This window comes from Rhipicephalus microplus, chromosome 2, assembly GCF_043290135.1.
Source record: "Rhipicephalus microplus isolate Deutch F79 chromosome 2, USDA_Rmic, whole genome shotgun sequence".
Lineage (NCBI taxonomy): Eukaryota > Metazoa > Arthropoda > Arachnida > Ixodida > Ixodidae > Rhipicephalus > Rhipicephalus microplus.
In genome coordinates this window covers 239215806-239485017 of record NC_134701.1, presented here as the reverse complement: position 1 = coordinate 239485017, position 269212 = coordinate 239215806, and the positions used below count along the sequence as shown (strand labels likewise).

Sequence of the window (269212 nt, the reverse complement as noted above, 5' to 3'; positions counted from 1 at the left end):
ACATTTTGAACAATGTGTTGTTGCCACATGCGAGCAGTTTATTCCCAGATGGTGATTACCTGTTCCAACAGGACCGGTCACCGTAACACACGGCGCGGGCTGTCAAGAAGTTCCAGGCGGAGCAGCACATGCAGCTACTGGAATGGCCTCCGAAAGGAGCGGACCTGAATGTGATAGAAAACGTGTGGGGCCGTCTGAAAGCATCTTTGGCAAGGAAGCCCCTTTATACCGCGGCTTCGGACCAGTTGTGGGCGCAAGTCAGCAACGAGTGGGAAAGGCTGAATGCCGATCGGGAAATATGTTCGATCACTTTACGACTCGTTACCGTCCAGAATAGCTGCAGTAGTTGCTGTAAGTGGTCACATGACTCGCTATTAGATTTGCTCATGTTTTTATATTTGTTCTCATGGTCTTGTTTAACTTGAATTGCAAAAGTGCAATTTTCTTTAATAAAAAATTTAATAATTATCCCTCTTACACTCACTTTTTTCCTTCACGTGCCAATATTCAATCCAGATGGACCTTGAAATGCAGAAGGTATCAGCTCAGCGAACAAAAAATGCGGCTAGCAGATGACGAACAAGCGTATCGATGACGTGATGCGTGCAGTGGAAAGAGTGTTTCGCAAAGCACATGCTGCGCATGTGCAATGTTTCCAACGATGGCTGTTACGTGGCACTGATAGTGCCGTCGGCCACGCGCTCGCGTGTTCACCCTAACAGTGCTCACCGCTGAACATCACACAGCTATTCTGGACGCTCTCTCCTCCCTTGACGTCGGACACCGTGTACATGCATACATCACCGTTTTCCTCGCCCACCGCACCGCGGAAATTTCATACGACCCACTTTCATCTCCTTCTTTCTCCTTAGGCAATAAGGGTACTCCACAAGGGTCGGTCCTGTCCCCTCTTCTCTTTAACATTACCCTCTTCCCACTGGCACGCAAGCTTAGCACAATACCAGCTCTATCTCATGCTTTCTATGCCGATGACATCACCCTTTGGGTGACCACCGGCAATCTTGGCGACATGGAGAGCACTCTCCAGTCGGGTGTGGACGCTGTGACATCTCACGTCAGAGCTATCAGGTTGAGCTGCTCGGCGACCAAATTGGGGCTTTTTCTCCTTCTGCCTCGGGGACTGGCTCCCTTGTCTCCATCTCCACTCACCATCTCCGTTGATGGCACACCACTTCCTCTCGTCTCTACCCATCGCATCCTTGAACTCTTTCTTCAGTCCAATGGTAAGCACACTACCCTCATCACTCAACTCAGCAACGCTGTACACCAGACCATGCACCTCATACGCCGCATTGCAAACCGCCACCATGGCATGCGCGAACACAACCTCCGCCGCCTGGTTCAGGCCTTTGTTCTCAACCGCTTTGTTCATTCTCTACCGTATCTCTTCCTTTCTCGCACCGAGGAAGACAAAGTAAACTGCCTTATTCGTCAGGCGTACAAGTCAGCCCTGTCCCTTCCCACGTCTACCTCAACGGATCGGCTACTGTCAATGGGTGTCCACAACTCCCTCACGGAGCTGACGGAGGCCCATCGCATGGCCCAGCTCCTCCGTCTCTCTCGCACCCGGTTAGGTCGCGCACTTCTCTCCACCCTTAAACTCTCCCCTCTCTTGCCTCTTCCCATCTCACTGCCCATCCCATCCCACGTCTCTTCCCTTCTAGCCATCGATCCCCTTCCAAAGAATATGCATCCCGAACACCACCCATCCCGCAGAGCAGGGCGAGCCTCCGCGCTCTGGCATAAGTTCGGAAGGCAACCCGACGTGGCCTGTGTGCACGCCGCCCCGTATCGCCAATACGCAGCGCACGCCCTCGCAGTCACTGACAACTCCCTCCGACCTATCATTACCGCCTCCGTCTGTACTTCCACCTCTGTTGAGGCTGAAGAGGCAGCTATTGCCCTCGCCATTACACAAACCTCAGCCGAATACATTCTTTCCGACTCTAAACCCGCGGTATACAACTACGCGGTAGGACGGGTGGCACCCCCAGCTGCACGCATCCTGCGGTCTAGCACCATTTCCTCTCACCCCATTTATATCATCTGAGTACCCGCTCACGCGGATCATCCCGACAACGAGGTGGCCAATTCTATCGCTCGCGATTTGACCGACCGAGCAAGCCCACCCCCGCCCGGGATGAATACGCGAGACACGCTTCTCGCGTACCACGACATCACATTGCACTACCGCCTGTCCCGCCTCACCTTCCCCTCGCCACACCAATCCCTTTCTCAGCACCAACACTTGTGGCGCCCACTTCAGGCCCGCACCTTCCTTACTCCTGCACGTCTTGCCCTCTTCCACCCCTGAACGTACTCGCCGGCCTGCCGCTTATGTGGCAGCTCAATCGCCAACTATGAGGACATACTTTACTCCTGTCCGGCACATCTGCCCCTGCCTCTTGGCACCTCAGAAGTCCGCAGCAGTGGGAGGCTGCTTTGTGCAGCACCAGACTGGACCTGCAACTTCGGCTGGTGACTTGGGCGGCTGACGTCGCGGCTAGGCACTGCCTGGCCGCCACAACCGGCAGCCTGAAGGCCGCCCACAACGCTGCTTTATATTTTTTTAAATATTATTTTACTTTTTGGCCTTCTGATGAATAAAGTTTTTCACCACCACCACCGATTTCCTCCCATCTGCTGTCACCGTCGTGCTCAGATTGAAAGTTGTGCGTTGCTTTTTTTTTCCTTTCGCTGCTTCTGGCAGCCAACGTTTTCGACGAGTGGCCATGCACTGGTTTCATCAAGTACAAAGTTCTGGAATAATTGGAAAAATGAAGGGTTTTAATTAAATCGTGCGAAATGGCCAAAACAAATGTAATAAAGTGAAGTCTGCGAAATGGCGTTGTTGTGGGAATTCACGCTCCGAAATTGGAAGTCTTCGTCAATTATTGGTTACGTCTGTGCAATAATCTTAATAGGTATTTGCCGCATTATGTGTTTCTTGCGAGGATGCATATTGTGTGAGTATATGTGTATTGTGTGTTTCTTGAGTGGACCGTAGGTGGCGGGATCGAATCCCGGCTGTGGCGGTTGCATATCCGATGGAGGCGGAAATGTTGTCAGCACGTGTGCTCACACTTGAGTGCACGTTAAAGAACCCCAGGTGGTCGAAATTCCCGGATCCGTCCACTACGGCGTCTCTCATAATCATATGGTGGTTTTGGGACGTTAAACCCCCATTATCAATCAAATCATCATTTTTTGAGTAGATGCGCGTGCGAACGATAGAGTGTTTTTCGAGGGATTACCAAGTTGCGCTAAGTACCTAGAACATGACGAGTTATCAACTAGCCCTACTGTAGCGAAGCCTCGGAACTTAGGAATGGGTTGCACTCTCGAGTGCCTTCTAGTGGGTCATCTCCAAAAAGGACGCCACTCGAGCTGAGAGTCCGTTCCATGGCCGTGACTGTCGCCATTAGGCATTATTGCTTAGTGCCATAAAATAAACACCTTAATAAGACAAGGTCTAATATTGTACTGGCCGCCCGTGTGTTCCCTTCATTTTTACTAGACCTGTAGAAAACTCTGAGATTTGCAGCGGGATTCTGTGGAATCGCGCAAGTTGGCGGAAGGGTCAAAACAAGGAAAGTTTCAACCACCCCTTCGTAGCACGAATTTACAAAAAAAAACAAGTTTTCCTGTCTCATCCCTTCCACCACCTTGCTGGATATCGCAGAACCTTATTGCAGTTCTTCAGTCGCTATTAGACGCACTTCGCATGTTTGTCGGCATACTGAAATCACCGTGTACGCAGAGTCCGTACAACATGTCTTGGATGTTTTTTGTTCAGTGATCGCGAGCCTTCAGTAATAGCGCCATGCCTCGACTGTCTACAGTCGAGGATGGTACGCCTGAGATGCTGAGCCCAGTACAATTGAACGTAGCAGTAGCTTAATCCTACGCGAATTTTTCGTATGGTCACTTCCTTGTGCCTCGCTATTTTTATTGATATTATATATAAGGAGATGTTGGTGCCCAAGTATGGCGGCGGCTACTCCTTAGCCGTTGACTGTGAAAGTTGAACACATATAGTTTTAGCCCTCAACTCTCTTTCCCCCATCGTAAGACAGCACACGTGATGATCTGGTTGATCTTACTGCCTTTCCTTCCTTCCACGTTCTCGCCGTCTACCTCCACTTGCAATATTCTGTGTCCATTTCATGTACTCCAAGTTGTCGATTAATACATCCTCACGCTGCCTATTGCTAGCTTCCTCGTTAGCTCGATACGTAGAGCGACCGCCCCGGAAAGGCGCTGATCCTGAGTTCGATGCCCGGACCAGGAGGTACACTTTGGCAACTAAAAAGCTTTCTTTGAGACAATCCGTACCGATTTTCTGGCGTTTCGTGCTTCGAAAGGCTGGTTGCGAATTTCCCTCTCTTACCGAATTGCTGTGACACACACACACACACGCACACTAGCAGCTTTTGCGCCTGTAGGAAGGTTAAATTTTTACTCTCCCTGGCCATACTATTATAAACCTTCGCTGCAATCAGAAAAGGATTACTACACCTCTGCCGAATGGCGTGGTTTCGTTGGCTGCCCTATCTCCCTTCCAGATAAGTTGGCTTAAGCCAGTGGTGAAAAGAGGATGCCAGGTTTAAAAGCCGCTTCAGGGAGTGAATTCACGACGGCTTACCCTAATAAAAAAAAATCACAGCCTATCCGCGGAGTGAATGATGATGAGTGGGGCGAAGCACTGGAGGGTTTCATCGCTAAACCGTGAACCATCCACGAATATAGTCTACTATATCATAAAGACGTGACAAACACTGTATATATTTATACAAGAAATTTCATTATACGGAAGTGCTAGCTGTGCATCGCTTCCGTTATTTCTTTATTATAAAAACTTTATGGTGGGTGAAATGGTGGGTCGGTGATGGGGCGTAGTGAGATGTTTGCAAGGACGAAGTAGTGAGCAGTTTGCAAAGGTGGACCTAAAGACGATCTCGTACAAACAAGGAATGGACACAGTAGGACAATCTATAGTTCTTTAACGCACACCTGAATACAAGTACACGACCATCTTGCATTTTATATTGGCTACTTCTCAACAGTATTTGCTTTATGGTCAGTGAAGTGGTGGATCGGTGATGGGGCGTAGTGGGATGTTTGCAAGTACGAAGTAGTGGGCAGTTGGCAAAGGTGGAACTATAGATGGTCACGTACATACATACATACGAAGTAGTGGGCAGTTGGCAAAGGTGGAACTATAGATGGTCACGTACATACATACAACGAATGGACAGACCCACGCCTTTAGGAGCTTCGCCCCTAAAAAAATTGGGGGATCTTTAAACTTCACCTTCAAGAGTTGAACGCGATAGCAATATTCTGGCCCACTTGCGTGCTTCAAACACCTACTGCATGAAATCTTTTCGAGCTTGCTATAGCACCCACTACGTCGGCTTAAGGGAATAGGCGCATAACATGTGTGCTTTTTGTAGTGGGTGACCGGCGTTAAACCATGAGGTCATTATGACAATTCTATATTTTGACACCCTATGGCAATGTACGCTTGTACCAAGCACTATTACTGCAGTATTTCATGTTGTATTCTTGAGCATGTATACACGAGGAGTGTGTTTGAAAAGCATGAAAGCTACTATCACTGCATTCCAAAGCAGACGAAGTTATTTTCACTGTATTCACAAGCAGACGTGTGGCTCTGTGGTAGAGCAACCACCTGCCACGCAAACGACCCGGGTTAGATCCCAAGTCGGACCCAGAATTTTTTATTATGCGTTTTACTTAAGTCGTCCTCGACTTCTCGGTCACGAACAAGATGACTTTCACTTACAACCAATGACGCCGACACCGACGCTGAAATTTCTGCAAAACGAGCTCTTTAATGCTATTTCGTTAACAATTAATGAAAGAAAAGACAGAACTGCATAGAGTAGAGGGATCAGCAAAAGAGGTACGTAGGGGTGTTGTTCGCGATGCACGTAGCGTCTCGCGGCAGTGTTAGCTAATTTTATGAGCGCCAACATGACCCGACCATAAACATGGGTCGTTCTCTTGAAAATATAAAGGAGCATTGACAGGTAGCAGAAGAAGAGGAAGGTATAGGTCCAAGAGCCCTGGACGCTCCTTCTGAGGACACGTGTCTGTGCGTATATTAAACTTTCCTACCAAGCACGCGGTGGTTGAGAGAGGCAGATATTCGCACGTACTATCGGTATGAAAACATGAAATCAAGAAAGAAAGCAACTGTCGCGCAACAAAACCATCGAAAACAAGCAAAGCGCGATGGGGGTAAGCTTATAGACACGTAATGTATGTTAACATATGGTGGACGATCCTACTGAAACTTCAAGTGGGGAAAATTGGTGCGAATGGTCGCATAAACTGCACCCTTTCAGCGACGCTGGAGCCAAGGGGTTAGTGAAACACGTTCGTGTTGCGGAAATGCGAGGCAAAAAAAAAGAAAAAAATGTGCTTCGGGCTTCGAAATGTAAAAAAAAAATGGGGAGGGGGAAGGATGGTAAATGTGAGGGTGTCTGCATGCAGCGATAAAAGACCAACGAGCCGAGCTACTTTATGCATTCTTAACGCCTCGTATAGTAGCTGGGGGTGTTTCATGCGCTCGCTGAGAAGGCGGCATAAGTGTGACGCCGGGCGTGATGGTCTGAGGCTTTTCACGATGAAGGTGACGCAGGGGCTGCTACTGCGATGGTGACAAAATGAGAGAATAGGGCGCATGAAAAAAAAAAGGAGTTGATTGATAAAGATGCGATGTTTTGCATTCTCAAGCGGGTCGGGCCGCGGTTCCCGTGCTGCTGCCTCCACAATGAGGGTCGATATGCGACGCAACTTGTGCGTGGAGATCGCTTTCCTGTTTCCCTTTCTTTTTCAGTATCGAAGACTCCTTGCCACCTTCCATCTGTTACACGCTCGGGGCTTGTTGAAAGAGATGGACGCCGCAAAAAAGAGGCGTCGAAACCACTGCTGCAGGAATCGTGGTGCTGTGTGACCTAGAGTGAATCGAGGACCCAGATGTCTCTGTAAGAGCTTCTAGTTTTAGTTCGATGCTGCGTGGGTTTATTGCTTCCATCTTTTTTTCTTTCTCTTTTTTACAAATTATGCTGAATTTTTTCAAGTGCTGTAATATTGACAGCTAAAGACTTATACTGTTGGAAACATGGCGATCAGTCACGTCTCGTTGCGTATTCGTGCACTCGAGAACTAATGTGACGACACCCAGGGCGGGAACGATTAAGAAATAAGGTGCAGATTTTTACTTCTGTGATGGCGTCACTGGTTGCCACTCTTCTTATCTCTGCAGCATTGATTCTTTTCCTATGATGAATATAAGGACGAATCAAAAACGCCAGGCCTGCGCGGTACAGGCGCAGCACAGTCACTGCGGAAAGCTAGAAGAGCGGCCTTTCAGAGCCTTTTCAAAACACTCAATGGGTAAGTACTGCAAGTACACTTGTTTGGTACCCACTAGGGCATTAATGATAAACTTTGGGTAGTAGGCCGGCATTCGCTATGCTACTTTTCGTCATTCTTCTGAGAAGCGTGGTATCCGCTAAACACTTGCCAAGAATTTGTTGCCGATTGTCCATGCAGTGGCTGACGACGATGAGGAATTATGGCTGAAGTGGGTATGCGCCAAAGTTAATAGAGGAACAAGAACAAGCTTTTGTGATGGTTTGGAGCATTGGACGGCCCACTCATTACGCTATTCGCATTTTGCGACGACTGTTGCTCTTGTAAAACGCTTCAAAGTCGTATTAACACGATTGCTTTCCCACCATCAAGCCTGTCTAATGGAAGTTTGACAACAAGTCACAAGCACCGGTGTAGCTCAGTGGTAGAATACTGGGTTGGCACCCAGCGGGTTCGGGTTCGGGTTCGAGCCTCACTGCGCCATTGTTGCAAGGTCAAGCCTGTCTAAGGCAAGTTTGACAACGAGTTACAAGCACTGGCGTAACTCACTTGTAGAATATTTGGCTGGTACTCAGTGGACCTGCATTCAAGCCCCACTGTGTCATTTGTGCGAGGTTTGTTATATAATTTGGCACGATGTGGTTACGGACACTGACCGTGGCGGCGGCGGACAACAACAACTGTGCGTGACTCGAAAAGTGATCTCATAACTGCTTTCGCTGTCAAAAAGAATATCCGCGTAAGGTCCTTGCCATACTGTAATTGCTGCTGCCTATGTAGGGAATGATCTCAGTGTATCCGCCGCAGCCGCGCTGGTTTCTTTCCCCTTTTTCCTTCAGCCACTGCAGCAGCTGAAATGGTCCAGCGGTTGATGGAGGGAGATAACCGTAGAATTTATAAGTAAGTACTGCAAGTGGATCATTTTTCAACTTACTGAAGCAATCGCACTATTGGGCAACAACCACCACAATGTTGACACGACAAGAGCTAACTAAAGAAGCCATCAGCTTTAAGTAAAGTCACAGAAGATTTCGACTGAATCGTGCAGAAATCGGTGGAAAGGTTTTTTAGATGAGTTGTTAATCGCGAAGTTTTCAGCTGGGCTACGCGATATTGCTGCGGGATGCAACTTATTATCACCACGATGCTGGATTGATTGATTTGTGGGGTTTAACGTCCCGAAACCACTATATGTTTATGAGAGACGCCGTAGTGGAGGGCTCCGGAAATTTTGACCACCTGGGGTTCTTTAACGTGCACCCAAATCTGAGTACACGGGCCTACAGCATTTCCGCCTCCATCGTAAATGCAGCCGCCACAGCCGGGACTTGATCCCGCGACCTGCGGGTCAGCAGCCGAGTACCTTAGCCACTAGACCACCGTGGCGGGGATCACCACGATGCTAAACTCGGCTGGCAACACATCAATATCTCATAATATCCTTCAGGCACACTAAGCAGCTTCTCCAATGTGTTCAACTAGTGAATATGTCTAGATGGTACTAGTACAGCATGGACAACAGCCCACTGTTATATGAAAATATGCTTCAAAGGATGTGACAGTGGACGTATGCGCCAGAGGCCATTTATGTAGTTCCTTCGCTTCTAGAGTTGAAAAAAAAAGAAAATTTTGCAAGTTCCTAATTGCGTTCGGCAAAAGCATGTCGCCTTTCGACTGACTATGCCAAGTTTTTTTACCCTCTCCCAGAGGTTATGTTATTACTGAGAGAGTGTGAGGGGGACAAGCCTCAGCTGGCGCCGTTCCAGGGACCGGGCGGATGGACGCGAGTATGAGATATTAGAGGTTTTCACCTGAAAATTTTAGATGACGCTTCAGCTCCGTCCGAGATAGCTCAATTGGGTCCCGCGCATTCCACCTCCAATCGTCCCGCGAGGAAATCAACATTAATGCGAGTAACAATGGCCGTTTCAAACTATCCTAAATGGCTGCTGAATTTACAGGGGTGGATATCCAATACACCAAATTTTTTTTCTTGAGCACAGCTCTTAGAATCTCCGAGTTCCCGCCTCGAGCGGCATCGCCGTCGTCGGCGTAACCGATAGAGTGAACGAGAACGAAAGAGAGCGGGCACGGAGTTTGTCGATATCAAAAGCCACACACACAGTGTGTGTGTGTGTGTGTGTGTGTGTGTGTGTGTGTGTGTGTGTGTGTGTGTGTGTGTGTGTGTGTGTGTGTGTGTGTGTGTGTGTGTGTGTGTTGGGTTCTCTTTAGAAGTATTGGTGTATAGGTACCGCCAGATTGCCACAAGATTGATTTGCGAGAATTGGAGTTCTTGCCGACAACCTGCAACCTTATGGGTGAAATCTTCGACCCTTCATTAGCGCATCTCTGCGAGTTCCCCTAAATCTTACCCTAAAACTTCCCCTCCCCTTTTTTCTTCTTCTCTAGTGTGGCTCTCTGCTGCTGACTTTCCGTGTCGCGTTATAGTTGAGCAGTTCACCTGAGGCGGGACAGCTAAAGCTGGCGTACTCGGAGGATCGTGATTATGAAACGGCGCAACGAATGAATGATAAACATAGACGATTAACACGGAAAGAGACGACGATGAAGTATTATCGTTCGGTTGTCAGTTTTCTTGGCCGGTGAATCTTTTTTCTATTTTAGTTGTGTCGTCGTGCGTCTTTGGCACCCAGCACGCCCTGTACTGGTCCTCAAGACCTCTGCTCTGCTGGGAGGACCCTCCCTGCAAGTTTCGCTATGAAGGAGATGGTGGTAGACCTGCCTAGCGGCATGGGTAGACCTGCCACTGCAAGGAAGCGGCTCAGCTCTTCAGTGACATCAGAAGCTGCCGATTCTGAGTCTGATGCTACTTCGGATGACTCGGATGCATTTCTACCTGCCAAGCATCGACGGCCAAGACAGAAGTCGGCGGCATCGTCCTCAAGTAAAGAGACCGTCATATACAACAGCATCGTGACTACGACACTTGCTTAAGTGACCGTCGACGTCACGGTAATCCTGAACGCTATCTTTAATCCAAACGGAAGCTTCATGACTTTTTCTTCAAACTTGCCCCTGGTCTGATTCAAGAAGTTCGAGTAAATCCCAGGAAAAATATCATTGCCGTAGACACAACAGATGAGAAGATGGTGCAAACCTTGCTAGGCCTTTCTCAGCTATGCAACGTCAACGTGCGGGCTTTTGTTCCACAGGGCGCTAATGTAACAGATGGGGTTATATCAGATGTAAACTTAGAACTTTCAGACGACGTTTTGAAAATTATGATAGTTTGCATGCCACCATACAGTCATCAGCGCTCGAAGGCTTGGCTCTTCGAAGTGTGTGAAGATTCTTTTCGGGTGCGAAGAGCTACCTAGTCACATAAAGGCCGGACTAGTGCGGTACCTGGTCCAACCTTTAATACCAAAGCCTCTACAATATCGCAAATGTCTCAAGCTTGGACGTTTACAGGGTTTCCGCACAAGTGTTGTGGTCTGTGCTAAATGTGGCGCAAATCACAACGTAAAACTTTGCAACAGTGCGACATCTCGCTGCCCTAACTGTAATGGCGAACAATTAATTGGCAACGAACAAAGAATGTCCCAAGCTAAAGAAAAAATGGAAGTTCCTGAAAGAGAAAGCTAAAAAGATAGCATCACGAGAAAAGACGCCTAGCCACAGCACCCGTCAAGTAGCTGGCAACGGCACAACTGAAAATGCACCTGTACGTCCGAAGAATAGTACAGTCAGAGAGAATCGAAGCGACGAAGCGAGGCGCAATCACAGCATTTTGGCAACATCGTGGCCGGCGCTACCATTTAAGCCGTTGGACACAACCTCCTCAAAGGTCACGCCTCATAATGTTTCGGAACCAGCTTCCGCCAAGGCCATGTCTGCAGTAGAAAATACTGTAAGCGGGGCACCAGAAACGGCTCCAGCCAACGATGATGCCGAACTTGTAACCATGCTTAAGATGCTTGTTAACGTCGTCAGATCTCTCATAGCGGATCGTCAAACGCCAGCAAAATTAGCCGCACAACAGCTCTTGGAGGCTCTCGTTCCAGTTCTCGACAGTCTTCACTAAAAAGAACATGAACACCTGTCGCAAGCCCCGTCCCTATGTGCTGCAATGGAACATCAGGTCTCTACGACCGCGCCATTCTGATCTCGTTCTTAGGCTCCTTTCAGGGAAGAATCCGCCGGATGTTATAGCTCTCCAAGAAACCAATGTGAGAAATGACGAGCTCAGACTTTCGAGTTACGTTGGCATTCACAGCAATACCCGATGCACGGTAATGACGTGTGCATCTTTCCAGTGTACAGACACCACGCATCCACGAAATGCTTCGAAAGCGTCAGTGTGCATACGATTTGATGTTCATTTCGCGGTTATTGACGAAAGTGACCTCTGTGATGCCAACTTTGAATGTGTAGCATTTGCTATTAATCTCAGGAACACAAGTAGCAGTTGCTATTAATCTCAGGAACACAACTACGACTGTGGCAAACATATATTTTCGGCCAACGCGATCTTCAGACATCACATTGCTGGAGTGCCTGCTATCTCGGTGTGGCTTGTCATTTCTGATGTGTAGAGATTTCAATGCCCATCATCCTCAATGGTGTTGTCGCCCACAAGACAATCCTGGAGTGGAACTCAATGAGCTTATCGTTAAACATGATCTGCAGACCATTTATGACGGCTCATCCGCATTTGTCGGCAGAGGAAAGGAACAATACACCATTCATCTTGCCATATCAACGAGGGATGTGCGTCTTACTTGGTCAAGCGAAGCTGACATATGGGGTTCAGATCATCTGCCCATATGATTTGTTCCAGAGAATTCTCCTAGCAGCCAGAGTGCTGCCTACACAGTGACAAATTGGAACAAGTACCGTCAGCTCATAGCGGGGGTGCCATCACACGATAACCTGTCCAAACTAGTGAGTGCATGAATGTCTGCAGCAAGCTTTAGTACGACGACTGCGAAACCCTGACCTAAAGCTCTTGAGACTACGTGCTTGTCGACGACGTGCTTACAGGAGGGCACAGCGTTTCAAAGGAAGCTCTGATTTGACACTTTATAACCGCTTAGATGCAGCCATTAGACGGCACACAAAACAACTTCGTCGAAGAAACTGGGCCGCATTGTGTAGCTCCGTGCATATGGCGAGTGGTTTTGGGAGTGTATGGCCCATATTCAAGGCTCTCCGAACACCTGAGGTCTGCAAGAGCCCAACTACAGCATTGTGCATCACGACTGGACGGTCTCCGAAAATTCTTGCGGAAGATTTTGCCAATATTTTCACCTGTCCTATGTCAAAAGGCAGCGCCAGTCATCGTTTCGTAACAATTTTATATGGACCTCCATGTGAGATGGATGAGGCAGAATTTACTCTGGCCGAGCTGCGTCATGCATTCAGCCTCTGTTATCGTTGCACTGTCCCAGGCGAAGATGGTGTTACATACCAATCCTTGCGAAACATTGATGAGGTCTTTCATCAAAGTATCCTGGACGAATACAACAAAGTGTGGCAAACGAGTCTGATTTCTGCTGAATGGAAATCGTCTGTGGTGAAGCCAATTTTAAAGCCTGGACGCCCTGCACAACTCCTGAAGTCATACCGGCCAATATCACTAACTTCTTATATTATGAAGCTGATGGAACATATGGTGCTGTTTCGTCTGGACGCCAGATTACAGGAGCTCACTCTCTTCCCTGATGTCATAAGCGGATTTCGTCGTCACCGTTCAGCCCTCGACAGCATAGCAGATCTTGTATCACCGCTTGAATCTGCTCGAGCAAACAGACATTCAGCGTATGTTCTATTTCTTGACATACAGCAAGCATTTGACTCGGTGCCACATAAGGTGATTATTTGTGCACTGATGAATGGAGGAATTTCAGGTCGTCTGTTACACTTTCTCCGCAATTTTCTATCTGAGCGCAGAATGAAACTGCGCATTGGAGAAGTACAGAATCAACCTCACGCTGTTAAATGTGGCGTCCCGCAACGCAGCGTCTTGCCACCGCTTATCTTTAACAGCGTACTTGCTGGACTTCCAGGCCGATTACCACAAAAGTGTGACTTTCCTATAGGCATGGTGATTTATGCTGATGACATCGCACTCTGGGTCAGTGGTCCGTCACACCATAGTCCACGTCTTCGTGGTATATTGCAGCGAGCTCTGAATGCAACTTCAGAATACTTGGTATTGGCCTGCAGGTTTCACCTGCGAAGTCAGCGGCGATCGCGTATCATCCAAGGCAACGCGCTCCTCGAAGCATTAGCAGGCTTTACCTCGGAGACACACCGATACAGTGGGTACACCAACATCACTACCTGGGTGTAATCATCGATGATCGCCTTTCTTGGCGCTCTGCTGTTAAAACTGTGAGGCGAAAATTGCTGTCCCTGTTCAAGTATGTAGCCGCCTTGACTGATAGGGGTGAGGGCGTTGATCAGAAGACGGCACTACAGGTTTACCAATCAGCTGTACTCTCTTGCGTGGTGTATGCTTTGCCAGTCTTGAATATACCGCCTGTTTTAATGTCTCAGCTGGAACGGGATCATCGTGTTGCCCTCCGAGTACTGTTTGTCTTACCTCGTGAAGCACAATCCATCACACTACTGACTGAAGCACACCAGTTGCCGCTAAGGGTGCAAGCTGACCAGAGAGCGCTACATCATATTGAGGGTCTGAACCGAGCCCCACATGGCAAGACACTCCTTAACAGGCTGTTACAGCGCCAACTTTCTCGAATGGGTAAAATGGCGGCATTGTTCAATGACATTACTGGAAATTCCGCCGAAACTATTCAGTTGCCAACATCGACAGAGCACAGGCCATGTGTCTTCCTTACCCGTCTGCCAATTCCCGGAATACGCAAAAAGTGTGACCAACTTGTTTCGGAACTATACCAATTAGCCCTTTTACGCTTATTTGAAAAGTTAGAAGACTATGCAAAAGTATTTACGGACGCTTCTGTACGCAGCGATGGCCTGAGCTCTTCTGCAGCTTTCATTTGCCCTTCAACCGATATCAGGCGGTCGTTTAAAATACCGCACACCTTATCGTCGGTGACGGCCGAGCTAGCAGCAATTGATGTCGCCCTTAAGTACGTACAAGAAGGGTTACCAGCATTGAAGGTTGTCATCCTCACTGACTCTCGTGGTGTCCTTAGCAGACTCACCAACAAGGAGTCTGACAGCCCTATTCTGGGCAGCATCATGGAATCTGTCACGTGGGGTATGCCTAGCTGCACAGTGGGTTCCTTCGCACGTGGGTATTGCGGGAAATGAAGAAGCGGATCGCCTTGCTTCGTCATGCAACCATGATGGCTGTGACTGTCCGGGAATTCTATGTACGATGGACAACGCTCGTCTGCTTATACGTCGACACCTCCTAAAGCAGCACCCAGACCAGTGTGTGGCGAATGGATCGTTCCCTCCCCGTGTTCGTGGACGTGGCTTGCCTCGTAGTTCCCGAGCGCTGTTGTACAAACCTAAGAGTGGGCTCTGTGTTGGTGCGTGAACGATTACACCGTCAAGGGCGTGTGGACAGCCCGTTGTGCGCAGCTTGTGGCTCCTGCGAAACACTTGAGCATCTCGTTGTGCACTGTCCCACATTTGCTACGCAGCGGTCTTTGCTGATTAAGAAATAAAAATTCCTAGGACTCAAGTGCGCGACTCTAGACGATGTTATGCCTGCGAGTCCACAGCGAACGTCCGGGCCTCGGAAAAAGGAAATCTGTGTCAAGGCCAGCACGCGAGCCCGCCTGACGCGATCAACAACTCAACGGCGTCATCACGCGACGGCGCCTTTCTGCCGCGCAGGTGCAGTGAGTCACCTAAGCCAGCGAGCCGGCGCCTTCCTGTCTGGCGGGTCTGACGCAATGCCTGGCGACGTCACTCGTCCTTGGGTGCAGCCACCTGCAGCGCAGCCTCTCCAGATTCGATGAGAAAGAATGACGCGGCCCAGCGGCGACCCCATTGGAGGAGTCTGACCTCATGACCAGCGGCGCTTCTGGTTGGACATTTTGTTATTCAAAGAATCCACCCGGTGTATATAAAAGAAGCCCTGCGGCGCGTCACGAGCAGCAGACCTGTTGGAGAGTAGACATGTGTGTCAGAGAAGAGAGCTATGTGATAGAGAGTTGAGCTGTGTGTCAGAGAGGAGAGCTATGTCATAGAGAGTTGAGCTATGTGTAAGCAGACCTGTTGGAGAGTAGACATGTGTGTCAGAGAAGAGAGCTATGTGATAGAGAGTTGAGCTGTGTGTCAGAGAAGAGAGCTATGTGATAGAGAGTTGAGCTATGTGTAAGCAGACCTATTTGAGAGCAGACCTAGGTGTAGAGAGGAGAGCTCGGCTCTTCGGGTTTCTAAGCTGTCGGCCCCAGTGCCGAATTTGTAACGCCTCTGTATATATGCTGTACATAAACCTTGTTTAACTCACCGTCGTCTCGTCCGCTCGTCTATCAGCTCTGCGCAGAAGCAGTCGCGAGCTGAGAAACCTACGCTACCAAACGGCTGGTGACCTTCACGGCGGAGTTCGAAGCAGTGGCGCCTTCGGGACCGTGTTGGCGTCGCCGTCTTTCGTAAACAGTGGTTGCAGCGGTGAGATTCGTGGCGTCCTTCGTAACGTCGTCGGAGGCGCGCTTCGCAACAACGACTACCTCTTTCCGAGTGGTAGTGCTTCCCGACGCGACCAGGCCCACCGAGCTCTCCTTACATTTATGAACCAAACGGACCTGGCCACCCGTTTATAGACGGTCTCTTTTTTTCTTTTTTATTATTTTTATTTGTTTTTTTACTCATACTCGTCGAAGTCTTCATCATTTTTTCCCTTCCTCATCTTCTTTCCTCTTTCTCCCCTCTAATCTTTGTTTCCTCTGTTTTCTTCCCTCCTCCCGAAAGAGTGAGCAGGCGTTGTGCCCCTCCAGGTGGCAGTTGCCAGCTTGCTCTCTCCCTCTTTCTTCTGTGTCCTTGTGTATCTGTGTATGCAAATCAAATAATAATAATAATAACACACGAATTCACCTTTACCAACTCGTTTAACTATCAGGGCTACTGAACGTGATGGTTGACATGGGAGGTGTCGGAGGGGTTCGACCTGCTCCACCTCCCCCCCCCCCCCCAAACAAACACAGGGGCACGAACATAACAAAATGCGGTCTAACCCTCTCCCTTCCCCCAACAAGAAAAGAGGAAAAAAATCTCGCTATGCAGCTACATCGACAGGTTTCGCCAGAGAGGAGTGCTGCTGCCTTCGATGGGTTCGGGTTCCTACCGGGCCCCGTGATGCACAGCTGGAGAAAGCGTGCAAGTCGAGCGTTCTGTTGCTTCCACAGTAATCCAAAAAAACTCCCAAGCATTTCCCCGAGGGTGAACATGGTTAAGTGCGAATACACGGGGTGATGCTATGAGGGGTATTTATTAATTCGCACTATTATATTTATTAATCACACTATGGTGCCTTTATGGTGTAATGGTTCCTGGGAATCGCAATTTGATCACACGGGGGAGTTTACGTTAACTCACTGGCGAATGCCAACGGATTTTAACTTTACTCCCCCTCACGACCCACTCTCGACGGGAGACTGAGAGAGAAGGCGGGCGCGCGAGAGAGAGGGGTGCGCGCGCAGCTGCAGCGATCGAGGAGAGCGGAGGAGCGAGCGAAGGGGGAGGGGGTATAAGGCGCGTTACTGACACCGATATCAGCGTCGCGTCCGTGGCTTATTCGGTAGAGCGTCGCGCTGCGGCCCGCCAAGTCCTCTTTCTTTTCAAGATAGAGAGAAGACTGCGGACGCCGCCGACGGCGGTGGATGGTTTGGGGTCGCTTATAAAGTGTATTCACACTTAAAAGATACGAGAGAGATGGAAATTTTGTCGAATTTCCCAAGCCGTAGGGGAGAGGAGTCCCGAATGCTTTGAATTAAAAGGGACATGTTCAGAGCATTGGATTTCGACCTGCATGCCGAACGTAAACTGCAACGCGTGAGAACGCTCTAGAGCGACCAGTTGAATTGGTGCAAGTGTACGGCCACCAAGCCGTTTGGCGAGAATCTTGGTATAAGCTCCCAGTAATTTCCGACGGGTTCTCACGGCGCATGTGATATTCACTCAGCGACCGTGACGCTGTACCCGACTATCCCTGTACCATAGCACCATACAGCACTGCGCATTAGGATGTACGCATTGCAATCAAATTCTATTAAAGAGGGCGACACGCGCGCACAGAGTGCCGTTCAGGAACAGCGCGGCCACCACTACCGGCACTACCGGCAGGCCCGTAGCCAGCGATGGGGGGGGGGGGGGGGGGGGGGGGAGGCTAAAGTTTGCGTGGATGGGCGAGAAAAAATTATTCAGATAAGTGTTTTTCAAGGTGAACAAGTGCCTCCCCCCCCCCCTCCCGAAAAAAAAAAACTTGTGAACGATTCAGAGTACTTCGTACTCTACTATGGGAAAGCGCTAGATGACACCCGCGGTTTCGTCCACCGATGTCTCGACAAGAAAAACACAGTGTTGCAATGATGTGCAACTCATACACGTGATACAAGTCGCGTGCGAACATATAGAATTGTGGCCTTTAAAAGTGCGCAGGTCACGTGCGTGTTTGTATGCACCGTTTTCCGATAGCTGACAATATTCTTATCGTGGGCTTGACAGTTATCAGCTGCTTCTAATGTTTTGCACTGATGTTTTATTTATTTGACTTGTCATGTGATTGTGGTCACATGTTTCACTGTTGCCTGGATATAGGGACGCACGATGGTCATGGTCACCTGCATAGTAACTGAATTAAGTGCTGAGAGAGAGATAGATAGGTTAGTGAAATAGAAAGAGATAAAAAGGATTGCGGGGGCGCAGCTCAGCGCCCTTAGAACTAGGGAGGGGCATGTAAAGATTATAGAATGAAGAGAGGAGAAAAAGAAGAAAAAGTGGCAGCATATACACGGGGTGAATGATGGAGAGTGGGGCGAAGCATCCGTCCGTCCATTCGTTCTTGCTTCCGTCCGTCCATGCGTCCGTATGGGTGACCGTCCGCACGTCCATCCGCTTGTCCTTGCGTGCGTCTGTTCGTGCGTCTGCACGTCCATCCGTGAATACATCCCTGCGTTCGTCCATGCATCCGCCCCTGCGTCCGTCCATGGGTCCATTCATCCGTGCAGCCATCCGTGTGTCCGTCCATGCATCTGCCTGTGTGTCCGTTCGTCCATCTAGTCAACACTCCAAGTACCGCCATCTCGCATCTTTTCATCATATATTCCGCATATAGAAGCACCGCCATCCAGCGGACATTTCAAGGACTAAACGAGAGGTGACACACGCACACTTTCTTACGGCTTGCGCTTCGTGTCTACTTCCCACCTTTAACCTCCTCGAATTCATGGTATATACTAGTTCACTGTATTCATGGCACTGTAGCTCAACGCTCGCTAAACCTATCTAAAACAAAGGAGGTTACGCCCAGCGAGTATAACCTAGCAACCCTTTCTTGTCAGATAGTGCTCAATGTACATGCCAATGGCTGCTAATGGGGAATGAGAGACAGGCGAATTCGGCTTTTAGTTAACGCGCACGCTGCGAATTTTTTATTGTTCAACAACACACAGCAGAAATCTCCCACCGGCACCACCTTGGAGGTCAAAGCGTAAGACTGGTTACGCACTACGACTACGACGAGGGACGAACGGGTGCCGCTTTAAAAAACTTCGCCCCCTAAAAAAAGAAAGAAGAAAAAAAAAGAAACCCCGGCTACCAGCCTGCCTGGCAGTGCCGCTGCAGACACACAACGCGCTTCTCATGCAGCTGCAGGCGTCATTTAACAGTTCGTGCAAGATTTCAATTGGATGCTCGTGTTGAACGTATTCGTTTGTATGACGATCCAAGCAAGCGTTCGCAATATCCGAAAAATTGTGTTAAGCGGGTTCACTCTAAAAAAAAAAAAAAAGTCTACCGCTGGTACGCAATCAGTGGCGTACCGATTCCTTCTCGAGCGGGGGGCAAGCTTTACTAATTGGAAGATGTACACGGAGGATTCGTGGGTTGCGCGTCATATTCGAGCAAGCGCCTCTTACATCACATCACTTTGTGGATATGGCGACGATTTTTTATGCCTCACCTCACAACTCTCTGCATAAATGCAATTAGTTCATTTATGCGCCCTCCTTGCCCCCCCCCCCCCCCGGTTGATACGCCTATGTACGCAATAATGAACAAAGCGCAACTTGCCACTTCCTTATACATGCTCAAATGCACACAAACATCATTAACTGAACGCCCAACCTCACAGAGTGAAGAAGTGCCCAGTTGAGCTTAGTTAATGAATATAACAACCTGAGCAACAATTTTTAGTGTTTTTTTTTAAATTTATTTTTAACATCAGCATGGGCGAACCACACGTGCTGTACTTTATTTTTCAATGCTCATCACCTTCCGCAGACTTAGATGAATTCCGAGAGAATCAAGTGGCATTAGTGAAATCGGCGCGAAGCGTCAGCACAAACCACAAAAAATCACGCAAATTTCACTCCACCTACGAGCTCACCCCAAAACTATAATTTCCTATTTTTTCTTTCTCTTTTATTTTTTCCTAACTTCCTTGCTCAGACCACTTGTCCTCCAAGAGCGGAACAAAACCCTTGAACAAACCCGGCAAAACCGCCAATAGCAGAGCCTTGGGGAGCTCGCGCCATCTATAGTCGGTTGTGTAAAACAAACTTGCCTCAGAGATTGCCACTTTCGTGCGTTGCTCGGCTTTCCAATATACATCAAAATTTTTCATTTTTCGAGCAGGAATTACATACAATCTTGCAAGTATTCCGTGAAGCTTCAGTTTCACCAGTTCCATCGCGTGTCGCGCTATTCAATCAACACACAAATCAGGACATCTTCATGTAGCACGGAGGAAGGAAAAAGTAAGGAGAGGCCCTGACGTCACTCGTTGTGAAGCCGCACGGAGGAAGGAAAAGGTAAGGAGAGGCCCTGACGTCACTCGTTGTGAAGCCGCGATGAAGCCGGAAGTCGGCCATATTGAGTAGGCAAATTCTCCTCTCTTGTTTACATATGAATGCGAAGCAGAAGGCGCGACTCCCTCTCCGGCTCGGAAAGCACGTGGGCTGCGCAGCGCGTGTGTCGTGACGATCCGAAACTAATGGAACTGGGCTCATCACTCAGAGCCAGCGGGACACCTTCAGCGAAATCGCTTCGTCCGAGTAATAACAAAGAGTAACAGCTCGCTGACAACGAAGCAACTACGAAAGAACGCGCGCTAGATGCACTGACAACGGCGAGTGCTTTCACGTCATTAATTGAGCAACTGTACAGACAACACGATCGGTCGTGCGCCTTCTACGGTTGCATTCCGCCACGCGACTGACGCAGCGTCCTGCCACTGTGTCCGTGTTTCGCGTGAAACTCACCTGCGTCAGCATTCTGCGACCGTGGTGACTTTGAGCACGGTGCTAGTGACAGTTGAACGTGGTTGCTGTTACGTTGAGATTACATGCAATGCTGGTGGAGAGTGTACCAAGCGGTACAGAAAAGGTGTTTTAATACGCACATGCAAGTTATTACTGTACACACACAACACGAAACTGCGTATGTGCACATGGTCCTCACGGCGTCTTGCTGGGCTCAACAGCGTCGTCCGTTGTCACAAGCAGGAGCACTGCTCAACCGTCACTGACCTGCAAGGCGTTCGTCGTCATTCAGCTTCGTCATGGTGCCCAACGCCATTTCGCTGAACACTAACTGCTTCATCCGCGTCATCCGCCGCACGACACATGTATATGCACTTGTTCTACGCACTGTTGAAAACCCGTGATGGACAAAGAGATTTGTAAACGTTGCTAAGAGTAATGTAACAGCCAGACGAACACTGCGTAACCAATAACGCGGCGCCGAGCACAGATATTGTCCGCCACGGCTCAGCACGAGACCGGCGGAGGCACACATTCCGCCGCCAGCCGCGGCCGCTCACTGCTAGACCAGCTTCACTGCGCAACACGTAACCATAACAACGCCGCCATTGCGCCTATTGAATATGGCCGCCATGATGTCATTTCCGCCACATTTTTTACGCCCTGCGCCGGCTGGGCATGCCCTCTCCTTACCTTTTTCCTTCCTCCGTGTGAAGCCGCAATGAAGCCGGAAGTCGGCCATATTGAGTAGGCAAATTCTCCTCTCTTGTTTACATATGAATGCGAAGCAGAAGGCGCGACTCCCTCTCCGGCTCGGAAAGCACGTGGGCTGCGCAGCGCGTGTGTCGTGACGATCCGAAACTAATGGAACTGGGCTCATCACTCAGAGCCAGCGGGACACCTTCAGCGAAATAGCTTCGTCCGAGTAATAACAAAGAGTAACAGCTCGCTGACAACGAAGCAACTACGAAAGAACGCGCGCTAGATGCACTGACAACGGCGAGTGCTTTCACGTCATTAATTCAGCAACTGCACAGACAACACGATCGGTCGTGCGCCTTCTACGGTTGCATTCCGCCACGCGACTGACGCAGCGTCCTGCCACTGTGTCCGTGTTCCGCGTGAAACTCACCTGCGTCAGCATTCTGCGACCGTGGTGACTTTGAGCACGGTGCTAGTGACAGTTGAACGTGGTTGCTGTTACGTTGAGATTACATGCAATGCTGGTGGAGAGTGTACCAAGCGGAACAGAAAAGGTGTTTTAATACGCACATGCAAGTTGTTACTGTACACACACAACACGAAACTACGTATGTGCACATGGTCCTCACGGCGTCTTGCTGGGCTCAACAGCGTCGTCCGTTGTCACAAGCAGGAGCACTGCTCAACCGCCACTGACCTGCAAGGCGTTCGTCGTCATTCAGCTTCGTCATGGTGCCCAACGCCATTTCGCTGAACACTAACTGCTTCATCCGCGTCATCCGCCGCACGACACATGGATATGCACTTGTTCTACGCACTGTTGAAACCCCATGATGGACAAAGAGATTTGTAAACGTTGCTAAGAGTAATGTAACAGCCAGACGAACACTGCGTAACCAATAACGCGGCGCAGAGCACAGATATTGTCCGCCACGGCTCAGCACGAGACCTGGGGAGGCACACATTCCGCCGCCAGCCGCGGCCGCTCACTGCTAGACCAGCTTCACTGCGCAACACGTAACCATAACAACGCCGCCATTGTGCCTACTGAATATGGCCGCCATGATGTCGTTTCCGCCACATTTTTTACGCCCTGCGCCGGCTGGGCATGCCCTCTCCTTACCTTTTTCCTTCCTCCGTGTCATGTAGTTTCTTTACCTGCAGCAGAACCAACGCACGGTGCTGTACGTCAGAAGCACGGCTCACGAGTACTCGCAACGTAAATACTTCAGTTACGGGTGCTGGTCAATCCGCACCGTCACGCGCAATGTTCTCGTACTTTCTAGGCTTCTTGTTAGACGTTGTTTAGCCCACAAAGCACAACAGTCGTTAAAGGCAGATAACTGCGCTATTCTGATATAGCACCAACCTCTAGACATGGCTAATTAGTTTAACCCACATTGGGCACGTCTACGCTGCCGTTGGTAAAGATTCTTGAAGTCGCATGAAAACTTCCAAGTTGACTTAGACAGCTGTTTTCTATTGTCAAACCGAGCCTATCATCCCCCCCCCACACACACACACACACACACACACACACACACACACACACACACACCGATTTCTTCAAGTGATAAAACTGTACACTTTTTCAGTCACTGTTGACGGGCTGTTCGTTTTCCTGCTTCCGTGCGCCGCGCCAAAAAAAGCTGCGCGTGTGTCGCCATCTTTGAGTTGACTACTGACTCACGCAGGTTGCACCATGGCCTTTGAGATGGCGGGCGCATAATCTGTGTCAAAATCTGCCACGCGTTTGCCATCTCGAAGGCCATAGGTAGACACCCAAGCTTTGTGACGACCATTTTTTGTGTGCCTCAGAGCTCAAAGTAGTTGACGGTAGAAGAACGAGAAATATACGATGTTGTACGAACTGCGCGGCAACGGCACTGTGGAATGAGCATAAGTAGAATTACTTTACATGTTACATTTAAAAGGTAGCATATACAGTAACTTTAACCATAACACACTCCCTGTAGGTTGCTGTATCTTGACTATAGATGGCGTAGGCTGTTCCAGGCTCGGCTTTTGCATTGAGCAAATGGGAAAATTTGAGCGCGGCAAGTATACATCATAGGTTTTATAGGTGTTCAGTGGGCAAGTGTCCAGGCACGTGCGCTGCGGCTGGGCTGGTAGCGTGTAGACGGACCCTAACGGGTAGAAAATGCATTGTGTCTGGCAGCAACACGGGCCACAAGACATTTTTGTGCACCAGAAGACGTCAAACTTTTGAACAAGTGGTGGCGCCATTGCGTGAAAAAATAGAATCCTTCACTATACCGATTTTGTCTGCCAGACATTTCGAACCCAAATTCGTGTGCAAATAATGAACGGCCCGCGACAAAGGGCACGTTCTAAACGCTGTGCCGACAATGTTGCCCATAGAGTTAACATAACTCCAGTCGTATCCTAACCTCAGAACACCTCTGATGTTTCCCGACTGCCCGGCATACCTCTACCTGTCCAAACCTTCTGGACACTTTCACTCCCAGTACCTGTTCAAAACATTTTCTCTCCTGTAAAAGAAAACTTTCTTGCACAAGTTTCTTGCAATGTAAGTGCAATTGACCACCTACCATCACGCGCGTCATCGACTGTTGTGTCCCCCCAACCGTGCGGAACACCTGGTGTAATCAGGCCCGTTACATCATATGACGTCACACCAGAACTTTTGATATCATGACGACGTCATATGTAGACGCCATCACGTTATGATTTTTGGCATCACTCGTCCCGACGCCGTGTGACGGTGGCCGCCGATGGTCAAATTTCCTGTCTGAGGAAGCATATAAAGACTTTCGCCCTAAAAAGTTCATAGCGTTCCTTACATGTGCATTCACTAAAGAGGACTCGAAAGCGATAGCCATCTGCTTTCCTTGTATTGATCGTGCCTTTGCAGTGCCTCCAGGAGGCACCTCACCTGGTTTTTCATTGCCTTCGTGATAAAACTACATTTGACTAAGCTATAGTGGCATATGTGCGATGATGTCGCCGTGTGATGTCATGAGTACGCCATGAACTGCGGCAATCTGTGACATAATCACAAGATGGTGATATTCTGCATCACTCATCCCCGCCGATGCAGGACGCCGACGACCAAGCTTCGTGTTTAATGAGGCATCTAATGCTTTTACCTCAACAAAAAAAAAAACAGCACAATTCATTCTAAATCACTCTAACAAAACGCTTCCGCACTAAAAGCACCCTTTGCTTCGTTGTGGCACAGCAAAGTCATACCACTCATGCCGCATACGTCTAGCATGTCATACAAATTTGTTCATTTACAGGCACTGTCGTGTGACTAGATGGCTCACACAGCTGTCTGGCTGCTACGCATTTCGTATTCCCCGTTATTTGCCCCACTACATATGGCGGACTGGAGGTGCCACTAGCCAACCTGCGTTTTTGCGACGCCCTTATGAATGCACCTATATTCGCTTCGTCTTTCGCAGCATGAAGAGTTGATCGTTTGAGGTTGAGAAAAGGCAAAAAAGGATGCAAACAAAGCTCCGGTACCCGTTTTATCACTCATATTTAGCTACGCTTTCCTTATACGCACCGGCTAGACCTGAAAACAAAGCCTGCAACATAGCACGCCTTTACCGCGGGAAGTGCAAAGCCACAGCGAATCATCCACCACGTTTGGAGGCCAGTTCACACACTTCTCTTGTTCTTCCGCCATGAAGTAACCTCAGTCCTCCAAGCTTTTTTCTTTTTGTCATTGCCTGTCCACTGAGGTTGTGGCAGGAGCCCTATCAGGGTTTATTTGTGCACCTCAGAATATACTTAGTCTTGCATGTTTCTTTTTTAATGCCTGTTCGTGGAGTTTGTAGCAGCCATAACACAAGAGTATGATATACACTGAAACAAGATGTATACTGTAATATTTGCAGTACCAAAAACATAATAAAAAATGAGCAGCTTTGATGAACAGTACACGCTACAAAGACATGTTTGCACACAATATCTTTATCACTCACATTGAAAAGGAGCATAGCTTTCCGATAGAAGAAAAAAATTCAGCATTGGTTAAAACTGGACAACAAAAAAAAACATCAAAATATTTAAAATATGATAAAGGTGATAAGCCATAAGGGTTTAGTGCACAAATATGTTAAATACCAAAAACATAAGTATAAAAATTTTGCACACACTAGAACCCTTTACCCCCTTGATGGTTTCATGAGAAACCTTCACAAATTACAGGTTTTTCTTTGTATGCTCTAGGTAATTGGCACGGAAAAATAACTTCATATATTAAATGCATTAAAACAAATATTTGTTAAAGAACACATATAAAGAATTTTATACTTAAGTGCAAGAGTAGGTTGGCTTCCCAGCACAGCTTTCACTCAGATTGCCTCTTATAATTGTCGTGTAAAATGCTACTATTAGGGTAAAGCTGCACCATCTGTGCATGAAAGAGTTAACCATGGGCGAGCTCAGATGATCCACGGTCATGGAGCAAGACTATATAGGAGGTGAAACTCCCATGATCATGTGCACGACTGACCAGGTAATGTAAAAAAATGTAGTGCATGACAACAGAGGCAAATGCAGTGTGGGCACCTTCCGGCAGATGTATCAAAACAAACAATAGAAACCGAAACAGGCAGATTCCACAGTAGCATGCAGCCCAACGAGACCAACACCATGAAAAGCTCCCTTTGTATCGAAAACAGCTTCAATTTCCTTGTCAGCCACTAGCGTGATATCTGATTCACCGGAGCATGACTTGGTTTGCTTGCCACAAATAGTGGAGTTTCAACTCCTAAATGTGTCTTGTTTCGCATGCATACAGAATTGATGGATGTGCTGAGGTCGTGTGTAGGTTAACAATAATGATAATTGTTCTGAGTTTTACATCCTAAAATTACAATATGGTTATGAGAGACACCGCAGTGGAGGGCTCCAGAACTTTTCATCACCTGGTGCTCTTTAACGTATGCCTAAATCTAAGAACATGGGCCCCTAGCATATCAGCTTCATTGAAAAAGCAGCTGCAGTGGTCACGACTCGATCTCATGATCGTAGGGTCAGAGCTCATATGTGGGAGGTAAATGGTTAGTGCCACTGTAACTACGCTTCAGTTCTCTTTGTTCAGCCAGTCATCCAACTCTTGCTGCCAAGGGATGACCTCAGCCCTACTGAACCACAAGTTGATTTCCCTCTTCGAGCTGTCCAAGGAGTCGCTGCCGTGAACAACATTCCTGAAATGATGTGCGCGACAGAAAGCAAGAGTAAAGTCATTGAAAGCAGTCAAGCAAACAAGCCTAAAATTTATATGTACACAAAAAGGCAAATAACAATTCAAGTCAGAGTGAGATATCAATGTTTGAGAACGTCCAGAGTGTCAATATTATCAACAACAGTGCTCTACTAATCGAGAAATTAAGGTAAATGCATGACACCATATGCACCACGACTGGGTTATCTTGTAATGATCCCAACAATTTTATAAACGAGTCCCAAGTACAGCTAATCACTAATAATCAAACCAATTGCAATAAAGAATGAACCTTCAATGCATCGCAACACGTAATAAAATGCTGCTTGTTTGATTCTGCTTGATTCATAGAAAAAGAACTGCTTGGCGTTACTGTGAGAAATGGCATGAGTGGCTCAGAAGTTTTGCTTTCGCCGAACTACGCTTTTCTCACGTGATCGCGTCCCAGTGGTAGATTCTATATCATATAGCGCTGCGCTGCTTTGTATTCCCACAAAGGTCACTGTGACAGGAAGTTCAACAAAATGCCATGTGCATGTCATGTTGCCGGATGTTCAAATTGTGTACGCCTCCTGAGCTGCAGCAAAGAGACGGTCATTACTTTCCACTGGTTGCAGTAAAACGAACCCCTATACTCGAAGTGGCCGAGTGCCGTGCCTATTCACCAATGTGCAAAACAGCCAGAAAATCTGTATGTGCACTTGCTGCACTTCCATGCTGAGAGTTACGGGATCCTCTGCATGGTGGCTATTGTTGCTACTGCAGCTCCCGCTAGTTTCACTCTGCTGCTACTAGTATCGACGGGCACACAGCAAAGGCGTGCAACATTCGGCAACTCGAGTGCTTCATCAGGAAGCCCTTCAGGCAAGTGATTTCAAATCCGCGAGTGCCGTATGAATCACTGAATTATGTTTTTAATTTTAAAAAAAGCATTCCCTTGGCACAAATGTAGCACGAGGAGGTTTCTAGACCGTTATTTTAACACAGACTTAACATTTGCCTTCAGTGTCGCTTTAATGATGTACTTCTTTAAAAATGTAATAGTAGTGCAGGAAGTTGGACAAAGCTATGCTGGCCACAAGGGCACTATCTCTGAGCTTTGTGCCATGAAGCTTGCTTTGTAGTATCTGCTCCACAGTTAGCGGAGTGTTAAAACGAACTAGTCCAATTTTGTACACTTGCATGCATGGTCGTCGGCAAGATTTTCTTTTGGGGGGTGCAAACCAGTGTTGCATCGCTTCTAGGGGGAGGGGGGGGGAGCTGGTGTAGCTTGGGTTAGGGCAAGTGCTGGTGGGGCTTGAGGGGGCAAGTGCCCCTTTCGCACCCCCCCTGCCGATGCTTATGCTTGCATGTGCTGGGACTTAAGCAGAAAGCATACGATGTTTGAAACATTCTGAATTCAAGCAGTTTTATTTATCACATCTCCGTGAGACTCCATGCTGTCCCCTTCCTCGTCACTACGAGGGCCAAGATGGTGGGTGAAATTGAGCAGCGGTGCATTCATCTTCCCCATGCTGATCACAATAGTCCTCGCATTTGTAAATAATGTGTCAGTGTGGAATGCCAAATGATATCTTTGTGAACTGAAGATAATGACACAACCAAGGCCCCTAATATTTTTAGTGCTGTTTAGTGTTTTCAAAATGTATGGGAACCAAAACCGTCAACTGTGCTACTCTACCATGCCATTTTCAGGTGGATGGTAAGTGGTGGCATGTACTATGAGGTGGATGCCCAGAAAAACTATGAAAGCAGCAAAAACAACAATTTAAGCTGCCTTGCACGGTCAGTAGTAAAAAAGGTGTGGCAGTTGAAATGCACCACCAGTCACTATTATAAGCAGTTGCTAAAGCCACCTGGGTGAATAAGCAGCTACTAAAGCCACTGGGATAATAAATGATTCACACCATGTGGCCAGCAGGTGCAACTGCGAGCTGTGACCCATGTTACCTGTAGTTGAATATTGCTAGGCAAGACAGTCATATTACCTTCCAGTTGCAATTCCATAGTCGCCTCGTATGGTACCAGGGCTCGACTTGAGTGGATCAGTGGCACCTATGATATCTCGTGCCCTTTTGACAATGTCTTTGCCTTCCCATACCTGGAGAAGCATACGAGGACAGTTTACTTTCCCATACACACCAACCATTGAACCAGAGCTTCTTCATTGTGTACTGTTACCGGTAAAATGTATAAGTTCGATTACATAGTACCTAAGACATTCGCAGAAGAGTGCTACCAGCTGTAGCACTGCACTGCTCCACACATTATACAAACAGGATACCATGATCAAGCAAGTTCAAATCAAATAATGCGATCCAAGCATCAATCCCTTCAGTTCAAAGGGTAACACGTTTGTTGCCATACAAGCCACAAAGGAGCAAAACAGCATGCAGAGCACTCACTGGAGTGCTCTGCATGCTACACAATCCCATAGTCACTTCTATAAAGCTTGTGACTATTATCGACGTGAAATGAAAACAATATAGCAGTAGGCATCATGTATGGTCACTGGTGCTCCTTTCTCATAGTCCAACAACTGCGTGTCCGCATTTGAAATTTTGAAAGTACGCCCGACTTTCAGACCAGTGCTGCACCACTTCGACACTGCTCCACACATTATACAAAGAGGATACCAAGATCAAGCAAGTTCAAATCAAATGATGTGATGACCGCATCAATCCCTTCAGTTCAATGGGTAACACGTTTGTTGCCATACAAACCACAAAGGAGCACAACTCACTCACTGGAGTGCTCTGCATGCTACACACTCCCATAGTCACTTCTATAAAGCTTGTGACTATTATCGCTGTCAAATGAAAACCAAATAGCGATAGGCATCATGTATGTTATAGTGCACTGCGTCCAGTTATCACCATTCACAAGTGCGCAGCAATACAATCGGGCAGCACTGTGAATGTCCAAGGGCATGAGTGGACGGAGGACACTGTACTATTGCTAATACTTGCTACTGTTCAGGTTTCATTTGATGCCTATAGTACAGTATGCACAAACGTATTATGCACGAATGCCACCACATGCGGTCTGTGTGGGCACAGAAGCACCAAACTTTGCACAGTAACGTAACTGAGTGGTGAGTGTGCGTATTGCTGCAGGGATACGAGTTAGAATACCACTCTTAGGCAAAGCTTTGGTTTTCTTCACCCTATGGATGAACTTAAGCTGAGAATGAGGACTCTCACATTTAATGAGCAGCACAGGAACTGCATGCCACTGGAGAACTCAATTCTAATTTTTGCTGCCTAACTATAGCGTCAAAGCACACTTTATGACCACACTACATGATGAATTATTTTTGCACTACAGTGTCCAAGTCCAACTATATGAATATTAATATCCCAAACGGTTGCAAGATCCCGCAAGGTGGAATAAGGTTCATGAAAAGAAAAAAATATCCTTGTCCACCCAAATGTAGTGCAAAGCTGCAATAGAAGTCTGCATTGAACACTGATTACATTTTTGGCTTGATCGGGGATTCAAACCCAGAATCTTTTTCAATAATGTTTCCTTCGAAAAAAGAAACGTACAGCGTACCACTCACATAAGGATAAGAATCTCTTTTCATTTATATTATTTTAATCAGTGCTATTTATTATTTCATAAATCAGGCACTTATTTATTATGTCTACGAATGCGACTGCTCAAAGGGAATGTTAAAAAGAAGTTCGAGGAATTTGACAGTTTATCGAACGTCTTGTTCACCTTACCATGATCACGATAGGACCCATCTGCATGTACTGTATGAGGGCGGGGAAAAACGGACGTTCAGCGAGCTCCTCATAGTGCTTTTTCAATGTTTCTTCGGTTGCCTGCAAAATGTGAAAGCAAGTCAATCGTTAAAAGGCATAGTAATCAGAGTTAATCCATCCGAAAAACTTCCGATAGCGAGAATACATTGTTGCTAAGGCATTGGTAAATTATGAGGATGAAAGGGGACGGCAGCTAATCGAACAGCAGCACAAAGCCCCAATTTATTTTTCGGACCCACAGAAGTCGCTGAAAAAGGAATTCCTTAGCCGCCGTTAGCTTCAATATCTCGGATTTCAATGCTGTCAAGCGCAAAGAAAAAGCTTCTTTCGTTTCGTGTGAGCAAGGCTAAGCTTGTGTCCGCGTTAATAATACAGTGTAAGGCCGCACTCAATCAACATCCTAAACTAGCAACGCGTTTCTACTGCATCGCTTGTTTCACGACTAATTGGTTTAATGCACAACGAACAGAAAATAAAGTTTAGAGCAGAACAAAAGTGGACGATAAGATCAGCGAACAGAAGCGCCAGATGAATCCAAAACCATGGATCGCGTTTGCCGGGCAAGCGTTTATGCGGAGGGAAATAGGCTGGATCAATTTACCTGTACATAACTGGTATCTATATACGAACAGCTCTACTAACCTGAAGGAACTTCATAGCCACTAATTTGAAGCCATTCTTCTCAAAGCGGCTGACTACTCGGCCGATCAGGCCCCTCTGCACACCGTCCGGCTTGACGATAACGAACGTGCGCTCGCGGAAAGCCTGCACCGCGGACGACATGGATGCGAATAGAGAGAGGAGTATTCCTACTACCATTTGGCACGGGTGTCTCTTTTTATTGGCGCTATTTATACACACGAATTAAGCGCTCCGGTCAAAGGTTGGCACACGCAGAGACCGGCAGTGGCGTGCGTGCGTGATTGATCCGGTGTGCGTGCGTGCGGATACGAAACGCGTGGACAAAAAACGTTCCGACATGAGATGTAGTGCGTCAGTTTACGTAATACACGAGCCGTATAAACTGCTTTACCACAATGAAATTACTCCTATAGTCTGTAAAGTGTACATATGCACCGTTTAGGCAAGGTAATTAGGTATTTAACGCAGGAAATTGATAACTCAATTTGAACTAACAGACGGCATTGCCCCAATGTGGCTTACAACAAAACGCGCTGCTATTAGTTTGCGCGAAATTGAGTAAAAAAGTTTGCTTGCATTTTTCTTTCTGGTATTACACTGATTCAATTAGAACTTAATATTTATGTGCACAAATAAAGTAAGTAGACAGAAATTGTTCACGGCTGTTTGTGAACACCAGCTAGCCTCAAGCTCTAAAGCAAGAGCAGTTTTGGTTTCGAATCAAACCTTCTCAAAATGTCAGTATAGTGACTAGAATATACTGTATATTCTAGGCACTATATGTCGAGTGTTCGCAAATATGTGCACAGTCGTCCGCAGAAGTTCTTGGAGCACGAAGTTAAATTAATAAAAGGGAAGAGAAGCCAATAGTAACTTTCCTCGCGACCTCATCACACAGCCTGAAGCGAGAGAGTTATTTAGACTGCATTCAATACCCAGCGGAGAATGAGATGGAGTAATGGAAAAGGCCTTATACAATAAAAACATGAACGGAAGAATATGTAAATTAAGAAGATGAAAGTATATGTGGCAATCTGCTAGGTGAATGGGATAAGGAGTTCGACAGTTTATAAAAACAGGAAGGAAAAAAGCCGATGAACTCACGTGCACGTACACGTTTTCCTTATGAAAAAGCCACAGAACAAATGAAACATGCTGACAAGAAGTTCCCTGCATTGCGTTGTTACGATGAGAAAGGTCAGGAGTCCCGAATCTGCACCCAAAGTCAAAGGCACTCCAGTTTTTCTATGCTGTCCTCGTATAATTAATTGTCCCTCCTACTTATATGTTAGGCACTACAGTAAGACGTGCTCTACAGAAAAGATTGAACATTTCAGAAACAACCACAAAGATATCTTTAGGATTATTGTTTAATTATGAAGGGTACTGCAGTAATGACGTTGAAGTTTTTGCTGGGATCACGATATTTTAGGCGAGCAATTAACGTTCTATTAGTGCCATGCTGCGATACTTAGTACTCCGGCGAATATTGAAAGTATTTTAATCTACGTGAACTCAAAAGCCAAGTGCTAGATTTTAGTAGGGCCAGTATTACACTTTTAGGGCATTGGTATTATGGCCCATCTTGTCGCTTTCCGTCTTTTCGATATGCTTGTTCTTTTTTATTTGCTTATGACGCAGCTCAGTAGGCGCGGTTTATTTTTTTATTATTACACTGAATTGAGTACTATCACGTTTTTATACATCATTCTTGTTTCTAAATACTGCCGCTGGCTCGGAGTGCTTATGTACTCAGAGCCGGAGGAACAACGAATACATCTATTAATAAATGTATATTTTGTACGTGCACCTGTACTCGTTGTTACTTATTAATCACCCAATCCAGGAATCTACTAATGCATATTCATACCCCTATATAGTGAAATGAATCCTAGAATATTAAGGTATTGCTAAAAATACCTTACAACAAGAAAAAAAAACTATTTTTACAACTGCGAGGATCAGTAACCTTATCTGAACGTGTGAAGACTTCTCCTACGTATCACGTTACGGTGATGTCAAGCATATGAAGCCGGTAGCACACAGTGGTTGTATTTTTTTTTTCATTTAAATAAAAAATAAGCAATTCGCCTTATTGAACTTGCACGTAGACGTGCGCACGAGGGCCGCAGAGGCGGGGGGGGGGGGGGGCTGAACGTTTAAGGGGGGTGGGGACGGAAAAGTCACCCTTTACGTTGACTAAGTAGGGAGGGAGACACTGTGACCAACACTCCCACTTCCCACAAGGAACCCTGCATACGCCTACGCCAATGCACATGACCAACCTTGAGGGACAGAAAAAAAAATGTGTATAGCTTGCACAACTTGCGCAAGGCTAGAGAGAGAGAGAAATGTCTTTATTCACAAAAGCATGGAGAAGGAGGGCGTGGGAGGAACCCCTTGTCCGGGGTCCCTAGGACGACTCCAGCGACGAGCCGGGCCCGCTGTATCGGAGCTCGGAGGACCTCGGGAGGTCCATCGCGGAGAGCATCATCCTACAGCTCCTCGTTACGTAAAGGGTAAAAAGGAAAGCAGGTAAGGGAGAAAAGATGTTCGCAGTGCACTCGATCGAGACATGGAAAGTCGTGGGCGAGTTTTCACAGCCGGGGCAACGGTCTGCATATCACTGCGAGTAGAATTTAAGAAGTGATACTAGATTGGGAAATGTTTTAGTCTGTAACCTGGCGTAACGCTACTGCCTCCTCTCACGAGAAAAATGGCGGCGGGGCGCTCTGAGTGCGACGGACGTTCCTGTAGTGACGAACAATGTCTTTGTAAGTGAGAAGAGGATCCCCCCACTCCGAAATGGTCGCCTCGCCTTGCCGGGCTGCCCGGAGAGAAATTTCGTGGGCAACAGCGTGTGCGCGTTCATTGCACGGTAGAGAGGCATGACCAGGAGTCCAGAGTAGTAAATGGATGCGAAAAGTACTGTTTGACTCAGTTAGTGGAATATGATTGAGTATTTGGTGGGCCGCTCTTGGGATGGCATGTCCTGATAGGAAGACCTGACATGCCTGTTGCGAGTTTGTCAATACGTATACGCCTCACGGTGAACACGGACAGCGTATCGTATCGCTAGAGCAACTCCAAGACTCTGAGCTGGCGTACGACCTCAAGTCTTGCTAGAAATGTCAATTGCTTCTACTATAGTGATGCCAAGTGTTTGCTAGTAGGTATACTATACTAGTAGTACTAATTATGGGTTGACATTACTGTTCTCCGGTTTCTGTCGGTTACCCACACTACCCCCTTGTCCCCTTGTTTTTGCGGGAGCATGTCATGTGACTAGTTAGATGGCGTTACGTGATTTCAGTCCCGCCGCTTGATGTAACGTGTTTTTTTTTTTTTTTTTTTTTTTGCGGGAACATCTCACTTGTGTAGCTGTTACATGCTTTTGGCGGGAAAATGTCCCGTGACCAGCTATTTCGCAATGTTACGTTATTTTAGTCAAGTGAGTAGTTGTTGAGTGGTGGTGCGTATATGCCGCTTTTAGTCCTTATCCGTTCGTGTGCTAAAAAGAGAAAAATGAGCCAACATGACCAAGAATACGCTCTTTTAAAGGGACACTGAAAAGGTTTTGAATTCGCGAATTTATTGCGACTTTGGTATCCGTGACCTTTTACAGCATGTCTACGGAGGGTGTTTTTTTTTTTTTTTTTTTTTTGCGAGGTTCGATTGAACAACGGCGCTGGAACATACCATGTGACTAGCTGTTGCACGATCCATGCAGTGTATGGGGGATAGCCGCCGTGGTAGCTGAGTTGGTTGGGCATCGGGGTTGAGCATTCGAAGTTCGCAGGTTCAATCTCTGCCCACGGCAAGTTAGCTTTTCAACCACCTTTCTTTCTTCGCATTTACATTACAATTACTGTTAATAACATTCCCTATGCTCTCCTTGGCATGATTTTCTCTTACACTCTTAGAAAAAAGGTGGTAGTACTTGCTAACTTTGGGGAAGTAATGGTTTGTCACATATGTTACAACCGTGGTAGTAAGCGCAGTTAGTAACGGCGAGGGTGGTAACAGTTACTACCTCTGCTGTTACTACCAGCAGTTAGTAACTGTTACTACCCTAGCCGTTACCACCCATGGGTAGTAACCTTTAGAGGTTCCAAAAAAAGTAGTAACCGATGCTACCTAGTTCATTACTTTGGGCATATTTCTCCACTGCTAATGTTCGCTAATCAATGCCGTATTATTAGACAAAGTCGGGTAAGAAGCGTGGTGTGCCATGAATATAGCCCAAACAGGTTCACTATTTTTCACGTATACATGCAGTGAGAAATAAGCGTGGAGTATATATAACCCCTACTTTGCAGGGGCATGTCTGTCACAGAGGAGCACTTGCGTTTCAGGAGGAGTTATAATAAATATAAACCTATAGCACTATATTGTAATTGATTGATATGTGGGGTTTAACGTCCCAAAACCACCATTTGATTATGAGAGACGCTGTAGTGGAGGGCTCCGGAAATTTAGACCACCTGGGGTTTTTTAACGTGCACCCAAATCTGAGTACACGGGCCTACAACATTTCCGCCTCCATCGGAAATGCAGCACTATATTGTACTATTTGGTTACGTGTGTTTCGTGACGTAGCACAAGACCTTTAATCAGCCTTACTTATAAAACATTATATGTTATATTTATCTATTATAGAATGGCCACAAAAAAAGGCATTATGTACAGTGGCCGGAACAAGGTACCGAACTCATTTTCAGTGCATTTGAAAGCTTCACACGACTAATATATCAGCTTTTAAAAGGTAATAATCGTTTTGGGGGTTCGACGCGCCAAAACAATGATGATATTTGGAGACACGCTGCAGTGGAATAACTGTGACTGTCCTCGAGGCTAATTTTGACCATCTGTATTTTGATTTGCCGGTCTTGTTAGTGTTTGCTGTAATTTACTAAGTTTGTTGTAATTGTCTATTACGGCGCGTGTAGCACTTGATTATGGTTCGTTAACTTGTACTTCTCCGTTTAGAAAGTATCAGAATGAAGTTTACATATCTCGGTTGAGTAATTTAGAACGAAATGTATTTTCTTGATCTATGTATACCTTCTGCGTCATTTTTCCGTTTAATGATAAAACGTTGAGACGATTCCTCTCATAAAGGATCAGAATCGCATTCACACACTATTTTGGATGAGATAGTCAAAAGCCGAGTAGCAAAGAGGTAGTAATGGGGAAAGAAAGGTAGTAACGGCTGCAGTTACTACCTCTTTCATTCCAGTTGCTAACTGCTAACGTAGGTAGTAAGAGGTCGCAAAATGTTAGTAACGATAGCAGCTAGTAACTGTTTACTAACGTAGGTAGTAAACAGGTAGCAAAAGGGTAGTAACGGTCAAAGAAAGGTAGTAACTGCTGCAGTTACTACCTATTCGCTTGCAGTTGCTACCTTTTTACTAACTTTTTTTAAGAGTGTAGATCTCATTAATATTGTCACTTAATGTTACCCTTTTTAGCCATATGTAACGACATGTCGAGTGATACGCGATTGTGTTCACGTTTCTATACGTTACGTGATTTTCAGGTATGCGAGTGGTTACGTGATATTGCATATAATTTTAGTCACTTCACTAGTTGCGTGATTTGTCACGTGGGAGTTGCCACGTCATGTTATGTAATATTTAGTCACATTACTAGTTGTTGAGGAATGTTAGGTGATTTTAGTCTCGTGACTAGTTGTTACGTCATGTTGCAAGATTTTTAGTCACGTGATTGACTAGCCCACCATAGCTATTGCATTCCACGCCGAGCAGAGTGACGTACGTCTCGTGGGAGTGAAGCAGAAGTGAGAAAGGACGAATTGAGAGCGTACCAGTTCACGATGATGTCAGGGTGACATCGTACCGTGACATCACAAAGACATTCTGCAAATGGTAATCGATGAGCTTTAAGTCGGCCCGATTTCCAACAGATTATATTCGGCAGCACCAGTCAAATTCCAAGGATGAAGGAAAAAAAAACTGAATAACACAAAGTGTCTCAATAATATTTTCAGTCGCTGGTCAGTGCTTATGTCCTGCAATTCATCGACATTGAGTTGCGTTCTGCACTGTTCAAATAGGAAAGAAAGAAAAAAAAAACACTGGTATGGCGTTGCCAATTCAATCGAACACAAACATGGTAATTAAGCAGCATGTTCTCATCAGCCGTTGCGCATCAGTCCCAACACGAACCGTTCCATGTCGTCCGCCCTCCAGACCTGCCAATTTTCGTTGGACGCAGCCCAGTCGGGTTGGCCGCGGCTCGAGTGCATCTCCACAACCCGCGTGGTGCTCTTGTCGTAAGGGTTCCTGTAGACGTAGCGCTTGATCTTGGGACCGGCTCTTGCACCCCCTCGGCTCCCCGTGGACGAAGCGGCCGCGGGCCGTGAGTCGTAGCGTGATTCGTAGCCCTTCGGTCCGTAGCCGCCGGCGTACCCCCTGCCGTTACCCTTACCGTAACTTTCCCCGTGTCGGTAGCCGTAGCCGCCGCCGGCATGGCCACCTCTGATGGGATAGCTGGTGCTGAAACTCGACTCGTAGCCACCACCGTCCCACGGCCCGCCTTTCTTGTCGTTATCGTCGTAGTGTTTCTCGTAAGACGTGGCGTGGTTGGTGCTGTAGCTGCGCTCCGGGTACACCTTCTCGTAGGCGTAAGCGTGTTCGGTGTTGTACGCCTTCGGACCCGAGCCGTAGTGGTAGTACCTGCAAGGAAAGTACGTTAGACCAAAACATACGCTTGTGCGAGCACAGTTCCCACGGGTGCTTACGTTGGACCACGTTATTTCACAACATTATTATATAAAGTAGCACGGTTCGGTACGCATTTGTCTGACACAGCCGAAAGGTAAAAGCCGTCTTCTTTTTTCGCTTAAGTCGATTGTATTGATCCCTGCAGGAAGCCTTCCCACCGAACATTGTTTCGCAGTGCTTCCCGAATTGGGTGAATTTGAAGCTTCGTGCTCCTTACTTGGATGCCCCCGTAATTTTTCACAGAGCGACGATGCCATGTGATGACGTCGCCCAAATTTTGTTACCTGTGATGTCAGGGTGACATCGTACGGTGACCTTATCACATGAGTTTTTGCATCACTCGTGTCGACGCCAACGGTCATTTTTCGCCTCTGAGGAGACATGCAAGGCTTTCACCTCAATAGTATGCGCGCTTGCACTAACCTCATGGCATCTGGAAAGCCGTATCCGCCTGAACCACCAGGACCTCCGATGCCGCCGTAGTGGTCCGTAGCCGAGGCGTGGTACTGTTCACCGCTGGTGGCAGAAAAAGAGCCGCCATTCTGTGTTTGGTGCAGCATCTGTGACGGGGTGCCAATCGCGTACCTGCCTTCACCTCCAGCAGCTTGAGGTGCGTTCATAGCATCGTAGGTCACAGCCTCTGCTGATTGGAAGCCCGACGGAAGCGCTGCCACAGTGTCCTGAAGTCTTAGTACCTCGAAACCTTGACGATTTGGGCGTCCGGACACTTCGCTAGAGCCTCCTCGCTGGCCGGCCTCGTTGGTCAGAGATGTCACGGTGGACTCTGCGCCTACTACCGCAGCGGCTAGAACCTGCGCGTGAAACGTGCCGGTTTTGTGTGTAATCCCACAAGGAATAGCTGCATATGATTAGTTTTTCAATAAAATGGAAGAGCATGTCTTGGCATACACCCAAGTTTTCACCACCCATAAATTGTGACGGCGAATGCCGGTTAGTGTTGCCTAATTTTGGCTAAATCACGACTTACATTAGCTAGCTCCTGTCTACTGCAGGCGAATATCACCTGGTGAATTCTGCATGTTGGCGGAGTGATGGCTGCCGATGATTAGTGGCTGCCGACGTTGACTGGCGTATGCTATCTGTTGCAATAACTGCATGCACATACATGCACTACAAACATAAATGGTTGTACATGTGCTTTTCTTTCTTCGCGAAATCAGGCCCACCAACTGTTCCTCGGCTTTTTTTGCTGTACCTTGCGTTCACGTCTTCAGTTTACGGAGCTAGTTTCTCTTTTGTAAAATGGTTAACGTATGTTGCTTTCTTAGGAACGAAGCTCTTGCTTATACTATAGGTGAGCGACACTTCTAGTTGTAAATATGTTTTTCTTTTTCCTCGCTTCTACGGCAATGCACTTCATTTATATTCCCGCAGCAACTAGGTTTTCTGTAAAGGTTGTTTCACAAAGTGCTTTGGTGTATTGCAAAAAAGCTTTTTTATTTTAGATTGCGAATTATTGGTTGGTGAAAAAGCGCAGCCATATTTTTGGGCACAGTTGTGCCATAAAACCACACGAGTATAAAAATACTTCACATATGTATGCTAGCCTTAAACAGCCCGTAAACACATTACAAATAATAGAACAGGAGTCGAGGTTTCAACGGAACCACGTCTGGTCGGTTAATAACACGACAAAAATTAGGGGAACACCCGCCACAATAAATAGAAGAAAAAAAAAGCATTTTGGCTTGCTTGATTGTATCCCAAACACTATTTTCTTATTTTAGTTGTGCTCTTTGACCCTCTCTCAATTTTTATTTAAAAAATCACAGCATATCTACCGGAGCCATGGGAGGCAGCGCTGTCCTGCTCGATGCCTGAAGAACGGCTTAAGCTAATCGACAGAGCTCGCAATGATGGCATAGGTCACAGAGCCTCCGGAATCGGGGCCCCACTTTCATCGGAAGAATTTCTTTTGAAGTAAAGTTTTACACTCTTGTCTCGTAATCCGTGGCATGTTTTCTACGCATCACCGACAATTACAGCTCAAAATCATCACTGTTCTATCAGTTTTTTCACCGGCTTGTAATAGTTCTTTCACGTCTCTGTTAATTATAACGCGCCGGCGTACGCGTTCAACAATACGATTGCATCTTTCCGCTGCAGCTTGTGCGTGACGATGGAGGGATGGATATGACAGTACCATTTAGATCGGGCGGTGGCTAGCGCCACCAAGCCGTAATACCTAATGAACCAAAAACTATATATATTTTTTTTTTTCCTTAAAACAAGAGTTTGAGGATTCGTACTTTGCAGTGAAGAGTTTAATGATGACGCATTACGAATGACGCATTACGAGAGATCGCGCCATCTCGTGGCACCCACGTGACTAAATAATCCTTAAAAAAAGAGTTTGAGGATTCGTACTTTGCAGTGAAGAGTTTAATGATGACGCATTACGAATGACGCATTACGAGAGATCGCGCCATCTCGTGGCACCCTCGTGACTAAATAATCCTTAGCCGTGCACGATGTCGTCCGGACACTCACCGGCAGAAGCAACGCGCAGGTGCACCAGCGGCCACTGTTCTTGCCAGCGCGTCTTCCGGACATGCTCGTCTCGTGCGCTTCGCACCGATTCCGCGGGTGTCCACGCGCCCTATTCGAAACCCGGGCGTGCTGCAGCGTCAGCTTTAAGTAGAGCGTCTCGCCGAGAACGCCTGACCTGCTGTCGGTCTACCAGCAGGTGTCAGCCATCGACTGGTCCTTCGCGCACCACCACGCTATTTAACAACTCGCCTCGGGTGCTCGCGTGCGTGCCTGCGCGCGCGCGGTGTTGCTCGATACGCTTCATTCCACCAGCGGCCCAAGAAAGACCGCGTACTCCAGCCGTAACGCGAGGCTTCCAGGCGCGAACACACGCGCGATAAGGCCTGACACAGGGAAGCGGATGCAGTTTACACGCTCGCTTCCCGTGGCGGAAGACCGTTTCGTGAGGCATGTAAGTCGCGGACGGGTGGTTCTTCTTTCTTCTCTGGCGTGTTCGTTTACTTCCTGTGGAAGGAGCTGGTGCACGCTACACCTGTACGTGTCGATGCAGAGGAAGTGACGGCAGTCGTCGATTCTCTTGAAGTTTGAGTTTATTGTAAAAACAGCTGCGTCTGCGATGTCCTCTTCTAACTAACAAAATTGAACTCGAAAACTACCACGCAAGCTCTTCATACGATATACGCTCTGATACAGGCACACCCATGCGGAACGTCATGGAAGTGTTGCCCCTGGTGTCTAACAAACTTGCATCCCCTTGGTGAACAATGTTGTGTCGTCGGATGAAAAAAAAAAAACGTCCGTGGGGTGCATTCAGAATAACTGCGGTTCAGAACTTGACACGGATATTCAAAATCAACGGGCCAGCCCTGCACGACTACATACATTTTTCGACCTGTTGACCACCTTTCGCGAGACATTTTTCCTGGGTCCGAACCGAGGATGAGGCAGGTCCTCAGACTCTTCCAGACTGAATCCTTTCCGTCCCCAGTCCCCACGGCGGTGTACACGCTTACATTACACCATCTGCTCGGCATGCGATCGTCTCGCAATCTTCCCTAATTTTATGTGGTGGTGCCCACGCTTACGCGTTTCCACAAGGCAGCATCACGTCAGGGAGAAATACTTCAAGTGGATCGCAAGCCTATAGATGTATCAAACGGTCAGGAATCATCGGTTCCCGAGCCCGTTGCGGGCAATACACCTCGGCGGGTTTTCAGGAACACTCTTCCCCCGGACGCAACTATCTGCCTTTTCATGGAAAATAACGTGAGGAGTGCCTAACAGCAGTAAAATTTGTAGGGGCATAAATACTATTGTGTGTCAAACATCTACGTAATATAGAGAATAACTGAGACATAAGCTGATTACTTCAGGAAATATATACTAAAGGATGGAAGGAAAAGGGAAGATTTTACCGATTGCCGCACTGTGGCTGATACAAGCGGGGATCATTGGTGAATGAGAGAGGAGATAAAGGCGAAAAGAGAGAGAGAAAATTGAAGAAAGCTGCTTCTACATGTGAACAAATAATTGTAATGGCTATACCAGGTGTCTCACGTTACTCGAACCAAATATTTAAAATGAATGGCGTATAGTTATCCGCAACTCAACTAAACCAAGGACATGTTTGCCGTGATTAATCTTACGTAACGGTAATTTTGTAATGCGCCTAATTGGTGAATTAAGTAGAGTCTATTGTGCAACATTATTAATGTTCACTGTATGCGGTCCAAGAAAATGCGTTTCGTTAGCTTGTAGAGGGCATACTAAAACGACCAATCCAATTTTTTTCGTACGGGATGCGAGAGGAGCTTTTCTGGCGTTTGAAGAAAGCCCGCGAAATATGAAATGAAACGAAGTGGCTGTATATACTCATGCACCACCGCACTGCATGGGCTATCAACCGTGCTTCGAGCGAAAGATCCGTGCACGTGGACCACGGCGAACTATAGAGACCGCGGCTCTAAGCATCGGCCCCAGTGAGTGCGTCAGAGTTTTGGACGGCGACACGGCAAGGAAGCGCCGTGGTCCTTGATATGCGATAGGTCACAATGATTGTTGAGGTTTAATGCCACGAAATAACAATACGATTATGAGGGACACCCCAGTGGAGAATTTCAGAAATTTCGATCACCTGGGGTTCCTTAACGTGCACCCATTTATAAGTAGTAAGCTGCATATGTTACAGAATAATAAAAGAGCAGCATTTAGCTTCACTACTGCGTAATTTTCAGTTTACTTTCTACCGTATACTTCGTGCTTGCTTCATTGAAGTAATTAGTTACGCTCGTTTGTGAATTCAGTTGCAGGAAGATTGTGTTTAGTTCAAGTTTTGCTAATTAGCTCAGTGCTCCTTTTTTTGCAGTTTGTTGCACTGTGTGCCCGACACTGGTGCGTTAATTCCCGAGCATAAAACTTCGTGTGTGGTATCTTCTTTTCTGCCTCACTTAAAATCTTCGGCGGAGTTTTGCATGTGGAGGCTGAGCAATCAGCTGCCTTTTAGGGGCGAAGCTCCTCCTGATCGGGGAAAGTCCCTCGTCGCGCCGTGCCTGCATGGTTCTCGAAGCGAGCGTTTTTAGCGCGCTTCCTTTCTCATCGCCAAGACCACTCGAGAGAGTTCACGCTTGCCCTGCTCAACGTTCACTACCTCAACGCGCATAATAAAGACGTTGAACCCAATCCCGTACTGACCGCAGCAGACGGAGACATAAAACGCTGGAAACATGCACACCAAAGGCTACGTCGCGATCATGTGCACCGATGATGCAGAGCGTCCTGCAGCGGGAGGTGTCGGGATCTACGTAAAACTATAGACCCGCAACGGCCGAAGACCTTTTGCTACCCCTGACTAATGAGAGCCACAATGGGGAGCATGCTTGCGTGAAGCCCTCCAATGGGATTGTCGCCATGGCCATTTCCCTGGCGCCGAACCTATCCAAGGGAGACGACATAACTTACATCGAGAAGACAATGCATCGGTACAGAACCAATTTCGATTTAAAACATGGTCCATTCGTGCTCGTTAGAGACTTTAACGAGGACGTCCTGGCGGTCGACGACCGCTGACTGGTCTCACACATGCTGTCGCGTTACGGCATCTGGTGCAGCACCACAAGCGTCCCGCCACCATGAGAGGGACCTGTGTCGACAATGACTTCTGCAACTTTCAACTACAACCTCACATCCAATATCGTCTCGCCACGTACATCAGCGACCACAAAATTATTATCCCCAAAAGAAAACACGTCCCACAGCCTTGTAATTCAATCCTTGCATATAATTTCATCAATATGTAAATAATTACATATGGTGTGTATATAAGTGTATATAATTGCATCGATATATGTAAATAAACATCGTGTATAGATATGTATATATACAATCACCCCTATAAGAACGTGTCCAGTCTTTATATGATGTGTGGGTGAATGTCTCATGGCTTTACCGATAAGCATTGCAGCTTCGCCCCACTCATCATCATTAACTTCGGAGAGGTGACGGTTTTTTTTTTTCACGCATCGGCAGAAATCGTCAACACCTGGTGCGTAAGCACCAATCGCATCTCACCACTCAAAAAAAAAAAAAGAGAGAGAGAGAGAGAGAGAGAGAGAGAGAGAGAGAGAGAGAGAGAGAGACATCGTCCTTCATCAAACCATTCTACGACCGTGGAGCCAAGGATTAATGTGGGGGTCACCCATTACCTCCTCGGATTGTATTTCTCTCGCCAAATGGCAACTGCATGGAAACAAGGATCGCATGCTGTTGAAAAATTAAATGGTTCGTGCTAAGGGTGAGAGCCGAAGCAACAGCCAGTCATAGATGAAAATTCAAAAAAGACCAAATTGAACCGTACGTTGTTAGTAGAGCATTTATCGACCAAACTCGTTTCATTTGGAAATGAGGGCGTATATATATGAAAAAGGCCGCCGGAACAGCAGAATAATTGGACGCGTTTCGAATGACGCCTCCACAGTTATCAATCGAGTCGCCCGACGTAGGCTGTAGTTTTTTTCTGCTGTGATTATATGGGTACCTTTATATTGCGGCACTTACAGTGCGTCTGTGCATCCAGCGTCTTGCTCTGCTTCTTGTTTTTTCCCATACGGCAGTGTTATCGGTATAGCACGTGGTGTTTTCATGGCTTCATATTTCCAATCGACGCATAATAAAGTTTAGCTGAGAGTGCGCCTGTTTTCTGTCGTCTTCTTCCTTGAAGTTTTCGTACGTGACGCTACACCCACACTAGGGGGATGGCTACCCACACCTTATCATTGACCCCGCTTCCCCTCTGGGAACACGAGAGGGAAAGATTTGCGGGTGGACATGTCCGTGGGCTTCATATTTCCAATCGACGCATAATAAAGTTTAGCTGAGAGTGCGCCTGTTTTCTGTCGTCTTCTTCCTTGAAGTTTTCGTACGTGACGCTACACCCACACTAGGGGGATGGCTACCCACACCTTATCATTGACCCCGCTTCCCCTCTGGGAACACGAGAGGGAAAGATTTGCGGGTGGACATGTCCGTGGGACAGGAAGGATTTGAGTTCTGTCAACACCACCTTGAAGCGCTTGCCTGCAGCGCCTTTTCTGACAACCCCGATGCATCCTCTGTTCCCGGTTCAGCATGCCGAAGTATAGTGCTGGACAAGCGTGATGAGTGAGCCACCAAGTACGTCTGAGCAGCGTAACGAAACCACATGTGAAGGAACTTCCAAGTTGTGCAGGCGCTGCGCGCGTTCTCCCTGCCGGGCCGCAGAATTTAGGCGTCTTCTTCTTCTAACCAGAACCACCACCAGCAGCTTTGTATGCAGTGGCGGATAGACAACAGAGGCGGGCCGTGGTTCACATGGGGGTGCGAGTGTGTGTCTGTCTAGTCAAGCGAAGGTGAGTGATTCCAATGCTCAGCACCGTGGAAATCTCTCTCTCTCTCTCTTTTTTTCGGCCCTGAATATGACAGGCACCGTCAAGATGAGATAAACATGAAAATAATAAAGGATGATTTAAAAAAAATTACATTTTTCTTTTTTTTTCCTTTTGTTGCAATCTGTAGCAGACCATCCACTTAGCACGGCTGGAAACCTCACTTGCGCACTTGCTTGTTAGTTCTTTCAGAGTATTGTTGCTGGCTATTGACTTATATGTTTTGTTAGTTCATCGAGTTGTTTAACACAGTCTTATTAAATGTTTTGGCTGTACATAATGCTTTCCGTGACTGTGAAAAAATGCCCTTTATTGCAGCGCAGTCTTCGCCGTGCAATATCATTTTGTGATATAGTCCTGTTAATATCACGTCACGCTGTTGTCCCTGTTCATCTGTGTGCCGCGTGGCTATTTGTGCGATTAGATAATAAATAGACTTGCGTCAGGGGCCCCCAATGTGTGTGAGCAGTACATTGCACGTTTGCAATGTATTCCTTGCGAAGGCCGGACACCGGCCGGAACGTAGGAATTAATAAATGTTTTCGTACGTTCATCCACTCAAGCCAATATATATTCTCTCTCTTCGTGTGGTGAAGGGAAATGGGATGTGTAATTTCAATGATTTTCTTGATATTGCGGAATCGTCAAAGTGCGAGTAGCCGACGATTACCTTTATTTCTAACTGCTTCTTCGTGGTGGGCCCTGTGACATGAGTAAATATGCATCAGTAAATATGTGTGTGTGCTGTGGAAGTGCCACCATTATCTGTGCCGAATAAGGAGTGTTATTTCTCCAGTACGGAACGCGTGGCAGTTACATCTAGACGCGGTGCATATGGAAGAGTAAATTGTCGTATGTGAAATTTTTGGTAATCGCTTTTCCTAAAAAAATCAAAATAGAATAAGAAAGTCATTCGACCAAAAGTAGACCACAGGCTACCTGAATATATGTTTCAAAAAAAAAAAAAAAGAAGGACCGAGTAGAGATTTAAGTTCAAAATGAACAGCGAAACTGAGGCATAATTCGGGCTGTAATTTTCGCTTAAAAGCTGGGCACAAACTCATCGTGCCGACAAGTAGCGACGTGCAGGAGGATGGCCTAGACTTCACCGCAGTGTTGTATGACGAGCCGAAACGATGGAGGTACGAGTACCGCAACCAGGAAACGCTGCACACCGTTAAAGAGAGAGGAAGCACTCGATTGTCAAGGTCAGCCACTGACAAACAAACATACAAACAAACAAACCAGACCGTCGACAAAATCTCCCGCAGGAGCCGAAACAAGGATGGGTTCCTTTCTCCCCCTTCGGAAAGCCCCCAACTCCCACGTACGGCAGCAAAAACCAGCAAGACGACGAACGAAACGCGCACACTTTCGCGAATTCAGCCCCTTCCGCCTCCTTTCCCTGGCGAACACAAAAGAGCTTTTACGCTCCTCGGACCTCCACCCACCCTTCGCCGAGGGCCGGTCGAACTACGAACCCTCGCCCACACTCGGACCGCCGCTTCGCTGGCTGGCACCGCCGGCGTCCCCTACGAAATGACGTCCATGGAGACACAGGCAAGCTTTTTGTTTAAACCAAACATCGCGTTATGTATTCGCTTACACCACTGAGCTGGCTAGCGAAACTAGGCTGCAGTGCATTCGGTTTACCCGTTGGGTTGGGCAACCTCCGAACATTTAGGCGAGATGCACTAAACCTGCGGGGCCACCACCATCACGCTTCGTTTGACAAACGGGTGCCTGGGGCGCCGCACTCGAAGCCTCGTTATTGTTCCGCATTTACTGGCGCGAAAGTATGCAAACGTTTCATTCGTGCGGCCTTCGATTTTGTGTGGCAGAGCTTTTTATCAGCGGGTCTCGTGCAGTGGGAGAGCGCGCTGCGCGTGTAAAAAAAAAAAAAATGGCGAGAATGTTTGATGAGGCGGTGCTCCCACTCGTTTTGCCGCAATGTAGTCCGTGAAAACGGTGTTTGAAGCTATGTATGTTTAGAAAGCTGGCGAAGTGAAATGACCACCCGTTTGCTGCTCGCCCTCGCCATAGATACTACAGTCGTTTATCTGACATTCGCGAAGTTTATGAGCGCAACTCGACGTTACGGTAGCCAACTTTTGGCGCCAATTGAGACCACTTTGGATACACCGATTGTTGTAGTGTGTAAAATTCATCAACTTTGCAGTCTAGCAACCCAAATAATTTAGTTTGGCGCCCTTATGTTTTTCAACGCTCAATCAGCGCTCACTCGGAAGGTACACGAGCGCTCCCGCTAGATTTATTGGGCAGCTTAAGCTTTGACTGGGGTCGTTAATTCGTGACAAAGGACGATAGCTGAAAAGACTACAGAATTAAGTCAACTTTGCTCTGCGCACCATACAAAACGACGGTGCTCACGACAGTGTCAACCCGCGGAGATAGAAAGGTTACATTGCTGTTGGTATGACGCGGAGGGGAAGACTTGCTGACGCCAAGCAAGGCCACATTTCTCCGTTTCGTCGACGGTGGCGCTTGCGCGTAAAAAAATAGTTTCAGGTGCGGCGCGTCTCCCGCGCAGTGTCGGTTGTTTATTTAGTTGTGCTACGACAACATTGCAGGCCATATGTAACTCACTCAAGGAATGTATGGATCGTCTTGTGCATCCAACTGGCCGCTTTGATCGGGGTATCAACCTCATTCGGCGCGGAGTAGCACGACAACAAATGATCGTCTCCTCGACGCCAAATTGTTGATGTGTTGTGACTGGTATTACAGTTATTAGGACATTGTGACCCCGATCCATCGTTTTTTCAACTCATTCTGAATGGAATTAACGCTATAACATCACCAGTTTACGTCTGGCGTCCTTGTTATGTATTCAGGTGGGTGTCATTTGTTACTTGCCTTGGCTTAAAAATAGGCTTATTTTCGTAACGTGTTGGAAGAGCAGTCAATTCTATTGCTGCAGTGCCACTTCGTCACGACGTAGATTGTCGTCATCATCTGACTGTTCGTTTTGTCGTCGTGTCGCTGAAAGGCGTTAGTACTATTTTTTTTTTTACCTTGAAGGAGTGACCCAACTGGCGGGTTTACGCTTAGCAAAGGGGAAGAGACGAACCGATTGGCTCCGTCGCTAGTCCCTATAATTGCTTCCCCGTCGACCAACGGGCTTTTGTCCAGCTGTTAACGGTTTTCGCAACTTCGTATACTCCTATTGGCACCCTGTGATGGCGTGTTTGAAACCTTTTGAATTCCCTGGCGTCCTTCAGATCGCCGATGAACCGTGTGGTAATCTGCTGTTTCCGCAAGCTTGCCGTACGGTACACCTTTGCCGCGCTATGTTTAGCCAGCCTAGCGCCAACCGAGCCTTCATTTGCCATCATGAGTCACAACTCACGGGAAATTCCCCGCAAGTGTTCGATGATGACTGTTACGCAACCCTTTCTCCCAGTATCGACCTCTGCAAAGAGCGGAACATGAGTGTTCCTTTTTTATTATTGTTGTTAATTTTGCTATCCTTCTAATGCAGCTATTAAGCGATGGCATGTACCGCGTTTCTTGGGTCATGAAAAATACCTCGTCCCGTGACTCGGTCCTGCCGTATGCAGTCATCGGTATACTTTGCTTGTGCCGTTAGTTCATTTGCGTCAGACGTGCTCACGTGTGTATGTGGTGTAAGCGCCTTGCCATAGACTAGCTTTCGACTTGCGCCCACAGAACGTCACGAGAGCATCGTGGAAAGTCATTGCTCTTATGTTGTGTTACCTGCACGACCTGCACCCAGGGTTGAGAGCGTGGCACTAAGTTTATCTCCAACAGGAGCCTCAAATCTGCAAGTCGATGTAATCCCACGTCACTCCCGTCACTAATGGCCGATTTGTTATTCATTGTGGTTGGTATGGTTGCTCCTGGAACATAAAGCGTTTTTTTTTTTCTGCAATGTAGATGTATGTTAATTTCTTCTGGCGCGGCGTCGTACTATTCACTCATGCATAGGAGTGTAAATGAACAGTGCACCTGTTTGCTTTCGCGAAGGCAAATGTCTTGTTGGCCCAAGTGCCAGCTGCAGATGAGACCGTTTCTGTTCTTTCTTTATCTGCAACGGGAGCGTTTGTTTACATTTTCCGCTTTTAAGTCATTGTAAAACATTGTGCTCGAGCTACAATGGGCCGTATTTGTACACTGTGAATATTTCGTGGCAGTTTACCTCTATTGTGAAAATTTACCTTAGTAGTGCTGCTTTTTAATGCTGTTTTGCCATAAATTTTGTTATACAGTGCCCTTATATGGTAAATGAAAGCATACAAACTTATATAGTGAATATTTAAAGCTTTTTAGCTTTCTATACAACCTAGTTTCATAATGAAACATGAATGCTCAACATGGCATTGTAACTATTACTGTCGAGTTTTCTAGTTCTTGCCTCCATTTCAGGACAGTCTGTAACTTGTATGCAAAGTGAAACAAGCAAAGTACTTTACATTGTATGCAAAGTAAAACTTTAACAGTCCTTAACTTGTACGCAAAGTGAAACAAGCAAAGTACTTTACATGAAACTTAGAATTTCTCTGTGAAGTTACTTGCATGAAAACTTTGTCAATATGCTTGATGATGCCCTATGATGGCACCCCACGACAGTTTTTTTTTTTTTTGCTCTTGCAAAGTAATAAGAAAATGAGCATCAATAGTTAGAAGCCCACAAAAAACACACACACACACACTTGCTTTGTGTTAATGTCAAGCTTACTAAAGATAATATATATTTTCACAGAAGGCTTTCTTAGCCTGCCATAACCCCCTCTAGGCTGTGGTACACAGGTGTTCCACCCCCCCCCCCCCCCCCCCTAACCATCAGTCCTTGTTCTCTTGTGCCATAGTCCTACAAGGTGGTGTTTCTTCTTTCTTAGAGGTGTTTCCAGGAGGAAAGGTCTGTGACTTCACAAACAGCTCCCTGTGCACTGCCATGATCCTCTCTGTGCTCTGCTAAACAGGTGTGACCCCCTCCCCTCCCTGCACACACACAAAAAAAGAACCAGTGCTCACATCAGCCTTCATATTCCAGCCTGGGGACAAATAACCCTCCTTGAGTGCCACAATAGCACTCTCTGGGCTGCTACTAAATAGGTGTGACATGGTCTTCCTGGGCTGCCCTAAATATGCCCCACTCCCAAAAATGCACTGTGGAGGCTGTGATAACAACCATTGTACTCCACACAGCCCACTGTGTGTGTTTGTGTTTGTGTGTGTCTTTTGCCTCCTGTAAAGGTCTGTAGCTGAAAGGAGAGAGTTGAAAATTTCTGTCATTTCTAAATAAGTGCAATCTATGAGCCCAGTAGCCAGATTACTTGTCCTCCCTTGTTGCTTTAGAACTGCGCCCCTTTTCCCTAGTTATTTGGATGACAACAATGGTGGTGTCATCATAATGGATGTCAGTCATTGGCAATTGGTTACGATCCTGTACACCTATACAGATCCTTTAGCAAGTAAACTTAGAAGGTGCAGCTGTTGCACCTATTCTGCTACCACTGCTTTGTCCCTGTTGGGCACCCTTGTCAGCTGCTAACCCTAAAAAACTACCATGAGGTCATGGGAGAAATGGAGAAGATGCTGTTAGCACAGCATTACTTGAGCATTGGAGCATCTAGGACTGATCTATGAGCTGACAATAAACGCACAGTATCTTTTCAATTGAGCGGTGTATGAGTTGGTAATAAGTTTAAGTACGCATAGGAGGTGCACTTCTAGCGTTGACATAATAGGGAAGAGACAGGCAAGAAAAGTGAAGGTGGCAATGGCCATAGACCCTTTACGAAACTATGCAAGTAGTTTTTCCATCAAGGTTTGTTTTACTACGAAAAACCATACGTTGGTGAAAGGGGGGAGAAAAAGGTAACTACAGGCAGGGACAAGTGTTGAATGGGAACAGCAGTTCTTTATGTTAGTGTGCTGCCTAGGTTATAAGGTAGATAATAATTTTGGCTGTGCATTTTTGCAAATGGCTGGCCCGACTCTCCCACAGTTATCTTTTAGTAGTCCTTGTGCACTTGCACTTTCACTAGGAAATGGAGGGGCAAATCGACATAGTGTTTGAAAAGTGATCTGTGAACCCAAGTTTCTTTTTGTTCAAAAACATCTGACAGGAAAGGCTATTTTTAAGATTTATGGGAACAATCTATTAACTATGTTTTGCTGGTAATGAGTATGCATCTTATCTTTCTGTGGGGACAGGATGGGAGTGAGTTGTTGGGTGCCCCTCACTACATTAAAACAGAAACAGACCTCCTTTTGATGTCAGAGTACCCGGCATGCTATTATCGCAAAGGCCTTCAAAAGTTTTACTGCAGAACAATATTCGAAACCTGTGATGACGGGAGCCAGGTTGCAAGAAGTATCATGTGCATGTAGAGTAAGGAGGCATTATGGTGCAGTGGACATTGTCAAATAAACTGTTGTGATTCAGGTGGAAGTGCAAGTTGTTGCCATTTAGTGTATATGTCACTTCATGTGGAGGCAGCGTGGCATGAAAAGAAAAAAATAGTTTTCAAAAGCTGCTTGAAATAGTGACTGTGCCAACATGTTTAGATGTTTTGTGTGAAGGCTTTGGCATCACATGAAGATTATTGGAAAAATTCACGCCTGCATCTAATTGTTTAATATCGTAATGTTGTGGGCAGGACCACAGAAAGAGCCATCAAACTTCGACACAAACGCTGTTGATTGTCTTTGATTGCACTTTGTAGTTTGTAACCGTGACCCAGCACTTGTAGTAACATGTCATGCGAAAAGCCAGAAAGACATCTCCAGCTCTTTATTAAAATATTTCGCTCTCTTTCATTTCTCTGCGGCAATGGTCGAGTCAACTCGATTGCTCCTGATGAAACAGGGCATTGAGTTGAAGGTGAAATTCAAACGGAGGAATTGGCCTTGGTCGAGACAATGGCAGGGCTCACATGAGCCCTACCATTATCGAAGCATTTGCTCACATGACATCTCTCTTCGACCAGTTGTGATCACTTCCGTGCACCTTGTCACTATAGTTTTTGTATGAAGTGAGGCTTTGTTTGAACTTAGTGTCAATGCTGCGTGTGGGTGGGCACTTGAGTGAAAGGTTTAGGAAATTATGCAAGTTAAAGCACTGCACAAGCAGCTTCTATTTGTGATAGCTCCTTATACCTTTTGCTGCCACACAGAATGATAGAGTGATGAATGTGTCATTGTTTCCTCGTGCCATGATGTATTGCTGTGGGCATGCGATGGGCACTGCCATAATGCATCACAGGTTTTTTTCTTGGGCACCTTTTTTATATCATTAATTCTTTATGGTTGTGTAGTTTCACCTAAAGGCTATGGCCCATACCTGTTCTCTGTTATTAAGGAGCTCGTTTAACAAAAAGGGTGGATAGGTCAAGGATAGGTTCCTGTCTAGTCCATTTACTGCTGCTGCAACATCACAATAAGTGAAGGTGCATAGGAAAATGTACAATAGCGTTTGACACTTTGCGCTTTCTGTTTGAGATGCGGCATAATGGGGTAGTAATGCACTGAGCATTCAAACCATCTCTGACATTGTTACGGTGCAACAGTTGTGTGTTTCAAGTAGTGAAGTGCTTTATGATTCTGGTACCTAATTTAATGTTGGAATATATTGGGGAAGCTTTACCAGTGGTACCCTAATGAATAAGTGCCACAGTTTTTTTTTTTTGTTACGTTTTAGTGTGCTGTTGTGTCCCGCAAGAACCACCACCCGCTAGCTCACCATCGATGTGAAGGTAACATGGAGTGTATGGGGCTGACCACAATGCCTCGTTAGTGTTGAAGTGGGTAAAGCTGGAATACTTATGCAACTTCATAAGGGAATAGTTTTTATATTTCAACAAATCAGCATGTCGATAAACACAATAATTTTCTGAAATATGCACGAAACCTTACCTGTTCTTGAATTATTATGAGTTGTTCACTTAGATGTGGATGACCCCGCACAATCCAGCCAGGAAAAGCATAAGAAGAGTTAACTGAGTTGTAATATAAATAATAACAATCAGAAAATAGTAATTCGCTACTTAAGCATTAATGTGTGTGTCTGTGCCAGATTTAGTTTTACAGGTGTTCGCAAATGCTGATTCAACACTTCCTCAGCTAGGCTGGTGCGCATATCTAAACAAATGGCCAAGAAAGCATGTGGAGGAACAGCCATTAGAATCGTCCTCCCTTACAGTTGGGTGGTCATTTGGTAGAGCAGAGTATTTTCCATGACTGTGGACTAGAGCTGCTTTGGGACATTTGTTGGTTAAAATAAGTTCAAGCTTGTTCTTAGCCATGTGCTAGACTGTTAGGATATTTCAGTGCATGGAAGTGTCTCTCCACCAAACATTCATTGGTACGCTTCACCGGAAACTTTTTTGTTAGAACACAAGTAGCTCGAATAGCAATATTGGTTAGCATATGACGTTTGCCAAGGGAAATGTCAGAGGTGTACGTCCGGTGAATGATGGGGGCTGTTTCTTTGTGCAGAGCATGGTGAGCAACGGCTACAGTGGCCCCAGCAGTGGCGGGGGTGGGACGTTTGACAAGCTGGAGGACGCAATGTCAACCCTGAACAGCCTGTTCTCCTTCACGAGCCCCGCCGTGAAGAAGCTGCTAGGCTGGAAGCAGGGTGATGAGGAGGAAAAATGGGCTGAGAAGGCAGTCGACTCGCTTGTCAAAAAGCTGAAAAAGCGGAAAGGGGCCATTGAAGACCTTGAGAAGGCCCTGTCTTGCCCAGGTCAACCATCAAAATGCGTCACTATTCCGCGGTCTCTGGACGGCAGGCTGCAGGTATGACATGCGTGTTCTACCTGCTTTTTCGTGACGGTACTTAGGAGTGTAAAAACAGACATGATACAGGAATGCCCGTTCTGTTTAGTCCTTCTCGTGTATCTTGTCAGTTTTGCGCTACCAAGTACCTTCATGGATCAGTACAAACTTGCCCGAATTTCTGTGCTTTGAAACCCACCTGCTTTTATTTTCGTCGTCGTAGTAGTAGCAGTAGTAGTTGCACATGTCACATGGTCAGAGGAGAGGTTGAATGAATAAATAAATAGAAATGGTGACGCTCAAAATGTGCAAGCACACTTATTTTAATTCTAGTGGCAGATCTACAAGACCACGTGATCTCGATAGTCAATCACACTCGTGCACTTACAGCTTCGCTGTCTGACAGTGTCCAAGGCATGCCCCGCCACGGTGGTCTAGTGGCTAAGGTACTCGGCTGCTGACACGCAGGTCGTGGGTTCGAATCCCGGCTGCGGCGGCTGCATTTCCGATGGAGGCGGAAATGTTGTAGGCCCGTGTGCTCAGATTTGGGTGCACGTTAAAGAACCCCAGGTGGTCTAAATTTCCGAAGCCCTCGACTACGACGTCTCTCATAATCATATGGTGGTTTTAGGATGTTAAACCCCACATATCAATCAATCAATCAGTGTCCAAGGCATGGAGCTGACTGAATTTTTTTTCTTTACTGTACAGTAATGTCAATCTGCAATGTAAATACATTACAGCATGTGGAGCCATGAACTTGCAGCATACTAATCAGTGGTTATAATATAAATGTTGCCACATCTTGTTTGAAAGGAAATAAAGTTACTTGCACATACTTTAGAGAAGCAGTAGTGCACAACTTTGTTTTCCTCATTGCTTTATGCTGGCACCATGGCGTCGGCTAGCTGTGAATTGGTGTGGCTTCACTGGTGAACGCTAGTGCTACAGCTCAATTTACAAGGGAGCTGTCACTGCTCCATTTGCATGTGCTGTCGTGACTGTTGTTTCTCACCTTCATAATTAGTTATTCGCTTGGTAATGGTTTCGTTTTATGCTCTGTACTCTCTACAGGTGTCGCATAGAAAAGGCCTGCCTCACGTTATCTACTGTAGAGTCTGGAGATGGCCAGACCTTCAAAGCCACCACGAACTCAAGCCATTGGAGTGCTGCGAATACCCCTTTTCAGCGAAACAAAAAGAAGTCTGCATAAATCCTTACCACTACAAGAGGGTCGAAAGTCCGGGTGAGTGTTTTCTTTGATTGTTCACTGTTTGTTGGGGATAAACATAAGTGGAACAATAGATTTAGACTTGTAAATTATACTCTCAAAATATGGCATCATGAATTTGACCATCATAGGTTTATTAAATATGTGAGAAAATCTGTGTAAAATGTATTGCTTTTAAATTTCTTTCTGAAATATGCAATGGCGACATTTTTTTGTGTGTGTGTTTGCTAATTGGCTCGACAAAGATCCCGAAACATTGTGTGTAACACCTCTGACTCCCTCAGAAGGCAGTTCACTTCGTTTTTACCAGCTGGAAACTACGTCGGTCCTAGTTCACGCTGAAGGGCAATATGACTTAAGTAGAGTTCACAATCCTGAAAGCACGACTCTTATTTCAAGACAATCCTTGGTAAGAGAGAAAATGCATGTGAAGACGCCACGTTGAGATTCCCGCACCAAACATCACGACATCTTAACTTTTTAAGAAGTCTGCTGGGTCCTATGTAGCTTCTAGTCGATAAAAATGAGGTTCATTTCATCTGTGGGTGCCATAGAGCCAGCATACAAATTTTCAGAAAGTTAATGACATTGAGTCAATGTCGCGAAAATGCGAAAAATGCAGTTTGAAATTTTTGCCGTTATGCGGAGATTTCAGTGCGAAATTAAAAAAATGAAACTTCGTGCTTGATTTTGACCACTAATAATGAACTCATGATAGTTATGCATTTGGCAGTGTTCTCAAAGTGCAGTTTGTTAATCTAAGCAAAGGCATTGTTTCTCTTTAGTCTCCTTTAAAAAGCTATGACATTGCAGTTTCTGGTGCCACCACCCACATTTTCTCTTCGTGCGCCTTCTGGTTCACCAAAAGTCTTCTCGCAGTAAGCGTGGCGTTCTTGGTATCGTAAAAGAGCAATTTACTAATGCGAAAAAAGTTTTGTGTTCTTTTTATTTTATTTTTAAGCGTATTATATAGTAGTGTAGTTTAGGCATCATGTTGCGGATCGTGTGACATGTGTTAGTCCACTTGTTACTCTTAAAGAGCCAGCAAACAGGCTACTACCTTTTTTCTTTACATCGCCCAAACAAGCTCGCCTCTTCCTACAGTAGACAGCAGTGATCACATTTTCAGAGTATTACAGCGCTGTGCAGGCCCTCTATTTCCAAACAGTTGTTGTGTTTCTTTCCTTTGCGTGACCAATCTTGCTGGCACGCACCGTGACGCAAACTTTTCTATGGGGGACTTAACGTACCGATGAGCTCATCGGTTGATCCCTTGTCCTAAGAAATAGTGCCTTGGCCCTGCGGGGATGCAGTTTCGGACGTGCAGTACACATTTTATTTTCCTGTTCTGCCCTCTGCCGTTTAGTAGAGCCCGAGACTACCAGGAGAAGCGGTATGGTCAGAACGGAAGCCTTTGAGGTAAAGGGGCATCTCGCTACTTCACCTGCTAGGGGAAGGGTGCTCCTCTTTCTGCACTTTTTTCCTGTGCCACTATGATCTGTCCTCATATAGGGGAAAGCCCTGCTCAGTCGTTGGGTGCGCACCGATTACGTATCGCTGACATCGTGTCATGTTGCGAAGTGGGCAGAGTCGCCGATACAGGCTGCGCCTTCCCCTGCCTATGGCGGGGAGGCGTGGCGAGGCCGCACAGAAATTTGACACCAGCTGAAACGAACACGTTCTGACTCCTGTAATTTCGTTATTATAGCACACATTCATGAAATTCTTGCTGCGGTAAGTTCACAGTGTGCATATATATATATATATATATATATATATATATATATATATATATATATATATATATATATATATATATATATAAATAAATAAATAAATTACAATTTTCGGACCTCAAAACTGTTCACTGGTCCTTTACCAGTGAACAGCACTGATTGTACTTGTGCCAGTGTTTTTGCCTCTTTCTTTCATTTGTCCCTTGTGCCATAACTTTGTCGCCTCTGATTATACTCTGGGACAACTCTCTGTGGCCATGAGGGGAAAGCTTCGGGGGCGGAGCTTTTTCACGTGTACTCCTTCTCGAAGTAGTCTGGCTAGACTCTCTTTTTGAATGACGGATGTGTTTGAATAATACCACAGCCTAGAACTTGCTACGTCTGCTTACACAAAAATTTGTGAGTGAAATTCGACACAAGCTCCTTTGGCGAGTCGTCGGATAGCTGGAGGGCGATGTGCGCTCACTTAAAAGTGAAGACGCCATTTTGTTGACTATGAGGTGCACCTAAAACGTGGGAAAGAGGTTTTGAGATGTGCTAAATGTGAAATCACACTTCATAAAGCAAAACAAATAATTACATCTTCTTGGTTCGCTTAGGGTCCCTTTGTAAACAGGATCCCGTAGAAAATAAAGTAATGTTGTTTTTATGATTTTCACGCGGATAACATAGACGCATTTGTGGGACCATATTCTTCAGCGGTGGCACACGCCCACTTTGGTTCCGTAGCCTTCCCTTCATTGCCACAGAAAGTTTTCTCCGAGTATAGCCATGTATTATGAAATCCATGGATTACCGTAAAATGCCAGGCAAGTGCCCCCTCTCTTTTTTGAGAGATCTGAAATAAGTGCCAAAGTGCCAGTGACCGGTCTGAAACCGAGAAAGTGCCCTCTTCAAAATCTGGTCGGATTACCCTTCACCGTAGGGGGGGGGGGGGCAGGGGCCTTGCTTGGCAATTTCTTATAAGCCCAACTACAGCAACCTCTCCATGCTCCGCCAAGAAACGTCCTACATAATGACTGATCAAATTTGCGCAGTTCTGCCACCGGTGCTAGTTCCACGTCACAGCGAGTACCCTCCAGGGGGCCACACGATGATTCCTTCGGTTTTCCAACAAGTGGCCGAGTCCGGCATGCCACACAATGTCAGCTTCTCTGCACAAGGCTTCAGCGCAGCGACTTCGGGAGCCTCTGCGACCACGGGGACGGCTGTTGCAGTGGGAAACACAGCAGCTGCAGGCGTTCCCTCACCAGGCCCCAGCCTTAGCAGTTCCGCTCCGAACAGCCCCTTTGGGTTGCCCGGTAAGTGGGCACTATGTGCATCTTCACTACGCACATATCTGGGCTGATCGGGTCCCACTACTTGCATACGGAAATCTTGCGAACGGGGATAGCACAAAGCAGGGAAGTTGGAAAGAGTACTCTGGCACACACATCTACTTGGCAAGAACGGAAGCATCCACGAGAGCAATGAAAATGCTCAAAGGCAAGAATAATAAAAAAAAGCAAGCCACTACGCACTTGAACACATAAGCGTGTCTGAAACAGAAGTGTTCAACACCAAGGGGATCAATAAAATGTCTTCTCTGTCAGTTAGTTTACAAAGGAGATATGTATAGTAGTGTGAGCAGGGGACTTCCGCTCCCCATCCTGCACTTTTTTTGAACTTATGTTAGAAGAAATGGTTGGGCTTCCCAAAATTTGGTGTAGTCACATGCACTTACAGCATTTGCAGGGTTCGTTACATGCTGCATTTTCTTCTTGCCATTGTTGCACGCTTGGGCCTTCACAGTTCCTTCCAACAGGGCATTTATCAGTAGTTTGATTTTGTTCTGAATGGCATAACATTTGTAGACAGATCGGTAATTATGATGACATCTCATCTTTATTCAGGTAATAATCATTAAGCGAGTCAGGTTATACGAAATTGTTCGAACTGATGCAAATGGTTAAGGCATGCCGTCAGACGTGCTCTGCCACTCTCGTTGCCTAGATGCAATTTCGTGATATCAATAGTTTTAAGCAGCCATAGCACACTGCCTTTGGTTAAAAAGTTTTGGGCTATACTTGTTGTCCAAACGTACTTGAAATATGTCTTGTGTCAAAGGGAGTGACATATTGATGTTTTGTTAAGTACATAGCTGACTAACACATTTCTGTGCCTGATTTAATGTGCAGCAGACACTCCTCCACCTGCTTATTCAGCTCAGGATGAGAGTCAATCAGCCACTGATGACCAACCTCAATCAATGGACACGTCGGCTGTTCCTCCTGGTAAGCGCTGGTTGCTGATAGTATCCACTGCGGGCTTTTCTTTTAAGGGGAGATGCGAGTCGAAAAATCGCGTTTTTAGCGAAATTTCTCGTATTTCTGATTTTTATTGCATTGTACTCTTCAAACCTTCTTCTTTCATCTGTGAAAATTTCAAAACTAAATTCGAACCGCAAAATGCAAAAAAATGTGTATGAAGGCATCGCGGTGGCTCAAAATTTCGTGAATTTGCGCCGATATTGGCCATCTTTGACTGCGCGCTGCTCCCCGTCGCAGTGCCGCCCGCCGTCCCGATCGGTTGGGAAAGTTGCGTCCGGCCTTCTTCTTACAGCTCCTACGACCGCCAGTTTAATACGTGGGCAAATAAAAAAAAAAAACGAGGCCTTTTTATCACGTGGTTTGAGCGGTTTGAAACGCGCGGCACCCTAAGCCGCATCGCCATTGGCTACCGAGTCATTGTCAGCTGCGTTGGTGGCGGCCATCGGCATTTGGTCCGTCTGCTTTTCTGCGCGTCTACGCATATTTCCGCGATGACAAGCCCGAAAAAGTGCAACGTGAGACCGCAGAAGTTTCGAACGAAGCACAAGTTCAAGGGAAGGCGGCGTAAAGCGCCCCGAACGACGGCGACGAACGAGAACGCGCCTACGTCTGCTAGGCCTGACGGCGGCATCGACGAGTGCACGAGCAACAGTGGCTGCGATGAAGGGATTGACGCTGCGCTTTCTTTCATCAGTGCTTCGGAAAAGAAGCTCGGCTTCTTCGAAAGACAGCGGGATGAGGTTTGTGCAACGACAGTTTTGTGCGACACCCTCTTGCTGACGGCACTTGTGGCAGGTGCGGCATGCCCTGCTTGCGGTATTCAAAAACTTGCCGTTCGGGAGCCGGCAGAAAAGTGCAAGGGACTTTCGTCGTTCCTCGAACTTCATTGCGAAAACAGCGAATGCTCAGCGACTGTTCTTTCGTGCTCCTATACGTCACTGCGTGTTACGGCGGACGGCAGCAGCCGAGTGAGCCAACGGTACGACAGTGGGAGCTCCCGAGATAGTTTCGCTGTAAATGTGAAGGCGGTGGTGGCTGCACGCGCTGTCGGCATTGGGCATGAGCAATTGTCGAGATTTTCGAGTGATTCGCGAGTGATTCGCAATTGTCGAGTGATTCCCGCGATGCGAGGCGCATCAAAAGAATGTCCGAGCGTCTGACAGCAGAAGCAAGGGCCCACTGTCGTCGTGGAGTGAAAAGGGCACGGCTAGAAGAGAGTGCTCGCAAGGACCGTGAGGGCACAACCTATGCTGCAGGACAGTTCTAGTAACTTGCAGTGCTTTTCAAAGTTCTGTTGAACATTATGACCAAAGATTATGCATTTCTAACAACTTTGTGATAAAAAAAAAGGTTTCAAACTTTCAAATGCGTTTTTCTCCTTTTGCAGTTTTGTGTGATCTGTGCTCCTTATACACGCTAGTTCGTATACTTGGAATTGTCATACCTCTATGAAATTTTGCACATAGCATGACGAAGGCCCATAGAGTGCAAGTATCTATTCAGATTGTCAGTGCTGCTTGATTATGTTTTTCAAAAATTACATAACATTGAAAGCCCTTGGCAACTAGAGCCATAGTAAATTTTTCTATTATTGTATTTCACCTTTTTACACACAAAATTTATATAGTTTTTTGCACCCTACAGTTCCAAAGGATCATAGTCAGCTATATCTGCATGCTTTATCTCAAATTTTTATAGGTCAGAATTGTTGCATAACAATGGCCATAATTTTGCAGTATCTGACCTGCAGAAAGAAAACCAAGCAATCTACATGAAAATAAATGACATATTTGAAAAGAGGAGAAAAAACTCTATTAGCATGCCAATTTGTGTTAAATTCAGACTCTTATTAAAGAAAATCGTTTTTCGAGTAGCATCTCCCCTTAAGGGGGGACGCGGCTTTGGGATCGCGAAAAATGGCAAAAAAATCGATTTTTTGAAACTCAAGTTTTCAGTTTCTGGAACCCTTTTTCTATCTGGTTCCAAAATATCTACACTGAAAACCGCGCAGAAGTGCTTCGAAAAATTCGTTTCACCCACCTAGGTAGCAAAAATATTTCTGGAAATGGCGAGAAAACGGCGATTTTCAAAAAATAATAGCTTCGCTATTCTTGGGCCGGGAGCCGGCTTCTTGGGCTCATCGGAAAGAGCATTTTTCCGTGTTTAACTTTCCCGCCTCAGCTCGCTCCTCCCTTTAACAACAAGCGAGCAAAAAGCAAATGTTTGAAGGTCGTTTTGAGGCCCTTGATTGGCCGTGGCCGCCATGTTGCCTCAGCTCGCCTCGCCATTGGCCCGATGCTCGCTCCGGGAGATCGTCGTCTGCTGCTTGTGCGTCGCGAGGACATGGCTCTCGAAAATCGCCACTTCGTGACGTGTTCACGGCCTGATAATCACTTAAATATAACTACGCTTTAGTTACGAGCAGTAAGCGGAAGCGCGATCAGGTTACTACGAGCGTCAGCGCGGTCTACGAGCGCCGCGCGTCATTGAAGTCGTCTTTAGCCCCAACTCCGCCGACTGCGGGCAGGAACGACCCGCTAGCGAATTCGTGGCGACGTGTTTCTTCGCAAGCAACGAAGCTGTAAGCGGCGGCACGATCTGATTACTACGAGTGGCCGCACCGGGTGCACGATCAGATTACTACGAGCGGGCGCGCGGCGGTCTACGAGTGCGGCGCGTCATCGGAGTCGGCTTTAGGCCTAACTCTGCTGACAGCGAGACTGCGGGCAGGAACGACGCGCAAGCGCACTCTTGGTGACGTGCTTCTTCGCAAGGAATGTACCACATCACTCGCTAGCTCCTCCGAATATTGTACGGGCATTTTACGCATCGGCAGCGGACAACACAGTCAAGCTCGTCACCCCCCCCCCCCCCCCCCCTTCACTGCCAAGGATCGCTCGGAACAGCGGCTAGCAGTTTCGCGCGTCGTCATTGGAAAATGCGATGCCAAGTGCAGTGCGTGCCGATTTTTTGTCTTCGTAGTTACTCATTTCGCGGATCGTCATCGAACGCCGCCGGCAAGTGCATTACGCGCCGGCTGCACTGTCCACGCGGCTGCGCACCCCACGGTCATATGGAGTGCCGTCAGTAAGCTTTTGTGATGCGATTCAGACGTGCTTGGAGCCGTGCTTGATATCTCCACGAACGTCTATGAATGTTCCGAGGTTAATGAATTGCTGTAGATTAGAATTTCCGCGACCGGCTGTATGATGATGCGTTTCACGGCTAGAGCGGCGAAAGAGCATGTGTGAATCAGGGGCACGAATTTTTATATGCCCGTTTCGTGTCATTAATTATACTGCTAGAAATTCCCGTGCCACCAGTCTTCTGCCCATAACTTTGTTATTTGGAAAGAAGGCATAGGCCGTCATGGCGTGATCCATTTTTCTGATGCAATAAACTTCTCTCCAAATAAAAAAAAGTTCAGTGAATATTTGTAATCAAGTACTTCATTACGCTAATTACAACTTCAGCACAAAAAAGTATGTTTAATAATTTCAGTATATGGTTTTATTCAATTACAATCTTTTCTGTCATACTTATCACTCCACTACTTCATACAAAGAACTTGGTTTGAAATTCATACTTGTTCTTTGTAACTCATGAAAAGGAGTAAATCATGAAAAGAAGTCAAATATCACAAGACAAACCTGAGATCACAATTTTTAGGTGTCTTAGAGACGTAAAGAAAAGTTGAAACTTTAAACGCAGCTTTCTCAATACAGTTTTTTTTTTTTTTTTTGACATTATGCTCAGCCCCTCCACATGGTTCAGTGAAGAAATAATTTGTAATCGTAAAGTATTTGTGGTATCGCTTCAAAATTTTTATGAAAGCACTGTGAGATTATTCTTATTGTCTGTGCCAATTTTCATCAATATCCAACGAGAAACAAAAAAGTTCATTGAAAAAAAGCCTGTCGAAAACTTCGACAGTTTTTTTCTCACAAGTGTGTTTTGGACATTGTGCATTGCTCGTGGAAAGAGTAGCACGAGAATGACTGGACCGATTTTGATTCGGTTTTTTTCCCCTGAATCCCTGAACACTGCTTGTGGGTACAGCAATCTTCAATTTCTGTTTTGTGGCCCTGTTATTTTTCTAGACGATGATTTGTCCGTGCCATTGTTTCTGACAATGTGTGTCGGCAGCCATGATGATCTTTAAAAAAAAACGAGAACTTATTAAAAAATTCCGAGAGTGTCATACCCTGTAGCTTTCTTTTGAGTAAAGATCAACATCATTCGCAGCTTCCTGGCATGTTTTGTTGCAGCGCTAGGCTTTCTACGAGCAGACCATGTAATTGGATCGTGTAGCATTATGTAACTTGAGAACTACGGAAGCTATCACCTACAGCAATGAAATTTGGCATGCATACTCATAAGTGTCTAGAATAGGGAAATATGCAGTTTCATCATGATAGCTTCAGTAGTTTTCAAGTTACATAATGCTACACGATCCAATTACATGGTCTGCTCGTGGAAAGCCTAGCGCTGCAACAAAACATGCCAGGAAGCTGCGAATGATGTTGATCTTAACTCAAAAGAAAGCTACAGGGTATGACACTCTCGGAATTTTTTAGTAAGTTCTTGTTTTTTTTTTTAGAGATCATCATGGCTGCCGACACACATTGTCAGAAACAATGGCACGGACAAATCATCGTCTAGAAAAATAACAGGGCCACAAAATAGAAATTGAAGATTGCTGTACCCACAAGCAGTGTTCAGGGATTCAGGGAAAAAAAACAGAATCAAAATCGGTCCAGTCATTCTCGTGCTACTCTTTCCACGAGCAATGCACAATGTCCAAAACACACTTGTGAGAAAAAGCCTGTCGAAGTTTTCGACAGGCTTTTTTTCAATGAACTTTTTTGTTTCTCGTTGGATATTGATGAAAATGGGCACAGACACTAAGAATAACCTCACAGTGCTTCCATAAAAATTTTGAAGCGATACTACGAATACTTTACGTGAAACAAATTATTTCTTCATTGAACCATGTGGAGGGGCTGAGCATAATGTCAAAAAAAAAAACAGTATTGAGAAAGCTGCGTTTAAAGTTTCAACTTTTCTTTACGTCTCTAAGACACCTAAAAATTGTAATCTCAGGTTTGTCTTGTGATATTTGACTTCTTTTCATGATTTACTCCTTTTCATGAGTTACAAAGAACAAGTATGAATTTCAAACCAAGTTCTTTGTATGAAGGAGTGGTGTGATAGGTATGACAGAAAAGATTGTAATTGAATAAAACCATATACTGAAACTATTAAACATACCTTTTTTGTGCTGAAGTTGTAATTAGCGTAATTAAGTACTTGATTACAAATATTCACTGAACTTTTTTTTTTATTTGGGGAGAAGTTTATTGCATCAAAAAAATGGATCACACCATGACGGCCTATGCCTTCTTTCTAAATAACAAAGTTATGGGCAGAAGACTGGTGGCACGGGAATTTCTAGTAGTATAATTTATGACACGAAACGGGCATATAAAAATTCGTGCCCCTGATTCACACATGCTCTTTCACCGCTCTAGCCGTGAAACGCATCATCATACAGCCGGTCGCGGAAACTCTAATCTACAGCAATTTATTAACCTCGGAACATTCATAGACGTTCGTGGCAATATCAAGCACGTCTGAATCGCATCACAAAAGCTTACTGACGACGCTCCATATGACCGTGGGGTGCGCGGCCGCGTGGACAGTGCAGCCGGCGCGTAATGCACTTGCCGGCGGCGTTCGATGATGATGCGCGAAATGTGTAACTACGAAGACAAAAAATCGGCACGCACTGCACTTGGCATCGCATTTTCGAATGACGACGCGCGAAACTGCTAGCCGCTGTTCCGAGCGATCCTTGGCAGTGAAGGGGGGGGGGGGGGGGTGACGAGCTGGACTGTGTTGTCCGCTGCCGATGCGTAAAATGCCCGTACAATATTCCGAGGAGCTAGCGAGTTATGTGGTTACATTCCTTGCGAAGAAGCACGTCACCAAGAGTGCGCTTGCGCGTCGTTCCTGCCCGCAGTCTCGTTGTCAGCGAAGTTAGGCCTAAAGCCGACTCCGATGACGCGCCGCACTCGTAGACCGCCGCGCGCCCGCTCGTAGTAATCTGATCGTGCATCCGGTGCGGCCACTCGTAGTAATCAGATCGTGCCGCCGCTTACAGCTTCGTTGCTTGTGAAGAAGCACGTCGCCACGAATGCGCTAGCGCGTCGTTCCTGCCCGCAGTCGGCGGAGTTAGGGCTAAAGACGACTTCAATGACGCTCGGCGCTCGTAGACCGCGCTGACGCTCGTAGCAACCTGATCGCGTATCCGCTTGCTGTTCATAACTAAAGCGTAGTTATATCTTAAGTGATTATCAAGCCGTGAACACGTCACGAAGTGGCGATTTTCGATAGCCATGTCCTCGCGACGCACAAGCAGCAGACGACGATCTCCCGGAGCGAACATCGGGCCAATGGCGAGGCGAGGTGAGGCAACATGGCGGCCACGGCCAATCAAGGGCCTCAAAACAACCTTCAAACATTTCCTTTTTGCTCGCTTGTTGTTAAAGGGAGGAGCCAGCTGAGGCGGGAAAGTTAAACACGGAGAAATGCTCTTTCCGATGAGCCCAAGAAGCCGGCTCCCGGCCCAAGCATAGCGAAGCTATTATTTTTTGAAAATCGCCGTTTTCTCGCCATTTCCAGAAATATTTTTGCTACCTAGGTGGGTGAAACGAATTTTCCGAAGCACTTCTGCGCGGTTTTCAGTGTAGATATTTTGGAACCAGATAGAAAAAGGGTTCCAGAAACTGAAAAGTTGAGTTTCAAAAAATCGATTTTTTTGCCATTTTTCGCGATCCCAAAGCCGCGTCCCCCCTTAAGCAATACGGTGAGCCATTAGATCATGCCCCATGACATTGAATGTTCTGGCCATTGAAACAGCACCCTTCTGTGTGATGCTCTGACATTGGTCATTGACTTTGAAGTTTTGTGCCCCTAAGAATAAACGAGCAGCATTCATTTTTAAACAAGTATTTATGGCTCGTACAATAGGGATCCGAGTCGCACTTCAGTATGGCCAATTTGCTTTAGTAAGCTTCACAGCAGTGCGTGGTGTGCTGCAGCAAAGCGTATTGATAGCAGTAAGGAGCTTTGAGCACTGAAATGTACTACCTGAGGCCTGCATCTCTCATATCACATGACCAGCATATCGAAGTATACTCTTTTATAACATAATAATTCAGTACAACCTCTACCTACGAAATTATAGTGAATCTGTCCTTGACAAATGTGATGCCCTATAATCAGATACAAGTCTAGAGTAGTGTAGCTTTTTGCCGGCAAAAAGCATTTCTCCTGTTGATGGAAGCGCCATGTCGTAGTGACCTCATGGCTGACAGCCTTGGCAGTGTTCTCGCGAGAGGAATCGCAATGCGGCATGTCAAAGCATATTACAAAGCGGGTCATGAAATGGCTGTGGCACCATTAGCTGGAGGGGGGGTTCTTGACAGTGAAAAGCCCCACTGCTCTCGACTTGTATCTGAGTACATAGTGGCACCCTGATTATACGGCTTTGATGAGATGGGACCACGCAAAACCAATGCAATCCGGGCATCGTGTAAAAGAAAAACTAAGAATATAGGCAGTGACACTCGGTCTTGCCCCCAAAAAACGCGTATGGACTGCCTGAATAAGCCGACGGCACTTCTCTGCACTTCTCCTAAGAAGTTATTTTTGAAAATGGCCCCAAAACATTTAATTGAATGAGGTAGAAGGAAGTCTTATTCTAAACTGAAAAAAACAAAAACAAAAAAGAAATTCGTATCAATGCACATTGCTTTCCCGATAAATCAAGTCTGACAGTTCCCTGCACGCAAAAACAAAACCAATACCACTTTGGCAGCAGCCTCCCAACAGAAGAGTCAGACACTGTGCCATTGCCATCATATAGTGGCGACGGAGTATGTTGTGTTGCAACTTTTAGTAAAATGATTGTGTGCGCAACTGAGCTGTGTGCGTCGTACTTGTTTCCTTGTTATGTACACTTGGTGGTCTACTGCTGTTATTATTAAAGTGGTTATGAAAGAAAATCGAGCTGCCCCCATGTAAATTTCCCTGCTTTAATGAGGATTGAAACCTGCGGTTTCTGAAATATTTTAGAGCAATAGTCTACAGTACACCCCTGTTAACTCGGATTGTGTGTGCAACTGAGCTGTGTGCGTCAAACTTGTTTCCTTGTTATGTACACTTCGTGGTCTACTGCTGTTATTATTCAAGTGGTTATGAAAGAAAATCGAGCTGCCCCCATGTAAATTTCTCTGCTTCAATGAGGATTGAAACATGCGGTTTCTGAAATATTTTAGAGCAATAGTCTACAGTAAACCCCTGTTAACTCGAACTTGCATATGTTGAAATCTCGGACAAGTCAAAGCTTTTTTTCTCGTGCATTAACCTCCCATAGGTTCTAATTTGCCCCTCTTACCTCAAAACGTTTTTCGTAAGGGACAGCGATTATCTCGAAATCTTGACCGGGCAGGTAGAAGGCAAAGTTCACTCCCAGCAGGAAACAAGTGCTTCATGCGAACGCTTGCTCTTACTATACGTACCGAACGCGGCCATGAAGGGCGAATTTGAAATTCCAGCGGACGCAGCAGTCTACTATCCGCCTTGTCAAGCAACTGTGGGAGTGATTGCGTGCGTTCGTGACTTCACTACTGTAGCTCTATCGTGCAGGGGAGCTTTTCTTGGCAGCACTGGCTTTTCTTTTACAGTGACCTGGGCAAATATTTTTTGGCGTTTTGCCTAACTCGAAATGCCGCTTATCTTCTAATTTTTTCTGGATTTTATGACTAAGTTAACGAGGGATTACAGTATAATTATTGACAATCGTTAGAAATCGCAGTTTTCTTGAGCTCTTAGGCGACCATACGGCACCACTGGCCGCCGTAGGCATCAACGTGTGACGTCATGCTGAGTAAAGTTATGAATACGGCTGTCACACCAGTCCCGTTAATTAGGGGAGGCGATCGCCGGGCTAATTCCAAGGGCCGAAGTATTGGCCCCCCGCACCGCACCACGAAAGCGTGGACAATTTAGAAGTGGTCTTTTTTGGCGTGCCAGCGGACGCCGGTTGTGGCCCAAAGAACAAGTCAGAGCCGAGAGTTGATAAACAAAACAAATATTATATTCTCCAAAATGGCAGATCGAAAACAATACACAAGAATGCACACTCCACAATAGTTACATACAATACGTCACCAATCAAACAACGTACTACAAAGTACAATCAGCCACACTCGATACAACGGACACAGACAACAATACACACTACAATGCAGTCGCATGCATTGAACAACCAAGACACTTAAAGACTAAAGAGATAGAAAACCTTTTCAGTCCAAAGTTCTTGGAACCAAAGTCTAGATGATACTCTTCCGAGAATCACTCACTCAAAGTCCAGCGTTGTTGTCGTTCCGCTGCCCCGCCGAAGTTTCTCTTCCAGGAAACCTCCCGTCTTCAATAGGCCACTCTCCAAGCTTCAAACTTCTTCGCCCGAACACGTCGGCTTCACACACGCAGCTGTCGCCACGCGTCTTCGCTCGATAGGGGTAAACACACACTCTTGCCTGTAGCTCGAGTCGTCACCCCTCAGGTGGAAATCCTCTTCATCTCCTGCTTCGTCCCTACGGACAAAACCTTCGCCGACTACACGGCGGAATCCGTACGCACTCTGGCGCTACTTCCGTCTTCTCCTGCTTTCTCATCTCCGCTGCTCGGTTAAATACCTTCCACGCCACATTCCAGAAAGTTCCCGTCATTTCGTCGGCGCGATACGCAGCGAAGGCTGGGGAGAGGCGCGAGACTGTACAAGGGCCGTCCCCGACCGATGACTCGACCCGGCCGAACACGCCCATTTCCTTCTGGGACGTTCTAGTGCTTGCCCGGCCGCCGCTGTGGGGTGAGGAGGTTCACCGGCGAAGCCACGCTTCCGAGGGGAGAGCGTCGCGCGCCCGGGGAGCCTTTAGATGTTTGTTCTCTTTTTTTTTTCCGTTGACCTCGCGGCGTCATTCCGGCGCGTTATCGCAAGAATTTGGCGGCGCGCCCATTTTGAGCGCTCGTTCTGTGACACTGCCCCCCACTTTAAGAATATTATCTCATAATATTCGAAACCACACAAACGAGCGCGAAAAGTCACCACAGACTCTCACAGACTGTAACACAATCCGTCGCTCATGACACTTCACATTCACAATATATCACTCAATACGATTGAACATTACATTCAATCTCGCACACATGAAGTATAACCACAGGTACATGAGTACAACGCTTCATCACACATTCCAAACAATACAAACGTACAAAGTTCTGTCTTTACAACAATTATACAACACTATACATCACAGCACAAACACTTCGACACTTGTGACACAGGATAACACAACATTAACACAACATATGGCACTCAGCACTGCCAAACACAATCCGATTCTACCTCAGCACCTATCCTGTGTATTTCGAGCTGCGCTTGCGTCCCTTCTTGCGGTGTTCGCTCGATCTCTTCTTGTTTTTCCTTGTTCTTTTTCGGCGAGCCTTTTCCAACGGCGGTATCTGAGGCAGCGTCTCAGACATCGTTGTCACTTCCGACCCTGCTAACGGGTCATGACGTTCGACGGGTCCTGTCTGTTTATTTACCAGCTTGTTCATGTCTCTACATTTGGCCCGGCTGGCCCACTCCGTCTCCTTTGCACTGTCGGTCGGTTGAGGTCGTGCCGACGTAAGTCCAGTAGCCCGGCCCGTGATCTCGTTCAACACGATCATCTTATCATTCATAGTCCCTTGCACCGCGGCTTCACCTTGGGCTCGAGTGGGATCCATCACGGGTTGCTCCTCCACTGTATCTCGCGGTCGTTGGGTTGGCGAGGGCTCTATCTTAAGGTCTTCTCCCAAACATTCCGGATCATTCGGTCCTCGCGCCCCGTCGATGTTTCCGATGACAAGGTCGTAAAGGGGGGTCGTCATACATAGAGCCGTAACCTTCCCGCTGAAGTATGGGGTTTCAACCTCAATCTCTGCTTCAGGAAGCATCCGAACTGTACGGTCAATTAAGCGAACCGGTTTCGTTTTGCCGGTTAACTCGCTTTCCCGTACCAAGTTTCTCCGCACGATAACAGTGGAGCTGCCGGTATCTCTTAAGGGGGGACGCGGCTTTGGGATCGCGAAAAATGGCAAAAAAATTGATTTTTTGAAACTCAAGTTTTCAGTTTCTGGAACCCTTTTTCTATCTGGTTCCAAAATATCTACACTGAAAACCGCGCAGAAGTGCTTCGGAAAATTCGTTTCACCTACCTAGGTAGCAAAAATATTTCTGGAAATGGCGAGAAAACGGCGATTTTCAAAAAATAATAGCTTCGCTATGCTTGGGCCGGGAGCCGGCTTCTTGGGCTCATCGGAAAGAGCATTTTTCCGTGTTTAACTTTCCCGCCCCAGCTGGCTCCTCCCTTTAACAACAAGCGAGCAAAAAGCAAATGTTTGAAGGTCGTTTTGAGCCCCATAATTGGCCGTGGCCGCCATGTTGCCTCAGCTCGCCTCGCCATTGGCTCGATGCTCGCTCCGGGAGATCATCGTCTGCTGCTTGTGCGTCGCGAGGATATGGCTCTCGAAAATCGCCACTTCGTGACGTGTTCACGGCTTGATAATCACTTAAGATATAACTACGCTTTAGTTACGAGCAGTAAGCGGATGCGCGATCAGGTTATTACGAGCGTCAGCGCGGTCTACGAGCGCCGCGCGTCATTGAAGTCGTTTTTAGCCCTAACTCCGCCGACTGCGGGCAGGAACGACCCGCTAGCGCATTCGTGGCGACGTGTTTCTTCGCAAGCAACGAAGCTGTAAGCGGCGGCATGATCTGATTACTACGAGTGGCCGCACCGGATGCACGATCAGATTACTACGAGTGCGGCGCGTCATCGGAGTCTGCTTTAGGCCTAACTCCGCCGACAGCGAGACTGCGGGCAGGAACGACGCGCAAGCGCACTCTTGGTGACGTGCTTCTTCGCAAGGAATGTACCACATCACTCGCTAGCTCCTCCGAATATTGTACGGGCATTTTACGCATCGGCAGCGGACAACACAGTCAAGGTCGTCACCCCCCCCCCCCCTTCACTGCCAAGGATCGCTCGGAACAGCGGCTAGCAGTTTCGCGCGTCGTCATTGGAAAATGCGATGCCAAGTGCAGTGCGTGCCGATTTTTTGTCTTCGTAGTTACTCATTTCGCGGATCGTCATCGAACGCCGCCGGCAAGTGCATTACGCGCCGGCTGCACTGTCCACGCGGCTGCGCACCCCACGGTCATATGGAGTGCCGTCAGTAAGCTTTTGTGATGCGATTCAGACGTGCTTGGAGCCGTGCTTGATATCTCCACGAACGTCTATGAATGTTCCGAGGTTAATGAATTGCTGTAGATTAGAATTTCCGCGACCGGCTGTATGATGATGCGTTTCACGGCTAGAGCGGCAAAAGAGCATGTGTGAATCAGGGGCACGAATTTTTATATGCCCGTTTCGTGTCATTAATTATACTGCTAGAAATTCCCGTGCCACCAGTCTTCTGCCCACAACTTTGTTATTTGGAAAGAAGGCATAGGCCGTCATGGTGTGATCCATTTTTCTGATGCAATAAACTTCTCTCCAAATAAAAAAAAGTTCAGTGAATATTTGTAATCAAGTACTTAATTACGCTAATTACAACTTCAGCACAAAAAAGTATGTTTAATAATTTCAGTATATGGTTTTATTAAATTACAATCTTTTCTGTCATACTTATCACACCACTCCTTCATACAAAGAACTTGGTTTGAAATTCATACTTGTTCTTTGTAACTCATGAAAAGGAGTAAATCATGAAAGAAGTCAAATATCACAAGACAAACCTGAGATCACAATTTTTAGGTGTCTTAGAGACGTAAAGAAAAGTTGAAACTTTGAACGCAGCTTTCTCAATACTGTTTTTTTTTTTGACATTATGCTCAGCCCCTCCACATGGTTCAGTGAAGAAATAATTTGTTTCTCTTAAAGTATTTGTGGTATCGCTTCAAAATTTTTATGAAAGCACTGTGAGGTTATTCTTAGTGTCTGTGCCAATTTTCATCAATATCCAACGAGAAACAAAAAAGTTCATTGAAAAAAAAGCCTGTCGAAAACTTCGACAGGCTTTTTCTCACAAGCGTGTTTTGGACATTGTGCATTGCTCGTGGAAAGAGTAGCACGAGAATGACTGGACCGATTTCGATTCTGTTTTTTTTTCCCTGAATCCCTGAACACTGCTTGTGGGTACAGCAATCTTCAATTTCTGTTTTGTGGCCCTGTTATTTTTCTAGACGATGATTTGTCCGTGCCATTGTTTCTGACAATGTGTGTCGGCAGCCATGATGATCTCTAAAAAAAAAAACGAGAACTTATTAAAAAATTCCGAGAGTGTCATACCCTGTAGCTTTCTTTTGAGTAAAGATCAACATCATTCGCAGCTTCCTGGCATGTTTTGTTGCAGCGCTAGGCTTTCCACGAGCAGACCATGTAATTGGATCGTGTAGCATTATGTAACTTGAGAACTACTGAAGCTATCATGATGAAACTGCATATTTCCCTATTCTAGACACTTATGAGTATGCATGCCAAATTTCATTGCTGTAGGTCAACAAATAAAAAAGTTTTTTTTCAAAGCCACCTCCCCCCTTAACACCGTAATCTTTTTGTCCGCAACTTTTCCTGGCAGCGTCGGCATTCCTTTCGTAACACCGGTTGGCTGTTTTGACATTACAGCACCCACAATAGGAATTTTCTCCCCATTCTTCAACTCTACGAATCCATCGGTGACGGCATTATTATCAGATTTGGGTGCCGCTTGCACACAAGATACCTGGTGAGTTTGACTCACTCCGTTCCGACAAGCGTCTGCTTTGTGCCCAGTCTGACCACACTTGAAACATTTTACTGCCGTAGGGCTCGTAAAGATCGTTCGACAGTTTTTCGCGCGATGACCCACTCGGTTGCACAGAAAACATCGCGGAACGCTCTCTGGTGCACGCTTCTTTTCTTCGGGAGCCAATTTCTTCGAATCATCGGGACAATCCTTCTTGACCTTGGCCAAATTAGTGCCACCTTGCGCTTCCAAGAATTGGTCAGCCAATTCAAGCATTCCTTCAAGTGACTCAGCCTTCCTCTCTTTCAAGTACAGCGACAGGCTTGGGTGGCAACTAGTAAGAAATTGTTCTTTAATTAGGAGCTCTCTAAGCTCATCGTACTAGTGCGCTGTCCCTGAAAGTTCAATCCATCTGTCGAAATAATGGCTAAGTCCGGCGGCGTACTGTGTAGCCGTCTCACCATCAGCTGACTTTCCTGTCCGAAATCTGTCCCGGAATCCTTCTACAGTAAATCTAAATCGCTTCAGCAAAGCAGCTTTCACCTTTGCATAGTTGGCTGCATCGGTCGGCGTCAGCCTACCGTACACACTGAGCGCTTCACCACTCAAGCAAGTACTCAAAGCAGTTGCCCATTGATGTTCCGGCCAATTCTGGCTCTTCGCAATCGTCTCGAATCGGTGAAGGTACGCGTCAAGGTCGTCCTTCCTTTCATCAAACGCCACGAGCAGCTTGCTTGGGTTCAAGCGGAAGCCATGATCTTCCCGTTCGCTGCTTTCAACTCTAGATTGGACGGGAGTTTCACTTCGCTGTTGCAACCGGAGCCGCTCGAGTTCCATCTCGTGCTGCCGCTGCCGTTCCCTTTCCTCTCTTTCTTCTTTCAGCTGTCGCTCCCTCGCTTCTCTTTCTTCTCTCGCCCTTTCGGCTGCCAACTTCTCTCTCTCCAGCTCCAACTTCAATTGCTGCTCTCTTTCTTCTTTCAGCTGTCGCTCCTTTGCCTCTCTTTCTTCTTTCGCCCTTTCAGCTGCCAGCTTTTCTTTCTCCAACTCCAACTTCAATTGTTGCTCTCTTTCTTCCTTCGCCCTCTCAGCTGCCAACCTCTCTCGTTCCAATTCAGCTGTTTTTTCTTCCTTGGCTCTCTCAGCTGCCAACCTCTCTCGTTCCAACTCAGCTGCTTTTTCTTCCTTGGCCCTCTCAGCTGCCAACCTTTCTCTCTCCACCGCCTCTTTCTCCTTCTGGCTTACCCACTTCCGTAGTTTGGCGCCAGAAAGACCCATCTTCTCACCAAGAGCAACTAACTTTTCGAGATCCATTGTATCTCGCAAATAAGACCTTGCCGCGTGCAAAAAGTATCTGCCTAAATAAGTCTATCGGAACACTCCCCTGCACTCGTTAACGAGAACACTGAACAACACACCAAATCGTTCCGATAACACTATCAACAACTCGAGGCTCTTTCTCACTACTTTGGACACACTGTGCACCAAAAGGTCCTGTCGCGGACGCCAGATTAATTGTCACACCAGTCCCGTTAATTAGGGGAGGCGATCGCCGGGCTAATTCCAAGGGCCGAAGTATTGGCCCCCCGCACCGCACCACGAAAGCGTGGACAATTTAGAAGTGGTCCTTTTTGGCGCGCCAGCGGACGCCGGTTGTGGCCCAAAGAACAAGTCAGAGCCGAGAGTTGATAAACAAAACAAATATTATATTCTCCAAAATGGCAGATCGAAAACAATACACAAGAATGCACACTCCACAATAGTTACATACAATACGTCACCAATCAAACAACGTACTACAAAGTACAATCAGCCACACTCGATACAACGGACACAGACAACAATACACACTACAATGCAGTCGCATGCATTGAACAACCAAGACACTTAAAGACTAAAGAGATAGAAAACCTATTCAGTCCAAAGTTCTTGGAACCAAAGTCTAGATGATACTCTTCCGAGAATCACTCACTCAAAGTCCAGCGTTGTTGTCGTTCCGCTGCCCCGCCGAAGTTTCTCTTCCAGGAAACCTCCCGTCTTCAATAGGCCACTCTCCAAGCTTCAAACTTCTTCGCCTGAACACGTCGGCTTCACACACGCAGCTGTCGCCACGCGTCTTCGCTCGATAGGGGTAAACACACACTCTTGCCTGTAGCTCGAGTCGTCACCCCTCAGGTGGAAATCCTCTTCATCTCCTGCTTCGTCCCTACGGACAAAACCTTCGCCGACTACACGGCGGAATCCGTACGCACTCTGGCGCTACTTCCGTCTTCTCCTGCTTTCTCATCTCCGCTGCTCGGTTAAATACCTTCCACGCCACATTCCAGAAAGTTCCCGTCATTTCGTCGGCGCGATACGCAGCGAAGGCTGGGGAGAGGCGCGAGACTGTACAAGGGCCGTCCCCGACCGATGACTCGACCCGGCCGAACACGCCCATTTCCTTCTGGGACGTTCTAGTGCTTGCCCGGCTGCTGCTGTGGGGTGAGGAGGTTCACCGGCGAAGCCACGCTTCCGAGGGGAGAGCTTCGCGCGCCCGGGGAGCCTTTAGATGTTTGTTCTCCTTTTTTTTCCGTTGACCTCGCGGCGTCATTCCGGCGCGTTATCGCAAGAATTTGGCGGCGCGCCCATTTTGAGCGCTCGTTCTGTGACAACGGCATTAGCTTTCTTTGCTCTAAAATAGACTTATAGGAACTTAAAGAAAATATAAAAGAAAAAAAAAGAACTTTTGTGCTCAGAGTTGTATACTGTGCAAGTTCACTAATTGATCTGCTTGGTTTCTTCTTTCAGGTACCATATATTGCCGATTAGTAGTCAACGTTTTGTTTTCCAAAATTACCTTCCAAATATAGTTGGAATTGACCTATCGCAAAATCGTAAAATCGACTTGGAACCATAAAGTCTACTTTTTTCCGGTGGGTCTGATAAACGGTCGTCGTCCTCGGATTCACTGCTATTCGACGCATTGATGACATCAGCTGCAGAGGCAACATAGTCTCAGAAATTATTACAGTTAAACCTGCTTATAACGAGCCTTCATATAAAAAGTTCCTCGTTATAACAAATTTCTTGATATAACGAAGTTTCTCTATTCCCAGCCGTTGCTCTATAGAAGCACATGTATTTGTGACCTCTATGTAACATAGTAACAGAGGGAGACAACCTTGATGTAACAAATTTTTCCCACGGGCAACCTAGGAATTTTGCCCCAGATTTCGGTAGGAGCATGCATCTTCTGGGGGTGCCCCACCGCCGACGAAGCGAGAAGCGACGGCGACGCACAGGGCGCTGATAGGCGAGAGCGAGTGCTCGTGATTGCACACGGGTGAGCGCGAGGTGGGCAGGCAGGCCTGCACCCCACGAGGCGGTGTTGCCACCGTTCTTGCTGCTGTGGATGCATGCGCGCATGTGCCCCTTCTCTCTCTAAACCAACAAACCAAAGAAAGGAAAGATGAAACTACATTTGCGTTGGCAGAGCCATGATATTAGCGTCACATATATGAAACCGCGCTGCATATGGAGGGTACTTTACCCAATAGTTTACTGCAGTATCCATGTCTGTGTCCATGTCGTTCGCTCTTCGTTTTCGATGCCGTGCACACGTGCATGGTTTCACTGCGCACGCATGTTGCAGCCCCCGACAATGTTCAGCTTTGCTTTCAATTTTTTTTTTAAATGCAGACAACGGTGTCATCACCACCGAGGGGATGTCAGATTAGGTGCTGATGGAGGCTCTGCGAAACCGCGGTGACGACGGATCTTCGGAGGTCGACTCTTCCCGCGCTTCTGTCTTGTGCCACGCCGAGAGTTCGCAGGCTCGTAGCTTTCGCGATTAGTCGATTAGTTTTGTCAACAACAGGACCGCACGTTGAATGCAAGTAAGGCTGGCAGCCAACCCTTTTGGATCCGATATCGCGAAACTTCTACAAAACGCTGGTGTGAGCAAAGACGGCCGCTCTAGGGAGAAGTGCTCTTCTCACACAGTTCCTTCGCGTTGAAAGCGCACTGATGCTTGCCTAGATAGCAAGCGCGCCAGCGATCGCGACCGCCCTTAAAATTAAAGTTCATCGTTGCTGAGCGCACCCCCCTCGCGTTTTTTCGTGATTGTTCAAGACTGCTAGTTTCCCTTTTGTTTAAGCATTCGACAGCAGTTAGAACACGCAGGGGATGTTATTTTACATGCCTTCCAGAAGATAGAGATGGGCTGACTTATTTGATCTCTGCTTCAGCAGCGCTTGCACGCTTTTACGCGCTCGTGAAAGTTACGATGCGCCAGGGCATGTTACGGAACACGGTGGCAACGACGAGCACCCACCAAGTGGGTCGATATAAATGCTATCGCAATAGTAATGCAATTTTTTACCACTAAATAAGAGTTTTGGGTTAGCTCTGCATTCAGTCTCCCATTTGTTTAATTTGTGCATTCATTTTCTGAATTTTTGCTCCAAACTTGCATATAACAAAATCCTCTTTATAACGATTTTTTCCAAGAATTTATCAATTTCGTTATATTCAGGTTTAGCTGTATCTCCCAACGTGCGGGAGCCACTTTCATAGCCGGGCATTCTTACGGTCTGCCACGATCGCAAAACTGTAGTATAGCTATGGGCGCTATAGAAGGAAGTGTCTGCAACTGCGCATCGGAGATACAGTGTTTTTTCATTACACGTCGCCGACGATATCATGGTTTAAATGGTAGCGTCGCCGCAACGGCGCATCAGTTGGGCGAGATTCGCAACAACACCGGCCGGCACTTGCTGCATTAGGATATGACAATGGATTTGGCTCGCGAAGAAACGCGACATGCATTTATCACTCTCTAAGAATGCGACATACGCTTATCTGTCGTGAAAAACTTGACATGCATCTCTTGCTCGCACATAAACCTGACGTTTATGTTAGCGAAAAATGTGACATGCGTTTCTCGCTTAGTGGAGACAGCGTGCCCTAACAGCGCTTGCTGACTAGGTGATTAAAACATTCATATTTCACCTGAAACACCACATGCGTCTTACGCATGCGCCCACAAGCGTTTCCACATATTTTTGCGCTCACTCCTGTTCCCCGATTCTGCATTTCGCCTCGCTTATGAACAGTGGTGTGCGCAGTTTGCGAAGCTGCTCAACAGATGCCAAGATACCACTGCTACACGGGCAACAGTACAGTGCTGCTTTCAAGTGGCAAGCGATCCTCTACGCAGAGTCAGAAAGCAACGTCGAAGCAGGGACGGAAGTTTGATGCGTCAGAAAAGTGTATGGGGTAGTGGAGAAAACAAAGGACCAAGATCTTCGCGTGCACTGGGACACGGTGTTCCTTTCGTGGACCAAAGTCTGGACGTTACTCTGCCACTGAGGAGGTGGTTCGAGATTAGATTCACGACCAGAGAAACAAAAGCCTGAGTGTTTACTATGGTGATGTTGAAGCAAAAGTATGTCCTGATGTGAAGAATATGTGCATCCCGCTAACAGAGTTCAAACCGAGCTTTTTGAGTGAAGTGGTGTTATGGGTTAATTAAGCCTGGTACAGACTGTCAACCGGCATAGTTGCGGTGGCGTTTTTCATGTGTGGCATCTCAGTACTGCCAGCACCCTTTCCGACACCTAGAAGCAGCAGTGGCTCACACGATGGCAATGACCGTGACTGCTGCGTCCTTCTCTCTAGTGACGACAAGTCGTAAAGAATGTTTCACGGTCAAATAAATGTTTTTTTGCATTACTCCCTCTACTGAAAGACTTACTGGTGTGCTATGGCTGCAGCATGAGGCTGTGTTCAAACTCAACTTTTTTTTTTTTTGCCTAGAAGGTGTTGGAGGTTGGTGGGTCGACTTATAATTGGCGATATGTGGTACATTCGGCCTTCGTCACGTTTGCATTCTTGCTTTCCCAATTGCCTTCGCTTACTTGATGCAGTGTCCCAGCTTTTTTTTTTTTTTTTTTTTTTTTGCTGGTTGCCTTAGGTTGTGCTTTACGGCGTGTTTTTGGGTGGCCAAGTCTTCGCTTTGCCAACCGTGTGCATTGTCGGACAGTGCCGCACAGCTTATCGTAGTGGAAATGATGTTCAGTATGAGCCTCAGTCAACTATAGCTGAGCAAGTATTGCTGTGCCGCCATGTTTTGCCAATGACAGAGAGTTTCCATTGGTGGACTTGAAGTGATGTCAGCTGTGCAGCTCGGGGAAATATGAGCTGAGGAATCGAAATTGTGTTTTTATAGCTATTAAATGAAGTCATACGATGAAACTGAGTCGAAGTATAGTATTAAATGGACGGCCAGAATTCTGAGTAGACCTGTACATAGCTAAAGATTTCCTGAAAAGGTTTCACTACCCCTTTGATGCTCACGTCAAGGGAAAATTATTTTGCACGCTGAAGAGAACTTCATCGCATTCCTTTTTTGAGCTCGAAGCTTCGCTACTACATCTGGCGCCAATGAGGAGGGTCAGCTGCAGGTAGACCAGTAGAAGCTTCCACAGGTCAAAGCATGAAGATACCCGAGCCTTGAATATGAGTTTGCCAACTAGCTGAAGCTACTCTGTGCAAAACAAGCTTGTCTTGGTAACTTTTGTGGGATACGCATGTGATCGAGGCATTATCCTGAAGAAATCTTCATGAATAGCCAGGAGAATTAATTTTCCTTTCTAAGAAGGCATACACTACCTCTATCACTTTATTTGTTTATTTTTTCGAATCTTCAGTCTAAGGGCACCTAAGTTTTCATTTTGCATTTGTGAATATTTGGTCGTCGTTAGACTCAAGTGAAAAAATAATTTTTTTGCTTGGATGGCGAGAGACGCGTCGAGACGCTCGGAGCAGTAGGACGCACTGTACATCGTCTCCCGAGCCTTTCGGCATTTTCGCTGCGACGCGTGCTTACTGACCAATAATTTATGTATGAGTGGGTGCATGAGGTTATTGGGAACGCGCGGATATCACTCTCTGCACTGGATTTATCAAGATTCTCCCAGGAGCATCTGCTGACCCGACCAACGCCGCTCGCCGCCCTGAGCCTAGCTGGCTCAGCGCGCGTCCGGCTCCTTGCCTAAGCCTGGTGCAGCGTCTCACGCTACTCCCATCGTCGTGCCCAGCCGCCCACCGGAATGGAGTGCGTCGTAGAAGGTCATACCATCTCTGAAGAGGAGTGGTCCGACGATTCCTGGCAATCGCCCGGCTATCGTGCCCAGGAACGACGCCGACGGGAACTTCAAAACCAAGGCAAGCCCGTTCTTCAACCGTGTACGTCGGAGAATGCCCGCGCCGCTGTGCCGGAACGCCAACCCCAGGTCAAGTCACGTCCGCCTCGGTTACGTCGGCGGGCACCACTCCCCCGATTGCCGCAAGACTCCATTCATATAGTAGGACGTCCAAGAACGCCCATCGACTTGACGAAAGTGCCGCCGTGGCAATTGCACGACGCCCTGCTCAAGGCAGCTTCACTGCCAGATCAGCCACCAGCAAGTCGGGATCGCCTTCGGACGCACCCCACCAATAATACCTTTACCTTGAGCGTGATCGACTCGCAACGCGCCCAAGCCTACCTTCGAGTGAAGTCGATTACCATCGGCGCTGCTACTATCGAGCTCCATGTCTACGCCCCCCCTCCAGACGACGCCATACGAGGCATCATGTTCCATGCATACGATGACTTCTCAGACGAAGAGATTTTGGCAGACCTACAAGCCAGCAACCCCACCATTCCTATCGTGAGTGGAAGACGCTTGGGCCAAACTAGGCACGTCGTGGTTGCACTAATGACGCCAAACCTTCCAAAGTGGATATTCTACCACGGAACCGACATCAGGCTGTACCCGTTCTACAACAGGGTGGAATCGTGTTTTAACTGCCGCAAGGTTGGTCACCGCACGGATGTTTGCCCGATGCCACGTAAGCAGCGGTGCCGCCGTTGCGGAGAGGAACACCCCACACCAGGACAGGGCGAAACACCCGCATGCACGCCACGCTGCATCGTCTGCAATGGTGCACACAACACCGGCAGCTCAAACTGCAAGTATCGCTTTATCAAGAAGGCGCCACCCACCCCGCAATCGAAGCAAGAAGCGCAAGAACCTTCGTCGAACATCCATCGCAACCCATCTCACAGTGGCTCCTCCAGCAGACGCTCACCATCATCTCGAGACCATTCTGCATCTTTCCCACCACTCGGGAACAGCAGCAACCAGCAGCAGCGCCGAGAGAGCAGGTCCCCATCCCACACCCGGCGCTCAGGGTCTCGTTCAGCTAAACGACGTGGCAGCAGGTGTCGATCCCACAGCAGGCGCCCGAGGTCACGCTCAGCCCAACGACGAGACAGCAGGCCCTCATCTCACTCAAGGTCCAAATCAGCCAGGCGCAGCCCATCGGTGTCTCGTTCATCCAGTCGAGGTCCCGGAGAAGCGTCCAAGTCGGTGGCCTGGCAGCGGGGCGCCCCGGCATCACTACTATTTTCCGATTCACAGGTGAGGGAGTTGGCAAAGGAGAATTCTGCCCTTAAGGCTCAAATCTCGGCCCAGCAGTCCCAGATAGCTAAATTGACTAGCTACATCCAGTCTCTAGAAGCCAAAATAGATAGAGCACTCAGTATCGACAAACAAACTACACCCACATCATCCGAAACACAAGACGCACATCCGAACCCCCTGGCACCAAACCCGGCGTTATCGCCAGTTCCTCAACTTCAGAACGCTAATAAACGCAAGGCAGCTACACCCACAGCTTCACTCCACGCAGACGCCGACATCACTACAAAAGTAACGACGGCAGTCACGGCAGCCATCTCAACGCTGAAATCCGATCTGAACGCTGAAATAGAAACGCGCTTTAATGCGATCCACCAAACCATCCGGGAAACAACCACCTCATTCGCCGTGTTAAAGAGCTCGACCGAAGCTGCACTGGCCGACTTCAGTGTGCAGTTGGCCATCCACCGCACACCATCCAATAGCCGGCAAACACCGGCCCCTACGCCAATAACATAGTCATGGCGGCTCTCCACACGCTCACCGTCTGGCAGTGGAACTGCAGGAGCTTCCGCAATAAGAAGGGCCATCTGCAGCAACATATCCAGCATATTCAAAACCATGCACCAAATGGGGAATGTTCGCCGGACATCATAGTTTTACAAGAAACGAACACTGCCGCTCAACTGCCCGGATACGCATCATATAATCAGAAAATAGACATATCCGCGAGCGCACAATGCCACACTGCCATCTTAGTACACAAGAATGTCACAGCCATTCAACATGAAATTGAGGGTACGAGTATTCATCACACACTGGTGGAAATTATACCAAAAAGACGAGGAGACAAGCCACTCTTCATTTTAAATATATACAGCCCTCCAAGAGATACAGCTGCGGATCTACCTTACATCTTTCGGAAAGCAACAAATCTGGCGAAGGATGCAAAGCTGCTCGTACTAGGCGATTTTAACGCAAAACATCCCGAATGGGGATACCCGAAATCCAACCCCAAGGGTCGCCGATTATGGAGCATCATACACGACCTAGGTTTCAGTATCCTCAATGATCCGGAGCAATCGACGCGAATCGGGAACAGCGTATGTCGAGATACTACCCCAGACCTCTCCCTTTGCAAAAACACGGAGGGTGCCCGTTGGCAAAACACAGGTCACACCGTAGGAAGTGACCATTTCATTCTAGCGGTAACCATTGAGTTAACCACAAGCAATGTAAAAAAACGAGCCACAGCTCGCATTACAGACTGGGATAAATTCCGCCAACTGCGCAAAGAAACGGCACCCGATTCGGTATTGGACTTGAACGAATGGATACTTTCTTTGAGTCGAGATGTGGACGCTACAACATACCAAGCAAACGTAACTCCGGAACAGCCATCAACAGATTCACGCCTTCTACATATGTGGGAGGCGCATGAAAGCCTCATGCGTAGGTGGCGGCGCCAACGTCACAACACAAGGCTCCGCCGCCGCATCTCGAGGCTCGAACGTGAATTAGAAGCCCACACCGCTGTGCTAACACGCCAACAGTGGGGCCAACTTTGCGGCAGCCTCAATGGCCAGATGGGCTGCAAGAAAACGTGGCATCTTCTGCGACACCTGCTGGACCCTGGTAGCTCCAAGTCGGCCGCACGCAAACAGCTCGCGCGAATTGTCCATCAATACCCGGGCACCAACGAAGAGCTGCTGGAGGAGCTCATCACCCGCTACATCAACACATCTCAGAAACAGAACAGCACAGAGCAGTTGCCTGAATACACTGGAACAGCCAACGAACAGTTGGACGCCGACATTTCGGAAAGTGAGGTTTGCATAGCGCTACATAAACTGCGTACAACATCGGCACCCGGTCCTGACGGGGTGACAAATAAGACGCTGCGCAACCTCGATCCAAAGTCGGTAGGGGCCATTACTGAATATATGAATGAGTGCTGGAGGTCCGGCCATTTGCCATCAGAATGGAAACACGCAAGGGTCGCGTTTATACCGAAACCGGGCAAGAAACTCGACCTGGAGAATCTTCGTCCAATCTCGTTGACCTCCTGCCTGGGCAAACTAATGGAGCATGTTGTCCTCTGTCGCTTGCAAAATTTCGCGGAAGAGCACCGCCTACTTCCCCCCACAATGCTGGGCTTCAGGGCCCATCTATCCACTCAGGATGCGCTCATCCAGTTGCATCACGATCTCCTACGACCTGAGAGTGGCACTAGTACCAAGGCTTTGCTCGGTCTGGACCTTCACAAAGCATTTGACAACGTGAAGCATAGTGCCATTTTAGGCAGTCTGTCCGAACTACGATCCGGGGAACGCATATTTAACTACGTCCGTGCTTTCTTATCTAATCGAACGGTTGAACTCTCAGTGGGTGACCTTCGTTCTAAGCTCATCACACTCGGTGATCGCGGCACCCCGCAGGGAGCTGTTTTGTCCCCTTTCCTTTTCAACCTCGCTATGAGGTCACTACCTCCCAAACTTGACACGATACCCGGCCTGCGATACACCCTCTACGCAGATGACATCACGCTCTGGACGACGGTGGGATCCGATGGTCAAATCGAGGAGACTCTTCAAAGAGCAACCGACGTAGTCGTTCAGCACGTGTCAGAAGCGGGTTTGGAGTGTTCCCAGAGCAAATCGGAGCTACTATTACTGCGACCTCCAGATCGCCGCAAAATTAAGACTCCACTTCCTAGTATTAACGTGTATGTCAATGACACGCCAATTAAGCAGGTGGCCCACATGAGAGTACTCGGACTCATTGTGCAAACAAACCACCACAACAACATTACGCTAGACCGTCTCACCGTAACCGTGAACCAGACGGCCCATCTTATATCTCGAGTGAGCGCTCGCAATCGAGGCATGAAGGAGAAAGAACTGCTACAGATAATTCAAGCCTTCGTTTTGTCGCGCTTCACGTACGCCCTCCCTTATTTGCACCTCCTTCAATCTGAGCGAGCCCAACTAAATCGGCTCTTACGCAAAGCGTATAAGGTGGCATTGGGTCTCCCCCGAAACACATCGACAGAGCACCTCCTCAGTCTTGGGCTGCATAACACCTTAGAAGAACTTCTTGAAGCGCATCTTACGGCGCAAATTCACCGATTACAGGGAAGCAGGACGGGGCGTTGGATCCTTGCTAACATTGACCATGTGGTATCTCCTACGGGTAACGATCCGGCTGTCATCCCCCCCAACATCAGAAAGAAATTCCTCATAAAACCACTGCCAAAGAACATGTTGGCCAGCCATCACGACGGTAGAAGGAAAGCGAGGGCCAAATTCTTGCAAAAAACGTACGCGTCCAACCCAACCGTTGCGTACGTTGACGCCGCCCAATACCGAGAGTTTACTAAAGCATATGCAATAAGCGTAATCACTCTCCCCGGCAACAACGCCAATTCACCTCAAATTAAAGCGGCTGCTTCTGTCCGTGTGCTTAATACGACAGAAGCTGAGGAAGCGGCGATAGCGCTAGCAGCAGCATCCGGATTCACCACTATACTCAGTGACTCAAAGGCTGCTATATCCAACTTCGCACGTGGCATTGTGGCCCCCACAACTCTGCGTTTACTATTGCCCAGTCTCCTTACAGATGCTGAGGAAGACGCACTATCCTCCATTGCGCTGGTATGGGTGCCGGCTCACGCGGGGAACCCAGGGAACGAGGCGGCCCACCTATATGCTCGAGGATTCGTCAGCCGAGCGGTGGTACCCGCCTCTGATTTGGAAAACCCTGGTGAAGCCTTGACATCCTACCATGACATCACACAATATTACCGTCTTTCGAGGCAGACAAAACCACCCCCGCACCATAAGCTAACTAAGCGCCAGGAGGTTATCTGGCGCCGCTTGCAAACACATTCATTTCCGTGCCCATACATTTATGCACGTATATACCCCGACTCGATTGATCCGCATTGCTCGCATTGTGGCTCAATAGCCACACTTAATCACATTCTCTGGGCCTGCAGGGAAGATCCCCCCTCTCTCGATCTCCTAGCCGCTCCCTCGCCAGAGGGGTGGGAGGCAGTTCTGACCTCCACCAGCCTGGCCGTTCAGCTCCAGGCCGTACAAAGGGCAGAGGAGGTGGCCATCAGGTTCAGCCTGGCGGGTCACCTACCTCCTTAAGTCTGACGACAATAAAGTTGTGTTCTCTCTCTCTCTCTCTCTCTCTGCTTGGATGGCATTCGAGAGTCTTCCTGAAATGCAGGGTCAGTGTAAAATTACAATGTGCAGTCGAGGTTTCTAATGCATTCTATTTTTATGGGGGTTTTGCCGGGAACAAACCGATTCGTCGTGTAACTTGAGCACGAATAAATTTAGATTCTACTGTAGTTACAAGGGCATGCTAACCTCAGTTCCGGCAAAACCACCTTCCCTCTTCCGTTGTATCAATAACAGACCCTTTGTTATTCAAGACTGCAATTTCTCAGCAATGCTTGTAACTATACGCAGTTTCCATTATCTATCTTTGTCTTGTATGTGCTTGAATTCTTATACATTTTTAGTTGACTTATGTTGCCTTCCTGATTTGCGCATCTGATACTTGTTTCTTTATTTTGTCTTTTTTCTTGTGTGTTATATATGTTGTACCCACCCCCTCTGTAATGCCCTACGGGCCCTGAGGGTATTCTAATAAATAAATAAATAAAACTCTTTGAGAGTGAGCTACAGTTACATGCCAACTGCACATGGCATTAACCGTTGTGACACTGATCTTTTTTTTTTTCCTTGTCCCTTGTTTGGCAGACGTGTCCCCAGTCACGTACCAAGAGCCGCAGTATTGGTGCACCATTGCTTATTACGAGCTCAACTCCAGGGTAGGTGAAATCTTCCACGCACAGAGCCACAGCATCGTCATCGACGGCTTCACCGACCCGTCAAACAACAACAATCGCTTTTGCCTTGGCCTCTTGTCGAATGTCAACCGCAACTCGACGATTGAAAACACACGGCGGCACATTGGGAAAGGTGAGTCATTGAATTGCAAACACGCAGTTGTGACACATTATCTTATTGAACAGGCTTTCAACCTGTCTCATCGCTTTTGTGATCTTTACACTGTAGACTCACAGCAAAAGAAAAATCTCATAAATGGAATTTCTGCCCCATCAGAAGAACTGCATGTTATATGATTGGTTTCATCTTTGAATTCTACACTTCTAATCTCTCAGTAAGCTGCATTCCTGTTTAACAGAACATGTTTTCCCAGGGCCTCCAAGTTTTGTTTAGCGAGCTGAAAGCCGACATACTAAATGCCAAATTATAACTTTCACACTGGGCTGAATTTGTGTCAAGCTGTAGTCTGAGATGCGTGTCGTCTCTTTTATGTGCTGATGGCACGCTGTGGCAATGTCTTCTGATTGCAGGCGTTCACCTGTACTATGTCGGAGGTGAAGTCTATGCTGAATGCCTCAGTGACAGTGCCATCTTTGTACAGAGCAGGAACTGCAACCACTCTCACCAATTCCATCCAACCACCGTTTGCAAGATACCGTCGGGCTGCAGCCTGAAGATCTTCAACAACAGAGTGAGTTGCTCTAGGTTCTAAAGAATTCGTTACATTACCAGGTTAATTCTGCATGATATTATGTCTGAAAGCTCGAAATAATTTCCCACTGGTTACATTCAGCACTCTCGCTACATTTTATATTAAGTTCATGTGCTCCTGAGTGTCTTCAACTGCATCTGCCTAGCAAATATAAAAGGCAATGTATGTCTTATGTCACTGTGATATATTGTATTCATTGATGTATATGTCATGATTAAAATTATTTAAACATGAAATCCTGCCTTTAGCATAAAATTTCAATAATATTTGTCGCAAGAGCCCATAAAATCTTAAGACATAAAATTTCGCCGTAGTAAATGTTTCGGCAAGGGTTGGTGTTAAATCCAATCTTCGTGTGTTGGAACATTTGCTCTGGTGAAATTCCTCATTAAACAGTTCATCATTTGTTTCAGCTTCCCATTCTTTGTTTTATCCATACCGTATTTACTCTTGTGACGCGAGCGTGGTTGTAATGTGGGGGGTGACTTTTCAGGAAGAAAGTAATAATTAAAATAAAAAAGAATTGCGTACATATTGCACTTTTTAGACATCTTGAATTTCGGCATTCGATTTTAAAAAGGAGGACCGACTTCAGGCAGTGAAAGTGTGGAAATAAACAGGTGCTACATTTTCGTACATACGGTATGCCGTGCTATTTGGACACTTTCAGCAAAGGGAAGTTGTGCTAACTTGCTGGGATTAGAGTTCGCTTTCTGTGTAGTGAAATGTAGTTCTTTTTAAAAATGTTAGCTTGAATCCATATGGGCACTGCTACATCAAGTCAAGCTGTTGCCAAAAACTTGAGCAGCTTTGCCACCACTGGTCTCTCATATTTTAAAACATTCTCTGTCCTCGTCATGTTGTGCTGCTCAGAATTTGACGTTTTTTTTTTGATGGGTTACCTAGCTCTCTGCAATGGACTTGTTTCAACCATAGCAAAATCCACGAATACTCTCTCATTTTACTTGGTATGTGCTTTGGTAATTAGTATAGAGTGCTGCAATGTTGCTGTGGGTATAGGCATTTTTCATAAGCTACAAGTGCACTTCCCTGCACTGCATATTTTCCCAACTAATGGGGGATTCTTTCGTACTTTGTATTTTCTTTGTGCACGTGTTCAGGTTTTTCTATTATGATTTTATCAAGTGAGCTATCTTCATTTTTCAAGTCATAGTGCTAGAAAACAGCGCTTGAAGACGCTGTTTGCAGAAGTGACCAAATTCTACTTAGTTGAGCTAACTGAACTGTATAAAATCTAGCTTTACAATGAACAAAAGAATCTATGGCTTTTGTCATGTTAGGCTGTACAAATTCAGTTCATGGCAACTGTATTTTTTTTTCCTTGCTCTTTTTGCGCAGGAGTTTGCCGAACTGCTGACCATGGCCGTTAACAATGGCTTCGAAGCCGTTTATGAGCTGACCAAAATGTGCATAATCCGCATGAGCTTTGTCAAGGGCTGGGGTGCCGAGTACCACCGTCAGGATGTGACCTCTACGCCATGCTGGATTGAAGTGCACCTCTCCGGGCCCTTGCAATGGCTCGACAAGGTGCTCACGCAAATGGGCTCACCGCACAACCCCATCTCATCAGTTTCGTGACAAGACCTCTCTTCCTTCGCTCGTTTTTTCTACCGGCGGTACTCCCCTTCGTCACCTGCTTCCTGCCATTCACAGATTTCCCTCCCTTCCTACATGTTCTACAAGCAGTCTCAAGAACCCATGCATCTTCCGCAAGCGACACATCTCGTTTCTTCTCCTGGCATGTCTTGTGCTGCATTGTTTTTGGGAGTCAGCTGCACAGCACGTAGGGCGGGAACTGTGTCCTCCGGTTGCGCCGCTTGGCTCCAAGTTGGTGCCATTGTCTCTGTGTGCTAGTGCAAGGTTAAAGCAAGATTCCTGTGGTGTGGTTCCCCCAGCTTCACCGTGACAATTTTTCGTTTTTGCAAGCTCCTTCACGTGTTATATCGACGCGTGGCACTCAATGCACCCAAGCCGAGCGACTGGCGCAGTTTGTGGGGGTTTCACCACTGCGCGGGGACTCGTGTCACATTTGCTATTGATTGAGTGCACATTTGTGTTGCGTGAATTTTTTTTTGTACGTATGCAAAGAGCAGAGCCTAGAAGGGTTGTTTTTCTGGGTGGTAGCATACCAGCATCAGTACATATGTAAAGGTGTGAAGAATAGTAGTTTGGTGGACGTTTCATTATTCATGTGCTCATTCTTTAAGGATTGGACACAGATCCAGCCAGGAAGAGCCAGGAGTACACATGCAAAGCGTAGCAACATTATAGAAGAAGGGTGGGCAAAAGAAGCAGGAGTGCCATATTGTGAGCGCTTTTTACTATGTCTTAGGTACGCACTGGTAAAACAAGTGCAGGACAGTCTGTTGCAGCCTGTAGTTGTCATTAGCACAGGAAAGATTTTCATAAGGCATCCTCTATACCACTTCATCGTAAAAGAAAAACGATTTCGTTCAAGAGGTGCATTCATTGTACCTTGTGAAAGATGGGACAAGAGAGCCATCTTTAGAAGGCATGGTTAGATGTGTTGAACTTTGACATGTTCAAAGACTGCCTCATGTATGCCATTTATTTTCTCGAAGCACTGAAGAAAGCTTTATAAGAAAAAAAATGTTTAGTGACCTTCGCATGGTAAGGGTCACGGGCGAGACGCGTCGTACAGTTTTGCACGCATATGTGCAAATGGTATAGACAGCCACAGAACAAGTTTCGAGGCTGGTTCAAAAAGTTGGAGCAGTGAGGTTTCCAAGAACTCTGCGCGTTGTATCAAATGCAGTGCTGAACCATGCGTCTTCGGTTTTGCTTGTTTGTTAATGAGCCTCCTTTTGGTGTGTGAGGAATCTGCACAAGATACAAGGAACACAAAGATGGGATTCTGTACTACTGTTTGCATGTCTTAAGAGTGTAAAGGTGCTAAGAATTACATACTCTCCATCACAGCATTACTATTGCATTTTTCTTGCACCAGCTCTTAATTGTGAACTTTCGGTAGATGCTACTTGTAATTATATCAGTGGTGAATTTTAAAGAAGTGTGTAAAAAGGGTCTGTAAGAAACTACCTAAGTGTTAGAGAACGCACTCTCCTCTCCTCGTGTTTATCCCATTTCTCCTCCACCCGCTTCTCTGTATATTCTTCTTTTTTTTTGTATGCTGCTGCTACCCACATATTGTCATAGCAGGCTTTCTTTTATCTTGATGCATAGTTTTAATTTGTCCGTCTCAGTTTTTGTTGCACACTTGCCACAGCAGTTGGGTACTCTTGGTAGAAAATATTGGTATACCTTGTTTCTTTTGCAGTGTTGTGGAGGCCAATGGTGGTTGGCTCTGTGAAATTGGTTTCATTGCCGTTTTGCAGGCCTAAAAACCCTAGTGCTGCCCATGGAAAACTTCTGATCGTTCTGTTATATCACCCTCACAATTTCAAACTATTTCATGTTACAAGCTTCTTTTTTTTAATTTAAGCCTGGCTGTCATGGACATTTGAGCTCATGAGTGCCCATACCTTTGGGAGGTTTTGCATCAACCAGGGATTTTTATGCAGTTCAGAGTGCAATACGAAAAAAGAAAGCCCTCACGGCCGTGAAAGTTACTTCACTGTTTCACACTGCAATTTTGTGTTGTTTCTTGACTGAAATCGTCTGCAATTTTGCAAATAGCATTATTGAGGCTGCCTGTGTGGAAGCCATGTCTGAAACATTTAGCAACAAGAACCCTGCTCAGTAGTTCTTCAAGGACATCGCTTGGAGTTTTAGCAGATTGGACAAGAGAGAAATTTGTGCGCCCGGGCGAACTTCGCTGTTGACGTCATTCTTGTATCGTGTAGCAGTTTAGCGTGTGTACGAAATAGGTGGCAGAAAGGCTGTGCTGTAAATGGCATCCGGTTGCTAAAGTAAGCCAGGGCATGCGAAGCATCACTGAAAGTAATTGTGTTGAAATTTTTCCTTAGGGAAATTTATTTCAGTATAGGTGTGATAAGTTTTCTTGCTTGTTTTTCACTCTTCCCTTTCTACTACCAGTCATTTTATTAAACTAATAATCGCGTTTTCCAGAGTTAAGGCTGATGCCGAACATATTTGGATTAAGTAATTTGTCGGGGCATGGATGTTAGGCGTTTGCAATGATGTTAGTCCTGGTTACACCACTAATATTGGAGTTCCTGATTTATTTCAGTGTACTCTTTAATACTGGTTTTACCTTCATTCAGGTGTATAACTAACTACATGTTTTTCAAATTGAGAGATCTTTAAAGAAAGAAGTATTTCTGCTTGTCTGGGGTGCATTGCTTTTTTTTTTTTTTTTTTTTTTTGACAAGTGCAGCACGGTGGTGTGAAGACTTTCAGAAGCCCAAACGCATTTGTCTGTACAAATAGTTTTTTTTTTTTTTGGTAGCTGTTAAACGATCAGGCACTATACTATACACAGCTATCAGCTCGTATGTCAGTCTCCCCGGTTACATTAAAACTTCTAGAAATCTGGTAAACTGATAGAATCGCCAAAGCAACACCCAAAATAGCCTTGAAAACCTTTCAGAACGACTGTTTAACTCTACCAGTGCTTGCGCAGTGACAGAAATCTGCCAGTTCTTGCACGTATGATTTAGAACATGTACTTGCTGTCACTGAGTCTCCTTTTGCTTTCTTCGTACGGGCTTCACTGCAGTGCATTTGATACGCTTGATCATCCGGCACTTCAGCATTAGGGTGAAGCTGGCTTTTGGGGACTGCTGTGGGTGTCATTAGATTGGTGTGGCAGAGTGCTGGTTTGTGGCAGCAAGATCATAAATGTGGCAGCAGTGAAAGTTCCAATCAATCTAATTTCGGAGGATAGTTTCACTGTTGCTTGATATAGCATGCAACATGAATACTGTGTTGTTCAAGCCAGGAAGCCTGTTCTGTCTTCTGACTTATCCATTTGAAGCACGCCAAAAGCAAATCTTGAATGTGTAGGCCAATAACTATCGCTTCTGTTCCAGACAGCAGCATGCTTCTGGTTCTTTCTTTTTTGAGAGGTTCTGTTGTGTATCTGTCTCTTTAGTGACACCCAGGAACTTTAATTGTGAGCTGGAATTTTGGGACTGCAGTCGTTTCGTGTGGCTACCATTGCATCTGGGTTTAAAGGGACACTATAGAGGAAGACAATTTTTCGGGTATTAGTAAAGTGCAATTTCACGTTCCATAAAACACCACTCTAACCGTGACATGACGATTGGTAAGCGAGAAAACGTGCGAGAAGAAAATGCAGGTGTAGGCACCACTGAGAGATTCTTGCACCATTGTGACTTCGTAATTTTTGGGGACGTCTACTGGGTCCTACATAGCTTTTACTCGATAAAAATTATGTACATTGTCCTCTGTGGGTGCCATCGGCATAGCACTCAATATTTCAGAAAATTTCATCGAGGTAATGTCGTGAAAATACAAAACGTACATTTGGGGATTTGCTACGTCATGCACGAATATCGCGGCACGAAATTTAAATATAAAGCTTTAACCTTGATTTTCATCGCTAATAATGAATTTATGATTGTGAAACATATGGCATTTGAGTTCTTAGAGTCCAGTTCATCAATCTAAACCAAGTCATTGTTTCTCTTTAGTGTCCCTTTAAGCTCGGTAGTGTATGGGGAAGAAAGGCCCGTAGAAAATCTTCCTCCGTTGTTCCGAGCATTGGATATTAGTAAGATTGGAAATGAAGCTTCATTCTTGGTAAAGATTGTCGCCATTTTCTTTTTTTGGAAGCATCTGATCTGATGGGCATTCTGCCTTTTTTTCGCGGTAAACGCCTTCTCTGCTTGCACAATGTACTCGCAGTTCTCTGTGGCTTGCTTCTGCACAAACAGTGCGCATAACTCTTGCTTAGTAAGGGCTAGTATTATTTAGTCTCTGTGTTTCATTTGTCAATAATAGTTGGGTTTGGGGTTGCAAGACAAGTACAAAAAAAAATTTAAAAAAGCGCAATCACTTTGTTGAGTTTCGCTGTTGACGCACTCTCGACTCCGTTGCTAGTGCTTGGGATTAGTGTCTAAGTGAAATGGATTTGCGTGTTTAAAGATTTATTATTAGTCTAATTGGTGGGTGGGCATATGTTGAGAAAGCTGTTAATCAGAGCAGTGATTTGTTTTAGCTAATATTCTGTTCACACATGGCTGCAAGCTTGACAAGGTCTCGACGTAACTAACGGCTGGTTTGTTTTACAAACAAAACGCACACTCTGGCTATCTGGTGCCTGGCTTTGGCTATTGCTTTGCATATATCGAGTGACTTGCCTATAGCAGTGCACGTGCACAAGCTTTCGCTTTAGTTTTGTCCCTTACCTACTGGTGTTTTACCGCACAGATTTTACCGAGGGGCACTATTGTTTACTGTCTGTCGTTTCATCTGCGCTTTCGAGCGTGTGTTGTCGTAAGTGTTCTCAGAGGGTGCCACTACAATTTTCGGCCTATAGGCCCAATTTCAGCAACAGTGGCTATTACATTGGCATTTCTTCTATTGCCTATCTGATTGAGCTGCTCTGAGCAATTGTATTGAGCATTTCAGTTTCTGTGTGTTCGTGGTTTCATTGTTGAAGTGACGGTTGATGCAATAAGTCTTACTCTTGAATGCTGCATTACTGTTGTATTATACAGCTTTTTTGTCAGATATTTTTTTCCTGTAATATGTTCGAACATTTGTTCATTTTTGACAAGAGAAAAAAGTTTATGCATGTAATATAGCACATAAACATTAGCATTTTTTTTATTGCAATGTAGCATTTTAACTTTTTAATCGTAGCATGTTGATGCTGCTCTCGTGTACTTTTCGCACCATGTAGCAAGTTTGCTTAAGTAAGGCAAGTGTTGTTGCATGCTGCTCGTTGTTGCCATATCTGCTAACGTGGTCGGAGGTGTTCTTTCGTGTGTATAGTTATTCACTGTGCCGGTGCTGAGCACAGCGGGTATATTTAGCACAAGTCGTATACATTTTGTGGGTGGTGTACATTTACACACGTAAGGTGTGGCAGAAATGGTGCATGGCCTTGCCTTTCTCATAGGTTATCATTTGTAAATGTTTCCCAATTCCCGAGCAGTTTTGTAGTGTGGCCTATCTCTACAAGATGTTTTAAAATCTTTTGCCGTGAATGTGATTGAGGGCACAAGAAAAGCATGCCTTCAGATTGACTTCAAGGTTCTTGAGCACACGTACCCACTACGTTTTGCTGTTTATAACCAACAGAGGTGGGCTATACAGAGAAAACGAACTGCAAGCTTCAGCATTACATGCGGGGACTCTTCCATCCAGCACATGATTTTGCAAAGTGCTGCCTTTGATATGCCTTCTCTTTTTTAAAAGCTTCTATGAGATTATTATTGCTACGTGCCTTCAGCAAGGAAAGCTGGTTTTTTGCCTATCAGTGCCGCACTTTTTTTGTGCCATTTTTTGCAGGCTGCTACTGAACACGACATTCGGTGCTAGCCAATCGTGTGAACAGTTTGTTACGAATCACTTTTCCTTCGCCGCAAGTTATTTTTGCAGGAGCATGTCGCATTCAAGTCCTCAAGCTTGGCGGCCTTGTACAGTTTGTATTTGAAGCAGTTGAGTGCAGAGCAATGTGCGTGTGTGTGGTACCTTTCCTTTCGTATTTGACTGTAGCAGAAAATAAAAAAAAAACATTTCTCTGCACTTTTGTGTCGTTCTGTGGTGGTGCTTTGTGGAATGCGTGCGAATGCATTCCTTCCTCTTTGTGCGAGTGTGCCAAACATGGCGCCAAACCAGCAACCCTTTTTTTTATTTTTTTTTAAGAAAGGGCTTTCTGTGCGCCGTCATATTGCGTTCGCGCTTCCCGCACAGCCGCAACACACGTGCCGGGACTCCTACCGCACGCAAGCGGGGGACAAATAAGCCAATTGGCGACGCTCTTTCACCCTCCGCAGCGTCGCCAATTGGCTTATTTTACCTCTTGCGTGCGGTAGGGGTCCCGGCACGTGCGTTGCGGCTGTGCGGGAAACGCGTGGAACGGAGCTTATGTTCGGCGTGCCGCTCCGAGCGGAACAGGCCTTGCGGACTTGGGACGCACGGGAAAATCCGGTGGGAAAACCTACATGTAAGATGGAGGGGGAAGTATTGTATGAAACACTGGGGCAGTACGCAAGGTCTTTGCAACCGTGCGCGCGCATACGTGCGGAACCCATTGAGGATGCATAATGGCACAAGCAATGCTTCGATTGGCTGAAATTGGCCGGAATCGCTCGCAAAGTTGAGCTGGCAACGTTGGTGTGTTTACAAGCATGACGTCACAGGTTCGAGTTCCCACAACTAGCACGCACGCTCGAGAGAGATCGGCACTTGCGGTACGCCGAGGTTCGTGTGTTGCCGGGGTTTGGCGGCCCGGTGTGCCCACGATTTATTCTATACCCCGTTAGGCCAAGCTGTTGCTCGTAACGAGCCAGCCACAATCACCCTGGACACCGAGGGTAACCATTAGACCCGGTGAGAGATCTGTTAAATCAAATGTTACGCGCATCTCGCCGACTCTATCAACCACTGACTCGGTTCTCTTGAAACCGTTACGCGCTGTAATGCAATATTCAACCGACACCAACAAATCAAAGTTAACTTTGTTCTTGCGTTACATGACAAGGTATTAAAGCAGGTTGTTCCGGTTGTAGCGGCCTGCGCTATCTAATCGTCGTGGGCTTATCGGAGAAAAAATTCGGTGATCGCGGGCATTTTTTTTTTTTTTTCAGATCATGAGCTCTTCTTTAGTTGGAGTTCACGTGATTGGGGAAGCTGACATAAATCAAGCCAACCAAAAAAGCGATGTCCTGGGTGTGATTAGGTTGACAGACGTGAACGTGAACCTCAAAAATGTGAGGGAACTTATGGCCCATGAGCTACCGACATTCCACCGCGACTTTCTGTTCCTGACACAAGAAAGGTGAGCCCGCAACTTCCTTTCGTATACGCGCATGCGTTGTGCTTAAACAATTGGCTTAAATTGCGGGAGAAAAATGAAGTTTATTGTAAATGCCTAAGTTGTGAATTGTTCTGGCGCCATCAGAAGCAGTTGCCGACGAAGAACTCCCATTCAGTTTCAAAGTCAGTGAAGTTTGTCTTCCTCGTAGGATTCCCGTGTTGAAGCATCAGGAAGAGCACATAAGTGCCATCGATGTTCTGAATGGTACCAACGCTCTTTTTGTTACGAGGAACTTTGGTAAGTACATGCGCTGCTCTAATGACGCAACTTAAGACGACCGGCTTTCGTACTGGACGTCGCATATATTCCATTCCTCCTTTTCAGATCGATGGCGAATCGGAATTAAAAAAGCTGGTGGCTCTGTTATTGGCTTTATTTTTGCCGATCGGAACCTCAGTGTAACGGACCTTCGTTCCGAAATAAATGAGCAGGCGAGTGTTGATTTGTTGCAGTAGTCTTGCACCTCTACTCTTTCTGTGGCACTTTTGCAGCTTATGCTGAAGTGTTCTTCATTTCCGTTTTCCTGACAACGTAGCTTTTAGATGGAGAGTTCGCCTTCTGTGACAGGAATGGCTGGCCCGTGCTCAGTAATCAAGAGCAGGCGCTCTTTGCTTGGGATGTGATTTGTCAAGGTGTTGTAACGATTCAGCTGCCACAGAACAAGGTCACCACGCCACTTCACTTACGGGGTAGCAAGGACTGCAGAAAGCGCAAGAAACACAGGTATATTCGCTCTTATATGGCCAACATCTTTTCTTCACCAGCTATATACTTCCTGCTGCACAGACTGTTTCTCTCATTGATTTTTGTTTTCAGTACTGGCTTCACAATACAGGAGTTCTCGAAGAAAGACATTGTGATAAGTTATGCACGCAGCGAAGCCGACGAACATGCAAGGAAGCTCAAAGCACAGTTGGAGGTTTTGGGAGCGCAAGTATTTTTGGTATGTCATAAAATAATTCTTTACACATGTTCTGTTTTAGTTCATATTTCATTTGTGTTAAAATCTTGTTTACTTGATTGTGCATGAAAAAGTTCAAAAGTTCAAGCTCCTTCCTATCCTTGAATTTACAAAATTTTTCGGGACCACAAAAACAACCTAATGCAGAGCACCTAATCTATTTTGCAGAATTGGGTAGCTCGGTCCTTGCCAAACTCAAATTGCATTCTTTTAACAGTTGTAAGCTTCAATTAGTGAAATATTAACTTTAAATTATAGAATAACTTTTTATACCTGTGGAGAGTAATGGCTCGAGCAAGGAGACAACAAGATGGTACTGTACAGCAATCTTCAAATTTGCATGAGAAAAGCTAAATTGGATTATGTCAAATGCATTGAATTATAAGAATTGTGCATGAGATGGACTTAAGAAATATGTGTAAATGGGATGGCTATTACGACCAGGCACAACTAAACTGCTCTGAATGATGTACGTTGTTTTGGTTCGAAATATTCGACCGTACAACGGGCCATCTCTTGAGTACTAATATGAAAGGAAACAGTAGAGCAGCTGTTAGGTGTGGTCATAATTTCAAAAAGAAACAGTGAATGGTAATTGTTGCAGATGCTTACGTTTTGATCGCTTAGTCAAGGGTATCCCACATCACTAACGCTGACAACCTTTTTCTTTTAATTATTTATTCAGCACGGATACAACTCATTTGCTCATTTCCCGTTTCATGATCTGCCTGGCCTTCTTGAACAATTTATTTTCTGCCTTACAGCTGTACAACTTTCCAACACTAGAGAGTTGAAGGCACTTAGCGCTGCCCACTTCTAAAGTCACATATATTATACCATGTCCTAGCTGCTTTGTCTGCTGCACTTGAAAAGTAATCAGGAGTGATTCACACTATATTTTTACAGCACACTTTCACGTGGTGGAATTTTACACTGGGCATATTTCGGATAGTCAGCAGCTATAGTGTAGGTCTGATAAACTTGCATGACAGCTTTTGTTGTCGTTGTTTTATGTAATATTGCGTGTGTTAATTTTTTTGCTTCAGAGTTACATTTTTGAGGAACCACAGGGGTTATGTACAAGTGACACTTCATTTTTTTCATGCAGTAGCTCAGTTTAGCATTTACCCCTGGTAGTGAACTACTGGCTAAGGTGACGCAGTGCTAAGCAATAGGGCACTAGTATCGTTTCCGGCCATGGCAGCCACATATTGATGGAGAGGTGGGGGCAAAAATGTGAGAACATTTGTGTACTTATATATAAAGGGCCCCTGACAGAGAATTTTTCAGAACATGAATTGAGACAATGCCTTTAATAGAGGGATTCTGTATTGTGTTGGGCAAAACAAACCATGTTTTTTTCATTAAATGTGAATTTGTATTTTTTGTTTCTTCATTCAAAATTACTTTTGGCACCTCTGGTGGCAAAAAAGTGACCATGCAGATGTACCTGTTGCAAATAAAGGAGAAAAAAGGGGCGGCTGGCACGAGCCGCGGGCGCTGACTCGCTCGGTTGTTCCGTTCACCTTCGATGTAGCCAGACAATCGGGTTCGGGTCTCCTTCTTCATTTCTCACAGTTCGTTCTGATGCTGAAACCCACCCGGTCATCTGGCCGTCGTCTTTCAACAATGGGCCAACTCCGAGTACAGCGTGGCTTCTACCGGACAGCCATCACCAAGGCAATGTCGACTCTCAACACCCTACTGGCAGACTTGATGGCCCCTGCTCACAGGCTCCAGGAGCTCATGGACATCATTGTGGCAAAACATGCCCACCTCTTCACCTTCGACTAGGAGATTCAAGCTGCGCTACACGGGGAGGACCTCGAGGCAGACTTAACCACCGCCAGCAAATACGAAGATCGGGTCATCTGCACTAGAGGAAGGATTTGACACGCAACCAAACCCCGCCGCGGTGGTCTAGTGGCTAAGGTACTCGGCTGCTGACCCGCAGGTCGCGGGTTCGATTCCCGGCTGCGGCGGCTGCATTTCCGATGGAAGCGGAAATGTTGTAGGCCCGTGTACTCAGATTTGGGTGCACGTTAAAGAACCCCAGGTGGTCAAAATTTCCGGAGTCCTCCACTACGGCGTCTCTCATAATCAAATGATGGTTTTGGGACGTTAAACCCCACAAATCAATCAATTGACACGCAACCAAGCCGCAGTCGCCAACCCCACCAGCATACGTCGACTTCACAACCACTCCACTCAGTGACCCCCTTGCAGGCACATCGCAGCCCTCCGAGACCTTGCCTTCGCCCGGCCTTGCGACACGCACGACGCCGTCTCACCTCCCACTGCCCAAGCTGCAGATCCCGAGTTTCTCAGGCGAACGACGTGACTGGCAGGGAATTCGGGACCAGTTCAAGCCAGTATCCACAACGATGACTGGATCACAAAAATTGACAGGTTCCAATACTTATTGACATATCTGACTGGGGCAGCGAAGGCAGCCATTCAAGGTATTCGCTTGGCCGAAGCGAACTATGACGTCGCCACTCAGATCCTGTCAGACCACTTCGGTCGTCGCAACATGCTAGTCGATGACCATCTCGACAGTTTGCTCTCAGTCGCACCAGTTCGAAGTTCCGCAGAAGTGACTCTGTTAAGAAATCTCCATGATAAAGCTACACTCCGCACCAACGCCCGGAAGATCTCGGAGTATCTCCAGGCTAGTATGCCACGGTGCTGCAGCGTGTTCTCTGAAAAGCGTTAGCTCCAGACCTCAGTATCCTCTATCGCCAACGGCAAAAGGTAGCCATGCTAACTAGGAACGGCACAGCATCGCAGGAAGCCCGGTCACATGTGAAAGACCTTCTGAGTTTCATCGAAGTACAAGTAGAGATACGGGAGGAAAGTGGCCTCCAGGAACCGATATCTACCAGCTGGAGGCCTCCGCAGCAAGACTTGCATATCCGTCAGCCACCCTTGCCCTCCGCTGTGGCTTTATCAGCAGAACTTCGATCCCCACACTCACACCCCTGCGTCCTGTGCAGCTCTCTTGAACACACTGTTCAAGATTGCTCCAAATGTTTTCCTCTGGAAGAGATGGGGAAGAAGCTTCATGTAGAAAAGCTATGCTTTCGCTGCGCCAAACACAATCACTTCGCCAATTATTGCCGCGCCGCCAGAACCCTGCAATGCCGCCGATGCATGGCACGACATTTAACTTCGTTGTGCGACATTAATAATGTAACAAACGACTCGCAGAGTACGAACAACCCCTCGACACAAGATCACGCATCAGGGTCCATTACCACCCTTTCTCTGGCCGTAACTTCGCTTTCGGCCAGCTTCACGACGCCTCTCATATCAACGTCGCAGCAGACGGCGACTTTGCCTGCGACTGGCCACACGACTCCTTTCGTCTCAACGTTGCAGCAGACTGCGACTTCGTCTTCGTCCGGTCTGTCAACTCCTCTCGCTTCGAGACGTTGCAGCAGGCCGCGACTTCGTCGTCAACCGGCATCACGATTCCTCTCGTCTCGTCCTCCCAGCGGGCCGCAACATTACCTTCTCAAGGCTTCCTGACTGCCTCGCCAGTATCTCGCTTTAGACTAACCCAGGCTACGCAGTTCATCGCGCACAAGCCTACAGAGAACTTGCCTCAAACCCAGCCCCACCAGTTGAAGAGTTCCGGGTACACTCTGGAAGAACTATCGCAGTCCACGCGATCCACAGTGCTTGGGTGCAAGGACTCGTTCGCAAGGTGCACCATGAATGGTTTGATGGCTAAAGAAATTCCTGGGTGAACCATGTGCATCAACTCTAAAACTCCGGCTTCCCACAACCTGAGCCGCTGCTTGGCAACTCCGTTCTACTTTCGTGAACCAGACAACTAACTCTTGTACTATCCATCACGCGGTACCATGTGCCTTAAGGACTTGCCCCAGAAGCAACAATACGAGTAGTCCAATTACTCTCCCTACATGTCCCCCAAGCCCGATACTGGGGGCAGGATTTCGAGTTCGTCTTCCACCAAGTCCAAGGAAGTAGACGATCTAGACAGTGAGCTGCAGCGCCGCTATGAGCTGCACTCAACCAAATATGTGCACCCCACAACCGCTTGCGACACCGTCAAACATCACCAGAAGATGGCGCCTGACTACAGAGACCTTCGCTGGATATATGATTGTCACACCCCACAGCTGCAGTACTGCGACATGTGCATCATGCAGAAAACAGGCGGCAACGAGAACTCTCGCGAAGCGGGGCTCACTGTTACCGACAGGTTGTCCGCGGTGCCGTAACAGAGACCGACAATGTGCTACCAGCAACAGCGCACACGGACGAACCTCTGCTTCTCTCGAAAGTGGCAGAGATTCCTGGCCTTGGCGAGGTCGCCACCTGACAGAACCAGGATGCATCGGTGTCATCGTCGAGGGAGGAAGAAGCTTTGTCCGGGATTTAGAAGTCTTCATGCAGGTCGGATGCACCTGCGAACCAAGCAAATGCGAAAGACTTCCCGACTTCCGAAGTGGACAAGCAGCAAATGACCGCGCAGCATATACAGAATTTTCGGACGCAACACCAGTAGCAGAGGACGAATATCACTCTGAAGGGGTGCTCAAATTATCAGAAAACCTCTCGAATCTACAAAAGCAAGCGAAGATCAGACTCATCCTACTACAAGTGACTAAAAAAGCGTAAAGTTCTCAGTATAACCTGAAGATGGCAAAAAACGTGACCATGAATTCATCTCGGAACTACAGTGAGTATGATCGACTGCCTCCACAAGACAAGCCACCGCCTCCCCAAGCTTCATCGTCGTTGGCAAAGCACGCCATCATCTCCGTGTAACACTACCCCCTTCACTCTTTTCACATTCCCCTTTCACTCGTTGGCAGCTCGTTCGTTAATGTCTGTCTGAACTTCTGCCCCTGTGCACCTGAACATTGCCCCGAGTTTGCAGGCCACGGGAGTGTGCTGCAAATAAATTAGAAAGAAGGGGCGGTGAGTATGAGCACGAGCAGCGGGCGCTGGCCCGCTCAGTTTTTCCGTTCACCTTCGATGCAGCCAGATGATCAGGTCAGGGTCTTTTCTTCGTTCTTCACAGTACCTATCACGCGACCTTTTAAAGGTGTTAACTATAGTCTCTATATTAGCATTGAAAAGCAGCACACTTTTTATATAATTTTTTTAACAAAAAGTTGCAGATATGCATTCGTTATCACTGAGCAGAATAGTGGTGTGGCCTTCGCTTGACATCTGACTAGATGCTCGTGAATGGCAGCATGAATGTTGTTAGCTGAGGGCCTAGTGGCGGCTGCTGATGTGTTAGAAAAGTACAAAGAGCACATGGTGGCTTTAGAGAGTGCCTCCAGCTATGTGTTGCCGCAACCAATCATGGAGGCTACGAGCAGCTGGCTCGAGAGCCTGTAGAGAGATCTCGTGTGGCTAGGAACGTTCGGAAAACTTATTCTGCCTGCCCTTTATATTTCAAAATGGTTAGAAATGTTAATATGAAGGTGGTTAACGAAAGTTTCAGCCACTCCTGGGAAAACAAAACCTTGAACATAATGAGAGGAGGGCTGTTGGCCTCGTCATTGCTTCACAGTATTGCTGGAGGATGTGTACGTACAGTTCAGGAGCTTTTTGGTTAGAAAAATGCTGCTTATAAAATTAACACGCACTTCGAGGATCAACCACTGCAGCTAGACGTACGAAGGGTGACCTATCTATTTGCCGTGAGAAGCTGGGTTGAGGAAAATCGGTTGTCAAGCCCTTTATAGTTTGGAGCAGCATTAGCATTAGTCAGCGATGGTAGAAGTTGAAGACACCAGGTTCACTATGGTATGTTGATGGGGAAAACTGAGCAATTATTTTTTCTCACTGGTGCTGCACTGCGTTGCCTTGATGCATCTGCATTTGCTCAACTTATGGCTAAACCAAACACCTAGAAAGCTGGCCATGCTCAGAATTTTTATTAGGCAGTATCACAATCGTCTGTGAATTTCGTTCATTTAGTGTCAGTTTAAAATAAATGGTTTCCAGAATGGCTTATTCAATCTTTGTTTCACAAACATAATAATAAAAACATTGTGATATCTGAATAGCCCGCAGGGGCGCGTGCGCAAGCAGGCGCTTGGTGTGTGGCGACACCACGGACCCGAGCTAACGGGGGAGTTTTGACTCCCTCCCACGCCTAGCCGTGCGTGGCTTTGCCGTGTCCGGGGAAAAGGGGATCCTGGGGGTTGAGCCGACGCTGGGTGATTGGACCTTTAAGGCCCCCCGGCAGAGACAACACAGCCCTTTGGCCCCAGCTTCACGTAGACGGCACGCCTGGGCTGACCCACCCAGGGGAAATTGGCAGTCGCCTTTTCCTATCTCTCTCTCCCTACATCTTCGTCTTTCTTACTTTTTTAGCTTTCCTGTCTACTTCTCTCTTCTGCTTACTTCCAATTTTCTCGGCGGCAAGGGTTAACCCTGTGCAAATAGCCTACCTTGGCGGGTCAGGCACTGCGCCGTGTCGCCTGTAGGCAGACAGAAATTAGGTGCCTTCTTCCTTTTCCTCATGAACCACTAACAACAACAACATTGGGTTATAGCAGGGTTGTACGGCTGACGTCTGCAAGCTTTCAGCATCCGCAAACTTGCAGCGTCCCCTCGTTGGGCTCCGTTGTGGGTGGCCGCCAACGCTGCTGAACAACATACAATTATCATGCACAAAGCATTCCCTTTACTTAGTGATTGTGCCTTCTCAAAGCGGGTACGCACCGAAGATATCAATTTTTTCATCCGGCCAAGACAAATCTTTCCTCATTTCCACGTTATACACTGCGAAAAAACTAACAAGCAAGCCAGAACTGTATCCCCCTTCATAGTGGCTAGACGCTTAACCGGAACTCTCGGTGCCGGGTACAAGGTTACCAAAATGGCCAGCGGAGATCTACTCCTTGAGATACGTGACAAAGACCAATTCGATAAACTGAACACCCTCACAACGTTTGGAAACACACCCATCAGTATTACGCCACACAGGTCCATGAACTCATCTTGCGGGGTCGTATCGGACGCACATTTGCTTGACCTGGCCGAAGCTGAACTTCTGGAAGGATGGAAGAGCCAGAACGTGACAAACGTACAGCGTATTAAGATAAGAAGAGATCAAAAAGAAATACCAACCAAACACTTAGTACTGACCTTTGCTTCGAGTGATTTGCCGGAAACCATTCAGACTGGGTATACAAAGACATTCGTGAGGCCATATATTCCCAACTCCCGCCGTTGCTTCCAATGTCAGAGATATGGCCACGGCTCGCAAAGCTGTCGTGGGCGGAAAACTTGTTCTCTGTGTGGAGTCGTGGGCCGTGCGTCCGACAACTGCGAAGCACCTGCACACTGTGTGAACTGTGGTGGTAATCATGCCGCGTACTCACGTTCCTGTTCTTTCTGGAAAAAAGAAAAATAGATCATCACTTTAAAGATAAAAGAAAACATTACATTTAAAGAAGCAAGAAAAAGAGTCTCGCCATTTTATGGCCCCACATATGCTGATGCGGCGCGCCAGGGGGCAGTGTCGCACCAGCCCTCGCCACTCCTTCGGCCTGCGCAGAGCGAGCCATTGGCTGTGGTGCCTGCTCCCAAGGCGGAAGTAGTTGAGTCTACTCCGCCTGCTATTGAACAGAGACCAGAGACTCCAGGGTCCTCGGGTCTCAAGGCCTCCCCTCGCCAGGCGAGGCCCAAGCTTCGAAAAACCAGCTCGCATGAGCGGGCATCCAGTGCCTCCGAGGAGGCAATAGATACGGCGGAACCCCTGGTGCCAAAAGAACGGCGCGGCTCTCTGGAGCGCGTCAAGAGAACTAAAAAGCTTATAACAGGGCCTGATAATAGCCCTGTTACTTGAGCTCGACCTTTCAGCTTAAACAAGTCACTCCCTTAACGTACACACAGCACTACTTTACTTCCAATACGGAAACACAAATTATACATTGGAACGTCAGAGGACTGCTTAAGAACCTCGACGACGTACAAGAGCTTTTATACAAACACTCACCTCAAGTGCTGTGTGTACAGGAAACACACCTAAAATCCTCCAATGCAAATTTTTTACGTGCTTACGTCATATACCGAAAGGACCGAAATGATGCTGTGGCGTCATCCGGTGGCGTAGCCATTATTATTAACCAAGGAGTAGCGTGTACACATTTACCACTCCAGACATCCCTTGAGGCGGTGGCTGTTCGAGCGGTACTTTTAAACAAACTCGTCACCATCTGCTCTTTGTATGTACCTCCTCACCACCGTCTTGAAAGACGTGAATTTCAGTCTTTAATAGACGAACTGCCCGAACCTTATTTGCTTCTTGGGGACCTAAATGCACATAGTGGACTGTGGGGTGATTCTCGCTGTGATGCACGAGGTCGTCTCATTGAACAATTTCTCTTCTCTTCCGGTGCCTGTTTGTTGAATAGGAAAGAGCCAACATACTATAACGTTGCCAACAAAACTTACTCGTCTATAGACCTCAGCATCGTATCACCTTCACTCCTACCCCTACTTAAATGGAAAATCATAAATAATCTATATGGAAGTGACCATTTTCCTGTAGTGTTGAGTTCACAAACAACATATGAATGTCCTCTACATGTTCCCAAATGGCTGATAAACAAAGCAGACTGGGAACAGTTCCATAACACCACACGTTTGAGTTGGACAGACATATGTAGGTTAAACATAGATGAAGCTGTGCAGTACTTCACAGCTTTTCTAACTGACGCAGCAGCCAAGTGCATACCGCAAACATCTGGAATGCCCGGCAAACGACACGTCCCATGGTGGAACACAGAGTGTCGTAATGCGCGAAAGGAACAGAACAGGGCATGGAGGTTGCTTCGGAACTCACCAACAGCCGAAAATCTTGACACCTTCAAGAAAATAAAGTCTCAAGGCAGGAGAAGGCGTCAGCAAGCCAGAAGAGAAAGCTGGCAGAATTTTTTGTCAGGGATCAATTCATACACACAGGAGGCTAAAGTCTGGAACATGGTCAGTAGGATAGCAGGAAAACAAGTACACACTTCCACTCGTAAACACTCAGGGTGGTACCTTGGAAGATCAGGCAAACTTCCTCGGTGCACACTTTGAACGGGTATCCAGCTCGTCCCACTATAATGACACTTTCCAAAAATACAGAACAAGAATAGAAAAGCAGAAACTAGAACACAAATCCACTAGATACGAGGCATATAACCAAGCTTTCAGTCTAGCTGAGCTCCGAACATCTCTAAACTCCTGCAGTACTTCTGCCTCAGGTTCTGACCGTGTGCTGTATGAAATGTTAAAAAACCTACCAGCCGAAACACGAAAAACCTTACTTTGTTTGTACAATGCTATCTGGTTTTCTGGCACTATCCCTACCTCCTGGAAAGAGGCTATTATTATTCCCATTTTGAAAGAGGGCAAGGACCCTTCTTTAGCTTCAAGTTATAGGCCTATTGCACTTACAAGCTGCTTGTGCAAAGTCTTCGAAAAAATGATAAACTGCCGACTTGTACATATCCTTGAAACAGACAATTTGCTCGACCCATTTCAGTGCGGGTTTCGAGAAAGTAGATCCACCACAGACCACCTTGTTCGTATCGAGGCACAGATCAGAGACGCCTTCGTCCATAAACAATATTTTCTCTCTGTGTTCCTCGATATCGAAAAGGCTTATGATACAACATGGCGTTTGGGAATTCTAAGAGACCTGTCCCACCTTTGTGTGCGTGGAAGAATGTTTCATATAATCGAAAGTTACCTGTCAAACCGGACATTCCGTGTCCGTTTGGGCAGTGTGCTCTCCCAAACATTTGTCCCGGAAACAGGCGTGCCACAAGGTGGTGTGCTTAGTAGCACACTTTTTATTATCAAAATGAATTCTTTGTACTTGTCCATCCCCCGCAATATGTTCTATTGTACATATGTCGACGACGTTCAGCTTGGCTTCAAGTCATGCAACTTGGCAATGTGTGAGTGGCAGGTTCAGCTGGGTTTAAACAAGGTCTCCAAATGGGCAGATGAAAACGGATTTCGACTTGACCCACAAAAAAGCACGTGTGTCTTGTTCTCTCGAAAGAGAGGCATGCACTCGGAACCTGACATTCGACTGAACGGGCAACGTCTGTCCGTCAAAGCCGAGCATAAATTCTTAGGCTTAATCTTGGACAACAAGTTGACCTTCGTACCGCACATCAAGTATTTAAAAACGAAATGTTTAAAAGCCATGAATGTTATAAAAGTGTTGTCACGTACTACTTGGGGTAGTGATAGGCAATGCCTCATGAATCTGTATTGAAGCTTCATTCGCACCCGCTTAGATTATGGGGCCGTTGTTTATCAGTCTACAACTCAAAGTGCTTTGAAGATGCTGGACCCCGTGCACCATTTGGGCATCCGCCTTTCTACGGGTGCTTTTCGCACCAGCCCCGTAGAAAGCCTTTATGTTGAGTCAAATGAGTGGTCGCTTCATCTGCAGAGAACTTATATGTCCTTTGTTTATTCCCTTACGGTGAATGAAAGGAGATAAGAAGCACCCCTCATGCTCTACTATTAATGATTTGTCGAGCTCGTTCTGTTTCAAAACAGGCCTTCGATGAGGCAGCCCTTCTCAGTTCGCCTGAAAAGTCTAGCTGAGGAAACTAAGGTCTCACTTGAACACAGTTTAATGGCTCCTGTAGCATATCCGCCACCGTGGCAATGGCAGACTATAGACTGCGATATGTCCTTTCTAGAAGTTAAAAAACATGCGCCTATTGCCCATATCCGAACATACTTCCTGGAACTTCAACACAAATACATACGTCCTGAGTTCTTTACAGATGCCTCCAAGTCCAACTCCTCTGTGTCCTACGCTGCTGTCGGCCCATCCTTTTCGGATACTGGCCCTCTACATCCAGGCACAAGTATCTTCACAGCGGAAGCTTATGCGATACTTGTGGCAGCTAAACACATCAAACAGTTACAAATACAAAAAGCAGTAATTTATACAGACTCCCTCAGTGTGGTAACCGCTCTGCACAGTCTTAAAAAACAAAAAAACCCGGTCCTTGTCTCACTTTACTCCATTTTGTGCACACTCTACACACTCAAACAACATGTTGTAGTGTGCTGGGTGCCAGGGCACCGTGAGATCCAAGGCAACGTGAGGGCGGATCAGCTCGCTGCATCCGTCCACAAAAGCACTGCTCCTACACCCATATTAATCCTGGCCCTTGATCTTAAGCCGTCTCTCAAACGAAACCTCAGGGACTACTGGCAGAGCAAGTCGGATACACACACACAAAACAAACTACACATTATTAAGCCACACCTTGGTCATTGGCTGCCAGTATCAAAATCGCGTCATACAGAGGTAATACTAACGAGACTGAGGATAGGACACACATACACGACACACATATATCTTTTGTCCGGTGGCGATCCACCATTGTGTGACAGATGTGGTGAAGCATTAACAGTCCTTCACATGTTAATTCAGTGCAAACACTTAGAAACTCTAAGAAAACAGCATTTTCCACTACCCTACCGACAACATATACCTTTACACCCTGCAATGTTCGTTGGTAGGGAACCGCTCTTTAGTTATAAATCATTGTTAGCGTTTTTAAAAGAAATTCATAATTTTCATATCGTATACCCGGGCATTCCGTAGCACGACCTCTCCAGAGAGGTTTTCGCTGTGGTGGCTACACAACAAAGCACTTGCCTCACGGCCCTTGGACGCAAGGGTATGAACGAGTGAGGCACTTGTGCTAATGCCGTACATGTCCACCATCGTTTTTATTATCACCAACTTTGGTCATCTATTCGCACCACACACACCTTTCACGGCATCGTCATGATTTTATTACTTGTATGTTTTTACCCGCCTTACCGCGAGCAATTTTATGGCCCTTATACAGCCGCTAATCACAATCATTGTCCACATTCCTTGTCCCATGAACTGGCGCTCTTTGGCCATCAAATGGCCCTTGCGTCAAAAAACACCATATATCATCATATCTGAATAACCCGTTACCCATTATGCTTCCATGTAATTTACTGGAATTGATTTTGTACACCAATAAAAGATCTATTGTGGTGATGTAGCTAGCATCACCGCTGTATTTTCCTGTGCAATATTTTAATGCCATGAGCTTTTATGTCCACAGGCTGTTAGTAGTTAGTGACAAATGTGCTGTGGCAGGTCATCAAGAAAATAATTATCTGTTTGCCCAGCTCAGTAATAATCATTCCACGGATATCTCTTTGAAAGGACCAAGATGACATTGTGCCTGGTGATGACTGGCAGAACAAACTGAATGATGCCATCCAAAACTGTACAATATTTGTTCCCTTGGTGACTGCGAGATATGGAAACACCACGTACACTAATAAAGAGGTATGTGATCGCGTTAATGTATTTCTTTTTCCTAAATTCCTGCTCATCAGTTAAGTGTCATTTGCTTCTTTCAGATAGCTTGTTCAGTGATAAGTCAGCTAAGGTGATCACATTTGGGAGCTTGCAGGTTGACAGCACGAGATATAGTCATCTGCTTATTACATGCTTTCGTTCAATATTGTAGTGATGAAACATCGTTTGCCTTTATCACTGGCAGCCTTCACAAATAACTGTGTCAGGGCATGCCTCATAGTTGCTGTGATAAAGACAAGTCTACCTGTCTCCAGCGGGATTAGTTTTGTAGCGAGAGCTGCATTGGCCGTATTCCCACCATTTCGGTGCGGCTGGTGGCGGCACCATGAGCTGAGCCGCTGCCTAGCAACCACCGCAGCTGGTAGCGCTGCTCGCCGCACCATCTGGCATGAAGTCAGAGGAAGAGCCAGTGAAGCTGTGTTGCAAGAGCAGAGAAACTGGCGTTGCATCGTACGTATAGAAGGGGCGGCTAGGTGGGATTTCTCGACAGATATGGAAAGTGAGACTGAGAGACTGAAAGGTGCCACGCTTCGTCGATGGAACGAAACTAAGACGAGGTAGCGAGCTGAGGAGACAGAATAACAATGAAGCCGAACGCCTCGAGGAGTGTAATCATATAGAGAACGAAGCTAAACAATCAGATTAACCGTACTCTCTCTCGGCACCAGTGTTCAGTTATATTTCATCACTTCAGCCCTTCATCACTTCTCTTGAACTTTTCTTTGATTTATTTTACTTTAAGTGGCATTGCTTGTGATAAGAATGCTTGAATGACTAAATGATTGCTTATTAAGGACATCGATGTTGCTTTGTTTGTGTCATGTTCCCTTTGACCACCCTCGACCGGTGGAGAATGTCATTTCTGCACTTATGGCAGACCTCTCTGTAAACTAATTTGCGATTAATGTTAGTGATGAATTGTTACACCTGAAGGTCATATGAAGCAGTATTTTCTGCTTCATACGGTGCCTGTGATGATTAATTTTTCAAAGTTTATTGTGCGAATGAGATATTTGCCTGTGGCAATTAGGATAGATAAGCTTCTTGAGCTGAGTTACCTTAAGTGGCTGGTTTTACTTAGTTTGACAAATAAATGACATTTCACTGAAGAATTTGTTAATAATTCTTTGGGGCTTTTGTTATATTTCATATTTTAACAACTCTAGCGATGTACCTTTTTTACACATTACATCGAAGCATAGAGTAGAACATCAAAACTGGAGCTTTGATATTGTCACGTTTCTTAAGATAAACTTGGTTTATTGGGTTCGTTGAGTCGACTAGCCAAGCAGCAGCTCAAACAGATCGTCTTTTTCTTCTTCCACTCCCGGATCTCACCCAAGCATATCAGGTGGCATTAGTCTCCCCTTTGAAAGCATCGACTCGATGCTCGTAACGAAAAAAAAATGAAGGCATACACACGCAGATACAGAGAACCAAAGGAGGGAGAGTGCCAGTACTCGCAGCGCAAATGAGGAAATTGCGCCAATGCTTGCGCCAAGCGCAAAAACAAAAGGCATAAAAACACAGGAGAACACGAACAGCAGCAGCAGCAGCACAATGTCACGGCTTGTCGCAACACGTGAACCACAAGGGCTACTGTGTGAAGTACGTACAGCCTAACGACATGCATGGTTTCGGGTCGAAGCTGTCGACGAGAAGACGCTGCGCCGTCCGGAAATACCTCGTAGGTAAGATCGGTGACACGTCTAAGAACCTTGTACGATCCAAAATAACGGCTTAGGAGTTTTTCGGATAAGCCTGGTCGCCGGACAGGGGTCCATACCCACACTCGGTCCCCAGGGTGGTTGGTGACGTTTCGATGGCGGAGGTTGTAACGTCGTGCGTCTTCATCTTGTTGGCGACTGGTGTTTATGCGAGCTAGCTGACGAGCTTCTTCGGCGTATTGAGTGTATTCCTCAGCGTCTGGAGCGATTTCATTGCTTTGGTCACACGGAAGCATAGCATCGAGCATGGTTCGCACGTTGCGTCCGTAAACGAGTCGGAAAGGCGGAAATCGCGTTGTTTCTTGCGTTGCCGTATTGTATGCAAACGTGATGTACGGAAGAATTTCGTCCCAGGTTTTGTGTTGTACGTCAACGTACATTGACAGCATGTCCGCTATGGTCTTGTTAAGCCTCTCTGTCAGTCCATTTGATTGTGGGTGATAAGCCGTCGTTTTTCGGTGAGTTGTGCAGCTCAATTTAAAAATGTCCTCCATCATTCGTGCTGTAAATGACGTCCCTCTGTCCGTAATCACGCATGACGGGGCACCATGCCGTAGGACGATTTGGTGCACGAAGAACTGCGCGACTTCAGAGGATGTGCCACGGGGTAACGCTTTTGTTTCAGCATACCGAGTGAGATAATCTGTCGCAACTATAATCCATTTGTTCCCAGAGGACGACAAAGGAAAGGGTCCAAGAAGGTCCATTCCCACGAGGTCAAACGGTGTCTGTGGTGGTGCGATCGGCTGGAGCAGGCCTGCGGGTCTCACAGGCGGAGTCTTGCGACGCTGGCACTCACGGCAGCCTTTCACGTATCGATGTACACTTGTTGATAGTCGCGGCCAGTAATACTGTTGGCGTACTCTGGCGAGAGTTCGCGAATAGCCCAAATGTCCTGACGTGGGCTCGTCGTGGCACGCAAGGATGATCTCGTCCCGCATTTCGGTAGGAACAACGAGTAGGAAGGCTTTGTCGCTACCACGGGCGTTTTTCTTGTAAAGAATGCCTCTTCTTAGACAAAAAGAGGACAGTTCGCGAGCAATGTGTCGAGGGACCTGAGAGTTCCGGCCTTCCAGGGAATCAATAGCTGGGCGTAATTCGTCGTCTGCCCGCTGTTTTGACATAAATTCGGAATTGCTGACTGCTCCGAGAAAGGCATCTTCATCCTCGGAGCCCCTGACAGCGTGCCCCACAGGCGCTCGAGAAAGCGCGTCGGCATCTTCATGTTTGCGCCCTGACCTGTACACAATCGTAATATCGAACTCCTGCAAACGCAAACTCCACCGAGCGAGACGGCCGGATGGATCTCTGAGATTTGCCAGCCAGCAGAGCGAGTGGTGGTCAGTCACCACTTCGAAGGGACGACCGTATAGGTAGGGCCTAAACTTGGTCGTCGCCCACACGACTGCGAGGCATTCTTTTTCCGATGTAGAATAGTTGGTCTCGGCTCGAGAAAGAGTACGACTGGCGTAAGCTATTACATGTTCAATGCCACCGTGTCGTTGTACAAGGACAGCGCCAAGTCCGACGTTGCTGGCATCTGTATGAATTTCTGTAGCAGCGTCCTCATCAAAATGGGCAAGAACAGGGGCTGTTTGCATTCTCCGTCGTAGCTCTGTGAACGCTGCATCTTGTTCTGCGCTCCAAGTAAAAGGCACGTCATCCCGAGTGAGTCGCGTAAGAGGTTCAGCTATCTTCGATCGTCTTTGTCTTCTTCCACTCCCGGATCTCACCCAAGCATATCAGGTGGCAATATATTGTTACACATTTAAAAAAATTCATTTATCAAAACTGGCACTGTTTTTCAGAATCTCATCTCAATTAAATATATTCTGAATAAGCTGCAAAATGTGCAGCCAAGCTATTGACACTTTCCTCTCCATGGAAAAGTAGCACTTCTTAAGTGGGCCATGATTTTTTTTTTTTGCAATAACGGAACACGCAGCACACAAAATTTTGTAGTACAAATTGAAGAAGTAAATATTTCTCTTTCCATTAGTTTTAGTATCAACAACCATACATACTATTATACTGTGAAAAAAATTATTTGCACAAAAAACTTTTAAGAAAACCTTTTGACACTAACAAAACCATCCTGATATCTTTATGAATATGCAACCTGAAAAGTGTTCAGAATGTCCACGTTTTAAAACAGAGATTCTCATAGTACATAAACAATTTTCAACCTTCTGTGCTCAACAGAAAGAAATAAGTGACTTTTACAAACCATGCCGCAGAAAACCAGAGGATTATTGATGCAACTAAGTGAAGGTCGACAACTGGCCCTCCTGTTGCGAACAATACAACTTTCTATGTGGTAACGGGCAAGTGATGTGGAAACGTGGAGGATAGAAATTTTCACCTTTCGACTCGCAGATTTTGAGACAAGCACGAAAAAACAGTGAGGTTATCTGGGAATGAAAACATGACACTTGCTGAAGGTCACCTCTTTATGTTTCTGGCTGGGTTGACCAGTTCTTGATATCCATGTTACTGATATCTTGTGCAGTGAAGTTTTCTTGTGGGTTACTGATACTGCCAGCATTGAAAATTTTTGTGTAAGTGCACAGTCTCTATGCAGTCGCTGCGTGTGGAATTAACACAATGTAGGGAACCATGGCAGCTGACTTGGCAGCCTTTTCGGAATTTTCACTCGGTGAAAAACAAACAAAAAAGCATGAAAAACACCAATAGTAGTATTTCTGTTTATGCACTGGGTGATGCTTGTTGTCTGCTTCAAACCTTAGAAATTTGAGATTAAAATCATCAATAGCAGGCTATTGAATGTGTACAAGCTCTGATTGGAGGTTGTTAACGGCTAATTAGGTTAATTTGGGTGATCATTCTTATGGTGCACTTTTATTTGATACTTTTTTTTGGATAATGCCCAACTTTAAGAGTTATTCAGCTCCTTGATTCTGTGCTACTTGTCACAATCTAATTAAAAAAAAATGCTATTCCGGGTATACTTTGCCAGTATAAAAAAGATTGGTGAAGTGCACATCGTGTCTACAGTGTCGATGTGTTTAAGTCTTTCTTGTAAACCCTTTTTCTAACACTATTTAACATCTGGTCATTCAGGTGAAACTTGCTGACTACATTGGCAAATTTGTCATTCCTGTGAACTTCATGAAGTCTTGGCCTCCTAACCACCTGGCCATTCAGTTCGCTTCTATTCAGTACATTGACTGGAGGAAAGCACACGAGGTGCAACAAGGTACGTTTCCATTTGCTCATTTGTGTTTCCTACTCACTGAACAAGTAGACTCGCTAGATGCTCGATCCTTTATAGAGTAACATGAAAAACTGCACTCTGAAGAATGCTTATGTTTGTCTATTCTTCAGTGCCGTCCTTGTTTCAATCTCATTGTCGCTAGCCAACTAGCCTACTAGTATGTGTTAAGTTGTGTTAAGTGAATGAGTCAGGTTGTTTTTTTGTAATGTAGCACTATTATTTTTTTTTTAAAGTCTAGAAGAAGGGAATCCTTGGATGCTAATGCGCTTCGAAAAGGGGCATCATTAGTGCGAAGTTGCTATTGTCATTTTGCCTCAAATAGGGCTTGTCATTATCAGGACTACTGAAATATCATTGAAAGTTAGTATAGTGTAACGAAGTACACTGGGGTGAGAGAAAGGCACTAAAGAGTACTTCTATTTGCGCTCTGTTTATTTCCACTACGTAAGTGTATGTTTTCTGCTGTGGCAGCCCTATCAACTTGCCCAGGTACCCACTCTTCTAATTGAGAAGTGTTGTTCAACTTGTCAGACGTTTTATGCTTGAACAGTGAAGTGATGTCTGAAGCTCACCCTAATAATGGCCACCGAGCAGCTTGTGCTTATTAGCAGACATGTATGGCTTTGTTGTACGTGTCAGTAATGCGTAGCCATTAATGACGACTCTGTATAGCGCTGGCACCTTGTAAAGGGCTAGCAATGACCCCATGCCCTCTCCATGCTGTCTAGATTAGGCTGCTTTCATTGGCAGTTATCATGTTCGGCTATCACAAAAATTTTCCCGGTGGCTCACAATTCTGGATTATTGGCTAATATTACCTTACATTTAAACACTGCCAGGTGCACGTGAGAGTGACAATGAAGAAGAAGAAGGCATTCGAACATGGGAGAGCCGCTCTGTAGAACGTGTTGCCAATGATATCTATAGCATCCTGAGGCAATGCAAAGAACAAGTGGTGTTCAGTAATGCAATCAATGTAAGTCTGCTGCTTCTTTTTCTTTTAATGCGACACCTGAAAGATAATTTGGGGGAAAAAATATGCTTCTGCTATTGGCACATGGTTGCACCAACAGTTACTAAGCGCATTGTGGCAACTCTCACAAAGTCTAAGCGCATTGTGGCAACTCTTGCACCATATGTTCTGGTCAACACTGATTCAGGAGGTGGTTTTTTAACACTGTAACCTTCTAGTAGGAACTATAGAAGGGGAATACATTTCGGGATCTGGAGGCTTGCTTTTAGTGGACACGGCTGTACGAAGCCAAGAGACATTAAGGGGAGATGCGAGTAGAAAAACGCGAGTTTTTTCAAAATTACCGATTTTTTATTTTCGCCTGTTTTGATAAGATTAGTACCTCTACTGTTATTAAAAATAATACAGGCTGAGACTTAACTGGAAATGCTTTAAAATTGCATCTAAAGAGCACAAGGTGCCTGTTAAAATGTCCAAAGTGTGCAGTCTTCGAGCAACTTGCCGCCGATAATGTGCCGCCGCTCGCCATTGTTGATCACATGAGTCAAAGAGTCGAGCCTCACTCTTCAAATAACAACAGTTTCTCTCGCTGATGCAGCGTAAGAAATAATAAAAAGAAGCACTCTTCTGCGCGTTTTTCGAGCGCCGCGACTGGCTTATCACATGGTACGAATCGGGGACCGCCATTGGCCGCTGCGCGTCTGCATGTACTGTGAAACCTATTTGCGGGGTCCATGTCTTGTCGAGCAGCGCAGCTGAACAATGCTTTTCTCGTGTAATTATCTCCGCTATGAATGAAAAAAGGCATTGCTCGCAATTGAAAGCCGTTGTGCGGCGGGCTCTGTTGGAATAGGCTACGAGCAGCTGGTCCGATTTGCAGCAGTTGTTGGCTTGCAAAAGCCAATGCATCAAAAGTCATTCACACCCCTCTGCCGGAAAATTCGTAATGCGGCAATGGATGACGTCAGCGCCAATCTTGAGAGGCCGAAAGAGCTCGCAGTGAGAGAACTTAGCAGGGATGGCATTGCCATTATGTACGACGGTATGTGGCACAAACATGGCTGCAAAATGGCATGACAGTGGACTTAGTTTGGCTTTCGCAGTTCTGTCGAACTTCTTCCTAGCTTGCAGTTGACGCAAGGCTCTGCCAGATGGAGCGGAAGTTTGGCAAGCGTTTTATGGCCCTGTCTGTGAGCGAAATGTCTGTGAGGAGTCGGCTCGAAAAAGCCGAGAGGGACCAACTCATTGTGCTGGCGTATTTTAGTCGCAGTGGCCTCTACAAGAAGGATTGTTCTTTTTGGTGTGCAAATTTCATCTGATTTAATGATATCTTTCATAAATAAAAACTCAATTTTAACTTTAAAACTCGTTTTTCTCAAAACACAAGTTTTGCCATTTTTTTTCAATGTGCCCCTCCTTTTTCGGGCACTTCTAGTGCTCGGATCTGCATGAAATTTTGCCCAAGTTTTTCCCAAAGTATGAAAAATTTAATTATCTAGTTTAAATTTCAATATTTTATTGTATAATAAAAAATTGTATGTATACTTTTACTAGGGTAGGTGAAATGTGGACATTTTATGTTTATTATTTTTCACGCTTACTACATGTTTTGTATAAGCTTCCTGATTAGTTATTTGCACTCTACACTTTATTTGAAGCATTATGAACTATGAATGGTAAAAAATTACAGAAGTTTAGGAATGAAAAGAGGGGGGGCAAAAGGGTTAAGGTTTTCACTTTGTCATGTTGTAGACCTAAAAGTGTGTAACTTGCAAAAAAACTAACTATATATTTGAAATAAGCGTAAAAAGTTCCATAAACAGCTTACGTTTCATTGCTCTAGAGCGAATATTAAAAAAAAAAAGTGTCTTCGAGTAGCATCTCCCGTTAAGGCTAAGGAGAGCACTGAGGGTGTCTTATGAATTTCGAAATTAAAGTGTAAATTAAAGATAATGGAAAAAGAAAGTTTAATAAAAAAACAGTTTGCCACCAGTGGACACTGAACCCTTGACCTTTGCTTTACCATCATTGTAAGAGCATCTAAAGCCAAGTGCAAAACTGATCAAGTTCTATGTCAAACAAGTAAACATGCTTTCTATGCATTTGGCTGGTTAGGTTCTCAAACAGGCAGCTAGGGCTCATATCATATGCTTTAATTTTTTTAAATTCTAAACACTACAATGAAGTTTATTTTAGTCAACATATATAGTTCAGCTTTAACAGTCACAACAGTGATTGTCTTCTGTCAAATGTGTTAGGGAATGCACAGCCCCACTCTATTCGCTTTTTTTTATGACATTGAGACAATACATTTTCTAGATAAGGTTTGCTCACCTCAGTGCACTTCACTATCTTCTGCTTGTTGGAATTTTCAGTTCTGAATTTCACTGCAAGGTTAGGACACTGCCTGACTTCAGATCAAAGCTGGCTTTGTGTATTCCTCAGACCTAAGGCTTATAATCCATAGAAGTTTCAAAAATATACAACTACTTATGAACATTGAGAGACAGGTGTACAAGTTAATGTGGAAGACAGGGACTTGCGTTTGGCTGAAGCAACTGTATTTCATGTCTTCTCTGAGCCTGGAATAAGAGCAGGCTGTTAATGGCAGGTCAGACAAAACACTAAGTGATTGTACAACACCTTGGCTGGCATAAAAACTATCATGGGTTGGGTGGACCCTTGATAGAGATAATGGAGATACCTAATGTATACCTAAGGTCAACAGGTCAGGATTCGTAAAAAGCTTTCATATATGCCTAACGGAAACCAAAGTTTCGAAGCAGCCATGGTCCTTCTGAAAATTAGGACATGTTCACAATTGGGACACCAGTCAACAAAGGGGAAGCTTCAAAAGATAGCAAATATGTCTCGATGAACTCTGTTGAATCAGCGCTTAGAAAAAGTGAACCCAGTCGGGTAGAACTGCCTGTACACAGCGACTGTTCACAGATTACACACAACAGAGGTGCAGCTTTCAAAATGTTGGAGTTTATACAAGCTAACGTGCTAACGTGCTTCTTATTCTTGTTCGCAGTCACGGGCCCTCGTTGCACAAGCTGACAGTGCTACGCCATTACTTTGCCCAGATCATCGGCCTTTCATTGTGATAAGTGCTCATCCCCAGGACAAAGACTTTGTGAGTACTAGCATGAGTCGTATAAGCAATGTAAAAAAAAAGGGGGGGGGGGGGGGGAGGATTTAAGAAAAGATGCTACAGGGTTTCATATGCCAACTGCTGTAAAAGAATGTGTCATCTTAAGTTTCTCTTGACGAGTCCTTAACATTCTTTCTTCAAGGATACATGCTCATAGTGGTGAGCAAACAAATATATTTCCAGACAATGCAGCCTCCCTTTTACTTCCTCTATAAAGCTCTACAACAACCACGCACTTCCCAACTGTCCTGAATTTTTCGCAAGTTGGCGAAATTGAGCTAGGCAAAATAAACACAAAGTTTCGCTTGCTAGTTATTGATTCTTTCATAATAAGTCTTGTCAGGTTAAATGTATCTCTAAAGGACTTCAAACATGCAAAATCAGTAGGAGTGTTGCTGGGGATAAAAAAAATTTGGCAGATTTCACGTACCTTTGGAATCAATGTTAAGCGCAGCATGCGAAGGTAAGCTGACCGTGTTGTCAGAGGCTCCTTCAAACTTTCATCTGCTGTTACTTATAACTTTTGTGTTTGCTTCATGGTTCTTCCAAACATCAAACAGCTGGCTTGCTCACTGCCTGGCTCTGGGGTTTTATTTTGGCCAGATATACATGCTTTTTCACATTTACCGCACGCGCTTAGAACATTCTCAGCACGTCTGGTAATTATGTTTACTTATATGGAGCGCCTGTTTTTTTTACCACACGAGGGGTTGTTTATCGTGCACAGAATTTTTCACGCAGACATGGGGATCATGGAATTTGCTTTTAATCATCATGCAAAACCTGGAAAAATCAGGGAATTTATAAATTTCAAATTGGTAGACACCCTGGGTTCAAAATTCCAGAGCTCATTATTGTGGTGTCCCTCATAATCGTATTGTCACGAGCAAAATAACACAGACAGCCAGGAGTTGACGTCTTGCCCAGAACCAGACCAGGAAGCTGGTTTTGGGACATAAAACCCCAACAGTTATTGTCTCCTTTCTTTTTTCACATCAGTGTGGCCGCCTGCAGTGTCTGCTCGAGCGCAACTGTTACGAGGCTTGGTGTTCATTGGATAGCCTAGCAACGCCGTCGGGTCCGTCGGGTGCTGGGGGTGCATCCAGTCCAAGCAGTGCTGGCACCATCACACCGAGCACGCCCCTGCCTTCTTCAGTGCCAACATTTGGATCCCAGGACAGCCGAGGCACATCCGATTCCCAAAACATGGGACACAGTGCACCGCGCCCGCCCCCGTTGCTTCGAATTCCATCCTTCCAGTTTTCTTGTAGCATGGACACTGTTGGCAAGTGCACCCATTCGTACCCTGTGTTAAGTTGTGCTCCTTTTTTGGGCCTAGTAGCCAATGTTATGAATGCTACCCTAATGATGCTGGTGTAGACTTCAAGCCTGTCTAGTTTTACGAAACAGTTTTTTATCTATGATCTCATTTTCAGGAATAACTGCACTTCATACTGTCATACAGCTCCAGCTTGCATTGCCACATGTGTGATGTTTTATTTGCACACATTTCTGCTTCCAGGATGCTCATGTATACATTGGTATAGGTGCATATTACGAACACCAAGAAGTCAAAATTTCTGAACTCCCCAAATCTTTTTAAAGGGCCAGCAAACAATACCAAGGTCCAAGAATTGTTATAAAAAGAAAAATGTGCGATGTTACTTCGTGAACATGCTGCCGCAAGAATTTGGCGAATATGTGCTATATTAAGGAAGTTACAGAGGCTAGAACATCGCATTCAGTTGGTTTTAAATTTTTGCGCGGCCTGGCCATTCTTCTCCTTCGGAGGGAGGGGAAGGCGTGGTCGTTCGTCGTGACTCCACCCACTTCAGCAATGTGACAAGACGTGAACGATTGAGGTCATCAGCGAACTCGATCAGTTGCAACGCACTTCCGCTTGCTGCGATGCCTGGTTGCTTAATGTTTACCCGGTGCCGATGCTTCTCCGCAGCCCAGTCACTCGATTTGCAGCCGACTACGATTTGCAGCCGACTACGATTTGCAGCAAAACTGCGTTCCAAAACCCAGACATGAAGTTGGCTAGATTTTTCTGGAGTTCGATTTTTTTTGGGGGGGGGGGGGGGAGCAGACTGTCGTGCTAACTGGGAGCAGCAACACAAAAAGCAAATGATGCACTTAATAGTGTGTGTGCTGATCAACAGGTGGTGCGACAATTTGTTCGTTCACAAAAACTGGGTCAGTGAAGTGTCCCGATTTCGATGCATTGAGTCTATGGGGAGTTTCGCAACTGGTATGATTGAATAGCTCTGTCGTAGTTGTGAGTGAGACAGGAACTGTTGATACTTCACTACTGTTTGTTGAGACCTGGTTTAGACCAATCGACAAGCTGCGTCACGTCGCCGATCGCAGAGTTGTCATCACTGCTCGTGCAAAGAGCATTGGTCAGGCGTAGGAAAGGAGCGCAGGAATCGTTTTTATTAATGGAGGCTCTGCGCAGCACGCAGCTCTGTAATATACAGAAAACGTGATCACTGCGGTCTACTCTACGAATTACCGAGCTTGTTTGGCGGGTGTAAAAAAAAAAAGTCGGAGCCTCTTGACTGGCCCTTTAAAGTAATGTCATTCTTTTTTTTCGACCCCTTGGTTTTTCCTCACTTCTTCTCTCTTTCGTGCTCCCTCCTTGACTGTGATGCCACCTGCACTGCTCCAGTGTAGCAGACTGAATTTCGTAGTGTGAATGCGGGCACAGTAAGGCAGTGTGCTACAGGCATTTGCACTTGCGGTCTGGCTGCTGGCATAGTCATTTGCAACACAGTAGTATTTTTCTCCGGCGGGTTATACAAATTTATTAACTGCCCTTTAGCATATTTGGATAACTATTCCACAATGATAGTTTCTAAACTAGCATAGAGGAGGCTCATGACATGCCTGAAGGTTGTACACTACAATTCAGCTCACAACTTTCGTAAAGAGCGCGTATCACCAGGTCCTGTTGCAAATAGTTGTAAAGAACACATTGGAGGGTGAACGCTAACGTCACAGTATACAGCAGACCTTCTGAAACCTAGACAATGCTCACGGATATTGCAAGGTGAATTTGCAGGTTGTACAGTCGAGCCCGCTTATAACGAACCTGAGCGTGACGCGGCATCCATTCGCTGTATTTCGAAGTTCGTAGTAAATGAAGCACAGCTTTTAAAGAAAGTTGCAAGTGAGAACACAAGCGTATTGCCCCAAAAAAGTCTGTGATTCACGTGTTTCAAAGAGAAGGAGCGATAAGGGCGGTGTCGAGTTCATTTAATACGGCACGGTGCTCGTTAGCCGAGGCCCGTGGCATAAGCTGCATGAGGCACTGGCACCAAAGTTTCGTCGTTCTCCCAATCCGATTCCTCCAAATCGCTCTCGCCACATACTTCATTCACAATGCCCCAATCCGTGCACGGTTCCGCAGTGTTGGCATCATCATAGGCCGTAAATAAACCATCGCAACAGATATCCCACCCGCTCTTCCAGGTCGGAGTCAACGACGCACTGCCACAAATCGCCGCTGCAGCTCGGAAGCTTCAAGCTCGGCATCGGACCTGACGTCGACGAAGTCGGTCTCGCGAAAACATTTTCGCGCGCATGTAGTCGTCACTGCCGCCCACGAAATATTCACCATCTCCACAGCTGAATACCGGGACGCCTAAAGCGATAAGTTGGCTGCCAGGTGGTCAACAGCTATGAGCAAGCGCTTGGCGATACGGCACCTAACGCGCAGATTACACTCAAGCTAAGCGGTCACACTTTCGACATTTTGTTGAGCGGCAGGAAAAAGCGTGCTAGTCCTCCCGTTGGCCATCATGACCACACATGCACACCAAGAGCGAGCAAGACACGCACACGCGACACACATGCCAGAACACGTGGAACAGCTCTGGGCCTGTTTCTACTTAAAAAACGAAACTAATTCGAGCCAGCGTGGCGGGCGTCGCGGAGCGGTGGAGACGGGCGAAGGGGTTGTGATCAAGAAAGGAGAGCAGACTTGCGAGAGAAGGGCAAGGAGTTGCGATATAGAAAGGGGAGGATGCAGCGGGAGGGTGACCTTGAAAACCAAAACACACGGGAAGGAGGCAGGATAGCTTGCTTGGAAGATGCGCGAAACTCGCACGTGGAAAAACTTGGAAAGAGTGCCTGCGTGCGTAGAAGTCAAAGCATGGCCGCCTGGATTGGTGCGTGCGGCATTGTTCGAACAATCGGCGGCCGCGGTAAAAAAATAGTTTTGTTGCACCAGCGGGTTTGCGTGGCCTCACGAACTTCGATATTTCGCGATTCATTCCGCGCAATTTAAGAGCCGTTTTCGCACTTCCGCATGTGCGCGGAAGGCATGCTGAGCCGAGTGCGAAGTGATCGAGAACAAGTCTTAAACACCAAACGAATCGCAAATTATCAGAGCCAGTGGGGTAGCGTACGCGCGTGCACTAGACGCAGACTATCGAATATGGTTGGTGGCCGACGATGTTGGCGAATGGTCTGGTCACTCCAGGCCGGCGACGCCAACGACAGTACCAGCGATCAAAAACGGGGTAGATGGCCGACCGGTCTTCGAAAGATCGGTGGAAGTGTGAAAACACGGGCCTCGTCTGGCGATGCGGGGTGCTCAGAGTAGGGGGGGGGGGACAAAGGACAGAGGGGTGAGTAACAAAAAGTGGTCGGGGAGAGCGGCAACTAGAGGGTCGCAGAGGCAGGGTCGGTATTTAACAATAGAATGTATGGGCACCTCGCCGATGCCTGATCGGTGATCGAAATTGGTTTCCCGGGAAGTCGGCAGATTGCTGACTCCATTTGCTGTAACCGATCAGCGGCGCTCGGAGACGTAAGTGCGATTTTGTGCCATTGAACCAATGTATATTTTCACGGTTACTGGATATTGTTCGTTTTAAGTGGGGCCGTTATATGTGGGCTCGACTGTATCAGTTGTGACACATGAAAAGTGGCAGGAAGAACAAGTGGCAGCCGCTCCAAGTGTTCAGAGGGCGTCCAACAGTTTTAGTACCTATGTGTGGCAATGTTTGTACCAAGCATGCTCAAATGCACAGCTGGTAGGTCCTGGTGCTATTATGTCTTTAACGCTTCAACACATACAGCAGTGTGTTTTGAGAAATTGCATGCGTCTCCAATGCTCATGGCGTTGTCTTGCGATGATCTTACCACTTGTCACGGTCCAGCCTACAGCTTGTGCAACAGCGCACAGTATACTTTTTATCGCAAATTCACCGCTTGACCAGGCTAAAACCTTCATTAGCTGCAAAAGCTAATTACGTAGCAGAAAGAGCTAGAGATTTACAATGTTAATTTGCACCCAAGACTTACGCTTTATCAAAAGAACTGTGCTCAATTTTCAAATTTATGAAATGAAATTTTTGCTTGTGTTCACATGTGCCTGTAAATTCGTTGATCTAAATTTTTAGTGTTAAGTGCACGAAGCATAATCACTACTTTCGAGCTATTTGGTGGGTAGTACACAAAAAGCAGAATGTGTGTAATTGATACGAAGTAAATATGCCGGAGAAGCTGTGTTAGAGGGTCGAAGAGGAACAGCAATGTGCTCAGTGAAATTTCATTTGTTTACAGTGGTGTAGTGTGTAGCTAATAGCGCGAACCTTGGCACATACTGCATTGAGATTTTTAAAACTTGACTTGAATCGGAGATATTGTCCGTAATTTCTCCATTCCTATTTGGTGCATTCATATGTCTAAGAACTCTTCACACCTACAGGATGGTCTTGCGAGTAGATATTTTTGCCATTGATAAGTCTGTTGTAGCATATGAAAGCGCAGCACCCATTGGTGATGAAAGCGATCGCATTCTTGCAGTAAAACTTATGTTGCGACCTACGTGCAAGGTGCAGCAACTGCATATACACACGACACTTGCATTCTCTGCCAGTGCGTGGGCATATCTAAAACGAAGATGCCAGTCAAGAGCCATCTCTTGACTCTAATCAAACCAACTCTGCGCACGGTCCCACGTGACATTAGTCGGTCAAAAGCGATGCGGCGTCAACCTCGGAGAAAGCAGGTGATGGAGAAGAGAGAGGAGGTGTGCCTTCTTCAAAGCGTGTCACTACCTTACGATGTTTCCGACGCTGAAACACGGTGTGTTTTGTAATAATATCATGGTTTTGGGATTGGGATATTAAACCCCAACACTATTATTATTATTATTATTATTATTATTATTATTATTATTATTATTATTATTATTATTATTATTATTAAGAATGCACTTTGGTTATTCATTAACGCTGTATGTCAAGAAAACAAAAAATTATTTTTATTCATGATATCTCAATATTAAGTCAGTACTCCTTTAACATGCTCAGGCATAGAACAATACAAGAGCCTCCAGAATTTCGCCTCCATTGACATGTGATCACCCGCCCCCCCGCGGTGGTCTAGTGGCTAAGGTACTCGGCTGCTGACCCGCAGGTCGCGGGATCAAATCCCGGCTGCTGCGGCTGCATTTCCGATGGAGGCGGAAATGTAGGCCCGTGTGCTCTGATTTGGGTGCACGTTAAAGAACCCCAGGTGGTCGAAATTTCCGGAGCCCTCCACTACGGCGTCTCTCATAATCATATGGTGGTTTTGGGACGTTAAACCCCACATATCAATCAACATGTGACCACCCTGGCTGAGGTCTATCCCACATCAGTTGTGGGGCAAAATAATATAGCAGGTCGTGTAAATGCACAGTTCGTTTGGTCAGGAGATTCAAACTAACGCCGCCGCACACGCGCGTTCAGACAGCCAAGGTGTCAAGCGCAACATGCATGGCAAGTACGCAGTACTGTTCTCAAACAGTTCGCAACACTTTATTGCCTGCGGCAAACCCAAAACGCTGTACAGCACCTGCTACAAAAGGCGGCGAGAAAGCAAAGGAGGCTTATCCACGCCACAAGTTAAAATACAAAACACGGGTGCCGCAAGCATGTCTCTGTGGATAAAAAAGGCTCATGCCGACATGCCGCTGAGGGAAACGGGCCCTCGTGACTATGCTGCGGGCTCTCATGATCAGTGACTGCAGGGCCCGATCGCTCGAGCAAGGGCAAACTCCGCTCGTGTTTGCTTTGAGATGTACAGATCGGTGTAGTACGACCACATACGAATACAGCGCACCGCTCTTCAGCTTAGCGATCGGAAAGGGCAGCGAAAGGTAAGCGTTCAGCGTGAACGCAAGGCACCATTGGCGAACTTATCCGGGCGAACTCCAAGAACAAATGAGCCAACAGACGGGAAATTAAAGGTGTCCTAACCTTTCACTGCCCTAAGAGATTCTCTCACTCCCGCGTGGCGTGCGTGTGAAACGTATCGTGAGACTCGAAGCGCAGTGCCGCAATTGAGATCCGGTATGATCCAGTGCCAGGTGAGAGAGATCGTCACTCCCGCTCTTCTAGCACTGTCGGACCGCGGAAATGACTATGCCATTTCTGCGGTCCGACACTCCCAAGTCATGTTTCTGCCGTTCTCACTCCCAAGTCATGTTTGGGAGTGAGAACGGCAGAAATAGGCGAAAAAGCCTGCGCAATGGAAGGGAGGCTAGCCTCGATTCCCACACCGTTCACCCTTGAAACTCAGCTTTCCTTGATTTGCTGGTATGGCATATCAAAACACTGAAAAATGAAATTGACTGCCATGATTTGTTTAAACGCTATTATGTTCAAAAGCTCGTTTCACAAAATCTTGGCGTCAGCAGCAGCGTTTGTGTGGGAATTGTTGGTGTTAAGCGAAAAATCGTGTCCCTGACCGAAAATTTGAGAAGGGTGCATATGAAAGAAATAACCAAAATTTCCACATTTGAGTGAACATTGAACCCAGGTCATCTGTGTAGCAAGTAGGTGGTTTACCACAGAGCCACAATATTTGTTGAAACTGCGCTGAGAAAAAAAAATGCTATACGAATGTCATGTAGGAGAAGGAGCCTCCCTAACGCATTATATATTGCATGGCAGAAGTGTAGCATTGTGCCAGGCATCAAAAGATGTGAATTGTGCAATGAGTGGGTGTTTTAAAGACCCACCCACTCAGACATATTTAATCAGTATCAGCAGCAGAACCATCAACGAAGTGAAAAGCTGCGTAGGTTCACGTGCTGTCCTAAGGACGCATCGTGGGTCCTTTGCTGATTTGCTAAAGGAATTAATATGGTGTAGTGGGCACTTAACACTGCTTGTAATAGACATTGAATAATACCTTGAAATGGCCAATGTTATGTGTATAGTCGTTCGTTTCCTTACAGCACGGGTAAGGCATGAACTGAAAACCGAACCAGCCTAGCAGTTTCGAAGGCGATGCACACGAGGCTCGGTTACGCTATCACGATCTTCTGTTGGAGGTGAAGTTAAAGTGTCCCCCAACCTTTTTGTGTACCTTTGTTTTCCTTTTGTGCAAAAAGTTAGTACATATGCGACTCCTCAAAAAGAAGCAGGGCAGAACAATATTGAGAGTACAATTCAATTGCTTTTATGTATCGCTGAATACAAAATTTTGATCTCATTGCTGGCAAAATTATTTGATATTGCTGTAAAGTTTAGGCCTTAATAACTTAACCTGCTTGGTATTAGAGTAGTACATGCAGAATGTTATAGAGTAAGAAGCTCAAACTTGTGCATCATCCTAGGTTTCGTAGAATTTCATGAGCTTTCTCGACAGATGAAAGCTTATACTATTGTTCAAATGCATTGGTTTTGCAAATTCTACTTGTTAAAACTGGAATTTTAATAGAACCTATATATTGGTCTTTTTCTTTCAGACAGTGACAGCATGTCAAACAAGGAAAGCAATCGGAAGTATGAGTTTCGGAAACAGGTGTTGCGGGCAGAAGTGGTTATTATTGTGCTCTCGGAAAGCTACCTGGAATCCAAGGCATCCCAACAGCAGGTCACTTATATTTGCTTTTTTTGTGTTTATTAGAACATTCTCTTGGTTTGCTTGCTGTTGTAGCTGTAGCAGTCAAACGAGAGGAGCATGTACAGATAGTGAATTTTAAAGGAGGTTCGCATGGTACAGCTGTATGATTGGTCTTGCCCATAAGTGGTGACATCCGGGATCTGATTGGTCCGACAAATGTGTTATGTGTTTCCATATGGTGTCTTTCTGGTCGAACCACATTGTTGTGTGGTGATAGGTAATGTATGGGCGTGTGTATGATTTTGAAAGCTGCGGACTCTATTCAGAGAAAAAAAGTAATTTTGAATACGGAACGCTAGTACATCATCTTAGCTTTTATTTCAGAGGTATAATGAATAAGGAAAAAAATTTATTGATTGAGTATTGAGGAGCATGTGACTAGAAATGAAGTTTTGTGTTGAAAAATGCGATCTCTGTCACTAGACATAGTGCTCATTCTTGCTCTCGATGAGATCTTTGGATTTGTTCGACTTACCATTATATTCACTGCGTCTCACCTCCTTTGTTCTTCTACAGGCTTGCTACTGTCTTCTGCGAAAGAAAGTGGTAGTTGTGGGCTGCACCGAGAAAGAGGTGCCAGTATCAATCCAGAAGCGCTTGCAATTCGCAACTATCGTGAACAAAGTGAGTCTGGTGATGGAATTTTCTGTATTCAGTTTATTGATAAGTTTAGGCATATTTTTTACGCATTTAGAAATAGGAAGGTAAGCAATGTCTCATGTTCTGTCTTCTCTTTTGATGTAGCAGGAATCTGATGACTGGGAGTGCCAGTTGCTGGAAAGAATCAGCAGGCTCCTGAAGCAACCTGAAAAACCAGTTTTTGATGCAACTCTGGAAGAAGCGACATATTTGGTATGCTTACGTTGCGATTGCTTTTTTCCCGCGGAGCACAGGCTTCGAAATTTTTGTTTTTGCTTTGGAAATGTTATACAAACCTATTTTTTTATGGCAGAAGTGTTTATATAGTGTCATGGTAGGGTTCTGTTGAAGGGATAGTTGGTACGTGTTGCATTGAAGTAAAAAAACAGCATGAAGACTGTTCCTCCTCCCCCCCCCCCCAAAAAAGGCACATAATACGAGCATGCAAATAGCAAGTGAGCACCCCTTTTTGTGCAGCAAGAAAATATATAGAAAGCAAATGTCACAAAAGAAAAGGCATGGCTCAATAACTGCACAATTATAAGGTTAGACAGCAACATCACTTTTGCCTCATATCAGAACAGCATTAACTAACGTGACCGATACACAACCTCTTTTCCAGGAAAAGCTACCGATGGTTCACTGATGCACATGTTTCCCTCGTTTTTGTTTTAAAGACCTTCATAGATATTGTACTGTCTGGCTTTATAGATTTCACTGATTTTTCATGTTACTATAAAGAGGAAAAGCAGAAGGCCTGGTCAAGAGTTAGCTAGCGAAGGCTGGTAAAGGTGTCTGTCTTCTTCTTCTGTACTTCTCAGTGCCCATATGTGATGCTACCTGGGCGTTCGACCTTGTGCTTCGAAATACTTAAGATAAATTGCCTCACTCAAGACACCGGCGCTGTGGCTGTCATTGCAGGAGAAGAAGCTGCTGACAGAGCTGCCACAGTCGGACTACCGGGTCTACGTCACTGGTGGAACCCATCTGACTTGCAAACGTTCTGAGAGCATCTGCTGGTTTGTAGTCGAGCCTTCATCTTAATGTTTAATGCTGGCGGGGAAAAAAGGGGGTCACCCAACGTGACGGTAGTGCAGTGTTTTCAACCGAGAACACTCTAAATGCAATATGTCCGGCTTTAAAAAAAAACACCTGGAGAGGATGGAGTGTTTTGAACATACTCGGGGCTCTTGGAAAAAAACATGAAATGCAGTTTGCTTTCCTGTAACCGAGGGGGCTGCATACAGTGTTTCTTTTGTCTTTGGAAGGTGTTACAGTGTACAAGCGTGTCATCGTTCGGCTCAGGGAGCAACATACGTTGCTGAAAGGGACCACACGTTCTCATCTTGCACTAGATTGCCGTGGACATGAATGTGAAGCTGTTGTGTTTGGTTATGGTAATCGAGTAACATGCGAGATTACAGAAGTTGATATAGAAAAAAAGGCAAGGCATGTGTCAGATAACGTTCGTGGAGTGTACTTGACAGCGATTATAATCTGTTACAGAAACATGGTGTCATATCACGAATGAATTTCATGTGCTTGCACAAGTGGCACATTGTGCATAACTAACGGCAATTTTTCTTTTTTGCAGTCTCAGTTCTAAATTTTCAGTTTAAGGTCAGAACTTACCCTGTCTGTTATTTTTACCTTTCTTCGTTTTTCAGCACTGGACAGTGAGTTAATCAGGTCACACATCTTTTGCAGACTTCCGTGCTTTTAAACACTTTCCATGTCTACTGGCCTGGCCACTGCGGCCAGTTGTTCTTTCGCTACCTTTCATTCTTTTTCTTTACTATTTCTTCATAATCAATACAGTGAAGTTGAATTATTTTCTCAGTGCTTTTCTCAGTTTTCCTGACCTCTCAGCTTCATTACATTTACGACTGACAGTAGTTTAGCCCTTCAATTCTTTTTTGATTTTTACCTGTTCTTGCACTTCATTACCAAGTCATACTTATTGTACACTTTATTGATAGTAAAGAAAAATGTGACATTTCTTATATTTACCTTTCTTGTACAGTGCCATTGGACAGGAACTTGCCTCACTGAAGTTTGTCAGCCTCTGCACAAGTGGTTTCTTTGGCGTTGAAGAACAAGTGGCTAGGAGCTTCTGCGAAGAGCGATCCTTGACAGAGAAACCTTTTCACCGAGTCTTTCATGTTGTTCCTGAGAGGGACAAGAAGGTGTGTGTGCCACCTTATGAAAACTTGCTTTTCGCTCTGGACAAATCTATTATCCCATTATTTCAAAGCATGTGCTGCTAGGTCTTATTGTGTTAAAAATTAAGGCTGTTGACTAGAGCTGTGCGCATAGCAATATTTTGGATGTGTAGCAAACTCAAGTATTAAAGTGCGAGTGTGAATCAAATGTAATATTTTCTCATATTTCTGAAATATTTTAAAAACATCGAAGTGAAGTTGTAGAAAAAGAAGAGTTAGAGAGGATTCTGTAGCGTATTTTTATAAGACACCAGCACGCAAGCGTTTTCTTTATTTTTCTAGGTTGATGCGCTGGTGGCATTGTGCTTCATTGTGGTGTTTTCGAGAATGAGGCAGCTCAGAGGCTGAATTGTATTTCTGCATGTGACTTGGTGCAACCAAAGTCTTGCCAACAACACTTTACATGTGAAGGGCAAAGATGAAATTTCCTCGGCCTCTCCTGCTCGTTCAACATCTGTGGACCAACTAATGTGGAGGAGAACGGTGTCCTCTCTTCAAGTCTGGAGTTCCACATCTACCTTGTAGACGCCAATACATGAGGACATCTGAAACTTTTCATGCTAAAAATCTTTGGCATATATTTTTTTTTACCTCCTGCCCAAATTTCAAGTTCAAAACAGCATTGAGCCCCTATCTTTGCCACATCTATCATCTCCATGTTCCAAACCAAGGTTTTCTTGAGGCTTGTGCTATGAATTTTGAGGTTCGAAGTGAATGGTGATTTCGGTTGAATAATTTTGAATCGAATTCAAATAGTATATATATATATATATATATATATATATATATATATATATATATATATATATATATATATATATATATATATATATATCACATCATAAAGGAAGGAAGGGCATATTTGTCATGACATAACTAACTTCTGCAATATTTTTGAAGGATTGAAATAGGGCCTGTGTATTTGCTATTTTATTGCATTTAAAAAAAGTGGAAACAACTTTGAATAGTTGCAGGATTTTACTTTCAGTAGAATGTAAGTGAAAGGCTGTAAAATATATCACTTTTTAAAGTTCGTAAACTTGGAACATATGAGTCAGTATAGCAAGCTTTTAAATAAATAAAAAAATGAATTCATGTCAGGGTAATATTACCATTTAACATTGAAGTGGGGCAACGTGGCAGTGCGGATTTGCCTTGGATATTTGTTTTCACAGCTTATCATCACTTCACTGCAGTGAAACCACATTTATAAAGTGGTAACATGCAAATTTATACTATACACCTGAATGTGTGCTTTCACAGCTTAGCATCGCTTTACTGCAGTGAAACTATCTTTACAGTGTGTCACATGCATTTAATTGTTTGTTTTAAAATATTCGAAGTTTTTCATAATTTAAATTTGATTCGAAGCGAATTTGAATACTGTATTATTCGTTCGAATATTCGAAGCTTTTGAACATTCGCACCAACCTAATTTCGTGATAGGAGGCTTTGCCGCAATATGAGTGTGTGAGTAGGAGAAGCATACTAAAAAAATCTTAAGGGTTCACTATCAAGCAGACATTGACTGTACCTGTAGGTTTGAATAGTGTTGAATAGTTCGATTCCAGTGAAAATTGAATCAAATAGTAAATGCTATGCGAAAAATATTTGAAATTTTGAATATTCGCTCACCCCCACTGTTGACAGAGTTTGGTGGCTGGTGTAAATCTCATGGTACAGACAAAAAAAAAAAAAATTGTTCTGCCCTCCATAAGATACCTGGCATAGAAAGATGCAAGACAATGCATTTCTGAAAGTCCACTGTTGCCGAATTCAGAGGTGCCACCTCCTCCCCTCCTCCCTATTCATCCCTGAGATAAAATTTTTCGCTGCAGCACAGGTGTGATGTTGCTACTAGCTAGTTAACTCGCTGGAATATTCAGCAACAAATCTGATGGTTTTGCAAGGCCGAACAAAGACACTGATTTTGTACGTGTATTGTTATATTGAAGTATGTATTCTTCGTATTTTGTTCATGGGCTGGTGTATGCAGTAAATCCCAATCATGGACATGCTGTGCCTTTACTACAGTGAATTTTTATGGTATCTGTCGTTTAGCTTCTCCTAAACAAAGTACAATTTCAATTAATGAATCAGCAATTGATGTTGTTAGATCAAGACTATGTTCAATTGAAGTTCATACTTTTATGCAAAATGTAGCCTTCAAAAACAACGGCAAGAATGTAAGCTTTTAAAGACTACATGTGGCTGTTGGCGGCAAAAAGAAAAAAAGTGGGCATATTGGCAATACTGTACGGCATTGAAATATAATCATCCTTCTCTGCACGCATGTCGCAAGGTTGGAATCCACAAATCGGGGTTGCAAGTGCAAACGCCATTTGAGGCCCAAACTGTCAAGTGGACTTTAGATAGGAAGTGACAAGGGGATGGTACTAGTTTCGACTGTGTGCCAGGAGCCCCATAATACTGCCTCATGGGCCGCAGGTTGCCGACCTCTTGCTTAGAGTACAAGAGTTGGTTTCATTCTCTCCTGCTGTCTTTACGACTAATCATGCTTACTGTTTGACATGCGGCGATAGCAAAAACGTCATATCGGAAGCTGGCGCACGACAGGTGCAACACAGAAAGCGGGACTACGCCATGGAACTGCACTGTGCACAGACAGCAGGGTGATGCGCGCACCGTTGTTCCAGCATGTCATGAATCGGCTGTGTGCTCTCCTCCAAATCCACTGCCAGAGAATATGCCGCTCAGCTTCAACAACCACTCTCTGTTGCACGGCGCGTCATTTCAAAGATGCGATTGCAAAAAAGCACACGCATCTCAACTACATGACAACTGGCTGTAGCAAAAGTTTCAATTTATCACTTCAGTCTTCCTCAGTGGTAGCACTGAAACTTCGCTGAATTGAAATCGCAGATAAGCATGCGTCTTTACGCTGAGGATCAAAGTGCATGGTGTTTAATCAACATAAAGTTGTAAGAAGTGAGGTACTTCATTAAAAAGATGATTTTTTTATATCAAGGTTTAACTGGAATAGCATGCCACTCACATGCTTTTGTGAAGCCGGTATATCAACATGTGGTGCTTATACCTCGGTGCTGTTTTACAGGCCCGTCACATTATTTTGGGGGGTTTCTTTTCTGTGTGTGAAAGTCGCTATATGTCTGTGAAGGTACACAATCTAGAGCTGGCAAATATCTGGGCACACATAGCATATTGTGCGTTTTATGTTTTCATAGGACTGGAGCAAGAAAGCTTATCAAAGACCTAATGGCACGTTCGGTGGCATCACTCATGGCCAAGTGAAAGTCGTCGGGGGCTCCATGGCCGAGAGGGATGCCGTGATTGCCCGTGTGTTCGACGTCTGCATTGTGATAGAAGGTATGGCAGCTTTGAGAGATCAGGTCAGACGTGCAGAGATCTGCTAGAGGTGGTGGAAGTATGATGAAAGAGAACAAATTTCGGTCCTTTTGTTAGTATTAGCACAGAACTACAAAGGAAACTAGTGTTGGATTGTAAGGAAGCATTGCAGCTGAAGAAAAAAAAAATTGGCCCGTTCCAGGAGTGAGGTTATCTGATTCATGTAGTTGCTCTACCATCTGTTTTGACCTTGAGGCTGGCTTGCTGCTGAGTTTGCTTAAATTATGAGACAAATGTTTTGAGTGCTTATGACTTATGAATAGTCTTTCATCGGCTGTTTACAGTTTTGCAGCAGTAGTGTCCGTTTAAACAACTTGAATGTTTTATAAACATGGTAGTTAAATCAAAACCAAGTTCAGCCTTCATACAAATCGAATTCCAGGTATTTTGCCCATTGATCTTTATCCACAGAAGTGGCAACATGCTGATTATCTTGAATTATTGGGAAGCAAAGATCAGATTTTTTAAACAGCAAGTATTCTGTTTTGCCCACTTAAAAAGTAATCAAAATTAAAATAAAATTACTTAAGTTTTAGGTCTTAATGTTTATAAAAAAACTGGTGGCAAAGTATCATGTAGAATACTGAACTATACTGTATTCAGCCTACAGTTAAAAATACCTCGAAAATTTAGTCAGTACAGTATACGAGCTTATCTCAGTTCAAATAATTGTGGTATCTTTTTTTCAGTTAAATTTTACAGTAATATTACTTTGTTAAAGTGTATGAATATTTGTGATAAAAAGTTGAATTCCAGGCCGGTCTTGAAATTGGGTGCCTTACTATTTGGAAACTGTTGGAATAGTATTCGATTTGGTATGATAACTGTTCTATTTGTATTCCAGTTCCAAATTTCACTATTTGCACACCCCTAGAAAGCATACATATTTACTATATCCCGCTTTTTTTAGTATGTACTGTAAACTTCGTTGTTTTGACGTAGCAAGAGAAATATTCTGTGAGTGTGGGTGTGTAAAAAAGCAGGGCATTAAGTGCAGAGAGTCCATTGGTTTGCCTGGTGTTCATCTTATTTTACAGGTGGTCTTAACACAGCTAGAAGAGTAGCAGAGTTTGTGTGGAATGACAAACCAGTGATCCCAATTGTTTCCACTGGAAGAGCTGCTGCTGGGAATTTCAACCCTGGTGTTGGTGTAGACACTAATGCATTGAATGCGATATGGGAGGTAAGAACTGGTGTTTCTTTTCTTATGTTTTGGGTAATGGCCTGCTTCTTGCACCTGAGTGTATACGTGCGGGACTCGCGCAGTAGTGACGAGGGGTCGTAAGGTGTCAATGAATGTCGCACCACATATCGTATACTTTTGCTCCAAGAATGGTACCCTTGGGAACTAAACTCTGGCATCTATCGTTGCTCCTGGAATATGACGTGAAGGTTGTGTTATATTTAAGCAAATATACCTGTATTCTTTGATTTATATGTGCTCTAAATGGTCCCAGGTAATCAAATATTTATCTACTCATAACAATAACACGCAATCTACTCATAACAATTTTGGCATGCAAGCTTCAGAATAGTATCTCTTTTTTCATGTTTTCACGACTACTAACGATCTGGAATTCTAGTATCATTTGTAGTTACACTCAGTTCAGGGGCTTCTTGTTTGTTATGTTTATTCTTGTAGTTGTTGCATTCAGAAGCTGCCACGGCTCTCTACCGATTCAGCATAAGTTGGCTTTAAGCTGGAGCCTCTGAAAATGATCACTTCAAAATGAACTGGGGTCGAAAAAAAGCAGAATGCAGTCGCATTGGACTGTTCAGCTGCAATAATAATAAACTCAAATACAAATTTTCTACCCAAACAAATCCACTAAAACATTGTCAGCTTGCTGTGGGATGCATATACAATGCAATATGCAAACTTGAGAATTTATTGTTGTGGTTATGTCATGTCAAGTGTGTTAAAATGTTGCCACTTTTATTAAAAGTGCTTCAGGGAGCTAAGAGGTCTCATACAACTATAAACCTGTCTTGTTTTTACTTTTTTTTTGTTACCAACCCTATGCAGAATCCTCCTCCTGGTGTGGATTGCAACACATGGGCTGTCCTAAAGAACAGTTGCTCAACAGCTGAAGACATTGGAAAAGCTGTGAAAAAAATCATTATCAACCTTCATCGTCACCTAAAGGCCAAAAAACGGCCAACTGAACTTCCAGAGGTTTTGCGAAAAGTCAGTAGGCCGAGCTAGCACGTGTCTTGGTAGTTGCACCCAACAGAGACCACCTACAAAACTTAAGAGTAATTTGCATCCCATTTTTTTTAGCAATAGTTTCTTTTTAGGTGCCTTCTTGTTACAAACCAATCAGCGGCACACTGCACTGAAGTGATCATGTAACTTTTTAATGTTTATGCTGGAGCGTGTCATGATAATGGACTTGAGTTGTTATTCCCGAGTGAATGCTTATCATCGCAATTGTGTGTAATGAACTAGTGTCATGAAGAGGTGAGGTAGTTTGCTGTTCACATATATTATATGCAGGACACAGTGAAACATTTCTGCCATTATGCTCATTCATTTGTGACTTGCATGGCCATGCCAAGTGTTTTTTTTTTTTTTTGTGGCGTCTTCATATATCTTGTTTTCCACGATTTTATTATTTTGTCATTTTACATGTTTTCACACACGTCCCTCAATTTCCCGAGTTGTAACCAAAGTATTTTACACAGCTGCTGTTTTTACATCTCTTTAGAGCGCATTCCTTTACTTTCTTGTTACGTTGAGAATATCAGTTGTTATTTTGCACATCAAACTTTATATTCATGTTGACTGTGTTATACACTGCAAAGGATATTTCTCGTACGTTTTTATCGTCGGTTATGTTTTAATTTTTTTACATTTTTTTAACATATTCAGGCTAGTGTTAGAAATAATACTGAAGTGCGCCACAAAACAAATAGTTTCCGAACTCGCGGCTCAGTTTTAAATGCCATGCTTTTGTGTACGGCAAGCGCTGGACTGAATTTTGGTGTAAGTACGTCACGGTCGCCACATTTTAATCATCACCTCTATATTGGGGTGCAAATCTGCGTAAATCGGCTCCAAGTAGCGGCCATGTTGGCAACGCTGTACTGTATGCGCGATCAATGTCTGCGCGGCCAGCAACTGGTGTAGTTCGGAGCTTCACTTGACTGCGCACCCGTCCTCGATTAACCGAGGAGTGTGTTTTCGTTGCGCTTCGAAGCTGTTCCGGCCTTCGATGCTTGTTGTTTGAAGGCAGGTTGTTGTGCACCGTTTGTTCTCGCCTCTGTGATCAACCCCCCCCCCCCTCCCCGTCTTTTTCGTGCCGTCAACAACGCAAACAGCCCTTGTGGAAGTCTACGATGGATAGTGACGTTATTCGCGACGGGATTATGATCGACGTTGTCGACTCGAAGTGGCGGGAAGACAAGCTGCCCGATGAAGACATCGCTGTACCGCTCATGGAGCTGCCGGACCCAGAGCCGGACAACAGCAACGTAAACGAAACTCTGAGGGAGCAAGAACAAAAATGGACTGACTTGGCGTTGAACCGCGTGAACGACCAACCTACGTCGACGATGACGAATTGAGTAATCTAGGCGCAAACTGCGTTTCGAGGAAGGATTGCCGTACACGTTTTTATACAAAGGTTTTTGTTAAATTTGCGTTGCGGTCCCCCGGTGCCGTTTTGTATTGGCCTGTCGTGTCTCCCTGCTGTACAAATCCATGTGGAGTGTTTTAGTGCAGCCCGACATCATTCTGTACAATATTTATTGAGCCATATATTTTTTCATGGCATAAAAAAAAAAGAATACTGTGTGTGTGTACGTGTGAATTTTTGTCTAGTTGTGAGCGCTCGCGCGTAGAGCGGCGCTGTCGTCGGTGATTTCAAGCAGAAGTTTTTTGGTCGGCAACCAATCGCAGTCGACCAGTCAATTGGCTTGCACGAGAATGGCGGTTGTACTTCACGCAGGATCTCCATGACGGAAGAAAAAGGTCGGAAAAAATTTTCGTGTTCTGCGCGTTACGTTTCTTCGTGCACCGGTGCCAGCTACGAACGATAATGCGCTGCAACACTGATATACTGCTCAGTGTTTTAGCTGAATGTAACTAGTGATCGACCAAAGGCTAGTGGTGCTCTGTTAGGCTTAAGCGAAGGTGACATCAAAATTTTTTGCGTGATGTATGAAATACAGGCGTCGTTAAATTAGCACGTGGTACATAGTGAAACAGTAGATTGGCCTACTGCAGTGCGTGGAACATTTTTTGGTACGTTACACTGTCGGTAATATGCGTATCTCGATACTGTGCCCTACATATTGAGACTGAGCTTCGGAGTGGAAAGACTTGGAATTGTACGGTATTATGTACTCGTGTCTCGCAGCATAACCAGCTTTAAGTCCCTATTGCCCGTGTAAATGCTTGAGGAACTCGGAAAGTGCGCTGTCTTGGTCGCAAAAAGGCTGTGTGCCGTTCATGTTGCGTTTTCTTTATTGGTCCGTCTTAGTAGCTGAGGTGCGCACTTGGCAAGCAAGCAGACGGCGAAGCACGCTCTTTTGTTGTCGTGCGTGGGAATATGCCTTAATTTTCAGAGAGGTTCTGTAAAGTACATTAAAAAGTAATACACTGTTTTGACGCCTGGAAAGTGTCGCGGAGAGATGAGAAAAGCATGAAAGTGGTGGAGGGGTGTAGAATGTCCACACTAATATCACCGCCTTGGGAAGTGCTGACAAATTAAACTTGCGCCCATGTTTGTGCGTAGAGAGTTTGTGCACGTGCCAGACCAGTTGGTTTGAAAGCAATGAAGACGCTTGTCAGTAATTTTTCAACGGAAGCTCGCGGCGGCGCGTTTTTGAACGCTGCACCATGCGCCCTTTGCGGCTTTTGGAAACGGAAGTTACTGGTTTGTTTGACACTTAGTTTTAAGCACGTTGTACAAGGTAAAGGGCAGTTTCTAGGTTCCTTCATGGTATATACTGCTCTCCTAAGAGAACGTTGAATAGCAACTGGTAGCATAAGCAAGCTTCTTTGATTTTCAGCAGGCGAGATTTTTACACATACGCTTGGCCATACTTGTATTGCAGCTTGAAGGGTGGTTTTCACCAGCTTAAAGACATGGCCAAGTTGCTTGCACTCAGACGACTCTGAACGTGCCATTTTATTTAGCAAGACCTGGCAAGCACTGATGGCCTTGCGCGTGCGCTTGTGTGTATGCCTTGCAGCAATGGAGAGCGGCAATCTCTCGCCCCTTGGTGGTTCCGAGGAGCATGATCCGCTCTGCGCCATATGCAACACTGGTTACAAGCAACCTAGATTACTGGCCTGCCTGCACACCTACTGCGAGGCCTGTCTCGAGTCAACGTTAGAAAAGCAGGCTACAACAAACAAAAGTGGTGCTGGGAAACACGAACTTGAGTGCCCCGAATGTGGCCACAAGACAAAAGTAAGTGCTTGCGCGAGTGCACGCACTTAACAGAGGATGCGAATGCTGCTTGCTGTTGCTAGGTGGTGGCTTACTTGTTAACCGCTCTGAGTTTCAAGATGCTCACAAGTAATTAACTGGTTGTCAGTTATATAAACAAGAGATCATTGGAGTATTAGTGAACAAAATGCAGGAAATAGATTGAGCCAGAGAATCAGCCGGTTTAGGTAACGGTACATTGTAAAAATAGACTTGAGTGCTGGACTGTTGTAAACGAATTAAAACTTGCATTCAAGTTCGGTAGTTCCTTAGTGCTGTCCCATATCGGAGGGGATGGCACTGTCTTTCGAACCTGGGAGCATTTCTTCAGCAGAGAGAGTTGTGTAGAGAGACAATGTAGGCAAAATTAATTTGAAATGTACCTTGCTAAAATTCAGAAAGAAACCACTTTATGGAGTTGGATGCTTTTTAAGCCAGAAATAGTGCAAAAATTGAATAATAGTGGCATAACTTCCTTCATCTTCCTGTACCAGCTGACTGTAATAGATATTTTGATAGTGCCTGCATAGGCCTAGTCAATCTTCTAATGATGTACTATCTTGTGTTGTAACATAGCCACAAGATCAACTCCGCAAGTCTAAGGGGACTTGAAAATCTTCCAGGACCGAAATATGTAAACAAAACGGAACATGTAAAACTGTGCGGCATGATGAGTCACCAAAAACCACACGGACTCAGAGCTGTTTTTCTTGGTGCATTGCTTTTTGTGCTCAGTATGCACCAGCTGGGTTACCTACAATAAGTATTTCATTTAAAAGCTTACTGATATTGCACTGCTGCACTAGCACTCTGGATTACTTTTTCGAGGAAATCGCTGCTTCAATTGGTGTGCACAGCAATTGTCCGCAAGGGTATAAAAACTCCATGCATTTGTTCTAGTGCACATGCTAGCCATCAAGTCGCAGGTACCTGTGTTTAGCGAGTGACATGTTACAAATCTCAAGTGACACATATGTATCGAGGTGCAGGCACCTAGCTTGTGAAAGGTAGTAGTTTTATGTCCAAAATTGTGTACGCTTTTCAGATGTCTCTCACACATCAACATCGAAGTCTTAACTCGTAAGTAACTCCCCATTTGACGGGCTGACATTTACTGAATCAGATTCTAATTCAGCAGTCGAGTGGCGATTTGGAAGAATTATAACAACTACACGGGCGAGTGCGTGAAGGAAACTTCGTAGTTATAACCGTGTTCGCAAAGAAAAACAAGTCTAAGCCATTAGTTCTTAGTCTTATTGCCAGCGAGCAGAAGCGGTAATTCCCCCAAACGAGAAATGCAATCACAGCGGCATCGTTAGTGTCAGTCACTGCCTGCACGGAAATAGGCTTAATTGCGTTCCTGGGAGAAATAAATGAGTGAGCAAGTTGGCCACTTTTTCAAAGATTCTAAACCGAAAGGCCATCAATCTTGCGTGTGCACCACTTCGGTGACTAAGTAGAGAAAGAGTAAGATGTTGAATTAGCAATTTCAAAGGGGGTGCTCAGGAAATGTGGCTACTCTGTTACTTCCCTCCAGAACTGCCCGCGACGAGGAAGAGAGGAAGTTGTAATGAAGGTACATCAGTGTCTCTTTAAAAAAAAAACTGGCGAGTCTCACTTGCTACAGTGGATTGCCTTACCTTTGCGTGGGATGTTTCGTGCTTATGTTTCTGCGTAGCGTGAAATTGGTGGGCAGCCACTGCGTCACATTTTCTTGTGGATAGACAAAACAATTTTTGCTGGTGTTTACAGATTAAGAAAATAAATTGAGGACCCTACGTCACATGTAAATAATAATCAGTCTGCCTGGGTAGTTCATATTTGCTGTTTTTCCTGACCAGATTCTGCTGCGGCGTGCCGCCTTGATTCAAGTTTCGTTTCCTGCACATGGGCACAATCATTTTCGATATTGGCATAAAAATTCAGTGATGAATAATAATTTGCCTGCAACTTTTGTTATGTCTGAAGAATCAGAATGTCATTAATTGTGATACTTACAACTTCTTATAAACAAAAGCCCCGAAGTCAATAATTGGAAAGTGAACTAGCAGGTATTTCGTATTTAGTAACTGCAACACCACTTTAGGTGCGACAAAGTATATCCACCTTGATGTATATCCATGTGCAACAATGGCAGCAGCCTGAGAGTCGTAGTCTATATTTTACATTAATGAAAAGAAGTGGGTCTTTGCTGACAATGTAATGTACAAGACAGACAACTATTGGTCAGTTTGAGCCCTGTAATGGTTACCAAGGTATGGGAAACGCAGCTGAGGGCAGCAGCAAGTTAAATAGATTTGCTATGTCAAAAAGATTACTTGAATAAAATGGAATCGGCTCGCACAAGATTCATGGTTTCAAATTGCGCAAGAGAGAAGCGAAGAAAACACAGGGACAGTTTGTGTCTCCTGTTCTTGCGTCATTTTTAACCATGAACCCACACCAACCAGCCAAGCCATCAGCGCTACTGATCGTACAAGATTGCTTAATAATAGAGTTTATAGGGAAAGGCCCTCAACTTGTAGTAAACATAAAAAAACTACAAATGAGGCTGATGATGATAAGGGTAACTAAGACTTCTTAGGCAAACTTCGGCAAAACCCTACAATCCTTTACTTGAAGCAAACTTATTCTCTCTGTGTACTCGCTTACGATGGGGCAATCATTGGCAACCCAAGTTGCACTACGTCATTTGCCTGCTGGAAAAGCGTGTGTACTAGTAATGGCTCCACTGGATTTACAGAAGAGCCATTTTCAAAATGGAGGGGGGGGGGGGCTTCATTGTCTGACCAACACTAGTTATTGATGTAAGCTGCCATATCTGGCCGATTATTACCGTCAACCGAGCAACACTGAGCGTTCGCTACACTCGGGACAGGACGCGGCCGCATTCAGTGTAGTTCATTCGCGTTGTATTTTGGTTTGCTAGTGGTCGGCTTATCGCAGTTATCGCCGTGGTTTCCCCGCTATAGTGGTGGCACCAACATGAGAACTGTGAATTATCTAATAATACAGTAAAACGTTGATAATTCGCACCTGCTGGGAATGCGGCATGATCATGCACTAAATAGCCGTGCGCGCTTACAAGCACAAATGTACATCTCCTGAAACAGATACAGTAACACAGCAGATGTTGCCGAAAGTACCCAACAGAAAGTCTTTTTTTTGTTCTGCCAAAGTGCAAGTTAAATACTAAGCTTGCACTCTCAGAACGATCGTTTTATAGCGCGCAGTGCTGACGCTAAGGAGCATTTCAAAGCTATCACAGGGTGTGGTCTGTCCGGGATATGCAGCGACTGAAATAGCGACAGAACGGACACTGTCAGCTTTCCACAATACATATGTGCGCTTCTCTACCGCCATACTAAGCGACAACTGGCAGTTTCATTGAAACGCAGAGTGGTCGCGTGGGTTCGGATAATATCCTGGTTAGTTGCAAGCAGTGTGGTGGCTACTCTGCCCACGCTACCAGGCAGCCTGGTTAGTCGCAAGCAGTGCGGTGCGTACTCTGCTCACGCTGCCGGGCGACTCGCGCTCCTTTTCGCTCAGATTTGCTGAGTGTCTTGCTCGTCCCCTTTTCGATCCAGACCGAGCACAGATAAGCAGAGTTTTGTGTTTAGTTAGTGTCGGGGTAATAAACTTCCATCAAGTGAAGTGTGCCACTATCTATACTCTGTTTCACACATTGAGTGCAACAGCAGTTGCAATGCTGTGGTGGCTAGCGAGACTCTTTGCAGTAGGTGCGTTGACGTAAAGAAGTAGTTTGCTGTTTTTACTACGCAAAATATATGTATATTCTTTTATTTCAATCCAAGTAATAAATGAGCATGTTTTGTATCGCAGACACACACACATTTGGGGGTGGTAAGTCTGGTAGCTCATTAGTACTGAATGTTTATTACAACCATTGCATTTATCTTTTTACCAGAAATAAATTTCATTGTCGATGACGTTGGACCCTAGAAAGCTGCTCCAAAAATAATTCGTGTTGCTCCAAAACAGACCTTTGGGTGCTCCGAACTTGCTCCAAAACTTTCCTTTTACTGCACCAGAGCTGCTGCGAAACAGCATTATTCCTGCTCCCGGAGCTGCTTTAAAACACTGAAGTCCACTTCCACCCCTGTGTGGACTAAAGAAGCTGATCATCCTGCAGACGAGTGCATTATGTGCTTGGTAGCAATTGTGTTTTGCAGAAATACATGTACAATGGCGACACAACCCATCATCGCTCGAAATGCTAGGTGAAGTGTAGCCTCCTCTGTTGTGTGTGTTGGTTCGCCTGTGTATTGAGGTCAGGCACAGTGCCATATTTTGAAATATCTATGTGTTTGCACTGGGAGCTGTGCAGAAGTGCATGTACGCAAGTGCAGCTAACTTGAGCCAGAGTGTGCTTGTTGCTCGAGATTCAAGCTATATGGCATGCATTGCAAGGCGATGGATGATGGGAAAATATGAAGATGACACTGCACTAAATCTCTTCCTTAACGGGAATTTTAAGGTGTGAGGGGTGGCGGGGGATGTGTGGTGTGCCACCCTCACACTAGGTTATGTTTGTCTACATTATTCTGGAAACATGATAAGAATTCAGCACTAGCAGATTACCTCACATTTATGATTCTGAATTGTGAGACGTACATTTTCAAGAGGCACTAATATTGAATAAAGTTCAAATTTGCCTTAACCTAAAGAAACTTAAACGGGTACTGACACGAAACTTATCACGTATCGTTTTTTGCGTCGAATGATAAACCAAGCCCCCGAGAGAATAGGTAATGTACCGGTAAGCGTGAGGGCGCCCTAGAAAATTAAATATATCATGCTTTTAAAAGCTATTTTATGATCCTACTGTACCCTGACGTCGCGGCATCGTATGAGCAGCTTCACCAGGCGGTAGTATGTGCACGCCCAAGTTTTCGTGACATATCCTCGTCCATGTGCTGTACTTCTTCGATCGCCTGCTTTGTCTGCTGCAAGTGTGGCAACTGCTGCGGCAGGCGGGCTCGACACTGTAATGGCATCACTTTTAAAGTTTTTAGTCAACAATTCGAAGTCGGTCAGCAACTGCATGCTGCACGTGTACATGTCTGGAGTAAAATGCAGTGAACAAAGTAAAGTCCGCTTAGTTGGCGTCCAGTCTTCGCCTCGGCCGCTGCACGGGAAATTGATTCACACTTGTCTCGGCACCATACCAGACGGGAGTCAGTGGAACTTGCGCCTATTGTCCCCCGTTTAACTGGTGTAAGACTTCACAGGGCAAAGTATTGGTGCTATGACCACCAATTCGCAATCAAATGATTTCTTTGCCCTTTGATGAGTGTAAATCTTGAATTCGCGTGCACGTACACTATTCCAGACTCTGCTAGCTCGCTTCACAGGTATGCTGGATGAGAGTGACCGCACAACTGTGCGGCACGAGCAGACAATCAAGAAGGGGGCGTGCAAGCTGCCATTTTTCGTGCTTTGGTGCTTGACGTCATCACAACTAACCAGACTACTGCGTGAAGTCCTTAGGAAGGATTAATACTGTAGCCTATTCTCAAGTTAGTGTCGATATTCGTAGGTGCGCTGCAATCGACTTTCATATCAAAATAAACTAACTTATTAGCATTTACGGAGCGTCGCACTTGCTCAGAGCCGTCTCTCTATACAGAAGATTTGTATGGCAGAGTAAACTAGCCTCCGAAAAATGGTGTCTGTACCCCTTTAATAATTTCCAAAGGCTGTTAGTGCAAGGTTTCGTAGTTATGACACTACTGCGTATACTTGGGAAAGCACTGATTGCAGATGTTTCCTACAAGGGCTCTTAGGTGCTGCTATGTTGCCCACTAAACTGGTGCATGTATGACCCCTCCACCCAAAAAAAGAAAAGGAAGGCACTAGCAAGGCAGCCACGCACCAGCCTTTGCACTCCTGTGTGTGTCTGATTAGAACTTGTGGTGTCTGGAAATAGTGAGCGAGCGCCACGCTGTTGGAGTGAATGGACACAGTAGATGCGGTCGGGGCAAACAAATAATTACATACATTTATTTCACTAATTTATAACGACGATATCGTTCGCCGAATGATACATCAATCGTGATCAACCCACTAAGACATCCTTACACACAATTTCCATACACTCCAAAACAGACACGACAAACACACTAACACACCCAAGGCAGCGTCGCCAACGCTCGACTCACCATGTGGGTCTACCGCAGGCAGCCTGCAGTGCTGTTCGTGGCAGACCTACCGCGAGAGACAACCGTCCGTGGCAACCACCACATGCAGAAGCGCCTCGCTCATCTCTCGGCCGCCACCAAGGCTTGCTTCCGCCAGGGGTCACCGCCGGCGCTACCACTCTACCAACCATGATGATGATAGTTTCGACCACCACTCGCGCACACGCCACTTACTGCCCGGCTTTTGTAACTCGAAATGCGGCTTTTGGGCGAGACATGTGCTCCACACAGCGCAAACAATTCTACAGGGGGTGTCAGCACCCCCACATCCTTCCAACCTTAATTCAAACCATATTCGGAAAAACAAAGAAATCAGCTACACAAGCTCTAACAAAAAAAAATCAAAACACATGTCCCTTAATGTCCGTGCACCACCGCTGACACTGCTGCACGACACCACCGCTGGTCGACACTGCTGCACTGTCCGGCTCGACTTCACCTCAGTACCGGTCCCGCAACAGCAACGTTGCCGACGGCGAGACAAACCTTCACTAGCGCCGACACATTCCGGTTGCGACCAGCACTCACGAGGGTGCCGGACTGCAGGCAGTTGCGCAGGTCCCAGGCATCTCCATCGCCCGACCTTATGACCGCATTCCTGGCCAGCGGCGCTGACGGTGTGCAGAGGACAACCAGCCGCGGATTTCAACACTCCCGCTGCGTACAATAAAAGCCGAAAGAACAATGGAGCAGGGCTTAGGGAAGGGAGTTTCGGGCTTTTCGCCCACGTGGTACGATTGTCAGTACTGCTAGCTAATACATCGGCGGCGGCCGAGACGCCAAATTCAAAAATAAAAGAAATGTCAGTTTTCCTAATTCGTGCATTGCAAGGTAAAAAAAAAAAACGTGAGGGAAGCAAAGCGCACTACCTCAACGCCATGATCCACCTAGTTGTGCCGTGTGCGACAGGTGGCTGCGCAGAGCCTTACGCCTAATGAGTTGCTCGGTAACAACCGGCGTCCACCCAGCACTCAGTCTAGGTGCAGAAGAGGCAGCCGCGAGGAGACATCCACTCCGTGAGGTTGCCCTACGGCTCGCTGCACACAGCAGCTTACCGAGCGATCGGCGCCCACCGCCCCTGGTGGTGTCACGATGCCCCGGCGTCGAGCAGCAATACAAGACAGCAACGACGCCCGGCTCCCTGAGCCCAAAGAGATAGACGAAGCTATTTACAGAAAATTGGACCACTCACGAGGCTTCCGTACTCACTCGCTTCGGGCCTGGGCCTACAAACCACGTACTCTAGGCCTTGCTCACCCCAGCAAACCGCATGGCTCTCGTCCCAATTCAACAACGGTTTTAAAAACCAACACCAACAAAAAAAGAACAACTCTTGCGAGCAAAAAAAAAGTCAACCTGCTGACAAATTCAAACAGGTCACAAATACCGATCTCTTCGCTCTCAACAGAGCACACCGCCGACGCTAGCAAAGAAGTCCCCCTAGGCCTACTCTACCCCGGCTCTAACAAAAGCTTGCACCGAACAGCGAAAACTGTCGTCAGATACTCCAAGAGCTTCACGTTGGGCAGCTAGTGGGGGGGTCTCGATGTGGCGGGCGATATGCTACGCCACGCTCTTGGAGTGAACGGACGCAGTTGACACGATTGGTACAAACCAAAGAACAATACACATTTAACTAATTTACACGACGATATCGTCTGTCGAATCGATACATCAATTGTAATTAACACGCTAGGACATCTTTACACAATAACACGATAAACACACATGGCCCAAGGCTGCGTCGACAATGCTTGACTCACCACGTGGGCCTACCGCAGGCGGCCCGCGGTGCCGTTTACGACAGACACATCACGAGAGACAACCGTCCGCAGCGACCGCCACGCGCAGAAGAGCAACGCTCGACTCTCGCCCGTCACCAAGGCTTGCTTTTGCCAGGGGTCACTGCCGGCGCTACCACTCTGCCAACCATGATGATAGTGACGACCACCGCTGGCATACACGCCACTTACCGCCCGGTGGTTGTAACCCGACATGCGGCTTTTGGGCGAGACAAGGGCGCCACGCAGCACAAACAACTTTACAGGGTGTGTTAGCAGTCCCACAAACCTTTTTTGTGGGAGTCTTGTAAATAGCGTATGAATGTGTTGACTGTGTGAGGTTAAGTGTGCATGACGATGACCGAAACTGCGTAAAACATAAGGCTCGTGCCCCCCCCCCCCCCCTTCTTCCCCATTTTTTCACTGTGGCATACAGAGCGAGAACTTATCATCTTAAAGTGGTGCCACATCCTTAAATCAAGGAGGTGCGCTTCCCTTCCTCCCACCCCCGAAAAAAATTGGCCTGAGCATGAAAAATTATTTTGCTATAGCATAGCTCAATTTGAGCCTGAAGGAAAGATACAATAGTGAAGAAACAAATGACAAGCAACAGAATGAGTGCTCGTCTTGTTGCCTGTTATTGCCTTATTTGCTGTTGTCTCTTTCCTTCAGGCCTAAACAAAACTGTGCTTTAGCAGAATGAGATTGTATCTCACCAACTTGCCCAATCGGCAATGCTGCATGAAACTGTTTTCCAGTTGGCTTTCAACATTCTTTCTATCAGTGAAACATTTCAAAGCTATTTTGTTGCAGTTAAATTGTTTTGAAGGGGTCATTGCAACATACAACCTATAATTGCTGCTGTATTTTTAGAACACCAGAAAAATACACAATGAAAGAAACAAATGGAAACTTTTAGTAATATTTCCAAAAGCTGTCACATGGGCTCTTGAGTGCCATAGGCCTGCCCTTATAGTCTCAAAAGATGTCCACAAGTATAGCACCTAGTTACTCCTCCAGTAACATGCTGGGCATGCAATGTTGCTTATAAGGTACCTTTTTAAATATGCATGATTTTCGACTTTTTCCTCTTATTCTGTTTCCAGTGCTTTGTTCTCGCTTCTTTTTCTATTAACTCTTTCTCAAAACCGGCAAGTGTTGCACCCCTTCTGGTGGCAGTTGCCAGCTTTTTATTCTCACTTTTATCTCCATGTGCGAACACCGTAAAATAATAACCTCTCTAGCAGTCTTGCAACCAAAAGGCTGGCCTGGCTTGTAGAGAGTAGTCAGAATAGCTGTGCCCTGCCCTTTCAACCAAAAGGCTGGCCTGGCTTGTAGAGAGTAGTCAGAATAGCTGTGCCCTGCCCTTTACAGATATTGGGTCGAGGTGTTGTGGACAGCTGCCCTCTGGAGCATGTGCTGGTGAATGAGCTGGATCGTGCGGCGCTGGAAAGTCTAAGCATGGTGTGCACCTCCTGCAAGGCTAAAGAGACTGCAGTTGCTCGCTGCAACGACTGTGCCTCCTTCTTGTGCAACAACTGTGTTACCGCACATCGCTACATGCGTTGCTTCGAGAGCCACGCTGTGGTGACCTTTGAAGAGCTGGGAGGCGCATCGGACCCCGAACAGATGGCTCAGGTTCACCGGCCACTGACCTGCGTCACCCACACCAGCGAACTGCTCAAACACTACTGCATGACATGCCAGGCAAGTGTTCTGCTTTTCCTTTCTTTGGCGATGACGTCAGCTTGAACAGGTTCGTGCGCCATAGCGAGAAATGTGAGACACCAACCCTGTTTCAGTGTGCAGAGCAGTGTTGCGGAATGGGTGCCTCCATTCTATTCCAATTCCATTCCGAGGAATCAGGACTTGCCGCAATTTCGCTCCTTTCAATTCCCCAGAATGAAAAAAAAAACTTAGCCCATTCCTACAACCGGTAACGGGTGGACAGGTCGATTCCATTCCTACAATTCTTCAACGTAGGAAAGGCGTCTTGATAGCTTTATCGAACTAAGAGTGAATGCACCATAAAGCTTATGTCATTAGATGCATTATGAACTACAGAAGTGGGCAAAACGCGTCACCACGGCGGAGGGATAGTGGCTCGGTGACCTGTCTCGTGCAGTACAACTACACCAACAATTTTCATAGGGGCGGTTCTCCTGATACCTATAGTAGTATTTGCATTGTCAGCACATTCTTAGAAAAAAAATTAGTAAACAGTTGGCCACGCAAGTATTTACTTGTTTCGAGTGTATTTTACTTCCTTCGCGGCATCTCATTACTATAGCCGCCAGCAGCTAGTAAAGCTTGAAAGTTGCCGTTACTAACAAGGAAAGCTGTCTTGGTCTTTTTAACTAGGTAACTACTAAGCCACATACAATGCCAGATTTCTCGTAAACACATTCTTATATCTTGCAGTAATCCCGATACTTCTTGAAAAATTTTAGACCAACCTTAACTTTGTTGATTGCTTTGGAATAGAGAATAGAGATTTTTTGCTAAGTGATGACACACATATATGCAAATAGGAGGGCAAACGATGATGTGTACAAAGCATCCATTATTTTACTAAAATCTGTGGCTGCTAATCGGTACACACTGCTATTCCAAAGTAGGGGCATATATAGCTTTTGTACAGCTGCTACAGTACTTGCCGACTAGGTCATGATAATCTGTGAGCACTTTTTTTTTTCGATTCGATCATGCCTCTATGTATGTTGCTATGATGCATACTTGTTATGGTAATTACATCGAGTGATTAGTTACTATTTGTTTAAGTGGAATATGGTACTTTTCTTATGATTCTGTATATACTTTTGTAATAGAAGAATTCTGATGTGGCAATACTCACGCTCATAAAATGTGCATTAACTAATGATTTAATAATATATTAACCATTTGAGTGAGCACCTAATAGGAGGTTGGTTCTTTTGGGGACAAGTAAATTGTTAATATTTAGTTTGCGAATATGTAGACCTTTTTTGAGGGGTGCATGATTGAACAAATGTTGATGTTTTAATAGAGAGTTTTAGAATAGCTTATGCTAAGTTAGTGGACATTGCGAGTGTAACATTTGTGTATGGGCACGATACGAGTTTTCTAATAGCGTTTGTCCCCTGCAAATGCTGACTCATGCTCGAGTCACTGCAAAGGGGCCTTGCGAGCAGGACATTTTCTGTTGAGCTATGTGTTAGCAGGAGACCTATGTGTGAGAGAGGAGAGCTCGGCTCTTCGGGTCTCTAAGCTGTCGGCCCCAGTGCCGAGTTTGTAATGCCTCTTTATATATGCTGTACATAAACCTTGTTTAACTCACCGTCGTCTCGTCCGCTCGTCTATCAGCTCTGCGCAGAAGCAGTCGCGAGCTGAGAAAGCTACGCTACCAAACCGTATTTTTTTTCCTGGGCGGATCACAAACGCTGATGGCGGTTAACGTTCATGTGCTGTGGTAGCGACCGCAAGGGACAGCGTTTGCGTACAGTATTCGAGAACTCCCTAATATTATTTAAGCTTTCTGTGGCAGCCTAGTGTTCTACTGCTGAGCTATGCCGCTATATTGTTTTAGCTTAGATGCATTAATGCTGCAATGACGACATAGCGAATCGTCGCATACGGATTCGGGGAGGCGCTGCCTTGGTCACGTGGGATCGCCTGCATTGGCTGGCTACCCGAACCAATGCTGTACAGTTTGTCTTGTACAACAGTTCATCATGTACAAATGTGTGCTGCGCTGACCTACTGATTTTAGCGATAGAGCTTCGAGCAAGGGCGCCCATGTGTGTGGGCAGGGGGGGGGGGGGGCAGTATTGAAGAAAAAAAAAAAAGAGGGGGTGGGTAATATAAGGTGAGACAGCGCAAACTAGTATATGGAAGCTTGCAGTAAACACTTGCAATGTGCCAGTGTAAATATGCGTCACAATTTAGAGAGAAGCGCTTTTTCGGCTATGCGGTTCGAATCACCAACGGCAGCAGAAGGAAAAACAAAGAGGTGAGGAATGTGGAGACAGCAGGTGACTCGGTTGCCACAGAGGGGGAAGAAAATCTCAAGGCGTAAGGGGGTATGCTGCCACCGTAGTTCCGCATGACTGATGTTATGCCATAGAGCCGTGATTACGCAAACAACAAAGAAAAAACTTTGAAGCAGCACGGTCTATGTAAGAACAGAACTTAAATAGGCCCGTTGATAATAAATGTACCTTGCTTGAAATCAACAGAGCCCATTCAAATGATTATTTTTAAATTCAAGGGTCTGACTTACAAATGTTCAAAGTTACAAATGACGAAAATGTGCTCCATTTTTGGAAAAAGACCTGATTCATTCTGATTCCGGAGTGGCAACTCCTCAACTCGTGTGCAGAGTGTACGAATCGACTGCTTAGGGCCAAACAACGAAACGTTCCTTTCCTCAGTAAGGAAGCCTTCATTTTTGTGAGGCCGCCTTATGTCACTCTGAAAGCTTCCTCACTAAGGAGCCCTCGGTGAAGGCTTCCTTGGCGCTTCCTCAGCTTAAGGTTGCTTTGGGGCTACCTTCGTGCACCCTTAGGTCCGCTCCTTGCCCTGAACGAGCACTTCGCCTCACAGCTAGCCCAAGTGATGTTTTCGTTTTCGAGGCAACCCTCTCACCCCACCCCTGTGGGGAGACGCGAGCGGCGAGCGTGCGTGCACTGCACCACGGAGGAAGAAAAGAAAACCTGTTTCCTTCCTCCGTGGGGCGTTTCAGTGTTGCTAGAATGCACCACGTTTTGCGCTCGACTACGGTGGCTTTTCACATTCAGTAATCGTAGTTTGAAGAAAGCGTACACGCGTCTCTATATTAACACTTCAATTTGGAAGTGATGTGGTGACCCAACTTTTTTTTTACAGAATAAACGCTTGTGAGCAAAGCTTATATTCGATAATCTCGAACGCAGGAGCGCGGCAACCATTCCTCCCGCGAGGACGGGTTAAGGGAGCTTTCAGAGTACGCTTGCTTCCTCCGTCGGTACTTGGTTGTAAGGAAGCCTCACGTAAGGAGAGGACGCGGTCAAAGGAAAGGAACGTTTCGTTGTTTGGGCCTTAGCGTTAATTGATAAAGTGCAGAAGTCTGCCATCACTTCGCTATAGGGGATGATGCCATAACTAATAGGTTTTGAGCTGGGGTGGCCCTTACATTGTCTGTTTCTATGTAGGATTGACTCGACTTGCCATTCGTTCGTAACACTGACTTTGTGGTGCTCATTGTTTGTGCTTCAAGTCCAGCGTGCATTCAAAAAAGAACGAAAACAGCACATTAGTATGGTACCCTTTAAGTATGTTGCTCATTAATGGGCCCTTTTTTGTATTTCAGTGGCCTAGGTGCTGTCCTATGCATGGATTGCATTGTTGTGCACTACTTTCGGAGCAGTTTTTAACCTTCTTTATCTTACTTTTGTGTGTGTGTGTGTGTGTGTGTGTGTGTGTCACTGCTTGGAGAGTTGAGCTTTCATCTGTGTTGTGCAGGTACCTATCTGCAATGAGTGCACGCTAGGCGAGCACAAACCCCCTGAGCACGAATGCGAGCGTGCTTCGGAGGCGGGCACCAAGCAGAGGGAAGAGCTCACTGCATTGCTAACGGAAAGCAAAAACCACCTGCAGTCTTTCGAAGAGTCTCTCGATCTGCTGCAAAATGGTCTCACAGATCTGCAGCAGCAGCGGGACACAGCCAAGACAATAATCCAGGTGTGGAATTATTTGGTAGAGATGAGTTCAGGCAAGGCTGTAATTTTGTTAATGCATAGCTACCCCCACCTGTGACAAGAACATCAGAAGCTGGGTTGTTTAGTTTGTTATTTATGACTGCATGAATTAAGGAAGGTGTATTAACAAAAGAAAAGGAAAATGGCAGTGGATGTTTTGACAAACCTGCCATAGGTTAGGGTTGAATCCACTCCTTTTCTACTACTACATTAATGCACTGTCATATAGCCACTGCAGCAGGACACCCTATCCTATATTAACCGTTTGTTTAATGAGCTAGATCTAGCACTGTATCGGCTCTGATATTTTCACATCAGCTTGTGTAGATGTATACATGCACAATCCTGTTAAAAAAGCTGGCATTTCAGCTGGCTTAAGGCTGTGCAAAAATGGTTCTGTGCCTCATAAGTTTTGTTCTAATTGCAGGATACCTTTGAGAAGTACAAGTCCTTCCTGGAACAACGTCAAAAACAACTCCTTGAAGAACTGGAGAACTTGCACTCTGAGGAAGAGCTACACATAATGGACTCGCTTCACCTAGCAGAGAAGACTACCATGCACATCGAAGAGGCCTGCAACTTTGGGAAACGTCTGCTGGAAAACGCAAATGATGTTGAGCTCCTGGCTCTCAAAGAGGCAAGTTGTAGCTATGTTTGCTTTTTTTTAGTGTGTGTAAAAAAATTTGAAGCTAATAATTGCTCAAGAGAGGGGAGGGGGGAAGCTTTATGGAAAATGCAGAAGTATTCCATCAAGTGTAACGTCAACATGGGTTTGCTGTATTCTGTCTTCAAGGGCATGCTCAGATGTGTGTTATAAAAAGCCGTGATGGAAATGTAAATAAATTGGTTCCTGTGGCTGTCTACCATAAAGAAGAATTGCTGTTGCAATACTACACTGTGCTCAAGTGCACACCTGTGAAATGCAGATAATTTTATTAAATTATTTCAACATCACTTTACGTGAGCATTCTTTATGTGCAAAGTCCATTTTGCATTACTAGATTTTAGCCAGATTGTTGCAACGTAGGCTCCGATTGAAACTGTAGCTTGGTAAGCTACAATTTAGCACCTAAGTTGGATTTTTATTCTGTTAGGTCAGTAGAAATTCAGTGTGACAGTGCTATTCATGCTGTAGAGCTACAGCTGCATCGGCCCCTGTATTTATAACGACTGGCTGTATTGTTGATGTGTAGGCATCCGCATGATCTCTTGAGTGTGCGACAGCAGTGTGTTTGGTTTTTTTCTCTCCTCTTCATCAAGGTGGTGAGCACGCGCCTGAGAAGCCTCATTGCAGACACCCCAAAACTGGAAGCGCCTGGTGAAATGACCTTCGAGTTCGATGTGGAGAACTTTGAGAAAGTGCTGCCTTCTCTCTGTGGCCAGCTGCGACGGCCTCATATTGCATCTGTACCTTCACCGCCGCCTCCGCCGGCAGCGCAAGCTCCTCTCTCAGCATCGCCAACTCCTTCTTCCTCTCCCGTTGGTTGTCTTGGAGGCAATGCTTCTTCCTCGCCCATCCATTCTGCCTCCTCCTCCATCGGCGGGGGCAACGTGTCTCCACTGCATTCCGCAGCATCGTCACTCGGGAGCGGTGTCAGCAGTACACCTATGGTTGTCGGGTGTGCCAGCATGTCCCCCATTCACACCAGTGCATCTCTGGCTGCAGTTGCTGGTGGCAGTTTGTCACCACCTCTGCATCATTCTGGAGCACCGTCGTTGGAGGATGCTGCAGCAGCTGGAGACCCGTTTGCTGCGCTTTCCGCCGCAGCACCTCTAGAGGTTGGTCTGCTGACGAGTGCAGCAGCACAGTACAACCTAGCGCGGCTGGCAAATATGGCCGAAAGCCCCGAAGACAATGAGTCAACATCGGATGGCACCATCACAATGGCAGACCTGCTGCTGGACACATCACTGAGTGTATCGGCAGCTGAACAGAATGTGCTGAACAACCTGACTGCCCTTGCCAAGCTCGGCTCGGTGTCACTCAATAACGCTGGTATGTCTTCACTTTTTTAGGGTCGGTAAACGGTAAACAGGCTCAGAGTTTTTCCTAAAAATGGTCAGTCGCACAAAAACGGCGAGCACATTTTGTAAATATTGCAGCGTTGCACGCTGCGCAGGTCCTCCATTTAAAAAAAAAAACAATTCCCGCGCTTCTTTTCTATGCCTGTCGAATCCGCCTTGTAGTCAGAGGTGCAACAGCTATGCTAGTTGCACGAATTTGATATGATTTCTAATTTTTGCACTGAGTTGCACTAAAATTTCTGAAAAAATTTCTGTTGCATCAACTTCAAAAAATGGAGGCCGCGATGGTCACTGGCAGTTTAGGCATAATCAACCAATCCAATCCGGACGAGCAGACCTTCACCCTGAACCACGGTGTCAGAAATCTTAGGTGTGACCTTAGGTGAGGTCTTAGGTGACGCAATCCAGCAGATAAAGTGACAGCACTACGCGCCTATCTCGTTCGCTGACCACAGAGGATACCTATTGGTGGTGGGACAACGCAACTTAAAATTTTTAACAAATAGCATTGCTGAAGCCACCAACACTTTACAGTAAATATGAATTTCCTAGTCAGCAAATGCTGCTACGACATGTTATAAACTAAAGCTGGAAACTTACACCGTGTTTTCCGCATACGAGCAAGCGCAGTGTGCTGCGAACGCTGGTGTTGCCACCGACCAAATCGCTTCCTATAGCAACAGCCTATGAAGCATTTTGTGTCTTGATTAGGCTTGTGCTAATAGTGAATTTTAGGTTTGAAATGAATAGTGACATTGTTCAAATAATTTCTAATCAAATTAGAATACTATATATCAAATATAATTTTTAAAAAAGCCATATTTGTGATGATCCAAGTAACCTGCGCAATAATATATATGTATATATATATATTAAGTTAAAACAAGCCCTGTGCAAAAAAAGTTCAAAGGAAGTGAAAGCAACTTTGAATAGTAGCATGATCTGACTTTGGTAAGTAAAATGAAAGTGATAATTTGTAAAATATGTTACATAATGAAATTTACTATACTAGGAGCGTGTAATCCGGTACAACAAGCTTTTAACTTCAAAAATCAATGTGCTCCGGACATTTAACCTTGTAATGAGGGCTTCGCAGCAGTGTGAATTTTCTCTGGATAGGTGCTTTCACAGCTTGCCACTGCAGTGAAACCGCCTTCACAGGGGGTTTCAGGCAAATACATGCAGACTAATATACATCTCCTCATTCATTTCGAATCCTTCAAAATTTTTAACACTTTGAATTCAGATCAAAGTGAATTAGAACACAGTAATATTAGTTCGAAAATAGCACAAGCCTAGTCTTCAGATTGTGTCATCCCACCGATAGATATGCAGTGCTGTCAACAAACCAACGTATGTGATTGAACGCGACTTGCGAGCGAGCAAAGAAGTTATGCCCTAAATACAATCTCATCATGAAAGATCAAAAAGGGCAACTGTTCCAAAGTTTCTTGGCCTTGTTGTGTCCTGTGCAGAACACTGCATAAGTCACCTTGGCTGATGCCCTGCGGAAAAGCATACCAAGATATAAAGGGGGCTGCTGCACTACTTACGGGACACTGCACATATTGTTCCTCATTTTACTCTTGCATGTATCTGTTGCATGATTGTAAGCGCTAGTATGATCGCTGACGTCTAAAAAAAATGACAAAATCATTTGCAGTTGTGTAAGACATTTTTGCATCTCTAGGAAACAGTAAATAGTACCATACGCCAGCGTTTTGTTTTTCTCTCTTTTTCCAGCTCACTTTTTACTGCGTTATGAATCTCCCAACATTGAATGCCATCAGCTTGGGAAACCGACATTTGAATGTGCAGTCTGTCAAAGAATTCGACAGGCTAATGGTGACTTCATCATTGTTTGCACATTGGTGTTAACTGAGAGAATAAAAATTCAGTATACAGTAGGCACCCATTAAAATGAACTCGAAGGGACCACAGTCATTTGTTGCGTTATCAGAAGTTCAGCTTGAGAGAAGTGCCCCCCCCCCTTAAAGGGGGACGCGGCTTTCAAAAAGCGAAAAATTTCGAAAAAAGTCGATTTTTGAAAACCCATATATTTCGATAGTATGTGTCATAAACTACCTTTAGTGTAAATATCGGTGCCTAATTTGCCCTATAAGTGCTTTAAAAAAATTATTCGCAAGCCATGGGAGCTGCCAAGCTGCGAGAAATAGCTGAAAATTCCCCAACTTCGTGCACATGCCGCTTCTCTGCCTGTTACCCGAGCATTGCCATCTTGGTTTTGTTTTGTTCGTAAATTCTTGCTCTTTTTCGTTTTTCCCGCCATTAGTGCTAGGCCTGGTGGCATGGTCGAGGCATAACTCGCTTGTGATTGGAGAGCTCACGGGGTGTTTAAAAGCCCCGCTTCTCAAATCCTGAGCTTCAATTGGGTGGAACGTGCGCTCCTCGAGAATGAGGGGAAGCAAGTGGCTGCTATTGGCTGCTGCGGGCACGCACATGTTCGACTCGCATCCATGTTGCCGGCTACCACGCGTCTCCTTGTCTGCTTCGACTTCTTTGTTGGAAACGTTCTTCTTCACGTGCTTCTTCGTCTTGGGCTTTTTTTTTTTGCGATCAGTCTAGGCACTGTTGTTCAAACCGTTTTTACGAGACAATAATCGTTTGACGCGACCTGCCGATCATTGCACGATTGATGAGTTCTGCGCGTTCTGCCGAACACGCACCTGACGCAGCTTTCCGTGTCGAGAAGGCCTTTCACAAAAATTGTGCGCGTTCTGTTGCGATGGATCGCACCTTCGAGCAGAAATGCAAGACTCGGCTCGCTTACGGAATGCGAAAGCGCCATACACCTAATCCTCGGCGATCGCGAATTCCTTCACCAAGTCGTCCGTCAATCGCAGAAAGTGATGCTACTTTGGATTCTCAGTCGTCAAGCGATGCAGTGAGCAACGCAGAGGAGATGCTACGCCAGTGTGTGTCAAGCTCAGAAGACAGCGACATTGATGCTACCGTACATCGACGTGAGGCCGCACACTCTCCTAACGAGGATCGCGCTGTTCAGTGTGGCGGTGAAACAGGTGACGGCGAAATGATTGACGCGCCGGCAGATGTTGACAAATCCGCAGGGTGAAGCTGCGATTGTGCCCGGCAAGCGTCGTACTGTTCAGGGACACATTCAACCGAGTTTTGTGTCAGCGGAAACCGCAGAAGCTCAGTCGACCAGCGTTCGCGAGTCGCTCGGCGCGATGTTCACTACTAAGCAAAAGTTTGCACTGACTGCGCCGCAAGAATGCGCAACTACGCCGACGCCACAGGAAGAAGAAGAATACGAGAATACGTCATGATGCAGATTGGCATCCTAAACGCGATTATTGGGAATACATTCTGCCCTGTTTGTCATGAGCAAAGTTTGGTTGTGGATCGGGACACAAGGCATAAACTTGCCGTGAAAATGGTGGTCACATGTTGCTTTTGTGGCTCAGCCAACACCCATTGGACTTCGCCAAGAAAACCAGGTGGTAGAGTTTTCGACGTGAATGTACGGTCTATGCTGGCAATAAGGTGCATCAGTAAAGGGCCTACTGCTCTAAATGACTTCTGGGCAGTGATGAATGTCTCTCACAGAGGGCTGCATTAGAAGGCCTATCAACACCACTTGAAAAAGGTGCCGAAGCCAGCTGCTAAAGAAGCTGCAGAAACAGTTTTCGCAGATGCTGTAGAAGTTGTGAAGAAGACTTATCAGAAAACGGAAGTAAACTTCACTAAAAACATTACCGTGGTCTATGACGGCACATGGCTGACACGCGGACACAAACTCGCAGATTGGTGTAGGCTGTGTGATGGAATTTTATACTGGACTTGTGCTTGACTGTACAGTCCTGTCCAACTTCTGCCTCGTGTGCTCACTAGGTGCAGCTGAAAAAGACCCTGCATATCAAGAGTGGAGGAAGATGCATGTTTGTCAAAAAACACAAGACGTAGCTGCAGGAAGCATGGAGGTGGAAGCTGCACTGCAGCTTTTTTTGACGCTCCCTCAGTAAAAATGATCTCCGTTACACGAATATTGTCTGTGACGGCGACAGTCGTCGTCACAGATGATACTGCGCGAACAATGTTTAGAAGAGGATGGGCACGGCGCTCTCTTCTCTTGTAAGCAAGTCTAAGAAGGGAGAGAGGCACTCGGTGGAAGAGGTGGCCTGATGCAGGACTTGATCAAAAGGCTCACCAGCTATTACGGCCTAGCACTGCGAAGCAACACGGACGTCGAAGACATGAAGAAAGCAGTGATGGCCACCTTTTATCATGTTTTATCGACAGATGCAGAACCTCATCACGAGCTCTGTACTTCCGGTGCCCGCGGTTGGTGTGGTGCAGGCACCGTGTAGCAGAGGGAGAGGGGAAGCCCCAACCTCCACACAAGTATAACCTGCCCAACGAAGTTGTTGAAGCGTTGCGGCCAGTGTACCAACGCCTGTCCGACCCTAAGCTGCTGGCTTGCTGCAGTGGCAACAAGATGCCAAATGCCGCTGAAAGCCTTCACTCGGTGATTTGGTCTCTAATTTCTAAGTAGCAGCATGCCTCCCTCTTCACTATGGAAGTAGCAGTCCATGAGGCAGTTATTAGGTACAATGCAGGCAACTTTCAAGCTTACGCAAAGATTTGTGCTGCAATGGTTGTGCAACCTGGGGCCTTTACCCTCCTCAGGGCTGCTGAAAAAGATGCTCAGCGAGCAAGGAAATTATCACACGTGCATGAAGTGAAAGGGCAGAAACCCAAAAGGTTGCCTCTACACAAGGACACCAAGGGCTACAGTGCTGGTGCGTTCTAACAAATGCAAATAACTTCGAAAACTTTGATAGCCGTTTTCTCACAAGTGTGTGTTTTGGACATTGTACATTGCTCGTGGAAAGAGTAGCACGGGAATGACTGGACTGATTTAGATTTTTTTTTCCTGAGCCCCTGAACACTGCTTGTGGGTACAACATTCTTCAATTTCTTTTTTATGGCCCAGTTTTTTTTCTAGACGACGATTTCTCCATGCCACTGTTTCTGACATTGTGTGTCGGCAGCCATGATGATCTCTAAAAAAAAAAGAGAGAGAGAGCTTGATAAAGAATTCTAAGAGTGTCATACCTTGTAGCCTTCTTTTGAGTGAAGATCAACACCGTTCGCAGCATCCTGGCATGTTTCGTTACAGTGCCTAGGCTTTCCACGAGCAGACCATATAATTGGACCATGTAGCATGATGTAACTTGAGATTTACTCAAGTTATCATGATGAAACTGCATATTTCCTTATTCGAGACTCTTATAAGTATGCATGCCAAATTTCATTGCTGTAGGTCAACAAACAAAAAAGTTTTTTTCAACGCCACCTCCACCCTTAAAAATACATGTTAGCATGCCAAGTGCACCCAAATATGCTTCTGACAACCCCAAATATAATAAATTAACAATTGGGTGGAAATAATAAAAATATTTATTGGCTCAACTTGATAGAAACTATGCATTTCAATGGAGTATTTACATGAATTTATTGAGCACACGATTGTGCCGGTTCATAATAAATATGCTTTTGAATGTATTGTTAATACATTTTAACAGTGAATCTCTTAGCGGGCATTTGAACCTGGGAGTGAGGGTAGCGCTGGTTTCGTGCTGTGCCTTTATTGTCAGCTTATCTCACTCCCTTCCTCCGCCTTGCGATTCTCACAGCGTCCTTGCGCCAGGAAGTGCTTTTTTTCCTTTTTGCTTTCTTTCCTTCACTTGAACGCCCCAGCAAGACTGCCATGTTCGTTGCACGGAATCGCCAGCATTGTTTGTCATGACGAAAATTATCACTGCGAGAGACCTGTTATTTTTTTTTCTACTTTCTTTTTCTTTTTTCCCATTGAGTATGGGAAACCAAACAAACGTTCTGATGTTGTGCGGCATTAGCGAGAATGATTTCAACGGTTAAACGGTTATTTGTACTAACGGGAGTTCATTGTACTGATTTTATTGAAATCGCAGTGATCATGTGCACTGTGCATGATGTTGAATGGTTTGTACGTATTTTTGTTTCCGAATAGCCTTCTTTGTTATGTTGCTCCAAATTCGGGATTTGGTGATAAAAAATTATACCCCCCCCCCCCTCGTTACCTGTTTCAAAGCTGGATTTTCGTTCAACAGCCACATTTTGCTGCCCCGAAAATTGTCCATATTTTGTTCTGGCTATTGCATGCATTCCTGTGCGCAGCGATCAAAAATAGTGCATATGCAGCATAACGCATCACTGAGCTTGTTGGTTGGTAATTGCACTACAAGACGGCACTTTGGCCATGCGGTGGCGCAGTTTTGGCCATGCAGTCAGCACTTGCGTGCTGCCTTCTGCCGTATTGTAGAGCCCAAGAGTACTGGGACAAGTGGCATTGCCAGAACAAAAGCCTCTGAGAAGAAGAGGCGTTGCAATACTTTACACCAGAGAAGGGGTACCTACACCAGTGGCTCGTACTCCACGCAGTGCACGGTGCCACTATGGCACATGCACACATGGTAGCAGCCCTGTGCGGTCGCAACAAAAGGCTGCGCCTACTCCTTTGCGCTGGGAAAAAAAGGGTAGGAAAGATGAGCAAGAAACTGAAACCAGTCAAAGCGGCTCGTTCCAAACCCTATAACTTCCGCATTACAGCACTGTTTTTGTGGCAGCATGTTTACATTGCGCTTATACGTGCACAATTATTTCTCTGTCAGCATATTTGAACCGCAAGGCTGGTTTACTGATCCTTCGAAATGTCCCCTCGTCCTCCCCCCCCCCCCCTTTTTCAAGACTCTCTACCTTGTACTTGGGGCCTTATTGACCACTCTTTAATGCTATTGCGGATTGGCACATGCTGTGTTAGCTTAGAGGCGAACGTAATGTACGGTAAAGCTTGAGGGCATTGGTTCGATTCCTGGCCACAGCAGCCACATTTTGAAGGGCAAATCACTACCCATGCAGTGTTGAATGAAAATATGACCTTTCATGCAAAGTATAGTTTTCAACATTCTTTTTTTACAAGGAAAGTGGTCTAATATCTTTCAAAAGCAAGGTGAGAACCTGAATTAGTATGCCTCCATTTGCGGTGGCCATGTTTCATCTTGTATCATCCTGTGCTAAATTGAGAACCAAGAGTACCTGTTAGCAGTATCATATAATTTATCTCGTCATTATGTACTGGCTAAAGGAAAGTACTGTAAATTTGAGAACCAAGAGTACCTGTTAGCAGTATCATATAATTTATCTCGTCATTATGTACTGGCTAAAGGAAAGTACTGTAAATTTCCTTAATCAACTAACATCTTTGTAATCTTATGTAGCTAGTATAGGTTTAGCTGGTAACTGTGAGCAGCTGCAGGAAAAACTACACGGTTGCTTAAAACTTGTTGCAGCAGTGTCTTTGGTGCAAAGAACTTCCATTTTTGCTAAATACATCTGTTCTGTTTGTTTTCACTGTGAGCTTATTCTATTCCTTCAAGAGTCCAGCATAGCATTTCCTGGGCTTAGGATGACGTAGAGTGACGAAGATGTGAACCCGTGTAAATGGTAGTTGACTCCCGCCCCCTTCCCCCCCCTCTTGAAAAGTTTCTGGCCGGGTCTTGGTGAGACGTACTATGCAGCAGGGTAAAATAGAATCTGGAGTTATGAAACACTACGACGTGCTTCATAATCTGTTTTTTCCTTCAGGCCAAATCATGTTGAATGGCCAGGTGGTGCCGGGGCTGACTCTGGAGCCAAATCCACAGACGTCTCCTCCTCCCCCTCTGCTCTCCTCTGGGCGGCCAAGCAGCAGCAGCAGCGGAAGCCTCATGGGTTCCCATCAGCAGCTGCTGGACTCTCTGCTCAATGGCTCAGCACTCTCCCCACGCACCTCTTCCCGAGGATCACCCATGCTTGACAGCCTGGTCAATGGTAGCTCCATGTTGGGACAAAGGGTGCCCATCCTGGCAGCTGGCAGTGGCCTCGGTCAGTCTTCTTAGCCACGTTACTCATTACTACCGCGAACCATTGCGCTAAGCTTTGTAATGTGCGCGCCAGGCCCACTTTCAAAGTTGGTGGAAAAAGCAAGGCTTCACCACCCAACAAGCGGGAGTACAGAGCAAAGGGGTCGCGGCAACGCGCAGATAAGAGAAAAGGTCCCTTTATCTCATACTGTGTGCTGTCATCATCGATGACTACTGGGCATGGTCGCTCAGGGGCAAGCAATCTCCTCTGTTTGCGTCAACTTTCGATAAGGGCGGCTCAGCGTAGTAGGACCACATGGGAATACACTGCACCGCTCTTTGACCTAGCATGCGAAAGGGACAAGGTTACGTGAGCACTCGCCACTGGCGCAAGGCGCTGTTAGCGAATTCCGTCCAATAACTTTTGCTGAAGAGACCATTGTATGCAATTTCTGCGAGGCCCACTGAAAAATGGCAAAAAAGTTATTTTGCGGGCTGCACATCGTTTCACGAAAGTCCTGGAATTTCTTCACATCGGATATTGCTACTACTTCACTTTCTTGAGCTGTTCATATAGTGAAATATTGGGTGTGAAGCGAGTTAGAATATTGAAGATTGAGTGCTAATCGAATCGAATATTTTTAGAATACCTCCAGGCCAAATTATAGAGTAAAGTTGCAGAGAATTATTAAGCATATCTTAATGAGATAAGAGCATAAAAGCATTCCTTTTGCAGAACTAACTAGAAGCGCTACGCTGAACCGCTTTTGCTGCGCCATACTGCTCCAAAACACATTATTGCGTTCGAACTGCTCCCATGGAGTCCTTTGTGCCTTCATGTGCAGTCATCTGCTACGTGGCGTATCCAAGCGAGCTTCCATCATGATCATGGCCTGTCGCGCTCTGCGTGACGCTGCTGGCGTTGCGAAAAAATTTTGGCAGAAGGGCAGAGCAGTGAATGCCATACAGTGAAACCTTGTTAATACATACCTGTTGGGAATGCGGCTTAGCTATATGCACTAACTGTAGTACACATTAACCACTAAGTACAAATTAGCATCTCCTGACTTGCGCCATTGCCACCAAGAAAGAATTGAGTACAGTGGCATTGCGCATATGGCCTAGTGTGCTCACCAAAAAGCTATTTCTTTCTTTTTGCCTAAGAGCAGGAAAGGTCTTGACACGACAGTCCAATAGCTTGTGGTGGGGACGCCAAGGAGCATTTCAAACTACTGTGGCGTTCGAGACACGCAGCAACTAACAAAGCCAGAACGGACATAATCGGCTGTTCGCGATACAGGGGCACCGGGATCTACTTGCTAAGTGAAAATTGGTAGTGTTTATGGTCACAGGGAGTCATTCGTCACTGGTTAGTAATTGCGTACATCACTTCAGCTACCCGACGCACAGAACCCTTTTTTTCTTCAGAATTTGCATATTGTAGCCTGTTGGGTTAACGCAGTGATGATGGGCATTCTGGAAGCGATGCGTGATCTGTGATCTCTAACAGTCCTTACAGCAGGCAGAGGCGAGCTACGGCTGTCGCCAAATAAAAGCATGCAGTGTGGTAGTATGCTTGCAGCAGCGCTGCGGTTGCTGTGCCGTACAAGTTTGCTTAGTGTGACAGCAACAATACAATGAACTTTCTCTGGGCCCGCAATACCCAACCCTGCAATAAATAGTGAGCTGCTCTTGTTTCTGAAAATGCAGAGCGTGCTCGATTATGGTCTCGCACAAAGAGGCGGTAGCGATTGGTGGTCCAACATGTTCAGGTAGTCTCGCGGAAAAATCATATTTTTGGATTCTACAGTTACTGATGCGTAATCTGGCAAATTGTCACGCGTCTTCGATTCAGGGTGCGTGCAGGTCCTTAAAAGTCTGGCTTTTTTTTTTTTTTCCTGTTGATATCCTTGAATTTCCTGAGCAGTGCACTCTCATATTGACATTGCGGCCTTCTGAACACGGTGGATCGACGTGCCAGCCTGTCAAGCTCCCCATTTGAAGAGCAGTTATGCAGTGTGGGCGCACGTGGTTTTGTTTTGCAGAACTTTACGTGGGAAAAAAAATTCAGTTTTGTGGCGAGGGCAAAGCAGTGAAAGTGATAGCAACAACGTTACACAAACAACAGCGAGCAACTCGGTACATACAGTGCTTCACTTAGGCACGAAGGACGCACGAAAATAACACGCATGGGATGAACGCTAACAAACTGTCACTGCTCGACGCTTGCAGAATGCTGCTTAATGGGGGGACATGGGTCTTGGGGCTCTCTCATTAATTTTATGAACCAAATGTGACAAAAGTTGGCATGCTTACTTAGTTTGTTCTCATGATTCTAAAAATGTAGTGATTTTTTTCTGTAACTTCATTGGTAAATAAATAACCAAGATAACAATTTCTATTGTTCTTACCACAATGGAAAAATAACCACCTGTCAAAAATTTATAAATGACATAGGGATTGACAGTAGAAAGCATGAGACATACAATATAGGAAGAACGTTTTTGATTGGGGCATTATTTCTTACTTTACACTAAACTTCACAGCTCTGAATGTGGCCATTGTGTGGTCACACAAAAGACTATTTTAAAAAACTTGCATCAAGATAAATCAAAATGTGCTTCCTATGTTGTGTGCTTCAAACATATAGCTTCATGCTGCAAAAAAAAAAAAAAAATTCTGCTATCTGTAATGGTTTCCGATATATTGCAGTAATTTTCATGCAGGGTGTCCAAAATTGCCATTTTGAAAAAAATGAAGAAAACATAGAATTTTACCATTTTTAACTGTAAAAATGTATGTAGTGTAAGCGACGAGAAATAAGAGACAACGCCTTTGCTGCAGGCCGGCTGTTCTTATTCTGCTTCGTCTTCCTCCGCTTCCTCACCCTGCCTGCGCCCTTGCCTGAGCCCCACTATTTATTATCATTACACTCGGCCCCGACTGCGAGCCTCGTGGGCTACCGACAATGTCTCCGGTGGGCGGCATTGACTATTCCGGGGTGGCCGGGCTCGGCCAAGCTGATATTTCACATGGAAGTTTGTTGAAGGAGATTCCGGAGGACGACACTGGCTGTGACGTGATGGTCGGTGCAGGCGTCGTCCACGATGGGGCCAACGCTGTTGACTTGGACAAGATGCCGCTAGCAGGAGATACAGACTCCTGCAAAGTGGCCGCGTTGGTTTAATCTCGTCGGTTTGAGCATCCTGTCGCAGTCGTGTTACAAATGCTGGAAATAGTCCACGCTGCACCGTCACCTGCTGCACTGAGCGTCGACGCCTGCGTTGCTTGCGGTGTGGCAAGGGGCGTCGGGGTGTCTTTGTAGTCATCTGGGAGCCGAGTTCAGGTTGCAGCTTGAGAGGCAACGCGTGCTCTTGCAGCACTGCCTTTGTCGGACTCATGCTCAAGCTGCTTATTCCTATAGTTTCACGTGCAGTAGAGCCTTCATTGTCAGATGACCTGTCACTAACCGGAAGTATTACCTTCTCTGGTAGGTCTTTGCTGACAGTGACTTTGAAGGAGGCGGCGCTTAGCGTGTGGCAGACGTCCGCACACTCGGCCACAGACTGACGTGATATCAGGAGATGTCGCTTCGAAGTGAGGGTCAACACTGTAGGGTTGTTCGTCCCAGGGTAGGTGGTTAAATTGGCTGTCGGGAAGCTGCAAAATACAGCTGAAGCCGCGAGGGTGGTCTCCTTCTGGGATCTATTCTCGGTAGCGGTCGCGTAAGACTGGGTGGTCGTGGAGAGGTGATGGTGACTCCGTCCAAAAGCAGCTATGAGCTTGTCACTCCAGTCCACCCAGGATGTCTGCCGCACGCCTTCGTATCGATGCCAAGCCGCGGCAGCATTCCGAAGGCGGTCTATGGCCATGCCCCACTTCTTTTGGTCCGTCCACGCTGCGTGATCTCCGACAGCGTTGACGGTTGCCACCCATTCCTTGGCATCGTCCTGGAAGCCGCGAAACTCCGGTAGCTCGAAGGAAATCGGCGATGGCGGGACTGCGGGCAAAACTCCGAAATGTGCCCACTATTTATTATCATTACAGTAGTTAGAATTACATGGCCGTTGACATATAAATGAATTCTAGAAAGCCTAAGGAGTGCAACGCTGCAAGCTGATAGAAAATTGAACGAGTACTTCTCGAATTACAGCACAGTTCATTGCATTGCATTACAGCACAGTTCATTGCATGTAACCAAATACAGAACTTTTTATATGAAAATAAAAAAAATGAAGCTGCCCATTAAAAATAGGCTTCCAGCATTGTTTTCTGTGCACATTTAGCTACATTGTGCAAAAACAATTAGAGCTCTAGCTGTCCTAGGTCCACTTTTACCGAACAAGCAAAAGAAAGTGGTCAAAATCTGTGCTTCAAGAATAATGCTGTTAAAACTTTATTTCGCCGTTCCGAGGGAAAAAAATATCATGGCACACATACTTTTAGTCAGTTAATATGCACCGGGAATGTAATAAGACTGATTGTTTGCACGAGCGTATAGTTTCTTCTAGTCCTGTAGCAAGTTGTCGCCGTGTGCTCATCTGCCGCGAGGCCGCTTATCAGTTCGGTAACTTTACTGACAGCGACGTGCTACAAATGTGCGTGCGTCATCTGCGATACGTCGAATAACACGGCGATCTTTTCCGGCTTGTCCAGAATGAGTTACCCGTAAAGGTCGCGAACCAAAGTTGCTCCCTCACTCATCAATTTCGAGGCTACGCGAGTGCCGAGGTGCTAGTTTCCTTTTCACGTAAGACTGCCTCATTTTCGAGCGGAGATCGCGACAACGTTGCGAACGCGTCGTTAAAAGCAGTCTACCAGTTGCCAGTAGCCTCTATTGCGGAGGCGGCGAGCATTTTCACCGCGAATGGGTTGACTTTCTGTTGTTCGTCGACGCGCGGCGTACTCCACTCTGACTACCCGTTGCGCAGTTCAAGGTCCTTTCGTTTGGCGGGGGGGACCGCGGCAATTCCGTTCCGTCTCTACAAAGATTGATATCTCTTGTAGCTTCACTTCTGTTTTTTACTTGCCGTCCTCTAACTGATGAGGCTGCGAAACACAGCCGTTCTCAGTAACGTTGTCGGCAACCAACGGGCTCGTACGTGAGTTAGGCCTACATCGGTGACTCGGCGACTGCCGTTGACCGCGTCGAGTTCGTTACCCACGTTGTCCTGAGCCATAGCGGGGCTCTTTCTGAAGTTCACAGCGAACGAACGACTGGCACACCCGCTTCAGAAATTACTGTAGCGCGGAACTTCTTTACTGCCGCAGGCACTCAGTAGCACAATGACAAAATGGTGCATGTCAGTGCGCGTCACGATGGTGAAGCAGATGCCGAAAGCGTCCCATGGCCAATCGGATTCCCAGGTTTTGTGACGTGCCCCAAGCAGCCAATCGAATCGCGCGCTAGTGCTTCTCGATGACACGTTTTTGCTAAAAAAACAATGAGCAAGGCGAGCCAGCGGTGGCGGGAAATTGAAGATGAAGAACTACCATTCCAAATGAGACCAAGATGAACACGATAGCTCGTGTGTAACGGCAACAGTTCGGCGCGGAAAAACCGCAATTTTAGTGTCAGTTTGTGCTCACATTCATCTCACAGGGATGTTATAAATTGATGTTGTGCCAGAAATAATGACGTGAAAAGCTAGAAACTTCTCAGGTGCAAAAATAGGTATAGATTCTGAAAATGTCAGCTTCAAAAAGTCTTTTTTTTTTTAGATTTTTGACCTTCTAAGACCTGTGTCCCCCCTTAAGCACAAAGCAGGATGCTTGAAAAAGAATGCAAAGGTATGCACAGGATGAGTGTGAAGTAGCAACTGGGACAGTTGTTACTGGTGCACAACCCTACGCTCTAAAATTTGTTCTTGAGAACTGCTGCTCATGGAGCATGGCCTGAGGTGTTGGACCAACAGGTTTCTCTCCGCTGTCACAATCGCATGGAGACGCATAATTTCGCTGGTGGGTATGACTGACTCCTCTGCACTTGCCACCCAGGTATTATCGAGGCAACCACCGCGGTTTTGGTGCGGCTTTGGGCTACTAATATGATTTCGTGCTACTGTATGATGTTCCACTTACTTATGACTGGCCATTGTGTGCTGCAGTAATGAACGTGTTGATTGCTACTGTATGATGTTCCACTGACTTATGACTGGCCATTGTGTGCTGCAGTAATGAACGTGTTGATTGATATGTAGAATTTAACGTCCCAAAACACCATATGATTTTTAGAGATGCCATAGTGGAGGGCTCCAGATGGTGGTCGTGGGACGTTAAACCCATCGTATTAAGAGGGGACATGGTGTGTGGAGATATTTTCTGTATTTGTGGACCAAACATGACGAAAAAATACTTGCTTATGTAGTTTCTCCTGCTGATTTCAAATATGCAAACATTTTCATTCTAGGTCAGTCAATTTAGAAGATACACAATGCTGCCACTCTATTGTTTTCGGAGACAATAGAAAAGAAAGTGCTTATCAAAAAGTAAATATTATTGCATAACTAGACAGTGCAGTTAGCAATAAGTGCAATGCTAGGGTGGCTAGAATGGAGAGGTGTGAAAAGCGGCCGCCGAAACTGGTCCCCAAAGTGCGCCGATGCCGCTTGGGGCGCTGCACGCACCGGCGCGGGTAACATTGCGGAGGAGACAAACAACACTGCACGCGCTGCTCTCCACAAAAATTGCTCTCTTGCTGTGTGATGGTGACCCGTTTTCGGTAAAATAATTTTGATCGAGCAAGTGTAGGGCAGTACATGGCACTTAAGCTCTTTAAATTGTCATTTCTGAAAACCATTCTTGAAAAGGCCCACGAGCAAAACTATACGCCAACTTTCGTGAACTCAAAGGCCAACTCCGGCGATTTTTCGACCATGTCAAGGTAATGGTGTTTTTATGTTCCTCAGGTACTCTTGTCACGAGACCAATAGCTGAAATGCTTAGAAAATTCGCAAATGATTTTAATAAGTCAAACAGTGCGAAACTTAAACCCGACCGGGCGCCCTTTCTGCGTATGACGTAAGAACCGGAGGCTGTATACTGGTCCCGCCGGCGCGTAGTGTGAAAACTGTGAAAGCCAGACGAGTGAAGCACTGGCCAAACACCACTCGGGAAGGAAGAAAGCTTTCCTCTGCAATACCCGTGCCAAACACTTCCGCCGTTGTCTTGTGGCCACCACAATAAACGGTGTAGCGGCCAAAGTAGTGTTGGCATCAGCTGCATCAGTTCTGTTGACATGCCAAGCATGACGTCACCCCGACAGTGTTGCCAATAATTCTGGCAAGCGAAGTAAGCTTTGCGAGGAAATCTTTGAAATTCATTTGCAAACAATCAGCGCATCTCTCAAGCCCATATATTGGTACAAATGATGGAAATGTGGAAAGGAACGTACCCAGCGAATTTTATTGAGATCCATTGACCTTGAAAAATCGCCGGAGTTGGCTTGTAGTTGTTCGCGGTTATTGCGGTTATTCGCGGCGAAGCTGCAGGTTCCCTGAGAGATGTTAATCACTGTAAGACTTCCTATTAATTTGAACATACTAAATTCATTCAACCACAAGTGGAAACTTTAGTATCAGAGCCCTGTTTCCGGGAATTTCGACCACCTGCGGTTCTTCATCGATTATACTTTAAGATCAGAAGTTTGAATCAATGCGTTCGCGCTGTGGGAGAAAGAATATCATTTTAATAAACCTCGTATTTATATTTTACATGTCATAAAACATTCGTTAAACATGGTTCTAGTACCGTAATTAATCTTGCTTAGATAAACGTAAGCACAAGTGTTCGTCTCGCTAGGCACGACGAATTAAATGTGGATTTTACCTATTCCTAGAAGCGTTTAGGATGAACATTGTCCTACGGTCTTCTTTGCCTATCAATCATCTTAAACGACGAAGACTTTGATACTTCGTCCTTTCTTCTGCCATTGAGAACTTTCTATGAATCTATTCAAATATTGCAAGAAATGTCACTACAATTGGCTGTCTTGCGCATTTTTAAAATAATTCTTATTACTGTATTTTATCTTTTACTGTGATGTCTCTGTGTACCAGTGTATAGTTTTGATTCCGATTATTTGTGACACTTCATTATTATGTCATGTGTAATAAATTCCTTACAATTATTACCCAACTAGGGCGCTGTAGGTATATGCAATTTCAAATAATCAAAATCGTCACATTAGATGCTTCGCCCAGCTCATTCACTTTCCTGAATAGTACATCTCCCGCAATTTTGGTCACTACTTATTGATTTTTGCTTTTCATGTTCATGCCAAGTTATGGTACATATGCATTCCCTCACTCTCTATTTGTGGAGCTTTGTTTCATAACTTTTGTATTCGTACTTGGTGTCATTTTGTACTTGTAAAGTTTATTATTTTTTTTATTCTACATGTACGAATGTCTGTCGTGTATTGCTGCTTTGCCAACTTGTGACTTGGTCTGTACTTTATCAATCCCTCGAGCTTTTAGTCCCGTGCTCCTCGACTTATTGAACGAAAAGAAATGAAGTTTTGAACGAAAAGAAATGAAAAGAAATGAAATGAAATGAAGAAATGAAATGAAAAGAAATGAAGAAGTGGTATGATTAGATCTTTAGCACATGGAACCATTCTGTTTATTTTTCGAAAGTTTGAATACCTTATATAATAAAATTTAGTGTGAATCTGATAGGATAACAAACTCTATTAGAAAAATATGTGAAAGTTCGAATGTTCACACGCACTTACTGCTTGCTGCTAATAAAGTAGTTGACAGATTCTGATTAACTGTGCAGATGTTTGCACGAGTCATGGATATTCGAAAGAAAAAAGGAAATGGAAGGAAGGCAATCAAGCATGACTGAACATTTGCTTGGTATCCAAAATGTGTATACCATCCCACTAAGCTAAGGTAACCTGGAATATAGAGGGATCGCACTTCATGATGTGACGGATGGTTTAACAAGACTTGAAGTTCAGGGACATGGTGCATAGAGTTGACTGGAATTTTGAGTGCAAAAACACGCATTCCCAAAATGAGGACAAAACGGGCTCTTGTCCTGTCCTTTCATATTGTCAATGTGTTATTTTCACACTCGAAATTCTTCGTTGATGCACTTACCGTAAAGGCGCAAAATAGGAACTTCTTTACGGTGGGGATCTTCGATATTCAGACCTCTGGCAGCCAGAGCTAGCCAGAGGGTCAGCCAGCTAGCTCCGGTCGGGACAATAAACAGCGTCGTAGTTGCGTGTGTGGAGAAACTGAGACAACCCGAAGCTGCCCGAAGAATGGAAAATCGAGTGCTGGGATAGCCAACGTAAATGTAAAAAAACGCCACTGTGGTGGCAGCAAACGAAACATTGTGCCACATGTATTTTTTTTTCTTCTGCATTGTCTGCTTGGAAATTTGCGGCTAGGTTCGCTGAAGGGCTGAAATAATAGCCTCGAGCACACATTTGAGTTGTGACCTCATATGCCCACAAGCAGAACTCGTCCCGTCTGCGATCAAAACAGCCAGCGGGCACGAGAACGCCTTAAGAACGATGCAAGGTGAGCTATCGCACCGCTAACTCATCGGTAAAACAAGTTCATGTCTACTTACTTCACTGCACAACACGACACAGTATATCACAAAAGCGATTGTGTCCCAAAAATAGCTCGAGAATATACCTGCTCAGCAGTCGCATAGTATATGTCGCAAACATGCGTTGACCAACTTGCGTTTTAGTCTCAACTTTAGACATGTGGTGGTATCGGTACAATGAGTGCGCGTCGTGTCTAAAATTAACTTCCGCATGATATGTTTTCTACTCGTTTTGGTGGTTGTCTGCACCTCTTTTCTAGTCCTAAGTGATACTCCCAAAATCTATGTAGCTCCACTTCGATTTGAGCTACTATAGGTCATAACCGTACATACTGCACGGCGTTATTACTAACAGGTGAAAAAAAAAAAAAGACAAAGCTGATGATGAAATAGGCAACGAAAGAATGTATAGCTTTCTGATTTCATCTCCATTTTTTTTTCGCGCATCGTCTTGTAGCGTAACATAATAACCCACCACGTCTGCTGGCCTGCAGATTGGAGTACGCTCGCATGCCATTTGCGACCAGCGAGCATGACACACTTGAAAACAACTGTCGCTATCGATCAGGGCATTCTATCACCATCGAAGACGGATTAGTCAAGTTTTACTCACACAGTAGTAGTAGTAGTAGTACAAAACTTTATTATATACATAATCCAGACAGGCTTGAACTCCATTGCCCCGAAGAATATACGGGGTGGAGAGCGAAGTCTGTTCGGCCGGGTGGTGCCCCTATTCCAGGGCCTCACTGGCGCGAGCCATCCGTTCAGCTCTTTGGATCAGTCGCAGCTGATCCACTAGGGCTGGGCTAGACAGCAGCGCCTCCCATTCCTCCCACGTGCCAGTGGTGTCGTGCTCTTCGTCGTGCTCTGCACACTCCCACGTAATGTGAAAGAGTGTTGGGGTGGCTCCACACCACGGGCACATATCTCTGTACGCCGTGGGGTAGATCAGGTGAAGAGTGTGCAGATTTATGTGAGTGTTAGTCTGTATTTTTCTTAGCGCTGTTGCCTCCGCAGCGCTGAGCTTGCTGTGAGGACGTGGATACAGCTGCCTATTTTCTCTGTAGTACTTTAAAATTGTTGCGAAGCTAGGGTCCAGGGGTGTAGGGTCATCACTTGCATTGGCTTGAGTGGCTCGGTGATTTGTGAAGCCTCGAGCTGCCTCATCCGCCCGCAGGTTTCCTGTCACACCCTCGTGCCCCGGTGCCCAAGTCACAGCCTGTACGTATTTCACTGTGGGGTCCCATCCTGTCCCAACCAATATACGGAGCGCTTGTGCTCCAATTTTGCCCTTTAGATAGTTTCTGCAAGCTTTTTGCGAATCTGAAATGATTGTTAATGGAGCGTTTCACGTCCATCCCTCTTTTATTGCGAGTGCTATGGCAACTTCTTCTGCTTGTGTTGTCGACGCCTGATCTATTGAAGCGCAGGCTGTAATTTTCCCTCTATGGTCGGTGGCTACACACACATATCTCTTTGCATTGGTCTGATAAGGCGCGGCGTCAGTGAATCTGGCCGTGTTCAAAAATCTTGTCTTTTTGTCTATGTAGTCAGCCCTTGCCTTTCTTCTTCCAGCATGCAGAGTAGGATCCATGTTGCTTGGTATTGGCAATACGGTGTACCATTTTCTGAATTCGCTTGGTACTTCTTTACTCACACAGACATACGACGTAGTGAGCTAGTTCGATCAGTTTTTGCTAAGTGCACAAAAGTAGGTACAGCACCACAAATTACTACTACGAAAAAAATAACTCTAAAGTTGTCCACATGCGAAAATGTACATAACTTTTTAATCATGTGCACAACGCAGTTAGGAGGCAACAGTTCGCCACGTTGTTCACGGAAAGAAGCTTCACTGGAAACGTAACTATAGCAATAAACAGTAACTTCAAACGCTCTCCCTCACTTGTAATCGTCCCACCTCTCACATCGAAGCGGGCTTTGAAAGATAATGCCATGCGTAATGGCAAGCGAAGGCGCAGTCCAGAAGTGCCAGCATTGCAATCCGTCGAGCCCTTGCAAAGATGGCAGCTAGCGCGTATCGTATCTTTTCGGCGTCTGCTAGCCCAAAAATTGTCCAAAACCTTCCAGAGAGCTTCCACGACTAAGTTATCCTGGACGGTTCTAATAGGTGTGATTGAATATTGGAATTGCAACATTCTAAGAATGTTCAAAACTTAGCCTCTAACTTAGACCTCTAAAAATTTCTCTTGAATGTCTGTAACATATGCTTAAATTCTGTGAAAAACTAGCACTTATGGATTCCCTAGTGGTGTGCTCATAGATATTCTTGTTCGCATGTGTCCTACTTACAGTGTCACCAGCACTACCAGTGCAGTCGGGGTACGTGCCTCCTCCACGCAGTTCCAGCACGAAGTTGAACACGATGCAGATAAGGTACCTGTCACTTGTGTGCGTCCCCCTTTTTTTTATATGCTTGGTTTGCTAACACAGTGCTGCTACATGGAGCATCTTTCATTGACCTAACTGCTTGCTCAGTGTTGATGACACTAACACAGGCAGGGAGACACGCACGTGTTTGTGAAGATTGTGCTACTTTTGCATGAGTAACCTGAAATAAACAGTCCAGCAGTAGAGGGGGAGGGAGGGTGGAGAAGGGTCCCACATTCTTGAGAAGTTTTGTTTTGGAGTGGCTATTGTGAATTATGCCTCAAATTGTAACTAACAGCACATGGTCCTGCTGCAAAGGCACAGCTGAAAGCAGAATTCTGGAATACATGCTTCAGTACAATGCACATTGCTTCATATGAAATCAGTGTAAGAAGCAATCACTCAGTGTTACAAAACTGTGAAATAAAATCACTCTTTTCGAACTAAACTGAACAAGGGAGGTGGGGGGGGCAAGTTGTCTTGAGTAGTCTTGAGATTTATTTTTTAGTCTTCCCCAGGTAAATTGTAAAACATTTTTATCTTATTTTCTTTTTATTTATCCCAGCCAAAATTTATACTCTGTGCGGGCAGCACTAGCTTTTCATGTCTGTGACGCAGCACACATTCATATCAAACATTCAGCATCAGTGAAAAGCAGCTTGTAACAACCACAACCTAGCACATTTTGGGCTAATGGCCCTACGCTGGGACTACAGATAAATTCATGAGATTCTACTGAGTTGTGCATGCAGAGACAAGTTATGAGAGGGAGTAACATGCATGCATAAGACCGGTTTACACTTGTTCACTGCAGCCCTGGAATTTAACTAGCGCAGGCTGGGATCCCCCTAGGCTAAATCTAATGCCAAGTTTTTTTCATTTTAGGTGCACTGAGCGTATGTTATGGCCTTTGCTTCTTCAGTGTAATTGTTGCATGGAATGCGCCAAAGCCTGAAAGGTAATCCTAGACTGGTGGTGTAACGGTGTCCTCCTACATTTTTTCAACTGCAACAGGTGCAAATTTGGCCAATTGGGCCCGAGCAAGGGCCAGTTCAGCTCGCCGCACGGCTTCTGCTTGGGCCTCGAAGAAGAAATTATAGTGGCTGACACCAACAATCATCGCATCCAGGTGTTTGACAAGGCTGGAGAGTTCAAGTATACCTTTGGAATAGCTGGAAAGGAGGAAGGGCAGCTGTGGTATCCACGAAAGGTGCTCTTTTTATATGATACTTGTGACTCCATATCTTTTAGAAAAGGAGGCACTTCATTTCAAAAACTCGGGGTACAGAAGTCTTATATACACTTGTCGCAAAGACGCCTGCGAACGCCGTTTAAGGGGGGACACTACCCCAAAAACTGAACTTTTTATTTTTAAGATATTATAATGAAACTTTCAGGGTATGTTCACTACATTAAAACTAGAAAAACTGCAAAGTTTCATGTTATTTTGTTCAGGGATTCTAGAGTTACTGAGGTCTAACCGAGTCCGGAAGAAATCCCAGGATATACCAGAAGGCTGAAATTATTTGTGGTCATCCCTAGACAGATATTCTAAAGTGCTAAAGAGCCTTTTTTTTTTTTTCAATTTACCCTTCAAAAAAGTTTTATGCAACTTTTGAATTTGTTTACCCTTCAAAAAAGTTTTATGCAACTTTGAATTTGATGTAGCCAGTAGGTATGACATTTATCAAAAATTGTTTAATAATGATTAATGGCACCAATTTTTAATAAAAAAAAGGAGCTTGTTACACCCTGGCAAAATCATCCAGGAGCAGAATAAAAGAAGTGGCAGACAAATCTGATAAGCAGTTCTTGAGAAATCACTTTCTTCAGCACCACAATCAGCTAAAAAAATCTTTCAGCTTTGTTAGAATGAGGTTTTAAATACATTTAAATACATGGGTGTCTATGGGAATTTCAAGAGGAATTACAATTGCTTCGTTGTATCCATTACTTTGTTATATTCTGCTTTGTTAACGAGGTTTTACTGTATGACATTGCTGCCAAACAGTATCATTTACAAGCAACCTAGTGGACAGAATGGCGTGGAGTTAGTGCAGACGAGATAGCATATAGTACGAGGCTTAATTCTGAACAATGTCTTAATGCTGTGCATGACTTTCATATTTCGCTAGTCAACCTATTGGGGATTTCGTCCTTTCAGGTGGCTGTTATCAAGAGCAGTGGAAAGTACGTCATTTGCGATCGAGGGAACGAGCGGTCACGTATGCAGATATTCACCAAGGGTGGCCACTTTATCAAGAAGATTGCAATTCGTTACATTGACATCGTAGCAGGCCTGGCCATCACCGCAGAGAATAAGATAGTCGCTGTGGACAGTGTGTCGCCAACTGTATTTGTCATTTCAGAGGCAGGCGAGCTTTTGCTATGGTTTGACTGCAGCGAGTACATGAGAGAGCCCTCGGACATCGCCATCAGTGGCCGGGAGTACTACATCTGCGATTTCAAGGTGGGCTTTCTATTACCATTTTTGTTGGCACTGTATGGTCACTGCATGGCATATTGGAACTAAGGCAAAGCGCTCGTTCATTTTCTAATTAATTTGTGCCTGCAAATGGGTGTCTTGTTAGAATACTCTAGTTTAGCGTGGCAAAATATTTCCTGTATCGAATCGTTTGAGGTTTTTATTGACATGTCGGTGCTTAGCATTTGCTTGCACAACCAATTTTACTGTTCTTGCATAGTGTTAACATACCATATAAGCTTGTGTTAGGGTTGCACTTAGTAGATGCCAGCTCTATAAATAAGAAGGGGGGGGGGGATTTCTACTAAGAACTAAATTAAAAAAAAAAGCTAATGCAACCAGCAAATGCGAATTGCCCAAGTCCTTGTAATTCTTATTCTTGTCCTCGAGGACTTGCATGCGGATATGGTTTTGGGAGATGATTACCTCTTGTCTCTAGAAGTTCAGCTCACAATGAATGGCAGCTGAGTAAAGCTCTGATGCTTGACTCTGAGCATTTTCGCGGCTCTGGATGCCCCAGTTGGAAGACCACAATTGCAGATGCCCAGTAAGGAGAGCAGACTCGGTGACTAGCTGGGGGAGGGGGGGGGGGAGGGGGGGAGATTTGCCTACTACACGGCAGTCATTTGCCAGGTGTCCGAGTGCTTCTCTCAATCAATCCATGGCTGCCGAAGACACATTAATAGACAAAATGCCTGTTTTATCGGGATCTCTCTACCACGCCTTGGCCAAAGCTAGCGATTAGCCGCAAGCAACTAAAGTCGACATCAGCCCTTCCGGCCTCCCGACGCACGGTTCTGCTGAAGATCACAGGCAATTCACTATGACTTCGAGACCATCTGAACGCCGTGCTTATCACTGGGAGACAGTCTGCGTCGACGAGGAATCAGACGAAGATCGATCAGACGGCGATCAGCTCGCACGGAGCAGCGAGGTGGCTCCTTCGTACGCCCCTGGCGTCTTTAGCGTGATGTGCAGCCATTGTGGCGTTAACCCATATGGACGCCGTAGTACAGAATTGCCAAGGAGTATTTTGCTTCCTCGCGACTGCAGAACAGGAGAAGGCAGTGATGGCAGTGCAGAGGTTATTGCGTCAAAGCATGAAGGCCAAGCATCGCAACATGCTCCCCCCTGGTAGGCATGTGGTCACTGGCAACCACATAGTCAATGGTGTCCACCAGAGCTATCGTCGCAAGACTATCAAAGCAGGACGCACTGTGGACGTGACAGACCTATGTAAGGCAGCCAATGCCGTCCGCCAGAGGCATTGGTTCTACTTGTGGTGGTTCATGTTCAAGGCCTTTGAATGGTTCCACCTTTGAAGACACGACTACCACCAGGGAAAGGCAGACTTTGGCAGGACTACATGTTCACAGCGTGGCAGAGTGTAATGATGACAAAAGCGGCGTTGGGTACAGGCGCTTGCCAAGATAGCGATGTGAAAAAAGACGAGGGCAGATAAAGAACAGCCGACCTGCATCAAGGGCATTGTTTCTTTGTCTCACTCCTTTACACTATTTATTATGAATGCAGAAGTACCACAAAGAATGGTTGTTATATCAGTGGTTCAATGTGTGTAGACTCGCACTTAGAAACATGCAATGTCTGTCAAGCCGTTCTGTTTTTCTCTCTCTCTGCTCCTTCCACAAGCAAAAACTTATCATGGTTGTCTTTGCTCGCAATTTTCATCCTTAAATGGTGGCAGTTGTCGGTTAAAAAGAAAACACTAATTTTGTGTTTTTCATGCATGTCTTACATGTCAGTCAATTCATAATGCTGCTTTGCAAGAAGAATGCCAGTGGCATCGATGCTCCAAGATAAAGAGGTGCCTAGCCGTAAAGACAGTGGTGTGAGTGACGACATGGAATTAGTGCCTGACAGCAGCTCTGGTGTCTTTGCTACGAATGTTGCTTCAGATGACAACGATGCTTTGACATCATGCTTTGAAATGTACTACAAAATGAGCATCTATTAATCCCAAAAGCTTTTGTTTCAATCTGCAATTTTCAGTGTGTTACCTGTATTGCATCAAATAAATAAATAAATACCTCTACGTTCAGTACATTCTAACCTATTACTGAGGCATGTGTTGAGAAAAAACCACCCTCAAAAGTGTCTTTTTTAATTTCTGAGCTATTTTTTATCAGAAATCAATTATGTAATACATCCTTACAATTAGAATTGTGCAGATAAAATTATCACTACGTTAAAGGAGTAGTCGAGTTTGGTATGTTATTTGGCTGTTGAATTGGTGGTTAGAGGGTAATGATAGCTTGATGCTCCTTAAGTATGAACCAGAGTGCCAAGTCTTAATCATGCAGAATTATAAGTTAACAAGGGCCTCATTATTGTAGTCTTACATTGTACCCCCTCCTGAGATGCCATTCCTTCTCTTTTCATCAGGGCCACTGTGTCATAGTGTTCAGTGACGAAGGTCACTTTATCCGCAAGATTGGATGCGATGGGATGACCAACTTCCCCAACGGTATCGACATCAGCGACGCAGGCGACGTGCTCGTGGGGGACAGCCATGGCAATCGTTTTCATGTTGTGGTCTTCTCACGTGAAGGCTTGCTCCTGTCAGAGTTTGAGTGCCCCTACGTGAAAGTGAGCCGCTGCTGTGGCCTCAAGATCACCTCGGAGGGCTATGTGGTCACACTGGCTAAGAACAACCACCATGTGCTTGTGCTCAACACCCTCTACATTGTCTGAAGGGGGTTGGCAAGTGGGGTGTCGTTAGCACCTTGCTGTCGCTGTTGGTCGGGCACACCACTGTCTCTGCCCTACCTCCGAAGCGGCGGGTTTTCAGCTGGCTGTGTTTCTCCCCCACTCAACCTTTACATTTTGTTTTATTTTGTTGCCCCTCATTAGTACCTCTGGCCAGCCTGCCTGACTTTCGCTGTGCGCCCACCCCCTCCTCCCGGCATCCTCCGGCATCCTTTTGATGCACGTGTGTGGGCTCTGTTTGGCCGCACCAGGGAGGAGGCCTGCTCCTGCAAGCATGGCTCTCTGCCTTCATTTGATCATTCGTTATTTGCAACGTGTGCACTGTTCTCTTTCATTTCATTAGGTGCCTTATCCAGTTTTTTTGCTTGTTATGATCACTGCCCCTTTAGTTTGTTGCCATTTTGCACAGCCACGTCATACCTAACTTTACATTTTGCTCGGCTGCTTCTCACCTTCCTTCATTTTTCTTCTACGCTTCATTTTTCCTCATGAATTGCGAAGCAGCAGCTCCTTTGGAACTATTCCTGGGCATTGTTACTTTTTTTTTTAGAAAAGCTAGACATGAGTGCTGCCTCTAAAGCATGCAAGCAGAGCTGGTTGACCCCTATTTGCCCTACTTCATCAATCATTAATTGTGTTTCTATTTTTAAAGGTTTGTCCGTTTTCTGCAACGTTTTCTCATGAGTTCGCAACTGCCCTGCACTGTTTACCGGCCATTCCACATCATCGTGTCTTTTTCTTTTTTTTAACTACTAATTGTTTCTTCAGTTGCACTCCCGTCTTTCACCTGCCTTCTCTGTGCGTTAACAGCTATAGCTAGGCCCCCAAAGACACGCAATGTAATAAGTTACACATTTAAGCATTCTTTCTTCTGACCGTCTCACAAATCCTCAATGTCCACTCGTGTTTCTATCCACATATGAATAGCAAGAGCGAGTGTTTGAACGATGTCGTATTTTAGTGCATTCACTCCTGCTTTTGTTTTTCCTGGCCACCTACTGTTTTCGCGCACGAGCTTGAGAAGACACACAAATTGCTAACTGTGATATTCTTAAAATGTTTTTTTTGCTGTGCAGGTAATGTTGTTAACATTTCACTTTTTTTTCTTTTCAGCTCGTTGAAACAGTTTCTTGTCTGGCCTGTAATCTCATCTTTTAAGGTCCAGTCTTCTTTTTCCATTTTTTACTCGAAGTATTCTGGCCAGTTCTTTGCAAGTGTAAATGAGCATTACAGTCTTGTAAGCTATTCCAGTACAAACGTCTGTTTCTTCTTCTTTTTTTTTTTTCTTCGGAGATTTTTTTTCCGGTGCGCGTTGCCTTGTTGAGGCGCGACATTCCCTGCCTTAGCTAGGAGCTTGTTTTGTGCTCCTGTTAGTATTCTGGGTAGCCGTCTACTGTCTACTTATACTTAGCATGTGAAGACGGGGGATAAGTAAAGCATGTTTATTTACATGGCTGGTCTCTCAATATTATAGCAGCTATGTACGAGTATGCCAGCACAGGTGGAGCAGTTTAGAAGCTTCATGTGCTCGGCATTCGCGGGTGTTGCATTTCGCAATATTTGCAGTGGTGGTCGTACGCGACCCTGAATCGTGAGCATCCAGCTTTACTGCTGCTTACATGGCCCCCACTCTTTCTCCTCTTGTTATTATTATTTTCTAAAGTGAAAGAGTAATCCGAATAGGGACATATTCTTACTTTTTCTCTGTTTCCATTTTCCTACAATGTCACCAGTCCCCTTGTAATTTCCTGTAACATTTTAAAGCAGTAAACATCGGATACAGATTGGGCCTTTTTCCCACTCCTGCTAGGTATTCTCAGGTTTAACTTCAACTATTTGAAGACATCAACAGTCTTAGAAGGATCATATAAATATATATATATATATAGTATATGTATACACACAACATATATATATATATACCCTCGTGCCTAGTCCTTTTTACTATGATTTAGTGGTTTTTATACATATATATATATATAGTATATACATGCATAGCGAACGTGCCATGTGGGTTCACTCCCAGCTATATTCTGAAGCAAAAAAAAGAAAAAAAGACGGTATATGTACCATTACTCGCAGGTCTATCACAAAGCAGTGTTAACAGCTGAAACGGTGTTTAAACACGAACAGCAGCAGCAGCCGCTACCACTGCAGCAGCATTGTCATCGTCATTAGAGGAGATTTGTGACACAATCTTTCTGCTCTTTCTCTGTTTTCTTCACTTTCTCTCGATGTGAGCACTCGTATACTTGCACTGACAACTACTATTTCCACGTCGTCCTCCCACGTTTTTCCCTCTGCACCCTCGAGAGCCAAACGGAAAATTTTTAAAAATAGGTGAAAAGAAAACTGATGCTCAAGCGGCTCTTGTGTCTTCTCACGCACAGTCCCTCCTTCCGTCATTTCTCACCCTGTTGGCTTTTGCGCTTTCAATGCGGACACTGTTACTGCATTCAGCCTTTGTTGTCTGCATTGGTTGTTTGATTTTAGAACTGTATGTGGGGCAGGTGATTGTGCGACGATTGTCACAGCTCGCGGAGTCTAGGTCCGATTTGCGGTTCCTCGCGTACGGTAGCACGTTTTAGTAAAGTCTGGCTGCTTCTGCTTTTTTTGAGCCGATGGAGTAATGTGGAGGAGGAGGGTGCATTGCGTAATTTTGCCGGCTTCGGAGGTGGGACTGTCCAGTGGGCTGCACCTTGCAGTACAGAGAGCAAAGGGGGGGGAAATACTTGCAGCCAAAAGTTCCTGTATAATCTTTTTTTTTTTTTTTTTTGATCATGTGACAAGCTTGTTGTGCTTTATTTTATTTTTTCACCAGAGCACTTGTGGTCACTTCATGTGCTGCATTATTTAGGGTTCATCGACTCTGTGTGTGTTTCTTGTGGTTCTTTTTTTGCGTGTGTGTGGGTGAGTGCGTGCACTGTTTGTGCAACGTTTACGAAGTGCGGTGGCTGCATTTGATACCACCTTTTTCTGTTGTTGGCACCAGTGCGTTTGGTTTTTCCTTCGCCTTAAAAAAAAATTATATTAATGTGCTGTAGTCGCAAAGGTTTTGTTGACGAGCAAGCCGAATTTCGCTGCTCACTTTTCATTCCTAGATGCGCACCTTTATTATCTACTGCTTTCGAGACCCGCTTTCCAGGCCAATCACCAGTGTCTCTTCTTTTTAGTCTTTATTTTTGCATTGTGCGATTACTCCGGCCCCGTTCACTTGGCACAGTTAAATACTGCACACACTTTGCCTAGTGTGTACATATTTTCTACGCATACCTCAATTTTACATCATCTTAATTTTGGTATCGTGCAGCTATGCAGCACGCACCTCGAACTGATGAAGTGCAGTTCCCTTTATTATACATTTTTCCTTCCTGCTTTTTGTTTTTCCCGCATGCGGTCATTTGTTGCAAACGAGACGACGTAGATTTCTCCCGATTTCTCGTTTTCTATAGTTTTACAATTAGCTCATCCTCGTGTGTTGTTTCTTTTGCTTGTGTAGTGTGCTGCCTGCAATAATATTTTTGCCTTTGTTTGTTCAGTGTACATCATGAGAAGGAAAAAAAGACAATTTGCCTTTAGCGCTATTTTTTCCCTCAATTTCTTTATTGCCATTTTCTTTTTTTATTAACAGTGCATTTGCATCTCTAGCGTGCCTGATGTTACGTACACACGTATATATATGTGTGTGTACACACACATATACTTATCATGTTATTATTAACGGTGATGGAGAGTTTGCTGCCACGTGTTTTACTCCCGCGTCACGCATGACGCCGTGCGCTGCGCTGTCACTTTGCGCTCTTGCAAAGTTTTGCGTGCGTGTCTTGCCAGCAATATTGTGAAGGGATGGGTGCAGGCAGCAAGCAGCAGCCAAGTGCGAGCGCTTTTCGCCAACATTCCATGGCAGCCACTTTTTAGGCGCTCTATAATATATATTTTTCTTTGAAGAAACTGCTGAAAGAGGAAATTGCCTTCTTTTACCAGATCTTATACAACCTCGTCTCTTTTGAATAACTTCCCATTCTTGCCTTCACGTTTGTTTTGAGTAGTTCTTTCACTGGCGGAGCTGCTCGGTACGAATTGGTGGAGGGGAGAAAAATAAAATCAACTTCTTCGTTGCCTTTCATTTAAAGACAGTACAATGCTTCTTTCCCAGTAACATGTGGCGGCAAAACCCATAATACATGGTGTTCATTTTTATAAAATAACTTCCTTTTTTTTTCTCCTCCCTTCTTTTCTTTAAAGAGCCCTTGCCTTTGTCTCTCGTTCTGTGCCTTTCGTGTTTTTCTTTGCAAATTTTTGCAAGGCATCCATGTGTGCATACATTTACATGCATCTAGTCAGAATCTTGAGCACTTGCGTGCTTTTTTTTTTTTGTGAGCTTATTTGAAAAGCGTTGAGAGCTTGAAAAGTGTGCCCTGCTTTCCTTTTGGAAGCTGATCCCTTGGCTTTGCTTGTTTACAATCATTATTTCTATACTATTTCCCTTGTTTGCTCTTTTGTTTGATGTTACTTTTAATTGAGGTATTTTATGCCTATTAAAAAACAAAATTGGCAGTGCCTGCAGTTAGCATGGGAACCTCGCACTGAAAAGTGCTGTTCCAGTGCTTTCGCGATGAGCGTCTTACCTTGCAGGGGGCACCGACTGTTATATCAAGTGTTTAGCATTTCCCTGGGCATTTCTTGCCTTCTTGCAACTGGTGCCCCCAAAAGTTGAAGCATCTCACGCGTGCTTGAAGCAAAGAACATCAGTGCCGTGCTTTATAAGCATCCATTCGTTTAAAAAGGATAGAAATGAGAGAAATTGTCTTGGCAGGTATCAACTTGGAGGAACAAAGTGAAGCATAATAGAACTTCTCACATTTACAGTGATTTCATTCTTCTGCTTTTTGTTTGTTTGAGAGTTGTAAGGTTTTGTCTTTTTGCAATGTGTGTGCATGTGCGGTGATACGTTTTTTTTTTATTCCGCTTGTTTTACAAATCGCTGTGACAAGACTGTGACACTCATTTTTTATTTCTCATTTGTCGGGGACGAGACGTTTTCCCCAACTGACAAGCCTTTATTTGCACGTAGTCTGCCATTATTATTATTGTACAACATGAATATTATACTATTGTATACTATACATTACCCAATAGTGATTGTTTGCTGGGGAAAGGGCAGTATTTTTCCTATGATATTTTTTTTTGCAGGGTCCTTAATCATTTGTTTTTATTTTTGTGTCTTTCAGCAAAGATAGTTGTTTGTGAAGTAGATAGAACGCGCCCCTCATCTACTTGATAGGGTTGATGAAACCAGGCCTTCCTTTTTTTTCTTGTCGATACTTTTACTAGCCATACAAAATTTGTTTTAATCTTATTCTTTTGGTCGCATAATCTTTGTTGGCAAGTAGCTTACGGTACATTGCACTGCTTCGCAACATTTACTGTTCTTAACCTTTACAAGGCCATCTTGTACTCTCTTGCACCATATCTGCTAGTGCCTTTCTGTTGATATTGAGCAGACTAGCTCATGCAGCTTATCATTTTCCTCACTTGCTGTTCACTGCGATTGCCACGACTCATCAACTATGCACACCATCACTCTTCTATTGGCAGCGTACATCCATTCTATCCCCACTCATCTTGCCATAACATTGGAAAGAAAAAAAAATGTTTTGTAGAAAAAGTTTGTATGAATTCCCCTCTCTCCTTGCACATTTTTTTCTTCAGTCCACACGTTATCTATTCACTCTTCATGAGATATATGTATACATTTTTTTTTCTGTATTCTGTGACACTTGTTTACTGCTTAGGCTGTTTCCGCAGCTTGTACTACCAGACTAGTCCATTTATATTGAGACAGCGTGAAGTGAAGCTTACACAAACTTAGACGGCATGAGTGAGATTTAGGGATAAGAGAGAGAACCGGTAACCACTGTGCTGACCCCCTCCCCGTAATTCCTCTTGTTTTTCATTTTTGTACTGCCTTTTACCTCAGTAGCTCCACACATGCACTCACACCCCTTGTCTGTTGTTAGGTCCTCCTTGTGAAGCAGAAATCAGAAGTGTCGGGTGTCAAGAGTTAACCACGCAGTGAACAAGAGGCCATGTGTGTGTGCGTGTGTATGTGTAGGAAGAGAGCCTATTTTTTTGTGTTATTCTTTTTCCACACTTAATCTATGCAAAGATGTTATTTTGCCTGTGGCATGCGCTTGCAACACTGTTTGGCCGCTGCGGGTTTTGCTGGAAGAGCTCAGTCAGTATTCCAGGGGCCCAGTCTTGCTCGCTGCCTTTGTGGTATCCTTTCCCTCCCCACCATATATATATATTTTTCGACGCCCGTCTTTTGCACTGCGGCATCGCCCGCTTTCATAAGGATGGGCGCCCACCCCCTTTAACACTTGAATAATCCTAGAGCAATAAAGAAGCGTGCTAGATGCTACATACTGAGGCCCCCTTCCTCGGGAGCAGTCACTTTTTCAGGCCATAAAAAACGCGTCGATTTGCAACCGCACAATTGCTGCCACTGCCGTGTCCGGTTTTTCCCACCTCTGCATCCTATTTCACTGGTTCTTGCAATCAGGGACACGTGTTGTCCTGGCATTTGCAATGGGAGAGTCGAGTCTCTTGTAGCTGGCACGCGGCATTGAAGACATAAGCCACCTGGCCATATAGCAGCTGTCTCGTTTGGCCACACTGTAAAAAAAAGAAATTGTGCTGAAATCGGTGTATCTGCGGTTGTTGCCATGATTCTGAGGTACCCTTCATTATGCAGGTGCCATCAACTTGTGCATACGGGACAGTAGCCACTGTCAAAGCTTGCCATCGCAGTCATGCAGTTTGTCGGGCATGTTTAAGGCTTTTCGCAGAGAACTCGGGCACACGGCTCTTGCTGCGTTAAACATAGGGCATGCCTAGCAAGCTCAAAGGCAGCTTGCAGTGCCACCTGGAAATGAATGTACCCAATAATCATGGCCACAAGCCGAGTGCGATGCGACGTAAATGCTCATTTTGGTGTAAATTTGTTGCAGTGTGGTGCGATTGCACAGGGTGCGAAAATTTTGGTACCGTCAAAGGTGACCCAGTTGGCAGGCAAGGCAAGAGCGTCTGATAAGCTGCTAATGCTGCATGGCAGATTTATTTATTTAGTAGCATGCCGCAGTGAATGCAGATATTGGGGGAGGGGAGACGTGTGACTTCGCATTGCTAGCGTTTTCCAGTGCTTCCGGGTGTTAAACAAATATATATATATATATATACATACTATATATACACTTTTTTTTTCTCTCATTCCTTGAATTCACTCAACCCCTACTGCACCACTTCAAGGCGGAGCAGATTCCTTATCGCTTTCTCACACACTCTCATTGTAAAAGCCGAAAGTAGACCAAATTCCTTGGGCCATCCTTGTTGCAAGTGATGTCATGTGGTAGTTTCTCTGAAGTGTTGCGAAAAAATGTCAACAAAAGCTCGAAAAAAAGTTATTTTTCTCCCTCTTTTCAATCCCCCCCATGTTTCCGTGGTTTACACTTTTGAGACGTTTAATGTTTATGTATTTTACACGAGCACTGATATATTTTTGGTGCTGTTTTACAATGGCAAGAATTTAAAGTGGTAAAAATAACAAAAAAAAATAGATGTGCAGTTCACCCAAGCTTGCATACTGCAAGTATGTTACCATGCGGAGCAGGAGAGGACAGGAGGTGATGATAAAAAAAGTCGGAGCAGCCATTTTTTTGCCATCCAAGCTGGATCTTGTTGAGATTTTTGCGCTGGCTTTGTGCCTACATGGCTGTTCATTACATAAGTGGAGGTGATGGAGACGAAAAAGCAAGTTGAAGTATATATACATATATATGTTGGTACAAAGCAGTTTTTTCTCATCTCGTGTGCATGGCTCTTGTGAGCGTTCCATGACACTATTGTCTGGGCATTTGCTGAACCATGCGTCCGAGATGCTCGGTTATATTGCATTTACTTGTACTATTTTTGGAAAGCAGTTAAATGGAAATGATTTGTAACAATGTTTCATGTTGATTCCAATAAAGGCAGTTGCAACCGTTTAGCACTTGTCTTTTTGGGCTGCTCTCACTGATAGTGAGAAGGCTGGAGAGCTTGCTGTCTCTTGTGCATGTTCAAGTTCATTTCCATTGTTAAGTGTGTATTACAATGTGATGCTAGTTCCTGGTCATGGAAACCAATGTGATTTGCAGTACACTTATTATTTTACTGTACACTGATTACTAATCCGGCAGCTTCATGTCTCCAACCTGCCAGGTCGTTTATCAGCAACGGTGATTGCCACTTTCTTCTCAACTTTTTGGAGGTACCAAATAACAAAACATATGCCTTCCAACCAGGCATTTTCATTGGTTTTTTTTGTTCATAAGGCATAATCGTGACAGAATAGACTCATTTAATCACTGGCTGACTCAAGAGAGACGTAGGTAAAGGGAACCCACTTTCTTTGCCCTTAATTTGTGGCCATCAGAAGCGGCGGCCCTAGTGTATGGGGAGAAAGGTATTTTATTATGTTCCCAACAAAGTTTAAAGGGATACTAAAGTCAAATAATTTCTTAGTAACAATATTATCATTAACAGTGCCTTACTTACCAAGAAGTTTTTGTAAATGCACGGAAACACATGTGCCATGAGTAGGACATTCGCAAAATGATCCCTATTACGTCAGAGTTACCACTGACTATTAATCACTAGTATTCGAACTAGCTGCACTAAAGAACCCTCCGTGCATCAAGAGATGTAATAATATGCTGCTTGTTCGTTTCTGTTTGATTCGTGGAAAAAAGAACCGCCGAACGTCACTGGGGAATAGCGCGAGTGGTTCACAAGTGCAATTTTCGTCTAGTTAAGCTAAGGCTAAACTTACAGTTACTGTATATGCTACCTTTAGGTGGCATATACAGGAACTCTAGTAAAACTGGTCAGGTCGTGCCTTCTAGCGGCGCTTAGTTGAACTAGGCACGCCCGCCCACGGCCGGGTTAGACTGCACCTGCGTGCTCCCAACAAGCGCGCCCAGCAAGAGCGCGCGGGTGCAGTCTAGTCTGGCCGTGGCCTGCCATCCGGGGGCTATGGCAGTAGTGGATGAGACAACTTTATTGTCGATCCGGCTTAAAGGGGGAAGAGGTAGGGGAATTAGCGTGCTCGGACGTCCCTGAGCAGCAACCTACTTGCGTCAAATATTTGGGGGTGCCGCTTTCGGCCGCTGGCGTTCCGGAATGCCAAGCACGTGCTGGACCACGTTTCTTTGGTTACCTGGCTTTTGGCTGCTGATGGTAGCTAGCATTGCTCACGGTTTGCAATAGTCAACTTTGCTACACGCAACGTCCATGGAACTACCGCAAGAGTATGTTTAACGATAGCCAGACCGCAAACCAACGTTGCCGTCAAGTGGTTCCCTGCACACGCTGGGGAGCTGGACGCGGGCGCGAACCGCAACGAGGAGGCAGATACGAAGACCATGACAGGGAATTGTTCAATAGCCGTGTTGCTGCTGTGTCTCCCGCTACTTTCGATCTGCTGCCACTAGTCTCGGCGACCGCCCAGTAAAATCGCGCAACGTTGTGCGCGGCAACTGTGACGTAAAATTTGTTACTTGAGGCGGTTAATTTGAAATGTGCTAGCGTTGCGGACCACTAACACGTGATTTTTATTTCAATATAAGCACTTCCTTGGCACAAAAGTAGCTCTACGAGGCTTCTAGACCGCTATTTCAGCAATCAACTTCGATTTAATAATTGCCTGTAGTGTCCCCTTAAGGAGGGGGGGGGGGGGTATGAATTGTCAAAAAGCTTGTAACAACTTTTCCATTTCAATATTCTCATTTATGCCCCCCCTCCCTTTCATGGTGTCTTTGCTCTTACCCTCACTTTCCTTTCCCGCTACCTTCCTTGTAAATATGAGTAGGTGCCGTCGGTATATCTAGGGCCCTTGTAGAGACGTCGCGGCGCGTCGGCTCCGCCCGCCCATTGCAGGTCGGAGCTCGCTACCGCCCATACTCGAGCGCTAGTGTCTGTGGGAGCTGCAACGCATGGCTAGCCAGCCTAGCATTACAGTGCACTAGTACACTGTGCACAGTTTACTAGTACACTGTAAGTTCCATGCTAAGTACAGTGCACAAGCATGGCGCTTGAGCGAGCATGGGAATTATGAGTAGTACATGGCTTTGCCGAGTCTTCGTTCTATGTGTTCCTTTTGGCTTCGCCTGTCTTGCAGCTGATTTATAACGAAACAACAATCAGCAAACGTTCGGCAGTTACCCTTCACCATCTTCACCTTTTTGGGGTCACCATTTCAAATCGGACCACGAAGTTGAAAACAGTTTGTTCTTTCATTCGAAACAAAACCAAAGCACAGCAAAGGGAAGTCAAAAGTGCGTACGAAGACTAGGCAAATCAATGTCATATCCATAGTTCCCATCGCAGCGTCAGGGTCCTCTCTAGTTAATTTTAGGAAACTCTTTGCTACCGATGGTTTTGGGACGTTAAACCCCACATATCAATCAAATGGATCTTTGCTACTGCCCACTATGATCACGTGACAAATGGCGGAGGAGGTGCGAACGGACGCACCACTGCGCCGAACTTCCAGCAGCGGTAACATAATAAAGGTCCAACAAAGTTGCTAATGTTAAAATTGTAAGTTCAAGGTGGTGGTGTTACCTTTGATACGATAGTGCGCTGGTGGATTGCAGTGGTGTTACGCCAATGAGCCCAAGTTTTCGGAATCATGACTATTTCGTTTGTCACGCACATGAAAGTCCCGTGTCTTTTACTTTCTCCAATTCTGTCTCACTTTATCGTGGTCCTTTAACAAGCCCCACTGAACGCTCCTAAACGAAATAATCTAAATTAGAAAATAGAAACGCGCTTTTGCACTACGATTGGTAATGCGAGTGGGCCCTGGAAGTAATTGTTTTTCCTCCTCTCTTTTTACTCTCTTTTTGCTTCATCTCTACTCCGCGAATCTTACATTCGTGAGCACGCGATGCCGTTCAGCCCATAAGCATACGCAGGGTACACCTTCAAAAAAAAAAGGGGGGGGGGGGATGTGGGGGTGTTGCCAACGTTCATCCCTCTTGCTGCCTCCGTGCGCCTGCCCATGGCCCAGCCAACGTTCTAACTAGAGGCTGCAGCTTTGAATACAAGACCACTTGTCGAAACATTGGCTCCAGCGACAACCCGTGTTCGTCAGCTAATGTATCTTATCTCTGCACTTGAAAGAAGGACGTCAGGTGAAATAATAATGCCTATATATAGGTGCTAACATTTAAAACAGGTCCTTATAAAAAATGTCTTCTTAACATTTAATGGCCTGCTCGTATATCTGACGTGGTTGACGTTGAATCCCGGAACAAAGGAAGCATTGCCTCAAATCCGCCCTCTAACGATGACTGTTTACTGGATGAGGCGACGCGCCAAGAAATCGGTCTTGATACGTGGGCACTGTCTTCACGTGGGCAGTGACGTGCGCGCACCGGTGTTTTGTATCATTGACAGTCGAGGGTAAACGGCGCGGTATGCGCTTCCATCAGTATAGCGTGATAGCCCGCATCGAGTGGGTACGTGTGTACGCCTTATCGAAACGGTAGAGCTGATTAACGGGCCCTGGGCGGCGACAAGTGCGGTCGCGTTCGCCGAGTGGCTCAGTGTTGACAGCGATGGCGCCCTTCTATCTGGCCTTTCTGGTGGTTCTCGGTCTGGCCAGCGCTAGCAACGAGGTAAGCTTCGACTGACCACACGCATTTTCCAAACTGCGTCCCCGTCTTTCCGCGGGGCAGAAATGGGGACTAAACAGTTATTGTAAGGCAAGTGCAACAGTATTCCTTCGCTGCCGTTATCACTTACGTCCAGCATACTTCACCCGTGACTTCTATTTGTCGCCGACAATTAACCGCAAATTGTTAGGCGACCGTGTCATAGAACCTTTGAACAAGGACTGGGAAGGTTGTAAAGATATGCGGCATGCCTGGCGTCCCCCTCGTTCGTACGCCTATGTTAATCACGCAATACTGTGGTCATATATGGCGTGCGCACGGGATTTTGTAGTCAGCTGGGTCATTCCACGTCAAACGTCCCAGTCATTTTGCGACCATCTCAAATGTATTCGAAAAAAAAAATAGCGCTCGTTTACTCTATTGAAAACAGTGAGCTGCTACGATATTTCGGACGTAAAATAATTTTTGGTCACGCAGCTCTTATCTGAACTTCCTGGAATGTCGCTTGGGTGTTGTTTGTCGAAATATTTATTTTAAAAGTGCCACTCTTCTTTTTATACCAAATTTGGTCTACATGGCAAGTAAAGGTGCTAGTGTAAGGTGTTTGAAGCTCAGTAATATTAGTGCAATTTTACTGGCACATAAGCCTCCAAGAATTCAGCCAAAATGTCTTATGTTTACATTTTTCTATTGCAATATTGCACTTTGTATGAATATCTAAGTAGTGAATACTAACTCCACAGAAGGTATATTTTGAGGAAAGAATAGCTTTAGACCTCTCAAGCTGCTGAACTTTACGAGATGAAATCGCGAATCTCGCAAATCGTCCTTTTTTTCATATTGAGACGCAATTTGCACCAAGTGGTGGTCCAATTAAAAATTACACCTTATACCTAAATCAAAAGCAAATAAGCAGTTTTTATATGGCAAATCTTAATAAATTTCTTTTCGTTTTAAGGCAGAAAATAATTTTCGAACTTTCCCATTGACGTCAAACGCCAACAAATCCCCAAACAACAACAACATTTCCCAAACGCGGACAAAGCCAACGCGGTGTGCGAGCACGGCGCAAGCTGTAGGCATTGCCCAACATCGCTAATTGCGCGAGCGGTGAGGGAGCATCATTTAGCAGCGCTTGCTTACCGGCCATGGCTCGTTATTGTGTTTGGCAATAGATGACGCACGAAAGCGAACGCGCTTCCTTCAACTGTCGGCTGATGGTGCTGTATGCAGCCGCCGCAGTGCAGGCAACGAGCTCGCGTGTTCCCTCTAACAGTGGACCGACCTGTACGTACACACGCACCACCCGTGCGCTTCACGCAACTCGTTATGCTTATATGCCGCCTTCTGAAGTGTATAGACTTGGGAAGATGCCATAATGCACATACTGCATTAGCAGCAGAACAGCCAGGCCGGAACATAACCTTGTAGGTTGTGAACTGACCGATGTGAATTGAATTCAAAGCGTTGCCTTGAGCAGTTCAGCGCATGAACCCGCGCAAATAACACCGCTCGGTCCAATTTCACTGTCAACTAATTTTGAAACAACCAGGATATCAATTCTGATAGCAGCTTTCTAACGGGCGTAAAAAATGCGCGGTGTCCATTTTATTCTGATGTAAGGGCGCTTATGGTTGCCGCACTATCGCTGCAACGATCAACACGTGCATTGTGCCCCCACAGCAGGCGGGAGCTTCTACGAACTGCGCTTTCATCACGAAAAAAAAAAAAAAAACCGGTGTTTAGAGGGTACCTGGAGCGGCCGTGTTCTCTTACACCAGCGTTTTGTAGAGTTACATGAGGTCGGATCTGAATGAGTTGGCTGGTAGCCTCACTGCGTATAACATAGCAATTTGTCGCTACCACATTCATTCCTTCACCTTTTCGATTAAACTGATTTTGTGCAATCATCCCTGCTACAGTCGTGAACTGCATGCACTTCACAACAGGAGCACGATATACATAGCCACAGAAAAGGCTTCTCGAGACACAGCTAGATATACAGCGGCTATGCACGTTTTGAAGGTTATGTGCCATTTGTCATAACTTGTTCGTGTTCATCTGTACGTGTGATTACGTTTCGTGCGTCAGTTGTGCGTGAGAAATGCGGGACACGTTTCGCGTGCCCTTCCAATCCGTTGCTATCGCGTTCATTGCTTCGCCTTTGCGGCAAAGCTGTGACTTTTATGTGTTTGTCAACACTTCTTGTAACTTAGGGGATGAATAAACTGCTGTCATCTTCATAATCCGCTCCAAATTTATTTTGAAATTCACCTGTGGTGCAGTATCAGTTGTAAGTTAGATCAAAAGTTGATTTGAAAATTTTCATTACTTAGAGCTATATTTTAATTTTTTTTCTCATGTCACTAATCTGCGCCCCCGAGTGTTGTCAACTTGAGTTGTGTTAAGTATAAGCCACGGGCGATTAGGACAAATTTTTTTTCGGAATAAAATGAAACATATTTTACACCCAAACACTGCGGGAGTATATCTGCCACGCAACTGTAATAGTCATCGACCTTCCGTGCTTTCCTGGCATTATCGCCGTGATCCCGGCATTTTACCGTCGTGATCGCTGGGAACACGCAATCGGTGTGACAAAGCTACGACGTAAGATAATACATCGAAATGGAACCGGCGTCATATGATGTATACTGAGGTCATGCCGATAATTTAGCAGCGATGATGAGCCATACGTGTTAACGTTGTTCCGCAATGCAATGACCCATATGGCTTTGAGCACTAGCGTGCAAATACATTCGGTTGCTGATAATTCCATTGTGACATACCGCCGCGTATGCATGTCGCATAAATCAGCGCTCGAATTCGCTTGTCCCGTCTAAACAAGCATAAACCGTTTCACGGTAAAAGCTGAATGCGAACCCGACACGCAAGCGTGCTTCTACTCGGAGACTGACTCATTTGAAGACGTCACGTCCTACTCTGACCCACTACAACGGGGTCGGCAACCTTTTGAGGGGGAGGGCAGAGTTTCACGAAGCCTACATGGCTGGGCGCCACACGGCAAAGAAAAAAAGAGGGGAAGTGGAGGGGGGTCTATGCAGGCAAACAGAAAAGTTCGGTGAACTTAACAATAGTTGTATTCAAAAGTGGAGTAGAAATTATGCATATTTTCAACATGCGTCACAAGGTTGCAATTTGTACATAAAATCGAAAATAATAAAAACACGCCTTCCAGTTCTCGGCCATATCGCGAAAATGGCTGCATCAAGCTTGCTCACCGGCAGACTCGGATAGTCGTGAACGTGTTTATCGCTTAGTCGGCAGGTGTTTGTAGGTTAGTTGGGGAAGGGTGGAAAAAGGGTAATCGGACGTTGAGCAGGGGCATACTGCACAGCGGGCCACGGGTTGTCGTGCCCTGCCCTACAGCGCTGTCCCATCTTCTGTGATCACCTACTTAAAAAAAAAAAAAAAATCAGAACTGCAATTAATCATGCCCCAGTATGACATAAATTGATTACCAAGATTAACTCCTGCGTCACAGTTGTTTGCTGTCTCTGATCTTGTTTTGTTACGCTTTCTTTGTTGCAGCATGTGAAGTGTGAACATGGTTTGGTGCCACTTAATAGGTGAGTGCACTATATATATATATATATATATATATATATATATATATATATATATATATATATATATATATATATATATATATATATATCCTTGAGCGGGGAGAACTTGTGCATACTGCATGACCATTTCAAGGCAGCTGGCCATTCATGGCACTTTATTATAAAACCAAAGCAAAGACAAAACACTCATGACTAACGTGTTAGCATTAAGTGGCGTTAAGTGTACCTGCATGTGCATATTCAACTGCGCTCCTATTTTGCCGTAAATCAGTTCCTTCAAACCACTGATATCATCTTTTTTTTTATATGGAAATGCAACAGCGAGAAGGTTAACAGTCAGCCAAGCGTTTTTCTCAGCCCGCTGCCGTATGGAAAATCACATGTTTACCGGAAATCTCTTTGGTCGTATATATGGTAAAACCAATCAAAATCAATATACTCTTCAAACTGTGTATGTGTTAGCGTCTCGGGACACCCTGAGTTCGCTCATCCTGAATTCTGAAAGTTTATATATATATATATATATATATATATATATATATATAGTGCGTGTGTGTGAGTGTGCGGCATGTTATGAGTCAATTTATTGCTTCACGTTTTTTCTTCTTGTTTTTTTAATTGATGTTTACGCTTTCTCGCTAAATGAAAACAAAACAGACAAAGACGTTACAGCTGACGCTCGCGCAGGCACATGCATGAACCGGAAAATTGGGCTATGTTATCCGTATATCGCAGTTCCGTCGTGCCGTCCTTCGTCATAAACCTGGATTTGCCACCAAGCGAAAGATGGACCGAAGTCGCAAAAGCCAAGAAAGCCGAGGTAATCCTTTCGAACAGCATACACTCATTCTAAGAATATACATGTATTCTTTCTTCGTCCTCAGAACGTCTCAGAGATCAAGTCAGATAGGACAGAGCGCATATATACCCTGCGCTAAAATATACTGAAAGTAATTTCTTCTAGAATATTGCCATACGAACCAGCACAAGTAGCCACTCTTTTGCATACACTCATGGTGTGGTCGTTCAAGAGCGAAACATCGGAGGTGATGAGTAACTCGAGCCCACACATACGTTTATATGCTCGAAATTCGTAGAAAGAGTAGGCCTACGCTGTCCGCGCTGTGGTCATCCGGGGTGCACACTGTGACACATGCTGTGGCAGTCTTACGACTTGCGAGGGGGACTCGGGGTCTCCCTCGACTGAGGAAGACGGTCTCCAGCTCATCACCAGCTTCGCAAAGGACCAACAGCTCAGGGCTGTTCAGAGAGCCCGCGAAGTCGCCGAGAGCCTGAACTTCCCGGCGCCATCGTGGGTGCAGCCCGCAGACGGTACCCCCTGACGAGGGAATTGTCTTCTCAGGACCAAATAAAGTTGTTTGATGACTGTGTGACACGGTCTTATTTACTGATAACGAAGCGCTATTTGCGGTTCAGTGCATTGAACTTTTAGTCGTACTACAGCTTTCTGGTGCTACCAAATAAATACTTGGTTTAACAGTGGTGCAGTCAGACCCCTGTCTACGCCCATGTGGTCTAAGTATGTCGTGAAACAGAAGTCTCAAGAGATGACCCGAGGACCAGCTGTAATAAGGTTCAGCAGCCATCGCTGTCAAAATCGCGTGTCAGATATTTTGGGTTGCACGAAATCGCAGAAAACGTTGGCTTTCGATAGCGGCTGCTCTTATCATGTGTGTATAGTTTCGAACTCCTTCTCCAGTAGAATAAAGCGTTTAACGCAACGGCGTTATAGCCATAAGTCAACTTGATGAAAATGTTTGAATAGTTTAGAGCGAAAAAAATGTTTTGCTGGTGTAATAGTACTAGTGAAAAAGCCCGATTTCGTTTACTGCATCGTATGAGTGTGCCTGGCTATTCGTTCCACTTTCCTGCTAGAGTTGTTGACCACCTTCATTCTGGCAAAAAGTGGGACACACTGAGGGGGAAGAGATTTCCAATACATACCCGTGCAAACGAAAACCTATACATTACTGTGAGGTGCCCGGACATGGAACACCATTATGAATATGAGCATGTGAAAATTTGACAACTCAGAAGATTGTCACTCACAAAATAGCCGTGGCTTAGTTTCCACACGTTACTGCATGATTAAGAGCTTGGGTAGTATTGAACACCGCCTGTTTTACTTCCTTGAAGTCTTACTTTCTTGACGTGGCATAAGATGGGACTGTCTACAGCTAATGCATCCTCATAAAGGTAGGTCATATGCAGTTGAACTCGAGGCGCTGCAGAACAATAGCAACAAAGTGTGAAATGTGGGAAAATTAACCAATATTTTCGTATTTCTAAACAGCCTTCAGTCGGAGGCAGTCCCGTGAGCATTAGGTTGAGTGGTGACCCTATACTACGTTGTGCGTAATGCATCTCCCGAAGCATTGAACGAGTAAAAGGCACGACAGTGGTTATGATTGTCAACTGTTCACCAGAAGGTCGTGGGTTTGAACCCGGCAGCTGCGGCCACATTTTCGTAGAGGCGGAATGGTAGAGGTCAATGTATTGTGCGATGGCAGTGTGCGTCAGAGAACATCAGGTGGTCAAACTTTGTGTAGCCTGTTCAGGATCCCAGCGCTGTACTCCAGTTGTTGCGGATCTCAGCACTGTTTACCAGTTGTCGCTTCGAATCCCAGCGCTGATCACCTGTTGTTGTGGACCGGGGTCTACCCGGTCTTTTGTGGTAGCGTGGTGTAACTTCGGGTGGAGTAAACAAACGCTGACATGATGAGGATACGAAAAACAAACAGGTTTGTGGCACTATTTACACTTGTTTACAGCATAGGTTAGGAGTTCACAAACCATGAACGTGGTGGTTGAACCGTTACGTGGTTCAGAGCGACGTCCAGCACTCTGCGGCGTCGTTTTAAGCCCTGTCGGGCTCCTCCTCCTTGAGTGGAACACCAATCACACACACACACACACACACACAACAGGCGAGGGGTGCGAGCATGCACCACCCACGTGAACGTCCAATATTGAGTCGTGATCGCTGCACTGGAAGGTGGCACCAGCGGGGCTCTTCCTCGTCGTGTCCGTGCCACTGGTCGAGGGGTCCCAAGCTCCTGACAGCATACATCAAAGGGTCCACCGATCTGTTCGCCTAATTAGCGGGGCGATTTGCGGTGGCCGCCGCGGTCTCTTCCAAGGAAGATGCTGTACTTGCTGTCCTCTCTCGAACGGCTTACGGCGCCGTGGTGACATGACGTTTCACCCTCCGGCTAGCAGGGACAATACCTGGCGGGCATAGGCAGCCGGCCGGTCAGCTACTTGTTTGAGGATTAAAAGAGCGCCGCTACCCCGTCAGCTCTGGCGCCGGTCAATACAAGCCCTCCACTACGGCATCTCTCATAAGCATATCACTGTTTTGGGATGTAAAACACCAGATAATCTTACGAATTTGAATGTGATTCGCAATGAGTTGGTAAGCGTACTTGTACTGGTGTGCAGGAATCGTGAAATTGCTATTGACATCCACTATTTTGGATGTGTATTGCGAACTGTCTAACTTGACGAGACCACAAATTACGTTCAGAGAACTCTTCGCAGAACGTAATTTGTGGTCTCACACTAGCGGTTTCACAAGGGTGCCAAGTTTTGAGCAAGCTGTCACTGGTCAGTTTTCGACCGTGCTGAAATAAGTGAAAACTTTATTCAGGATGCCTGGCGGTAATGGGTGCGGTGGGGCTGATCGAAAATATTTCGGCGACATGACACTATAAGGCGGTTCTCAGAGACCGCGAAGTTTCCCGCTATAGTACGTTTATAGCACATAATTTAAATTTAATTACAAGCGTTGCCATTTCAGGTGTACAAAATGCACGAGGCGTTGAAGAATCTGACTGAGGACATTCTGGGAGAGAGAGTTCTGAAACTGATTGACTCGGCCATGGTATTGAAACCTCACCGCAATCACACAACTGAGTTAATACTACAAATAAGCGTTCAATTTGTTTCTTTTTCCTATTCAGCCAAAACTTCTCAACACTCTTCCCTGGGAATTCACCGAGGAGATGAAGTCTCTCTCGGAAATATCAGGTCTTCCCTTAGGTAAGTTTGATTGGCACGGTCGGCCGTCATTTCTTGTTATAACCATGATCATAGGGATCTTGAAAAACCACTAACATTTTTTTTTTGCATTTGTTCAAAGGCGAAGTTGTGCTGTACAACGTGTTCTACGAATTCTTCACCGTATGCACTTCTATTGTGGCTCAGGATTCGAATGGTAAGTTGACGTTTATTTTTTTCTTTGCCAGACGCGCTGTAAAGCTGCTGTTACAAGGTTATACTTGTGATATATAGTGAACACCAGCCGTGGTGCTTATCAGTTCAAAATGCTATCAGACTGATTGAGTAAAACAACTTTACTAGGTCCACAATAGACGCGAGTTAACTCAGCATCACCTGGCTAGGCCCACTCGGGGACGGTCAGGTTAACCCTCGCCGCCCTCTTTTGGGGCCCTCTAGATGGCCATAATTTAAGAGGTCAGTTCACGGGCCTTAATGAGCTTGTTAACACTTTTTTTCTTTTCACACATACCGAAAATTATTGCCTAGATATGGATATACGGTACCTCATTGCAAGCCCGTGGTTAGGGGGATGTCTTTAGGGCACCCCCCCCCCCCCCCACCTCCGCAATTTTGGTGGAGGGTTTCGCCGAAAACAATGAAAACAGATGCTTTTTCTCAAATAGTCAACTTCAGTAAATGCATTTCCCTTCCCCGCCCGGAAAAAATGTATGTATGTACTAATGCGTAATGAACAATGCCGATAGATAGCATGCAAAAAGTAGGGCTTAAGAAAAAAAATAACTGGTCACGCCACTGTGATGGATCCGCTTCTCACCTAATTTCCTAATTTCAATACTCGGTGAAGTGAAATCTGCCATCGTTTGCTTAGTTTAGCAATAGCTTGGGAATGTGTGAATGAAAAAAAAAACAGAAGAAATATTGGCGATCAACGCACCTTGGAAGAATGAAAACTTTCGAACGCAGTAAGTGCAAGCCTTGAAGAAATTTTTTTTCAGCATTGCCGTGACGTCAGCTGTATAGATATAGTTACGATGTGTTATATAGAAAAAAAGAAAACAGATGTATATTTTTTTTTCATTTCCGGCGCACAACTACAAATACAAAATTTAAATAGAAATTCTAGGTGTACGGATTCGACATCGTGTAGGCGTATCGGCTGCATACTGCGTAAGTGGTAACGTGTGCTCCTGAATGTTTATAAATATTGTGAGACAGTGAAAGATCGTTCATGTGATGAAGGCGTGAGGCAAACTTTTTTGGATGCCTGTTTTCCACTTACAAACCACGTTTGCAAATGAATTTTCGTGACGTCTTTTTTTTTCCTCTTTTAGGTGAAATATACCACGCGCGAAACATGGATTTCGGGCTATTTCTTGGGCGAGTATACCTTATTCATGAACATAACTGCTTCGAGGCCCGTCTATAGCTCTCCACGCCATCAAGTTAATGTCAGGATTATGAGCGATCTGGTATACTTGTTTTTGCAGATGGGACCCGCAAAACCACACGTGGGCCATGACTGAAGTGTTGAGACCGACTGTCATTAAACTCGATTTCCAGAGGTCCCAAAAGACGGTGTTCAAGGCCGTCACCTTTGCGGGATACTTGGGCATCTTGACTGGCGTGAAGCAGGTATATGCAGTGTGCATGCACTTATACAAAGGGAACATTTTCAGCGTTACTTTTTTTTTTTGCATGCCATGATTTAAGATTTTTCATTCGCTACGTACCGCGGCAATTGCATTTTGGTGAAGGCGACACGCTATAGAAGCCTATGTACACTTATTCAGGGTTGTAACTATATAGTGACAATTCAGGTGGTTCTGACACTATCCGAAATTTTTCTTGCTTTAAAATTCCGGGAATCGCTGAAGTATGTACATACACGCCTTCACATCGACCATCAGTAGCCAAAAGTAGCCGTTCTGCGCATAAGCCCACCTCGAGAAAAAAACAAAACAATCCTGGGTACGACACTTATTCATATGTACGTTGAACTAACAACGAAACTGAGAACAAGGTACAAAGGAAAGACAGACTAGGACGTCGCTTTTTTAACTATACAGACACTTAGTTTATTTGCACGTGGCTAAATAAGTAGCCAAAGAGATAGTTGCCAACAGATATCTTTCAGTGATGGGCGTCTGGTGTGTTTTCCACGAACTGTCCTCCTCGACGGCATGCCTGATAATCATATCGCCATTTTGGCGCGTAGAACATTTAAGACGCGCGCTGTAACTTGTTCGGCTTATGCCATGGCAGGAATTTGTCCGCCGCGGTGGTGTAGCGGTTACGGTGATGCTGACTCGAAGGTCGCGAGTTCGACCCCGGTCGCGGCGGTCGCATTTCGATGCAGGCGGAACATTAGAGGCCCTATGTACTATGCGACGTCTGCGTATGTTAAATGACACAAGGTACTTGATATTTCCCGTGCCCACTACTACGGCGTTGCCTCGCAACCATATCTTGGTTTTGGCAAGTAAAACTTCAGGCATTATTATTCTGAAGTACAGGAGTTTGAGGTATAGTCCATATGTGTCCCTTTATTCTGCGTTTGCAGGGAGCGTTCTCCATGACAGTCAACGAACGGTTCAACCTGAATGGAGGATTTATTGGTGAGTTTCGCTAATTATATCGCCGAATGAGTCAGAATGCTGCATGTCCCAAGGACGTTGTTGCTTCGTGTTGAGCGTCGTGAAGTTGTAAATATGCCTCGTACGAGTTGCAGATGGGCGTTTTTTTTTCCGAGGAGGGTCGAGGTATACCTCTGGGATGTGGATTGCCGATAGCACTGATTTCGCGTATGGTTAGGGTCAATAACAGTAATGACGATAATATAGTACTTACTTACTCTTATTGAGTCGTGTCAAAGCAGTGTCCCTTTTACAAAGTAGTGTTCTGTGCACAGATAATTCGAAGCTTGCGTTCACTTTTGACCAAGCCAGTGATTCTCAAATTGTCAGCCTGCAGCATACAGGCAGTATTCATTTGTATATGCATAGTTGGACGACTGTTTATCACTGATGTATACTACATTTCTCTATTTCTGCGCGGAACAAGTATATGACGTGCAGTTGACTACCGCCGTAGTATACAAAATTGCGCGTGGGCGTCCTTTACAGGGTTGCTCGAATGGATTCTCGGTGACCATAGCCAACATTGGGTGGGTTTCCTCACCAGACAGCTCATGCAGAACGAGACCAGCTACGAGGCGGCCAAGACGATGCTTTCCACTACCAAGCTGATTGCCCCTGTCTACTTCATCCTAGCAGGCACCCAACCAGGCGAGGTATGAGTGATCTTTGGTCGACTGCCGTCGTACGGATTGTGTAGGCTTCTTGGCAGATATTTAGAAGCGTAAAGTGAAGAGCCAGTTGGTTCATGTATGAAGCCATGAAAAAAAACACTACGGAAATCAACGCGTGGGACAAAACCAGCGACTAAAGTTGTTAAGGCGTACTCTCTAATTTTGCCCCGTGCCTTGATTTTCGTAGTTTACTTTTTTGAAAGCGAAGTGGTTCTATCTCAGCTTAAAATGACCTGTCGTGGCCCAAAATTATTCTCATTAAGAATGGCATGAACCACAGAAACTGGACGAATCTCACCACTCACCATTGGTCCTATAAAAAAAGGAACAGATGAGCGGCAAGCACCGATTTTTAGACAGCCATCACGAGTAACAGAGAGGCAGTGATAAACCGTAGGGATTCACCCCACCTGTCTGGTGTATGGTGTTTACCTTGCTAATACCAGCTAATTTCATGGATGACCAACTCTTCCGTTATACTATATCACTTATCCACTGGGCAGTCGACGCTCGAGCGTTCAGGTTAGAAAAAAATGGGCGACTTTACTTAGACAGTCGGCATACCCTTGTGTCGTCACCACACAAAGAAGTGGAGCCGTACTTCCGAATGATGTGCTCGGCGTTCCTGCGAGGACATGCATTCACACGTACATATTTTTTGTCGACAGGGCGCCATCATCACGCGTGACAGGAACAGCCACGAGGCGGACGTGTACACGCTGGCGGACGCGACAGACAAGTGGTTCGTTCTGCAGACCAACTACGACCACTGGAAGGCCCCGCCATCGTACGACGACCGGCGTGGTCCGGGGATGCACTGCATGAGGAACCTTACACAACAGGTGCGTACGGGCATGCACGCGCTCGCAGGGGGCTGCGGAGCATCCGCCAAACAGGCCGACAGCAGGGGTGTAGGCTGCTGAAGGGGTGGAGAGGAAAGGGGCAACACGGTGTTGCAACACGGACAGCAGCTCTGGAACTCTACAGGATATCGTGCGCGTGAAGCATACGCCTTTTTCTGAAAGAACAAGAAAAATAACTCCCGGGGTCCCTGATTCACTCACCCAAGATGACGCGAAGGCGAAAGCCAACTTTTTTCTTTTCCTTCTCAGTCGATTGTGTTGGTCTCCTTCCCCGAAAGCTGTCCGCACTGAGCGTGGTTTTGTACTTCCTCCGTGATCTGAGGCATGGCGAGCTTACTGCACCTGAACCGTCCACAGGATCTTCTATATATGGCTAACGAACAGCATCACGTAATGAGGTCATCACGTGATAGCGCGTCAAGTGACGTCATCATGACGTTAGTTTGGTCTGTGATGTCACGATTGCATCATATGGCAGCGTAAATCTTTTTCTTTTTTTTACCATTGGAGTCAATACCACAGGTGTTGACTTCAACGTTCACTAGTCGTGCTCGATTAGGACACCTATAGGCGTTCACCTTAATAACACGAGCACCTCTACGGGAAAGGAGAGGTGCAGGTGCTTGCGATGCCTTTTGTAGAGATGGAAAGGTGTTCGTGGATGTTCCATGCGAGCGAAAACGCGACCTCATACGATCGTAGAAAATACTCTATGTATTGAATAACTTTATTCTGCGTCTGTCGCCGTGACTCATTGGTTAGCGTGCTCGGCTGCTGACCCCGAAGCCGCTACCACTGCATTTTGACGGGGGCCAAATGCTATGGAGCCGTCAGTCGGGGGTCAAATGCTATCTAGAGTTCACTGTCAGTGCACGTTAAAGAAGCTCAGGTGGTCGAAATTAACTGAAGCCCCCCGCTTAGGCAGTCCCTCATGGCATTGTACAGCTGTGACAAGCAGGTGACGAATCGACCGACTTGGTTCTGATATGAGCAGCGAATTTGAGGGTGCAGCATATCCAAAGCAGTTCTCAGGTATGACAGCGTTCGCAAGAATTGCCATTCTTTTCCGCAGGGCCTTGGTTTCAGTGGCCTCTTCGACGTCTTGGGCACAAAGCCGGTGATCAATATGGTAAGAATGCCACTCTTCCTCGTGCCTTGTGTTGACGTCGCACATGTGCGCTCCGGTCACTGATACCCTATAAACTGTGGATTTCATTTCAGCTGACCGTGTACGCCGCGCTGATGCGTCCGTCAACGGGCGAACTCGACACGTACCTTCAGTCCTGCGAGCCCCCGTGCGCTCCGTGGTAGCGATGCCGCATGACACACTGAAAAAGATGGAGAGGAAGGGGGGAGGTGTTCTTCAGCTGATCCGATGATTTTTCACCAACTGACCGATTGATTGTCTCTGTAAATACTCTCGTTTGTGTTGTAATTAAAGAAATATAAAAAGGATCATTGAAGCAATGCACATGGTCTTTATTTTAGGGGCGAAGCTCCTTAGGGAGTGGGCTGTGCGTCCCTTGTAGCCTGTATGTAGCCACCTCTAGTTTAGTTCTTGCAGTGTTCACTAGATGGCGGTACCGTCCCCTGTATGTAGCCACCTCTAGTTTATTTCTTTCAGTGTTCACTAGATGGCGGTACCGTCTCCTGTATGTAGCCACCTCTCGTTTAGTTCTTGTAGTGTTTACTAGATGGTGGTACTTGTAGCTGATGATGAAAAGGTGCAAGATGTTATAAACTAGAAAGCGGTACTTGTAGTTGATGAAAGACGCGAGATCTTATAAAATAGGAATGATGTCACATATGGCGCGGGTCATTGGTTGAAGGCAATCGTTCGATTTAGTGCGGCGACATACGCTAGGGGGAGTGATGTAATAAAATCGAGTGGGCAAAATGTACAGAGGATTCATGGTTTACCAGGTTTACCTCCGGAGCTTCGCCCACTCATCATCATTCACTTCGTGGATATGGCGGAATTTTTTTAAATTTTTACGCTCTGGGCTCTTAGTACACGTGAAGAATAAGTAAACATCACCGCCATGGTGGTACAGTGATTACGCTGCTCAGATCCTGATACGAAAGTTGTGGGTTCGATCCCGGGAGCGATGGTCACATTTTGATGGAGACGAAATGCCATTGGGTTCCGTGCGCTGAGATTCAGGTGGTCGAAATTTGCGCCGCTCACCACTACGGTTTGTCTCATAAGCACACCATGGTTCTGGCAGATGAAGCCCCAGATGTTATTATTGGAACAATTTATTATCCTATTGAAATGTCGCAAATAGTCATATAAACGGAGAATAGATCCATTTCCAAGAGGCGTTAAATACGGAACAAGCAAAAATAGGTGTGGGGGGGCAAACCGCAACACGATTGAAAAGGAGAATGTACCCCAATAATTCCCAAGTTGACTGTATAAAATATCTAGGTGTATTGTGCGATCAGAAACGGAGCTGGCGTGATCACATTGAACATATTGAAATTATAAGGCTACACACGCTGTTGAGGTGATAGGTTGGCTTGGCCTGCTGTTCAGGCCTTCGCAGTGATACGCTGATCATGATTTACTGCATGCATGTTCGTCCGATTCTTAAATTCGTATGTGTACTATTCTCTGGTGGACCAGCTTACAAAATACCCCCCCCCCCCCCCCCCACCGATTCTCTTAGAGCGGGAAGCTCTTCGAGGTTGTTTAGGTGTTCCAAAATTCACAACCAACAACGTTTTGTGTCAAGAAGCTCGGATACCCACTCTTGCTTGCAGATTTCGTATTTTAACAGTTAAAACATATTTAAAATTCTCTGAATCCACTTTAAAAAGGCGGAAGTTCGTATTCTTTGCCGAGCCCGGTATCTTTTTCAATGAGCATTGGTCCCGTGTACATAAACCCCAAGCGCTGTTTGTTCAAACACTTCTAGATGCTTTAAATGCTAATATATTCGAGGTCATACGATCTGACAAACCAATCGGCCAGGTGCAAATTTGACAATATCTTTCCAACGAATGCTAAACACTTGCCCTCTAAGTATTTGATTGGCTTATTAGAACACCTCTCTCCATTAGGTACTAATATAGTAATTGCAACGGATGCATCTATGAGTGGCGGTAAAGGTGAGGGTATTTTTTATCTTTCATTATTCTGGTATTTTTCATTACGCCCCCCCCCCCCCATATTATACACCCATATTTGAAGCAGAATTAACGGCCGTTATACTAGCTCTTCGAAAACTTCTTGCGACTTATTCGACAGCTGTGATGGTGACTGACTCGTTATCCCAGTGTTCATATTTATCATCGTCGTCCGCGTCAGCAGCACTAGATACATTAAATCGTTAATTCCAGCAAACATTCCTCTAGTGCGAATTATATGGGTGCCAGGCCATCGTAATATGCTTATAAATGAGATTGCGGACTCTCTCGCGCGAGCATCTCATGATTTTCCGATTGTGCCAATCGTGCTTCATACAGCTTATGTAACAGCAGCGAGGTTCAGAAAACTTTCCCTTCTTGAGGACTCGTCAAAGATTACGATACCGAATCCAGATATCTCGCACCTGCACTTCGGATGGAATAATAAATGGTGTCCCATGCGTGAACTGGAAGTTTTCATAACAAAATTACGTTGCCGTGTACCACCTCTTAATTTCTACTTAAACAGGTCTGGTCTGGTGCCATCCCCTCTGTGGTCAAGCTGTAATGAACCTGAAAATAAAACAACCATTTCCTTCTCAGATGCCACCGTTTTAAAAATAAATATAAAAATGTTGCAAAATTTTATTTAAAAAATTAGGAATTTCACACACTACTCCGAATATTTTGTCCGTAATCAACAAAACTAACTCCATAATCATGAGTTGCAATTCGTCCCCTGAGTTACTCAGCAATGCAATGTCATCGGCAAAGCGCAGGTTACTAAGGTACTCTCCATTAACTCTCATCCCTAACTTTTTCCATTCTAGGCTTATGAAAACCTCCTGTAAGCACGTGGTAAACAGCATTGGGGAGATTGTGTCCCCCTGCCTTACACCCTTTTTGATTTATTCTGTTGCTTTCCTTATGAAGCACTATGGTAGCAGCTAATCCCCTGTAGATTTCTTCCAGGGTGTTTATATATACTTCATCGACGCCCTGATTCCGCAATGTCTGCATGACGGCTGATATTTCTACTGAACCAAATGCCTTCTCGTAATCTACGAAGGCTATAACCTTCGTAGATTACGAGAAGGCATTTGATTCAGTAGAATTATCAGCCGTCATGCAGACACTGCGGAATCAGGGCGTCGATGAAGTACATATAAACATCCTGGAAGAAATCTACAGGGGATTAACTGCTACCATAGTGCTTCATAAGGAAAGCAACAGAATACCATATATATGTATAGTGGTTGGTTATATTCTGAGCCTTTCTCTATTACTTGATTGATAGTATGATTGATAGTATCTAACACTCAGTATTGAACTATTACACTGTAATGCCTTAACCTTCAGAAGAATTTCATATAACGATTGCACCTCTGTTATTAAAAAAATCTATTATTTCTTTTCTTTCATTTTTTTTCTTTCACATTGTGCCAAAATAATCCCGTCAAGTCGAAACAAAGTAATCGTATTGCCCTAGCCTGGATAATATTAAGGTATTAACTTACATTAACCACCGGCTTCTTGGCCAGTCCCCCTTAGTGGGTAAGATCCACAACAAAGGATCAAGCAAGCAAGCAAGCAAGCAAGCAAGCAAGCGCAGTGCGGGTAGGCCATGACAAGGCAACGCAAGAAATATCAGCCAATGCGCGGTCTCTTGGAGGTCGCCTAATGGAAACACGGGGTGTCTTCTTAAAGAGCTTGCTTGCGAGGGCTCGCTGATAGTATTTCTTCCATAGGCGTTGTGCTTTTGACGGCTGCTGCACTGTTGAAATCCCACTTTTTTTGGAGGGGGTGAATAATTTGAAATTTTTTTGTAACGAATTTATTATCTTCTGACTCGAATTAAATAGTGCACGCGTGAGGTGTCGAATATTTCACGGATACTTTTCGGATAATCAGCACCGGCGGGAAAACTCCTAGGGAAGGAGACGTTCGAACAGCGAGGGATAATTTATCTTCCTTTAGTTATTGAAATACTAAGACAACCACAGCTTTTATGGGATTATCGACGCTGTGTGTATCACCGGAAGAAAACGTTTTTTATTAAACCGCAGTGTCTTTGGGAAGTGCCCTTTTTCACTGTCATCAATGTCATCATCATAAGATTCCAATTGATTTTTCATACAACATTAATTTTTATACCTATTTTATTTGATGGGGATTACGATGTACCACGTTGAATACTGGTCTTAGAAATATCTTGAAGGCTCTGTAGTTGCTGTTTGTACGAACTTCCCTCAGCTCACATGAGTCCGAAATTTTTCTTTTTTTAAATAGTAAGTCAGCGTTGGACAACACAAGGAACGAAAAGAAAATATGTTAACTGCTCCTGTGCGAAAGCGAATAAAAAGTTCAATCTAAATTATTTATTCCCTTTTGAGGCGACCAGTGCTCCGCTGCAGTGAGGCTAAACAAATATATCGCCATTACAGGGGAACCCCACGTCACCTTCCCGCGCCATTAAAACGATTCTGTGTATTTTTAGCTTCTTCTTCTTCTTCTTCTTCTTCTTTTTTGTGGCCTTATATCATAGACGTACACAACACCATTTCAGTAATCGAACTCGAAGTGGTCGAAATGAAGCCGGAGTACCCCACAGCGGTGCTCCTCATAATTGTGTCGTACTTTGTGGCACGTAAAAGAAACTACAGGAATTATCATTTCACTCAGCTTTTATCAACACAACTCAACATCAAAGAAGTTTTGTTGCAGTTTGCGCTTGGAGATGTTAAAAAAAATGACACAGTCATGTTTTTTTTAGGTCCTCAGTGACAGCATCTATGCCGGCTTGTCCTGCAACATCTTCACAAGTCATCTGTCAGTGGGTGGGGGTAGGGGGGGGGGAAGTGGGTCATGGAGCTTAGCTCTCTACTCTACCCCCAAAATTTTTACATTTTGTATGTTTAGAAGGCTGTATGTTTGCACGTGCTGCTACAACACGATTAACAGTACGTATCAGTGCCAGCGATCAGAGCAAACGATGAGAGGGGGCATATGTTATCTCATGTTCACTTATTTGCTGACGATAGCGTAATTTATGGTGAAATAATCAGTACTGACGATTCTAATGCTATTCAATCAGACCTAAACCTTATAAGTGATTGGTGTAATACCTGGCGAATGCAACTAAATATTAACAAATGTAAAATATTACGTGTTCATAGAAATTCTATCACCCTTCCGTTCTACCATATCAATGATATCCCCTTAGATCCTGTGAATTCATATAAATACTTAGACGTTCATATAAATTCAAACCTAACCTGGTCTCTTCATATTGAATACATAACCAGTAGACCTAACAGCACGCTTGGCTACTTACGTCACAAATTTTCTAACGTCCCGTCATCCATGAAATCACTACTTTATCAGTCATTAGTGCGCCCAAAACTAGAATACGCCACAGCAGTGGGGGACCCACACAACTAAAACCTCATCTTCTCTTTAGAACTCATTCAAAACAATTCTGTTTGTTTCATTTATTCCAATTATAACCACACTTCCAGCATATCTTCAATGAAAGCTAACCTATGTCTTCCATCACTAGCATCACGGAGAAAAATAGCTCGCTTGACTCTGTTTCATAAGATATACCATCACCCATTTCTTCATAATAACTTCATTTCACAGCCATATTATACTTATCGCACTGTGTAGACCATCGCTTGAAAAGTCGGAACTCAAGCAGGAAACACCAACACCTTTAATCATTCATTTTTCCCTAGAACATCTCGACAATGGAACAACCTTTCCAATGACATAGTCACCATCATTGATAATAAACTTTTTCGAAAGGCCATAGCTAACATTGTTTAACTTGGAATTCATGGCACTTAACTATTGTTTTAAAGTTGTATAAACAGGAATTTATGTCATGTTACTTTGTTAGTTCTTAATATTATTGCAAAGCATTTCCTTGCTACATTGTATGTACTGCTATTTCTAGTCGTTTGTTTTATTACACTGTTGTATTACGTTCTTGTTCTGTTATTTACTACCCGAGTTTGTATAACTTTCCGTTCACCACTCCCCTCTGTAATGCCCTCGGGCCTTGAGGGTACAATAAATAAATAAATAAATAAATAAATAAATAAATAAATAAATAAATAAATAAATAAATAAATAAATAAATAAATAAATACGAATGGACGCAGAGCGTTCGGTCCTTTCTTATCGTTTGCTCTGGTATGCAGATTGAATCTTGTATGTCTAAATATACGAGTATAATACAAACGCGCGCACGGATATAAATAGAGGGTGGACGGGGGTCGGACCACCTTCACGCCTCCCCCAAAAAGCTAGTCTGGCTACGCCCTTGCAAATCTTCCTATCATCGCACTGACTCACTGACCCACGTAAATAAATGATGGTAAGAGCGATCATTCGCTTATTGAATATAAGGCGACCCGAATAAAGTAAAAGCGAAAATGTGAATTGATAATTTCCGGGTGGGAAGAAAGAGCTCCTGGTTGGTGCGGACGAACTTTGTTATTGACGAATGTGGATCGTGCATTGCGCAAACTGTGTTTTGCATGTAAGGAATGCGCCCGCCGCTGCCGTAACTTCCTTATCCCCTTCAGGCGCGAATTAAATCTGACGTAGCGAAAAAAAAATTTTGTTCAGATTATGAATACATAACGCTATTAAAGAAGGAATCCACAAGAAATTCAGAAAAAAATTCATTGGTTCAATTTTTCAATGGCGTCCACATATGTGGACATTGCGCCTCAAAGCAGTCATATTGTCACGTGACCGTTACCCAAGCGCGCGCACGAAGACGCAGGGAAAGGAAGACGACGAAGGTGCGCCATGGCTTGTGCGTGGGTTTTTCGCCATACTGCCTGTTGTATAGGCTCTAGTAAATACATATTTTACATCTCGCTTTCCTTGTTGCAATACCCATGAACGGTGGAGAAGAAGAAAACAAACGCTTTTATTTCGGAGGCTCGCAAATAATCATTGCAGGAACACTGCTTAGGAAGTCTTTTCCGCAAAAATAATCAGAAAGAGTCTATTTGGTATGAAACAAATAAAAACAGTCGTTCTGAGATGTCAGACAAAGGAAAATGTTGCATTTCCTGCAGCGGACACGGCTTTTGGATGTGCATTCCTCTCTCCGGCAGCGTTGTGCGTTAGCCATGTTTACTTGCTGCGGCCAATGATTAATCCCATCATAGCGAACAGTGCTGACTGGTAGTGGTGAAGCATTGGGTACCTTCTTTTTCACTGTTCGGGAGTTGTCATTGCTCGGACGTCCACGCTTCTTTTGTGGCTTATTGCTGTTCAGCAGGCAATTCGCGACGTCTGTTTGGAACGCCATCATGTCCAGTGTCTCTTTTCTTAGTAGCCCTGCTTTATTGGCATCCCTTAAGTATTCAAGCCAACTGTTGGAGAGCGCAAAAGATGCAAAATGGGAAATCACTCTCACAGGCCACTTTTTCGTTCGCGTCCGCATTGGGTAGAGGGACATGATGAAGTCTAGTTTGTCTACTCCACCCATGTATTTGTTGTAGTCCAGGACTACCTCTGGACAGTCAATGTCAACGTGGACCTTTTGGGATTCGCTCCATCTTCTCACGGTGCCAATATTTCCAACTCCAAGGTGGGTAGAAGCCATGTTGACGGTCCCGTTGTCTTGCCAACGAACAAGGACAACTTCGTCGTTCTGGGAAACCCGCTCATCATAGCTTCCCCGTCCTTCTTTCTTCATTTCCTTGTCTGTTTTCATGACGCATCCTGCCAAGCGGTTTCCCCTAATTGTGCCACTAGCCAAAATGCCGATCTTTTTTAACTCAAGAAAGAGCTTCACGGACGTAAAATAATTGTCCATGTAGCACTTGATGTTCTGTGCCTTCGGGAGGCTTTCAACAAGGCGCATTACGACGGAGCCACCAAGGCCAAGATGTGCATGTTCTTTGCTCACTCCCGTTCCCTTCCCTTGGTAAAACTCAAAGTCATGTGCAAGACCGTCAAAACTGCAGCGTACAAAAACCTTCACGCCTTCTGGGTTCGGTTTTCCTTTCACAAATTGCTTTGCAGCAATGCGTCCTGTGAACGGCACCATCTGTTCATCGATGCTATTCTGTTCCAAGGGAACAAGCTGTAAGCAGCGGCTTCTGACAGCTTCTAGCAACGGCCTAACTTTCCAAAATTTGTCTTGGCTGTTCGGGTCCCGTTCTTCATTAGCGTCGCTTATGTGGAGAGCGCCTCTGATTTTGAAGAATCGCTTCACGCCCATCGAATCGGCTATTGCGGGAATCCTCGTTGCAGTTTGCCAATACATTCTGACGCGTGGGTATTTCAGAACACCCATCAGCATGAGCATTCCAAAAAATATTTTGATCTCTTCTTTTGTAGTGGCTAATACGGCACCGTCTCTTTGCAGGACATACCTGTTTGTGAATTCAGCAAGGTCTTCAAATATCTGTTCGGTGAAATACTTGCTAAAATACACAAGTGGCTGCTGGCATGTCGAGGCTACTTCAGGATTGTAGTGGCAGTCAACATCACTTGGAGCAAAATCTTTCTTCACCCATTTGAACTCAGCCTTCGTAGATGCCGCAGGTGCGTTCGAGCTGACCGTGGCGTCTGGTCGTGCAGGCAGTGCAGCTGTGGTCGTGGATGCGGTCACCTGACCATTGGCAGGCTGAAACAAACAGCGTAAATTAGGGTCAAAGTACCTTTAGACAGTTTGGTGCCATATGTTTCCCGAGAACACAAAATAATGTCTCACAATCTCGAGCAAACTTACTATGTTTTCTTCATTTTCTGCTTCCAATTCGTCATCTGAAAAGTCGCCATCTGAGATATCTCCATTTGATATTCTCATGAGGATTTCTTCTGCTGTCGCATCATCAACTTTCTGACGTTTTGAAGCATGATCTTCAAGTCCTGGAGACAAAAAATCACACATAACCATCATATCTGCGCACACGGTGCGAAATGGCTGCCCTGCAACAAAGGCAGCACTAAGGCGCAATGTCCACGATCGTGGACGCGGTATTTTACGCACCCTTTTTGACGTTATAAATAGTTTCTAGTTGCAAAAGTCTTGTTTATTGGCATGAGGTATCTCTTAGCTCTTACTGACAAGTGCATAATTTCATGCCACCTCGAATGAAACATAGCAAGGGCTTGAAAAGTGAGAGCCACTTACGTGCGCCGCCGTAAAACGTGGAGGCGTCCATCTTTGAGAGTTGTTTTTGTAGTTATTTTGTGTCAGCTGCGGCAGATGGCGCCACGGGTCGCTGCAGCAACATGTAGTGATAGAGAGAGCACTGGTTGCGCGCGAGATTCAAAGTAAATTTCGAGATATTGAGCTGTGAAGTTGGCGTCCACAAATGTGGACGCTGCGCCTGAAGGGGTTATCCTTGCGCAGCGCGTGGTGCTCGCGTTGCAGAGAGTTGAGCAAGCGAGTCGCATCGGGCTGAGTCAGAGAGGGCGCCGGACTCGCCGCGTCCACTTCCCTCGGCTGTTTCGTGTTTCGAGACTCTCTTGCGCGTCATTCGAGCTCGGAGCTCGTCGAAGGCCCATTCGCACTTGCCGAGCCTCCTGAAGGTAAGTTTGGCTCACTTAGTCGATGTAGCGCTATGTCTCAGCGCTTGCATTTCGACGGCGTGATAAGTTGATTGAGAAAGTACGGTTAAATAATAGAACGAGCAGTTGTGAATGTGCACAGTGACGTCTGACCGGCAATGTCTGCCGTCATTTTTTTTTTCTATTTCTGGTGACGCTTAAGAACTCTCAACCCACGCTGTACATTTACAATCATAGGCTTGGGTAGAATTTTTCACTAAGGGAAGCTTGACCGCAAGCCCTCCACGTTTTCCCGTTGGTCGATTCCGAAAGAAAGCACTTGTCGCATTAGACGCAAAAATGAAACAGTCGGCGACGTTCTTCATGAAAGTGTTTACATAACGTCCCGAACTTTTTGCTGGTAATAGTGGCAAAGTAAAGAGACCTTGCAATACAACAACCCGGGGGTCCTCGGCCGCCAGCGTAGTAAAAAAAAAAAAAAACAAAAAAAACTTGCATGGTCATAACCTTGAATAAAAAAAATGGGGTAGTTCAACCCCCCCCCCCCCCCCTCCTTGTGTACCCGACTTTGTTCAAAGTTTAGCTGATCAGTTATTGAGAACGACGGGATCGACATTTTACCGTCCATGCTACGTTCACACAGAACACCTACTAGTTTCATCTAATGCAAGTGCGTGCATATCATGCATCTCGCACCAAGATTGTTTTATGTTGTGATATGGCGTTGTAAATCTCGTAGTGTTTACAGCATAAATAAAAAAAGCTGCCTATAAGGTATGAATATTTTTGCTGCCATTCCAAAAGGTATTGCAAGCGCCTACGATGTTTGAGCGCTTACGCGCTGTGTTTGACGTAGTTTCAATACTGTGCAAGCAACAATGGCAGGGCAATGATTTTTTTTGTTTTCTTTGCATCGCGTCGTCGTCGCCGCTTCTCAGCTTTGCCGGCTGGCTTGTCAGCTGCTTCGTTCATAGAAGATGGCTTCTCAGGTACGCATACTTCTGAATATCAAGTGTAACATTCGTAATTTCGTCGCGTGAAGACTATGTTGTGCCATCGGCGAGTTCGGTGAGGTGCCGGTCTTTCACGCGCCTGCTTGCACGTTCCGCAACCGCCTGTTTCGAATGGCCTTTCGGAATTCGCGTCCGATTAATGGTGCCGCGTATGTGCATGTAGATATCATCGCTTGTCCATCGTTGGAACCCCCGAGCCCAATTTAATTTACGCGTGCTGTTTAAGTAATAGCTACTGATGGGCATATGTAGTCGACACTCCGTATTTCTTGCGTATGATTTTTTCTTCGGCTGTGACCGGCGGTATGCGCCTGGTGTAACTGTACATACACTCGCCGCTATGTAGCTGCGGTTGCTCCCGCTCTGGTCTTTTTGTTTGCTACGTCCGCCCTGCGCCAGTAGTCGGCGCGCGGCGTCTGCTCGCAGAATTTCCAAATTTCCGCTACGTCACAATTCGTCGCAAACTCCGCGATTTCGTTCTTTTTTTCTTTTCCCGTGTAGGTGCACGAATTTAAAGTGGAAATGACCTGCGAGGGTTGCTCTGGCGCCGTGCAGCGAGTCCTCGGGAAGTTGCAAGGTAAACACGTGCATTAATTATACCATAAGAAAAAGAGAAAAGTAGATCCGGTAAATGGCGTGCTTCACTTTCGGGCCAAACGGAAGCTTCTAAACCGTCGCCTTGAATTTATATCCGCAGGCCAAGGCGTGAACAAGGTTGACGTCGATTTGAAGGATCAGAGGGTGTACGTAGATTCGTCGCTGACTTCTGAGGAGCTTCTCGGAGTTCTGAAGAAAGCTGGCAAGACATGCTCCTACGTGGGTGTGAAGAAGTAGGCGGTGCCACGCTGGTACCGTCGAGTGTTGGCCAATGATCGACAGGTTGAACAGCCCAATTTGCATACATGAGCATTTGTTAACTGTGTGTTCGTGTTGCTACGTCATGATGTGTTAAAGCGCTATCTTTCGGTTACCTTTCGGGTATTATACCTATAATGGCTTGTCCAGCGGTGTATATGAACTCCTGTTTGAACTGATTATTCTGTTGTGTATTAGTGTTTCCCTTGTAGTGTAGACCTTCACGCACTACAATAAACATACTAGCGGTGTATTTCACATGTTTACTAGTATATTATTTCGCAATCGAATGCCTCTTATTTTGCACTCCCGACTGACGCGCCGATATGCTCCTTTCATGCTGGCAGTATACTTGCGTGGACATATTTGCGAATGTTGAGTTTGCTATACCTACGTTCTAAGTGAGCACACTTATCTGCTCAAGCTTTAGGTTTGGGCTATCTGCGAAAATTTACTGTACGGTGCTGTCAGATGCGCATAGTATATACTGTCGATTTCTACACCTCTCAAACGAAGTACACCCGCCCCTCGTGCCGAGCGCAGCAGATGTCGTGGCGTCGAAATGGTCAATGTGCGATCTCGATTCATAACAACGATGTTTCGGTATTGAATGAAGGTCGAGACCTATTATTTTCTTTCGCTCATAGCATCTATTCAAACAAACCGAAAACGAGCATCGCCTTGGAGCCGAGCACTTTATAAGTGCTCAGCGAACACGAAACTACATGCGTGATCGTCATCTTGGTCAGTAATCATATCTGTAACTGTGTAAAATTGGTAGTAAAACCAATATCATAGCAACGGTTATTGGTCCGCAGCTGTACGAGCTGGGTCTGAGCCTCGGGGGGGGGGGGGGGGGGTATTTGGTGTTATACCAGGTAACTTCTTCCGGTGCATTGTCGAAAGGCTCTTTTATCACGACGATGACCCCTAGATATTATCCTCTCATTACTCGTCTATATGCTACGTATACTACAACAAATAACTCTTCAGTTTTTGGCGATACATTGATGTACAGCTGTTGGTAGAAGCTTATCTTCGTAGAGACATGCAGCCTAACAAGGGCCCGCTGCTACCGTTGTGCTAGACAGCAGTGGCAACAATCAGCAGTACAGTAACTTGAATAGCATATGCAACAAAGCAAACACATGACTTCTACTACTACTACTACTACTACTACTACTACTACTACTACTACTACTACTACTACTACTACTACTAGTACTACTACTACTACTATACTTATTTATTCCTCCTGACAAATACTCGCCGTGGCCAGATTTAAAACTGTTTGGAACAGGCCGTGGTAGCCCCATGTGTTCAAAGGGTTTCCTTGCTGGTTCAGTAATGGTGTGTGTGAATACCGGCCACTGCCACAAAAATCTAAATTGTAATGTGGAGGGAAGAGGGATGGTGTAATCGCCAGGCCGAGTGTGGCTCAGAACGTTGGCGTTGGACAAAGTTAGCTAATGAAATGTGCTTTAAGATGTCGCGAACCAATTATTGTTGGCGAAATGGTAGGTGACCATTTAGTTTTCAACTTTGGAACCAGCGCTAATTGTGTACGTGTTCAGAAAGCATGACATTTTACAGACGTGCAGGGTTTACACGCATTCCTGTTCTAATTAACCTAACAAGTGCAACATACTATTGCTATCCTGAGGTGTACATAACCGGCGCCATGCAGTATCGTGAGAAATGACCGCATGCCCGTACGGTTTCCATGAAGGAGACGGAAACGATCAGTGGTTGGGATTGAGCACAATATTCGTGGGTTCAGCAGTGGCGGGAGGTCGTAGCCATACGTTTTCTAAGCCGCGGAGCGCGCAACCAGTGGGCCGCCGATGCCTTTTGATGCCAGCGTAACTCAACACGATCCAAACTGTATTTCACTTCGCACCGCAGCATGTGCGAGCTGTTCCTCGGTGTACCGCGCCCGCGCTATGTAAGCACGCTACACGTTTTCAGCTCTAGATAGAGTTTACATGTCCGTGCATGCCCTAAAAACTGCAGCGCTGAAAATATTCACGTCATTTCTGGACGACACAGAGTGACACAAATTAAGCGTAGGGAACGAAACGCCAATATGCCTGCGCGCTCGGTAAACGCGGTTCAACGCAGCCAACCAAGGAACACAATCGAAGAAATGAACTGCAGGAAATGCGCATCTGTCACGCCGAAACTGAAACCGAAACAAGTTTATCGGAGACTACTTTGGCGCAGTAACACAGAACAACCTTGTAATGTCAGAGTTGAAAAAAATTTTAAAGTTTCGCAGTTTCCATTATCTATCTTTGTCTTGTATGTGCTTGAATTCTTATACATTTTTAGTTGACTTATGTTGCCTTCCTGATTTGCGCATCTGATACTTGTTTCTTTATTTTGTCTTTTTTTCTTGTGTGTTATATATGTTGTACCCACCCCCTCTGTAATGCCCTACGGGCCCTGAGGGTATTCTAATAAATAAATAAATAAACAGTTAGCCCCCCGCCCCCGGAGCTTTCCCTTCATGGCCACAGAAAGTTGTCCCCGAGTATAATAATAATGATAGTAATAATAAAATAATAATAAGACGTCCCTGAAAGTGTTGTTAAGTTTTTAAACTGTATTTCGCGCTGTAAACCCTTTTCAAAATTTTAAAGTTAGCTTTCCTGCCATGCAATATGAACTAGTGGTGGCTAGTCACTTACCGCAAACAGCCTGTTCAAGCGCGGTTTGCTTACGCAATGACGTAGACAATGTAGAGTCGACTGTCTTGATATAAACACTCATAACAGATATGCCCCAGCACGTTCAATTAGGACCGCGTCTCCGCTTGAAGCACTACAGGTGCTGCCACGACTTAAGCAAATGTGCAGCAAAAAACGCACTTGCGAATTATGTAAAGGGTTTTCGGGTTTGTGTACAATGCAGCGAAGTCTCACCAGCTTTCACGTGTTTGTTTAGTAAGGTAAGATTGATTGATATGTGGGGTTTAACGTCCCAAAACCCCCATATGATTATGAGAGACGCCGTAGTGGAGGGCTCCGGAAATTTCGACCACCTGGGGTTCTTTAATGTGCGCCCAAGTCTGAGCACATGGGCCTACAACATTTCCGCTTCCATCGGAAATGCAGCCGCCGCAGCCGGAATTCGATCTCGCGACCTGCGGGTCAGCAGCAGAGTACCTTAGCCGCTAGACCACCGCTACGGGGCTAGTAGGGTAGGATAGTAAGGCAATTTATATTTCGGGTTGCTTGTTTTTTGGTGTTTTTTATTTTTGCAGATATTTGTTTTGCCTATTAAGCAACGTTGTATTTGACTATAGTAGGGAGAGGACATGCAAAAAAAAATATGTATTTTCTTTAGCTTCGCCACCTTGATTTAGGGAGGGGCAACCCCTTAAAATGGCCATTTCTCGCTCTCTATGCCATGGCCAAAAAATTTGGAAAGAGGAGCACGTGCCCGGTGTGCCATCCCCTGGCTACGCCCCTGGTTCGTTCCAAATCATAGTGTTTGAAAAATGTGACTCAGCAATTTTTGTACGATTTACTAGCTCAATTCAGTACCACTCTACATAGGATTCAGATGTTTGTTTTTAAGCTTATCTTTAGGTCGAACAAGTACCACCTTTGTTTTTGTTGCATCTGTGTTTAAAACATGAACACATGACAAGAGATTTAGTTTCACAAGAATCTTGTGCATTCCTTCCTGAAGTGTTACACTGCCTTCAGTCGAAACAAAGCGTTAGTCACTTCAATTTTCTCCATCAACATGTGATGTTTTTAACCATTTTACGTACGGCATTGGCTTTCGCTGAGCGTTATTAGGACGAAGTGTACTAAAAGCGAAAACAGTCAAGAATTCTTGTAATGTCAGAGTTGAAAAAAAAAAAAAAACCATCGTGCTTTCATAGCTAACATTGGACCTTGCGTTGGTATATCGCAGGAGGTTAGGCCGCGATGGGGTACGCCGCCTGATTAAGGACACTTGTTTTTGCATACTGTTATCTCTGGTTTAGGTTGTGATATCGTCCTCGTGATCCCGCTGATAAAGGGGATACCGTTCGTAATTCCTTTTTCGGCAGCTACTGCCCTCTTGTCAAGTGTGTTTGTCGTGGAGGTCACGGACCCGTATTCACAAGCAAATCATGTCCTTATCTTTCTCGTTTGTCTTGTCGTCTTGGTGCCGTTAACGTGTCTGATGAACCAGTTAAGGCTGTATGCACAAAGAAATATTGTGGTCGACTTTTGCCCTGCCTTCAGCGCTTCTGTCTTCGTGATTCGAAGCCCTAAAGCGATGAGCAAAACAGCAGTGTAAAGATAACATGCAAATACTTAGAATAGCAATATATCGGGTTTTACGTCCCAAAACCACAATGTGAATACGAGATGTGCCATCGTGGGGGGCTCCGTAAATTTCGACCACATGGGGTTCTTTAACGTGCACCTAAATCTAAGTACACGAGTCTCGAACAGTTTCGCCTCCATCAAAAATGCAGCCGCCGCAGTCGGGATTCGACCCCGCGACCTCCGTGTCAGCAGTCGGGTACCTTAGCCACTAGACCACCGTATAGCGTTGCAAATACCTTAAAGCTATAGTGTGGTTCCTCGTCTTATTGATTGGATTTTTTTTCTCTTCGACGGTGACGCCGTATAGACCTTTTCACTCAAGGTTTTTCAGCCCGCGGTAAATGCACTGCTGAGGCCGTGACGTCTGCTTTTGTACTCTCGTGCAACAACCCAGAAAGGAGGAAATCCTCCTCTCCATAGAAAAGGTCCAAATGTTGTGTAGTGCAGAACCTTGAACGGTGGCACACCCCCACGCCTGGGGTTTGGCCAAGAACCGGGTAGTTAAAAAAATTCTCAATAAATAAGTTAAATTAAGCGTAGAGGTGATATACAGGTACTTCTCCAGCCTTTTGATAGGCGATACCTAAATTCGTTATTCACAGCGCAAGTGCCACAAAAATTGGGCAAGCCCCACTAGTCGCCACTGGTCCACTAAAATAGCACAGTGGTGCACGGTAAACAGCATTTGAGATTTCTGGACGAGCGTAGCAAATAGTTAAAGAGATAAATAAACCGTCAGTTAGGATTCAGCCTGTGAATAATACTGGGGCGGCATATTTCAACTTCGCTTGTCGGCAGGAGCATCAATGTTACCTCAGCCAGTGGGCCACAGTCGCAAAATTCTACCCCCGATGGGCTGGGATACTAATAAAACATTAGCGTAGCTTAAGTTTACTGGAGGCACAATGCTAAAGAGACAGCGGAGCTAATGAGCAACTTAATATTTTTGGATATTACCGTGTTGCTCAGTTTTGCAAATTTTATCTTCCTTTATTCTTTTGTTCTATTTCTCCTTTTGTTTTTGTGTGCTTTTACAGCAAAGCTTCTGTGGTCGAGATTTACCTGTGTCTTTGAGAACTCTTTTCAGGTGTGGTGCGAAATCGGCATTTGTCGCCTGTGTGTTCCCTCGTTAATGTTTAGTGTGTCAGTGTGGTTAGTACTAGAATTTGCCCAAATTTTCTGGCACACTCTCGGCACAGCTGTTATGGTCGAGAAGTTAAAAAGATAAAAAGCGATAAAATTACTAAATAGACAGCAAGAGAGAAAAAGGGAATATTCAGAGAAAAAATAACACCATCTCCCGGTAAAGGGAACCATGCGTAGATGCGAAGCAGCGGGAGCCAACTCTTACATTGGTGGTGTTGTCTCTGGTACACATCGCGGCGTGATGCAGGAGAGAAGCCTGGGAAGGCGTAAAACGCGCAGTGATGGACGGGTGTTTCCTACTGGAACAATCCAATAGCTGCTAATGGGCAATGAGAGAAGACTCCTATTGGATACAAAGACCCGCAGTCCGCTTTTAGTGAACGCGCACACTGCGAATTTTTATTGTTCCAAAACGCACAGGCGAAATCTTCCACCGGCACTATATATAACCTCCAAGGTACACTTCGGAGGTCAAGATCGAGTTCCTGTATTCACGGGGTGGCCAGGGAATGAATGGTTGTGCAGCGCGAGCAGCCTGCGTCGCCATTGCGATACTAGAAAAAGCGGGAGGGTAGTAGAGAAAAGAGGGGGAGGAGACGCACATGCGCAATGGGGTTGTAAACGTCGCTGGGAGGGATGCCTAAAGGAGAGAGAAGGGGAAGCGAGCGTAGGCTACGCTGCCTGCATCGGGGTAGCGAGGCAAGGGGGAAGGGGCGCAGAGGAGGAGACAGGGAAAAGTAGGCGCATGCGCTGTAAGGGTGGTTACGCCGCACACCGGATTGAGCTCCACCATAAGACGCTTCGCTTCTTAAATGGGCCCCGATACACTTTTTCAAGAAACCATGAAATGAACCCTCTGGAAGAGCTTACTGCGTCACGAAGTAAACGGCGCAAAAAATACAAGCTATGTGTTGACATGGAAAGCTTAAAAATCCGTCCAGTGCGAGTGGAGCCACAAAGATTCGTCGCATGCTGCGATTGCATTCTCTCTTCTCTCGTCCTGACGAAAGCGCTGGAAGCTAAGCGGGGAGGGATAACAGGCGCAAAGAAAAACGTCACCCGTGCCTCGTGACCGTGAGCACTTTTTTCTTTTTTTTTTCCCTTCGAATGCGCGGCTTCTCAGTGTGATCGTGCGCGTACGCATGGACAAGTCGCGGCTTCCCGCCGTAATCTCTGTGACGACTGAGTGCACCATGTTCAAATCAGCCAATGGCTGATGGATGGGCTTACTGCGAGTAATTTTTGGGCTTATTCCGTGATTTGTCGAGAAAAGAGAAAGCAATTTTTAGCCGACTTTGATAATTTATTGTGAATTCCACGCCGCGAGCTGCGCTATAATATTTAGCTGGCGTGTTGTTGGAAGCCTCTACTACCGATCGGCCGCGTTTTCTGACCATGCTCAGAAAGTGTTGCAGGGCCCCTTTAACTGTAAAAAGAATGACAAACAAATGAGGCACAGAGAGAAAGTTATAGCAATGCACAGACTTGAATGTAAAGCTTAGAACAGGCGTAGCATAGCAAGGAATGGGAAGTAGATAGCTAGGAGAGAAAGTATAGCCACAGTAATCCAAGTGAGGGACTCTGGACTATGGCACTTCACGCCAAAACTGAAAGCGAGGTGTCCACCAGCTATGATGTGACGCAGTCTTGCGTGACCTTGTGCAAGCTGCTCTGGTTTGTTCGTGACTTTTATTTGTTCTATCTCTTTTTTTCTCTTAGCCGGTCGTTCTTTATCTCACTTTTTTTTCTTTATGTCTCTCTCTATCTCGCTTCAATCTTTTTCTCTGCTGTGTTTATTTCTCTTCTTTCTGCAATTCTATATATTTTGCGTTTTGATCTCTCAGCTCCTCCTTTCCCTCTACGTCACCCTCGCAACTGTCCTCACCTTCACTCCCCTACCCAACTCCTTGCCATACAGTACTATACAAGGCAATGCTATGCTATGCCAGCGTGTCTGGATAGTCGAATGGTAAGAAGGTCGCCATCGGATCGCGTACGCGGGGTGGAATCCCGTCTCGCGAAGAAACTTTGTGCGTCTCACTCCCACTCTTAGCCAAGTGTAACAGAAGCGCATGAGTGGCGCCACCTATGGACAAATACACATCTTCGCCTGCGTTTAGAACATGCCTTCTACCCAACCGCATATGCCAGTTCTTGCCCGTGGTGTGGAGGACAGTCAACCCTTGCTCACATTACATAGGAGTGTGAATTAAGGTCACCCAAAATTAACGCGCCTCATATTCCGTCACGAAAATTCAGGATGGAGCAGTGGGAGACCTTGCTCGCGAGGAAAAGCAGGCCCAAGTGGCGCTCCTGGACAAGGCGTGGCGGGCTGCTGACGACAGTGGAGCCCTAGACTAGGGGCCCCACTCACCAGCTTCTAACATTTATTCCAGTTTTTTTCTTTATTAAACGTTTTCCCATTCCATTCTCCCCCCCCCCCCATGGTTTTCTCTAGATGTATCTCTGTTATTTCTTACTTTCTTTCTGTTTTTTTATCACTGCCACGCCCATCAGAGCTATTGCATCCTGCGTCGGAGAAATCGCTGCACGTGTCGTATAGGAGCAAAGTACACGATGAAGATGAAAAGGGCGCGTTTCGGTCATTCTTTGATCATTCTTGAAGTGAACTTAGCCAACTGAATAGGGTTCCCCATGAAGAACGAAGAAATTCAGCCAGCTCCGCTTGGCGGGTAGCACTGCTTGGAACAGAGGAGCTTAATTGTGACGCGCAATAGGGTTGAGGGGAATGGGAACGAAGTGGCTTGAAGTTCCTAAACAAGGTGGGAAGGAGTGAAAGCTGCGACTAAGAACAGCTTCGATGTTAACATGCAGGAGGTCAGTCACGTATGGTACGAAGACAGTCATACACGAACAGTGGCGCAAGCGGCCAGCATCTCTGATACATACGAAGTGCGTGGGCGGGCATTTTTTTTTATGACCCCCTTTTGTCAAGAACGAATGTCATGGCATCGATCAGCGTAGTACGTGTTTCCACCAGCACAACAGCGCGTCGATATTCTTAAAGATCGCATCGCTAGCCCAACACGAGCCCCTCAAGCAGCGAAGAAACGGTGCGGTTACGCGGTCAGTGTGTAGCACGAGTCCGCGTCTCCGAGCGTACACACTCGTGTTTGTCGAAGTGCTCGGCTTCCCGCAATCGACTGATGCACTTTCTCCCTTCAAGATTAGCGAAGGTGGGCCACCGTCTCGCCGGTAGCATGAGGTTGACACTTGGAATTTCTGCTTTATCGCCTGATAACTGCCGATAAAGAACTCCGTTTCCTGTGCCATAGGCAGGCACCGTGCTCGAAAAATGCGGCTTCAATATCCGACCCGATGTATTGAGCAAGTGTAAGATCTTTCGAGTGGTTGGCGCTTTCCTCGGGTCGTTATGCTTGAGAAATATCTATGTACGCAATGAAACATTAATAATACATCTTCTTAGAGACGTTAGCCTGGCTGACTGACTGCCTGTACAAAGGCGAAGGTGTTCACTATTTTTTGTGTTCTTTTGCTTATCGCAGAACGTATTATGAACTGCGACAAAAAAAAAAAGAGTGCATTTATATAGCAATACTTATCAGCGCTGGCTTTCAGACAATAATGTTTCATTTGAGATGCCCGGGATTCGCAACTGTCTGATCGAGGAGATTATTAACGAATTACTTGCACTGCCTTAACGTATAGTATGCACGCTGCGTTGACATTTAATACATGTTTACGTGTACTTATACATACGTGTGGTATTCTCCCAAGGTCTTCTCTCAACAGGCTTGAGCAATTGAATACATGAGCGAAAATTTCCCGCTGTTAATGAGTGAGTGAATGCACTAAATCTCTTTTTTGTGCAGTTGAAGAAGAATATATTTTTGGTTCATTGTGGTATATATGTTCTTAGCTGCTATAACTTAGCAGTTGTTATTCTCAACATTTGTTTATGCAGGCCTGTGGAGTGAAGACATGTAGTGATAGAAAAGTGAAGCATCAAGTACCAGTGTAACGATTTATAGGTTACCCTTTAAAACAGTAAACAACTCAGAAGTTCTGGTTTGAGAATTAACTAGCTCAGCTCCACGCCCTCACACATATACAATGTAACACATGTAATACGATTGTTATGCTGGCGCAATTTCCGATTCCACGTGGCGCCATGCGACTACATTTTCACGCTTTGCTTGGCCACGACTCGATTTTAAATGCGCGTATACAAAGGGCACGAGTATAATATATTCGACTGCTGTGGAATGCGAACATGTAGCTTGCATATTATTGGGCCTGTGCCTCGCAGTGATCCGAGGCCCGTTCACGGTCTTCGTAGATGTACTTCAGGCCCGAGGCGTAGTAGAGGAGCACCAGGTTGAGACCCTTGAGCCTCTGCTCGCACTGTTCGAACGCGGGCCTTAGCTCCTGGCGCGTCGCCTCGTCCGGGGCGCTCGCAATCTGTGACTCGAGTTTGTCTCTGCGCTGGCGCTCTGCTTCAAAGGTGATCTTCACCCGCTGGTACTGCATGTATAGGCGAGGTAAAAAAAAAAAAGCGTGCCATCGTTAAGCTGCTGGTACGGTCCATATAGTAATGCAACACAAAAGGTAGATAGAAAGTATCACGGAGGCAGCTCGAAGGGAGTTCAGGTTCAACGAGAGATAATGTATACGGTCAGAATCTCAAGGTTTTACGAATGACTGTAAAACCCCAAAAAGAGATATTTCGCTGTTTTTCGCATCCCGCGAAGGCAGTCTTAACTCAGCTTAACAAGGAAAGGAGTAATAAAAATAAAAAATGTTGGGTTATCTCCGTTCCAAAAAAAGCCACGATAGAATTATTAGGCATGTCGTAGTGGTAGGCTTCGGAAACTTTGACCATTTGGCGTTCTTTAACGTGCACCTAAATCTTAGTGCACGTGGCCGTAGCGTTCCGCCTCCATCAAAATGTGACCACGCTGCGGCCGGGAGATTTCGATACCGTGACCTTCGGGTCAGCATTCAAGCACCATGACCTCTGCACTACCACGTCGGGTACAGGGAAAGGAGCAACGGAATAAGAAAATACAAGATATAGTGGAGTTAGATTTGAACCAACGTGTGGAACTGTCTTCCGCCCGCCTGTTTTTAGTATTTTGCCTATAAACGTATGCGACCTCCAACGACAAGGCAACGAAGGCTAACTCAACTCGTGAGGCGTCGATCAAGAAAGCACAATAAGCCATGAACATTGCAATCAGATATGGAAGGGCTAGTGTTGTATAAAGAAAACGTCGTTGATTCCCCTTTTCGGGAATCGGTATAACACGAAAGTAAAACGTGTCTTCGCAAAGGCAGTTGATCATTCGTTATGCATTGTTTCACAACAAGAGCGGAGAAATGAATGCTGCCGCAACAAATTGCAATGTCACGCGAAGAACGGCAAGCAGCTAGAAACTTGCAGCGCACACCTCATGTAGAAAGCACGCACGAAAAGAGCATACGGAAGACGAACGTGGATAGATAACTGTCGCAGTTCGACACTTAAAGCACGCTGCTCAAACTAAAGAAAGACGTACCAAACGAGCACACAAGTGTACACCTAGGTGAGCGCATACAACGGTCACAATTCTACTTTTTCGTGAATGAGCAGCGCACTCCTTTCGTAAACGCGGCCGTGGCAGCGAGCGAAGTGACGCTCGCGCTGTCTTTACCTACTGTAATTTCAAAGCAAGCTTGCGGTGGAAGTACAAGAGGTACAGAGCGCCCCAATCTCGAGATAAGCGCGGGGTACCTGGTTCAACGCCCCACTGCGAAATTTTTCCTTCTCGTTTTTATTTGTAATCTGTTTGCAAACATTTTACAATGCCTTATCCGTGATGTAAATACGCCACGGAGCCGTGATGAACCTCGACATGAAACACTTGCTCGTTAAAAAAAAAATGCCATCTTTATCAAGCACTGTGTCACTGCGGATATTGAATAACTAGCCCGCTTTTATTGGCACCCTTCAGACAGGGCTATGTATTGCCTGGAAAACTTCCTGCTTATGAGTACTGCCCACGTCACTATAGCAGGCGTGGCGAATCAAGCGAAACGCCGGCAGCCTTTACACCGCGACACGCGAAACCAAACGGAGTGCATGCACCACATGTGATTCTTTTGAGAATCAATAAAGTTGTTTACCAGCCTGCATATCAGGCTTGTGAGCGCGCTAGCTCCGACGGGGGGGTCAATGCGAGTGACTTAGGAGAAGAGTGACTTATGGAAAGGAGGGTAGGGCTTACTGGTCGGCTGTACCCTCGTTAAGAAGATCACTTGCTACGTGACGCCACCTGGCAAAGAGTGTTCTACACACGCCATCATGGCTACGAACGGCGATGACCAATGCATCCAGGATCGCATGCACATAGACACCCGATAAAGTGGACGAAGATACGACAGCCGGCGCAGCTTATCAGGCAAGTGATCCGCAGGTTGCAGTTTCTGGGTGAGCTTGAGACTTAGCGCGTGGAAAACTGGACATAGAAAAAAAAAAGCTGCAGGGTCAGTCTCTGCCGGCAGCAAGTTGTCTCTTCGTGAACTCTACCTTGATTGATTGATTTGTGGGGTTTAACGTCCCAAAACCACCATTTGATTATGAGAGACGCCGTAGTGGAGGGCTCCAGAAATTTTGACCACCTGGGGTTCTTTAACGTGCACCCAAATCTGAGTACACGGGCCTACAACATTTCCGCCTCCATCGGAAATGCAGCCGCCGCAGCCGGGAATCGAACCCGCGCCCTGCGGGTCAGCAGCCGAGTACCTTAGCCACTAGACCACCGCGGCGGGGCGTGAACTCTACCTTTGTCACGTTTATATAACAAGTACTGCAATGCTTCTACAGCAGCAGAATTAACTATAACTTCATTCTGTCACTTTATGAAGTGACAATGTCTTTATGAAGGACTATGGCGACTGTGGATCCACTGCAAATAGGCTTCGTCGATGCCCTGATTCCGCAGTGCCTGCACGACTGCCGATATCTGGACCGAATCAAACGCCTCCTCCTAATCTATGAAGGCTATGTGTATAGGAGCTTGCTGTATTCCACGCATTTCTCTATCACCTGATTGATAGTATGAATATGGTCTATTTTTCAATAGCCTGTATGAAATCCTGCTTGGTCCATCGTTGATTGAACTCGAATGCCACCTTACTTCTATTAGCGTTTATTTTTTTAAATAGCTTGAAGACAACGAACAGTAAACTGATCGGCGAGTTTATCGTGTGGTTCCGTCACCACCATGTTGTTGCAAGTAGCCTAAATTTGGGACTTAATCATGAGGTCAGTTGGTGTCGTCATCACAAGATGTATGTGCTTGGTCAAAAAAGAGCACTGCAAAATTACGCGGGGTGCCGAAACTTTACAATTTCTTCGATGCCGGAGGACACGTTGCACGCGGTAAGCTCTCGGGTGATGCGGCGAATCAACACAATCTCAAAACGAAGATTTTTTTCGCCTTCCAGTGGTCTTAGGCAAAGACAATTGGGGGAACGTGTGACTTTCGCTGAAAGTTGTTACAATGTCGAACCGATTAGAGTGGTACCGATGGCGCGATAGGCCGTGTCGAATCGAAATGTCGCCACAGATCTCGGGTATATGCATGAACCAAATGACCCATGTGCCACAATAGGGCACAAAAAATGCCGTTTCTTACGACGTTCCTGACGCGCTCCAGGCGCGCATGAGTTTCCAGGTCGCGGTGAATGTGTTTTGCCGAGGTGACAGCCTTGGAGAAGACCTGTATGCCGAACCCGCGCTGCGTCAGGTTGCTCAGCACATCGTCCAGCCGGCTCGCGTTGTCCGTCATCTCGAGCTGCTTGAAGAAGTCCTCGTCGTACTGGGAAACGCAAGTGCGTGCGCGAACGCGTTAGGTGAGCGTAGTAAGGAAGTACGACGAGCACCTAACCTAGCCTGGCCTATAATGCGAAGCATGTACGCAACAAACGGAGTGGGAGAAACAGTTTTTGAGTCTGCATAAATAAAACATTAATGTCACAATAAATTGAACAAATAATCTACAGTGATGTACTAATAAGACTTACCTGCATATTAAACTGTAGTCTGGCTAAACGTTGGCTAGAGCATCAATTAATTTAAGGATAGTACACTTTGTATGAAGCCTATGTGCGTTAATTCTCACAAAAGCAATTCTGTCTAATGTTTGTGCACAGTGGCCTATTTTGTTGGTCGTCCGCAATTAATAATAATGAAATACATTAGCGCATAAGTTTTTTTATGTACTACTCTGCTTCTACTTCACCCAAATGCAGATCTTCGTCTGTTACGACCAGGAGCTGGTGGCGTACGTGAACTTCTATATACATAATTGCATGATTCTCAAATGGGGGACTTAGTGCCTTCTCCTGATTTTTGCTGTTTCTTCGCATGACATCGTTGAAATGCGGCAAAGTCCTGACTTTTTCCTTGTTCATGAGATGGCCATTAAGTATTTATTGCAGCTTTCTACGAAATTTGCACGTGAGCATACTTTGCACAGTTTTATTGACTCGTTGAGGATATACGTTTCTTAACAAGAAATTTAGTTGCTCGCATCTATATATACGGGAGGATGCATAAGCACGGTTAATTGATATATTTCAAGTTGTACAGGGGCTGTCTGGGAAGTAGCAGGACGCGATATATATATATATATATATATATATATATATATATATATATATATATATATATATATATATATATATATATATATATATATATATATATATATATATTGACGCGTGTCTACATGTGGACGATAACAATGATGGGGCATTTAGTGGGCACGAGGTAGTGGGCCTCTAGCTTCTCTCGAGGCTGAAGAAGACGATCTTGTGACTGAGCTGTTCAGGACGCTGCCTTTCGTCGTCCCAAGGTGTATCTGTGTTTTATTCGCGTTGTACCGCGACACTGGTGGAGGCGCTGGGCCGCAACCCTGTCTGATGCTCCACACGCCCGCTGGGAGCCGCTCATCGAGTCCAAACGCACTGTCACCTGTAGAAACACCGGTGCATCGCTCCAGTCGATGGTTGCGAGGCCTCGCGCCAGAGCTGACTCACGCGCCGGAACCTGCTAGGCACCGCACAGCTCAACCAATGGCCAACGCAAGCCCGCAACAGGTGCCCCAAGGCAGCTTTCCGACGCACCCATCTCAGGTGACCCTCTTTCAACCCCTCGTTCCCGATCGCTTTAGTGGCGGTGCCCATGAAGACGTTCACGACTGGCTTGACCACTATGAGCGTGTTGCCAAGGTAAATCATTGGTCGGAACAGGAAAAGCTTTGGCGCGCCTATTTCTACCTTGACGACGGTGCTCGTACTTGGTATGAGAATAGAGAAGGCAATCTGTCAGCTTGGCCCGACTTTCGAGAGAAGTTCGTCGATACCTTCGCCAATATCGATAGAAGGGACCGCGCGCAGCAGTTATTGGAGCTACGGGTTCAAAAACCCAACGAAACCGTTGCAATGTTTGCCGAGGACATGACTCGTCTCTTTCAACGAGCTAACCCGCACATGACGGAAGATAAAAAGTTGAGTTACCTCATGCGCGGTGTCAAGGAGCAGCTTTTTGCCGGGCTACTGCGCAACCCTCCGACTACCGTGGTTGACTTCATTAAGGAGGCTACGGCTATCGAGCGGGCCCTTCATCAACGCTGCAGGCAATACGACCGCATGTCCTGCAATGTCCCAATCAATGCTACCGCCATGACGTCTGAGAGTCAGAGCTGCTTGCGAGACTTGATTAGGGAGATAGTTCGCGAGGAACTGCAGAAGTTGCGGAATCCTGTTACTGAAAATCCCATCGCATCGATCGCTGAAGTCGTACGCGATGAAATCCACCAAGCGTTGTCTACGGCTAGTCCTGATGCTCAGCAGCGTCCTATGAGCTACGCTGCCGCTCTCCGACGTCCACCACCCGCTATGCCGACGCTGTACCACCAGGTGCCGATGGCCCCTTCGTATCCGCCGCAAGAGCAGACACTGCATCAAACACCTACGCTACAGCCACACAACCAGCCATCCACAGCCACCCCATGGGCATCGACGCGTCCACCGACCCGGAAAACAGATGCATGGCGCACCGTGGACAGGCGTCCACTATGCTTTCACTGCGGAGGTGCAGGACATATTGCCCGTCATTGCTGGCATCGAGGTGATTCATTCCGCCCTCAACGACCTTGGTTTGACGGTCGACGTGCCAACGACGAATACACTCCGCGCCGTGACGACACCTCTTTCTATGGAGCCCGTTATCACTTTGAGGACGGCTCTACCACTGCAGAGAAGGCAATGCCTGCTCAGCCTCCTGGTCCGAGACGTCAGTCCCGCTCTCCGTCCCCCGCACGTTCGCCTTTGTCGCACCACCGCACCTATGCGAACCTTAATACAAGAAGGTCACCTAGCCCGCGCCGGGGAAACTGAGAGCGGCGACCTCCGGGGGCAAGGTTGCAGGCCATAAAGATAACGACAAGAAGCCCCCACAGCACGACGCCATACAGCCGATAAGCCGTGAAAACGATGAAATTGTGACTGCTGACCTTAGTGTTCTTCTCGACGGCCAGAAAGTGACAGCTTTAGTCGACACTGGTGCCGACTTCTCCATTATCAGTCAGGACCTCGCCGACAGCCTCAGAAAAGTGAAGACGCCGTGGACGGGCCCTCATATAAGAACAGCAGGAGGCCAGTTATTGATGCCCTCGGGAAGATGTACCGCAAGAATTGACATCGGAGGTTCTCCTTTCACGGCGTCGTTCATCGTTATCGCCGCATGCTGCAGAGACGTAATTCTCGGCATGGACTTTTTACGGGAATATGGTGCCGTCATCAACATACCAGAGAGCTTGATCACGTTTTGCAACAGTTCGGGCTTACCCGATTCCCCAGAGGCGCGACCAAACCAACTGCGCTTACTGATGACGATGTGGTTCTCCCTCCGAGGTCATACACGCTTGTTTCTGTGGCCGCCGCTGCTCAGTTTGACGCCGAAGGAGTTGCGGACCGAATAAGCTCGCTGCTCTTCACCCACGGTATTTCTGTCGCACGAGGTATCGTCAGAGTTGCTGCTGGACGCACGGACTTGCTGCTGACCAATTTTAGTGCTGAGCGCCGGCATCTTCCTAAAGGCACGGCTGTCGCTTACTTCGACGATGTCATAGATGCCGAAGGCTGCTTGGCGGTAGTCGACGAGTCGCTAAATCTTGATTCAGCGCCTGTTCTGGACGTTAGCATTACTTTGCCAAAAGACGACCGACGCAGACTCCTTGAGTTACTGGCCAAATTTCAAGACTGCTTTTCGACAACATCAAGAGTTGGCCGCACGCCTCTAACCAGGCATCGAATAATTACCGAGGAAACGGCGAGACCTATTCACCAGAACCCTTATCGCGTGGCTCTAAAAGAACGTGAAGCGATACAACAGCAGGTAGACAGAATGCTTGAAGATGACGTCATTCAGCCTTCACAGAGCCCCTGGGCGTCGCCTGTAGTCCTCGTTAAGAAAAAGGACGGCAGCCTGCGCTTCTGTGTGGATTACCGAAAGCTAAATCAGGTGACCAAGAAAGACGTATATCCACTACCGTGTATAGACGACTCTCTCGACAGACTTCGACATGCTCGATACTTCTCTTCAATGGACTTGCGGAGTGGATATTGGCAAATCGAGGTGGACCCGAGAGACCGCGAGAAGACCGCTTTTGTGACACCAGATGGGTTATATGAATTTAAGGTCTTGCCATTCGGTTTGTGCTCAGCCCCTGCTACCTTTCAAAGACTCATGGATACCGTGCTTTCTGGGTTGAAGTGGAAAACATGCTTAGTATATCTGGACGACGCCATAGTGTTTTCCGCGACGTTTGACGAGCACCTTGAAAGACTTGAGGTGGTCTTACGAGCCATACAGTCCGCGGGCCTGACGTTGAAGCCTGAGAAGTGCCACTTTTGTTACGAAGAGCTGCGATTTCTTGGTCATGTCGTCAGTCATGCTGGTATTCGTCCCGATCCTGAAAAAATCGCAGCCGTAGAACAGTTCCCTATGCCGACCGATAAAAAGGCTGTCAGACGCTTTCTCGGCCTCTGCGCGTATTATCGACGATTTATCGCAGACTTCGCACGCATAGCATCACCACTAACTCGCCTAACAAGAGAAGACGTCACCTTTGAGTGGAATAACGAAGAGGAAGCTGCTTTTAACGATCTTCGCCAGCGACTACAAACACCCCCAGTCCTTGCCCACTTCGACGAGAGAGCCCCTACGGTGCTTCACACCGATGCTAGCAATGTCGGTCTGGGAGCTGTGCTTGTGCAGCAGCAAGATGGCGCAGAAAGGGTAATCGCTTACGCAAGCAGAACGTTAACACGTGCTGAGGCTAATTACTCCACGACTGAGAAGGAGTGTCTCGCCGTGGTATGGGCGGTTACAAAATTTCGTCCGTATTTATACGGCCGCCCCTTCAAAGTAATTAGCGACCACCACTCACTGTGTTGGTTAACTAATCTTAAAGACCCTACCGGCCGATTAGCGCGTTGGAGTCTCAGGCTGCAGGAATTCGACATGACAGTCGTACATAAGTCAGGGAAGCGACATATGGACGCCGACTGTTTGTCCCGTTCACCCATTGAGTCGGCAACCCTACCCGAGGAGGAGGAAACATCATTTCTCGGTGTCCTCGACACGACCACCATTGCGCAGCAACAACGAGACGGCGCTGAGTTGCTTGGCTTAATTACCTACTTGGATGGCAGATCTCGGAAGGCGCCAAGAGTTTTCGCAAGAGCGTTGTCATCATTTTGTTTACGTGGCGGAGTACTCTATAAAAGAAATTTTTCGTCGACAAGATCTGCCTATCTGCTCGTCATCCCAGCAGCCCTTCGCACCGAAGTACTGAAAGCATGCCACAACGAGGTTACCTCTGGCCACTTGGGTTACACAAGAACGTTGGCCAGGGTACAGCAAAGGTATTACTGGCCAAGATTAACCACAGCCGTGAAGCACCACGTCCGTACCTGTCTCGACTGCCAGCGACGCAAGTCACCGCCAACTAAACCAGCTGGCCTCCTGCAACCCGTACAGGTCCCAATGACTCCATTCCACCAGATCGGCATGGACATTTTGGGCCCACTCCCTACTTCTACTGCAGGCAACCGATGGGTTATTGTCGCGACGGATTATTTGACCCGTTATGCCGAGACAAAGGCTATCCAGAGAGGTACAGCAGCGGAGGTGGCAAGATTTTTTATCGAGAATATTGTACTGAGGCATGGTGCACCAACCGTCGTAATCACAGACAGAGGAACTGCATTTACAGCAGCTCTTTTGGACCATGTTTTGATGCTAAGTGGAACAGCGCATCGTAAGACCACCGCATACCACCCACAAACAAACGGGCTGACAGAGCGTCTAAACAAAACCATTGAAGACATGCTTTCGATGTACGTTGACGTCGAACACAAAAACTGGGATACAATCTTGCCTTACATAACGTTTGCATACAACACGGCCAAGCAAGAAACGACCCGCATGACACCTTTCAGCCTCGTTCATGGACGGGAAGTACGAACCATGTTAGATGCAATGTTACCGCACGAAGGCGACGACATCGTCCCGGACGCCGACACGTTTACGGAACGCGCAGAAGAAGCTAGGCAACTTGCACGTTTACGGATCAGCCAGCAGCAAGACTACGATGCAGGCCGCTACAATGCTCACCGCAGAACAGTCGTCTACCAAACTGGCGACAAAGTATGGGTTTGGACGCCCATACGAAAACGAGGACTTTCCGAAAAACTTTTAAGAAGATACTTTGGACCGTACCTAGTTGTGCGACGACTGAGCGATGTCACTTACGAAGTTGTTCCCGACTGTTCGTATAGTACAAGGCGTCGCCAGCACCATCCTGAACTCGTTCACGTAGTCCGCATGAAACCCTACGTCAGCGAGTGATTGCATGATACTTTAATTTAGAAAAAAAAACTGCATTACAGACTGCGCATCGGGGCGATGCTCTTTGGGAGAGAGGCAAATGACGCGTGTCTACATGTGGACGATAACGATGATGGGGCATTTAGTGGGCACGAGGTAGTGGGCCTCTAGCTTCTCTCGAGGCTGAAGAAGACGATCTTGTGACTGAGCTGTTCAGGACACGCTGCCTTTCGTCGTCCCAAGGTGTATCTGTGTTTTATTCGCGTTGTACCGCGACAATATATATATATATATATATATATATATATATATATATATATATATATATATATATATATATATATATATTTATATATATATATGATTCAAAAAAGAAATTCTGTGGGTCCGGTGCAAATATAATTAAGAATGAAGGAGCACACTTACGAAAATTTGATAATTGTTTACTCTACGTTTCGGCCGTGGCACGGCCTTCGTCAGTGTGCTCCTTCATTCTTAATTATATATATATATATATATATATATATATATATATATATATATATATATATATATATATATATATATATATATATATATATATATATATATATATATATATATATATATATATATATATATATATATATATAGATATATATATACTGTGGCAGATTAACTTCATAGTGTTCAAGATATGACCCTTCTACACCAATACAGCGTTTTCAGTGGCTCTGCAAGTCGCCGAAGCTCCTTGTACACCCTCGTTACGGCCTCATGCATGGCCTTTCATGGCCCTTTGAATCGGGGGAAGAGAAAGACGTTTAACCTGTAGGGTGGCTGGGGAAGCAGTGTAAGACTGTGTTTGGCCAGGAAGTTCGTGACAGCAAAGGCGGTGTGGCGTGGCCTGATGGAGCCTCTATGAGCCAGCGATTTTGCACAAATGATTCGCAAGCCCAAGGTTCTTACCGCATTGTCGCGCGCAACAGTTTCTGCCAAGTTTAATTGTTTCGATATTATCCGCACACAAAATCAGCGGTCAGAGTTCAAGAGATTTCAAACTTTCATTTAAGTTTCGCCACATTTAGACGTTGACGCTCGTCACGGCCGTTTGTCATCTTCAACTTTCTCTCTTTTGTTCCGAAACAACTTGGGTGACTCGAAAACATTTGATACATCGAGTGCATCTCTCCCACAAGCAGTCTTGCCATGGGTCTCACGCGCAGTTTTACCCAGTTTGAAGGAAAACAGCTGTAACGTTGCTTTAACAAACGGTTGATTATGGAGAGGACAAGGCACCTTGAAAGAGGTTCACCTTAAACTCGATGTACGTATACACTCCATGAAGGCTTGCAGAACACTGGCGACTGGTCTACAGGTAGCTAAGATTCCCCGCCATCAAACCAGTGCAGAAACATCCTCCTCCTTTGTCACTTTTAGTCGAAAAAAAAAATCAATTTGACTATTTCCCGGACCAACCCCGTATATCTTATCATAGGTTAATTTTAACATCATAATCAGAGCCAATCAGTGACTTCAATTCCCACCAACGTCGGTGCCTATAGTAATGCATACTACGCCGGACAACTTGGAAACTAGTCTACTGCCCTCGGATACTCTCTCACTGTCCGCGTACAGCAGGAACGGCATTGTGGCCTGTGGCTATGCAGTCTGTATGCTCACCGTTGGCGCAGGCTGCTCCGCCTGTGTCTTTTCCTTGGCGCTGTCCGGCTGTGCTGGCATTGCTGCCTTGACTTGGTTCGCCAGCATTCGCATCTCCTGTTCCTCCTGCGTGTGCATGGCGCAGCGAGCATGTGAATCGCCTGGTCACGCGAGCTGACACACAGAATATGCGCTGCTTGGAGCAGCGAAATTTGAACGGCCACTGCGGTTCAGGCCGAACGGGGGACCACGATGACGTGCGGCAGCCAGTCTTTACCGGCCACGGTCTTTACCGCCTGTGGTCATTAGTCATCAGCTGTGACGTTACCAAACACACAGCCCCTGTGTTGGCTGCACCGATTGGTGATTACAGCACCCAAGATTGAGAAAAAAAATAATATCTTGAATTTTACGTGTTAAGAGCACTGTATTATTATGCAGAAATCAGTGGAATGCTCCGGAAATTTTGACCATCTGGGGCTCTTTGACGTGCACCGACGTCACACAGTGCGTGGTACTCTAGCATTTCGCCCACATCGACATGCGCTTGCCGCTGCCGGCCGGGATCGAACCCGCAACCTTTGGGTCAGCAGCAGAGTAACACGGAGGCGGACGATTGTGTATAAAAGACTCGCGTAAAATGTAACCTTAAATAAGGGGCCAGAAAAAATATGTTCTACCTAACGGAAGTTTTGTTTACAGAGAGATTAACTGAGGTGGAGAATAATTAATTAATTAATTAATTAATTATATAATTCATGTACATCTTAGGTTCCAATTTGGAACATTGTGTGAGGGGGGTCATACACCATAATTTAAACAGCACAGAGCGTGACTTAGTGAATAAACAAACAGGTAAGTCTACAATGCGTATACTAAATACAAATCTTCCTAATACACTGAACATACTGGATAAGTAGTAGTAAGGCTGAAGGTGACAGACGAAATGCGCACTGAACTGAGTGCGCATTTATGTGCGAACCACGCGAATCAAACTAGACCGAGAGTTCTAGTAGCAAATCAATCACATTACAGAGGTGGCAGTTCTATTTTAGAAGATATTCCGATAAAGAAATTTCCGTTTACGGTGAGCTACTGTGCATATGTATGCTCTAAACATGCGGGTTCGAGAGCAAGAGAGTTTGGTCTACAATCATGTAGGTACGAAGACCGTGTACAGAGTGCTCAAGGAAAAGCTCACGAAAATAAAACAAAGTAGTCTTAACGCACGAGCGTTCTCTCACCTTCGATGTGCTTTCAGGGACGCCTGGAATTGCGAGTAAAAGAATTTTTTGCATGTACGACGTTTACTGAATAAACAACGCCAACAACAAAAGAAATATACTTCCTACTGAAACGTTCCGTATATGCGATGTCCGATAATTCCGTATGTTTCCGTAAGAATCTTACGGAAATGTATGGAAAATATATGGGAAACATATGTATTCTGTATGGAAACATATGGAATTATTGGACTCGCATACGGAACGTTTCAGTATACGCTTGAGTTTCGTTTTCAAGAGTAAAATACGGTAGCGCAATCGGAACTCGCACACACCGTCTTCTCAATAGCTATAGCTTGGTTTCGGTTCTCAGTGCATGCATCAACCCTGCCGTAAGGAAACTAACGACTATGCAGGAAACATTGACCGTTTCAAAGTTCATGCTAGAATGCCCGATTTAAGCACAGTTAATTGCCCACAATGTAAGTACTATTTTAGAGAATCAATGAAGGGGCCTATACGCAGCTGTTCACTTTGTTGTTGTTTTCTGATGATGATGATGATTAGATACGTCTCGGTGCTTTGTGATGGGTCGGCATTTAAAACACGCACTCGTTGCGTGATTCACATGTTTTGACGCCTGGCACGTTTCTACCGTTTCCGGCACGCAGTATTATTACGTGCGTTAAGAAGACTCTTTCCCCCACATGGAATCTGTTTCTTTTTTTTTTTTGGTACGCAGTTTTAGGGAACAGCGTGCATCTGTTGTCGCCGTTTTCCTCGTGGACGGGCCCGGGTTCGATGCTCACTCGCACAACGTTTGGATCATTTTTTCATTTGTATCTTTCTCAATTTTGCGATCACGGAACAGATGATTTTTCGCTCTCAACCAATGACACCGACACTTCTGCGAAACGAGCTCTTTAACGCTATCGGGTTAATGTCGCTCACCTGCTGCAGGCTCTGCGTCTTCCTCGGGCCACATTTTTCTGAAGTTTTAAAGAGGTTCTCAGTATGATGGAATCGTGGGGGAATAAAAGATAAAAGAATTTTGTTACAGACTCAATGTAAAACTTTGACAGAGACGCTGCATACTTGCATTGCTGAATGCAAGGAAAACACAAGTCTTTCGTGTGCTCCACTTACTGCTTGCATAAGGTCATCTGCGTGGTCTTTTCGAGGCACTTGTTGTGGATGATCATCCTGCAGACTTTGCAACGCATGCCCCTGTTGAGCCAGATCTGATGACGTATAAGGTAACGAAGAAAAAAAAAGAGCGAAAAGAGCAATTAGCCGTCACTGTAAAGTGCGTTGCTTTTGAGCACAGCCGTCGTGCATCCTGTTCTGCCAGCCATACAGACATCGAGTATGGAGTGTCGATAGAAAGAACTTCAAGTGAAGAAAGCATCGTGATGGCTACACGACGGGATGGCGACGTTTCGGAATAATCATACTCTATATGTCAGCACAACAACAACAACAACAACAACAACAACAACAACAACAACCGACCGACCGACCGACCGACCGACCGACCGACCGACCGACCGACCGACCGACCGCCCGACCGACCGACCGACCGACCGACCGACCGACCGACCGACCGACCGACCGACCGACCGACCGACCGACCGACCGACCGACCGACCGACCGACCGACCGACCGACCGACCGACCGACCGACCGACCGACCGACCGACCGACCGACCGACCGACCGACCGACCGACCGACCGACCGACCGACCGACCGACCGACCGACCGACCGCCCGACCGACCGACCGACCGACCGACCGACCGACCGATCGATCGATCGATCAATCAATCAAACGACTAGATTGTACTGGACTAGTGTAGCTTAGACTATTATAGTCCAGTCTAGTGCGGACTGGACTGGACTGGCTAAGCTTCATGATTGCAACTAGACTAACGCCAAGAAGAACGCTCAAGCAACAAAGATGGAACCAGGGCTTGGTTTGTCAAAACATTGATGACCTATATGGCCGTAGGTCGGCGAGAAAAGCTTAGCTCACTAGGACTCACTATAAAAAAAGGGCTCATTCCAATTCACTGACTTTTTTTTTTTCGAACGGACTTGCTTGGACTCACTCACCAAAATTTTCTCAACAAGTCGAACTCAGACTCACGACCCGATCTGAGTCTGAGTGAGCCGATTCGTGAGTGTGTTAGCGTACCAAGAGATTTTTTTTAATCTAGCTGGTGTCAAAGCTTTCTAACGCCAACTTGTAACGTAAATGGTGCTTGAAAGTTGCCTTTTGATGGTTCCCTAGAAATAAGAGTTCGGGCGTGTTCGTGCAGAGCAGTCTGAGAAACGGAGACGCACCGCTGGGACTTACAGGGAATACCAGTTTTTTATATTTTTTATTAGTGCAATTTAACTTATGCCTTACGGCATAAGTTAAATAAAAAGAATGAGTTTAGTTTTGTGTAGAAAGGTCAGGAGCGGTTGATCGAATATCAGTTGTTGCAATACAAAAGAAAATTGTTGTATCATGGCTTCCACCAATGCCCCTCAAGTCGAAAAGGATCATTAAATAAAAAGACGAAGACGCCAACTACAACACACGCACACAAAAATGTAATATGACGTATGGGCACCCAGAACGGCAGCCTCGTTCACAATCTGAACAAGGCTCCCGTTCTGGGTGCCGAAACGTCATATTGCATTTCTTATTCTGTTGTGGTTGGCGTCCTCTTTTTATTCAAGTAAATTATTTGAAAAGACGCCACTTACACGAGGTATTTTAAGGCGAAAGCCTTCGATGCCTCGTCAAACACCAAATCATGACGAGATGACGTCATCATGATCTCACTAATGCCAAAACACGGGACGTCACAATGACGGTGAATTATGACGCCGTCACATCTCATGATAGTTTGGTCGAAGGTGGTCCGATCACGGAAGCATTGCAAAGTTAGCTGAGGTGCCCCTGATCCTGAAGGCTTTCTAAGTTAATGCATAAGAAAAACTGGCGAGTTTTTTTTATCAAGAACTTCTCGTGAAGAGTGTGCGGGGGACGTCAAGGCGCCCGACTCTGTTCAATAAATACTGATGAGCTGTGGGCGCGTTGAAATAGTGAATATAAGCGCGAGTATAAACGAGACGTGAACTGGCACAAGGCTGACGAAAAAGAACACGACACACTTCTTAAATCGCCTTTTTAAAAAGGCCTTTAGGATGTGGTGGGACCGTCTTTCAACCATTGTTTTGTGCGGTTTAATTTTCGTCTACTCTGAAATTTTGCTGTAGCGGCTACTTGCACATTCATGAAGAAATCGAACGCAAACAAGAAATCGCACCACCGAACAGCTTTTCCATGCGGTAACTCGAGAAAATTCTGTCACGCACCATTGATTGCGTTGCTTTCAGAGAAAGTTTATGCCTCACAATGAGCGTGCAATTAGCAGAAATTACGCCATCGCGCCGACTAGTGGAAACAAACAAGAAAGAATGCGCATTGGTTAGCTCCAGTTTCCCCGTACTTGAATTGTGCACGACTGTACCAACGCCTCTGTAGATTACCCGCTGGAGAGACGGTGCTAATGCGCCGTCAGTGGCGAGTGAAAATTATCGCGACTGCAGCACCTGGTGGACAGTGTCTACGTAACATGGAAGGCACGTACCCTGGTATTGCAGAACTTGCAAGTCGTTGCCTTCTTAAGTATGACTTCCTCGAAATCGTGATGCAAGGACTTCGAGCAGGGTGGACTCGAGGGGCTGCTCGCAGACGAAAGGATATGGATGTTGTCAGTGGGCAGTTTTAAAGCACTTGGAAGAATTTGTTTCCATATGGGAGCGTCTAATTTGATAAGTACATAAACTAATGCATCAAATTTCAGGTGTATTTGAAGGAAGTCACAGATAGCAAACGTGTAGAAATTTCTGAGTTCAGAAACAAAGTGGAAGAAGTAAGGCTATCAGTTCCTTCCGGTTAGCCTCTCACTCATCGTAACTCAACAAAACGCTGGCGTAACACAAAGCGACTTCATTATTGTACGTCGCCACAATGCCAGCTAAGTAGTGGAAATCGGGCACGTACGCAGGTATGATCTGTCTGCTGATCACTGTCAAAATAAGGTGCTCGACAACGTCTGGGTCACCTAAAGAACGCAGTTGCCAGAGCCACGCACCCGGGACGTGCGACGGTGGGCATGTTTCGCCTCCACTTAAGTCCAGATCGTCGGCGACCTCACACGCTTTCGCTTACGTTAAAGCATATGACGCGCGGGGCTATGTTATGGCCACTGCAATTTATACGGAACATCATGGCGACTCCAACGGCAAAAACTATCACAGTTATTTTCCGCGTTGTGCCTAAAATCTTACGGTGAACGAGACTGCAAATCTACCAACTTTCTGTGTCTAGCAATTGCTTGTTACGCAATAATTAAACTCATTAAGTTTCATGCATTATCCCGTTGCTCACCGCATTTCGTCCACGGCAGAGACGACGGGTCCGGCAAGCTCATCTTCCTTGTGCTCCTTGCGCTCGAAGCTGAGCTGGGCGCCCTTGACCTTGTACTCGCCCTTGAACAGGAATCGAAGCGTGATGTCGCCGTAGCAGTGACGCGGGTCGAATCCCGACAGGGTCGCGTACTTGTGAAAGTCCCTGCGCAGTGCGCGAAACTTACCTGTATGCAAGCTTTTATATAACGTAAAATTTGTAGGGGCCGACGAAATATTTATTATAATAAAGTTTAACATGGGTACCCTGTAGCGCTTGGTCTAAGCGCTTGTTGAAGCAAACACTGCTGTGCAATCGCTGTGCAATCGCTGTGTTATTCATATTATTGCTGATTTAAGATACACTAAGACTACTAAACTAGATTTGATTATTAGCATCTCCTTCTTTTACCAGTCATTTAAAGTTGCTTAGTTGCTAATTCTGAGAGAAAACGGAGATTAAGACATTGTTTTTTTCCTCCAATTTGGAGAAGTTGTATAGGATATTAAGTGTCATTGAAGTTCTTATTTGGGCTTATTTAGAGTACAATGCTGTCCACGACTTCGCGCATTGGGCGTAAATTGGACTTTTCAGTCATCTATATCTGTTTTTGGTATTGAATGAAACAAATACACGGAGATGTGACAGCACTGACTTATACCCGGTTAATCTGTTCGAAAAGTATAATTGCACTAAAAATTAACGGAAAGACGCAGCGGGTCATGGTTGCTTACTTGGGAACCTTCGTGAAGTGGGGACAAAGGAGTTTGACGACTTCACCGTGGTAGCCTTCGGTGGTTTTCAGGCACTCCTCCAGCACGTGGGACACGGGAATGGCGGTCTGTGTGCAAAATATTATTGAGTGGTAACCCCGTAGTACGCCTTCAAAAAGTTGCTCGCGTTGTAAAAGTGCTTTGATCTCGGATATCTAACGGAATGTATGTCGCGTGTCTATGACCACGCACAATGAAAGGTTCTCATCAAATCAAAAGTGCCTGGGTAAAAGATTTTTATTTTCGCTTGAAGTCTTGCATAAGTTATGTCTAGTTCTAGGCAATGTAACACGCCACCGAACGTAATTAATTTTTCAGTTTACATTAGTCGTCTTGTGGTGGCAGTTGTGAATGATCGCATACTGCCTTGTGTGAAACCTTTCGACGACTTACGACTCTTTGTATCATCGTCTTTCGGGAGTTGCCACACAGTGTACTCTGAAGATCGCGATCTGTTCGCAAAAGGGTAGGGGCAAACTCACGTATCCAAGCATGGTGTCAATGCGGGGCTTCTTTACACCCTGCAGGCTGATGATCTGGCCTTTGCTCCAGACGCCCACGTTGATGAAGCGGTAGTGATTCTTGACCTCGAAACTGAACGACTCCAGGAACACAGGTTCCTGCGTGTGGGATAATTCGGGCGCGCTTTAATTATTGTTAACACTGTAAAGACAACGCGATCGTGAATTTGAGGGAGAATGCCCCTGCATCCCCTCCGTTGTAAAGGAAAGTTTGAACCATTTCACTCGGTGAAGGCGGACGACTAGCGAAGCTGTTGAGAACACTCCCTCGTCTTCTTCTGTCAACTTTCTTCCTTGGTGCGCGGCTCCTCGGGCATCCTCATAAAGTTGTTCTCTCCGTGTTGTCAGGCCTTTACACTCGGGTGACGCAGCGAAACGCGCGCATAAGGTGCGCCGCGCTCCACCTAGTTTTCTGCACAGCCTCCGGGATCGGCCCGCAGGCTCAAACGGTTGCAATGCCTTCGGAACTGACCCGCCTTTGACCGATCGACTATGTCAAACAGAGACATCTTCGCGTGATATCATGACGTCGTCATAATGACGCCATAAATCGCAGCACTGTAGCGTCATGGCGTCGCGCTATTCTTCCTCGGAGGTGTATATGTGTTTTCTTTGTGTTGGTAGATGCGTCGAGTTTTTAAAAATTAACCAAAGGGGACTATGGCACTGCGATCGTTAAGCCGCCATGGTAGTGATAGTATAGTACACAAATACGCCTAGTCTTCGTGCTTGGTGCTTCAAACTCACTTGTGGTTTTGTTTATTGTGTTTTGGTTTTGTTTGGAACAAAAGAATGAAACGCGAACTTCGTGAGCCAGTTTGAATTAGCGAGCCTAAAACAAGGTCAAAATGATGAAGCGTAAACGCTAAACCGCTGCAGAACTTCGCCTTGCAGCAAAGCAGATTCAGGCCACACGGAGCCGAACGGGGCTGAAAGTACGAAGATTCGGCAAATTTATGCACTAGCCATCATTCCCACGCTGACTGAAGAGCCATGCATTGCAGCTCCCGTAGACATTATAGCACTATATTTCCCTCTAATGTATTTATGAGGCGCCACAATTCAAGCACAGACCTGAACTTACCCGATTGGAGAGAACGTAGGTGGTTCGTTTTATTGGGAAGCCCTTGTTCTTGGCTCTGATGAGAATCGCCGCGCTGTCACCTCTCTTCTCCGGACGCTCGCTGCTGTCTGCGTCGTTACGCACAAAATGAAAGAAAAAATGAGACCGGCATATTAAATTAAACGTATGCCACAGCCAGCGTTATGCTTCTTGTAGCTCAGGTGTTGCGGTAAAATCACATTATCGTTTAACTAACTGCATAGAAAATTCAGGTGGTCCATTTACTGCTTGATATGGGTATTCGGAATAGCATAGAAAAATATAGCAGAGAAAGCCACTTTGGGGAAGCGCCGCATTCTGTGGTGTACGGGAAGCGATCATCTCATCGGGAGACCATCCTAGTATTTCATATTTAAGCAATTCAAAATAGTTGCGATAAGTTTACCCAAAAACTGTTTGTTTCACGCTTTGTAAGAACGGAGTTAGGTAATCTTTTTCTTCCTTGTTTTAAAGGCTTACTGTAACGATTTATTAATCAGTTAAAAAGTTCTAACCTTTCGAGAAAAAAGCTAGGTTTTGCTAGGTATATAGTACATGACCGCCTCAAAACTTGTTGATCTACCCTGTGTGCGGCAGAGGTTTGAATATGGCAACAGTTTACGTACTTGAAGACAAAACTATTAAGGAGTTATGAGTTACTTTACCGGCTTCACTTTCGTTTAAGTGAAGAATTTTGCATCACATTCCCGCTTCAGAAGTGGGAACACGACAGTCCCTACCACTGGGGCCCGGCATTCTCGACAAATGGGTGATGCACTATGGCCGGAAATTATTAATGACCTCAAGGTTTGCTAGCTGAAAAAATATAACTGCTTCGCATTAGATACAAAAACACAAAAACCATTGTTGTGGGTGAAATGTGCTTTAGGAGGAGTGAATTACTGTGTGCACGGGAACTGTGTGGGGCCCTGTGGCATAGCCAGAAAGTTTTGTCGTAGACTGTCCAGCTTCTGTTGCACCCCCCTCTTCTATCTCGCTCTCATGATCTCAACTGAATACCAGCTACTTCCCTTCATCTCTGCGGTCTCCCAGTTCCAATGACATGTTTAACATTTCGCGCTTCATCACACTAAGCGCAGTACTTAATTTTTTTCTTACGTTTCCTAACCCTCTCTGGCAGAGTTGCACGTAACGGGTTTCAACTGTTCAAATACTTGTAATCAATTACATTTGCATGTAGTTTTGTAATATAATATAATAAAATAATTTTTCAGAACTGCAACGTTCTGGGAAATTGAACTACATGTTCTTGGACTGAATTACCGGTGACAAATTATTTTTGATTTAAAAATAAAATTAGGGCCCGTATTCTACGACTGTTCTCGTCCCGAAAAATATGCGACCGCTCTGTAGAGACGGGGCTCCCTGCAGAGCATATATTTTTTACCCCTTTTCCTTGGCCTTACCGGCAATGCCTGGCCCCAGCGCCAGCAATAGCGAAATGCAACGCTTCTTAGAGGGCGTGGATACTAGCATCAAAACTATGCGCAACTATGAGCTGGTGTTATACTACGTCGTAATACCGCCTTTCCCTCCAGCGCATGCATTGAGAAGAGTGTTCAGTGCAGCAGATGACGTCTAGAAAACGTGGAATAATCAGCGACTGCAACTTTGAAAAGCCACTCCTGTTGAAAGTTAACGTTTAACGCCGTATCACAGAATCCAGACTATTATATTTCTGTAATTACTCTGTTGCTCTTCTGATGCCATAACTGACCACGGTAATCAATTACATTTTAAAAGGGAGTAATTGTAGTTGTAGTTTCTTACTTGTTATGTGTACTGTGTACTAGTCTACTTTCTGCCCCATATGCATAGCAGTACGGGTGTAAATGCCGGACTTCACCGACAGCTCAGGCAACCCGAGCAAATTCCAACGATTTGGTCTGCCCTATGTGTCACCAACTTTGGAGTTCCCGCGGGATCTCCATACCTCGCTTAGTATACGCTTGATGGCGCCACAGCTGCGATACCACCCGCAGCACTATGATGATAGAGCAGAGCGCGGATGTTTTTGTAGTTGTATGTAAACTCGTACCACCACGAACTTGTGCGCAATGCGTCACAAGCATGAATTACTTGTAGTGATTACATTTTACCGCAATTTTTAGTATCGTTTGAATTAATTGCTTCAAGGAGGTAAATCGATCCTGACAATTCATTTTTCTTTTGCTCTAATCAATAATAAAATTATATACCTCAAATTTTCGCGTCAGATTTCAAGCTAAGCGCTGAGAAAGTTTACGAAATAGCACCCACCTATAAATTACTTTTCACGAAAAGGTACGTACCTGGAGTTGGCGATTTTTTCCTACTAGATTTTCAGGTGTCTGATATTTAGGCTACGTCATACTAAATGTAACTATGGCTGTAATCGATTACGCTAGAGGAACATTTCAATCTCTTTTGAGAGGCTGTAATTCTAATCAGTTACTTTTCATAGAGTAATAATAGTAACCGTGATCGGTTTCTTTTTCTTCTTTTTTTTTTTCAGTAGCGTGTACAAGTCTGACAGGCTGATAGAGCAGCACAGCCGAATAACACTGCTTACCGCTGAGTCTGTAGTTATAGCTTCAGCAATGCGGTGTAAATGGATATTTCTGCGAGTACCATTCAGTTTCTATTTTTTTTTTGCTTTCCTATTTCTTCATATTGCGTGGCCGAGAGTTATTCAGAAAATGTCCGAAAATAAAGAGCAAGGACTTGTTATGAAGCGGTCGCCTGCCTTACGTCACGATATGTAGCATTTGACGCACTTATGCCATTACCCAAATGACCTATAATGCAGGCATGTGATTGCCAACGGCGCGCACTTACTGAGGTCGGTAGTCTTGCTACTTATCTTCGTTTTGTCTTCCTGAGTCAGCGTGTGGTCAACCTGCGCAGGTCCGTACCAAGAGTATTCGTTTTATCGCGGAATGATGTTCTTTCGGTGGGGAGCTAACATTTAATTTTTTGTTAAGTTATAACCTCGTCTCTATCAAAAGTTTTAAAGCGACTCCGTGGTTTCGCCGAGTACGTTTGCAAAATTCCAGCCACACGCCTGATGATTAGACGCCCAGGAACGAAAAAAGCACGTTATTTTGTAGCGACTGTGCCCCTGTTTTGATATGCAGAGTAGGTTACATGGTGACCTCGTTCAATGATGCGGAATCGGACGAGAATGTCTTTGTCACACCTAACATTCGTTAGAGGGGCCCTGAAACACTTTTCCAAGTAACCATCGAATGGCTCCATCAAAAATAGTTATTGCCTCACGAACTAGCCGCTGCAGAATTAAGAGTTTTCGCACGCTTTAAGCGTTTCTTCTCTTCTGTCGCCCCGATGAGCACGCAGAAAACTATAGCAGGGAGGGATGGCATGGGAGAAGGAAGTGACGTCGTGCGAGCGTCATCACCTTGAGCGCTTCTTTTAATTATTTTTTCATCAAATGCGCAGCTTAATTTGAGTGTGATCGAGAGTGCTCGCATTGGTACGTCGTGGCCTCTCACGGTGGCTGCGGTAACTATGCCGCTCACGAAGTTCAAATCAGCCAATGACCGTAAATTTTGGTATGTGGCATCATTCGTTGAAAGACGAGGAAACGGGCTAGCTCACTAAGAATTTATCATAAATTCCGGTCCTTGTGTTGCGCTACTATGTTTGACTCCCGTGTTTTCAGTAGCCATCACTACCAATCAATGGCGTTTTGTAACCACGCTGAACAAGTGTTGCAAGGCCCCATCAAGTGCCGGCAGTCAAAACAAAGAATGTTTGTTAAACACAGATTTTTCGACTGGAGCGTGAACGTCGTGGAGAAACGGTGAGTAGCGAGTTGGATAAAGTAAAGTGCAGTAGCGATCTAGTACCCTTTTGTGGTGCTATGCTGGATCACTTGTTTGTGCTGCGAGGCACTAAATGACAATATCTGTATAGCCGCATAACGTCAATGAACTGAGACACTGTGCAAGTTGTGTTTCTCCTGTCTCGCGAATCACCTACAATGCGTCCCATACTGCTCTGATGCAAAAGCGGCACTTCACAACAGAATTGAGGATGCGACTCAGAAACGGTCATGCTCTGCAGCTGAACTCAAGTCGCGGGTTCGAACTGAGGACGCGCTGATGACAGTTTAATGAAAAAAAAAAGAAATCATTGGTAACCGATCTTCAGCCTTGCCAAAATTATTTGAGAATCCTACTCTGTTACGCTCCTAGTAAATCTATACATGTTATTTCGCTACGTTAAGTATAGGTTATTTTTCAATGGTGTATTCGCGGCATGGTGATTAGCGTTAACAACACATTGCAGTTGCACTTAAAGAATTAATAGATAAAGAAAAAAAAAACAAGTAAAAGAACGTCCCGAGTCTCGGTGGAGCGTAATGGAGAACGCACGTATTCTGACGATCCTGAGATGCTGAGCGCCCTCTGCTTGTCCCACTTGAATTCCTGCTTTCTCTCGACGTTCATGATGAACCTGAAATAAGCATTCAGTTCGTCAGTGTTCGCAAAAACGAAGAAGCCTGCGCACCCCCCCCCCCCCCCCCGCCCTCACACACACGCACATGCACGAACTTGGAGAAACATGTGGTTTCACATCTCATGAGATTTTGTTAAGATATACCCTCTCGCGAAGTACACAGAGGCAAGAGATAATTGGATACATGCTGGACGCTGGCCAGTTTTCTGCTGCGTAAGTACATGCAACAAACTGACGACCACACGACGTCGCCTAATGGGCACTCACAGCTCTCCGGCTTTGGAAAGGACCTTGGCGGCTTGCTTGCAGTCCACTATTCGGATTCCATCGATGCTGGCAATTAGGTCGCCCTGAAAGCCGGGATAGTAGAAAAGTCAGTCTATTCGCGCAAAATTCCTGTTTTTGAAATGCTAATAATTATGCAATACATAACATCAATCGAATGCTGGAATTAACTTTTTGGTAAATAATTCAACAATTCTAGCGGCAATAATCGATATATACAGTGCTGGTATTCGTTGCCACATCCTGCAAGTTATGCTGCCCCAATACAAAGTGATCACCTTGTTTCCATCTGACACTGACATGCCGCATTGGCTAACACATTCTTACACTAGAAATTACCGCAAGAATGTTAGATTCCGAAAGATGCATCTTGCATATACTCTTGAAGGCGTTTTGACGATATTGCATTGCAGTAAACTTGCAATTTTGCTCCATGTTTCAAGATACAACTAGTCTAAGCTTCAGACTACGTGATCCTAGTTATAGCGCGAGAACATAACGACGACACAGAGACAAGATGGACAAGAAGTCCTTCTTGTCTCTGTGTCGTCGTTCTGTTCTCGCGCTATAACTATCGTCGTGTCATACCAACTAGCCCAAGCTGCCACACTTCTACGTGATCCTGTTGCAGTCGTTAGACTTTCTCTGGCACTCTCGTCTGCACATGATCTGTAATTGATTATTCCATGTCCAACTTCATTAACAGAGTGAACCCGAAGTGGACAGGGTGTTCTTACCACCTGAAGCCCCCCGGCGGCGAGCGGAGAATTGCGAGAGAGGCTCTCGACGTAGACGACTTCGCGGCGTCTCCCTTCCACCGTTTTCTGATATGCAAAGCAAGAAGAATACGCCAGGGCACCCGCTATACTGTGTTGCGTCTGAGATGATGACACGACGTAACAGTTGCGCAGTAATAGCACTGCATGTGAACTCGTACAGGGCACTTTTTCTGTACAGCTTACTGTTACACTTATTCTCGAGAAAAAAAAAAAAAACATTCAATGAACGCCACGTAAGATTAATGCATAGCTGCACTGAAAGCACATCTACAGTGCCCTGGAAATGTAAAAATAGTAAGACATGACACATTATCCCTCTTTGCCGAGATCTTGAGGATTCAAGTCCTCCCCTTTTCCCCACACGCACACGATATTTCTACACTTTGTATGTAGGTACTACATACGCGTACACATACACAAATGCGCAACAACACCGAAAGTTTGGTCGGATATTCCTTCACTCCCCCCTGAAATAGAAAAATGTGTGTCTGCACTGCTGGTGGTTAAGCTTTCATTCTTGAATATGCTTCCAGCGGCCAGAGTCATGGCCAGAGTGGCACACACCGCATCCATGCTATGTGCTGCCAGTGTGCCGAATGACTCTTAGCGTAAGACTACGCCTTTGTTCTGAAAGGTTCAGCCTCTACGTGCATCGCATCGATGACGCCAAAACTACGGGGACATTCATTGCGAGTTCTCAAAATGGACGCACACACTAGAAAATGAGATTTTTTTGGATGTCCAGTTTGGACATTGCAATGTATATGCGGTGATGATATGTTTCAAGGGTTCGTACGTTCCTGAACTCGACTCCGAGGGCTGTGCCGACCGGCTTGAGCAGCTCCAGGGAAATGCTCTGCCACGGCGTTCCCAGCACTTCGTCCATGTCGATCCACTCGAACTCGTCTGTGGCGAAGATAGATGAATGACTCGCTTTGTGAAAAGCCTATAGCTGATGGTTGTGAACATGCGTTATTGACGTGCACCCTTGCAATCTGGTATACGTGAAGCATGAAAGTCGACTTCACGATATATACGGTAGTTTCTAATAAGGCTGAGAAGCAACGAGATCAGGAATACGGCGATCAGCGTCACACTGGCTTTCTGGACACAAGGCCACACTAATAAGGCTTATAGTGCTTACACACGCCTCTTAGCAAACAGCGTAGCAGACGGCGCTTACGCACAAGCATATGCGTGCGCATGATTGGTGGTGGGAGGGAGGGGGTGGCCAGTTTTCCTGGTCACGTGAGAGGGTGGTGCGCGCTGCGACGAACCTTCGCCTACCTGAGAGAAACCTGCCACGCTTATTCGCATCAAGTACGCTCACGCCCACTTGCTCATCGTGTGAGAAATCGCGCTACTATAGATAGCTTGCCCGTGACGTCATGACCGCAGCTGCGTAACGTACTGGTTCGTGAACATGGCGACCTTGATGACGTAAAGGCAGCATAACCGCATTGCACTTAATATGCTTCAGTGTGACAACAGCGTTAGTAACAAAAGAGCCTGGGGATGTGAGGCACTGATAAAATTAACGCGACGCCACAAATCTCGTGTCCTACACGCAGTGCCCCAACATGGCGCTTTCAATGAAGTCAGTGTGAGCCATCTATTAGGCGCTTCAATGTCCAGGGCTTAACGCTCGCATGATATTAATCATTGGAAGAGTGGACACTACCGACCTGTGGCAAGGACTTTAGACAAAACAACCTTTGTACAATATAAACTTGGAAATTCTTTAGAAATTAGTAGCTGTGGGATGCGAAGGACTTTATGGGGCCAGGATATGAGGTAGTAAAAAAAAAAAACGACTCGAGCAGCCATATTGCGAATAAAGAAGCAACGAGAGTATACAGATGGAAAGAAAAAAAAAGGGGGGGGGGGTTGTGGCCGATAAATTTGTAGTGAAACAAATATACTATAACCTTTCACTTGTGAAGAAAATAAATTGCAAATGAAAATGCAAGAAATATATCTTTATCAATTTTGGATGAGAGTACATACAAATTATGTTGTTGAACATTTTAAAGCACATCCCAGAAACGACACGGACACACCAGTATGAACACAGGATGCGCTGTAGTAGGAACATGACAAGCAGCACACTGATGTGGTGTGATTTATGTTCTTCTCGTGTTCGTGTAATTTTTTAGTCATGTTTTTCAACATCTTCAGGAACCGTTACCAACTAGCAATATTGTCGATTGTTGTACAGTACACAATGTAGTTCAGGCACCACGGATAAAAAAATAAAATGTGGTATATGTATGTATGTATGTATGTATGTATGTATGTATGTATGTATGTATGTATGTATGTATGTATGTATGTATGTATGTATGTATGTATGTATGTATGTATGTATGTATGTATGTATGTATGTATGTATGTATGTATGTATGTATGTATGTGTGTGTGTGTATGTATGTATGTATGTATGTATGTATGTATGTATGTATGTATGTATGTATGTATGTATGTATGTATGTATGTATGTATGTATGTATGTATGTATGTATGTATGTATGTATGTATGTATGTATGTATGTATGTATGTATGTATGTATGTATGTATGTATGTATGTATGTATGTATGTATGTATGTATGTATGTATCAGCATCAGAAGTATTCAGCCTAATAATGTTGATAATAGTGTATCAATAAGTGAAGAACAGGTTTCCAGAAGATTATGTTATGCAATAGCTAACGATGTTTGATGCTACTGAGGTGTTTCTTTCGCATGTTGCCTGCCGTCTATGTATTTTGGCTGTATGCCTTCGTTTAATTTTTTCATGATTATATTCTGTGGCAGAAAGCAGCTGAGTGTGAGGTCGCTTAGGCTGGGACGATCGCGAAATTGTGTGACGGATGCGTTAGCTCACCTATATCACTGACAAAAGAACTCATCTTCTTGGCGGCTGCATTTTTCCAACTCTTACCTGTTGTTCAATTCATAGTACACGCACATGCCGGTTTTATTGCGTCCATGTACACGTCTGCGTAATGTATACTGCGCCAGTATAAGAACAGTTTCAGTGGTACAGCAATTTATCCTGAAAGATCGCGCTTACCTGCATTGCTACCTCCCCCCCTTTTTTGTGCAGTTGTTCTTAAGTTATGGATTATCAGCTCTCCCAAAATTTTGTTCTCATTGATGCATCTTTCCTGGCATACTTTTTACAACTATAAGGAATGCAGAATTACGAGAACAGAACACACACAAAAAAAAGATTAACGAGCGTTCCATGTTCTCCTCACCCAGGGAGATCATGCAGTACAGCTGGAAGGAGCCTTCGCAGAGCACCAGCCTGGAGCACTCCACCACCGTGATCTCGAGCGTGCCGTTCTGGCTCAGCTTCTCGTGGTGCGTGGACAAAACGCGCAGCTCGGGGATCAGGAAGAACGGCTTGATCGCTATCGAGTAAGTCGGAAGGTTGAACTTGGCCCGCAGCTTGCGTCGCACCTGGGAGCGATTTCACGGACGCTCTCGTTTTCCCTCCCGCGATTTATCGGTGGTCAAAATGTTACGTGTACGTTTTAGTCAGATTCTAACTCAATTCCTTAGCAGAAGAACGTATTCTGAATAGGAGCCACATATGCTTTTGAGAAGAGAAACCGTAGAGTTCGAACGCCATAATTGGTTGACAATCGATATACTACGTGCAATTTTAGGGGATAAGAGAAGGTGTTAGCCAACCACATGCTGCAGCGAGATATGTAATCTCGAACGCCATGGACAGTGATAGACAGTACTTACGAACAAAAAGCTTGTTTACTACCACAGAGATTAAGGCTTCATGTCTGTATGAAGGTGCAAAGTTGGTTGAACTTCGAACGGAGATAGTAGGTTGAACTTCGAATTTGCAGGTGCTTTCAGGACAGTGACCAGGACCATAGCCAAAAAAAAAAAAAACCCCTCGAGAGGAAGTTGGTTCAACAACCTTTTATCTAGGTTTGTGCGTCTGTATGTGTGCGTGTATATATACAAGTGCAAAATTTTGAAGTAATTAGAGTGGGTGTGTTAAACTCCTCCCCCTTTTCTGGCTACTCCAATGACTCGACTTTATTAGGCCGCAAGAACATAGAACTAAAAATTAGGGAAATTCATGACTGCGATCAATATATAGTTTTTACGCTCAGGGAACTTTTGTTATGAACTCTCGAAAGCACGCTGTCACGGATGACAACGTACAGGGGGAAAAAAGCGGTGTTATGTTCGTAAGGTGCAGTAATTGCTTCTGCGGAACGTGGAGAACTATAGAAAAGTAGGTTCCTGTTTCAAAGAGCTGAAATTTTGGATTAGGTATAATGAACACACATTGACGTGTGCAGCTTTACTCATTAGGTGGGGTCAAATTTCAACGTGGTGTGCACCTCCCCCTTCCCCTTCCTCTTCCACCACGTTGGTTGAGGCCGCAACAAAAGGAGTAGTTGTGGTGTCGTCGCCTGAAAGGCAGTTACCGCGTCACATTACCCCACTCTTCTTTCATTTCATTTCAAAAATCTAATCTCCCCTCCCCCCCCCCCCCCCCCGTCCCTGCTTGAGAGAGGCAATTAAACAAAAGGAGCTCTGCAGTGGATGCAGAAATAAAAAAAAAATCAAGAGGTGACGTGCCTCTCACAGAGGCTGCTGTCATTTTTCCGTGGTTTTCCGTGTGGAAGATAGGGAGCAAGCAGCTTCTCTTTGTAGCATATCAGCGGCCGATGGTCGCCTTTATCATAAAAAACAAAAACAAAAAAAAAACACGCGTATTCATAACCTCGCACATTAAAGAATAACGTGAAAGGTTTGATTGTGTAAAGGTATCGGCCAAAATTAGCATCCCTCACCACCGTCCATTAAATTGCAACATTTTTTTAGCCGGCAACCTCTCAAACCGGAGGGCCAAATTGCACGAAGCGGACAAGACTGAGTGCAGCATGGTAAATCACGGAGAGGGAGTGCTTCGTAAGCAAAAAAAAAAAGGAAACCGGTGAATCGACATTAAGGCACAAGACAACCCAAGAATGGCTTCATTTTGACTAAATTTTCGCTAAGTCTGAAGATGGGGGCCCAATGTCAAGTGACAGTAATGTTTCTTAGGAAGTGACGTCGTACCCTACTTGAGGTCTTAAATGTCATGTTGGCCTTAAAATAGGAAGCAACAAGGGTAAAAGGGTGGTTTCTGGAATCAGACCGGAGGCCGCATGGTTGCTGACTTCTTTAGAATATCAAGAAATTGGGAGGGGGGGGGGGTCCTTATGGTTACGCCTATGCGAACGCATTGAAGTGAGTGAAATCCAGCGAAAATGGGCCACTTTGCGGGAAGGCTTTTGTTTTCGCGAACGCGCATTTACTTACCAGCCCGACTACAGCCCTCGCTAGCTGCGGATAATTTTGGCCCTGAAGTGACGACTCGACTGTTAGGGAGACTTTCGGCTCCTGCAGTATTCAGGAAAAAGAATGCACGTGTTTTATATAACTAGACTGATATTGGAAAAGTAAGTTCTAAGACCGTACACTTACAGGACAAGGTTTTACGCAATTCTTAAAAGTAAATTTTAACTCTACCGTGACGCTTGCGGCCAGGCTCATTCAGCTTCTCGAGTTTCGCTCCTGGTACATGTCTTCAACCCCGTGGATGAAGAACCGTGTTGTGGTGTGCCGTAGAAACATATGACAAGCTTTATAGTTTGCTGCAGGAGAGCACGCGATGACTGCTGCAGTGCATCCCGCGAGATGCAAGCTGAGGCCGGTTAACGAACGTATTCGTTTGTCAGCGCCCATTGTAATTGGCTAGAGGATTTCGTTAACGATATGGTCATGATCGGCCAATTTTTTTCCCACGCAGGGACAATTACAGCATGAGACGTTTTTGTGAATATGGGCCTTGACGTTTTCTAAGAAGCAGCTTCGCGGGCTCACAGAAAAGTACTTACGTTTTCAGGCTAATATTGGAGATGATCATTGCTCGTCAAGTAAAGCAGGACGTGAAATATTTCATGTACAAGTAGTCAAAAAATAAATAAATAAATAAATAAATCACGAAATACTGGTGTAGTGTTTAGGGCTAATTAACTTTGAAAGAAACGTTTATTAGAAAGCCGTTACGGATTTTAACAGAGTAGTAAGAGGTCCCTTAACGACAGAACTGGTTAATTTTCGCTACCTGCCCTGACACCAAAGCAGCTATACACGTGCGCTGCTACTCCTCTGAACCATGTTCTGCACACTACATGACTCGTCTCGGGGAATATACTCTCAAATAAAACTATGAAAAATAAGTTTTTGGCAATTTTTTTTTCTTTCAGTAGGGGCATAGACATTGTGGGACGGCCCTGTAATCAATAATTTGCCAGAGTGTTACGTCTGGAAGCCACATTAAAACTATAAGCGATTCAGTATGGTGGAGGGCCCCAGAAAACTTGGATGATCTTATGTGCCTGTCATGCACCTAATAACTCATGTGCACAGGCCTCCAGCACTTTGCCTCCATAGAAGCGCGGCTGGCGCGGCCAGGATTCGATCCCGTGACTTTCAAGTTAGCAGTCGAGCAGCATAACCAATAAACTACCGCGTCAGGTGCGCCCACCAATCAGAATTAATCAGGGGTTATTCTGGCATAGAGAGCGTTTACACGTGAGCTTTCTGGTATCATATATAGTGGTCGTCGGCCAACCAGCAATCGACCTCGTAACAGGCGAAGGACCAGTGTGTGTACGGCTTCCGGGAAAACTGCAGGCGGCCCTTGAGTGCCAAGTGTTGAACCTTGATGACCACGGACGCCAGTGCTCCCATGTTGAGCTCAGCATCGACGCCGATGGTGAGGCCACCCGGGTACTCGATGTTGCAGAACACATCGAGCTCCTGCCGAGACGCGCAAGCCGTGAATGCGTCAGCACATTACACGCAAAAAGGCTTGCGGGGTTTCTTGTGCATTCGCCTCTAAGAATACTCGGAAGCTAAAGGCATGTGTTTATTCATCGCTGATTAAGTCCTCCTCCACTCCCACTACAGCTTAGTGTAGCTAACGCAGTTTTACACTGCCTCCAAGATCAGAGGCATTGCAACCGTTCTGCACCTTATTTGGTTCTGCGTTGCCTCCGTGATCTGCTAGCCTTTCACCAAATGACGATGTCATGTAATGACGCCATAATTTGATGGCACTTATGTTGCGTCATAATAACGCCATGATGCAACAAACTTCGGTGAACTATGACGTAATGATGGCGATATAGGGTGACCACCGTACCGTGATGATGATTTACGCATCACACGTGTTGACGCCAATTTCTCGGGACGCCGATGGTCAGTTTTCACTTGGATAAAGCATGTAAGACATTCGCCTGCATAAGGCACTTCGATTTTCTTTCCTGCAAGGCATTAGTAGCAACTGGGACACACGCTGAAAACGTTACTTGCCAACGTAGCACGCAACTTCGGAGATAAAATATAACCGCTCAGTTCCGCTCGTATACGCCATCGACGTGAAAGGGGTGAGATTAATGAACCCGCTGACAGTAGGACTTATGATGACGGAAGCGCCAACCGAAGCACGGTGATTAGTTGTGGAAGGAATGGAAAAACAGCGCGTCTGGCGTTCACGCACACTCGATGCTATCATCATCATCATCATCATCATCATCATCATCATCATCATCATCATCATCATCATCATCATCATCATCATCATCATCATCAGCCTGATTACGTCCACTGCAGGACACAGGCCTCTCCCATGTCCCGCCAGTTAACCCGGTCCTGTGCTTGCTGCTGCCAATTTATACCCGCAAACTTCTTAATCTCATCTGCCCACCTAACCTTCTGTCTCCCCCTAACCCGCTTCCCTTCTCTGGGAATCCAGTTAGTTCCCCTAATGACCAGCGGTTATCCTGTCTACGTGCTACATGCCCGGCCCATGTCCATTCGATGCTATACTACTTGCTTTTTCAGTGGGCAACACCGTGGGAAGTTCTATCATGAAGTGTTATCCAATGTACCGAAATATTTTATTGCGGAGACAGCTGTGCGAACGTACGTGTACGCGTGCTCGATATTGACAAAGCTGGTGCTCTCTCACTTATGCGAGAAACATGTCGTCGTGAGAATGATGTATAGGTAAAGGACAGTTGTGAGGTTTGAAATTGTTTTTTTTTCTGCACGCGCACGCGCTATAAATCAAAAATAACATTACAAATAACGCCATCATGTGCTTTCCTTGGCTTCGTTACATGCAGTATTCTTATGGCTGTGTCTAACAAGAACGGGTCCCTATTTTCATACTACTTTTTTAGTTGATTTACCATTATAAAATGTTGGTGTATTCTAGATATTCTCGGTCAGGTGTTAAAGCTTTTTACTGCATGGGCCCAAGACGAACGAGTGCACATTCGCCGACGTCTAGAGAGTCTCCTCGCTAGAGCGTGAGAAACTCTTCGCATACTATTCCACGGTTGCTATCGTACTCTCCAACGTAGTATGTGTGGTCCCCTGAAAATTTTCATGCAAAAAGTAAATTTTTGAATTCATAACTAAACACTTCATATTTGTCTATGACCTATAAAGCGGCCCTGCAACATATTTTCACGGTGGTCAGAAAGAGCTGCCAATCGCTATGCTAGACCCCTAAGGACGCGTGAGCTAACCAGAAATTATAGCGAATCGCGCAGCATGGAAGTGAGAATTTTAAAATTCAGCTAAAAATCATTCTCTTCATACTACAAATGGTGTTTGTTACTCAAATTCATGGCCATTGGCCAATTTGAGCATCACGAGCCGCATAGTTATCGAGACCACCGCAGAAGGCCGCCACCAGCCAGTGCGTTCGCTCGTGATCCCACTGAAAGTAAGCGGTGCGTTATAAAAAGAAAAAGAAAGGAAGAGAAAATGCGCAAGGTCATGATGCGCGTGTGACGTAACTTCTTTCCCCCTTGCCATCCCTCCCAGCTTGGCTTCCAGCGAGCTCGTCGTGACTAAAGAGAAATCAAGTACAGCGTGCAACAAATCTCTCTAAATTCGTTCATACTTGAACTTTTCGCGATGGTTCATCCAGGAGGCAATAAACTACTTTAATAAAGTCAACCGTTGATTACTTGAAGAAGTGTGGCAGGGCTCCTTTAATGCCGACGAAGCAAAAATAAACCGAGAAACGACATTTGAAGACCACGGAATCAGGTTGTATCTCCTCTCGCCGTTGCCAGCGTTTCTTTTCACAAGCCTACTGCAATCGGCAAAAATGAACTTTTATCTTTGCCTGCGTTGGTGTTACCAAACTCGATGTAGCAGCCTCTGATTGAACGCCGGAAATGTTGTAGGCCCGTGTGCTCAGATTTGGGTGCACGTTAAAGAACCCCAGGTGGTCTAAATTTCCGGAGCCGTCCACTACGGCGTCTCTCATAATCATATAGTGGTTTTGGGACGTTAAACCCCACATATCAATCAATCAATCTGATTGAACGACAAACGAACTGTCATGCAGGCTACACGTGCACTATACCTTTGGTGCGAGCATAGATTAATATCGTTATTCAATTGCTAAATAACACGTGCGTTGAGTGTAAAGTGTGCGCTTACCTCGATTGTCTTCCATATCTCGTGCAGAGTGACGCTTTCGACCGCTATCTTGTTGACGCTCACAAAATCATTGCCGAAGTCAATCTCTCTTATCTGAAAGTGCACAACAGAGAACGTGCGTGATTTAGTGAGTTTACTTTCTTGCACTGTCACCTTCGTCCTTACTTGAAGTTTGTTTAAGACCTTACTGGCTGGACCACGAAGAACCGCACGAAACGCCTTGTTTATTTTAGAGAAAAAGACTCTGCAAAAGGAGGACGAGGAGGGAAAAGACAGAGAACAAGTGTGAGAACTGTGCGATTGTTGCATCTGTTCGCGCAATACGGGGTAGCTAAACAACCTTTGAAAATACAAAGAATGACCGCCTTATTAGGCAGTTTTTTTTAATGGGGTGCGCGAACATAGCGTTCGCTGGGTACGCACGCTATTTTCATCTCCTAAATGGCCAGTCAACAGGCTCTGACTTCTTTTTTTTTACACCCCACAAAAAAAGCTCGGCGATTCGTAGAGTACACCACAGTGATCAAGGTTTACGAATTTTACAGTGCTGCACGCCGCGCAAAGCCTCCGTTAAAAAAAAACAATTCCCGCGCTTCTTTCCTACGCCTGACTAATCCTCCTTTCACGCACAGTGACGCAAAGTCGCTGATTGGTGACTTTACGTAGCACGCAGCTCGTCGATTGGTCTAAGCCAGTCATGACGACAGGCTACACCTTCCCTTCCCTGTGAGGGAGAAGGGTGACGGGGCCGTGCGAAAATTTGAAAGCAGCTGAAAACGATGTTCTAACCTCTGTAACTTCATTAATACAGCACGTATTCGGAAAATTCTTCAGGTGCCATGTTGACAAAGCAAAAGTGCACATGGGTGCACGTTAAAGAACCCCAGGTGGTCAAAATTTCCGGAGCCCTCCACTACGGCGTTTCTCATAAGGTGGTTTTGGGACGTAAAACCCCACAAATCAAATGCACATATTTCTTACTGCAAAAATTTTTGAACCTCGCGATTGTTTACGGGCCCTTTAACGGAGGCGTCTGTGGGGATAATGTACGAGGCATGCGCAGTTGCAACAAGTGATAAACACTATATAATCTGGATCTCTTTACGTGCTCCTTGCGATCCCCGCCTTTACGGATCAATTCGTGACTCCAGCAGTCTGCTCTCGGTACGTCCGGAGGACACAAGCTCTCTCTCTATTCGTCAATATATTCCTGAGATACAGAGTTAATTTAGGGTCATGGACTTTTTGTAAACTTTCAGAAATGTTTTTTTTAGTGCAAAGGTGAAAAGTGTCCCGTATATTTTCTGTATTTGATGTTACTTGGCCGCAGCATGTTGTCAAATATATTGAGTATTGCGATTCCAGAGACCGTTTTTTTTTTTTTGCAATAGAAGCAATGGCGTACCGAAACATTTTGTTCGTGTTCTTCTAATCCTTACGAACACAAATTAATGCTTACGTACGCGGTAACACACGCTAAAGCTCGTACAAAAATTTACCCACTTCCTGGGTGTCTGCCGTAAAAGTCGCTCGCGCTCATTCCCACCATTTGCAACGACCCTGGAGAGACGAGATACGCGGTGCCTTTTAACCATATCCGCTAAATGGCAGTGCGGGTCCCAGCATAGCATGCAGGTAAAAGGATCTACCAATTAGGAGGGAAGCGCTTCGAAAGCCGTTGCGAGCTGTGTTCTATTGTTGAATATATTGGACAAATCTCCCATTGCTAGGTCTGAGGAGGATATACGATGGTTATTCGCTTGTGAGATACATGTTTCTCATTCGGCGTTGCCATGCACTCAATGCAATCGCACGCAGGTTCTGCCTTGTGTCGCATCAAGTGCGTGGTCGCCCGATTTCACGTCGTTTCGCGTGGTCACGACTGCGCAAGTGGAGATAACGGCATTTCGACAAAATTGTGAAATCATGATATAGACTCAACGCCTAATGCTACCACTATCAACTCATTTTATATACAAATAAGCGGGGAAGAAAATGTACGAGGGATAATGAAGGTGAGAAATAATGCCACTCTCTCGTCTTCGTACTCGGAGTTTTTTAGCGGCCATTTATTGGGCGGCAAGAAACACGTTTAATCTCTCTTTTCCACAGTTTGCATTCCGAGGTTCCTTTTAAGCCAGGCAGTTGCCACGTGCAAGCTTCCTGAATAATTCCTGCTCGTGATGCAAATTCCAAAAGGTTGAACCCTGCCTTCAAGCCCCAAGTACGGGCGTACGTGATTGAACGACATAAACCCCATTGCCCCATCTCCAATTCAATATAAGGTTGCGACTTTGCATAGCCCTTGTTTCGTATCGTAAAGGAACGCTGTTATATTGACCGGTTTCTTGTGGTAGCTATATATATGTCCTGCATTCACAAACACTGACTGACATATTGACCCACAAACATTTGCATAAAATGTGTGTGTTTGTGTGTAAGTTTGTATGTGTGTGTGTTTGTGTGCGTTTGAATGGGGGATAATCGAAAAATCGAGCGGAGTGCGACTGAGCCGAAGCAGTCACTTTGCGACCAAAGTGGATGTCACTTTACGATTAACTTAGTCGCGCGATCAGTTCTAGTCGCAGGTGTGAACGAGCATCAGAGGGACACTAAAGTGAAACGACGAATGGACTTATAGCTAAAGTGGTTGCTTGGGAAGTCGTCCTCATTTGCCTGGTCTTCCGTCTTTCGCCTTGTTTCCCTCCAAGAATGGACTTGAATTGATAAATTATATTCTGAGAATCCCAATGTCGTTAATTTCACCACTGTGTGCTGCTTAATACGGGAGAAAATGAAGGCCAAAGCTGCATTTTGCGAAGAAATCGCCACACGTGACGTCACAAACTTCAAACGGTATGCTCCGTATTATGGCGACATTGGCTGAATAAGATAACCAGAAACTTATGTCTATGGCCCCCTCACAGTTTACGATTTTTTCTATTGATTTGTGGTGTTTAACGTCCCAAAACCACCATATGATTATGAGAGACGCCGTAGTGGAGGGCTCCGAAAATTTCGACCACCTGGGGTTCTTTAACGTGCACCCAAATCTGAGTACACCACAGTTTACCAATTGGCGACTATACAAGTATAGGTGTGTAGACGCGGTCAACGTCTCTGATGTCACGGCGTTCGGTGCTAGAATTTTCGACGTGACTGCCCCACCCACATTTTATTTTCGAGAGTTTTCGCTCGTATAAAGTGTCTACTCACAATAAAGTGGTGCTTTCTGTGTTTTGAATTCGCAATTTACTAATGCGTGAAAAATAGTTTTCATCTTTGGTGTTCCTTTAAGACAAACGTCAGTGATTCGCTTCCTATAGAGATAACCGTTGTACGACTTACCGACGGATCAGAGCAGATTCCTTCCACTCCCTGAATAGAAACTGGGAAGCCAGGTTGGCCACGAGCAATGTGTCGCGCTCTTTCTTCCAATCTTCGTTCGTGATGGCTTTGAGAAGTTTCTGCGTCGAGGAAAATTAACCCTCTAATGTTGTTCTTTGTCGACGTTCACTACATACGGAGTCGACAAATTTCGATCACTTTTATTATCTCGTCAGTATTTCGATATACATTAAATGTGTGTGCTCGCTATATAGGAGGTGGCACTGAAAGGGAGTTGCACCTGAATGGATTCTCAGAGCAGGCGCACGCACGAGGAGGAGAGAGAAAGTTAGGTGGGGGGATGAGATTAAGAAGTTCGCAGGTGTACACGAGGCAGCAAAAAGCACAAGACCAGGTTGATTGGCAGATAATGGGAGAGGCCTTTGCCCTGCAATGGGCGTAATCGGGCTGATGATGATGAGAATAATAATGATGATGGGTGCCTATACCATGAAATGGTGCTTATTTTAGAAGTTCATACCTGCGCTGCATTTTTGGTTTCGTTTTGCTACACAGTAATAGTAATAGCTGCCGAAGAGCTAACAAAACAGACCTGAAAGTTGGAGACTGCGAGATAGGTACTGTGGTGATGTGACATGATGATGCGCATGTGACATGAGTGATGGCGATGTCTAGAAAAAAAAGTGCTGAAAAATAACCGAAAAAACACAAAAGTTCAAAAGGGCTTACTCTGAGCACAGTTGGTACTATATAACGACAAAACACGTACATGTTCGTTTCGTGTTTCTTTCGTGCCCTCTTCGCCTCTGTGTGCTCCTCCGCAGCGCAGAATTAAATTATGAGCCGACACGTTGATGATCACCTGAGGTATGGTTGCGGGCGCGTACTTCCTGCCGACCTTCTCGCGGTGCAGCGCGGGCAACGTGATGACCCGAAACATGAGGTAGACCTGCAGCAGGATCACGAACATGGCGCCCGTCACAAAGGAGGCGCCGAACGCGGCGGCCAGGACCATCATCTTGGCCGAGTTGGTCAGCGGCAACCTGCACGCAGTTGCTGACGTCAGCAACGTATTTCTTTATGTGTTAGCAATAGAAGCACATAGAAGTATAGAAGTGTGGCTGACAGATTGTTTTGTGGCAGGGCTTGTACAACAAAATGTTTCCAAATGGAATAACGGCTAGGTGGGCGAGTTGGGTTGGGCTCATATTGACGTATTACGGTAGCGCTCTAACGAATAGAAACTACAAGATGAAAACAGGACATGCGCTGTACTCACAAGTCACTTGCGAGCCCAGAGCATTTCCTGTCTTCATCTTGTCCTTTGTATTCGTTACAGCGCTGCCGTGATACATCTGCATGTCTTCAAGAGATATCTGTGTGGTGTTCCTGTGATTACAGATCCTGGTTCCGTATTCACGAGGTGGTCATAAGCTATCATTTTTCTCAAGGTAATTGGACGAATTTGTAACGAACGAAAAGCTCTGCGGATTTTGGTCGAGATATGTTTTTGACTCTGTCGGCTGAAGAACTGTAATGTCGCGGAAAATATTCCTATTCACATTTTTCCACTACTAACAAAAAAAAAAACATGATAAACAGGACCGGCCTCAGTGCTGGTACCTCACAATCAACCTCGGCACTGCCAACTGCACCCTCCCTCGCCTCCCGTATATAGACGCTAGCATGCCGCGCAACGTTGGTGCAGGTATAGGTGCAGGTATATTGGTAACCTAAATTAACATAATGTGACAGTGTACGACAAATTGATCGTCCTTTTTTCATAGACCTCCCTAATTACATTCCATCTGCACCGTTCCACTGTCATTTAACAAAATGTATGAAGGCCTAACTCAATGTATTTCCATATTGCCGTAACTGAATGATTAATGCTGCTGCACATGGCCCCACCATGGTGGTCATTGGCTAGGGTACTTGGCTGCTGACCCACAGGTCGCGGGATCAAATCCCGGCGGCGGCGGCTGCACTTTCGATGGAGGCGAAAATGCTTTAGGCCCGTGTGCTCAGATTTGGGGGCACGCTAAAGAACCCCAGGTGGTCGAAATTTCCGGAGCCCTTCACTACGCCATCTCTCATAATCATATGGTGGTTTTGGGACGTTAAACTTCACGTATCAATCAATCAATCAATCAATCAATCAATCAATCAATCAATCAATCAATCAATCAATCAATCAATCAATCAATCAATCAATCAATCAATCACTCAATCACTCAATCAATCAATCAATCAATCAATCAATTAACCAATCACTCAATCAATCAATCAATCAACTACTCAATCAATCAATCAACTACTCAATCAATGAATGCTGCTGGACATGCCATGCCATTGAACTTTGCTTTCCCATTAACCCATTCCCATTAATGTAGAGACCATAGAGACCAACACTTATACCATTGCGTAACCGACGGAAGGTAAACAGTGGCTGTTGGGCTCTACAGAGTAATAGCGGCTGTTAAATTACTTACGCTGTGGTACGCCTTGGACGAAGCTACGTGATTTAGAAACATGTAAAGCAGACGCAAACCGTTCGATGTTAATTCGGACGCAGGTCATCAGATGGATGATGGAACCAAAGCACGAGACGGGCGATGAGGAAGAAGCTGGTGTTCCTTCTGATATGGCTCGTATCCACACTGGGGGATTGGCCAGTAAGTGTTAATGTAAAAATTTAAATATTTGTAATATTAACTGATAATTAGACAGAGAAAAAAGACATATTGAAGAAAGAGTGTGACCTTGAACTTCTTGTTTTGAACAATCTAAAGACACAGCTCATATTTACAGTGAATTCTAGACTAGAGAGCTGTGCGTGTAAGATATCAAACAGAAGTATTACGGCTCAAGTGGCAAAAAATGAAAGAAGAAAAAAGGAAAGCGAAATTTAATGCGAAGCACAGGAAAAGAAAAAAAAAACAAATCGGCACATGCCCGCGAACGGGTGCCGTATTGCACTCTTCGGATGGTGTCTTTTTGTAATAAATTTGAGCGCAAATGGATAGTCGTCCTCTCCTTGTGTGTTGTTCATTTGCGCTCAAATCTACTCGAGTATGAACTGTAGGGAACTATGCGAACGACGACGAAGCAGCATGAAACGGCAAGCCACAGCGTTGGTGCACGCGCGACCCGAGCTTGCGTTTGTTTTGTATTTTTGGCCTGTTGGCGTTCCTCGCTCTTCTGGCGTTCCTCGGCCTTCCAGCAGGTCTGTACGTGAATAAACTGCGCGACATCTGGTGGAGGTGTGTGGACTCCAGTACAAACCTGGAACTTCGCTCCCGTAAGCTTCCCCCTCTACGTGACACGAACATGGCCACCGAGACGCCTCTCCAGGTGGGACCTTCGACCGTCCATGTCACTTGTGGTGCCGTGTATCCTCAACGAGACCCTCTTATCTTCACGGGCTCCACTGAGTCGGACGTCGAAGATTGGTTGGCGAGGTACGACAAAGTCGGCGCAAGTAACAAATGGGACGACCCAAGTAAGCTTGGCTACGTCACATTCTACCTTGCGGACACCGCGCAACTGTGGTTTAATAACCACGCAGCTGACATTACTACGTGGTCTGCATTCAAGACGGCTATTACGGACGTCTTTGGACGACCTGCGGGACGCAAGCTTCAAGCCGAGCACCGTTTACGTCACCGTGCGCAGCAACCAGGCGAGACCTACACGGGCTACATTGAATATGTGTTGCATCTATGCAACCGCATCAACTCTACCATGCCTGAGGAAGAAAAAATCAGGCACATATTGAAAGGCATTGACGACGGCGCCTTTCAGATGTTGCTCGCGAGAAATCCCCCCACCATTGCTGTCCTGGTTTCCCTCTGTCAAAGCGTCGATGAATTGCGTAGGCAGCGCGCAATTGCTCGTCAAGCCCTCACGACGCCAGACACGCTCGCAAGCTTGCACCTAGCTGCCCATCCTACCGACCAGTAGCCGCTGCTTTCGACAATCAAGGACTTCGTCCGCGAAGAGGTAGCGCGCCAGCTGTCACTGCTGCCACTGACACATGAGCCCACGCAAGCTTTGGCACCGGACCTCCAACACGTCATTCGGACCCAAGTCGCTGAAGCCCTTCCGCCGGTGCATCAGCAACCACCAGTCACAACGCCTCTCACGTACGCCGCCGTCGCTGCTCGGCCTACGCAACAGCGTATGCCGTATGCTCAACCTGCCACGCCACCCTATGTCGTGCCTACAACACCAATTGCGGCGCCGTATCCCTACGCGAGATCTTCAGCTCCATTTTTTCCGTCGCTCAGACGCTTGGAGGACGCCAGATAATAAGCCCATCTGTTTCGCCTGTGGTATCGCTGGACACGTCGCCCGCCACTGTCGCCGAGATCCCCCTCCAGTCGACGCCATGGGCCGGCCAATGGCGTCGTCGTCTAGGACGCCATCAAGGTACACCACTGACGGTCCTCGACCCTACGCAAACCATTGGTCACCATCGCCACGACGACGCTCCCTGTCACCTATGCGTCGCCGACCTGCTACGGAAGAGGGAAACTGATCGCTGCAGCTCCGGAGGCAACAGCTGCATACAATTCGAACTGCTTAAGGCCTCCATCTTTCTCACCGCAAAACGTTATTGACGTCAATGTTGAGGGGACCGCCGCACAAGCGCTTATCGACACAGGGGCCGCCGTTTCCATAATCTGTGAGCCCTTATGCCGCAAGTTGAAAAAGGTGACGACGCCTCTTTCGGGCCTGATGCTCCACACGGCCAACTCGCAGTGCATAGAACCTACAGCTGTGTGCACTGCACGAGTCAATATCCAAGGTGAACTTTATGCCATTGAATTTTTTGTGCTGGCATCCTGCTCCCACGAAGTCATTCTTGGATGGTACTTTCTTTTGCGTCATCGGGCCATCATAGATTGCTCACGTGCAGAAGTTGCCCTTACACCGCTGCCAACCTCTTGTTTTGTGGATTTTCTTCCTGAGTCTTACAAACTTGTCGTTGTTGCAGACACGGAAATAGCACCGAGAACATCCGCCCTTGTAGCCCTGACCTGTACGGCCGCTCCTGCCGGAACTGTTTTGTTCACTCCGTCTGACGTATTTACCCGCCGCCGTAGCCTACACCTGCCCTTTGCCGTACTCACCGTGGAATCCGGTGCTACCGCCATGCTCGTCGCGAACTCGCTATCGTCGCCAGTTACCTTACTTCGAGGAGAATGTTTGGGTAACATACAAGACGTTGACCTCTTGCGCCCTCTAGAGTTCGCCGAACACGCACCTCACCTCCAGCTCAATGCTATGACGCCACCTGTGGCCACAGTGCCCGAGCCAGACTCATTCCAGCCCTCTGTTGCCGCTGAGCTATCGCCGACACAAAGAAGCGAACTCTTGTCCCTTCTTCGAGAGTTCCGTTCTGTCTTCG

The 269212-nt window shown here is 45.7% G+C and overlaps 10 protein-coding genes across 19 annotated transcripts; 6 read left to right on the top strand and 4 right to left on the bottom strand.

Moving 5' to 3' along the window:
• Positions 1-25876: 25876 nt before the first annotated feature.
• LOC119170207 (nucleoside diphosphate kinase) lies at positions 25877-31460 on the bottom strand. Its single transcript, XM_037421295.2, has 4 exons — positions 31155-31460; positions 30471-30572; positions 28731-28843; positions 25877-26725 (listed from the first exon to the last, which is right to left on the bottom strand). The coding sequence occupies exons 1-4, from the start codon at positions 31329-31331 to the stop codon at positions 26602-26604; spliced, it is 516 nt and encodes a 171-aa protein (XP_037277192.1). The 5' UTR covers positions 31332-31460; the 3' UTR covers positions 25877-26601.
• A 5583-nt stretch (positions 31461-37043) lies between these two features.
• On the bottom strand, positions 37044-40779 carry LOC119169531 (uncharacterized). 2 transcript variants are annotated; one of them, XM_075878224.1, is made up of 4 exons: positions 40412-40779; positions 38486-38712; positions 38324-38416; positions 37044-37852 (listed from the first exon to the last, which is right to left on the bottom strand). In XM_075878224.1, the coding sequence occupies exons 1-4, from the start codon at positions 40472-40474 to the stop codon at positions 37312-37314; spliced, it is 924 nt and encodes a 307-aa protein (XP_075734339.1). In that variant the 5' UTR covers positions 40475-40779; the 3' UTR covers positions 37044-37311. The 2 variants fall into 2 exon arrangements, with proteins under 2 accessions (XP_075734339.1, XP_037276468.2); XM_037420571.2 differs by having other exon boundaries at positions 38324-38712.
• Positions 40780-46549: 5770 nt separating this feature from the next.
• Mad (mothers against decapentaplegic homolog 1) lies at positions 46550-94972 on the top strand. Of its 4 annotated transcripts, none has more exons than XM_075878200.1 (8): positions 46550-46890; positions 53815-54117; positions 55171-55342; positions 58101-58364; positions 59241-59336; positions 86491-86712; positions 87111-87271; positions 88652-94972. In XM_075878200.1, exons 1-8 carry the CDS (start codon positions 46870-46872, stop codon positions 88889-88891), a joined length of 1479 nt encoding a protein of 492 aa, XP_075734315.1. In that variant the 5' UTR covers positions 46550-46869; the 3' UTR covers positions 88892-94972. The 4 variants fall into 4 exon arrangements, with proteins under 4 accessions (XP_075734315.1, XP_037277193.1, XP_075734322.1 ...); XM_037421296.2 differs by lacking the exon at positions 46550-46890 and adding an exon at positions 47594-48185; XM_075878207.1 differs by lacking the exon at positions 46550-46890 and adding an exon at positions 48324-48342.
• A 522-nt stretch (positions 94973-95494) lies between these two features.
• Positions 95495-136237, top strand: LOC119170210 (uncharacterized). 2 transcript variants are annotated; one of them, XM_037421298.2, is made up of 19 exons: positions 95495-95779; positions 96037-96227; positions 96415-96503; positions 96591-96697; positions 96802-96989; positions 97083-97209; positions 109463-109588; positions 114430-114565; positions 115423-115559; positions 118594-118695; positions 119713-119998; positions 127469-127596; positions 128143-128250; positions 128374-128478; positions 129187-129284; positions 130289-130451; positions 133694-133835; positions 134912-135057; positions 135901-136237. In XM_037421298.2, exons 2-19 carry the CDS (start codon positions 96040-96042, stop codon positions 136078-136080), a joined length of 2556 nt encoding a protein of 851 aa, XP_037277195.2. In that variant the 5' UTR covers positions 95495-95779; positions 96037-96039; the 3' UTR covers positions 136081-136237. The 2 variants fall into 2 exon arrangements, with proteins under 2 accessions (XP_037277195.2, XP_037277194.2); XM_037421297.2 differs by having other exon boundaries at positions 95497-95779; positions 128371-128478.
• On the top strand, positions 136138-137668 carry LOC142775865 (anaphase-promoting complex subunit 13). The gene has a single exon (XM_075878194.1). It carries the CDS (start codon positions 137214-137216, stop codon positions 137439-137441), a length of 228 nt encoding a protein of 75 aa, XP_075734309.1. The 5' UTR covers positions 136138-137213; the 3' UTR covers positions 137442-137668.
• An 81-nt stretch (positions 137669-137749) lies between these two features.
• Positions 137750-188201, top strand: mei-P26 (E3 ubiquitin-protein ligase meiotic P26). 5 transcript variants are annotated; one of them, XM_037421299.2, is made up of 11 exons: positions 137750-137847; positions 139074-139294; positions 148689-149021; positions 152793-153011; positions 153456-153665; positions 154289-155024; positions 162722-163000; positions 174867-174963; positions 175957-176152; positions 177107-177412; positions 179831-188201. In XM_037421299.2, exons 1-11 carry the CDS (start codon positions 137832-137834, stop codon positions 180137-180139), a joined length of 2922 nt encoding a protein of 973 aa, XP_037277196.2. In that variant the 5' UTR covers positions 137750-137831; the 3' UTR covers positions 180140-188201. The 5 variants fall into 5 exon arrangements, with proteins under 5 accessions (XP_037277196.2, XP_075734293.1, XP_075734288.1 ...); XM_037421301.2 differs by having other exon boundaries at positions 137751-137847; positions 174867-174948; XM_075878178.1 differs by lacking the exon at positions 162722-163000 and having other exon boundaries at positions 174867-174948.
• Positions 188202-191693: 3492 nt separating this feature from the next.
• LOC119170212 (acid ceramidase) lies at positions 191694-205130 on the top strand. Its single transcript, XM_037421303.2, has 13 exons — positions 191694-191874; positions 195424-195461; positions 196197-196281; positions 199282-199365; positions 199445-199523; positions 199624-199698; positions 200837-200882; positions 200993-201137; positions 202066-202120; positions 202628-202794; positions 203481-203654; positions 204748-204804; positions 204897-205130. Exons 1-13 carry the CDS (start codon positions 191815-191817, stop codon positions 204984-204986), a joined length of 1155 nt encoding a protein of 384 aa, XP_037277200.2. The 5' UTR covers positions 191694-191814; the 3' UTR covers positions 204987-205130.
• A 9139-nt stretch (positions 205131-214269) lies between these two features.
• Positions 214270-216476, top strand: Atox1 (Antioxidant 1 copper chaperone). The gene is made up of 4 exons (XM_037421304.2): positions 214270-214376; positions 215294-215344; positions 215870-215945; positions 216066-216476. The coding sequence occupies exons 2-4, from the start codon at positions 215333-215335 to the stop codon at positions 216200-216202; spliced, it is 225 nt and encodes a 74-aa protein (XP_037277201.1). The 5' UTR covers positions 214270-214376; positions 215294-215332; the 3' UTR covers positions 216203-216476.
• Positions 216477-225538: 9062 nt separating this feature from the next.
• On the bottom strand, positions 225539-255406 carry LOC119169321 (PDZ domain-containing protein 8). Its single transcript, XM_075878155.1, has 17 exons — positions 254157-255406; positions 251691-251800; positions 250853-250939; positions 250098-250180; positions 249746-249827; positions 248187-248247; positions 245331-245437; positions 244208-244345; positions 243687-243793; positions 242935-243117; positions 242132-242225; positions 239635-239729; positions 239440-239477; positions 238510-238532; positions 237287-237391; positions 229362-229544; positions 225539-226206 (listed from the first exon to the last, which is right to left on the bottom strand). Exons 1-17 carry the CDS (start codon positions 254167-254169, stop codon positions 225970-225972), a joined length of 1746 nt encoding a protein of 581 aa, XP_075734270.1. The 5' UTR covers positions 254170-255406; the 3' UTR covers positions 225539-225969.
• Positions 255407-257532: 2126 nt separating this feature from the next.
• On the bottom strand, positions 257533-264898 carry LOC142794229 (PDZ domain-containing protein 8-like). The gene is made up of 5 exons (XM_075885872.1): positions 264662-264898; positions 263800-263918; positions 260617-260695; positions 260452-260544; positions 257533-257745 (listed from the first exon to the last, which is right to left on the bottom strand). Exons 1-5 carry the CDS (start codon positions 264815-264817, stop codon positions 257533-257535), a joined length of 660 nt encoding a protein of 219 aa, XP_075741987.1. The 5' UTR covers positions 264818-264898.
• Positions 264899-269212: the final 4314 nt, after the last annotated feature.

Excerpts from the sequence above, each read along its gene's own strand:
- LOC119170207 (XM_037421295.2), bottom strand. The coding sequence starts at position 31,331 with ATGGTAGTAGGAATACTCCTCTCTCTATTCGCATCCATGTCGTCCGCG. Across the intron at positions 30,573-31,154 it reads TGGCTATGAAGTTCCTTCAG|GCAACCGAAGAAACATTGAA; the intron begins GTTAGTAGAGCT and ends CACATTTTGCAG. Across the intron at positions 26,726-28,730 it reads TATGGAATTGCAACTGGAAG|GAATGTTGTTCACGGCAGCG; the intron begins GTAATATGACTG and ends ACATCATTTCAG.
- LOC119169531 (XM_037420571.2), bottom strand. The coding sequence starts at position 40,474 with ATGTCCGGAAGACGCGCTGGCAAGAACAGTGGCCGCTGGTGCACCTGC. Across the intron at positions 38,713-40,411 it reads CCTGCGCGTTGCTTCTGCCG|GTTCTAGCCGCTGCGGTAGT; the intron begins GTGAGTGTCCGG and ends TTTCACGCGCAG. Across the intron at positions 37,853-38,323 it reads GGCTTTCCAGATGCCATGAG|GTACTACCACTACGGCTCGG; the intron begins GTTAGTGCAAGC and ends CTTTCCTTGCAG.
- Mad (XM_075878199.1), top strand. The coding sequence starts at position 49,172 with ATGGCCGATTTGTTATTCATTGTG. Across the intron at positions 49,196-53,814 it reads CCGATTTGTTATTCATTGTG|AGCATGGTGAGCAACGGCTA; the intron begins GTTGGTATGGTT and ends TTCTTTGTGCAG. Across the intron at positions 54,118-55,170 it reads CTCTGGACGGCAGGCTGCAG|GTGTCGCATAGAAAAGGCCT; the intron begins GTATGACATGCG and ends TACTCTCTACAG.
- LOC119170210 (XM_037421297.2), top strand. The coding sequence starts at position 96,040 with ATGAGCTCTTCTTTAGTTGGAGTTCACGTGATTGGGGAAGCTGACATA. Across the intron at positions 109,589-114,429 it reads CCACGTACACTAATAAAGAG|GTGAAACTTGCTGACTACAT; the intron begins GTATGTGATCGC and ends CTGGTCATTCAG. Across the intron at positions 118,696-119,712 it reads ATCCCCAGGACAAAGACTTT|TGTGGCCGCCTGCAGTGTCT; the intron begins GTGAGTACTAGC and ends TTTTCACATCAG.
- LOC142775865 (XM_075878194.1), top strand. The coding sequence starts at position 137,214 with ATGGATAGTGACGTTATTCGCGACGGGATTATGATCGACGTTGTCGAC.
- mei-P26 (XM_037421299.2), top strand. Across the intron at positions 153,666-154,288 it reads AGCTCCTGGCTCTCAAAGAG|GTGGTGAGCACGCGCCTGAG; the intron begins GCAAGTTGTAGC and ends CTCTTCATCAAG. Across the intron at positions 155,025-162,721 it reads GGTGTCACTCAATAACGCTG|GCCAAATCATGTTGAATGGC; the intron begins GTATGTCTTCAC and ends TTTTTCCTTCAG.
- LOC119170212 (XM_037421303.2), top strand. The coding sequence starts at position 191,815 with ATGGCGCCCTTCTATCTGGCCTTTCTGGTGGTTCTCGGTCTGGCCAGC. Across the intron at positions 195,462-196,196 it reads GGTTTGGTGCCACTTAATAG|TTCCGTCGTGCCGTCCTTCG; the intron begins GTGAGTGCACTA and ends CGTATATCGCAG. Across the intron at positions 199,524-199,623 it reads AATATCAGGTCTTCCCTTAG|GCGAAGTTGTGCTGTACAAC; the intron begins GTAAGTTTGATT and ends ATTTGTTCAAAG.
- Atox1 (XM_037421304.2), top strand. Across the intron at positions 215,946-216,065 it reads AGTCCTCGGGAAGTTGCAAG|GCCAAGGCGTGAACAAGGTT; the intron begins GTAAACACGTGC and ends TTATATCCGCAG.
- LOC119169321 (XM_075878155.1), bottom strand. Across the intron at positions 248,248-249,745 it reads TCTCAGGATCGTCAGAATAC|GTTGACCACACGCTGACTCA; the intron begins GTGCGTTCTCCA and ends GGACCTGCGCAG. Across the intron at positions 242,226-242,934 it reads TCTGCCGTGGACGAAATGCG|CCCCTCGAGTCCACCCTGCT; the intron begins GTGAGCAACGGG and ends GTCTGCGAGCAG.
- LOC142794229 (XM_075885872.1), bottom strand. The coding sequence starts at position 264,817 with ATGATGGTCCTGGCCGCCGCGTTCGGCGCCTCCTTTGTGACGGGCGCC. Across the intron at positions 263,919-264,661 it reads CGCCCGCAACCATACCTCAG|AAACTTCTCAAAGCCATCAC; the intron begins GTGATCATCAAC and ends TCCTCGACGCAG. Across the intron at positions 257,746-260,451 it reads AGATATGGAAGACAATCGAG|GAGCTCGATGTGTTCTGCAA; the intron begins GTAAGCGCACAC and ends GCGTCTCGGCAG.